General features: G+C 43.1%; 9 protein-coding genes across 21 annotated transcripts in view; 5 read left to right on the top strand and 4 right to left on the bottom strand.

Annotated features, from left to right (window-relative positions):
• The window catches only part of rbfox1 (RNA binding fox-1 homolog 1), a 402,884-nt gene extending 368,852 nt beyond the window's left edge, over positions 1-34,032 (top strand). For 5 of the 8 annotated variants that reach the window (XM_029123363.2, XM_029123366.2, XM_029123367.2 and 2 more), the window contains 6 exons: positions 1-47; positions 3,492-3,621; positions 5,353-5,392; positions 12,823-12,884; positions 26,092-26,167; positions 31,454-34,032. The exon at positions 1-47 is cut by the window's left edge and continues 7 nt beyond it. In XM_029123363.2, coding sequence (XP_028979196.1) covers positions 1-47; positions 3,492-3,621; positions 5,353-5,392; positions 12,823-12,884; positions 26,092-26,167; positions 31,454-31,576 — 478 coding nt within the window. In that variant the 3' untranslated portion in view covers positions 31,577-34,032. Of the gene's footprint in view, positions 48-3,491; positions 3,622-5,352; positions 5,393-12,822; positions 12,885-18,834; positions 18,888-26,091; positions 26,168-30,901; positions 31,280-31,453 lie in introns of all 8 variants that reach the window. The other 3 variants (XR_003782524.2, XR_003782525.2, XM_029123364.2) reach the window with 3 other exon arrangements.
• Positions 34,033-91,888: 57,856 nt separating this feature from the next.
• On the bottom strand, positions 91,889-142,384 carry LOC105013477 (transmembrane protein 114). The gene is made up of 4 exons (XM_010875026.5): positions 141,974-142,384; positions 137,924-138,001; positions 105,173-105,310; positions 91,889-96,492 (listed from the first exon to the last, which is right to left on the bottom strand). The coding sequence occupies exons 1-4, from the start codon at positions 142,152-142,154 to the stop codon at positions 96,260-96,262; spliced, it is 630 nt and encodes a 209-aa protein (XP_010873328.2). The 5' UTR covers positions 142,155-142,384; the 3' UTR covers positions 91,889-96,259.
• A 3,516-nt stretch (positions 142,385-145,900) lies between these two features.
• On the top strand, positions 145,901-152,840 carry LOC117595234 (multiple epidermal growth factor-like domains protein 10). Its single transcript, XM_034295161.1, has 2 exons — positions 145,901-145,978; positions 151,112-152,840. The coding sequence occupies exons 1-2, from the start codon at positions 145,901-145,903 to the stop codon at positions 152,762-152,764; spliced, it is 1,731 nt and encodes a 576-aa protein (XP_034151052.1). The 3' UTR covers positions 152,765-152,840.
• mettl22 (methyltransferase like 22) lies at positions 147,881-175,632 on the top strand. Of its 3 annotated transcripts, XR_002197475.2 has the most exons (13): positions 147,889-147,974; positions 152,853-152,991; positions 153,099-153,288; positions 156,801-156,925; positions 158,410-158,450; positions 165,847-165,991; positions 169,501-169,572; positions 170,052-170,105; positions 170,832-170,952; positions 170,995-171,099; positions 173,784-173,886; positions 174,378-174,546; positions 175,092-175,632. XR_002197475.2 is itself a non-coding variant. In XM_013136154.3 (12 exons), the coding sequence occupies exons 2-12, from the start codon at positions 152,886-152,888 to the stop codon at positions 175,122-175,124; spliced, it is 1,119 nt and encodes a 372-aa protein (XP_012991608.2). In that variant the 5' UTR covers positions 147,881-147,963; positions 152,853-152,885; the 3' UTR covers positions 175,125-175,632. The 3 variants fall into 3 exon arrangements, 2 of the variants coding, with proteins under 2 accessions (XP_012991608.2, XP_012991607.2); XM_013136154.3 differs by lacking the exon at positions 170,995-171,099 and having other exon boundaries at positions 147,881-147,963; positions 170,832-170,912; XM_013136153.3 differs by lacking the exon at positions 170,995-171,099 and having other exon boundaries at positions 170,832-170,912.
• A 7,486-nt stretch (positions 175,633-183,118) lies between these two features.
• On the top strand, positions 183,119-218,359 carry abat (4-aminobutyrate aminotransferase). 2 transcript variants are annotated; one of them, XM_034295205.1, is made up of 16 exons: positions 183,132-183,377; positions 199,973-200,088; positions 203,621-203,718; positions 204,524-204,553; positions 205,281-205,398; positions 208,740-208,789; positions 209,421-209,501; positions 209,890-209,982; positions 211,766-211,828; positions 211,943-212,006; positions 212,833-212,981; positions 213,116-213,253; positions 213,429-213,596; positions 213,713-213,859; positions 215,568-215,679; positions 216,691-218,359. In XM_034295205.1, the coding sequence occupies exons 2-16, from the start codon at positions 200,019-200,021 to the stop codon at positions 216,810-216,812; spliced, it is 1,503 nt and encodes a 500-aa protein (XP_034151096.1). In that variant the 5' UTR covers positions 183,132-183,377; positions 199,973-200,018; the 3' UTR covers positions 216,813-218,359. The 2 variants fall into 2 exon arrangements, with proteins under 2 accessions (XP_034151097.1, XP_034151096.1); XM_034295206.1 differs by lacking the exons at positions 215,568-215,679; positions 216,691-218,359 and adding an exon at positions 215,431-215,472 and having other exon boundaries at positions 183,119-183,377.
• A 5,927-nt stretch (positions 218,360-224,286) lies between these two features.
• Positions 224,287-242,552, bottom strand: carhsp1 (calcium regulated heat stable protein 1). Its single transcript, XM_010875025.4, has 4 exons — positions 242,343-242,552; positions 226,406-226,669; positions 225,878-226,000; positions 224,287-224,689 (listed from the first exon to the last, which is right to left on the bottom strand). Exons 2-4 carry the CDS (start codon positions 226,630-226,632, stop codon positions 224,524-224,526), a joined length of 516 nt encoding a protein of 171 aa, XP_010873327.1. The 5' UTR covers positions 226,633-226,669; positions 242,343-242,552; the 3' UTR covers positions 224,287-224,523.
• A 3,058-nt stretch (positions 242,553-245,610) lies between these two features.
• nat15 (N-acetyltransferase 15 (GCN5-related, putative)) lies at positions 245,611-257,381 on the bottom strand. 2 transcript variants are annotated; one of them, XM_029123089.2, is made up of 8 exons: positions 257,160-257,381; positions 255,643-255,925; positions 255,351-255,480; positions 251,401-251,497; positions 250,298-250,418; positions 250,088-250,201; positions 249,755-249,918; positions 245,611-249,131 (listed from the first exon to the last, which is right to left on the bottom strand). In XM_029123089.2, exons 2-7 carry the CDS (start codon positions 255,750-255,752, stop codon positions 249,762-249,764), a joined length of 729 nt encoding a protein of 242 aa, XP_028978922.1. In that variant the 5' UTR covers positions 255,753-255,925; positions 257,160-257,381; the 3' UTR covers positions 245,611-249,131; positions 249,755-249,761. The 2 variants fall into 2 exon arrangements, with proteins under 2 accessions (XP_028978922.1, XP_028978921.1); XM_029123088.2 differs by having other exon boundaries at positions 255,643-255,758.
• Positions 257,382-260,047: 2,666 nt separating this feature from the next.
• dnase1 (deoxyribonuclease I) lies at positions 260,048-273,036 on the top strand. 2 transcript variants are annotated; one of them, XM_020050547.3, is made up of 11 exons: positions 260,048-260,442; positions 260,677-260,720; positions 261,104-261,269; positions 264,056-264,197; positions 264,520-264,608; positions 264,781-264,867; positions 269,239-269,354; positions 269,448-269,560; positions 269,660-269,814; positions 270,792-270,885; positions 272,774-273,036. In XM_020050547.3, exons 4-11 carry the CDS (start codon positions 264,057-264,059, stop codon positions 272,837-272,839), a joined length of 861 nt encoding a protein of 286 aa, XP_019906106.2. In that variant the 5' UTR covers positions 260,048-260,442; positions 260,677-260,720; positions 261,104-261,269; position 264,056; the 3' UTR covers positions 272,840-273,036. The 2 variants fall into 2 exon arrangements, with proteins under 2 accessions (XP_019906106.2, XP_010873325.2); XM_010875023.4 differs by lacking the exon at positions 260,048-260,442 and having other exon boundaries at positions 260,666-260,720.
• Positions 273,037-273,426: 390 nt separating this feature from the next.
• On the bottom strand, positions 273,427-280,405 carry eci1 (enoyl-CoA delta isomerase 1). The gene is given in 7 exon segments (NM_001304177.1): positions 273,427-274,205; positions 274,836-275,014; positions 275,549-275,670; positions 275,892-276,038; positions 276,386-276,513; positions 279,863-279,988; positions 280,355-280,405. Coding segments are annotated over 7 exon segments (912 nt in total). The 5' UTR covers positions 280,398-280,405; the 3' UTR covers positions 273,427-274,038.
• Between the last annotated feature and the right edge of the window lie 7,953 nt (positions 280,406-288,358).

The raw sequence follows: 288,358 nt of genomic DNA, 5'->3' as shown, positions 1-288,358 counted from the left end.
GTTAAACCCAGTAGTTGGGACAGTCTACAGTCCAGACTTCTATGCAGGTAAGGGTACAAATAAGAGATGGACTGAGGACAGATGGACGGATGTTCATCACAGTACATTCCCAGAGTCTGAAAAGAGGGTAGAAAAGGAGAGAGGAGGGTAAAGAAGAAGAGAGGGAGGGTAAAGAAGGAGAGAGGAGGATAGAGAAGGAGAGAGGAGGATAGAGAAGGAGAGAGAGGAGGGTAGAGAAGGAGAAAGGGATGGTAAAGAAGGAGAGAGGAGGGTAGAGAAGGAGAGAGGAGGGTAGAGAAGGAGAGAGGGATGGTAAAGAAGGAGAGAGGAGGATAGAGAAGGAGAGGGGGGTAGAGAAGGAGAGAGAGGAGGGTAAAGAAGGAGAGGGGGGTGGTAGAGAAGGAGAGAGAGGGGGACAAAGAGAAGCAGAGGGAGGGAGGAAGGTAGAGAGATAGAAGAAAAACCTAATTGTCTTTTTCAAGGGCATCAAAAGGCTGAAATATATTTTGTAAATTCAAATCAATATTTTCAATTTCTCCAAACACTCATTTTCCTAATTCAGTGCACATTCTTTTAATTACAAGATGGCCCCATATTGATCTTCTTTCGTCTCACCATTCAAACCCCCCACCATTAGGGCCTTGCTGTGTGTGTGTGTGTGTGTGTGTGTGTGTGGGTGTGTGCATTCCTTCAATACTCTATGATTAATGAGGGTATCATGTATGGATAAATATATGTCTGGGAAATGCTTTTTTTAGGTGTTTAGTCTGGCCTGTCCTGTTATAGTCTGATGATTTGGTAGTTGGGCCTGACTTGTTATAGTCTGATGATTTGGTAGTTGGGCCTGACTTGTTGTGGTCTGATGGTTTGGTAGTTGGGCATGTCCTGTTATAGTCTGATGATTTGGTAGTTGGGCCTGACTTGTTGTGGTCTGATGGTTTGGTAGTTGGGCCTGTCCTGTTATAGTCTGGTGGTTTGGTAGTTGGGCCTGTCCTGTTATAGTCAGGTGAATTGGTAGTTGGGCCTGTCCTGTTATAGTCTGATGATTTGTTAGTTGGGCCTGTCCTGTTATAGTCTGGTGATTTGGTAGTTGGGCCTGACTTGTTGTGGTCTGATGGTTTGGTAGTTGGGCCTGTCCTGTTATAGTCTGGTGATTTGTTAGTTGGGCCTGTCCTGTTATAGTCTGATGATTTGGTAGTTGGGCCTGACTTGTTGTGGTCTGATGGTTTGGTAGTTGGGCCTGTCCTGTTATTGTCTGGTGATTTGGTAGTTGGGCCTGACTTGTTGTGGTCTGATGGTTTGGTAGTTGGGCCTGTCCTGTTATAGTCAGGTGAATTGGTAGTTGGGCCTGTCCTGTTATAGTTTGGTGATTTGGTAGTTGGGCCTGATTTATTGTGGTCTGGTGGTTTGGTAGTTGGGCCTGTCCTGTTATAGTCTGGTGATTTGTTAGTTGGGCCTGTCCTGTTATAGTCTGGTGATTTGGTAGTTGGGCCTGATTTATTGTGGTCTGGTGGTTTGGTAGTTGGGCCTGTCCTGTTATTGTCTGGTGGTTTGGTAGTTGGGCCTGTCCTGTTATAGTCTGGTAATTTGGAAGTTGGGCCTGATTTGTTGTGGTCTGGTGGTTTGTTAGTTGGGCCTGTCCTGTTATAGTCTGGTGATTTGGTAGTTGGGCCTGATTTATTGTGGTCTGGAGCTTTAGTAGTTGTGCCTGTCCTGTTATAGTCTGGTGGTTTGGTAGTTGGGCCTGTCCTGTTATAGTCTGGTTGTTTGGTAGTTGGGCCTGTCCTGTTATAGTCTGGTGGTTTGGTAGTTGGGCCTGTCCTGTTATAGTCTGGTGGTTTGGTAGTTGTGCCTGTCCTGTTATAGTCTGGTGGTTTGGTAGTTGGGCCTGTCCTGTTATAGTCTGGTGGTTTGGTAGTTGGGCCTGTCCTTTTATAGTCTGGTGGTTTGGTAGTTGGGCCTGTCCTTTTATAGTCTGGAGCTTTGGTAGTTGTGGAGGGTGGAGGGTCGGGGTGGAGGGTAGGGGTGGAGGGTAGGGGTGGAGGGTCGGGGTGGAGGGTCGGGGTGGAGGGTAGGGGTGGAGGGTAGGGGTGGAGGGTAGGGGTGGAGGGTAGGGGGTGGAGGGTGAGCCTGGAATGTAAGAAGGGTCTCTGAGACAACGGTCTCTGTTCAGGGACCCATCTTCAAGCCTGACTGATTGGATGGAGGTGATGCTTCTGAGAGAGATAACAGGGTTGATTACAAACAGCAGACTCTAGTGTTTACTGAGGACTTAATAAATATGAGGACATATTAGTCAGACCGTTAGTTAGACTAAGAGTAAATGTTATTTGACTATGAGGACATAATCAGATCAGTCAGTGTTGTTGTTTATGTTTATAAATTCATTACAAAATCATTGTGAAGATGTTTACCTGGTGAGTCTCCAGTCAGTTAACTTGATCTCTTTACGAAAGCTTGGTCGGTTGTGGAGCTATCACTGTGTAATCCTGTGAAATCACTGTGTAATCCTGTGAAATCACTGTGTAATCCTGTGAAATCACTGTGTAATCCTGTGAAATCACTGTGTAATCCTGTGAAATCACTGTGTAATCCTGTGAAATCACTGTGTAATCCTGTGAAATCACTGTGCATTACAAATGGACTACTCTGTAGTTATAGAACCCTATTCTCTAGACACTACACAGGGTCCTGCTATTGTGGAACCCTATTCTCTAGACACTACACAGGGTCCTGCTATTGTGGAACCCTATTCTCTAGACACTACACAGGGTCCTGCTATTGTGGAACCCTATTCTCTAGACACTACCCTGAGTCCTGGTATTGTGGAACCCTATTCTCTAGACACTACCCTGAGTCCTGGTATAGTGGAACCCTATTCTCTAGACACTACCCTGAGTCCTGGTATAGTGGAACCCTATTCTCTAGACACTACCCTGAGTTCTGGTATAGTGGAACCCTATTCTCTAGACACTACCATGAGTCCTGGTATAGTGGAACCCTATTCTCTAGACACTACCCTGAATCTTGTTATAGTGGAACCCTATTCCCTAGACACCCTATTCCCGTAGCAGTGGTTTCCACTGCTACGGTGGTGCAGTGGAAACCACAGAATGAGGTCAAGGGTGCTTTGACTCTGTTATAACTTTTAGATTATTGTAGTATTTCAGTAATTTAATTATTTCTAATTTCTCTTCTTGCTGTGATTTCTAAATGCATTTAGAGTTCAATGACTAGAATATTCCTAACTCTCCCCTCTCTCTCTCCCCTCTCTCTCCCTTCTCTCACTCTGCCCTCTCTCTCTCTCCCCTCTCTCTCCCCCTCTCTCACTCTCCCCTCTCTCTCTCTCTCCCCTCTCTCTCCCCCTCTCTCACTCTGCCCCTCTCTCTCTCCCCTCTTTCTCCTCCTCACTCACTCTGCCCCTCTCTCTCTCTCCATTTCTCTCTCACTGCTCACTCATCTCTTCACTCGCTCTCTCTCTGTCACTCAAGTACCGGGCTTTCCCTACCCAGCAGCCAGTGCGGCTGCGTTCAGAGGGGCCCATCTAAGAGGTCGGGGGCGAACGGTCTACAACACATTCAGAGCAGCTGCACCCCCACCCCACATCCCTGCATATGGAGGGTGAGTATCCCCCCTGTTCCCTCACTCGCCCTCTCCCGTTTCCTCACTCCCCCTTCCCTCTGTTCGCCCCCCCCCCTTCCTTCTGTCCCGTCTCTCCCCCTCTCCCATGTTCCCTCTCTCCCCATCTCCCTTCTGTTCCCTCTCTCCCCCCTCCTCTGTTCCCTCTCTCCCCCTCTCCCCTGTTTCCTCACTCCCCCTGTTCCCCCCTCTCTTGGAAGTGGAGTTTCCCCTTTAGACCCTGATTTCAGGTCAGTTTTGTGTTTTCTGGGTAAAGGGATATTGATCATGCTAATGCTAGCTGCCCCCATAGAGTTCCGATAACTGCACTCAACCTATCCCGGAATATAGAATAAATAACAGCACTCAACCTATCCCAGAATATAGAAGAAATAAGAGCACTCAACCTATCCCGGAATATAGAATAAATAACAGCACTCAACCTATCCCGGAATATAGAATAAATAACAGCACTCAACCTATCCCGGAATATAGAATAAATAACAGCACTCCACCTATCACAGAATATAGAAGAAATAACAGCACTCCACCTATCACAGAATATAGAAGAAATAACAGCACTCCACCTATCACAGAATATAGAAGAAATAACAGCACTCCACCTATCACAGAATATAGAAGAAATAACAGCACTCCACCTATCCCAGAATATAGAAGAAATAACAGCACTCAACCTATCCCAGAATATAGAATAAATAACAGCACTCAACCTATCCCAGAATATAGAAGAAATAAGAGCACTCAACCTATCCCAGAACATAGAAGAAATAACAGCACTCAACCTATCCCAGAATATAGAATAAATAACAGCACTCCACCTATCCCAGAATATAGAATAAATAACAGCACTCAACCTATCCCAGAATATAGAATAAATAACAGCACTCAACCTATCCCAGAATATAGAAGAAATAACAGCACTTAACCTATCCCAGAATATAGAAGAAATAACAGCACTCAACCTATCCCAGAATATAGAAGAAATAACAGCACTCAACCTATTCCAGATTATATAATAAATAACAGCACTCAACCTATCCTGACAGATAGAATAAATAACAGCACTCAACCTATCCTGGCAGATAAATAACAGTGCAACTGTATGAAGGAGTCAGAATTTTGTTTTTCCACGTTTCCATATTTTTGTTATTATCTTTATGAATGCAAGTGCCTAGCTCTTCATTCAGCAACTAAAACACATTACTAACAAGAGCACGTCCCATACCAAAACAAACGTGGAAGGCAGGAAGTAGTACGCCCTGCTAGAAGTTCTCATAGACATCTATGACATAGATAATAGTGCTGATGTGGAGATATGACAGATAATATTTCTATTAGCACATGACCAATTCTTTAATTGCTCTCATGACAGACCGCTCTTCAGTCATTCATTCACACACACACACACACACACACACACAGTCACACAGTACCAATAGGTAGAAGAATGCAGTAACAATAGTTCCACGGAGTCCTCATGAGGCAGATGCTTCTTCCCAAACTCCCTTTCCACTGCAGAGAGGAAATTACATTGAGGAAGGAGAACAGGGCTTGCAGAACACTTGGTGGGTGTTGATTGGACAAATGAAACCCTGTACGGAGAGATACAGCTGGTGGTTAGCTGCTGCTGCAGGTCAACAATCACTAATATGGATGTTTTTTGTTTGTTTTTGTTTGTTTGTACTTGTTTCTGTTTGTTTGCATCCTCTGTAGTGTTGTTTACCAGGATGGATTTTATGGTGCAGATATTTATGTAAGTATGAATATTATGATGTAAGTATGACTACTGTTGAATGATTGTTACAGGGCTTCACATGATGATGTAACAGGGCTTTGGTTGATAATGTAACAGAGCTTCATATGATGATGTAACAAGGCTTTGGTTGATAATGTAACAGGGCTTCATATGATGATTTAACAGGGCTTTGGTTGATAATGTAACAGGGCTTCATATGATGAAGTAACAAGGCTTTGGTTGATAATGTAACAGGGCTTCATATGATGAAGTAACAAGGCTTTGGTTGATAATGTAACAGGGCTTCATATGATGAAGTAACAAGGCTTTGGTTGATAATGTAACAGAGCTTCATATGATGAAGTAACAAGGCTTTGGTTGATAATGTAACAGAGCTTCATATGATGAAGTAACAAGGCTTTGGTTGATAATGTAACAGGGCTTCATATGATGAAGTAACAGGGCTTCAAGTGATGATGTAACTTGGTTACAGTTGGATAATGTAGGTTTCTGAATTATAATTAAACATTACATTACATTACATTACAGTCAGAATTAAAACCAACAGGAGGGTAGATCTCCAGGAACAGGGTTGTAGTTTAATTTCACTTTGAGGCTAACGGCAAACTCAGTTCACTTTGAGGCTGGGGGTGAACTCAGTTCACTTTGAGGCTGGGGGTGAACTCAGTTCACTTTGAGGCTGGGGGTGAACTCAGTTCACTTTGAGGCTGGGGGTGAACTCAGTTCACTTTGAGGCTGGGGGTGAACTCAGTTCACTTTGAGGCTGGGGGTGAACTCAGTTCACTTTGAGGCTCGTGGGGAACTGAGTTCACTCACACAAAGCTCATGAATGGAACAGAAAGTCTGCAACAGGATGCTTCTAAAGTAAATAATTTAGAGATTTATTAAAAAGCATGTGAAGTTGTCACCAGGTAATTACATTGTGCATACAACCAACCAATGCAAATGTTTTAATCACGTATTTCCTGAATGGTTTAGAGACTAACTCTGTCAACAGTTGCATGGTGTTTAAGTTACCTACAGCAATTTGTACCCCTCAACCTCCTCTTCTCTGCCCTACATCCATCCCTGCCCTTGGTTAGAACTTATTGAAAGCAAGGTTCAGGGGTCAAGGCCAGGGGTTAGGGTGAGGAGTAGCCGGGGATGTAGGAGAAGAGAAAAGGGAGAGAGGGAGTTGGGGGGTCATTTAGTCACCTCATCTGTAATTTAAATTGTTATTGACCAGATTTTAATACACCCCCACTATTATGTCAGCAAGACTGGTCAGATTACTGCTGGGACTGTTGAGAGTCACACACACACACACACACACACACAGAGTGAGAAGGAGAGAGAGCACATCAGCACAGAGATTGTCCCCAACAGAATACTGACCAGTTAGTATTAGAATGCAGCCCTGGTAGTGATGTCACTCCTAGTCAGCCTAAAGCAACTTGTTGGGCAGCTGTAGGGACATGACCTGGGCTGGGTCCACAGTGGCGTCCAGTTCCCTAGTTAGTGCACAGCTTACACCAGGGCCATATAGGAGTCCATGCAGACATGGTGGGCTTGATCTGAGTGAAGAGGTGACAGTAATAGTTGTATTTCTTAGTCCTGGTAGATCAAGAGTAGTGTTATATATTCCTTTGTCCTGGTAGATCAAGAATAGTGTTATATATTCCTTATTCTTGGTAGATCAGGAATAGTGTTATACTGCTCTGGAAAAAAATTAAAGACCACTGCAAAATTATCAGTTTCTCTGGTTTTACTATTCATTGGTATTTGTTTGAGTAAAATGAAAATGTTTGTTCTATTCTATATATTGCTGACAACATTACTCCCAAATTCCAAATAAAATGATTGTCATTTAGAGTATTTATTTGTAAAAAATATCAACTGGTCAAAATAATCCAAAAATATGCATTGTTTTCAGACCTCAAATAATGCAAAGAATACAAATTCATATTCATTTTTCAAAAACAAAATACTAATGTTTTTACTTAGGAAGAGTTTAGAAATCACTATTTGGTGGAATAACACAGATTTTTTATCACAGCTTTCATAGTTCTTGGCATGCTCTCCACCAGTCTGTCACATCGCTGTTGGGTGACTTTATGTCACTCCGAGCACCAAAATTGGAGCTTGGCTTTGTTTGATGGCTTGTGACCATCTCTCTTCCTCTTGATCAGATTCCAGAGGTTCTCAATGGGGTTCAGGTATGGAGATTGGGCTGGCCATGACAGGGTCCTCCATCCACACCTTGATTGACCTGGCGGTGTGGCATGGAGCTTTGTCCTGCTGGAAAAATCTATTCTCAGAGTTGGGGAACATTATCAGAGCAGAAAGAAGCAGGTGTTCTTCCAGGATAACCTTGTACTTGGATTGATTCATACATCCTTAACAAAGACAAATATGCCAGATTCAATTCTTGCTGAAGCATCCCCAGATCATCACTGATCCATCCACCAAATTTCACAGTGGGTGCGAGACACTGCGGCTTGTAGGCCTCTCCAGGTCTCCGTCTAACCATTAGACAACCAGGTGTTGGGCAAAGCTGAAAAGTTGACTTGTCAGAGAAGATGACTTTACTCCATTCCTCTACGGTCCAATCCTTATGGTATTTTGCAAACTTCAGCCTGGCTCTTCTTTGCTTCTCATTGATGAAAGGCTTTTTTCTAGCTTTGCACACCTTCAGCTCTGCCCCTAGGAACCTGTTTCGAACCGCCCTCGCCGTGCACTTCACCCCAGCTGCTGTTTGTAAACTTTTTTTAGGACACTTGATCCTACGGTTGTTGAGTGACATTCAAATGAGTTGACGTCATCTTGGTCAGCGGACAGTCGTTTTCGCCCTCTGCCAGTCTGTAACTATGTTTTCCCCAATGTCTGTTGCTTGACCTTGTTCTTATGAACCGCCAGAATTGACCCCTTCTTTCCCTCACTCAGAGCTTTTCTTTTCAACTCTTGTCATTCTGAATAGTAATTTGTTTATTCATATTCCCTTTGAGGTACTACTTGCACTGTTTTTGCCATCCAGCTGTTCCGATTGCAAAAGAATAGTGATGACCACAGCAGTGGTTTTTATACTTTTCAGGTAATCTGCTAATCATTACCTCATTAATTAAAATTAGGTGTTCCTGTGTTGGAATTTAACAGACATTGGAACTGAATGTAGAGATACTGACTTGTGGTCTCTTAATTTGTTCCAGAGCTGTATATTCCTTAGTGCTGTCACACTTTGAACAATGTACTGGTGGATTCAGAACATTGTGATATATTCCCTAGTACAGGTAGATTTAGAAGATTGTGATATACACTCACCTAAAGGATTATTAGGAACACCTGTTCAATTTATCATTAATGCAATTATCTAATCAACCAATCACATGGCAGTTGCTTCAATGCATTTAGGGGTGTGGTCCTGGTCAAGACAATCTCCTGAACTCCAAACTGAATGTCAGAATGGGAAAGAAAGGTGATTTAAGCAATTTTGAGCGTGGCATGGTCTGCTCAGTTACTGGGATTTTCACACACAACCATTTCTAGGGTTTACAAAGAATGGTGTGAAAAGGGAAAAACATCCAGTATGCGGCAGTCCTGTGGGCGAAAATGCCTTGTTAATGCTAGAGGTCAGAAGAGAATGGGCCGACTGATTCAAGCTGATAGAAGAACAAATTTGACTGAAATAACCACTCGTTACAACCGAGGTATGCAGCAAAGCATTTGTGAAGCCACAGCACGCACAACCTTGAGGCGGATGGGTTACAACAGCAGAAGACCCCACCGGGTACTACTCATCTCCACTACAAATAGGAAAAATAGGTTACAATTTGAACGAGCTCAACAAAATTGGACAGTTGAAGACTGGAAGAATGTTGCCTAGTCTGATGAGTCTGAATTTCTGTTGAGACATTCAGATGGTAGAGTCAGAATTTGGCATAAACAGAATGAGAGCATGGATCCATCATGCCTTGTTACCACTGTGCAGGCTGGTGGTGGTGGTGTAATGGTGTGGGGGATGTTTTCTTGGCACACTTTAGGCTCCTTAGTGCCAATTGGGCATCGTTTAAATACCACAGCCTACCTGAGCATTGTTTCTGACCATGTCCATCCCTTTATGACCACCAGGTACCCATCCTCTGATGGCTACTTCCAGCAGGATAATGCACCATGTCACAAAGCTCGAAACATTTCAAATTGGTTTCTTGAACATGACAATGAGTTCACTGTACTGAAATGGCCCCCACAGTCACCAGATCTCAACCCAATAGAGCATCTTTGGGATGTGGTGGAACGGGAGCTTCGTGCCCTGGATGTGCATCCCACAAATCTCCATCAACTGCAAGATGCTATCCTATCAATATGGGCCAACATTTCCAAAGAATGCTTTCAGCACCTTGTTGAATCAATGCCACGTAGAATTAAGACAGTTCTGAAGGCGAAAGGTGGTCAAACACAGTATTAGTATGGTGTTCCTAATAATCCTTTAGGTGAGTGTATTCCCTAGTACTGACGGATTCTGAATATTTTGAGGTATTCTAATGATCTAGCACACTCATGATAATGGATTATATTCTGTAGTCTGAAAAGTTGTATTATAATGTGATATACTATATAGCCTTGAGAGGAGGGGTAACATTTTAGGTTCTTCCCCTCTTCCAACTCCCTATATTCAGTCACAAGCACACAAGCTGGCAAGACCATGAAAATACTTCTGGAGAGCAACAGCGATTATGAAACACATGACACAACTCATGGCAAGGATGAACAGAACAGGGAGTCAAGACTCAAGTAGATAGAATCAAACACATAACACAACCCATAGCAAGGATGAACAGAACAGGGAGTCAAGACTCAAGTAGATAGAATCAAACACATGACACAACCCATGGCAAGGATGAACCGAACAGGGAGTCAAGACTCAAGTAGATAGAATCAAACACATAACACAACCCATGGCAAGGATGAACAGAACAGGGAGTCAGGCCTAAAGCAGATAAAATCCCTCCATCCATTCACCTCTCTTCCTAACCCTCACTTTCCATATATCCATCCATCTCTCTCTTCATACACCTCGGCCTCTCTCTGCCCTCGTTCTCCCTAATGAGTCAGTCCATATGATTGACAGAGACTCTGCTGGTGTGCATGTATTCGCTCCTGCCTGTTTTTAAGAGGGTAGATGGACCAACAGACAGATGTTTTGACGAAGCAGAACGGTGAGCGCTGCCTAACTCAGGAGATACAAGTTCATCTTCCTGTCATCTGTCTCCAACACCATCACAAATGGCGCCCTACGCACTTAGTGGGGCCCTCCTCTTGATCAGGGGCCGTTGGGACATAGGTTGTCATTTGGGACACCGCCCGAGTAGTTGTGCAGAGCATGACAGAGACAGTTACTGAGACCACTGCACAGCGCAACTGGTGTCATTCCATCTGTCATGTCCCTGAAGATGGACCGTCTTCCCTGTTGTCGGGAGAAACGGGAGCACATTCTAGGTTGATCAACCAACCACAGAGCCAAAGGTTGAGGAACTATGTTCAACCAAAAGTGTTATTAAACCCAGAGTAGCTGCTGCAAAGGCAAGAGCAAATAAACAACACTTATGAACAATTAAAGCGTAAACAACATGTTGCAGAATGTGCTGTAAAATGACACTACTTGAATTATCAAGTACCTTGTTTGGTAAATGTATTTCCAAGTCTGAATTACAATTGGGAAACTAAGAAATAATATTGTTGCCTGAGTTTATGACATTTCCCCTCTGATGTTTTACCATTTCGCCCAAAAGAGAACAACATACAATTTTTGTGATATAAAAATATCACAAATATGGCTAATAACTGATTTGACCATTGCCTATGTTAGCAAATATTAGCATCATTAGCAAATGGTTGTTTCGTCAGAATAAAGTTTAAAAAATCAATGCCAGTGGGATGGATTACTGAATATAGTTGAAGTGATTACGAGTTATTTTCCGCTTTGGTATAGTGGTATGCACCATTTCCATTTATGAATTTGGACGATGTAAATAAAGCTAATTACGGATTGGGACATTAATGGATTGTTTTAAACAATGACTCTATGGGCCCTCAGGACAATATGCAAATGTGATTTTTGGATGAACTATCCCTCTTGTGCAGTTGCACTATTCTTTCGACTTTAAAGCACATGAACGCCGTTTATTTTTCAGACACCATTACTTCTTCTTCTGCAATATTTCATGACTGACTTACATATAACAGTTTTTATTTATGAATGAAAAGTGATTTGTATGTAAGTACTCCAAATTGGCAGTTTTTATTTTAGTTTTCTCAAACAAGTCCAATGATTTGAAAGGTGTAGCTAAGGCAACGCTATATTTTACAGGAATTGTTCAGGATAACACTATATTTTACAGAAAGCATTATTCCATTGGACATAAAATATAATTCAGGGAACACTATTTTTTACAAAAAAATTTATTCAGGGAACACTTTATTCTACAGAGACAGAAACAGTACAATACAAGACTGTATTTATCATACATTTTTGAATGAGAGAACTGATATAGGACCAGGTCCTCACTGTCAATGTAATGTTATTAGTTGTGATTCAATGGGCAGAACAGGGAAGTGAGGTCTCACGGTTTACTGGGGACAGAATCAATCTGTCTGACGCGCCGTGTGCCTGGGTACTGGAACACGTTGGAACGTGCTGGAACATGCTGGAACGCGATGGAACGCAATGGAATGCGTGGTTCTGTTGGTGGTGTAGCTGGCTTTACTTTGTGGTTGGTTGAACACATAGTCCTGCTGTACTCAAAGACTGTTCGTTGCTGCATCATCGCACAGCAGCCTGCCGTCACATTTGCCCATGTCTGTCTGTGGGTGTGTGTTCCTATGGATGTGTGTGTGTGTGGGTGTTTTGTGTCGTGTGTGTATTGTGTGTGTGTGTGTGTGTGTGTGTGTGTGTGTGTGTTTGTGTGTCGTGTTCGCCTAATTGAACAGCTGATGGTGGCATTACATCAATCCAATCAGCGCTCCATTGTGGAGAATATCGGAATCTGTTTCAAGACAGTAATGGCAAATTAATCTTTGAAAACCAATATGACACTTTAATGAAAAATTGATCTACTTCCCTTTATTAGATACATGTTTTAAATCAATGTACTATTGATTGAGTGAAATAATTAATTAAGCACATAGAAATATTTATATTCCAATCATTTCATATTGAGTCATACATCTGCACTGTGTTATTCATCAACTTCTCTGTGATCACTCATTATGTGTGTGTGTGTGTGTGTGTGATTGAACAAGAGACAGATCACCAGTGTTACTAACACAAATGAATGAATGTTATTAACCATTGCTATTTATCTCTGTGGGTGTGTGTTTGTGCGTGTGTGTGTGTGTGTGTGTGTGTGTGTGTGTGCATGGGCGTGTGTGTGTGTGGGTGTGTGTGTTTCCAGGGTGGTTATGCTGCCTACAGATATGCTCAACCTGCTGCCACAGCTGCTGCCTACAGTGACAGGTAAGACAGGACTCCTCTCTTCTCTCTCCCATCTATCTAGGTAGGACAGGACTCCTCTCTTCTCTCTCCTCTATCTAGGTAGGACAGGACTCCTCTCTTCTCTCTCCTCTATCTAGGTAGGACAGGACTCCTCTCTTCTCTCTCCTCTATCTAGGTAGGACAGGACTCCTCTCTTCTCTCTCCTCTATCTAGGTAGGACAGGACTCCTCTCTTCTCTCTCCTCTATCTAGGTAGGACAGGACTCCTCTCTTCTCTCTCCTCTATCTAGGTAAGACAGGACTCCTCTCTTCTCTCTCCTCTATCTAGGGAGGACAGGACTCCTCTCTTCTCTCTCCCATCTATCTAGGTAGGACAGGACTCCTCTATTCTCCCCCCTCTTCAACACTATCTACCTGCTTCTTTCCCCAATCTTTTCTTTCCACTGTCTCTACCTTTTTATCTCTCTAACTCTCGCTCCCTCTCTTCATCTCTCTTCATCCCTCTTCATCTCTCTCCATGTCTCTATTTCCCTGCCTCTTTCACTCACATCTTTCTTTTCAGTTTTTAAATGAATTATGTATTTTCATCAACAAAGCACATGTAAAACATTTTAAAATTGATAAATAATGATAAAATAAGAAATAAGAAAAGGAAAAGTAGTAACAGTAGTAGTGGTGGTTCTACTGACTGTCCCTGGGGTTGGTGGGTCTACTCACTGTTTGTTTGTCCTACTGACTGTCCTTGGGGTTAGTGGGTCTACTCACTGTTTGTTTGTCCTACTGACTGTCCCTGCGATTGGTGGTTCTACTGACTGTCCCTGGGGTTGGTGGTTCTACTGACTGTCCCTGGGATTAGTGGGTCTACTCACTGTTTGGTTGTTCTACTGACTGTCCTTGGGGTTAGTGGGTCTACTCACTGTTTGTTTGTCCTACTGACTGTCCCTGCGATTGGTGGTTCTACTGACTGTCCCTGGGGTTGGTGGTTCTACTGACTGTCCCTGGGATTAGTGGGTCTGCTCATTGTTTGGTTGTTCTACTGACTGTCCCTGCGATTGGTGGTTCTACTGACTGTCCCTAGGGTTGGTGGTTCTACTGACTGTCCCTGGGGTTGGTGGTTCTACTGACTGTCCCTGGGGTTGGTGGTTCTACTGACTGTCCCTGGGATTAGTGGGTCTACTCACTGTTTGGTTGTTCTACTGACTGTCCCTGCGATTGGTTGTTCTACTGACTGTCTCTGCGATTGGTGGTTCTACTGACTGTCCCTGCGATTGGTGGTTCTACTGACTGTCTCTGCGATTGGTGGTTCTACTGACTATCCCTGTGATTGGTGGTTCTACTGACTGTCCCTGCGATTGGTGGTTCTACTGATTGTCCCTAAGGTTAGTGGGTATACTGACTGTTTTGTTGTTCTACTGACTGTCTGTGGGGTTGGTTGTCCTACTGACTGTCCCTGGGATTAATGGGTCTACTGACTGTTTGTTTGTCCTACTGACTCTCCCTGGGGTTGGTGGTTTTACTAACTGTCCCTGGGATTGGTGGTTCTACTGACTGTCCCTGGGGTTGGTTGTTCTACTGACTCTCCCTGGGGTTGGTGGTTTTACTAACTGTCCCTGGGATTGGTGGTTCTACTGACTGTCCCTGGGGTTGGTTGTTCTACTGACTGTCCCTGGGGTTGGTTGTTCTACTGATTGTCCTACTGATTGTCCCTGTGGTTGGTTGTTTTACTGATTGTCCCTGTGGTTGGTTGTTCTACTGACTGTTCCTGTGGTTGGTTGTTCTACTAACTGTTCCTGTGGTTGTGGCAAAAGCATTGGATCACTTCTCTGTATTACTTTCTAAGTTGTTGAATTTGTTTTTTCATTTTGGGGAGAGGTTCTCACAGGGTAGGTGTCTGTGTAGCTGTGTCTCTCCCTCTGTTTCCTCTCGCTCGTGGTCTCTCCCTCTTTCTCTCTCTGCTTCTCTTGCCCTCCCTTCCCTCTCCTTCTCTAGTTGATTACTGGGCGGTTGGAACCTCTACTAACTAATGGGAGCTAATTTTTCAACGTTCTGCAACAATGAAACATTTTGGAACGTTTGTTGATTTTAGTTGCGTTTGTTGGTGTTTGGTAGGTGTTGCCAGGGGCTTTAGTACAACACGTCTTCCAACCTTAAGTCCAGTCCACTGCAACCTACAGCTTCCAAAATGTCTGTGGTAGAAGGGTTTACTGGTCCGTTATTCATGGGTCTCTATAATTACTGGCAGAAATAGGAGGAAAATGCTCCATGGCTGTCAGCTTGAGACATGATGGCTCCCTCTGGAAACAACAGCTTTAGATGCAACCTGAAAAATATGGCTCATTTTGCTGAGCGAGGGAGAGTTACTTGTAGTATTGGTCAACTTCTGTTTATTGGTTGGATAGCCAAGTGTTCAGGAGTACTGGGGCCAGTCACCGAAAGGCTGCTGGTTCTAATCCCTGAGCCAGTGAGGTGAAAAACCCTGTGGTTTTGTCCCTGAGCAAGGTATTCAATACCAATCGCACCCAGGTCGTTGCTGTGAATAAGAATCTGTTCTTAGCCTTTTCACCTGGTGTGAGTTAACACCCCTAAACAGCAACACAACAACCCACAGAAATGTTGTCGCTAAATCATTATTTATAGTGGGGATTTTCTGTAGTGATTGTGATATTATAAACATTTTTTTAAAACAACTGTTAACTGGACTATTGCTCAGATAAAAAAAATAACTGGTTCTGATCACTCTTACCAAATCCACCACCAGCCCTGCCCTGTGTTTCTACTGTCAACCACTAGTATATCTGAACATGAAACAGTAGATCAGCTCACCATTTTATTGTAGCGCTGCGACATGTGCATTAACATGTAGAGATTTGGGTGGCAGTTTCAGATTTAAAAGGAATTGGTTTTGTTGGATTTACACGCATGTATTCACACACACAATCAATGAAACACACACCCCTATCTCTGTTAATGACAGAATTATTAATACCATGATGAATAATGTGTGTGAAATTAGTTAGCGCACAGTAATTTGGTTGTATAATTGCTGGTATATAATTCAGCTGAATAATTAAATGAAACTTGTATAAGTCTGACCTATTTGATTCATTATTCATTTCCTACACTGCAAGTTCACAGTTTTCCTCTGAGAATGTTTGAATGAACGATTTAGTGCACCATGAATTAAGCCTTGGGTTATTAAATGATAACGGATAATATTTATCTCTAAATCTTTCATGTATGTTTCCCATTCCAACAGCCACATTCAAAGAAGGCATGGACGTGCACAGTTACAAGGTTGCAGGAGTGTTATGTTATTTAAAGCACGTTTGGACATGTGGCTGGCATTCCCTGAACACTGATAACTATGATCAATTACTTTTCATCCTATCTGTGAAACATACAATTGCAATTTCTTCAGTGTTTCTATTACATTGAAGATGGTGCCTTCCGATGGCCACTGAGAGAAACGGAGAGGGACGGAGAGAGAGAGACCCAGAAGACAGTTCCCATGATGCCTTGTGTGGCTCCGTATTGCCCCCTCTAAGCCCTATGTGGTCAGGGAGTGTTTCAGACCAGGGGGTTTTCCTGTGGATTACCCTGTCCAGAGGGAATGGGGCTGGCCAAAAGAGCAAGACTCCTCTCTGGAATCTAAGATACCAGCCTGCGTGTTAAGTGTGTCTGTGTGTGTGTGTGTGTGTGTGTGTGTGTGTACAAGCATGTGTTCCGTTGCATTAGTGCATGTTTCCTCAGGCTGATAAGACAAGCTGTTGATTTGTTACGGTCAGCTACAACTCTGAACACAAGCCAGAAACACAATCCATTTGTCTACAACTCTAAAGACAATCCAGAAACACACTCAACATAGCTTCAAATTTAAACACAGACTAAAAACCCAGAGCTACAACTCTAAACACAGCACAGAAACACAGTTCATACAACTACAACACTAAACACAGTGCAGAAACACAGTCCACACAACAGCTACAGCACTACTCAATAGTTCAGGCAGTTACAATTCTAAACACAATTCAGAAACATAGTCCACACAGCTACAACTGTAAACACAGAGAGGGCAAACTGTAAACACAGCACAGAAACACAGTCCACACAGCTACAACTGTAAACACAGAGAGGGCAAACTGTAAACACAGCACAGAAACACAGTCCACACAGCTACAACTGTAAACACAGAGAGGGCAAACTGTAAACACAGCACAGAAACACAGTCCACACAGCTACAACTGTAAACACAGAGAGGGCAATGCAGGCCTCATCTCTGTGTATCTCAGATGACACCCTTTTCTCTGTATAGGGTTGTGCTGCTCTGGTTGAAGGCAGGGCTCTAGATAGTGAATATGGGGTAATTTGGGACGCATCCTTTGTTGTCTCTCCATCACTCTGAACGGAAGACATGAAGGTGAAATATTGATGAATATACTGTTGGATGCATTTATTTTCATCCATCTGGCACATTCATGGCAGTAAAATTGAGAGATGTGAAAGAGAGCGGACCAATAGAAAAAGCAAATACATAAGTAAACACGGTCACCCTCAGACACACTCATTCACTCGGTTTCCATCGATGACATGGTGATGATGCGCCATTTGAAGACTAATGTTGATTTGATCTTGGTAAATGTTGCTGTACATCAACAACCCTCTGGGCCGTGATGCTGCGTTTCTAATGTTATTCATCGTGGTCTTTTGATTAAACACCATGACATTTCAATCATTGAGCTGTTTTCATCTAGTAGGGCCACTTTCTCGCACGCATCTGTTTCTTCACCCTGGCTACAGAGATCTATTTTAGATATGGTTGTGCCTGTACTTTCCTGTCTGCTTTGTTTATGTAAAGTACATTTGAGTATGTTAGATCTACTGAAAATATTGTTTGATGCGATATGGCAGTGAACACTACAAAAAGCAGAAATAACAAATAAATGAAAAAATAATGTGTATATACATATATATTTCTGAGGTTGTGTTATTGTGTGGTACATTTGTCCTCACATTCCTGAGTCATTCTGGTGATCATGTGATATTTATTATGTTGTGTTGGAAAGCATGTTCTGAGTTTTAGGGTTGTAGTGTATGTTCTTCACTAGAGTGTGTTCTAAAGTGCGTTCTAGAGTGGATTCCAGGGTGGGTTAGAACGAGTCTAAGCCGGTTTACACACAGGCTGCTGCTTAACAAGTGTTATATAAATTCAAATGAGTATTTGTTATTTTATTTTGACTATAATTAATTAAACTACTGTCTCACTGCCAGCTGTTATTAAGAGGAGCAGCATAGGTCTTTAATGAGGGTGACGATCAGGCAGTCTGTTCATTAGCGTCTGTGTGTGTGTCTGTGTGTGTGTGTCTGTGTGTGTGTGTGTGTGTGTGGGTGTGTGTGTGTGTGTGTCTGTGTGTGTGTGCATGTGTGTCTGCTGTTGTCTTTATGCATTTATCAGTACACTTAATTATGCATTTAGCAATTCTTCCTTTCCTCATTTCCAGACCATAAAGTCACTGTTGTGCGTACAGCCTGATAGGGACGATGCATCTCTATAGTGGCGTAGTTGAACTGTTTAACAATGTAGTAGTGCAAACTGCCACAATATAGAAAACTCCTGAGTAGATGAAGGATACACCTCCATGTATTAATGGTATTTAGATTGTATTTTCTGGGGAGAACTGTTAGAGAATGAGAGAGCAAAAGCATAAATCGTCCGCTTTCTGCTTCATGGTAATGTGTTTTCATATTTATCATGCTGAAGATTCCCTCCTTTTTAAATAAAATGCAATTTTGTCAGTGCTAGATATCTGCCCCCGCTCTCCCTCTATCTCTCAACCCAACTCATCTCTCCCCCCCTGGGTCCCCCGTCCCTCCCATCTCCGCTCCCTCCTTTTCTCCTCTTCTCCTCTCCGTCCCCTCCCCAGATCTCTTCTCACACAGCCCAGTAGTATTGTGAATCTTATCTTCTCTTGCAGAAATCATTTGGTCCTCCTTGCAGCAGATGAAATGTCTTGTAACACCTCTTCAGGTAATCATGAAAACAGACAGATATAGAACGTAATACAACTCAGTACCAAATCACAACCACCCTCTCCTCTCTCTCTCTCTCTCTTTCTCTGTCTCTCTCTCTCTTCTCTCTGTCTCTTTCTCTCTCTCTATCTCTCTTCTCTCTGTCTCTCTCTCTCTTCTCTCTGTCTATCTCCCTCTCTCTCTCTCTAAACTCATGCTCTGACTCTTTCTTTCTCTCAAACACCCGACCTTCTCTCCCTCTTTCCCGTTCACTTGCTCTGATTCCTCCCTCATCTCTTTTCTCCCTTCCTCACCTCACCCTCTCCCTGTCTCACCTCACACTCTCCCTGTCTCACCTCACCCTCTCCCTGTCTTACCTCACCCTCTCCCTGTCTCACCTCACCCTCTCCCTGTCTCACCTCACCCTCACCCTCTCCCTGTCCTACCTCACCCTCTCCCTGTCTCACCTCACCCTCTCCCTGTCCTACCTCACACTCTCCCTGTCTCACCTCACACTCTCCCTGTCTCACCTCACCCTCTCCCTGTCCTACCTCACCCTCTCCCTGTCTCACCTCACCCTCTCCCTGTCCTACCTCACCCTCTCCCTGTCTCACCTCACACTCTCCCTGTCCTACCTCACCCTCTCCCTGTCTCACCTCACACTCTCCCTGTCTCACCTCACCCTCTCCCTGTCCTACCTCACCCTCTCCCTGTCCTACCTCACCCTCTCCCTGTCTCACCTCACACTCTCCCTGTCTCACCTCACCCTCTCCCTGTCTCACCTCACACTCTCCCTGTCTCAGCCTCTGGCCTCTCCTCTTGTCTCTTGTCCTCTTCACCAGCCTTCACCATGTTTCTGCTCACTTATTAAGCGTTAGAGTCTGTGTGTCCCAGCAGTCTTATCTCACCCTGGCCTATAAAACCAGCTTACACTCCTCCCCTTCCCTCTCGTTGCAGGCCCTTCTTAGAGCTGTCATAACCATGATTTAGTATGTCATTAGCAGTTATAACAACTGTTGTCGTGAATGACTGATGTCCAGGCTGTCTGTTAGGGACCAGCATTGATGATAAATTAACACTGGCTGTTACGAGTGTAGATTAACTAAAACTGGCTTTTTTTCTGTAGATTAACAAAAATTGGCTGTTATGATTGTAGGTGAAATAATGTTACAACTCTAGAAATATATGTCCAGTGTGTGTGTGTGTGTCTGTGTGTGTGTGTGTGTGTGTGCACTGTGTATGCGGGGGAGGGGTTTGTGTGTGCAATGTATATTGATTTTGATAATAATAATATGCAATATGTAATAATTATGCAGGGTGACATATTGAACATATAACCAGAGTGAGGCAGTATTTTCTTTTCTGTGTTTTTTTGTGAAATTCATATATACAGTTATGTTCATGGATTTGTGGTTTGACTAACATACACACACACACACACAGACCTACACAAACACACACAACACATACACATACAGTGCCTTTCAAATGGACCCCTGACCAATTATTTACTTTTAATGAATTTCAAATAGTACAATTACATTTTGTTTGGATTAATATTGTATTTTATAATAATGACACTCAAAAAAAATATCAGCAATTATAAGGTACCATTGCTTTTGTGTTGGGAAATATTTGCCAGAAAAACTTAAAACTGAAATATGTATAAGTATTCAACCGCCACAGTTTAATATATGGTAGAGCCACCTTTCACTGTAACAACACTTTTAAGTATTTTGTGTTGAGTTTGTAGCACCTTTACACAGCGTCTGAAGGATTTTGGCCCATTCTTCTGGGCAGATCTGCTTCAGGTTGATTGGATGAAGCTTGTGGGAAACATTTTCAACATTGCTTTCGCCTTGTTCATCATTATCCTTCTTGAAAGGTGACTCTCCCCTCAAGTTTGTTTTAAGAAAAGATGAAGCCAAAGCAAAGGCTGCAAGAGAACCAGCTTTGGTCCTTCGATTCTAACAAGATTCTCAATTCGTACTCCTGGGAAGCAGCCCCACCGCATGATGCTGCCAGCACCATACTTCTCTGTAGAGATGGTGTATATTCTGACAATGGCAGTGTTACGGTTGTATCCAATGGTAGCCAGACATGCACATATCCATTATTTGAATTTTGGCAGTACAAAACGTTTCTTGGTCTCATGTGATCACAAGACCTTTTCCCATCTCAGCTGGGTCACTCTAAATGCTTCCAGATGGTACTTTTTGAATAACAACTTTTTTCTTGCCACCCTCCAATGTGGACCACTTTTATGCATAGCTCTTAATGTGATTGATTGCTCCAAAATTACTCCACTTTCAGCCACCAAACTCTGTTTCTCCTTCAAAGTGATTGTTGTGCTCCTTGTGGCTTCAAGTCTCATTCCTGTTTGAGCGCTGTGTTTTGAGGGACAGCCTTGCCCTGGCAATGCCTGGGTGTTGTTATTCACTTTACACTTTCTGATTATTAATCCAACTGTACTCACTGAGAGACCAGGCACTTGGATATTATATTGTACCCTTTTCCTCTATGAATTTCTTTAGAATGCTCTTTGGACTCAGTTTTACAGCCTGACCAATAATCCTTTGGCAGTTGGGTTTTAATCCAGAAAATATGACAACAACTTTAATGGTTCCCAGGTGGAGGCCATTAGCGAGGTAATAGTGTCCACATTCAGGCATTTTCATCCATCTGTGTAAACTGGGAGCTTCCACAGCATAGATGTTGAATACTTGTTCAAGTCATTTCATTTAACTACCAATTATTCCCAACATGAAAACAAAGCCACCTTACAATAATTGATTTTTGAGTTTCAATGTTTTAAAATGTACTATCTCATAGAATAATATGTTACTGTACCATTGGTAGTTAAATAATATTAGAGAATGTATGTAAGTAGGTTTCGTAACTTGACGTCTGTACAAGAAGGCGAGTCCTTAGAGCAGTGGTAGGCCTGGGAACCAAAACAGTTGTGGAGAGATTGTATTGGACGAAGGCAACTCCCTGTTTCATTAAACAGAACAAAATGGTGGAGACCTACCCAGAATTTGTCCAGTTGAATCTGAGTTATGAAGGGTTTGATTGAATGTTTTGCAAATATAATTTTTGGGGGCTTTTTATTTGTACCTGTTATCAAATTGCATTCACCTGCTGTGTTACATGGCTAAATTATTTGTGAAGAAGCCTTATTACAACGTCTGTTTCAACATGGGCTCCGATATTCAGGCCATCTCCATGCAGATGTTTTTATTCAACCTTTACTTTAGCAGGGTCATGCAGATGAGCCCTGCATCAACACATTATTAAACAACGAGAAGTATTGGGAAGCACCCCCCCAAGTTAATCAACATATTGTAGCGTCTAGCAGGGCAGTGTCGCGAACCCGCGATCCTCGGCTCCCCAAGGGGGGCACACTACCCACTGATCCAAATAAGGAAATCCCATTTGGAGGGGCGAGTAGCGGCCCTACCAAGGTCGCTACAATATTAATAGTAAACGGTCTCATTCCTCCTGATGACCTGGTTGGAGTCATGAGGATGGATCAGTCCATTTAAAGGGTTAAAATGAAGGATCAGCTCATTTAAAGGGTTAAAAGACAGATCAGTCAATGACTTTGAAAGCTCCAACCCTTTGACTACATTGAAATGGCTGATGGAATCAGTGTCACTACTGGAATCTTCCAGTTTACTAAGCTTCTTTATTGAATCTGTTCTTGTTGCAGAGAAGAGGATAACCAAACAGAAGTTTAAGACTGTGTAGAGTTATGCAGGACAGTGTAGGGTTATGTAGGGCAGTGTCGGGCAGTGTCGGGCTGTGTAAAGTTATGTAGGACAGTGTAGAGTTATGTAGGGCAGTGTCGGGCTGTGTAGAGTTATGTAGGACAGTGTAGGGTTATGTAGGGCAGTGTCGGGCTGTGTAGAGTTATGTAGGACAGTGTAGGGTTATGTAGGGCAGTGTCGGGCTGTGTAGAGTTATGTAGGACAGTGTAGGGTTATGTAGGGCAGTGTCGGGCTGTGTAGAGTTATATAGGACAGTGTAGGGTTATGTAGGGCAGTGTCGGGCTGTGTAGAGTTATGTAGGACAGTGTAGGGTTATGTAGGGCAGTGTCGGGCTGTGTAGAGTTATGTAGGACAGTGTGTGGTCATGTAGGGCAGTATACAGTGGGGAGAACAAAAATTTGATACTCTGCTGATTTTGCAGGTTTTCCTACTTACAAAGCATGTAGAAGTCTGTAATTTTTTTCGTAGGTACACTTCAACTGTGATAAACAGAATCTAAAACAAATTGTATGATTTTTAGATAATGAATTTGCATTTCATTGCATGACATATGTATTTGATCACCTACCAACCAGTAAGAATTCCGTCTCTCACAGACCTGTTAGTTTTTCTTTAAGAAGCCCTCCTGTTCTCCACTCATTACCTGTATTAACTGCACCTGTTTGAACTCGTTACCTGTATAAAAGACACCTGTCCACACACTCAATCAAACAGACTGCAACCTCTCCACAATGGCCAAGACCAGAGAGCTGTGTAAGGACATCAGGGTTAAAATTGTAGACCTGCACAAGGCTGGAATAGGCTACAGGACAATAGGCAACCAGCTTGGAGAGAAGGCAATAACTGTTGGTGCAATTATTAGAAAATTTAAGAAGTTCAAGATGACGGTCAATCTCCCTCGGTCTGGGGCTCCATGCAAGATCTCACCTCGTGGGGCATCAATGATCATGAGGAAGGTGAGAGATCAGCCCAGAACTACACGGCAGGACCTGGTCAATGAACTGAAGAGAGCTGGGACCACAGTCTCAAAGAAAACCATTAGTAACACATTATGCCGTCATGGATTAAAATCATGCAGCGCACGCAAGGTCCCACTGCTCAAGCCAGCTCATGTCCAGGCCCGTCTGCTCAAGCCAATGACCATCTGGATGATCCAGAGGATGAATGGGAGAAGGTCATGTGGTGTGATGAGACAAAAATAGAGCTTTTTGGTCTAAACTCCACTCGCAATGTGTTTGAAGGAAGAAGAAAGTTGAGTACAACCCCAAGAACACCATCCCAACCGTGAAGCATGGAGGTGGAAACATCATTCTTTGGGGATGCTTTTCTGCAAAGGGAACAGGATGACTGCACCGTATTGAGGGGAGGATGGATGGAGCCATTTATCGGGAGATCTTGGCCAACAACCTCCTTCCCTCAGTAAGAGCATTGAAGATGGGTCGTGGCTGGGTCTTCCAGCATGACAACAACCCGAAACACACAGCCAGGGCAACTAAGGAGTGGCTCTGTAAGAAGCATCTCAAGGTTCTGGAGTAGCCTAGCCAGTCTCTGGACCTGAACCCAATAGAAAATCTTTGGAGGGAGCTGAAAGTCCATATTGCCCAGCGACAGCCCTGAAACCTGAAGGATCTGGAGAAGGTCTGTATGGAGGAGTGGGCCAAAATCCTTGCTGCAGTGTGTGCAAACCTGGTCAAAAACTACAGGAAACGTATGATCTCTGTAATTGCAAACAATGGTCTCTGTACCAAATATTAAGTTCTGCTTTTCTGATGTATCAAATACTTAGGTCATGCAATAAAATGCTAATTATTTACTTAAAATCATACAATGTGATTTTCTCGATTTTTGTTTTAGATTCCATCTCTCACAGTTGAAGAGTACCTATGATAAAAATGACAGACTTGTACATGCTTTGTAAGTGGGAAAACCTGCAAAACCAGCAGTGTATCAAATACTTGTTCTCCCCAATGTATGTTTATGTAGGACAGTTTAGGGTTATGGAGGGCAGAATAGAGTGATGTAGAACAGCTTGGGGTTATGTTGGGCAGCGTAGGTTTATGTAGGCCTGTGCTGTGTAGATTTATGTTGGTCAGTGCACGGTTATGTAGGACAGTGGATGGTTATGTAGGACAAAATAGTTATGAAGGACAGTATAGAGTTATGTATGACAGTGTAGGGTTATATAGGACAGTGTAGAGTTATTTTGGACAGCATTGGGTTATGTACTGTAGGATCACGTAAGGTTATGTAGGGGAATGTATGTTTATGAAGGGCTGTGTAGGGTTATGCAGGACAGCGTAGGGTTAAGAAGGGCTGTGTAGAGCTATGTAGGACAGTATAGGGTTATGTAGGACTGTAGGGTTATGTAGGGCTGTGTTGACTAATGTTGGGCTGTACAGAGTTATATAGGACTGCCTGGGGTTAGGTAGGGTTGTACAGGGTAATGTAGGGTAGCATAGCATTTTGTAGGGTTGCATAAGGTTATGTAGGGTTGTTTAGGACTGTGCTGAGAGCTTTTCTATAGACTGCTGGTGGTTCAGCTTAGAGAGAGAATGACAATGTCCTAAACTAATGGGGATTAACACGCACAGACGCATGTGCTTGTACACACACGCTCAAAAATAAAACATGCAAACACACACACACGCACACAAATAAAACGTGCAAACACACATCCAAACACACACACGCCCGATGTCCAAAACTAATGGGGATTAACTGAACGTAATCACACAGCGATTGGTATGCAAATCAACTAATTTATATTCGCAAAACAGGCTGCTTATTGGCTGTTATCAACATGGCCAGGCCATTGATTGGCTGTTATCAACATGCGGGAGCAGTCAGGCTCAGAGAGGAAGATTAGAACCTCGCTAACGCCACTGCTCACTGTCTGCCCCTCGGAACTCTGGGATATTAAATATTTTCTTCTGGTTTTGTCGTCATACTCTTTCTTTCTTAGGTTTTCACTCTCCCATGCCATGACTGTCCTTCATTATTTCCCTTCAGCTCTGTCACACACTGTCCTTCCTATTCACTCCATTCTTTTCCCTTTTCTATTTATCTGTCTGTTGCTCTATTTTGTAAAAAGAAAAACTTCTGCTCAATACAAATTATATCTAAAGCCAATGTTATTCTGCTTTTTGGTTATGAAAGGACTGAGATTATTGGAAATGGTTGGACATGTGTGATTGCTTGGGACTGTTTAATAAAGTTACATGTAAAGATTTGTTCTCTGTTAAAATGATCATTGTGTTTGCTGGTCAAGAACTCTTAGTTCAAACAATATTTGCAGTTAATAAAACAGTTAATAACTCCTGCAAAAAGCAAAGAATTATGCTCATATTGTAACATGGTAAATTTAAATATTGACTGTGTGTGTATGTGTGTGTGTTTGTGAAGGAGGTTGCGTTCAAGGATACTGATGTTCTTTGTTCTCCTGTGTTTCCATAGTTACGGAAGAGTATACGCTGCGGACCCCTACAACCACACACTTGGTCCAGCTGCCACATACAGCGTTGGTGCCATGGTGAGACCACACATCCTTCATGATCACCTAATAGTATCTTCCATCACCCTGCAACTCCCTCTATGTCACCCCATATCATCATCTATCACCCTCTGTCACCCTGTAACTCCCTCTATATAACCATCTATCACCCCATATTACCCTCTGTCACCCTGTAACTCCCTCTATATAACCATCTATCACCCCATATCACCCCATAACTCCCTCCATATCACCCTCTGCCACCCTGTAACTCCCTCTGTATCACCTTTTATCACCCCATAACTCCCTCCATATCACCCTCTGCAAACCTGTAACTCCCTCTGTATCACCTTTTATCACCCCATATCACCCCATAACTCCCTCCATATCACCCTCTGCCACCCTGTAACTCCCTCTGTATCACATTTTATCACCCCATATCACCCCATAACTCCCTCCATATCACCCTCTGCAACCCGGTAACTCCCTCTGTATCACCTTTTATCACCCCATATCACCCCATAACTCCCTCCATATCACCCTCTGCCACCCTGTAACTCCCATTATATCACCCTTGAATTCCTTCTGTATCACTCCGTACCTCCCTTTATATCCCTCTGTATCACTCCGTACCTCCCTTTATATCCCTCTGTATCACTCCGTACCACCCTTTATATCCCTCTGTATCACTCCGTACCTCCCTTTATATCCCTCTGTATCACTCCGTACCTCCCTTTATATCCCTCTGTATCACTCCGTACCTCCCTTTATATCCCTCTGTATCACTCCGTACCACCCTTTATATCCCTCTGTATCACTCCGTACCTCCCTTTATATCCCTCTGTATCACTCCGTACCTCCCTTTATAACCCTCTGTATCACTCCGTACCTCCCTTTATATCCCTCTGTATCAGAGTGATTTTGTTACTGATCACGATGGGGTGTGATATATGGCCAATATACCACTGCTCAGAGCTGTTCTTAGGTGTGACGCATTGTGGATTGCCTGGACACAGCACTTAACCGTGGTATATAGGCAATATATCACAAACCCACAAGATGTCTAATAGTTAAAATAAACTGGTTAACAAAGCAATTCCAACAGTAAACATTTATTTGATGTTAAACCTGTGGTATAAGGTCCCAAATACTATGGCAATCAACCAATCAGAATTCAAGATTCAAAGAACGTTGTCTAAATCAATATACATTGTCTATAAAAGTGTGTAATACAATGTATAATCATGTATAACAAATATTGTATAATAGTTATGTAAAGCCATTTTTCTGAGTAGTAAGTTTTCATTTGTAAAAAATTTGAAATGTGTTAAATATACATGTACGCCGATCAGCCATAACATTATGACCACCTGCCTAATATTATGTAGGTCCCCCTTTTGCCGCCAAAACAGCCCTGACCCGTCGAGGCATGGACTCCACAAGACCTCTGAAGGTGTACTGTGGTATCTGGTACCAAGAAGTTGGCAGCAGATCCTTTAAGTCCTGTATGTTGTGAGGTGGGGCCTCCATGGATTGGATTAATTTGTCCAGCACATCCCACAGATGCTTGATTGGATTGAGATCTGGGGAATTTGGAGGCCAAGTCAGCTCCTTGAACTCAGTGTTGTGTTCCTCAAATCATTCCTGAAACGTTTTTGATTTGTGGCAGGGCACATTATCCTGCTGAAAGAGGCCAATGCCATCAGGGAATACTGTTGCCATTAAAGGGTGCAAATGGTCTGCAACAATGCTTAGGTAGGTGGTACGTGTCACAGTAACATCCACATGGATGGCAGGACCCAAGGTTTCCCAGCAGACCAGGCCACCTTCTTCCAATGCTCCGTGGTCCAGTTCTGATGCTCACGTGTCCATTGTAGGTGCTTTTGGCAGTGGACAGGGGTCAGCATGGGCACCCTGACTGGTCTGCAGCTACGCAGCCCTATACACAACAAACTGCAATGCACTGTGTGTTCTGGCACCTTTCTATCAGTACCAGCATTCACTTTTTCAGCAATCTGAGCTATATTAGCTCGTCTGTTGGATCAGACCACAGAGGCCAGCCTTCGCTCCCCACATGCATCATTGAGCCTTGGCCCCCCAAGACCCTGTCGCTGGTTTACCGCTTTTCCTTCCTTGGACCACTTTTGATAGGTACTGACCACTGCAGACCAGGAACACCCCACAAGGGCTGCATTTTTGGAGATGCTCTGACCCAGTCATCCAGCCGACATAATTTGGCTCTTGTCAAAGTCGCTCAGATCAGTGTTATTCACTTCACCTGTCAGTGGTCATAATGTTATGGCTGATGGGTGTATCAGTGTTATTCACTTCACCTGTCAGTGGTCATAATGTTATGGCTGATTGGTGTATCAGTGTTATTCACTTCACCTGTCAGTGGTCATAATGTTATGGCTGATGGGTGTATCAGTGTTATTCACTTCACCTGTCAGTGGTCATAATGTTATGGCTGATTGGTGTATCAGTGTTATTCACTTCACCTGTCAGTGGTCATAATGTTATGGCTGATGGGTGTATCAGTGTTATTCACTTCACCTGTCAGTGGTCATAATGTTATGGCTGATGGGTGTATCATTGTTATTCACTTCACCTGTCAGTGGTCATAATGTTATGGCTGATTGGTGTATCAGTGTTATTCACTTCACCTGTCAGTGGTCATAATGTTATGGCTGATGGGTGTATCAGTGTTATTCACTTCACCTGTCAGTGGTCATAATGTTATGGCTGATTGGTGTATCAGTGTTATTCACTTCACCTGTCAGTGGTCATAATGTTATGGCTGATGGGTGTATCAGTGTTATTCACTTCACCTGTCAGTGGTCATAATGTTATGGCTGATGGGTGTATCAGTGTTATTCACTTCACCTGTCAGTGGTCATAATGTTATGGCTGATGGGTGTATCAGTGTTATTCACTTCACCTGTCAGTGGTCATAATGTTATGGCTGATGGGTGTATCATTGTTATTCACTTCACCTGTCAGTGGTCATAATGTTATGGCTGATGGGTGTATCATTGTTATTCACTTCACCTGTCAGTGGTCATAATGTTATGGCTGATCGGTGTATATTTTTACAAATGAACACTTACTATCCAAATAATACCCGTTAGTTCAAATTTCAGGTTGCTTAAGACACAGACCTATATATAAACATGTCCTGTATGGTCCTGGTGTGTTTTGGTCTCTCTCACTCCTCTGTATCTACATGGCATTACTCTGGTGTGTTTTGGTCTCTCTCCTCTGTATCTGCATGGCATTACTCTGGTGCGTTTTGGTCTCACTCCTCTGTATCTGCATGTCATTACTCTGGTGTGTTTTGGTCTCTCTCACTCCTCTGTATCTGCATGTCATTACTCTGGTGTGTGTTGGTCTCTCTCCTCTGTATCTGAATGGCATTACTCTGGTGTGTTTTGGTCTCTCTCCTCTGTATCTGCATGTCATTACTCTGGTGTGTTTTGGTCTCTCTCACTCCTCTGTATCTGCATGTCATTGCTCTGGTGTGTTTTGGTCTCTCTCACTCCTTTGTATCTGCATGTCATTGCTCTGGTGTGTTTTGGTCTCTCTCACTCCTCTGTATCTGCATGTCATTGCTCTGGTGTGTTTTGGTCTCTCTCACTCCTCTGTATCTGCATGTCATTGCTCTGGTGTGTTTTGGTGTCCATCCATCTCTCACTTCTCTGTTCCATCAATTCTCTCTTCCTCTTTTACTCTGCACCTCTATCATCCCTCCCTTTCCCCACCATCCATACCTCAATACCTCCCTCTATTCCTAAATGTTTCACTCTGCCCCTCCATTTCCCTGTATTTCTCTCTCCTTTATACTTCCCTCTATCCATACTTCTCTCTCTCCCTCCCTCCATACCTCCCACCTTCCTCTCTGCATGGTCTTTTCTCAGCTGACATTCCCTCACTTAAATGTAATTTAATATGTCTCCAGTGCTACCGGCAGCCCTGCAGTCCCATTAATCCGCTGTTTTACCTCTGATAGCTGTGTTAGCGCTGTTAGCTCTGTTAGCTGTGTTAGCTGTGTTAGCTCTGTTAGCTGTGTTAGCTCTGTTAGCTGTGTTAGCGCTGTTAGCTGTGTTAGCTCTGTTAGCTGTGTTAGCGCTGTTAGCTGTGTTAGCTCTGTTAGCTGTGTTAGCTCTGTTAGCTGTGTTAGCGCTGTTAGCTGTGTTAGCCTGATTAATGTTTTTGTTAGCTAGCAAACGTGTGCATGTTACTTATTATATATTTCTCATTTGGCGGAAAGCACCTCAACCACCCGGCTCAATGCAGAGCAACCAGTAATGGAATAATTAGTAATTCAGATTATTAAATCCTTTACATAAGTGGTGTGTCAGCCTCTGGGGGAAGGACAGGAGGGAGGAAAGGAGGAAAGGACTGCAGGTATGCTAGGACAGACAAACAGGCAGACAGGCAGACAGACAAACAGACAGACAGGCAGGCAGACAGACAGGCAGACAGAGCGATAAACAGACAGACAGACACAGACAGACAGGCAGACATACAGACAGGCAGATAGACAGGCAGACAGACAGACAGGCAAACAGACAGAGAGATATGCAGACAGACACAGGCAGGCAGACATATGCAGACAGACAGGCAGACACAAGCAGACAAACATATGCAGACAGACAGATCCCCTTCCTGCATTGTAAGGCCTCCATACTTACAAAGCTGTGAGAAAATAGCATTTTTGTTGTTGTTGTTTTTATGATTTCTCCATGTATTTACAATTTCTTTCACTGTAAGTAGCCCCTGGAATGAAGGCATGAGGGCCTGGAATGACGTTCTGGAATGAAGGCATGGCATGTGGGCCTGGAATGACGGTCTGGAATGAAGGCATGACATGAGGGCCTGGAATGACAGTCTGGAATGACGGCATGGAATGACGTTCTGGAATGACGGCATGGAATGACGATTTGGAAAGACAGTCAGGAATGGTAGTCTGGAATGACGGCATGGCATGACAGTCTGGCATGACGATCTGGAATGACAGTTTGGAATGACGGTCTGGAATGACGGTCTGGAATGACGGTCTGGAATGACTGCAATGCATGATGTGTGTTGCTCTACAGGCTGCATGGGGGGCCCAGGTCATCCACATTGCAGTCACCTATTGGTAGCTGAATGGTAAACAGATGAATGGAACAGGAGTGTGCAGTGAGGTGTGGTGTGTTGTAGAATGGTTGTGGTGCTCCGAATGTTTTCATGGGATCCTAACTATAAATGTTTCTCATGGACCGTAGCCATACTGTGTACTGGTCTAGAGGAACATTACTAAACTTTGTGTTGTGTGTGTTTCAGAATGCATTTGCCCCACTGGCTGATGCCAAGACAAGGAGCCACGCAGATGATGTGGGGCTGGTGCTTTCCTCCCTGCAGGCTAGCATATACAGAGGAGGGTACAGCCGCTTCGCTCCGTACTGACTTCCTGCACCCACCTACCCACAACCCGGCAACAACCAATCCACAACCTTCCTGACAGGGAACACAAAGAACCAACCAACCAGTGTGTGTGTTTGTGAAAAAGAGTGTGAGAGAGAGAGAGAGAGAGGAGAGAGTGAGAGAAATAAACTTCTTCCGAGGCCTGGGTATTGCAATACATGCAGCTGTGCATCATTTTAGCATCTCCTCAGAAAGCGGGCGGGAAACAAAACAAACAATAACGGATATTTTCCATCTTATACCTCAGATATTTTGTGCTGTGTATTTTGATATTGTGGGTTTTTAATTTCTAAAGTTTAAACAATAGATTGTCTCGGCTGTAGAGGTTTCCATGGTGATAGAGATATAGAAGCTGCTAGATTTAAAATGTAACAATATAAAACGATTTATTTGAATTGTTAGGGCTTGTATAAAGACAAACTGATCCTGATTCATCATAGAAGTAGATGTGTGAATTGTAGATAGTTGGCATCCAGGCCACTAGTGTTTTCATTAGATCACTACGATTGGATCGTACGTCACTCCAAGCCAAAGGTCAAAGTTGAAGATGTTCTCTGGGTGTTCTATCCATGTACAAACACGTTTTACAAAGAGGACCTCAAAGAGTTATTTGTAGAGGACGAAATGGCCCCTATTCCCTTTATGGTCAGGGCCTATGGGGACCCAGATAGGGTTCTCTGTGGAAGAGTAGTGAACTATTTAGGGGATAAGTTGCCATAGGCGACGGCGCCATTCTCCATGGTTACTGTTGAAGCCACCATCTAGCTGTAGTCCAACCCTCCATTCATAAAAAATTCAAGTGATATTATTAATACAGATGTTGTTTTTATATGACTTCCGGTAGATCGATTGATATAATTGATTACTTTTATATTATGGGGGAGATAAAAGCAGAACATTTATGCAGTGTCAGAACACACTGTCTCTATTTTTTGTTCTTTCTGTTGTTTAATCTTTTCAAAAACAATAGGACTGATTATTTGGACCTGATGAAAGTTGGGTAAAAAAATGAAGATAATAATCTACCAACTGTGTATTTATTAACACATTCGAGCTGTGCAGTGAAGATGTTCTCTTATACAAAACACACAACTGTATAATGTTTTACTGTAGATTTAGACTAGCAGACCAACTCTTAAAGAACGCATTTTCATTTTCTAGTATGACATCAAAATCTTCATACTTACCAAGTAATGCAATCATAATGTATATATTATCACAGTATTTTTGTCAACTGTACTATTTTGCACACACACACACACACACACACACAACCTGCCAGTTTCTCATCCCTACTACTTGGCTTGTAAAACACATAATCAGTGCTTGTATGTTGTATGCCCTTCTGGTACTTTTGAGTTAGATTGATTTGTCTTAGATTCTGTTTTGATAGCATTTTCTTTTAGTGAACCTGTGTAATGTTATTTTCTGGAACTCAGCCTTCACACATTGACACACAGTACTGCTTGATCATTGAGAAATGACAATTATATGACTTGTGAAAAAGACGATCTATATGTAAATATGAAGATTATGCTGTTGTTGATTAAAGTGCTCCAGAGGTGAGCAGAGAGGGAGAGAGGAGACCCCCATCAATATATACCCCTATAACTCACCTCAAATGGGGAGGAAGGAGACCCCTATCTCACCTCAAGCAGCTCTTTCCTCCCCTCTTTCCTTACATCCCCCCCCCCTCTTTCTTCTTTCCTCTTCCTTCACTCCGTTTACAGAGGAACTTGATAAGAGGCTGTGTAACATATCTTAGCACCTCTACCATGTGGGCTTGAGACCATGTTCTGCAGGTAGTGGGGTTACATTACCATCCTGTAGGTTGTGGGGTTTATTCCCTTTACTATAGGTTGTGGGATTGGGTTCCCATCCTGAAGATTGTGGGGTTAATATATTGTCCTATTGGTTAAGTCCCTTTCTTGCAAGTTTTGCGGTTAATTCCCCATCCTGCAGGTTGTGGGCTTAAGTTCTCGTATTGCAGTTTGAAGGGTTACGTCCCCTTCCTGCATGTTGTGGGGTTAATTAATATTCCTATAGGTTGTGAGGATAAGTCCCCTTCTTGCTGGTTTTGGGAATAAGTTCCCATTCCTATAAGTTGCAAAGTTAAGGCCCATTTCCCGTAGGCTGTAGGGATAAGTCCCCTTCCTGCAGGTTATGGACTTAAGTTCCATTCCTGCAGGTTGTGGGGTTAAGTCCCCATCTCTATGTGTGCGCTGTCTGTGCTGAGCCATTAGTTGGCACAGCAACACGTATCCAGGCGAGGGCGTTGTGTGACTCTGTAACTACCCTCTACAGTCTCTGCTTCCACAGGTTGTGTGATCAAATCCCCCCTCCCTTGTTGATAAGATCCCCCGTCCCGTCATTGTATGTGCATGCATTATGACTCCTCCGCCTAACAATAACCATGAATAAAGTTTCTCAAGATAAGCCGGCCTTTGATGTCTTTCTCTGTCCTTCAATTCTTAGTTCTCCTGCAGTCCTTAATTCCTGTTTGGCCGTAGTATTTCCTGGTCTGATCAAACTGACTGGAATAACTCGCTTTAACCAATCGAATTATGACCGTAAGTAGACACAGAAGTAATACTGGGGATTAAAGGGGAATAACAACGAATATCTAAATTTTTTCAATGTACATAAAATACTTTAAATACTAGTTACACTGTCTCTCTGTGTAGGCATTTCTCTCACTCAGGGAGAGCAGGGTGTATGTAGTAACAGCTTTAGAGTTTTATTATACTCTCCCTCAATGAATGTGATTTTATAGAACTTCCTGATATCACACTTATCTTTAAGAAAAACGAATGTTCAGTCACAGAGAAAACACAAAATTGGTGAAATCTATGGGGTACATATGATATGAATTTATGAAAAATGTCAGTCGCAGGTACTGAAGTTTAACTTTTCTAACATCTCCAAAGTTGTGTTGTGACGTGTGAAGTAAGATAGCTCGACACTGTTCTCCCTGAGTGAGGGCATAGAGAAAAGCAATTTATGAACTTAGACAAATCTTAGATATTGGTTGTTTTTTCTCACAAATGTCCATTTAAGACCAGAGTTTTTTCAGATGTACATTCATTTAAATCCTGCATATTTCAGGTTAGGTAATCAAATTCATGCAATTTTGCAGAAATGTTTAAACATAAGCTTGGATTGAAAACTATTTGACAGGCTGATTTGTCCCATAATTTGATTGAAAACATCCACACCAAATTTGAAAATGGAAACTATCAAATTTCTTGATTTATTTGGTTAATGCCACTATTTTCTATGTCACACCACTGAATACTAGGTTGACAAATTCACACTGAATGTATAAGGCAGGTATTCAGAGAAAGGTACCACATAAACCCAGCCAGGTATATTAGGGTGCCAGTTGAAATATGGATGTCAGGTCTGGTTTCTAATTGAAGAAAGAAAGGAATTACTCTCCTATTCCCCAATTTGATTAGTGTAATGAGAAAAGCGTCGCCAGAGGTTAGGGAGAACGATAAGCAATATAAATGTTTAAATGTGATGGAGTCACATTCACTGAGGTAATTACTGCTACCAAGGTAACCAGTGATCAATAATTCACTGATTCCAGGTCACTTGTCACACTCCCGTCATTTTGAATTGGTTATTAATTCTGTTATTCAAGCCGTTTCAGCTCTCATTCTTCAGCCAGGCCTTCCATTCTGGAGGAGACGAATGGTGGGACAGGGCATGACACTGGGAGAGGGAGAGATGGAGACAGGGATGGATGGAGACAGGGCAGAACACTGGGAGAGGGATGGATGGAGACAGGAATGGATGGAGACAGGGCATGACACTGGGAGAGGGATGGATGGAGACAGGAATGGATGGAGACAGGGCATGACACTGGGAGAGGGATGGATGGAGACAGGAATGGATGGAGACAGGGATGGATGGAGACAGGGATTGATGGAGACAGGGCATGACACTGGGAGAGGGATGGGTGGAGACAGGGATGGGTGGAGACAGGAAGGGATGGAGACAGGGATGGGTGGAGACAGGGATGGATGGAGACAGGGCATGACACTGGGAGAGGGAAAGATGGAGACAGACTTCGGCATGTGCTTCACTCAATCCGACTTTCCCTCTTCTTGGACACACACACCCTCCAGGTGCAGGAAGCCTGTCAGTAATGTTTTCAGCCATATCCATTTTCTGCTTAATTCGAATCACCCAATAAGACTACAATGATTAACAAGCCAACGACAGGTATGTGTGTGTCAATCCATCTTTTAATCCTGATTCCCCAATCACAAGTTATTCACTAATTGTTGGTATTCCACTCCTGAAGTGATTTTGAGACCAGTGTTCATTTTTTTAAACACTTAAAAAAGCATTTGTAGCATTGGGTCGGACAGTTTTTTGATGATTTCAGGTGGGGAGGGCGGTTTTGGAGAACTGGTGGGGATAATTGCTAGACCAGTCATTTTCCATTTCTCAAGTTAAATGGATGAGAACATGGAGGGACTGTGAGCTTACAAAGGAAAGCTCATGCAAGAGAGAGAAGCCCCTTAATGACCAAGACCTGAGCTGTGTATGTTAACATATATCCATCATCTAAAGCACTGGAGAAGATGAGACCAGCAGTTTTACCTGGTGGATCTATCTACCTGGTGGATCTATCTGCCTGGTGGATCTATCTGCCTGGTGGATCTATCTGCCTGGTGGATCTATCTACCTGGTGGATCTGTCTGGGAGTAGTTCATCAAAATACACTGCTCAAAAAAATTAAGGGAACATTTATATATATTGAAAATCAATTGTGTAGTTGGGTTGAGAACAAAAATACGTAAAAAAAGGTCAATGGAAACCAAAATCACCAGCTGATTGACGGCTGGATTCAAACAACAAGTCAGAGTTAACAATTGAAATCACAGGCTGTTCCAATTTCATCACAGCAACTCATAATGTGACTCAGTAGTGTATGGCCCCCACGTGCCTGTATGCACTCTTGACAACATCTGGGAATGCTCCAGATGAGACACCGGATGGTGTCCTGGGGGATCTCCTCCCAGACCTGGTTCAGGGCATCAGTGAGCTCCTGGACAGTCTGTGGTGGCACTTGGCGGCATTGGATGTACCGATACATAACGTCCCAGTGGTTCTCCATTGGATTCAGGTCTGGGGAACATGAGGGCCAGTCAATGCTGTGAGCACAGGTCCCACTAGAGGATGTCAGGCCCTCATGCCACCTTCATGGAGTTTGTTTCTACAGTTTGGTCAGAAACATGCACACAAGTAACCTGCTGGAGTTCATTTTGTAGAGCTCTGGCAGTGCTCTTTCTGTTCCCCCTAGTACAAAGGACCAAATACCGGTCCTGCTGCTGGGTTGATGCCCTTCTACGGCCCTGTCCAGCTCTCCTTGTGTAATGGCCCATCTCCTGGTATCTCCTCCATGCTCTTGAGACTGTACTGGGAGACACAGCAAACCTTGCGACGACATGTATGATTGTGCCATCCTGGAAGAGCTGGACTACCTGTGCAACCTGAATGGGCCGCAGGTACCGCCTCATGCTACCAGTAGTGACAAGGACATTAGAAAAAAAACAGCAAAGAGTCAGTCAGAAAGAATAAGGAGAAAGCAACTGTCTGTGGCCACCACCTGCAAAATCATTCCTTTTTTGGGGTTGTATTGCTGTTGCTTCTCTAGTGCACCTGTTGTCACTTTCATTTGCACCAAAACAGGTGACTTTGATTCAAAATTGCTTATGCTTCTTAACTGGACAGATTGATATCCCAGAAGTTTAATTGATTTTGTGTTATAAAGTGATGATTTTGTTCCCTTAATATTTTAGAGCAGTGAATAAGGTACATGGACGTCCACTCACGGGTTCCTATCATAAAAGGAGTCCCTATTTAATTACAACAAATGTGTCTGTAATTAAATAGGGACAGTGATCAGGAACACATGTGAAGACAATAACAACAAACAGGTGTCTGTAATTAAATAGGGACAGTGATCAGGAACACAGGTGAGGACAATAACAACAAACAGGTGTCTGTAATTAAATAGGGACAGTGATGAGGAACACAGGTGAAGACAATAACAACAAACAGGTGTCTGTAATGAAATAGGGACAGTGATCAGGAACACATGTGAAGACAATAACAACAAACAGGTGTCTGGTATTAAATAGGGACAGTGATCAGGAACACAGGTGAGAACAATAACAACAAACTTGTCTGTAATTAAATAGGGACAGTGATCAGGAACACAGGTGAGGACAATAACAACAAACAAGTGTCTGTAATTAAAGAGGGACAGTGATCAGGAACACAGGTGAGGACAATAACAACAAACAGGTGTCTGTAATTAAATAGGGACAGTGATCAGGAACACATGTGAAGACAATAACAACAAACTTGTCTGTAATTAAATAGGGACAGTGATCAGGAACACAGGTGAGGACAATAACAACAAACAGGTGTCTGTAATTAAATAAGGACATTGATCAGGAACACAGGTGAGGACAATAACAACAAACATTGGTCTGTAATTAAATAGGGACAGTGATCAGGAACACAGGTGAGGACAATAACAACAAACGTGTCTGTAATTAAATAGGGACAGTGATCAGGAACACAGGTGAGGACAATAACAACAAACAGGTGTCTGTAATTAAATAAGGACAGTGATCAGGAACACAGGTGAGGACAATAACAACAAACAAGTGTCTGTAATTAAAGAGGGACAGTGATCAGGAACACAGGTGAGGACAATAACAACAAACAGGTGTCTGTAATTAAATAGGGACAGTGATCAGGAACACAGGTGAGGACAATAACAACAAACAGGTGTCTGTAATTAAATAGGGACAGTGATCAGGAACACAGGTGAGGACAATAACAACAAACGTGTCTGTAATTAAATAGGGACAGTGATCAGGAACACAGGTGAGGACAATAACAACCAACAAGTGTCTGTAATTACATAGGGACAGTGTTCAGGAACACAGGTGAGTACAATAACAACAAACAGGTGTCTGTAATTAAATAAGGACATTGATCAGGAACACAGGTGAGGACAATAACAACAAACATGTCTGTAATTAAATAGGGACAGTGATCAGGAACACAGGTGAGGACAATAACAACAAACATGTCTGTAATTAAATAGGGACAGTGATCAGGAACACAGGTGAGGACAATAACAACAAACGTGTCTGTAATTAAAGAGGGACAGTGATCAGGAACACAGGTGAGGACAATAACAACCAACAAGTGTCTGTAATTACATAGGGACAGTGTTCAGGAACACAGGTGAGGACAATAACAACAAACTTGTCTGTAATTAAATAGGGACAGTGATCAGGAACACAGGTGAGGACAATAACAACAAACGTGTCTGTAATTAAATAGGGACAGTGATCAGGAACACAGGTGAGGACAATAATAACAAACACGTGTCTGTAATTAAATAGGGACAGTGATCAGGAACACAGGTGAGAACAATAACAACAAACAGGTGTCTGGTATTAAATAGGGACAGTGATCAGGAACACAGGTGAGGACAATAACAACAAACGTGTCTGTAATTAAATAGGGACAGTGATCAGGAACACAGGTGAGGACAATAACAACAAACAGGTGTCTGTAATTAAATAGGGACAGTGATCAGGAACACAGGTGAGGACAATAATAACAAACACGTGTCTGTAATTAAATAGGGACAGTGATCAGGAACACAGGTGAGGACAATAACAACAAACGTGTCTGTAATTAAATAGGGACAGTGATCAGGAACACAGGTGAGGACAATAACAACCAACAAGTGTCTGTAATTACATAGGGACAGTGTTCAGGAACACAGGTGAGTACAATAACAACAAACAGGTGTCTGTAATTAAATAAGGACATTGATCAGGAACACAGGTGAGGACAATAACAACAAACATGTCTGTAATTAAATAGGGACAGTGATCAGGAACACAGGTGAGGACAATAACAACAAACATGTCTGTAATTAAATAGGGACAGTGATCAGGAACACAGGTGAGGACAATAACAACAAACGTGTCTGTAATTAAAGAGGGACAGTGATCAGGAACACAGGTGAGGACAATAACAACCAACAAGTGTCTGTAATTACATAGGGACAGTGTTCAGGAACACAGGTGAGGACAATAACAACAAACTTGTCTGTAATTAAATAGGGACAGTGATCAGGAACACAGGTGAGGACAATAACAACAAACGTGTCTGTAATTAAATAGGGACAGTGATCAGGAACACAGGTGAGTACAATAACAACAAACAGGTGTCTGTAATTAAATAAGGACATTGATCAGGAACACAGGTGAGGACAATAACAACAAACATGTCTGTAATTAAATAGGGACAGTGATCAGGAACACAGGTGAGGACAATAACAACAAACATGTCTGTAATTAAATAGGGACAGTGATCAGGAACACAGGTGAGGACAATAACAACAAACATGTCTGTAATTAAATAGGGACAGTGATCAGGAACACAGGTGAGGACAATAACAACAAACGTGTCTGTAATTAAATAGGGACAGTGATCAGGAACACAGGTGAGGACAATAATAACAAACACGTGTCTGTAATTAAATAGGGACAGTGATCAGGAACACAGGTGAGGACAATAACAACAAACAGGTGTCTGGTATTAAATAGGGACAGTGATCAGGAACACAGGTGAGGACAATAACAACAAACGTGTCTGTAATTAAATAGGGACAGTGATCAGGAACACAGGTGAGGACAATAACAACAAACAGGTGTCTGTAATTAAATAAGGACAGTGATCAGGAACACAGGTGAGGACAATAACAACAAACGTGTCTGTAATTAAATAGGGACAGTGATCAGGAACACAGGTGAGAACAATAACAACAAACAGGTGTCTGTAATTAAATAGGGACAGTGATCAGGAACACAGGTGAGAACAATAACAAATAAGTGTCTGTAATTACCAAGAAGATTCAAAGCTGGTAGAGGCATAACCAAGAAGACCCAAAGCTGTGATCACTGCTAAGGCAGTTTTACAAAATCCCATCTGAAGTGTCTGAATATAAGTGAGATATTTCAGTATTTTATTAAATATATAAATAAATTGGCCAACATCTCTAAAAACATTGTATTTTGCCTTATCATTATTACTGTTGTGTAGATTAATGGCAACAAATGTGGTTATTTCTGATACAGTCCAGAGTTTAGTTCATACAAAACAACAGATTGTTACACCTTTTTTGGTCAGGAAGTGGAGCTAGCAACTTTTCAGTTATTTTTCATCTTTAAACAGGGTTATATATTTATTATAAAAAGGTGTTTTTATCAGGGCTGCTGACTGATCTACCAGGGCTACTGACCAATCTACCAAGGCTACTGACAGGTTTAATACTAGGGCTAATGACAGGTCTACCAGGGCTACTGACCGGTCTACCTGGGCTACTGACAGGTTTAATACTAGGGCTAATGACAGGTCTACCAGGGCTACTGACCGGTCTACCCGGGCTACTGACAGGTTTAAAACTAGAGCTAATGACAGGTCTACCAGGGCTACTGACCGGTCTACCTGGGCTACTGACAGGTTTAATACTAGGGCTACTCACCGATCTACCAGGGCGACTGCCAAGTTTAATACTAGGGCAAGTGACAAGTCTACCAGGGCTACTGACCGATCTACCCGGGCTACTGACAAGTTTAATACTAGGGCAAGTGACAGGTCTACCAGGGTTACTGACCAATCTACCCGGGCTAACGACAGGTCTACCAGGGTTACTGACCAATCTACCCGGGCTAATGACAGGTCTACCAGGGTTACTGACCAATCTACCCGGGCTAATGACAGGTCTACCAGGGCTACTGACCGATCTACCAGGGCGACTGCCAAGTTTAATACTAGGGCAAGTGACAAGTCTACCAGGGCTACTGACCGATCTACCCGGGCTACTGACAGGTCTACCAGGGTTACTGACCAATCTACCCGGGCTAATGACAGGTCTACTAGGGCTACTGACCGATCTACCAAGTTGAAAGGGTTACAATATTAGCTATGGCATATAGGTAAGTGAAAAAGGGCACATAATTTACCACCAACTGACTTAGAAAGTATCTAGCTGGTCAACATGTCCAGATATCTTATGTTAATGATACACATCTCAAAAACAGGCCAAGCTCACAATGTAGAAAAGAAATCTGACAGTTACAGTCCAATATCTAATGAAATGGTGGCCAGTGTTGAGGGATTGAGGTGTGTTTCGCAGAGTAATGCAGCCCTAATGGAATGTTGTCACATTATGTTATCGACAGGCCCGGGGCCTGGACTAAGTAACTCAGGGGGTGTTAAAAAGAGAGAGGGGGCTAATCTGTTTGGCTATTTTACAATAGGGTTTTTCAAACTAGGGGGGCAGAAAATACAACCTCAGGGGGCTAAGCCCCCTCTTGCCCCCTCGTGGCTCGGGGTATGGTTTTCGACCACAATCTATATGGGCCACCACAGTCTCTATACGGATAACCCAAACCCAAACAGGGCTTAGGGTCAAATTATACTGCATGAACATGAAGGAACAGAGACACTGAGGTATCTGAAACCGCCTGATAGAAAGCACATAATTGTAACCCTAAATGCAAAAGATTTTGCTGTTGTGTTCCTTATTCAGTCATACTGGATGTAATGTATCCTTCCAACCACTAGGTGGTGATAGAGAATTAGAAATGGTACCTGGCTGCATGTTGTAATGGTGTCAACTACATCAGAGCTTAGAACTAGGTATACAAACTGTACAGAACTACATGTCCTCAGAGAGTTTCTTCTGAGTACTATAAAGATGAATCAATTATACATTTAGCATTTAAAACGTGGAGAACATGAAAGGGTCAGAAGGCCTTCTGAAGGCATGGTACATTCCTAAGGTCTTGAAACAGCTGGATGGGGCGGGAGTGTCAATTCTGTTCCTTTTGTGCCCTGCAGTGTTACAGCCATTAGAGCAGGAGAGACTCCAGGACATGTCATTGTATCCAAGCTCCTAGTCAATATTAAGTCCTGCTGATTTAACTGCCGCTCATAGAATAGTGCCTCACCTGCTCCATTCTATGTCCCAGAGTCCCATTTGACGCCTTGTACATTGCACCCGTTGATGCTGTGCGTGGTCAGGGTGGGGCTGCCCCTAACTTCTGCAACCCTGTTTACAGAAAAGTTGGGACGCTGCGTAAAATATTAAGTAAAACAGAATGCAATGATGTGCAAATCATTTATCCCTATATTTAATTGAAAATAGTAAAACGACAACATATGGTATGTTGAAACTGAGATGTTTTATTGCTTTTGGAATAATACAAGCCTGTTTTTAATTTGATGCCAGCAAAACATTTTTTAAACGTTGGGACAGGGTCATGTTTACCACTGTGTTGCGTCACCTCTTCTTTTAACAACACTCTGTAGTTGTTTGGGAAGATCACTGCCATTATTTCCGCATGTCCGAATATTATTGCCATCCCATATTAGTTTTTGCAATATTACATTGAGAAACGTTATTCTGACATTGTTGCACTGTTGACTGCCTGCACAGTCTTCCACAGAGTGGGGAACCCTCCCCATCCTCACTTCTGACAGACCCATCCTCTCTGGAATGATCTTTAAATACCCAATCATGTTTCTGACCTGTTGCCAATTCATTATATTACAGTAGTTGTGAGGTTCCACCAGGTTTAGTTTTTAGCATTATAAACCTTTTCCAGTCTTTTGTTGACTCTGTCCCAACCCTAACCCTAAACGTGTTGCTGGCATCAAATTCAAAGTGGACATATGTTTTTCAAGAAACAATAAAATGTCTCAGTTTCAACATTTGATATGTTGTCTTTGTACTATTTTCTAGTGAATATAGGGTTTAAATGATTTGCTGAAAATCTTTGATTCTGGTCTCTCCTGGTTGTGTCTGGCATATAGAAGAAGGTGTATGTTTTTAATTAGAAAGGAAAAGTACAAATCTGTTTTCACATAAAAAAGACACAATTTCACCAAAATAACTCACAATACCATTTGAGTTATATCAATCAATCAACGATTGCACCCAGACTTGTCCTAAGATGTCTGCAGAACATTCACTCTATGCTCTTTGTATCACAAAAGATGTATTTTTCTCTCATTTGCTGATTATGAAATCTCAGAAACGTTCAGTAACATCATGAAAATGCAGAAAAGAATACAACCGCAGTGTTTACATTGAATATACATTAATTAAAAAAATGTAGTAACTTGTATTTCTCTGTTAATATGAAAGAATGTTGTGGAAATTTCTCTAACCAATGTATTCTCACTGATTAAAGGACTGAGAGCCCCTTTTTGAAATTAGAAAAGGAATGTGGGGGATCTGGTATTTGCCTAGGGGGCATCTATTGTCTGTCCAGATGCTGTAAGAACTCTTAGAATTGAAGAAGTTACCTATGGGGGGAAGGAGAGCTTGTCCTTTGTGTGAAGCTTAGGTAGTAACATAACAAAGGGAATGTGTTTTATTGACACAGGACAGCATCTGACTACACCCCTTTTCACTGTAATAAATACGGATTGTGCATGTATGGAGTCAAAGACTCCTCGGACGATTATGTTGGTAAGCGTTTGATGCGTCTCTCTTATTTGCAAATAATAATAAAATGGTTAACTTGTGCTTAGAGAATTTCGTCTATGTACTTCCTTATTTAAGAGTGTCGATCGATAGAATTACCATCACAAAGAATCATAACTTTAAAACTTTATTATGAAAGAATCATAACTTTAAAACTTTAATATGAAAGAATCATAACTTTAAAACTTTATTATGAAAGAATCATAACTTCAAAAGGCTTATGTCATGATGAAGGGCAGACTGGACCCGAGGCGCAGAGCTGTGGTGGGAAGTCTTTCCTTTTATTATTTCTCATCTCAAACAAAAACAACACTGTGAACACAATATAAATGACCAAAAGGGCAATTTACAGTTGTGCTCAAAAGTTTGCATACCTTTGGAGAGAATTGTTAATATATGTTTCATTTGTAAACAAAACATGCGTGAGCAGGCAAAACATGTTTTTTATTTCTTATGGGATTCACATTCAACTGTAGATCATAAATCATAAAACAAAACATGGCAACAAAAGATACAAATTATCTGACCCCTGTTCAAAAGTCTGCATGCCCTTAGTTTTTAATACTATGTATTGACCCCTTTCGCATCAATGACAGCATGCAGTCTCTTGTAATAGTTGTCTGTGAATTCTGAATTATTGCAGGTGGTATCAGTAGCTGCCCATTCATCTTGGCAAAATGCCTCCAGGTCATGCAAAGTCTTTGGTGGTCTTTCATTAACCGCACGTTTGTCTCCCCAGAGTGGCTCGATGATATTAAGGTCAGGAGACTGTGATGGCCACTCCAGATCCTTCAGCTTTTTCTGCTGTAACCACTGGAGGGCCAACTTGGCCTTGTGCTTAGGGTCATTGTCGTGCTGGAAAGTCCAAGAGCGTCCCATGCGCAGCTTTCATGCAGAACAATGCAAATTGTCTGCTAGTATTTTCTAATAACATGCTGCATTCATCTTGCCATCAATTGTCAACTTTAGAGCTCACACACACTCAAAACATCAGTGATCTACCACCATGCTTCACAGTGGGGATTGTATTCTGTTCACTATAGGTCTTGTTGACCCCTCTCCATACACAGTGCTTATGGTTGTGACCATAAAGTTCTATTTTGGTCTTGTCACTCCAAATTACAGTGTGCCAGAAGCTGTGAGGCGTGTCAAGGTGTTGTCTGGCATATTGTAATCAGGGTTTTTTGTGGCATTGTCGCAGTAAAGGCTTCTTTCTGGCAACTCAATAATGCAGCTCATTGTTGTTTAAGTATCGTCGTATTGTGCTCCTTGAACATGTCAAAATGTTAGGAAAGGAGGAGTGGCTGCCATATTCAAAGATACACTTGGTGTTTTTATTTCCTTTGAATACCTCTGTTTTACATTCAAGGGTACCCCCAAAATTAAGTTTTTAACCATTTAGACCTTCACAAATAGAAATTCTGCACATTTTATTGATGGGTTTGCTGAACTACTCTGTGTTATATCAGTTGATATCAGTTGACTTGTTTATTATTACAGGGGATTTTAACATCCACATAGATAATAGTACAGACAATAATGCCAAATAACTGTTTGCACTATTTGACACTTTTGATCTCACTCAACATGTGAAAGACTGTACACACATTAAAGGCCACATTCTGGTTATCTCTAAAGGTCTGGATATTTCTTCTATCATGGTTAAAGACTTGGCCCTGTCTGATCATTTCTGTGTCTTTTTTTAATCACTTATCACCCCAAATGTTCCTGTAAACTCTGTTTCTGTTAAGTAAGAATATAAACTGAGCAGAGCTCTTAGATCCATGAACTCAGGTCAGCTAGTAGAGCCCAGAGTCCAAACTTAACATGGAGACACTGCGTTTAGCAGTTATGCTGTACAAAACTGGAATAAACTACCAGAAGATCTTAGACGTGCCCCAAACATATACATTTTTAAATCCAGGTTAAAAGCTTCTCTTTTCATGCACCTACAACTGAGCACTTAAACTTAACCACACTGTTTATCCTTACAGCTTTTATAGCTTCCTGTGTTTTTATCTCGTTTTATTCTATTTCTATTTTCTTATTCTATGTTTTATTATTATGATATTGTTTTGATGTTTTCATTAGTCTTTTTTTTATACGCTGTTGTATTTTTATATTTTTTCTGTTTGTTTATAAAGCACATTGAATTGCATGGATTTTGCTTTATAAATAAAATTGCCTGCTTGCTTGTGTGATCTGTGTGTTCTTGGTTTGTCATATCTTTGTTTGGTCTTTCTTGTTCTTGTTCTCGTTTCAGTTAATCAGTTTATTCCTTTCGCTTGTGTTTAGCCCCCACCTGTTTCTGTTCTACTTGTTATTCTGTGTATTTAGTTCAGCCATTTTCTCCCAGTCCTGGTCGGTCATTGTGTTATTCCGGTCTACTTGTTATGCTTTGTAGTGCACGGCACTCAGGTTTTGTTTTCATTAAAATCTCCTTAAACCCTGCGTTTGCCTCCGTCTCCATGGATCATGACAGCTTGCTTGAAACAACCACACCGTCTTTTTCCAGAGTAGCCTGTATTTCTCCTGAGGTTACCTGTGGGGTTTTCTTTGTATCCCAAACAATTCTTCTGGCAGTTTTGGCTGAAATCTTTCTTGGTCTACCTGACCTTGGCTTGGTATCAAGAGATCCCCAAATGTTCCACTAATTAATAAGTGATTGAACCGTCCTGACTGGCATTTGGATAGCAAGGCTTTGGATATCTTTTTATATCCTTCCATCTTTATAAAGTTCCATTACCTTGTTACGCAGGTCTTTTGACAGTTCTTTTCAGTATTTAGCCTGCTCAGTGCATCTACGTGAGAGCTAACAAATTCATTGACTATTTATACACAGTCAATTACAATTTAAAAAGCCACAGGTGTGGGAAATTCACCTTTAATAACCATTTTAACCTGTGTGTGTCACATTGTGTGTCTGTAACAAGGCCAAACATTCAAGGGTATGTAAACTTTTGATCAGGGCCATTTGGGGGATTTCTGTTATAATAATGATTTAAAAAGGAGAAAAATAAGTATGTGATAATAAATGGCTTCATATGATCACTATCCTTAAATAAAAGACAGTTTTTTTGCATGATCAGTCATGTTTTCAAAATCAATGCCTACATTTCAAAATTTCCGCCAGGGTATGTGAACTCATGAGCACAACTGTATATAGTGTCCCTTTAAGAGGCAACGGCGAGGCAGCTGCCTCTAAATGGGGACAATCAAATGTGGAGAACAGAGATGCCTAGAGGCACCTCTGTGGTCAGGTCCTGACTGTGGCCCCCAGGCGCATAGAAATGCCTAGAGAAATGTTTTAATTTGAATTTTAAACTATAGGTGAGGATGAAAATATTTTAACAAATATTCCCTTTCACCTGTATACATTGTAACGGCGATCTGAGCCATTTCTCGTTCTTCGCCATTTCCACAAGGGTGTAGCACATAGGACTTGACGCGTGAATCCATAATTTGTTCTTGTATACTTTACTTTTCGTTGAAAGATTATAGAGAACTCAAACATACACTCGCAAAAACAAAACAAAAAGATGATATACTTATTCACGTTCCAATAACATGAATTCTAAACTTTCACAGTCAAAAGACTGTCTAGCACCAACCCTTTCATTATCCTTCTTCTTCTTCCAAAAAGTACACACACGTAGCACGTAAACTAGTCCAATCTCGCGATAACATGCAAATAACACAAAATATGCATTTATCCAAAAAAAACAATCACTCTTAATAAAAGGAAAACTATTATACAATTATTAATGTAGTTATGGCTCCAACATAAATATTACTGGTTGAATCATGAGGTGTTCAAGATACATTACAGTAAATATAACTGGTTGAATCATGATGTATTCAATATACATTACGGTAAATATTACTGGTTGAATCATGATGTGTTCAATATACATTACGGTAAATATAACTGGTTGAATCATGATGTGTTCAATATATATTACGGTAACTATAACTGGGAAACTCATGATATGTTCAATATACATTACAGTAAATATTACGGTAAATTATACGGTAAATATAACCGGTTGAATCATGATGTGTTCAATATTCATTACGGTAAATATAACTGGTTGAATCATGATGTGTTCAATATACATTACGGTAAATATTATGGTAAATTATACGGTAAATATAACCGGTTGAATCATGATGTGTTCAATATACATTGCGGTAAATATAACTGGTTAAATCATGATGTGTTCAATATACATTACGGTAAATATTACTGGTTGAATCATGAGGTGTTCAAGATACATTACAGTAAATATAACTGGTTGAATCATGATGTGTTCAATATACATTACGGTAAATATTAATGGTTAAATCATGATGTGTTCAATATACATTACGGTAAATATAACTGGGAAAATCATGATGTGTTCAATATATATTACGGTAACTATAACTGGGAAACTCATGATATGTTCAATATACATTACAGTAAATATTATGGTAAATTATACGGTAAATATAACCGGTTGAATCATGATGTGTTCAATATTCATTACGGTAAATATAACTGGTTGAATCATGATGTGTTCAATAGACATTACGGTAAATATTACGGTAAATTATACGGTAAATATAACCGGTTGAATCATGATGTGTTCAATATACATTGCGGTAAATATAACTGGTTAAATCATGATGTATTCAATATACATTACGGTAAATATTACTGGTTGAATCATGAGGTGTTCAAGATACATTACAGTAAATATAACTGGTTGAATCATGATGTGTTCAATATACATTACGGTAAATATTAATGGTTAAATCATGATGTGTTCAATATACATTACGGTAAATGTTACTGTTTGAATCATGAGGTGTTCAATATACATTACGGTAAATATTACTGGTTAAATCATGATATGTTCAATATACATTACAAAACCTGGAGAGTTTATCACTGAGAGACAAACAGGTGAAAGGGAATGGAGAGTTTTGCAGAGAGACATACAGGTGAAAGGAAATGGAGAGTTTTGCAGAGAGACATACAGGTGAAAGGGAATTGGCCAATTCCTCATAATATCTGTAAGAATATGAGTATTACTTATAATACCTGACATCCATAATATAAAGTATGGTAAATATAACTGGTGTAAGAACGGGATGTATTCTTAGTTGATACACAGAGGGACCAGGAATGTTAGTTCAGTAAGTATGCAGAATATAACCGCCACTTTCTGGGGGCTTGGCATTCCATGTTTTGGTCTACCTATATCTACTCCTCCGTTTCCACGGAGACAGACAAGGTGCTAGACAATGATCGAGAGACATTGCTTTATAACACCAGCAACCCCAAGGTCAGCTGTTAGATGGTGAGAATCAGTTAGCAGAGAGACACTAACACTGGCAAGAGCTGTGATTATAACATTTGGAGACATGTACTATGACTGCTGAATAAACATCGAAGAAGCATCTAACCCTGATTCATTCTTTCACCTTTGCAAATGTACATGAACAACTATTCGTCCAACAGATATAAGTAGATCTAACACTGGTAAAATCATGATGTTTTCAATATACATTATGGTAAATATTATGGTAAACATTACGGTAATTATAACTTGTTGAATCATAATGTGTTCAATATACATTACGGTAAATATTATGGTAAACATTACGGTGAATATAAGTTGTTGAATCATGATCTCTCATCTTCATCCGCTTATCCGTATCGGGTCGCGGGGGCAGCAGCTCCAACAGGGGACCCCAAACTTCCCTTTCCCGAGCCACATTTGCCAGCTCTGACTGGGGGATCCTGAGGCGTTCCCAGGCCAGTGTCAAAATATAATCTCTCCGCCTACCCCGAGGTCTCCTCCCAGCTGGACATGCCTGGAACACCTCCCTAGGGAGACGTCCTGGGGGCACCCTCACGCGTTTATTATAAATCCAAACAAACTAGAAAAAAGGGAAAACAAAAACACGCAAAGACCAAGGGGTCTACGAGGTTAGCTGGAGTGCAGGCCTCGGCGAGGGCAGCGGCGTTCTAGGCAGTCGGCTCAGTCTGCTTCACTCTCTGGAACATGGAGAACAAAACCACAGTCAGCATTTCCAGACTCTCCTTGACATACCTGTCTGAGAATTTCTTTTTTCCTTCCCCCTGAAGAGCCCTGATGGACTCCAGGTGTGGCTTGCCAGGGCTCTTTGTTTGGGCTGCAGCCCCACTGTTCTCCTCTGATGTGCCCTAAGGGCCCGGTGGCATGACGCTGAAGCTCCACGCCACACTGGTTAAATCATGATGCGTTCAATATACTGTGGCAGATTACAAGGAGAGGTGAGGGGAGTGGTGATTGAAGGAAGGTATCTTGCGGCTCGTTGGCTCCACCCCCGAGCCTTATATGGACTTCCTCTTCTGACACAGACAGGCTGGGATCAATTGGGTAATTAGGTATTGGAGGGTAAAAGGGAAGCAGCTGGTTTTAGGGGGAGAGAGTGAATAGAAGAAGGTGGGACAGTGTGAAGAGAGGAGTGACGAGAAAATATAGAACTGTGTGACTACTTGGTGTGACCTGGACTGGCTGACTAACCCCCTGTGTACCGAACTGATTTGGATGAGGACCGGTTGGCGGATTACCTGTGGACTCCCCGTGGATAGAAGGCGATGAGAATGGAGTGTGGACCGTGAAGCAGTGGACGGTGAAGTAGCGACAAAATCCCCTCCTATGCTGTGAATTGTGCTTAATAAACCTTCCAACTGTGTACAACTGTACTCCTGGTGCCGGCTTGTGTTATTGTGCTGGTGACGTGGAAGCCCACACCCCCGGGCTTGCCACATATGGTGGAGGATGCGGGCAACAGCCGACTAGCCTCCACACTTAACCGAGCCATAGAGTATAATGGAAGCCCTGGTAAAACAGTTGGTGGAGTCCAACCTAGCACAGCAGGCCATGCATCGAGAGTTGGTGGAGGAACAGCGTCAACAGACTGCTCTTCTGCGGGCTGAACTGAGCCAGCTGACAGCCGCCCAGACCGGAGTGGCTGCCGGCCCAGCTGTCTCACATCCCAAACCGAGTCTGTTCATAGTGAAGTTGACTGAACAGGATGATATTGAGGCTTACCTCCACGCCTTTGAGAGGACAGCAGCTAGGGAGGAATGGCCCCATGAGCAATGGGCCAGCCTGCTTGCCCCGTTCCTGTCAGGCTCTGCACAGAGGACCTATCAGGACCTGACTGCTGACCAGGCGACAAATTACGAGGTGCTGAAGAAAGAAATCCTGCGACGATACGGATTTAATCTGATTAGCAGGGCACAAAGATTCCACGATTGGACATATGATGCCACAGCACCCCCTCGGACGCAAATGCATGATCTGATCAGACTGGCCAAGAGCTGGCTGACGGCCGAACCACTGACCCTCAACCCCATTGAGAAAGTGGTCATAGATAAATTCCTACGTGCTCTGCCGTATGAGGCTAAAAAGTTAGCAAGCCAAGCTAACCCTCAGAGCGCAGATCAGTTAGTGGAGCTAGTGGAAGGACAGCAGGTAGCTTTGGAGGTTCTGCGCAGTGGACAAACACGGAAAACCGAACCCTCCCCTCGTCAGAAGGAGAGGAAACAGACCGAGGATCGTGCCGGTAGTCCTGCTAACGAGAGGGGAACACCCACAGCCAGCTCCCAGAGACGACGACCGTTTCTGAATCCGGACAGCAGGAAATGTTTTGAGTGTGGCGAGCCAGGACACATCGCCTGGTACTGTCCAAGCCGCGATGTCCCGATGCCTACGGCCTCGGCAAGTGAGGCGGCTGGAGGACGTCCCTGCAACTTGTTGATGACATGCTGGACGGCGGAGGGTGGCCCTTCCCCTATCACCCCGGTAAGAGCCAATGGAAAGGACACCACTGCGCTTTTGGACTCAGGAAGTATGGCGACCCTGACCAGGCCTGAATTCGCCCAGTCCTCACCCCTGACCGGCACGGTGCCCATCACGTGCATACATGGTGAGACTAAAACCTACCCTACCGCACTTCTCCACCTACAGACCACAAAGGGGCAGTATACGGGACCAGTGGGAGTCATCCCGAATCTACCTGTGCCGGTCCTCATCGGGAGGGATTGCCCTATGTTCCGCCGATTATGGGCCAGTATGTCTGGGAAGGTAGAAAAACGAGGAAACCAGGAGAGAAGTCGGAAGGCTGGGACAGGCTCCGGGGAGGCGAAGGCCCGGATGTGTGGGTTCCAGGAAGTAGACCCCCAGGTGTCAACAGGACCACCCTCGGAGGGTGAAGTAGATGAAGCAAGTCAGGAGGAAGCGGAGGCGGGTCTGAACGACATGTTTCCGATGGACCAGGAGGTGGCACCAGAGCCCGCCGCTCAAGCGGGCCGGTTTGGTACGGCCCAACTGGAGGACCCCAACCTGGCCCATGCACTCCAGCAGGTTACTGTGGTGGACGGAAAACCCATGGAGGGGGTAAGTCGTATCACTTATCCCCACTTCTCGATAAAGAACAAAATGTTGTATCAAGTGGTGAAGAAGAACGATGAATGTGTGGAGTTGTTATTGGTGCCCCGTCCCTTTGTACAACATGTCTTGCAGTTGGCACACTCCCACCTCCTTGGGGCGCATCTAGGGGTAGAGAAGACCCTAGACCGGATCCAAAGCCGATTCCACTGGCCGGGGGTGAAGAGAGCAGTAGAGGAGTACTGCCGCAGTTGCCCAGAGTGTCAACTGGTGGCCCCAAAGCCACACTTTCGCAGTCCCTTGGTTCCCCTACCTATCATCTCAGTCCCTTTCAGCAGGATTGCCATGGACTTAGTGGGACCCTTACCCAAGAGCAACCGAGGACACCAATATATCCTGGTGGTTCTGGATTATGCCACCAGGTACCCGGAGGCCATTCCACTGCGCACCATGGCTACCAAGGGAATTGCACGTGAGTTGGTCATGCTGTTCTCCCGAGTGGGTATCCCTGAGGAAATATTAACAGACCAGGGAACCCCATTCATGTCCAGGATTATGAAGGATCTATGCAACCTAATGAAGATAACCCAGTTGCGTACCTCAGTGTATCACCCACAGACAGACGGTTTGGTGGAGAGGTTCAATAGAACGCTGAAGCAGATGCTTAAAAAGGTAATGGAGGCGGACGGAAGGAATTGGGACCAGTTACTACCGTACCTGATGTTTTCGATTCGGGAAGTGCCCCAAGCTTCCACAGGGTTCTCTCCCTTTGAACTCCTGTACGGGAGACGACCCAGAGGACTACTGGACGTGGCGAAAGAGGCTTGGGAACAGCAACCATCGCCCCATCGAACCATGGTGGAACATGTGGAAGACATGAGAGGCCGTATGGCAACCCTGTGGCCCTTGGTACGGGAACATATGCGGGAAGCCCAGGAGGCCCAATCCCGGGTGTACAACAGAGGAGCAAAACCAAGAGACTTTCAGCCAGGAGATAAAGTATTGGTGTTGGTCCCCACCTCGGAATGTAAGTTTTTGGCTAGATGGAACGGACCGTATGAAGTGCTTGAAAAGATGGGTGATGTTAATTATAAGGTCAGACAGCCGGGACGTAGACATTCGACCAAGATATACCATGTGAATTTAATGAAGAAATGGAATGCACGTGATGTACTCTATTCTTTTGCCCCAAAGAAGGCTACAACTGAGACCCAGCCAGCAGCGGTACCTATGGGAGATCAGCTGAGCCCAGCACAGAGGCAAGAGCTAATGGAGTTGGTCGACCGGAGCCGGGATGTGTTCTCCAGTGAACCAGGACACACTGATCTGGTAGAACACAACATAATCACCGAACCCGGGAGAAAGGTAAAGTTGAGACCCTACCGCATACCGGAAGCAAGAAGAGAGGCTGTCCGGACCGAAGTGAAAACGATGTTGGAAGGGGATATCATCGAAGCGTCAAACAGCGAGTGGTGTAGCCCCATAGTGTTGGTCCCGAAACCAGACGGCACGACTCGCTTCTGTAATGACTTTAGAAAGGTTAATGAAATCTCCAAATTTGACGCCTACCCCATGCCCCGAATTGATGAACTAATTGAGAGGCTAGGGACTGCCCGTTTTATCAGCACGCTTGACCTCACGAAAGGCTATTGGCAGGTGCCTTTGGCTCTCGAAGCGAGGGAGAAAACGGCGTTTGCCACCCCTGATGGCCTCTTCCAGTACAAGAAACTGCCCTTTGGGTTACATGGGGCACCAGCTACCTTCCAGAGATTGATGGACAGAGTTCTCCGTCCCCATCAGGAGTATGCGGCGGCTTACCTCGACGATATCGTCATCCACGGAAGCAAGTGGGAGACCCATCTGCACCAAGTGAGCTTGGTTCTACAGGCCCTAAGGGAGGCCGGCCTTACAGCTAACCCCACGAAATGTCGACTCGGTCTGCAAGAGGCTGAGTACCTCGGTTACACGATTGGGAGGGGATGTGTCAAACCCCAGGTGAAGAAAGTGGAGGCGATTCGGAACTGGCCCCGCCCCCTTACGAAGAAGCAGGTACGCACGTTTGTGGGTTTGACCAGCTACTATCGCAGATTCATTCCCCACTTTGCTTCTCTAGCCGGCCCCCTAACAGATCTGACCAGGAGCTGCCGGCCCAACCCATTGGTGTGGACAGAGGGGACGGAGAAAGCATTTCAGGATCTAAAGGCAGCGCTGTGTTCTGGACCCGTACTGGCGACTCCAGACTTCTCCAAACCACTGGTGGTACAGACCGATGCATCTGAAACCGGGGTCGGTGCTGTCCTATCACAGCAGCAAGAAGGTGAGGAACACCCAATCTTGTACATCAGCCGGAAACTGTTGCCACGGGAACAAAGATATTCCACGGTGGAGAAAGAATGCCTTGCAATCAAATGGGCCCTGGAGAAGCTTCGATATTACCTGCTGGGACGGCACTTCACCCTCGTAACAGACCATGCGCCACTTGTTTGGATGTCAAGGAATAAGGACAGCAACGCTCGGGTTACTCGCTGGTTCCTGTCTTTACAGCCCTTTGCTTTCTCTGTCATCCACAGGTCCGGGGCAGCCCATGGCAATGCCGATGCCCTGTCCAGGCGGGATGCTCTAGGGAGCTGGACCGCGCCTCCCTCTGGGTCGGAGCTGAGGGGGGAGGTGTGTGGCAGATTACAAGGAGAGGTGAGGGGAGTGGTGATTGAAGGAAGGTATCTTGCGGCTCGTTGGCTCCACCCCCGAGCCTTATATGGACTTCCTCTTCTGACACAGACAGGCTGGGATCAATTGGGTAATTAGGTATTGGAGGGTAAAAGGGAAGCAGCTGGTTTTAGGGGGAGAGAGTGAATAGAAGAAGGTGGGACAGTGTGAAGAGAGGAGTGACGAGAAAATATAGAACTGTGTGACTACTTGGTGTGACCTGGACTGGCTGACTAACCCCCTGTGTACCGAACTGATTTGGATGAGGACCGGTTGGCGGATTACCTGTGGACTCCCTGTGGATAGAAGGCGATGAGAATGGAGTGTGGACCGTGAAGCAGTGGACGGTGAAGTAGCGACAAAATCCCCTCCTATGCTGTGAATTGTGCTTAATAAACCTTCCAACTGTGTACAACTGTACTCCTGGTGCCGGCTTGTGTTATTGTGCTGGTGACGTGGAAGCCCACACCCCCGGGCTTGCCACAATACGTTACTGTAAATATAGTTTCCCATACCCTGTTTTTTTTGCTGGCAGACATTTCATAAAGATGTATGCCACCTCCTGAAGAAGCAGCCTTGTACTCCTGGTTGAACATTAATTAAACTTAAAACAGAAGAGAGAATGAGTTGCAGTCTATTTCTTTCCTAGTGTTGTGTAGCCCATGGATATTATATACCTTTATTTAAATATACAGTGGGGAGAACAAGTATTTGATACACTGCCGATTTTGCAGGTTTTCCTACTCACAAAGCATGTAGAGGTCTGTCATTTTTATCATAGGTACACTTCAACTGTGAGAGACGGAATCTAAAACAAAAATCCAGAAAACCACATTGTATGATTTTTAAATAATTAATTTGCATTTTATTGCATGACATAAGTATTTGATCATCTACCAACCGGTAAGAATTTCGGCTGTTAGTTTTTCTTTAAGAAGCCCTCCTGTTCTCAATCAAACAGACTCCAACCTCTCCACAATGGCCAAGACCAGAGAGCTGTGTAAGGACATCAGGGATAAAATTGTAGACCTGCACAAGGCAGGAATGGGCTACAGGACAATAGGCAAGCAGCTTGGTAAGAATGCAACAACTGTTGGCGCAATTATTAGAAAATGGAAGAAGTTCAAGATGACGGTAAATCTCCCTCGGTCTGGGGCTCCATGCAAGATCTCACCTCGTGGGGCATCAATGATCATGAGGAAGGTGAGGGATCAGCCCAGAACTACACGGCAGGACCTGGTCAATGACCTGAAGAGAGCTGGGACCACAGTCTCAAAGAAAACCATTAGTAACACACTACGCCGTCATGGATTAAAATCCTGCAGCGTACGCAAGGTCCCCCTGCTCAAGCCAGCACATGTCCAGGCCCGTCTGAAGTTTGCCAATGACCATCTGGATGATCCAGAGGATGAATGGGAGACGGTCATGTGGTCTGATGAGACAAAAACAGAGCTTTTTGGTCTTAACTCCACTTGCCGTGTTTGGAGGAAGAAGAAGGATGAGTACAACCCCAAGAACACCATCCCAACCGTGAAGCATGGAGGTGGAAACATCATTCTTTGGGGATGCTTTTCTGTAAAGGGGACAGGATGACTGCACCATATTGAGGGGAGGATGGATGTGGCCATGTATCGCGAGATCTTGGCCAACAACCTCCTTCCCTCAGTAAGAGCATTGAAGATGGGTCGTGGCTGGGTCTTCCAGCATGACAACGAGCCGAAACACACAGCCAGGGCAACTAAGGAGTGGCTCCGTAAGAAGCATCTCAAGGTCCTGGAGTGGCCTAGCCAGTCTACAGACCTGAACCCAATAGAAAATCTTTCTGTACGAAATATTAGTTTCTGCTTTTCTGATGTATCAAATACTTGTCATGTAATAAAATGCAAATTAATTACTTAAAAATCATACAATGTGATTTTCTGGATTTTTGTTTTAGACTTCTACATGCTTTGTAAGTAGGAAAACCTGCCAAAAAAAAAAACCTTGGCAGTGTATCAAATACTTGTTCTCCCCAATGTACCTTTATTTAAACAGACAGGCTGTGAGGAACATGTAGACCATGGATACTATATACCTTTATTTAAACAGACAGGCTGTGAGGAACATGTTTCAGCTGACTGAGTTGTGATTGGTTGGAGCTCAGCACTATTATTTTTTGCACAGTTGTTCTTTTGATTTGACATTTTCTCAGCCTACAGCAAAGACAGAAATAACATTATGTTACACAACCACAAAAATATAATTTAACAATAACGGGTAGCCAAGCCCAGAATTATCCACCTCAGTGTATCCTGTTTCTAGTGTATATACTCCAGTCTAATCAACTGAAATATCCCACAAACATAAGTACTCATACACTTTATTTAATACTTTGTTGAAATGCCTTTGGCAGCAACCATATATGTGATTCTTATAGGAAAGGAGTAATAAAAATGTGAACTAACACTACTACTGTGTTACATGTCTGCAGTTTCCCCCAGAACATATCAGAACATTATGGCACGTTGGAGTTTCACTAATCCAGCATTACTTGAGAGGCAGATCTGCCCTGAAGGCAGAAGTGTGTGTAACTGGTTGACATGATGTTTGAAAAATAAATCCAACATGATAAACAGAAGGAGCTGTGATCACATACTTCCTGGATGACTAGCTTTGTGGCCTGATGGACAGACGCTTTGAAGGAAACCGGGTTGGTTTCTGTATTTCCCTTCCCACCCCCTCAGGTTCCCTTGGTTTTTCAAGTGTCATTCAAATGATAATATATTCCAGTTAAGTGTTGAATAAGTTATGACATGGACTTATAATGTGTGCCATTATGTAGGAGGAAAGAGTTGTAATAAAGTGTTACAAATGTGTTTTCATCAAGTTCTCTAGGAATGTCAATACAATTTGAGGGAATGTTATTTTCCTGGCTTTAACATATGGCATTCAAGTACATATTTTCATTACTGCTTCAAATCAAGAAATCTATAGTTGTATCGACATTTCTAGACCACCTGATGAAAACACACTGTACAGTGTATAACACTGTATTACACATTTGTTTCCAAACAAAAGTCACATTACAAGTCCATCTCAAGAGCTATCCAACATCTAAATGGAATATATTCGAATTTGAATAGCACATCTTCCAAAGAACTAACAGGTCTGATAGCTGGTTAGCCCTGCTCGTTAACACCTGGTCTGATAGCTGGTTAGCCCTGCTCGTTAACACCTGGTCTGATAGCTGGTTAGCCCTGCTCGTTAACACCTGGTCTGATAGCTGGTTAGCCCTGCTCGTTAACACCTGGTCTGATAGCTGGTTAGCCCTGCTCGTTAACACCTGGTCTGATAGCTGGTTAGCCCTGCTCGTTAACACCTGGTCTGATAGCTGGTTAGAAGAGATATGGACTTAAATCTCATGACTTGAGTGTGATTTGAATCACATACTTTGTGACTTGACTTGGTAAAGAGAGAAACCACTTGCAACCTGACATGGACTTGATGCCTATGAGTTGTGACAACTTGAACTTGAGCTGTATGCCTCGAGAGACTAGTTTAGATTTCCCCGGCGCTTTACTTTCATCCTCTCTCATGTCTGTCTGCTCACGATACCCGACGCACAAAGACCTAGGGTTCAATGTCCTCAACTCGTATCCATTGAGTGAGGGTTATAGTGCCAAATTGAGCTCAAACGTAATAAACGAAAAATTTAACTGAAATATTTTTTTAAACAATATGAAAGCAGATTAACAAAAATATTTAATCGAATTGAAAAACTGAATTAAATCATGTGAAAAAAATAGATTCAAACGTGGTAAAAGTTTACGCTTAACTCATAAAAATGGATTTTCGCGTCAGATCCAAAAAAATGTTAGTTCAAACACGTTCTTTCACGTTCGCTTCTTCTTACGATTACAATTTATACCAACCTTCGTTCAAGTCGTCTTTTCACAAACGTTTTGAGCCTCTATTGGCGTGGAGGCGGGGCTTTATCTGGGCATTGAATTCTCGCACCCAATTAGCCATGAATCACATCTTTATACGGTGAAAATCATAGCCTTTCCATGCACTGCTTTCCCAATGCAATCTGTGGAGAGAATTTACATTTTAAGCGTGTACATTAAAACAGAATAATAAACTGTTATTCCAAGGATGCATCAACGTCACTGTTGCCATGGTCACAGAGATACTGATGAAAGTTCAACGTGTTCTTGTGACTGAAGATAGTCAGTAAAAAAAGAAACAATTTGCCCTAAACCATAGGGGCTTGTAAACATTACAGCCAAAAAAGAATCCAGTAAATGAGTTAAGTATAAACTTTTACCGCATTTGATTTGTTTTGTTTTTCTGCCACACTAATAACGGATTTTTTTTTAACATTATGAACAACTGCATAGCACATCCCATCACTGGTACCCAGCTCCCAGCCGTCATAGACCTCCAGTGGAAGCGGTGTCTGCACAGGGCGTGCAGCATCATCAGAGACCCTTCACATCCAGGCCTCACACTTTTTGCCGTCCTTCCATCAGGCAGGTGGTACAGGTCTCTTCATTCTCGCACCAGCAGGCTCGGGAACAGTTTCTTTCCATCTACTGTAACCCTGCTGAACTCTGGGACCTTGTTGCACTACTTCCTTTGTACTTCTGGACTCTGACACTACCTTGCAAAGTTTGATAATGGTAGTTTTGAGTTGATACTTGATTCTCTCCACAGATTGCAGTTCATGGAAAAGCTAATATAGATAATTCAAAGACAGATAAAGCCTCGCCTCCATGCCAATAGAAGCTCAAAACGTGGTTTTCAGTACGAGTCCAACGAAGGTGGGAAGAAATTGTAATCGCAAAAATCAAACGTGAAAAAAACGTGTTTGAACTAAAAAATTTTAAGATCGGTGGCAAGAATCCTTGTAATGAGTTAAGCATACACGTTTACCACGCTTCCTTGTTAAATAGTGTAGTTGCTAGAAGCGCAGATTACCCCCCAGAGATCACGCGTTTGAGCCTCATCACAGTCTAATTAAATTATTCATTAGGATTTGTTCGAAATTGATGAAAACTTGGCTGGCTACCACCTTGAGTAACTACGTTATAGTAAGCCTAAAATAAAACTGTTTAGGGTTATTGGGACGTATATTTCAGGCGCATTTTCGAAGTACGCATCCGTGCATGCTTTTTGGTTCAGTATAGACAAACTCAGTAGCTATGTTATATTAAGCCTAAAAGAAAACTGTTTACCGTTATATTGCAACTATTTCTTGTTGATTTTGGGGTGATAGCATATAGGCTAGATCACATTAATCCATTGGGCAGTAAAATAGCAGGGGTTTCTACTATTCTCTCGTCTTTTCACTTCTCGTCTTTTCACTATCGTGAACTATATTGGTCGTTGTATCACGAATGCAAGAAAAACGAACAGTGTGCCATGAAATGAAAAAGCTTTGCCATTGTAAAGTTTATCTTCAGTCTTGCTAGCAATTGCTCAATTCTTATGACTATTCTTATCAGTAATTTATTAGATACTACACTAGTTTTGCTTTTCTCAATGTCACTCAAACTAGGACTAGCGTTGAGCTGTCAACATTACGTCATCAATTTGGACGTGATTGAGACCTAGCATTCAGGCATCTGGATGGGTTCTGAAAATAGGTACATCCTCTCCATCATATAACACAACTTTTCTTAACCAGTGACCAGTGACTGAAAATATTTTTGAGACTTGTGACTTGACTCAATCTGAGCAGTGGAACTTGGGACTTTCACGAGACTCTCTCATACTTGGGACTTGACTCGTGACTTGCAACAATGTGAGTTGGTCCCATGTCTGCTGGCCAGCCCTGCTGATTAGCACCTGGTCTTAGCTGGTTAGCCCTACTGGTTAACACCTGGTCTGATAGCTCGTTAGTCCTGCTGGTTAACTCTGGACCAGCCAGCTATCAGATCAAGTTTCAAGGTTGTCAGTCCTTGTGGTCAGTCTACAGGAAACACAGCCGCTGAACCTTTTAATACATGTACATATCTATCTCAGACTACCTAGTTACTTTACCTTCTGACACATGTACATATCTACATTAGAATACCTAGTCACTTTACCTTCTGACACATGTACATATCTACATTAGAATACCTAGTCACTTTACCTTCTGACACATGTACATATCTACCGTAAAACTTCAAATAATAGCCCGGGCGTTTATTTTGTTACACCGGGCGTTTAAAAGAGACAGGCGGCTATAAGAGACCGGTTTTTAATTTATTGTTGTTGATGTTCATTTAGTGTACCGTAATCATATCCACAGAATATAGGCTGATACACAAAACATGACAGAAGAAGTTTACCACATTATATTATATTTTATTTATAATTTGAATGTGTTTAACAAATCATTTAAAGTAAGAAATGTCTTAGATTATTGGCAGCATAAAAAAAAAGAAACGATGTGCCAGCAATGGGCAGAACGATTTAAATTACTGCTAAACGAAAGTGTTTAATAAATCCTTTAATTTAAGAAATGTCTTAGATTATTGGCAGCATAAAAAAAGAAACGATGTGCCAGCAATGGGCAGAACAATATAAATTACCGCTAAAATCCATCGTACCGGTATATGAACTTGTTGCCCAAAACACATCAACAAGAAAGAACGAATTCTACACTGTAAAACAACTGCAATCATGTGATAGAAAAATATTTTATTCATCACTTTCATCATCCCCGCGATCCTCAATGACAAGTTCATTGGCAAATTCCTCCTCCACGTCGCTCTCCACTTCTCCCTCTCCAGCCTCCGTTAACTCTGCAGTTGTGCGTCTTCTGACTGAAAAGTCATTGCGCTTCAGGAATTTGTCCAGCCAGCCAGCGCTCGCAGTAAATCTATCCTCATCCCTGCCGTCACTCACTGTTGCATACACTTCTTTTGCCTTGGCCCTGATCATTTTACGTGAGACTCTGAGATGCTTTGCCCGCATGCTGTGGATCCACTCACACACGCTCACCTCCAGCTCTTCACTGACCTTCTTCCTCCCTCCACCTCGCAGTCTGGCCCTTTTGTTATCTTCCTCGGACAGACGTTGCAGTTCTGCTTTAAGTTTACGCCATTCTCGCACTCTCTTAAGATCAATCGAGAAATGTCTTGCCGCTGCTTCTCCCGAATTTTGTTCGGCAAATTTGACAACTGTCAGCTTAAACGTCAAATCATCCTTTTTTTTTTGGTCTCCATGGTGGTATTGAGAGAATTACGGTAAGAAAAACTGAAGACTAAAAGAAAGTTTGTTAACCTGTTTGTTATGTTGCCATAGTGATGAGTCGTTTCTGAACGGTCGCGTCTGTCACGTGAAATCAAATCAAAACATAGAATAAACGATCTGACGGGTTTAAAAAAATCAAATACAACGAAAAACAAACAAACAAACAAAAAAACAGGCGTCTATTTGAGACCGGCGTTTATTTTCCCAAATCTGTCGTTACACCGGGCGTTTAAAAGAGACAGGCGGCTATTTGGGACTCGGCTATTATTTGAAGTTTTACGGTACATTAGAATACCTAGTTACTTTACCTTCTGACACATGTACATATCTACATTAGAATACCTAGTCACTTTACCTTCTACCACATGTACATATCTACATTAGAATACCTAGTCACTTTACCTTCTGACACATGTACATATCTACCTCAGACTACCTAGTTACTTTACCTTTTAATACATGTACATATCTACATTAGAATACCTAGTCACTTTACCTTCTGACACATGTACATATCTACATTAGAATACCTAGTCACTTTACCTTCTGACACATGTACATATCTACCTCAGACTACCTAGTTACTTTACCTTTTAATACATGTACATATCTACATTAGAATACCTAGTCACTTTACCTTCTGACACATGTACATATCTACATTAGAATACCTAGTCACTTTACCTTCTGACACATGTACATATCTACATTAGAATACCTAGTCACTTTACCTTCTGACACATGTACATATCTACATTAGAATACCTAGTCACTTTACCTTCTACCACTTGTAGAAGGTAGAGTTTATTGTCTAAATGTCTTATTTATTTAATTAGTTCTTGATTGATTGAAAGGACTGCAAAACGTGTTTACATTAAAATTCAGAAACCATTTGACACCGCCCGACTACATAGCTAATCAGGAGCCGTCCCTACTACACAGACAATCAGGAGCCAACCTTACTACACAGCCAATCAGGAGCTGCTCGTACTACAGAAGCCAATCAGGAGCAACCACCACAGTGTTGGTAGGGGTAATCAATAACTGATTATTATTATATCTTAATGTACTATTATCTATTTTTTATGTATTTTTAACCAGTTGTATTTGGTGCTTGTGATGAATACAGTTTGATTTGAACTGCATCAATTCTGAACCAGTTGCAGGATTTCTGTCACCAGCCCCAAATATAGCTATTTTTTTAAGTCTGTTTGGTGTTGCTAGGTTACATCAGATGAATGGGCAAGTCCCAAGGTCTAGATGATTCTCCCTCCAGCATACAGCTGGTTCAGTGCAGCCCTCTCCAACTCATCAACCAGCCAAATCTTCAGTAGAGGGAACATCATCAGGCGGTCAAAAGGTTTAAAGTGTTACATGTGGCAGTGATCTGAGGGAACTCTTGAGACTACAAGTGCTCCCTCTCCACAGGAACACAAGTGCTCTTTTACAGAACTCATATTTTTACAGACACATTCTATTTCAATTGAAATTGTATTTCCGAAACAAGAAATCCCCAACCAAAAATGTGGGTTCTGTACACATTATGGTATTGCTTTAGGGAATCTTCAAATGTTACTGTTCCGCTGTTACAAGTAGTGGAGGTTTTAATTACTTTTTGAAGGCAATGTATGCAGTATATACCTCACAGCCTCTTATGGCATGCAATAAGCCAATGGTGAATCAGATACTGCCAAGGCATCTTAGATTAGATTCAACATTATTGTCATTGAACAGTACAAGTACATTATAATGAAATTGAAGGAGTAGGGTGGCATGTGCAACTGAAATGCAGTGATAACAGCAATGAGGTTCCCGAGGTAAACGTGTGTATGTGACAGTTAAAAATGCGAGTGCAGTGGCACTTCTAAATGTGCTGTGAGGGGAAGTTTAAGGTGCAGGTCGGCATGTGCAAATGAAATACAGGAATAACTCCAATGACACGTACCTGTAGACAACTGAAACTGAAAATCTTGGCCGACCTGTAAGACAGTGACAGAGTCCTGCAGTACAAAGGGTGGGTGTGGTTAGTGATGGAAAGTCACAAGAGTTCAGCAGGGTTACAGCAGATGGAAAGAAACCCTTCTCTTAGACACTCCCTTCTCTTAGACACTCCCTTCTCTTAGACACTCCCTTCTCATTGACACTCCCTTCTCTTAGACACTCCCTTCTCTTAGACACTCCCTTCTCATTGACACTCCCTTCTCTTAGACACTCCCTTCTCTTAGACACGCCCTTTTCATTTTCATGTACTATAAGCAACAAGGACAGTGTGAAATGTTGCATGACGGAAATGGGAAATAGATATTTAAACTGTTCTGGGACTGAGAAAATTGTTAGTGTTAATAATTATAAGCTTTGTTTATAATCCATTGAAATTATTTAAGTCATCAGATAACATTCTACTGAAATTTGTCATTTCTGGGCTTCCATAGTTCCCAGTTCTCCCTGGTACGACATGTTTCCCCGTGGCATTATGGGGTACTGTGTGTAGATTGGTGGCCCAAAAATATTATTACTCAATTATAAATGATGTTACACAACAAAGTGTAGAGAAGGTTAAGGGGTCTGAATTCTTCCGATGGCACTTTATATACAGTGGGGAGAACAAGTGTTTGATACACTGCCGATTTAGCAGGTTTTTCCTCTTACAAAGCATGTAGAAGTAATTTTTATCATAGGTACTCTTCAGCTGTGAGTGACAGAATCTAAAACATAAATCCAGAAAATCACATTGTATGATTTTTAAGTAAATAATTAGCATTTTATTGCATGACATAAGTATTTGATATATCAGAAAAGCAGAACTTAATATTTAGTACAGAAACCTTTGTTTGCAATTACAGAGATCATACGTTTCCTGTAGTACTTGACCAGGTTTGCACACACTGCAGCAGGGATTTTGGCCCACTCCTCCATACAGACCTTCTCCAGATCCTTCAGGTTTCGGGGCTGTTGCTGGACAATACAGACTTTCAGCTCCCTCCAAAGATTTTTTATTGGGTTCAGGTCTGGAGACTGGCTAGGCCACTCCAGGACCTTGAGATGCTTCTTACGGAGCCACTCCTTAGTTGCCCTGGTTGTGTGTTTCGGCTCGTTGTCATGCTGGAAGACCCAGCCACGACCCATCTTCAATGCTCTTACTGAGGGAAGGAGGTTGTTGGCCAAGATCTCGCGATACATGGCCCCATCCATCCTCCCCTCAATACGGTGCAGTCGTCCTGTTCCCTTTGCAGAAAAGCATCCCCAAAGAATTATGTTTGGTTGGGATAGTGTTCTTGGGGTTGTACTCATCCTTCTTCTTCCTCCAAACACGGCGAGTAGAGTTTAGACCAAAAAGCTCTATTTTTTTCTCATCAGACCACATGAACTTCTCCCATTCCTCCTCGCGATCATCCAGATGGTCATTGGCAAACTTCAGACAGGCCTGGACATGCGCTGGCTTGAGCAGGGGGACCTTGCGTGTGCTGCAGGAGTTTGATCCATGACAGCGTAGTGTGTTACTAATGGTTTTCTTTTAAAATGTGGTCCCAGCTCTCTTCAGGTCACTGACCAGGTCCTGTCATGCAGTTCTGGGCTGATCCCTCACCTTCCTCATGATCATTGATGCCCCACGAGGTGAGATCTTGCATGGAGCCCCAGACCAAGGGAGATTGACCGTCATCTTGAACTTCTTCCATTTTCTAATAATTGCGCCAACAGTTGTTGCCTTCTCACCAAGTTGCTTGCCTATTGTCCTGTAGCCCATCCCAGCCTTGTGCAGGTCTACAATTTTATCCCTGATGTCCTTACACAGCTCTCTGGTCTTGGCCATTGTGGAGAGGTTGGAGTCTGTTTGTTTGAGTTTGTGGACAGATGTCTTTTATACAGGTAACAAGTTCAAACAGGTGCAGTTAATACAGGTAATGAGTGGAGAACAGGAGGGCTTCTTAAAGAAAAACGAACAGGTCTGTGAGAGCCGGAATACTTACTGGTTGGTAGGTGATCAAATACTTATGTCATGCAATAAAATGCAAATGAATTACTTAAAAATCATATCATTTTGTTTTAGATTCCGTCTCTCACAGTTGAAGTGTACCTATGATAAAATTTACAGACCACTACATGCTTTGTAAGTAGGAAAACCTGCAAAATCAGCAGTGTTTCAAATACTTGTTCTCCCCACTGTATGATACATTTTAAAAAGTGTGCTGAAATGAAATAACAAGCAACAGATTTCAAACTGTATTTCATTATTTTACTCTAAATTGTACCCAGTGTTTACTGAATAAAATGTACTCAAAGTTTACTCCTTAAAAAAGTTACTTCACGTTTAAAATAAAATATGAGGAGGGTTATGTCTTTGGCCATGAAGGTGTGCAAGATATCATGAAATCAGCAGATTAGCTAAGTGTTAAGTGTTTAAACCATTGTCAAAAAACTCTCTCTGCTATCACAACAACAACACCAAAACAAAATGACCCTGGGAAGAGTGGTTGGTGAAGAGCCTTCATTTGAAACTCATCAGAAATGCATGATGAGGACTGAAATCAGCTGCTAGTGGAGTGCATCCCTTAAACATTAAGGGATGTAAGAATTTTGCTGTAAATTACTAGAAGGGCAGAAAGTAAATTTTGAAGACTACAAAAAGCATCTGATCACAGATACCTTGGTCAAAGGCTGTGGAACAAGACAATAACTGAGGCATTTCTAATTTTCTCCATTTTGTCTTTATTTTCTACATTAAAAGCAAGTTTAAAAAAAGCATTTTTTAAAGAAATTGGCAATTATTCAAGACAATTGCAGGGGTGTGTGTATATTTGGCCGCAACATTATCAAGAGCCGTAGAAACATTGTGGATTCTATTTCTAAATATGGAACTGCCAGGTAGGTTCAGTGTGATGTAATTGGCCGCCTGCTGTGTGGTTGGGCTTCGACAGCCAGCTAGAATGTTCTACAGAGGACTGCACTCTTCAGGTGGTAATAATGGCCCTTATATCTCCACAGGAGAACACAACTAGCTAGCACACTGTGTGATACCTTCTAGGCTCTCTGGAAAGTGACTGTGGAACTGTGTGTTGCAAGTGGTTTTCAGTGGTAGTTCAATGTATTTTCATCCAAATTCTTGACTGAAAGTCATGGATTTCCTGTTGAATTTCTAAAAGTCTTTCACAGTGATAATGACCAAGCTCCTGCTGACTATCCGACTTCACATGGCGGCTGTGGAGGAGGAGGATGCAGCTTTTCCACTTGAGCAATGACCACAACTAGTAGAAACTTGTTGTTTTAAGATGCGCTTTTGCAGTTTAGGGAATTGTAGTTCATCAAGGATGAATGACCGCCAGGGATTATCTCACGAAAGGAACGACAAATGTATCCCAGCGCTGGCAACGCAAGGCTTGAGATACCGAGGGGGTAGATTCCCCCTGGAGGCTGCTTGTCATTTTTTGCCATCAGGGGAATAACCTCTGTGTAAATTGTAACAATCTGCTGCTGTATTAATATATTTATTTTTTAAATATATTTAACTTGTTTTGTGCTATCTGTGATCGTTTTGTCTGGTTTATGTTATTTCTTAATCATTGTATCTACTGATTTTTCTGTACTTTTTAATAATTGAACCTAAACTGTTTATGTAAACATGTACACGCAGGGCCCAGCTGTAAAAGAGACCGTGGTCTCAGTCTCTGTTCTTAGTTGAAGTAAAAGTTTAATAATAATGCCCCCAAAATAATTTCTGGTGATTAAATGTTGTGAAACTTCGATCATTCCAAAATTACTGCATATATATTATGGACATTTTCTGCCCTTTATATTCTGACCGTAAATGCAAACATACTAAAATCAATCTTGCTTGGAGTTGGACCATTACTGTCAGTTAACTAATGCTAGCAAGTCCACTAACTACTCTGTTGAACCCCAAGGAAAACTCTTCTCTTGGTCTTTGAAGGCCAATTAACTTGGTCTGTGATTGTGAAGATTGCATCTGAGCCAATTTAGCTTTTGTGAAGTTTGGTGTGTAGAGAAGTGTTTTACATGACATCCTGAGGTAGATTTTGCCAAAAGTAGCCTGTTTGCACTGTCAAAATCAAAGAGAAGTTGATACATTATTTCACGTTTTTATTTTGTTTAATTTTTATTAATTGTACCATGCTCACAGACATGTTTTTGCAATTTACATTATGTATTTGTGTACGTTTTTAATTGCAAAGTAAAAACCTCAGGATTTGATAGAAACTGGCCATGGGAGGGAAAAGAGAGAAGAGCAATGACCACAACTTCAAATAGTGTGGCAACTAATAACGTCATTATATAAAGACTAATAACGTCATTATATAAAGACTAATAACTTCACTATATAAAGACTAATAACTTTACTATATGAAGACTAATAACTTCACTATATAGAGACTAATAACTTCACTATATAGAGATCAATTAACTAAACTAACTAAATAACTTCACTATATAGAGACTAATAACTTAAGCAAATGAGGTGTTGAAAAAGAATAATAGTTAAACCAAGACATGGCAATTTCCTGTCTGAACTGAATTTCTTTCTCAGATAGCAAAATGTTGACCTTTTTGTTGTATAACTCTGGTTTGAATTTCAGAATATCATTTGGATGTTACAACTCAACAGTAATTGTTGCAATTTATCAACAATCCACTTCCTTCATTAAAGGGGATGTAAATGCAATGTAATTTACTACTTTGACCTATTTTTGAAATCACTTCCAAAGACATGTAAAGGGACACCTTCAAATACATGTTTTGTTTCTTTAGTTTTGAAGTTATTCTCATGTCTGAGCCTATCACAGCTAAAGGGACACCTCCAAATACATGTTTTGTTTCTTTAGTTTTGAAGTTATTCTCATGTCTGAGCCTATCACAGCTAAAGGGACACCTCCAAATACATGTTTTGTTTCTTTAGTTTTGAATTTCTCATGTCTGAGCCTATCACAGCTAAAGGGATACCTTCAAATACATGTTTTGTTTCTTTAGTTTTGAATTTCTCATGTCTGAGCCTATCACAGCTAAAGGGACACCTTCAAAGACTGGACTAACCAACAATACGGATCCTCATTCATGTGAACAAGGAGATTATCTCTTTCTTCTATCGCTATTTTCTTTCTTTCTCTCCATCTCTTTCTCTTCATCTCTCTTTCTGTCGTTTTGGTAATTCAGCGCTCACTGTTACAAAAGCAAATTACATTCATAAAACTAAAGTTGATCAACAAAAGCATGTCTGTCATAGCAAGAGCATTCATATCTGTAACATTAAAAGAGTAAATGTAGTTGAGTGGCCCGTTGGTTTACAGTATACTGCAGGTTTGACTTCTGGTTGGATCTGGTTATATCTATGCTGCCCAGTTTAAAGCTTAAAAAAAAGTGTCTGAAAAATATGCATTTCCAACATCCTGGATTTGAATCAAAATATATTTTGAGGTCTGTAAAAGATGTCTTGAAGATATCCAAAAGTGTACTTTCTGTCAATACAAACAAGCTTATCAATAAAAAGCCTTATGCCGAGCCAAGGGAATTTGTGTCTTTAGATTTGCTGCAAAAACATCATAAATGTATTTGTTCTTTTATCTTTATCAATGAATATTTCATAACAGGGCTTCTCTGCTCTAAATCTTTTGTGACGAGACCTTTTCATTACCAGGTGAGAGGAAGGTGTGTGGAGGGAGACTATATTTTTACTCTACCCTTAATTTACCAGGCAAGTCAATTAAGAACAAATTCTTTTTCAAAATGATGACCTGGCAAAAGGCCAACAAGGCCTCTAATGGGGAATGGGTTAAAGAGACCAGTAACACAGCCAGAACATGCATGGCAACAGTACTAACAAAGAGATATTCAACAGAGCAGACCACTAAACTACCAAAGACCAACATAACCAAGCAGACCACTAAACTACCAAAGACAAACGTAACCAAGCAGACCACTAAACTACCAAAGACCAACATAACCAAGCAGACCACTAAACTACCAAAGACAAACGTAACCAAGCAGACCACTAAACTACCAAAGACAAACGTAACCAAGCAGACCACTAAACTACCAAAGACCAACATAACCAAGCAGACCACTAAACTACCAAAGAACAACATAACCAAGCAGACCACTAAACTACCTAAGACCAACGTAACCAAGCAGTCCACTAAAATACCAAAGAACAACGTAACCAAACAGACCACTAACCTACCAAAGACCAAAATAACAAATTTGACCCAGCGATTACAGTTAGGGGGCTCAGTTTGATCAGTCAATCTTGAGGGCTTTTTTGCAGCGCTGAGCAGGATGCAGGCTTCAAGGTGATATGGGTGAATCTCATCATGTGTATCAAAAGTTCTTGGTTTTCAGAAAATGTCTAAAGTGTCTACAAAAGCTATCTCCATGGATTTGTAGTAGCCTGAAGCCATATATGGTCATCTAGGAGGCTGATGAAACATTCAATGCTGTGACCCATGGAAGCCAGAGGACCAGAAATAACACATTGTTTCTTTGACGCTAGTAGTGAATCAATCCTTTTCAATGGAACTTAATACCTTTTGATCCCACCTGAACGACGATAGGATCAATATTTGTGTTTGCGCAGGATGTTTGGAAGGTGCCCAGTGATATCCTTTACACAAGCCCCAGTATTACAGGATGTTTGGGAGGAGCGCAGTGATATCCTTTACACAAGCCCCAGTATTACAGGGTGTTTGGGAGGAGCACAGTGAGATCCTTTACCCAAGCCTCAGTATTACAGGATGTTTGGGGGGAGCGCAGTGATATCCATTACACAAGCCCCAGTATTACAGGGTGTTTGGGAGGAGCGCAGTCATAATGGAAGTGTAACTTTTTTTTTACCAAACCACAAACGTACATGATTGGAATTTGCTAAATGTCATTGGAACTCAGACTGAAATCAGGTTCTATGGTCTGATGCGACTGAAATTTAGCTTTTTGGCAATAAACACCACAGGTTGGCAAGAAAGGAACTTAATACTGTTCAAACGCTGTTCAACATGTTCGTGTGTCAGTGATGTTGTGGGGCTGTTATCCGCTCCTGTCCGCTTCTAGAGAGGCAACATTTCCCAGCAAGATAACAATCCAAAAATTACCTCAAAATCTACAAGAAAATGGCTAATTGACCATAGAATCAAGATTTTGAATCCAAAAGCGAGTACCAAGGACTGAAGGATCTGAACATGTTCTGTATGGTGTAATGGACTCATATCCCTTACCATGTGTTCTTCCACCTCTTCAAACCTTATAGGACATCAATACTACTATAATGAGCCATTGCCTATGAGCGGTTTTCTTTTACCAACTGTCAGTCTGTCAGTTTTACTGTTGTTTGAAGAGTCTGCCTGGATAAGTGAAGCTTGGATATGTAAGGTACATGATTAGAGCATTTCTGAACAAGACACTACAATGTTGAAATTCCAAAATATATGGGGTCAAATATTTTTATGCAGCAAGACTGAATGTGAATGTTTGACGTTGCAACTGTAGTAGAGTAGAGATCTCTGTTGAGCAACAAAGAACATTAGTATTGCATGCTGGGTATTGAACTTCTGTCTAGAGGGATCTACAGTGGATATAAAAGGTCTACACACCCCTGTTAAAATCCAAGGTTCTTGTGATGTAAAAGAATGAGACAAAGATAAATCATATTAGAGCTTTTTCCACCTGTAATGTGACCTATAACATCAACAATTCAATTGAAAAACAAACTGAAATCTTTGAGGGGGAAAAATAAAGAATAAAAAATTCACAATAACCTGGTTGCATAAGTGTGCAAACCCTTAAACTAATACTTGAAGTTGAAGCACCTTTTGATTTTATTACAACACTCAGTCTTTTTGGGTAGGAGCCTATTAGAATGGCACATTTTTCAAAAGCTCTCCAAATCTGTCAAATTGTGAGGACATCTCCTGTGCACAGCCCTCTTCAGATCACCCCACAGATGTTCAATTGGATTCAGGTCTGGGCTCTGGCTGAGCCATTCCAAAACGTTAATCTTCTTCTGGTGAAGCCATGCTTTTGTGGATTTGGATATGTGCTTTGGGTTGTTTTTCTGAAAGGTGAACTTGCTCTTCATCTTCAGCTTTCTATCGGAAGCCTAAAGGTTTTGTGCCAAAATTACCTGGTATTTGGAACTGTTCATAATTCCCTCCACCGTGACTAAGGCCCCAGTTCCAGCTGAAGAAAACAGCACTAAGCATGATGCGACCACCACCATGCTTCACTGTGTGTATGGTGTTCTTTTGGTGATGTGCAGTGTTGTTTTTGCGCCAAACATACCTTTTGAATTATGGCCAGAAAGTTCAACATTGGTTTCATCAGACCATAACACATTTTCCCATGTGCTTTTGGGAGACATAATATTTGTTTTTGCAAACTTCAGCCGGGCTTGGATGTTTTTCTTTGTAAGAAAAGGCTTCCGTCTTGCCACCCTACCCCATAACCAATTCATATGAAGAATACGGGAGATTGTTGTCACATGTAGCACACAGCAAGTACTTGACAGAAATTCCTGCAGTTCCTTTAATGTTGCTGTAGGCCTCTTGGAAGCCTTCCTGACCAGTTTTCTTCTCGTCTTTTCATCAATTTCAGAGGGACGTCCAGTTCTTGGTAATGTCTCTGTTGTGCCATATTTTCTATACTTGATGATGACTGTCTTCACTGTGTTCCATAGTATATCTAATGCTTTGGAAATTATTTTGTAACCTTCTCCAGACTGATATCTTTCAACAATGTGATCCCTCTGATGCTTTGGAAGCTCTCTGCGGACCATAGGTTTTGCTCTGAGATGCAACTAAGAAAATGTCAGGAAAATCCTACTAGAACAGCTGAACTTTATTTGTGGTTAATCAGAGTCACTTTAAATGATGACAGGTGTGTAATGACTTCTATTTAACATGAGATAAATAGAACACAGCCACATCCCCAGTTATTAGAGGGTGTGCACACTTATGCAACCATATTGTAAGAAGATTTCAGTTTGTTTTTCAATTTATTTGTTCGCATTATAGGTCACATTAAAAGTGGAAAAAGTTCTGACATGATTTATCTTTGTCTCATTCTTTTACATCACAAAAACCTGGCATTTTAACAGGCGTGTGTTGACTTTTTATATCCACTGGATGCACTCGTTGTGATCGGTACCATGTGGACATTCTCTGTCAGTTAATTGATTCAGTCATACAGTCAGAACCATGTGGACATTCTCTGTCACTGAAAGGATTCAGTCATACAGTCAGAACCATGTGGACATTCTCTGTCAGTGAATTGATTCAGTCATACAGTCAGAACCATGTGGACATTCTCTGTCAGTGAATTGATTCAGTCATACAGTCAGAACCATGTGGACATTCTCTGTCAGTGAATTGATTCAGTCATACAGTCAGAACCATGTGGACATTCTCTGTCAGTGAAAGGATTCAGTCATACAGTCAGAACCATGTGGACATTCTCTGTCAGTGAATTGATTCAGTCATACAGTCAGAACCATGTGGACATTCTCTGTCAGTGAATTGATTCAGTCATACAGTCAGAACCATGTGGACATTCTCTGTCAGTGAATTGATTCAGTCATACAGTCAGAACCATGTGGACATTCTCTGTCAGTGAATTGATTCAGTCATACAGTCAGAACCATGTGGACATTCTCTGTCAGTGAAAGGATTCAGTCATACAGTCAGAATCATGTGGACGTTCTCTGTCAGTGAATTGATTCAGTCATACAGTCAGATGATATTTAAACACTCTGAAGCCAAATCATATTACTTCTTGACTGTTTTCCCCTGATTCCACAGCTTCTTGTTGCTGACCTGCTGTCTTAACATGTTTGTGTGCCTCAGACAACAACTGTAAATGCACAGGAATAAACTGTGCTAGCTGTAATTTGGAAGTAAACGCAGAGCTTGGGCTTGTCATTCCTAAGCAGACAGATTAAAAGGATGCTATTAAAATAGCGACCTCTCAGCTGCCTTTAAACACTCCTCCACCAGGTAGCTACAGTGTATTCATGGTATTCAGTATCTGTCAAAACAGCTTGGTCATGATGAATACGGAATATTTTCACATGAAATGTCTGACTTGGAACTGGATTTTGTCTTTCTGATCATTTATATTTGTCAGACGTGGGATATCTTAGTACTGAATATCGGTACCAAATATGGAAGAAGAGGAGGAGGAAACTGATCTACATGACAGGGCCAGCTGTAAGGAATATGCAGTCAATCAAGCAGATGTATTTTATAAAGCCTTTTTATATCAGCAGTTGTCACAAAGTGCTTATAAAGATGTCCAGTCTGAAACCCCAAAGAGCATGCAACAACAGGAAGCGTGCCAAACGAATATGTTGGGCTGCACTTAGCATGCTACACTATTGCACCTTTTTCACCGTCAATTTTCAAAAATTGACTTTTGCTCCTGGCAAGTGCTTTATAAAGATGTCAAGTCTGAAACCCCAAAGAGCATGCAAAAACAGGAAGCGTGCCAAATAAATAATGTTGGCCTGCACTTAGCATGCTACACTATGGCACCTTTACCAACATCAATTTTCAAAAGTGTACTTTTGCTCCTGGCAAGTGCTCAGAAAACTGGCTAAAAACATAGTTATCTCTGGCCCAATCACATTTCCTTGCAGCTGTGGAACGGAGAGTTGTAGTGGTCTGTTGTCTCTTTTCCTCAGGTTATTGTGTCTACAGTATCTAAGGACATGGGCTTGTCATTCATGGACAGTTTTGATTGTTAATACTTAGAAATGTTTTTAATAATCCTGATTGGAAGATCCACATGATCCACATCTAAATATACAAAGTATTTTGCCCAAGTTGGATTTCAGTACGATCTTAATATCACAGTCAAACTGGACATCTTCATGCTTTCAGAAACCTGGTAACCTGGAAAGATAAATGGTGCCGATATTGAGCTAAGTGATTACAATGTATTCAGGTCAGATAGGAGGGGAATAGGGGCCGGGAGGTCATTTATACCTAACACTTCCTTGAAACAGCGTGTCCTTCCTTCTGTAGTCAATATGAGCTGATAGTCCTTAGTCTGACATTAAGTACAAACTGTAAGATTCCAAGGGTGGGTGTTTATTGCACAGCTTCTGCTAAAAACAGTCTGCTTGGGTGGAATTCTTAGCCTCTTTTAGTTAAATGGAGGTCATTACCCTTAGGGATTTTTACTTGGGTTGGGAAGCACAGGACTCATAATTAACCTGGGTTGGGAAGCACAGGACTCATAATTAACCTGGGTTGGGAAGCACAGGACTCATAATTAACCTGGGTTGGGAAGAACGGGACTCACATATGTGTTGGGAAGAACGGGACTCATAATTAACCTGTGTTGGGAAGCACAGGACTCATAATTAACTTGGGTTGGGAAGCACAGGACTCACATAATTAACCTGGGTTGGGAAGCACAGGACTCACATAATTAACCTGTGTTGGGAAGCACAGGACTCATAATTAACTTGGGTTGGGAAGCACAGGACTCACAATTAACCTGGGTTGGGAAGCACAGGACTCACAATTAACCTGTGTTGGGAAGCACAGGACTCATAATTAACCTGGGTTGGGAAGCACAGGACTCACAATTAACCTGGGTTGGGAAGCACAGGACTCATAATTAACCTGTGTTGGGAAGAACGGGACTCATAATTAACCTGTGTTGGGAAGCACAGGACTCATAATTAACTTGGGTTGGGAAGCACAGGACTCACATAATTAACCTGGGTTGGGAAGCACAGGACTCATAATTAACCTGGGTTGGGAAGCACAGGACTCACATAATTAACCTGGGTTGGGAAGCACAGGACTCACATAATTAACCTGGGTTGGGAAGCACAGGACTCACATAATTAACCTGGGTTGGGAAGCACAGGACTCACATAATTAACCTGGGTTGGGAAGCACAGGACTCACATAATTAACCTGGGTTGGGAAGCACAGGACTCACATAATTAACCTGTGTTGGGAAGCACAGGACTCACAATTAACCTGGGTTGGGAAGCACAGGACTCACAATTAACCTGGGTTGGGAAGCACAGGACTCATAATTAACCTGTGTTGGGAAGAACGGGACTCATAATTAACCTGTGTTGGGAAGCACAGGACTCATAATTAACTTGGGTTGGGAAGCACAGGACTCACATAATTAACCTGGGTTGGGAAGCACAGGACTCATAATGAACCTGGGTTGGGAAGCACAGGACTCACATAATTAACCTGGGTTGGGAAGCACAGGACTCACATAATTAACCTGGGTTGGGAAGCACAGGACTCACATAATTAACCTGTGTTGGGAAGCACAGGACTCATAATTAACTTGGGTTGGGAAGCACAGGACTCACAATTAACCTGGGTTGGGAAGCACAGGACTCACAATTAACCTGGGTTGGGAAGCACAGGACTCATAATTAACTTGGGTTGGGAAGCACAGGACTCACAATTAACCTGGGTTGGGAAGCACAGGACTCATAATTAACCTGGGTTGGGAAGCACAGGACTCATAATTAACCTGTGTTGGGAAGAACGGGACTCACAAATGTGTTGGGAAGCACAGGACTCATAATTAACCTGGGTTGGGAAGCACAGGACTCATAATTAACTTGGGTTGGGAAGCACAGGACTCACAATTAACCTGGGTTGGGAAGCACAGGACTCATAATTAACCTGGGTTGGGAAGCACAGGACTCATAATTAACCTGTGTTGGGAAGAACGGGACTCACAAATGTGTTGGGAAGCACAGGACTCATAATTAACCTGGGTTGGGAAGCACAGGACTCATAATTAATCTGTGTTGGGAAGCACAGGACTCACAATTAACCTGGGTTGGGAAGCACGGGACTCACATATGTGTTGAGAAGCTAAATCACACATAAATAATCATTAAGCCAACAAGGCCTTATCTCAAGCTCCCTGTTAATTTTACATTAATTGACTATATTCTAACAAATGCACCTGTGAATACAATTTTGAGTACTCTCATTAGGCATCAGTGATAACTGTCCAATTGCATATGTCAAACCTCACATTCTAAAGAAAAAAAATTACAGAAACTTTCAAAAAAAAAAAACTTTATAATGTGAGGTTTGACATATGCAATTGGACAGTTATCGCTGATGCCTAATGAGAGTACTCCAAATTGTATTCACAGGTGCATTTGTTAGAATATAGTCAATTAATGTAAATATAGTCAATTAATGAAAATGTTCACCCAGCACAGCCGGAAGATTGATTGTCTCTGTTAACTGTAAACACATTTGATTGATTGTCTCTGTTAACTTGTATTGCCCATGGTATCCATAAAGAACGCTGAGATAAATGGTACAGCCCTCTCCAGCAGCCTGGGTAAATTTTTTCAGCCTTTTATGCTCATTTATAATCTGGACTGTGTATAAACCCCACCATTAATTTAATAGCTGTGTGTGTAAACAAACCTGAGTATTAACCACACCCATATATAAACCACATGCTCAGAGAATTATGACTAATTCATATAAAACATCTGTCATAGGGCGCTTCCAAAATTAATTTGTTGAAGAATCAAAGATGTTTTTGAAAACCCTGTAATGCCAATTTTTATGATATTTGCTAGATGAGTTTCTGAGTCCTCTACATCCTCAAAGCAGTCACCTTTGAAAAGGGTTGCCGGGGGAAACGGGATGTATAAATGGGAAATTACGGTATAAGACATGGACGTTATTTCAGGAAGATTGCCTGCTCTAATATGTTCTAGCATGTGCTGACACCTCCCCCCTCCCCCATTTTGACCCTGTCCTTGTCCATCTGGTCATGCTTCTGACCTGGTCTAAATTTAAATAGACTCTGGATTTAGCCCACATGCATTTATTAATTATTCCAAATGGATTCTTAATATTTCACTCGGCACAGCCAGAAGAGGACTGGTCACCCCTCTGAGCCTCGGTCCTCTCTAGGTTTCTTCCTAAATTTCGGCCTTCTTAGGGAGTTTTTCCTAGCCACTGAAATTCAACACTACTATTGTTTGCTCCTTGGGGTTTAAGGCCGGGTGTCTCTGTAAATGCAGCTGCTGTTGTAAAAAGGGCTTTATAAAGAAAATGTGGTTGATCGATTGATTGATACAGTGTGTGACATCAACATCCATCTGGCATTTGAGACACCTAACAAGTTAATTATAGTCAGGATAGAAAAGGCCATCAGGAACGTCTCAGAGGGATCAACCCAGAATCTAGGAAATCACCTGGATACCAAGCTAGAATGACTCATTGATGCCAAATGTTGTCTGGAAGGGTTGATATAGCTTGTTTTAACTACAGTGTGTAGATCAACTTCATTACGATATATAGACAGTGACCAATAATGTAGCCTACTGATTGAACTGAGACTTCAGGCTCCCCGGCCGCAGATCTAATATTGTTCTGTAAATGAGAGAAAGGCCGAAAGAGGTACCCAGAGGGAGAGAGAGACAGAATGAGAGGAAAAGGCAGGCCGTGAAAATAGAGAGGCTGAGGTTGTATCAGAGAGAAAGGAAGAGAGAGAACAGATGAAGGGATGAAGACAGATGAGGCAAAATTACCTTTTCATCCTGGCCCATACCTTGGTTTCTGTCAGGATTTTTAAGGCAAGGGCGATTATCATGAGAGTCCTTGGGGATATTCGGTTGGTCTTTCTACCGCATGTTATGCTTGGTAAAAAAAAAATCCTAACCCCCACCATAAGCAGGAGGCATAGTAACCAGCTCAACAAAAACACCAACATTTTCTACAGAGTTACCTTTATTTTTGCAGTAATTTGTATGTACACTACCATTCAAATATTTGGTGTCACTTAGAAATTTGCTTGTTTTCAAAAGAAAAAAAACCCCCCCCAGCCACTTCCCTCCCCCACCCGGGACAGTCTGATCACCTTTCAGTCTTCCTACTCCCCAAGTATTTACCCCGTCAGCTCAGTCTGACTGATCAGTCTTACCAGTTTTATTGTCAATACTGTGACCTTTTGCCTGGAATGCTACATGCTATAGCTACAGGCCGTAGCACTAAAATGTTTAGATGATAGTTCAACAGTCCATCAGTCAAACGACGCATTTGAATCATACCGGCTTTGCATAATTTCATATGAATCAGGAGCCATCTATACATTGTACGCATGTCAAGCCAATCCTGTCGTAGATTATGCTACCATCTGTCATCCACCATGGGCCTCCTCACACGAGCCCCCCACCACACCGCGGCCCCCCACCACACCGCGGCCCCCCATCCACCATGGGCCTCCTCACACGGGCCCCCCACCACACCGCAGCCCCCCCATCCACCACGGGCCTCCTCACACGGGCCCCCCACCACACTGCGGCCCCCCATCCACCACGGGCCCCTCACCCACTGCAGGCTAATTGCTAGGTGAAATAGTTTTCCCGGGCAGAAACCATTGCATGCATTTTGGAAGATGAGACACAATGGCAGGTAGCAAGCGAGGGCTTTGTTAACTTAATAAGCCTACGTTTCTTGTTCAAATGCAGAAAATAAGGTAGAATATTAGCCAGGTGCCAAATGATCACATCCTGTGTTGCCAATCCAGATCTAAATGTCAGCAGTAATGTCTTGAATAACAAAGGGGTTTTAATGCCAGAGAACATGACTTGTTAGACATGAAAGGTAGTGTTCAGACCTGGGGATTTATGGACATCCTGTATTGGATGGCTCCTCTGGAAACCCACTGACATCTTTTTAATCAATATTACCATGTCAATCCTTTCCATATTTTCATATTTTAAACTTATTTTACACACAGATGTCTTGATCAGTATATTTTAGTGATGAATTAGCCAATGCTTCATATCAAGTCATTAATCTATTCATCTGGATCAGAATATCTGCTAAATGACTAAAATATCAGTGATATCAGAGGACATGGACAGGCGGTCTGTGGAGCACTGGGATACAGGTGGTCTGTGGAGCACTGGGATACAGGTGGTCTGGGGAGCACTGGGATACAGGCGGTCTGTGGAGCACTGGGATACAGGCGGTCTGTGGAGCACTGGGATACAGGCGGTCTGTGGAGCACTGGGATACAGGTGGTCTGTGGAGCACTGGGATACAGGCGGTCTGGGGAGCACTGGGATACAGGCGGTCTGGGGAGCACTGGGATACAGGCGGTCTGGGGAGCACTGGGATACAGGCGGTCTGGGGAGCACTGGGATACAGGCGGTCTGTGGAGCACTGGGATACAGGCGGTCTGGGGAGCACTGGGATACAGGTGGTCTGGGGAGCACTGGGATACAGGCGGTCTGGGGAGCACTGGGATACAGGCGGTCTGTGGAGCACTGGGATACAGGCGGTCTGGGGAGCACTGGGATACAGGCGGTCTGGGGAGCACTGGGATACAGGCGGTCTGGGGAGCACTGGGATACAGGTGGTCTGTGGAGCACTGGGATACAGGCGGTCCACCTCCCCACACCTGCCTCTCTTGAGGGACGATTCAGGTGACAATATAAAGGGGTTGTCCGTGAGAGAGAAAAGGAGGGGTGATACATATTGGCAGTAGGCAGTTTTTCATTTTTCTTTCTCTCATAGACTGGTGAGGATCTTTTCAATTATCTTAGAATAAGCTGCATTTTCTCAGTTTCTGTTGTTCTTTGAAAATATTTAATTTTGTTTTTACATTTTGGGTGTTTGTCCCTTTTGTCAAATTCTTGTTTTGTAAGCGGGCCCCACACTTCACTGCCATATAGTGCAATTGGTTCAATTATATATTTGAATATTTTGAGCCAGATCCTAATTGGCATGTATAATTCTTTTAATGGCATAAAAACCTCTCCTTACTTTATCTCTAAGTTCATTCACAGCCATGTTGGAATTCCCTGGCAAGCTAATTTTCTGTCCGAAATATGTGTAAGTGTGTGAGTGTTCTATGTGAGTGGAGCCTAATAAGAATGTATATCTGTTTTCTTAAATCTGGATTTGGATCATAATATTTGTCTTTTTTAGGTTGACTGTCAGTGCCCAGGTCTGACAGAACTGATGTAGTGTATCTAAATGATGCTGTCGGCCCTCTTTTGTTGTTGACAGTAGAACCAGATCATCTGCATACAGGAGGCATTTTATTTCTGTGTTGTTTAGAGTGAGTCCTGGGGCTGTTGATTATTCAAGCATTTCAGTCAATTCATTAATATAGATGTTAAATAGGCTTGAGCTTAAATTGTTTCCTTGTTTTACTTCATGTCTTTGAGAAAATAATTCTGTGTGATATCTCCAATTTTGATATCTCAAATGTTTTATCAAATCAATGTACACAAATAACACATTTGTTATTTGTGTACATTGATTTGATAATATCATATGTTTTTACCCCACTTTAAATTTGTTTTAGTAAAATTCCTTCATGCCAAATTGAGTCAAATGCTTTTTCAAAATCAATGAAGCAGGAGATAATCAATGTTTTGTTTTGATTTACGTGTTTATCGATGAGGGTGTGAAGGGTAGAAATATGGTCTGATGTTCAGTGACTTGGTAGGAATCCTATCTGACTTCAGCTCAGGACATTGTGTTCACGAAAATAATGCATTAATCTGCTGTTTATGACGGCACAGAATAGTTTGTCCAGGTTGCTGTTGACACAAATTCCTCGGTAGTTGCTGGAATCAAATTTGTCTCCGTTCTTAAAAATGGGTGTTATTAGTCCAAATGCCTGGGAAATAGCCTACACTCAGGACTTTATTAAAACGTTTGAGTATGATTATTTTTCAATCTGTGTCTCTCATAAACAGGTGAGGATGTCTGGGCCAGCGCTGCCTCACCGCCTGCCAAGCCCATTGGTTAACAGAGAGACATCCCTGCCAAGCCCATTGGTTAACAGAGAGACATCCCTGCCAAGCCCATTGGTTAACAGAGAGACATCCCTGCCAAGCCCATTGGTTAACAGAGAGACATCGCTGCCAAGCCCATTGGTTAACAGAGAGACATCCCTGCCAAGCCCATTGGTTAACAGAGAGACATCCCTGCCAAGCCCATTGGTTAACAGAGAGACATCCCTGCCACTCTTCGGTTGATCATTTCAGTTTGACTACTGCTTAGTTTGGGGTTTGGTTCCATTGTAAAATAAATGCGGCTAAGGCCTGAAACTTCAAAGTCTTAAAGACCACATGCACTGACCATCATATAGCTAGCTAGCTACAGCAGCTAGACACTGTCTAACACTACTAGCTACTAACTTGCTGCAAGTACTCAATGGCAACTCATGTGTTGGAACCTCACTGGGCTTCAGGACACCCCATTTGTTTTTGCATCATGTTGTGAAATCACTTGTCTGCAAAAAGTGTTCCTACAAACGGTAGACCGGATGGTCACGACGGTCATGGTACACGGTTAGTCTACCTATCAGGGGCCGTATTCACAAAACATTTAATCTTACCACTAGGAGGATTCCTAAACAGCACTAAAAGCTCCTAGCTAAGAGTTTCCTCTTAACACTTATTCACAAAGCTGCTGAGACCCTCTTTTACTAAGGAAAGGGGAGAAGTCTTAAGCTAAGAGAAATTATTAACAACATGTAAACCAGGGGCCGTATTCAACATGTAAACCAGGGGCCGTATTCAACATGTAAACCAGGGGCCGTATTCAACATGTAAACCAGGGGCCGTATTCAACATGTAAACCAGGGGCCGTATTCAACATGTAAACCAGGGGCCGTATTCAACATGTAAACCAGGGGCCGTATTCAACATGTAAACCAGGGGCCGTATTCAACATGTAAACCAGGGGCCGTATTCAACATGTAGTCCAGGGGCCGTATTCAACATGTAAACCAGGGGCCGTATTCAACATGTAAACCAGGGGCCGTATTCAACATGTAGTCCAGGGGCCGTATTCAACATGTAGTCCAGGGGCCGTATTCAACATGTAAACCAGGGGCCGTATTCAACATGTAGTCCAGGGGCCGTATTCAACATGTAAACCAGGGGCCGTATTCAACATGTAAACCAGGGGCCGTATTCAACATGTAGTCCAGGGGCCGTATTGAAGAAATGGGGAGAAGTCTTAAGCTAAGAGAAAGCGCGGGGTTGACCCTGTTACTATGGATGATGTCGTGTTCCATGAACAAGCCTACTTAATATGCCCACAGTGATTGGCTGATAGGGGACGGGTCTCTGTCAGTCAATTCATCATAGCAACACTGTAGAAGGATGTGTCATGTTGCACATTAAAATAAATATATTAAAATAAAAATCTAGGCCAAGTGTCACAGATTAAACATGAAACCAAGAATGATATACTGACTAGTCAAGATATGTTCAGGTAATTGTCAGTCTCTTACATGTCTGGCAGCTCGTAAACAAATGTGCATTCATCTTTTGATGGTGCAATAATCCAGATATGGCCATGAGGTCATCTTTGTTTCTTTGTAGTTGGCGAATTAGGAAACCGAATAATTTTTCGGATGATATGGGATCTGGGGAGGCCATTTATTGTTTGATGTAATATTCTACTGACAGATGACTGAGATGTACGTATTTCTTCGGCGCTGAATTGCTCTGCATTTTCCTGTGGTTAAGTAACATAGAGTTGCCAGAACCTTGATCTCTGGTGTTATTGGGTTGTTTCTGTTTGTTGGTGAAGTGACGGCATCCCTGACTAGATCACTTTGATCATAAGACCGTCACGATTAAGGCCATACCCTTTTAAAACCCATACCCTTTTAAAACCCATACCCTTTTAAAACCCTAACCCTTTTAAAACCCATACCCTTTTAAAACCCATACCCTTTTAAAACCCATACCCTTTTAAAACCCATACCCTTTTAAAACCCTAACCCTTTTAAAACCCTAACCCTTTTAAAACCCTAACCCTTTTAAAACCCATACCCTTTTAAAACCCATACCCTTTTAAAACCCTAACCCTTTTAAAACCCATACCCTTTTAAAACCCATACCCTTTTAAAACCCATACCCTTTTAAAAGCTCAGCATCATTAAATGTTTCTAAAACGTCGACCTGATAATGAGGCGCATTGCTGGCGGGGTTGTTTGTGACCTGGTCTTGGTGACTTAGGAGTCCTCTTCACTACTCCTAACTTTTCACAGATTTAGGAGCTGGTTTTAGCGCTAAAACGCTTTGTGAAATATCTCAGGCCAAAAAAGTTCTAAAGTTAGGAGTGACGGGCCCATTCTTTTTCAAGAGTTACTCCTAAATCAGCAAATTAGGAGCTACTTTTGGCCTTAAGATGTTTTGTGAATATGGCCCCAGATTAGTTGCATACTGGATCTGGGAATGACAGGTAGTCTGTACACATTTACATTAGAAGCATATCATTGGATATATTATAATGACATGACAACATGACATCAGGTCTTCCAAGCAAAATCTAAATCGAGGGATTCAGACTCAAGGCATGTGATTGGATGGTTATATGAGGATCTACAGACACAGACACCAACGATGTTTCATACTTTGGTGATACTTCGCATGCAGCAGAATGGCAGATTGCTGTACAGTATATGTCCTTTAAAGGTTATCAAAAAAGGGAGTGGCCTCTAAATTCTGAAATTCTGTGGGTATAAACTCTGGGAGTGAAGCTGGTTTCACATGTGTGGTGTTGGAGTAGCTCAAAGTGGAACACAGAACGGTAGTCTTAGATGAAATGTGTGCTGTAATTATTGACCATGACGTCAGTCCGGCTCTTTCCGTGGGAGAGGCAGTGCAGCTCTCAGTCTCAGTGGATTAACTGAGGCATCAACAGGGAAAATCAGAATGACAGTAGTCAAGTTACAATGCCATACCACACTGGATACACTACCATATCTGTACACATTTCTAGGGAGAAATTGTTTTGTTTTTGATTTGGTATCTTGATGTATTTTATTTTTTATTCTCTGCACATACAGTATTTGTAAAGGACAAAATGGAAAATACTGTGATGTCTTTTGTTGTATTTAATGTTAAACCGTTTTTGTTTCATTCAGCTGTATTTACTCAGTGCAACTTATAACATCCAAGTGAAAGATATAACACCAACATGTCAGAAAAAAATACAAAATTAAAAAACATAATCACTGAGTTGGAAAAAGGATCACCCCCTTTGTGTCAGTATTTTGTTGAACCACCTTTTGCTTTAATTACAGCCTTTAGTCTGTTGGGATATGTCTCTACTAACTTTGCACATCTAGACGTTGCAATATTCTCCACTCTTCTTTGCAGAACTGCTCAAGTTCAGTTAAATTTGATGGTGACCGTTTGTGGACTGCTGTCTTCAAGTAATTCCACAGATTTCCAATGGGGTTTAAGTCCAGGCTCTGACTAGGCCATGCAAGGACATTCACCTTTTTCTCCTTCAACCACTGTGTGGTCAGTTTTGCTGTGTGCTTTGGGTCATTGTCATGTTGGAAGGTAAATCTTCTTCCAATTGACAACTTTCTGGCAGAGAACAGCAGACTTTCCTCAAGAATTTGACAGTGTTTTACCCCATCCATTTTTCCTTCTATCCTGACAAGTGCTCCAGTCCCTGCTGCAGAGAAACAACCCCATAACATGATATTACCACCTCCATGCTTTACTGTAGGAATGGTGTTATTTAGATGGTGAGCTGTATTGGATTTTTGCCAGACATCGCTTGGCGTTGAGGCCAAATAATTCAATTTTAGCCTCATCTGACCATAACACCTTTTTCCACATGGCCTTAGAATCTTCAAGGTGCCTTTTGGCAAAGCTCAGTCGTGACTGCACGTGGCCTTTCTTGAGGAGTGGCTTTTTTCTTGCAACCCTCCCATACAAGCCACATTTGTGAAGAATTTGTGATATTGTTGTCACATGCACACAATGACCACTCTTTGTCATGAATACCTACAATTGCTTCATAGTTGCTGTAGTCTTCTTGGTAGCCTCTCTGACCAGTTTCCTCCTGGCTCTTTCATCCAGTTTGGAGCAACGTCCTGACCCAGGGAGGGTCTGTGTTGTACCAAATACCTTGCACATCTTAATAATAGACTTCAATGTGCTTCTAGGCACTGATAAAGCCTTTGAATCTTTTTTGTATCCATCTCGTGATTTGTGCCTGTCCACAAATTTATCCCGGAGATCTTTTGACAATGCCTTGCCACCCATAGTTGATTGTTTTCTTCAGTTGCACTACCAAGGACTGAAATGACCACAGCTGATTACAGTTGAAAATCAATTGGCTTTGTGTGCTATTGAGAAGGTGATTAATAACTACACCTGGTTGGGTTTACAAGTCATTTTTAGGAGGGGGGTGATTCTTTTTCCAACTCAGTGATTCTGTTTTTTAATTTGTCAAAAAATAATTCTGTGAGTACACGCCCTCCTAATGTATAGATGTGTCAGCTATAGATGAAAGTACACGCCCTCCTAATGTATAGATGTGTCAGCTATAGATGAAAGTACACGCCCTCCTAATGTATAGATGTGTCAGCTATAGATGAAAGTACACGCCCTCCAAATGTTTGGATCAAGCGTGCCGCACAAGCCCTGAAAAGTGAAGCCAAAACGTCTCGATCGCCCCCTGGTGAGTGGTCCTAGTATAGGTCATAAACCCCGCCTCCCCATGTTATTCAATGGGACGCGAGACCAAATAAACAATTAAATTACCCTTCAAATATCTTTTTTCCGAAGCTGGTTTCTGTCATTTACTGTAGGTTGTATCACGCCAATGTAAATTCAAGAGTTTGTTTTTAAAATAAGTTGGTTTTTAGTTTAGTTTAGTTATTTAATGCTCTAAAAACGGTGGTGTGACGTCGTGATTGACAGCTAATCTGAGCCGAGGAGCCACTGAAGCGCCAACAGGCTTTTTTCGAGATCTTTGGAGGACTAAGGAGATTAAATTTAAAGCTCCAATCTCTAAATTTCTATAATTGATATAATTTCACACGGACATAATGGGTTGTTCTGCAGTAGATTGTGCTAACCCATCTGGCATTTCCAATCGATCTTTGAATTTTTTTCTGTAAGTTAAAGCTATTTAATTAGTAAATAAATGCAATGGGCTAGCTAACGTTAGCTAAAAGACAACAAGCCTCGTTAATAGCCATGTTAATAGCTAGCAGGTGATCGTTAGCTAGAAGTTACCAAAACATTTTTTATTAGGCCTATTCTAAATTAAGGTTAAACATGATGTAAGTTAGGCTATAACATATTGTCTAGGTTTAACAAGCAAAGGTTGTACTGTACTTGGACTTGATTGAACTCTGTTTAAATGTGTGGTTAGTAGGCTACTTGTATTTACCTTATTTTAATGAGGTTGGAGTGGAACGGAGCAGACAGAGTTCACAGGAGCAGGACTCCACTTCCAAAACAGTGCAGCATGTGCTTGTGATTGATTACGGTATCCGCATTCTGCGAGGGAGAGTGAGGGCGGGGCACAGGGGTGGGGCCGTTGATTTCGTGGCTTTACGGCTTTACTTCCTGCTCGCTACTGCGCATAACTACTGCGCAGAACTGGTCCCAAGATCGCTATCTGCGCAGACGCAAGTCCAAGATGTCAGCGCCGTATCGGGACACTGGCGGCTTCAGTTTTCACCAATGGAAAAGAGCGAAGGGGCGTCGTCCATTTTTTTTACAGTCTATGGTTTAGATGTGTCAGCTATAGATGAAAATACACGCCCTCCTAATGTATAGATGTGTCAGCTATAGATGAAAATACACGCCCTCCTAATGTATAGATGTGTCAGCTATAGATGAAAATACATGCCCTCCTAATGTATAGATGTGTCAGTTATAGATGAAAGTACACGCCCTCCTAATGTATAGATGTGTCAGCTACAGATGAAAGTACACGCCCCTCCAAATGTTTCCATGTGTCAGCTATAGATGAAAATACTCGCCCTCCTAATTTTTAGATGTGTCAGCTATAGATGAAAATACACGCCCTCCTAATGTTTAGATGTGTCAGCTATAGATGAAAGTAATCGCCCTCCTAATGTTTAGATGTGTCAGCTATAGATGAAAATACACGCCCTCCTAATGTATAGATGTGTCAGCTATAGATGAAAGTAAACACCCTCCTAATGTATAGATGTGTCAGCTATAGATGAAATTACACACCCTCCTAATGTTTAGATGTGTCAGCTATAGATGAAAATACATGCCCTCCTAATGTTTAGATGTGTCAGCTATAGATGAAAGTACACGCCCTACTAATGTATAGATGTGTCAGCTATAGATAAAAATACACGCCCTACTAATGTATAGATGTGTCAGCTATAGATAAAAATACACGCCCTCCTAATGTTTAGATGTGTCAGCCATAGATGAAATTACACGCCCTCCAAATGTATAGATGTGTCAGCTATAGATGAAAATACACGCCCTCCTAATGTATAGATGTGTCAGCTATAGATGAAAATACACGCCCTCCAAATGTTTAGATGTGTCAGCTATAGATGAAAGTAAACGCCCTCCAAATGTTTAGATGTGTCAGCTATAGATGAAAGTACACGGCATCCTAATGTATAGATGTGTCAGCTATAGATGAAAGTACACGCCCTCCTAATGTATAGATGTGTCAGCTATAGATGAAAATACACGCCCTCCAAATGTTTAGATGTGTCAGCTATAGATGAAAGTAAACGCCCTCCAAATGTTTAGATGTGTCAGCTATAGATGAAAGTACACGCCCTCCTAATGTATAGATGTGTCAGCTATAGATGAAAGTACACGCCCTCCTAATGTATAGATGTGTCAGCTATAGATGAAAGTACACGCCCTCCTAATGTATAGATGTGTCAGCTATAGATGAAAATACACGCCCTCCAAATGTTTAGATGTGTCAGCTATAGATAAAAATACACACCCTCCTAATGTTTAGATGTGTCAGCTATAGATGAAAATACACGCCCTCCTAATGTTTAGATGTGTCAGCTATAGATGAAAGTACACGCCCTCCTAATGTATAGATGTGTCAGCTATAGATGAAAATACACGCCCTCCTAATGTTTAGATGTGTCAGCTATAGATGAAAATACACGCCCTCCTAATGTTTAGATGTGTCAGCCATAGATGAAAGTAAACGCCCTCCAAATGTTTGAGGCAAAGAATGTAGTCATTGTTTGTTTTGTTATTTTTTTCCATCCACTTCTGCTCAATTTCATGTAATTATTTACTTTATCATAACCTCTATGTTTCATCCGTTTCACTAATGAGTTGGTTATGTTTGCTATGATTGTTTCAAAACAGAAAAGGAGAAAGCCAAAGGGATTTTTATTTTGTGTTGACAATGAGCAGACACAAGCATGTGTCAGCTATAGATGAAAATACACGCCCTCCTAATGTATAGATGTGTCAGCTATAGATGAAAATACACGCCCTCCTAATGTATAGATGTGTCAGTTATAGATGAAAGTACACGCCCTCCTAATGTATAGATGTGTCAGCTATAGATGAAAGTACACGCCCCTCCAAATGTTTCGATGTGTCAGCTATAGATGAAAATACACGCCCTCCTAATTTTTAGATGTGTCAGCTATAGATGAAAATACACGCCCTCCTAATTTTTAGATGTGTCAGCTATAGATGAAAATACACGTTTGCTATGATTGTTTCAAAACAGAAAAGGAGAAAGCCAAAGGGATTTTTATTTTGTGTTGACAATGAGCAGACACAAGCAGATAATGTCTGAACTGGGACATGAGCTCATCTATCTGTTAGGTTTGACTCATCAGGACTTTGCCTCACACAACATTTCAAAACATGAATCACACTTTGGAACCATCATCCCTCAGATATCCTCCTATTCTGCATCCAAGGCTGACAGGTCTGGATTAAAACATTTCTCAAGGACAAAAACATTTTTAGATAATACCCACGTCTCTTTAGGACTGATAACATTGCAGATCAAATGTGTCTTGGTGACAGCTTGTCCTTGAAGCCTACATTTATGGTATTGGTTGACTTAGTGGAGAGGACAGAATTGTATCAGAATTAAACAAAAATGTATAATTTCAGAGTTAGAATGTAAGGTCCACACTCTACGCTCAAAAAACATGTTTGAGCAAGTGAACTTCACAACTCAATTCCAAATGAAACCCTAGACTCAACACCATACAAACTTGCAGATATCTGTAAGGTTTTATCCTATAATCAATATGGTGTGACCTATTAGTTCTAGTTATATACAAATTTGGCCCTGTGGCTAGAGAAAGTTTCACTATATACCTGATAAGAGAAGCAGAATAAAAGGTCTAAAGTTGAGAACCACTGCTGTAGGGCACAGGGTCTAGTGTTCCCTTTACATCACTTAGAAAACCTGTTGGGGGAGTTTGTCAAACATAAACATATAGATGACCTGTTTTTGCATGTTGTAAATGAGGTGGATTGGGGGCTCTGGTGGAAGGGGGCAAAGGTGCTGAGCCATGGTACCAACAGTAGTGCAGGGGGGCTGAGCCATGGTACCAACAATAGTGCAGGGGTGTCAGTATTTTTCTCCCTTGGTCTGGGCGTCAATATTAAGTTGTCAAAGGAAGTGTGTGGCGGCAGGTTGTTGGTTGTAAAGGCAGAGATTGAGAATGTGCTGTTTGTTTTTAATAAATGTGTATGCACCTAGTACAGGGCGGGAGTGGGGAGTGTTTTTTGGGTGCTAACGCAAAGAGCTGGCACTGATAGAACAGGCTGAGGTGCTGGTTTTAGGGGGGGGTTGGAACTGCATGATTGATTTTACCAGGGACCGGAATGGTGAGGAGCCACATCCAGTCTCTGCAGGGGTGCTGAATTATGTATTGATTCAGTATGACTTGGTGGATGTTTGGGCAACTCTGCATCCAACCACCAGACAGTATACCTGGGTGAAGGTAGTCGGGGGGAGGGTTTGTATATACCTGGGTGAAGGTAGTCGGGGGAGGGTTAGTATATACCTGGGTGAAGGTAGTCGGGGGGAGGGTTTGTATATACCTGGGTGAAGGTAGTCGGGGGGAGGGTTAGTATATACCTGGGTGAAGGTAGTCGGGGGGGAGGGTTTGTATATACCTGGGTGAAGGTAGTCGGGGGGGAGGGTTAGTATATACCTGGGTGAAGGTAGTCGGGGGGAGGGTTAGTATATACCTGGGTGAAGGTAGTCGGTGGGAGGGTTAGTATATACCTGGGTGAAGGTAGTCGGGGGGAGGGTTAGTATATACCTGGGTGAAGGTAGTTGGGGGGAGGGTTTGTATATACCTGGGTGAAGGTAGTCGGGGGGGAGGGTTAGTATATACCTGGGTGAAGGTAGTCGGGGGAGGGTTAGTATATACCTGGGTGAAGGTAGTCGGGGGGAGGGTTAGTATATACCTGGGTGAAGGTAGTCGGGGGGAGGGTTAGTATATACCTGGGTGAAGGTAGTTGGGGGGAGGGTTTGTATATACCTGGGTGAAGGTAGTCGGTGGGAGGGTTAGTATATACCTGGGTGAAGGTAGTTGGGGGGAGGGTTTGTATATACCTGGGTGAAGGTAGTTGGGGGGAGGGTTAGTGCCTCTTGCCTGGATCGTGTTTATATGTTCAGGCACCAGAACAATAGGCTGGTGTCGGCCTCCATACTCCCAGTTAGGTTTATCATATTACCAGGTCTCAGCTCTCTGTTACACCGGGGCTCCGGCATGCGTCCTACTGGAAATGTAATGTAAAGCCCTTACTAGATGCTGCTTTTTGCTCTTGTTTTATTAAATTTTGGGGGTGTTGGGTGCAGCGGAAGGATGATTATGAGTCTCTTAGTCTGTGGTGGGATGTTGGGAGGACACAGATTTGGCTTTTTTGTCAACAATTTACGTCTTTTTCCTCAGCTGAATCTAGGAGAGTGTTGGGGAAACTTGAACAGAACTTAAGTGAGACGGAGGCTGAGTTGCTCGGGCAAAACGGGGGGGGCTGGTTTCGAACCTGCCTGAATTGCGTAGGGATCTGGGTGCATTTCTTGAGTTGAAAGCAAAGGGGGCACTTGTAAGAGCTAGGTTTTCTATTTTGAATGAGATGGATGCTCCCAGCTCCTCCTTTTTTGGCTTGGAAACACAGAGTGGAGAAAGGAAGCGTATGCACTGTTTACGTATGGCTGATGGTCGGGTTTCTTCTGTTGTGGGGGAGATGGGCGAGGTCTTCTGTTGTGGGGGAGATGGGCGAGGTCTTCTGTTGTGGGGGAGATGGGCGAGGTCTTCTGTTGTGGGAGAGATGGGCGAGGTCTTCTGTTGTGGGGGAGATGGGCGAGGTCTTCTGTTGTGGGGGAGATGGGCGAGGTCTTCTGTTGTGGGAGAGATGGGCGAGGTCTTCTGTTGTGGGGGAGATGCAGGAGCGAGCTGTGGAGTTCTATTCTGATTTATATAGGGCTGAAAAGGTCACACTATCACAGACAATCTGTTTTTGATCAGGGATATGTTGGATTTGTCAGGGTCTTCGAAGACTGGTTTCTTTGGACCAGGAAAAGGCGTTTGACAGGGTGGATCATATATATTTGTTTAGGGGGTTGTCTGCTTTTGGGAGTGGGGAGCGGTTTTTGTCCTGGGTTAAAATGTTGTATGCTGGGGCTTCTTGTCTGGTGAAGGTGGGAGGGGGGCTCAGTAGGCCTGTCCGGTGGGGAGGGGCATACGTCAGGGTTGTCCTCTATCTGGGCAGTTCTACACCCTTGCTATTGAGCCCTTTTTGGGTCTGTTATGCAGGAAACTGTCTCAGTCCTGTTGAAGGACCAGGATGTCCTGGCGTTGGAGTCGTGTTTAAGGGTGTATGAGGGGGAATCATCTGCCAGGTTGAACTGGGGTAAGAGTGGAGCATTGCTGTGTGGGGCATGGGGGGACAGGGTACCTCCTGGGCTTCCTGGGGGGTTGAACTGGGGTAAGAGTGGGGCATTGCTGTGTGGGGCATGGGGGGACAGGGTACCTCCTGGGCTTCCTGGGGGGTTGAACTGGGGTAAGAGTGGGGCATTGCTGTGTGGGGCATGGGGGGACAGGGTACCTCCTGGGCTTGCTGGGGGGTTGGAATGGGGTAAGAGTGGGGCATTGCTGTGTGCATGGGGGGACAGGGTACCTCCTGGGCTTGCTGGGGGGTTGGAATGGGGTAAGAGTGGGGCATTGCTGTGTGCATGGGGGGACAGGGTACCTCCTGGGCTTGCTGGGGGGTTGGAATGGGGTAAGAGTGGGGCATTGCTGTGTGGCATGGGAGGACAGGGTACCTCCTGGGCTTGCTGGGGGGTTGAAAGGAGATAAGGAGGGGCTTAAGATTTTAGGGGTGTGTCTGGGAGGGGGTGAGTTTAGGAGTGTTGGGTCACAAAGAACTGGCAGGGGGTGGCTCAGGCAGTAGTGTCTAGGCTGACGAGGTGGAGGTGGCTCCTCTCCCAGGTGTCATACCGAGGACGGGTGCTGATCATTAACAACTGGGTGGCGTCCTCCCTGTGGCATCGACTTGCTGTTCTTAACCCCCCGGCCGGGCTGCTGGCGGACTTACAGCGTCGCTGGTGGACTTCTTCTGGTCTGGACATCATTGGCTGAGGGCGGCTGTTTTGTTTTTACCGGTCCGGGAGGGCGGTCAGGGCCTGGTGGACCTGGAGAGCAGGGTGGCAGCCTTTCGTCTTAAAGCAGCACAGAGACTGTTGGATCAACCAGGTGTCAGTTAGAGGGGACCAGCTTGTGCTCTGCTGAGGAGGGCCGGTGGTCTGGGGCTGGATCAGCTCTTCCTCACGAGACTGCAGGGGCTGAAGCTGTCCGGGGTCTCAGACTTCTATTGTGCAGTTCTGAAGGCCTGGGGATTGCTGACGTTCGTGCGTGAGGACGGAGTGACACCTGGACCTTGGGTGTGGAAGGAACCCATTTTTCATAACACACTGATCCCTTTGGGTTCTGTCCATTCTGCGACCCTGCTTGGACTGTTGATGGCAGCAGGTATCAGGACACTGGCGGATTAACGGTGGCCCGGGGGTGGAGGCTGGAAGACCCCGCAAGAGCTGGCAGTCTGGGATTACGTCACACCGGGTGCTGGAGAGGTTCATGGGTGAGGTACAGGATGCGCTGCCGGAACCGGTGAGGGGAGTCTTCGAGGTGGCACTGGGGGAGGGGCCACAACCATTTCCACCACTACAGGTGACGGCAGAGACGGGGGACTGGCAGGGGGGTCGGGGGGACATATTGTCTTTTAGTTCTCCTGAACTGGGTGATTTTGCAGAGGTGGGGAGCAAGGGTTTGTACTCCCTCTGTGTGAAGGTCAGGGATATTAGGGAGTTGGAAGGTGTTAGGGGCCCCCAATGGCAGGGGGTTCTGGGCTCTGATGGCCTGGCTGGGTATAGGTGGAGGGTGCTCTATAAACTCCCAGCTCCCAAACGGTCTGGTGACCTCCAGTGGAGGGTTTTACATGGGGCCCTGGCCACCAATAGCTGGTTGACTCGAGTTGACCCTGGGATTGGGGAAGGCTGTCCTTTTTCTATGATGGCTGAGACTGTCCAACATGTATTCTCTGTATGTGCTAGGTATTTTTAGTTTGCCCAATCTAAGTTGGTCATGGGGTCAGGGGGTCAGGGGTTACGGACCCGGTGTTGTTATTTAGGGGGATGGTCCCTGCACGCCTTAGGGTCGAGTTAGACTTTTAAAAACTTATTGACAGTGTTGAACTTTTTGAGGAGGTTTGGTGACTTGCGGGGGCTGTCTGTGTGGTTGGACAAGGGGGCTTTGAGGTCCAGTTGTGATTGGGGTTTGAGGTATGTATCTGTGTGCGGTGTAAGATGTTTGTGGAGGTGTAGCAGCACACCATGTGTTTTTATGGGGGTTGGGTTGTGTGTGTGCTGGGGGTGGGTGGGGATTTCTTAATGTAATATAGTCTTATTAAAGAAGGATAAAAAAAAAATCCTCTTCTAATCTTTGTTTTTTCTCCTTGTCTGTCCCTCTAAGTGATACCCCGGGAGGTATAATGGCTTGGGCTCTAAATGACAATAATCAGAGTCATTTCATTCAGAATTAGAATCAATTTCCATGCATTTAGTGTGCCTGTTGCAGAGTAGACAGGAATTACTTGAAACCTCTTCCATTTTCTTTCTCTTTCGCCTACTCGTCTTCGGCTTCTCTCTCTCTCTCTCTTTCCCTCTCTCACTCTCACTGTCTTTCTTGTGTCCTTCTCGTGTCTTTTAAATCATATGTCATTATAGTATTTGTCAGTTATTTTAATGGCCCTGTCCTTTTCTCAGAAGCTTACAACAACAGCATCATCATCACCATTTTCAAATGATAGAGGGATTGAATAGCATGTTACAACTCTCAGGTAATTAGCATCTTCATGCCACCAATAATTTCAGTCTACACACGCTTCATGTCTTCATAGGGAGAAACATGATATTTCTGTCTCAGATCAGTGAACAGAAACAGGGCAGATGGAGATAAAGGGTGAGAGCTACAGTGCAATGAACATCAATATCCAACGTTAGCAGAGACTGAAAGGCATACAGATTAATGGAGGGCAACATTTGTAAGTTGCTCCCCGCTGAGACGGTTAGCATTGTCGTGTTGGCTGGCTGCAGGGAATTTCCAGAAAATCCATTCTGTACAGAAATTGTGATTTTAACAACGAAACAAGTATATTTTCTTTAATGATGTTCCTCTGTCAATCAATAATCGCTTAATATGGTCCTCACATTGATTTGCTCTTCAGTTGATATAACTTTGTTGGAATGTGAAAACTTAGGCAGTATGATTTATTGAGGAACAGCCACAACTGCTCTCCATTTAAGGACAGCTCTTTCTCTCTATTCTTTTTCATTTTAATCCGATCTCTTTGTCTCTTCTTGGATCCCTCACTCACAGTTCCAGCTCCTCTCTCTGTTTTGTGGTGATCCTACAGGCCAGCAGGAAGCCAGCAGAGGTGAGGAGTTGTGTTGCACCAGAGAGCCAGGCCAGGACCAGGGACCAGCCGAACACAGTGCTGACCACGTCCAAGTTAACCCCTCTCTGCTCAGCCAGACACAACGCCTCCTGGAAGACTGCAGCAGAGTAGGCCATGTACACACTGACCCCTGTTAGAGTAGACAGGGCTGGAGGGTGGGAGGGATCGAAAACCAGGAGACAGAGGTTGGAAAGAAGGAAAGTTGTGTCAGAGAGACAAGGCATTAGATACTGTATTCTCCCACTAGAGAGACAAGGTTTTAGATACTGTATTCTCCCACTAGAGAGACAAGGCTTTAGATACTGTATTCTCCCACTAGAGAGACAAGGCTTTAGATACTGTATTCTCCCACTAGAGAGACAAGGCTTTAGATACTGTATTCTCCAATTAGAGAGACAAGGCTTTAGATACTGTATTCTCCCACTAGAGAGACAAGGCTTTAGATACTGTATTCTCCCACTAGAGAGACAAGGCTTTAGATACTGTATTCTCCCACTAGAGAGACAAGGCTTTAGATACTGTATTCTCCCACTAGAGAGACAAGGCATTAGATACTGTATTCTCCCACTAGAGAGACAAGGCTTTAGATACTGTATTCTCCCACTAGAGAGACAAGACTTTAGATACTGTATTCTCCCACTAGAGAGACAAGGCTTTAGATACTGTATTCTCCCACTAGAGAGACAAGGCTTTAGATACTGTATTCTCCCACTAGAGAGACAAGGCTTAAGATAATATATTCTCCCACTAGAAGGACAAGGCTTTAGATACTGTATTCTCCCACTAGAAGGACAAGGCTTTAGATAATATATTCTCCCACTAGAAAGACAAGGCATTCATACTGTATTCTCCCACCAGAGAGACAAGATATTTTGATATATAAGATATATTTTTCTGATACTACTTATGCCATAATGAAAAGTGTCAGTGAGTTCAGTCCGTTACTAGAGTCACCAGCTACATAGCATGATGTGTGTCAAGATCCCTCAAATGGTACCCTATACCCTTATACCCTAGACATATCCCTGTAAAGCACTTTGTACAACTGCTGTTGTAAAAAGGGCTTTATAAATACATTTGATTGATTGATTGACATATGGAGGTAGTGTACTATATTGGTAATACAAACCTGTTTCCAACAAAGTTGGAAAGCTGTATAAAATGTAAATTAAAAACAGAATGCAATGATGTGCAAATTAATTAAACTCTGTATTCAATAGAAAATACACGGAAAAAAATTATAAACGGAACACTTGTTTTTTCCCCCATTTATCATGAGCTGAACTCAAAGATATAAGACTTTCTCTATGTACACAAAAGGCCTATTTCTCTCAAAGATTGTTAATCCTGGTGGCGTCCCCGGGCGTGTGCTCAGAGCATGTGAGGTCTTTACAGACACTGGCCCAGGCGGTTGTCCCCACGTGCTTCAAGACCACAACCATATTTCCAGTGACGAAGCAGTCGACCGGGTCTAGCCTGAATGACTTCCGACTTGTCACACTCACCCCCATGATCATGAAGTGCTTCAAAAGAATAGTTCTGGCCCACCTCAAGTACTGCCTCCCCCTAAACTAGTTCCCTACCAGTTAGCCTACCAGTCGAACAGGTCTACAGACAACGCCATCTCCACAGGTTTACACTCTGCCCTGACAAACCTGGACAAAACCAACACCTATGTGAGAATGATATTCATAGACTTTAACCAACAGATTTCCAGTCTGTCAGGTTAGACAACCTCACCTCCTCCACCATGATCCTCAACACTGCTGTTCCACAAGGCTGTGTGTTGAGCCCCCTCCAGTACTCCCTCTTCACCCACGACTGCGTTCCTGTACACAGTTCCAACACCATCGTCGAGTTCACAGACGACACCACGATGGTAGACCTGATCAGTGACAATGACAAGTCAGCCTACAGGGAAGAGGTCAAGTGCCTGGCGGCAACCTGGCCCTCAATGTAAAGAAAAGCAAGAAGCTCATAGTGCATTACAGGAAATCTAAAGGCTGCAGTCACGCCCGAGTCCTCATTAATGGTATTGAGGTGGAGCGTGTTTCCTGCTTCAAATTCCTGGGTGTCCACATCTCCGAGGACCCCTCCTGGCCCCTCAACATATCAGCCCTGGTCAAAAAGGCACAGCAGCGCCAGTACATTTTGAGGAGCCTGAAGAAGGCCGGTCTGTCTTCCAATATTCTTGTGAACTTCTGTCGCTGCACAATCGAGAGCATTCTGACTAACTGCGCCACAGTGGGATTTTGGTGCTGGCACTGCTTCCAGGTCAGTGTTTGGGCCAAAGCGTTGCCCTGTGTTTCGCCTTACGGCACAATCCAAAACTACGGTGCTACGGTGAATCCAAAAGTGTTCACATTTTATGTTAATGTTATTTAAATTGATCAACTGTTTGTGACAGTTGATCTTTTCTAAATAGGCTCTTAGACCCACAAAAGGTTTGCCTACGGAGACAGAAAAAGACCAAAGAAAGGACATAAGTGAAGCCACTGGAGCGACTATAAGTGTTATTCACTCATGCTCAAATACTCTGTTATATCGCTTGGCTGGCTCCATTCTCTGCATGCATGCTATTCATTTCAAACATTCTGATTCTGTAATAGGACACAAATCAGGTAGTGAAGTGATACAAAACACCATGTAGATGACATTTCGGATTGATCTGAGAAATGGAGCAAACCTATGAATTCACTCGCAATGACACCACAGTGGCATCGGCTTGAATTTCAGCCTACATAAACTGTCCACCCACATTGCATTGTCTATACTGTCTTTAAGAACACATTTACAGTGTGCTACACAGTTGTGGCCAAAAACATTGGCACCATTTTTATTAAAATTAATGAGGATTCTTGAACTTGAAACTCTTTCTTCGATTTGCAGCTGAACTTTACCAAATAGTCTGAACAATTTACAAAATATTACCTCATTCCACAAAGAAATCCTAAAAGGGTCCAGACAATATTATTGGCAGTTTCTAGAAGTAGTTAGAATTACATTTCAAGCAGTTGATACTCGTTTACTTTGGAATAAGACTCCTGTGGTAAGTTGCAGATACCTGCAATATGACAATCACTCATTCAACCAGTTAGATAAAATGACTAATTCTCCTGTTTTGTGTCACTGTGTACACCTCAGTGACCTCAGTGACACAGCTTGAAGAAATGAAAACCAGAGAAGTGTCTGAGGAGGTCAGACACAAGATTGAAGCCAGGCCTGGACAATTACAAGGCTGCATGTTTATTTCCAGAGTACCCGGTTGTCCCTGTTTCCTCTGTACGTAATGTTCTCTAGAACCTTAAGGCCCAGGTCACTCTACACGACCTCGCTGGATGAAGCCGCAAGAGAATGTAATAGAAGATCGCCATGAAGGATTGATTGAATGATGGAGAAAGCTCCTTGATCAACTGCAACACAGATATAAGCTGACCTTCAGAAACAAGGGAATACAGCTTCAACATAAACCATCCGTCACCAACTCGGTGAAAGATGGGGTTGGATGAGTCCCACTGCTAAGACAAAAGAAAGCCTGACTAATTTGTCAAACCACAGGAACATCCTACAATCTGTGTTGGATTATTGGAGTCAGCTAAGAAGAGCGAATGTCTCTTAGTGAGTGAGTCAGTAACCAACCCTGGTTAAATAGTGTAGTGGTTAAAGAAGCGGACTTGTGAACTATAGGTACTGAGTTCGTATCTCCTCACAGGCAATGCTTAGTACGCATTATGAATTACAGGTGCTGGTCATATAATTAGAATATCATCAAAAGGTTGATTTGTTTCAGTAATTTCATTAAAAAAGTGAAACTTGTATATCATATTCATTCATTACACACAGACTGATATATTTCAAATGTTTATTTCTTTTAATTGTGATGATTATAACTAACAACTAATGAAAATCCCAAATTCAGTATCTCAGAAAATTAGAATATTACTTAAGACCAATAAAAAATATATATTTTTAGAAATGTTGGCCAACTGAAAAGTATGAACATGAAAAGTATGAGCATGTACAGCACTCAATACTTAGTTGGGGCTCCTTTTGCCTGAATTACTGCAGCAATGCGGTGTGGCATGGAGTCGATCAGTCTGTGGCACTGCATTGTTGGGTCTGGCGTATCGCATCTTCCTCTTCACAATACCCCATAGATCTTCTATAGTATATATTATAGCAAGTTTGCTGGCCTATTAAGAACAGCGATACCATGGTCCTTAAACCAGATACTGGTAGCTTTGGCACTGTGTGCAGGTGCCAAGTCCTGTAGGAAAATGAAATCTGCATCTCCATAAAGTTGGTCAGCAGCAGGAAGCATGAAGTGCTCAAAAACTTCCAGGTAGACGGCTGCGTTGACCATGGACCTCAGAAAACACAGTGGACAAACACCAGCAGATGACATGGCACCCCAAACTATCACTGACTGTGAAAACTTTACACTGGACTTTAAGCAATGTGGATTCTGTGCCTCTCCTCTCTTCCTCCAGACTCTAGGACCTTGATTTCCAAAGGAAATGCAAAATGTACTTTCATCAGAGAACATCACTTTGGACCACTCAGCAGCAGTCCAGTCCTTTTTGTCTTTAGCCCAGTCGAGACACTTCTGACGCTGTGTCTTGTTCAGGAGTAGCTTGACACAAGGAATGCGACAGCTGAAACCCATGTCTTCCATACGTCTGTGCGTGGTGGTTCTTGAAGCACTGACTCCAGCTGCAGTCCACTCTTTGTGAATCTCCCCCACATTTTTGAATGGGTTTTGTTTCACAATACTCTCCAGGGTGCGTTTATCCCTATTGCTGGTCCACTTTTCCTTCCCTTTGTCTCTCTTTTAATGTGCTTGGACACAGAGCTCTGTGAACAGCCAGCCTCTTTAGCAATTACCTTTTGTGTCTTGCCCTCCTTGTGCAAGGTGTCGATGGTCGTCTTTTAGACAGCTGTCAAGTCAGCAATCTTCCCCATGATTGTGTAGTCTGCAGAACTAGACTGAGAGACCATTTAAAGGCCTTTGCAATTAGCTGATTAGAGTGTGGCACCAGGTGTCTTCAATATTGAACCTTTTCACAATATTCACATTTTCTGAGATACTGAATTTGGGGTTTTCATTAGTTGTCAGTTATAATCATCAAAATTAAAAGAAATAAACACTTGAAATATATCAGTCTGTGTGTAATGAATGTATACATTATACAAATTCCACTTTTTGAATGGAATTACTGAAATAAATAAACTTTTTGATGATATTCTAATAATATGACCAGGACCTGTATTCCGTATGGATGAAAACTTGGCTGGCTAAAACCGTTAGTATCTACATTATGGTTAGCCTGAAATAAAACAGTTTACAGTTATATTGCTACTGTTTCTGGTGGATTTTCAAAGAATGCATCTGTGCATGTGTTTTGGGTCAGAACAGACAAACACATTTGCTGGTTTAACAACGTAGTTATGATATTTTAAGCCTTAACTGAAACTGTATACGGTTAAATTGTGACTGTTTCTGGCTTGGAATAGTTCATCTTCAGTCTTGCTACCAATTGCTCAGTTCTTATGATTATTCCTAGGAAGTTAGTAGATACTATTAAGCATATTTAACACAATCCTCAATGGAGTCTATCGACTGCTGAAACTTGTAATCCCGTGGCGTAGTGGGCAACGACAATGTCTCTCTTATGGAAGACCTACGTTCTAATCTATTGGGAGCAACGACATGTATTCATTATTTCTGGTAGATTCCACGATTCTCTCGTCTTTTCACTTCATGAAAAAGTTAGTTATCGTTGCCTTTATTGATAGTTATTGTATACATGTCATTCACGAATGAAAGAAAAAAGTATGTTTTTTGGCCATGAAAGAAAAAATTACGTTCCTATGCCATGAAATGAAATAGCTTTGGCAGACTCGCTTGCAATTCTCCAATTCTTATGACTATTCCAGTAAGTTAGTAGAAACCAGTAAAGCTTATTACTGGCTAATACGCTGTTAAAACGGCCAGTTGCAAACGCAATACATAGACGCTATTTGTGGTTGAGGTAAACTTAGTAAGAAACGTTAGTCAGTTTAACTATCAATTTCATTCACGTATCAGTTTCATTCACAAATGGCCAATTCAATATTAAAAAGGCCAGTGGTAAAAGAGGATTTGTTCAGGATAGAGACAAGAGGCAATACTGACACCAAGCAAAAGTACAGCTCTGTGGTGTAGTGGTTCACGACATAGCCTTTCACATGGGCGACCCGGGTTTGAATCTTGAGATGGGCTTGCCTGGTTTCTTGTTTGTTAAAGCACACAATCTCTGTTTACAGAACATAAAATGAAGCCCTCATAGAAAAGAAACCCCACCCCACAGTCAAACAGGGAGGAGGTTGTCATTTGACACTGGAGGCCTTGAATGTGTGCCTGGTATCATGAAATCAGAAGAATTCCTTTTGGATCTCAATGTCGAACCAGGTTTGAGAAATCTGTTTGTTGGTCATCATGGGTTTCCAGCAGGATGATGACTCCATGCGCTTTAAAACATACCCAAGAATTGGTCAAGACACTAATCATTGCCAGCAATGAGTCCAGATCAAAATTGCATTAAAAACCAGAGAGATCTGAAAACAGCAGTTGGGAGAAGGCCTTCAATTCTAAGATTACTGTAGTAGTTTTCACCAGAAAAGTGGGGCAAACTCCCAGTACAGAGGTACAGGGATCTCCTTGATGCCAATAGGAAGCACTTGATTGCACAAATCTTGTCCAAAGGCTGTGAAACCAAATATTGAGTCTGAAGTGTAAATAAATCTTTAATTTTATTTTTCTGATTTATTTGAATATTTTAGGCCATGACTGTAGGTGCTGTGAAAGGCTTGACAGCTTGATGTGAGTAGCCCTGAGATTAGCCCCTTAAACTGTCCAGGGCTTGTGGCTGTTTACGTCCCTGCCAACTGCTACTGTTTCCCTTTCCATGTGCCCTGGGCCCTTCCCTGTCTGCTCCCAGGGTTTGCCTTCTTTGCTACCATGCCAAACCAGCCCAAGCAGAGTGAGGGAGGGAAGAATATCACAAGTGAAGAATCTTTAGAATTTCACCAAAATAATTGTAAAGGTTTTATCAACAACAGGAAAGTTGATTCAAGTGCAGAGTACTGCCGAACAGACCTATTCGAGCTACTTGATGGATGGTGAATTTAAAAAAATAACACAAATAAATTATGCAAGAAGTTTGAGTGTATGAGTGTAGTAATTAGGATGTAGTGTGTATGGTGTTGGTTGTATGAGTGTAGTAATTAGGGTGTAGTGTGTATGGTGTTGGTTGTATGAGTGTAGTAATTAGGGTGTAGTGTGTATGGTGTTGGTTGTATGAGTGTAGTAATTAGGATGTAGTGTGTATGGTGTTGGTTGTATGAGTGTAGTAATTAGGGTGTAGTGTGTATGGTGTTGGTTGTATGAGTGTAGTAATTAGGGTGTAGTGTGTATGGTGTTGGTTGTATGAGTGTAGTAATTAGGGTGTAGTGTGTATGGTGTATGGTGTTGGTTGTATGAGTGTAGTAATTAGGGTGTAGTGTGTATGGTGTATGGTGTTGGTTGTATGAGTGTCGTGATAAGGGTGTACTGTGTATGGTGTATGGTTGTATGAGTGTCATGATAAGGGTGTAGTGTGTATGGTGTATGGTTGTATGAGTGTCGTGATAAGGGTGTAGTGTGTATGGGGTTGGTTGTATGAGTGTTGTGATAAGGGTGTAGTGTGTATGGTGTAGGTTGTATGAGTGTCATGATAAGGGTGTAGTGTGTATGGTGTTGGTTGTATGAGTGTAGTAATTAGGGTGTAGTGTGTATGGTGTATGGTTGTATGAGTGTCATGATAAGGGTGTAGTGTGTATGGTGTTGGTTGTATGAGTGTTGTGATAAGGGTGTAGTGTGTATGGTGTATGGTTGTATGAGTGTCATGATAAGGGTGTAGTGTGTATGGTGTTGGTTGTATGAGTGTTGTGATAAGGGTGTAGTGTGTATGGTGTAGGTTGTATGAGTGTCATGATAAGGGTGTAGTGTGTATGGTGTTGGTTGTATGAGTGTCATGATAAGGGTGTAGTGTGTATGGTGTTGGTTATATGAGTGTCGTAATTAGGGTGTAGTGTGTATGGTGTTGGTTGTACGCAGCACTGATAAAATAAGTGCAAGAACTAACAATTCGCACAATAGTCTATGTCCATGAAAATGTATATGTTAATAAGGCTTGCCTAAAAAAATAAACGGAACACTACTTGCTTGAAATTAGAAGGCCATTCTGGCCAAAGTCAAGCACTAGTTGTATGGTACTGTTTTTAAGTATGTAGGCTGTAATGTGTAGATTGCCTTGTGTGGTATTTAGGGTGTTGGTTGTATGAAGTGTTTAGGGTGTACGTTGTATGGTGTAGTATTTAGGATGTTGGTTGTATGGTGTAGTGTTCAGGATGTAGGTTATATGGTGTAGTATTTAAGGGGGCGTATGTATGGTGTAGTCTTTAGGGTGTAGATTATATGAATGTAGGTTGTATGGTGTAGTATTTAGGGTGTTGTATGTTGTAATATTTAAGGTGTAGGTTATATGGTGTAGTATTTAGAGGGTTGCATGGTGTAGTATTTAGGTTGTTGTATGGTGTAGTCTTTAGGGTGTTGTTTGCATGGTGTAGTATTTAGGGTGTTGTATGTATGCTGTAGTCTTTAGGGTGTTGTATTTAGGGTGTTGTATGGTGTTGTATTTAGGGTGTTGTATGGTGTTGTCTTTAGGGTGTTGGTTTTATGGTGTAGTATTTAGGGTGTTGTATGGTGTATTACTTAGGGTGTAGTATGTATGGTGTAAGGTGCTTACTTCCTAGTAGTAGCAGTACTCCAGCCATCAGCAGTAGGAGGTAAGCTCTGGCCAGCAGGCCGATGAACCCCATCATTCCCCCGACAACCATAATAATCATACTGAGGGGAAGTAACACGATGAATGTCCCGTGCATTTCTGAGAGGAAAAGGGGAGATGGAGGGATATTGTTATTTACAAGCAGACAGTTTCAATCACATAAAATGAGCTTCCAAGACAGAGACATTATTCCTTCTTTGAAGTAATTATCTTTCTGCAAAATTGTCCAAGATAATGAACTGGTTTGAAATTATTCTCTACCCAGACTTAATGTCCGCTCTCTGACAATAGCTAAAGTGAAACTTTACAGATGTTTTACTAGTGTTTCGATATTTACTAGATACAGGCGTTTTAAATTATATTCCAGGCTGTTACATTTTATTAAATAATTAATGCTTTCTTTCTATCAATTTAAAATAGAAATATGTCATGTTTAATTGGAAATAATCATAGGCCAATTTGTAAATCATTCTGAAGCACATCACTTAATCAGATCAACATCAAAAAGTAAATTGTGTTACTAAAAAATAGTACCGTTTGTGCCATTTCAAATTGTAAAAGTAAATTAAGATATAAAACAACACAGTTTTTACTCAAATCAGTATATTAAATACTGATTCAAATCAAACCTGTTTTGCTATATAACGCTCCGGAAAAAATTAAGAGACCACTGCACATTTTTCTTCCCTTTCCAAAAAAGTTGGAAAGGAAAGTTTTGAGTGAGGAACAGAAGCGTTCAATTTGCAGTGGTCTCTTAATTTTAACCCTTCTGTTCCTCATTCAAAACCTTTTCAACTTTTTTGGAAAGGAAAGAAAAAGGTGCAGTTGTCTCTGAATCTTTTCCGGAGCTGTATGTTGAACACTTTGTCCATTGTTTGTAGGGATTTAAAAATAATATGAATCAATCAAATGTATTGATAAAGCCTGTTTTACATCAGCAGTTCACAAAGTGAAAACTGTGAAAAAGTATAAGATTAAATTCATAGTGAAAAAGTATAAGATTAAATTCTCCCTTCAGATTCACCTGTCAACTGCTAAATCTAACCCACTGTATTTGGTGGTGAATAGGATTTTAATTTTGTGTTAGGTTCCCTCAGTACTGTTGTAATGTGTTGAAATATACTGTGCTCTACTGTACTCTTAAATTTTTAACAGTAAAAATAGCTACAAATTCATGCTTTCTCAACTATCCACTAATTATGTCTGTGAAGGATGCTAACATTTGTTGTACTTAATGTTCTGACATTAGCTCAAGAAAAAGCAAAGAAACTGCATATGTGTTTGTTTCTATATTATACAGAAATGCTGGCCATGTATCTCTGTAGTTTATTCTACAGGCATTCAATAAGCACGGCTCAAATAATTAGCAGATTTTAAGATAGAGGCTAGTTATCCATATAGAAAATGTTGCTTTATATTTTATAGTAGAATGCCAGTCACAGATCTCATTAGTTAGCTTCCTAATCTAGCCAAACCTTTTTCACGGTTTGTTTAGTAAGAAGCAAGGCATCAGTAAATAGAAGTAATTTATTTGCTGCTGTGGTCCAAATGTGATTAGAAAATACATTCTTCGGTCCATATTTTTAAGTTTGTTTTCCTAGACAAGAAAATCCCAATATATCCAGCTTTGTCCATTGTGCAGTAGATTACAGTGCAGTAGATTACAGTGCAGTAGATTACTCCGCTATAAATATTGATTGATATATGTATAAATCAATATCACCGATGGCTCTATACATCACTGACAACCACGACAACGTATCAAACTGACTTGTAGAGTGATTGGTATAACATGTCTTAGAGAAATTTAACAAAACATCATTGTGTGTATTTTTCAGGTATCGCGTTTCAGTCCATACTGTGATGTAATATTGTGTTTTTAGTTTTTGGTACACAAAGAAAAAATCGGTGACCCAAATCTCACTAGAAATCTCTCCTACATGATAAGTACAACATAAGGTCCTCCCAGGGTGAAGTGCTACTTTAATGGTTTCAAAACATGTTTGTTTGTAGATCATAGATACTCAATTTCTTGGTTAGAGTGGGTCACAAAGATTGATTTAACTGAATAGAGGGCCATGCATTTTCATTTCAGAGACATCCAACTTTCTCCAGGTATCGCTAACTATAAATAGCCCCTAACCCTTACAGTATATAATCAACTTCCTCCAGTTATTACTAGTCATGAATAATGTACTCCCTATAATCTTTCCCCAATACCGTTTAGTAGATAAATATAATTTTTCTGCTTTTGTTTGGTGGAAATCCTACAAATGGCACTAATTATTAAAGATAAACCCCCACATGCAAACAATATAAGAATCCCCCTCCCACCTGTTCTGCCACTCTGTCTCCAGGGTTCCATTCAAAACCACATCTACTTTGTTTGATCAGATCTGAGAATGTGAAAACTCTTTCCTGCACATACCACGGAGCCACGGAGATACAGCAGGGTCTCTACAAAGGTTTCCAGATGAGACGTGCAGGGTTCATGATAAAGGAACTGATCAGGAAGCATGCTATCAGTGTTCATGTTGGTTCTAGATTTGATTCAAAATTATTTGTCAGGATCTTCGTGTGATACACTACCTGAGGTCTGATAGGGAGAAACAATTACCGGTCAAGTTAATGAAAAATCTTGCTTCTTTTTACAGATGTCCTTCATACTGCAATACCACTTGGTGCTTTCTGCAAACAGCACTAGAGTTTGAACAGTAATTTCTAATAAGAACAGACCTCTGCAAAACCAAGGCTGGATTTATGCTTAGAACAGTGTTGAAATTTAAATTTCAAAAGTTTTTATATTGAGCACATGTACAAATAACAGACACAATGTGATACAGAAATCAGGTGTACAAATAGTGAGAAATATATCGATGTAACCTCAATCCCCAGGTGGACTTCTCCAAAGGTCATTTTCCATTGAGGCAATGTTGGCAGTGTTTACTCTGTACGCAATCTCCACAAACACACTGTTTACTCTGTACGCAATCTCCACAAACACACTGTTTACTCTGAACGCAATCTCTACAAACACACTGTTTACTCTGTACGCAATCTCCACAAACACACTGTTTACTCTGTACGCAATCTCCACAAACACGTTGTTTACTCTGTACGCAATCTCCACAAACACACTGTTTACTCTGAACGCAATCTCTACAAACACACTGTTTACTCTGTACGCAATCTCCACAAACACACTGTTTACTCTGTACGCAATCTCCACAAGCACACTGTTTACTCTGTACGCAATCTCCACAAACACACTGTTTACTCTGTACGCAATCTCCACAAACACACTGTTTACTCTGTACGCAATCTCCACAAACACACTGTTTACTCTGAACGCAATCTCCACAAACACTTCGAACATTGACCAAAGCATAACATCCACAGCAAAAACTGGATACACCCTGCTGTACAATTACATTTCAGAAAGGTAGCAGGAAGTGTTGTACCCAGTTACAAAAGAAACGTATAATGAAAGAGAATTAATGTTTCATATTTGGGCAAATTAGTGTAGGAAGTGTTAGAAAGGAATGGCTGTCCTTCAGTGCTGATAAGACAACCTGTAGACAAGCATAAAGGATTATACTGACTACAAATCATGTTGGGGTGAAATCCACCTAACCTGCTGTTGTGTCTGAATGCAAAAGCTGCAGCAGCTAAATAGAAAAACGCTTCAAACTAAGACTGGTGACATGTATTACATTTTTCAATATAATTCTTATTAAAGATTACATTTAATATATTATTAATAAAGATCAAATAAAGATATTATTATTATCAATTTCTGACTTTAAGGGAGATCTGCCCCCCGAACATTGTTGTCCAAGAAAAATGTAAGATACAAGGTTTTGATTACGATTTAAAAAGGAGCCAAACAACTATGTGATAATAAACTGATTCATATGATCATTATCCTTAAATAAAAATGTTTTGCATAATCAGTCATATTTTCAAAATCAATGCCAAAATGTCACAATTTCTGCCAGGGTATGTGAACTTCTGAGCACAACTTTTGAGCACAACAGCACAACTGTAACTCCTGCTTATTTTCAACTGTGCTGATACCTCTTAACAACTCAGTTGTTGCTTGCTCTTTTGGGTTTCAGGCTGTGTAGCTGTAAAAACACTGTGACAACTGCTTGATAAAACCAATTTGATTGATTTATTCCTGGGTTTATTGATCAGTTTTATTAGCAAATGGTATCCATCCACATTCATTTTCTGCCCTGAGGGAAATGTAGCGGTTCATTTCTTGTATTCTAAAATTGATAATTTAATAACTTTCAGCAATTCCAAAATAGAAAAAGGCATCATGTTACCCACAAATTCCAGTTGGCTAGCTAGTTAGAGGTTAAATATATTTAAGCAATAAAAGGCATCATATTAGACACAAATTGTATTTGTGTGTAATAATATATTTCTTTCTATATCACTTTTCTAGTACAATTACACAAAGTGCTCTACACACAATATAAATAGAAATACTTAAAAATATATAATATATATAAAAATATAATATTAAAAAAATTAAAAATAATAAGCAGAATATAATATCACAATGATAAAATATTAGTGAAAGCCCTCTTATAAAAAATTTGTTTCAGGTAAGATTTAACAGAATGCACTGACATAGCATCTCATTCTGTGGTAGTCTGTTCCAGAGTGTAGGGGCCCATATAGCAAAGGCCCGGTTCCCTTTAGTTTTCAGTCTAGACTCCAGAACAGCCAAAAGTCCTTTTACAGCTGATCTGAGAGGCCTAACAGTGCAGTATGGGTTGAGCGACTCTAATGTAATCAGGTGCCAGACCATGTAGGGCCTTAAACGTGGTTAGAAGAATGTATGTGATTGGTTGACTCATTATAAAGGTAGGAGCTTACATTCCAACTCTGAAATCCCTCAAGTTAAGTTTCATTCCAAAATGTTTAGTGACAGGGTTAATTACGTTTGAGGTGAGGGTGTTAGGTTTAGGGTTTATGGTTTAGGATAGAGACAAGCACCTTGATCAAAGGTCAGCTTCAAAGGTCAACTTAGAGCATTCAGCCATTTGAAATGCAAGTTCCTTCCTCACTCAGTCAACAAATAACATGAATTTCTGCCTTCAGGGCAGATCTGCGTCCGAGTCATGTTTAAGTAAAACAATTTCGTATGTTAGCTTAATAGATAAAAGGAAAAATACTCTTGAGGTTTACTAACCAAATGTCTCAAAAATAATGTGTCCACAGACATGGAAGGCTTAAGGAAATCCACTACCTACATGTAAAATCACCCTTTTCTTGTTTTAAAATGAGCCATTTCTCCATTTATTTCCTGCTGTTAATTAACGGATGTTTTTAACTAAATGAAAGGCTTTTATTCAGAGAACAGGTCGGTTGCTCACTGTCAGCATACATCAAGAGAAGTGCATTCAAACTGTATTGCACTGGAGGTGGTGCAGCCATTGAGCAAGTTGAGGAGGATAACCTCCTGGTGTTTACAGTGGAGCAGTTACCATGGTCACTTCAGGTCTGTTACATACTGTTTTATATGTATAGACACAAGACTTTCTAATGGAAAGTCACAGTCTCCGAGTAGAGAACAGAAACCAGATAATGAACAGGGCTTTGGAGTGTCATGACATCACAAAATCCTCTTCCTACTCATAAAAACTAACAGATGAAACATGCCTTATGGGTAAAGTGGTGAGTGTGAAGACACACATGAATACATAATTTTTCCTTAGATGTGTTGTTGTCGGTAATTGCCTTTATTTCTATTGCTTTTGTGTTTTTTATTTTTACGTTTATGTTATCTGTCGAGTATTGTTTTCCTGTAGTGCATTTCTTGCGGGTCAGACCCCAAGAGGAGTAGCAGTCGCCATGGCATCAGCTAATGGGTATCCAAATAAACATGTAAACAAACCCATACACAAACACACAAACCCACACAAACACACACAACCCCCCCCACACACACACGAACACACACACACACACACACACACACACATTGTGTCTCCCCCTAGGCAGGTTATAAGGTTTCAAACAGAGCGACAGACAGTGTGTGCCTGCATCTTCCTGTGTGGGCGTTTGATGTGTTTAATGCCCTCTCTCAGCCAGGTCCAACCCCTCTCTGGATATCATAAGAACAATAACAATATAGGATTAACCGGACCCAACCAACCCCATCTGTTACCTAATGTGAGTGTATTAATGCTCTAAAAGAGACATTACGTTTTAATGGGCTGACTCATTTGTCATTGCTGTTGAACTGGCTACAGTACGAGTGGTTGGGGTCTTCTCTCTAGCTCTTTCTCCCTCAATTGGTCTCTCACTCCCTCGCTCTCTCCCTCTATTGCTCTCTTTCTCTTGCTTTTGGTCTCTACTTTTCTCCCTCTGTCTTTACCTTTCTCCCTCTGTCTCTACTTTTCTCCCTCTGTCTCTATTTTTCTCCCTCTGTCTCTACCTTTCTCCCTCTGTCTCTACTTTTCTCCCTCTGTCTCTACCTTTCTCCCTCTGTCTCTACCTTTCTCCCTCTGTCTCTACCTTTCTCCCTCTGTCTCTACTTTACTCCCTCTGTCTCTACTTTTCTCCCTCTGTCTCTACTTTTCTCCCTCTGTCTCTACCTTTCTCCCTCTGTCTCTACCTTTCTCCCACTGTCTCTACTTTTCTCCCTCTGTCTCTACTTTTCTCCCTCTGTCTCTACTTTTCTCCCTCTGTCTCTACTTTTCTCCCTCTGTCTCTACCTTTCTTCTTCTGTCCGCCCCTAAGTGTATGATGTTATTTATATTTCATTTAACATCAAACAGCAGCTCTTTCTTTCTCTGTCTCTATTTCTCTTAGCCACAACACCATTTTTTATTTGACAATAAATGGGATTTGAATTAAATGGAATTGAGGGAAAAGGGAAAAGGATGAAAACAGAGTCAAGTATGTATTTTGTTAAACTGCCAGTCTGTAGTTGTTTGAATTCAGCACCTGCATCTCTTCGGCTGTTTAAGATTTATTGTTTCATTCAATTCATTTTTGTTTATAGTAGTAGATCTACTGATATACTTGCTGTCTTCTTAAGGTGTGGTGCTTGTTAGTATAATAATACCCAGCATGCTTTGCAGGCATTTGTTTTTACATACATTTCAGATGTCAGTGGATTTGGGCATGGTTAAAAGGGATCTTATACTCACACTCTGGACTCTTCAAGACTCTAGTTAGCTGACCACTGTGGTAGCAAGTTATCCTGTCTGACTTGTAACACCAGCCAGGAGCTAGTTAACCTGTGCAAAAAAGGTTGTGTTTATTAAAATGGGGGTGTGATATGCAACATGACATGCTAATTGGCTAATGTTAATGCCTGTGAGATTCAAATAGGCCCTCATTCATGAAACCTCAGAAAATATCTCAGAATCAAGCCTGAGGAGCAACGTACTCTCATCTCCAATTCTGTTTAGAAAACTGTCGCACCTCTTCGAAAAGAGCGTAGATGTCATCGCGGAGTGATAAATCAGATTAAGCTGTAAACGAGAAAAGGTGCTGCACCTGTCCTCATTTACATATGACACACCCGTAATGTATGTGGGTGTGGCCATCGTCAACCTATAATTTGACAGCTTTCAGCATAAATTATAGCCTGAAGCCGTAAATTAACCATTCGTCATTCTCCGTGATAAAAGAGCAGAGGTCCTTAGATGATCAATAGGGTACCGCTTGACCCAGAACCACTCTGACATCATTAGGGTACCACTCAACCCAGAACCACTCTGACATCATTAGGGTACCGCTCGACCCAGAACCACTCTGACATCATTAGGGTACCGCTCGACCCATAACCACTCTGATATCATTAGGGTACCACTCGACCCAGAACCACTCTGACATCATTAGGGTACCACTCGACCCAGAACCACTCTGACATCATTAGGGTACCGCTCGACCCAGAACCACTCTGACATCATTAGGGTACCACTCGACCCAGAACCACTCTGACATCATTAGGGTACCGCTTGACCTAGAACCACTGGTTTATTTATACTCTCGTTAGCCAATTTAAGACCTGTTTGCTAATCAAGATGCCAGCAACAGAAATTATAATAACATTAATGAACTCCAAGAATGTCGATATTACTGGCATGAGTCACTTAGTATAATCAGGGCAAAGCCAGTTTGTCTACTGCATTACATACACAAAGGCAGTTTAAAACTATAAAATGCATGAACAACAGAAGTGAGATATAAAAAATGCAGCATAGTGAAAGGAACAAATTATAGATTCATGAATTAGTGATTCATTACATGTATCACTACATGTGAGGGGTTATAGATTTGTCCAGTTGAGGGTTGTGTGTGTATGTGGGGAGGGGTTATAGATTTGTCCAGTTGAGGGTTGTGTGTGTATGTGGGGAGGGGTTATAGATTTGTCCAGTTGAGGTGTGTATGTGGGGAGGGGTTATAGATTTGTCCAGTTGTGGGTTGTGGGTTGTGTGTGTATGTGGGGAGGGGTTATAGATTTGTCCAGTTGTGGGTTGTGTGTGTATATGGGGAGGGGTTATAGATTTGTCTAGTTGTGGGTTGTGTGTGTATATGAGGAGGAGTTATAGATTTGTCCAGTTGAGGTATGTGGGGAGGAGTTATAGATTTGTCCAGTTGTGGGTTGTGTGTGTATATGGGGAGGGGTTATAGATTTGTCCAGTTGTGGGTTGTGTGTGTATATGGGGAGGGGTTATAGATTTGTCCAGTTGTGGGTTGTGTGTGTATATGAGGAGGAGTTATAGATTTGTCCAGTTGAGGTATGTGGGGAGGAGTTATAGATTTGTCCAGTTGAGGTATGTGGGGAGGGGTTATAGATTTGTCCAGTTGTGGGTTGTGTGTGTATATGGGGAGGGGTTATAGATTTGTCCAGTTGTGGGTTGTGTGTGTATATGGGGAGGGGTTATAGATTTGTCCAGTTGTGGGTTGTGTGTGTATATGGGGAGGGGTTATAGATTTGTCCAGTTGTGGGTTGTGTGTGTATATGAGGAGGAGTTATAGATTTGTCCAGTTGAGGTATGTGGGGAGGAGTTATAGATTTGTCCAGTTGAGGTATGTGGGGAGGGGTTATAGATTTGTCCAGTTGTGGGTTGTGCGTATATGGGGAGGGGTTATAGATTTGTCCAGTTGAGGATTGTGTGTGTATGTGGGGAGGGGTTATAGATTTGTCCAGTTGAGGGTTGTGTGTGTATGTGGGGAGGGGTTATAGATTTGTCCAGTTGAGGATTGTGTGTGTATGTGGGGAGGGGTTATAGATTTGTCCAGTTGAGGGTTGTGTGTGTATGTGGGGAGGGGTAATAGATTTGGCCCTGATCAAAAGTTTACATACCCTTGAATGTTTGGCCTTATTACAGACACACAAGGTGACACACACAGGTGAAAATGGCAATTAAAGGTGAATTTCCCACACCTGTGGCTTTTTAAATTGCAATTAGTGTCTGTGTATAAATAGTCAGTTGTTCAATCACTTATTAAGAAGTGGAAAATTCGGGGACCTCTTAAAATCAAGCCAAGGTCAGGTAGAAAGATTTCAGCAAAAACTGCCAGAAGAATTGTTCGGGATAGCCCCACTTGTGGAGTGGTTTTTGAAGAAAAAGTGGCTAACGGTTAGCATACAAAATAATGCACTCTTCTGTTTTCTTGTCTGCTATTTGGTGGAGACGGTACTTGGTCGAGGACGGGTTACAAAGATTTGAAACATCTTTCTGAGAGGATTGCAAAACATGAGAGCAGTGGGAGTCATCTGGACAGTCAAATTGGACTAACTTGGAAGGGTAAATGTCCCAGCCCAAGTTGACAGTGCATACAGGCGCTCCATTGAGCAGCATAACAAACAGGTGGAGGAAAACAGGTACGTTCTCAGTCGGATCATAACATGTATTAAACTGTGTGGAAAATGTTAAACCGTACTGCAGGGGCACGAGGAGTCGGTGGACTCCCTGAATCCTGGAATATTCAGATGCATTTTTGAGACTATGTGTGAGGGCGATTCGAGACTTCAGAGGCGCTATGACGCTCAGCCCATCTTCAAAGGGACATCTAGCACTACAAAATGTAAAAACTGTTAGACTGTATGTATGAAGTATACAGGGAGGAGATGGCCAAGCAAGAGGACAAAACATAATTTGTTGCCATAGAGGCAGATGAGACAACTGATGTCTCCTGTAAATCACAAATGGTGGTTGTGTTGTGAAACATGTTGCCTGACAATACAGTGACAGAGAGGTTTTTGGAGTTTGTGGAAGTCAAAGATTAAACTGGACTCTGCCTCTTTAATAGCATCAAGGGTGTGCTGGGGGAGAAAAGCTGATCGCTCAGACTTATGATGTTGCGGCTGTAATAAGTGGAAACGTCGGAGGGGTACAGACGCTAATGAAAGAGACATGCCCACATGCCCAGTTTGGTCACTGCTATGCTCACCAGCTGAACCTGACCTTCAGCAACTTTGTTTAGCAAGGATGAGCATCCTGAAGGTGTTTTTTGCAGATTTAACTGCTTTTTCTCTGGTGCTCCAAAACGTGTTGCAGCACTTGCTAAGGCAACACAGAGACGCATTCCAAGGCCACTTGCTGTACGATGGAACTGTAAAAGTAGAACTGACAATGCAGTTGGGGAAAACCGTGCTGTGCTGCTCCTGTGTATGGAGGACATACGCACACAACCAGGATGGGATGAGGCCACCATAAGTGAGGCATACAGCCTGTCAAAAAAAGAAGAAACCTAGAGAGGACCCAGGCTCAGAGGGGTGACCAGTCCTCTTCTGGCTGTGCCAGGTGAGATATTAAGAGTCCAATTGGAATAATAAATACATTTCTCCGGGCTAAATCCAGAGTCTATTTGATTTTAGACTAGGTCAGAAATATGACCAGGTGGACAAGTACAGGGACAGCAACGGGCCCCCCAAACCAGGTAATCCGCAGGTGTATATCTTAGTACTGTATACTTGTGTTTTCAGTACTTTTGTGTACAATACTAGTTTATATAGTAGGTGTATGTATTATCTGGGCTATTAAATTAGTTACTGGGAGAAATACTGTCTGTCATCTACAAGGACGAGTGGCTGAATAATTATTGAGTGAAGACCAAGAGGAGACAGACATAGAGAGGAGAAGAACACAGAGAGGAGAATTATGAAAACACAATTTTGGAATTATGGCCAAAAGTTCAACCCTGGTTTCATCAGACCATAACACATTTTCCCATGTGCTTTTGGGGGACTTGATGTTTGTTTTTACAAACTAAAGCCGGCTTGGATGTTTTCCTTTGTAAGAAAAGGTTTCCGTCTTGCCACCCTACCCCATAGCCCATTCATATGAAGAATACGGGAGATTGTTGTCACATGTAGCACACAGCCAGTACTTGCCAGAAATTCCTGAAGTTCCTTTAAGTTCTTGGTAATGTCTCTGTCGTGCAATTTTTTCTCCACTTGATGATGACTGTCTTCACTGTGTTCCATGGTATATCTAATGCTTTGGAAATTATTTTGTACCCTTCTCCTGACTGATATCTTTCAACAATGAGATCCCTCTGATGCTTTGGAAGCTCTCTGCAGACCATGGCTTTTGCTCTGAGATGCAACTAAGAAAGTGTCAGGAAAATCCTACAAGAAGAGCTGAACTTTTTGTGATTAATCAGAGTCACTTTAAATGATGGCAGATGTGTAATGACTTATATTTAACATGAGATTGAATGTGATTGGTTATTTCTGAACACAGCCACAATTCAAGTTATAAGAGGGTGTGCACTCTTATGCAACCAGGTTATTGTAAAGTTTTTATTTAAAATTTTCCCCCCTCAAAGATTTCAGTTTGTTTTTCAATTGAATTATTCACATTATAGGTCACATTAAAAGTGGAAAAGGTTCTGACATGATTTATCTTTGTCTCGTTCTTTTACATCACAAAAACCTGGCATTTTAACAGGGGTGTGTAGACTTTTTATACCCACTGTACCTTGTGCTTTTCGTTCTGGCTCAGAGGAAAGCCCACGCAGAGAGACTCAAATCAACATTGTTGAAAATACATTCAACAGATGGGATCAGCAGGACACAGGAGACAGATTCCAATCTCTGACTCATTTACAACACAAGAATAGCATCTCTTCTTTCTACCATTTCTATCTCCTTCCTGATAGATTCTTTCTATCTTAATTTCTATATTTCTTTATATCTGTTCCTTCTCTCTGTGTAGTAATAAAGTCTCCATGAGCCGTGTGAGTGTGTGTGTGTGTGTATTGTGTGCTGTGTAGGTAAAACACGATCTCTGAATCATGATGCTGATGTTTTTAAGTGGGTCTGGGTGAAGACATTTTGCCTGACCTTTGACAACCCTTCTGGGAATGGTGTGATGCATGTGCACCCGGCTGCTGTGTGCTAAGTTGAGTCAGAAAAGAAAATATGTTAACAAAGCAATAACCTGTAAAATAATGAGTACACTATCCACAACACTGCAATAACCTAGTCGGAAACAAGATGATCACCATCCACAACACAGAAAGCAGGCGATAAGAGTAGAAGTAGAGAAGTAGTGAGGAGAGAGGGGGGAGAGAAGAGAAAGAAGTGGAAGAGGAGCGTAAACAAATTTGTGTCAGTGCTGAGAGTCTTATAGTGTCACTCCGTGGGTGTCAGCATCTGACCAACCAGTCTTACAGCGTCACTCCGTGGGTGTGAGCATCTGACGATCAGTCTTACAGCGTCACTCCGTGGGTGTGAGCATCTGACCGACCAGTCTTACAGCGTCACTCCGTGGGTGTCAGCATCTGACCGACCAGTCTTACAGCGTCACTCCGTGGGTGTCAGCATCTGTCTTACAGCGTCACTCCGTGGGTGTCAGCATCTGACGACCAGTCTTACAGCGTCACTCCGTGGGTGTCAGCATCTGACCGACCAGTCTTACAGCGTCACTCCGTGGGTGTCAGCATCTGTCTTACAGCGTCACTCCGTGGGTGTCAGCATCAGTCTTACAGCGTCACTCCGTGGGTGTCAGAATCTGACCGACCAGTCTTACAGCGTCACTCCGTGGGTGTCAGCATCTGTCTTACAGCGTCAATCCGTGGGTGTCAGCATCTGACGATCAGTCTTACAGCGTCACTCCGTGGGTGTCAGAATCTGACCGACCAGTCTTACAGCGTCACTCCGTGGGTGTCAGCATCAGTCTTACAGCGTCACTCCGTGGGTGTCAGCATCTGACCGACCAGTCTTACAGCGTCACTCCGTGGGTGTCAGCATCTGACCGACCAGTCTTACAGCGTCATTCCGTGGGTGTCAGCATCTGTCTTACAGCGTCACTCCGTGGGTGTCAGCATCTGTCTTACAACGTCACTCCGTGGGTGTCAGCATCTGTCTTACAACGTCACTCCGTGGGTGTCAGCATCTGTCTTACAGCGTCACTCCGTGGGTGTCAGCATCTGTCTTACAGCGTCACTCCGTGGGTATCAGCATCTGTCTTACAGCGTCACTCCGTGGGTGTCAGCATCTGACGACCAGTCTTACAGCGTCACTCCGTGGGTGTCAGCATCTGTCTTACAGCGTCACTCCGTGGGTGTCAGCATCTGTCTTACAACGTCACTCCGTGGGTGTCAGCATCTGACTTACAACGTCACTCCGTGGGTGTCAGCATCTGTCTTACAGCGTCACTCCGTGGGTGTCAGCATCTGACCGACCAGTCTTACAAACATATAGAAAAGAACGGGCCATTCTTTCAGAAATGCCTAGGCATTTTTTCTGGTCCCAGCCTGCCCCTGTTTGACAGAGTTGATCAACAATCACCTCACATCACATGAAGACACATTTAAATGAGGTTCTTATGGGTGTCATTAACTTCATGATTAATCTCTTATCGTCATTTACCATTCGTGTTTCCGGCATCCCGCTGCAGAATACACAGAGCAGCTTCTGTTGTTTATCTGTTGTGGACTGAATCTCAGTCACGTAGCATGCTACAGCAGAATGCTACATAGGAACGTTGGGAGTATGTATTCATTAATTTGAAATTGGGAAAACTAATCAGTAATTTTATAATTGAAAAGTTACTGACAATGATAAAATGCTCCTTCATTCTCCTCTGAGATGTTTAGGGAGCTTAAGTAGGAGAAAGCCCATTCTTTCATAAAAATTGCCACTGACTGCATCTGTCACTTTAATGTAGTCAACTAGATGGGACATAATTTCCTTTCTGATTAACCTGTCACATGGACATGAAGGGTCAGACAACTGAAGTCTACACCTCTGCTTCTTCTTCCTGTACATTTTATGCTTCCTCATATTCTCCCTGAAAGGTTTTTTCTTGCTTCTGATGAAGCCTCAGGTGGATAAACGTCCTTGACAGGAGTGTTGTGTCTCGGAGAGCTTTTCATCCATAAATCAATACTTAAAGATGATTAGAAAACACGTTTTCTTATTTTTTTGACGGAATGTCATCAAGGGTTCAGTCAGAACTAAAAGCGTCCTTGTGTATGAGATCTGTGCCTGGAGTGGCACCCTGTGTACCATAGGGCCTGGTTAACAGACACCAGGGTGTTAGAAAGGATACAGGGGACTGTTGCGCCTCGCCTGTAGATATCAAGGATGAGATCTCCCTGAGGTAAAAACGATGCCGCGGCAGAGCCTCTATTAATGTTTGCGTCTTCTCATCTCCTTCAGCAGACGTGACCACATCCTCTCCTTGAAACGACAGGCGGACATTTTCAGTGTATCCATACCGTCTGCTTATGTGGAGTGTGTTAATTAGAGCCCTCTCTGGAGACATCTTAGCAGTTTGGGAGGGGATATTTATGGTTGATTGGTTTGTTTGGATCCTCATTCACTGATGCCAACACGACAGCTAGTCTTCCTGTGGTCCTACGCTCTACAATGAAGACAGATCAAATGAAACATTACAATTTATATGCAGCCAGTTATGGTGGAGGGGTTCTGGTGGTTCAGGTGGAGGGGCATTGGTGGTTCAGGTGGAGTGGCTCTGGTGGAGGGACTCTGGTGGAGGGGCTCTGGTGGTTCTGGTGGAGTGGCTCTGGTGGAGGGGCTCTGGTGGTTCTGGTGGTTCAGATGGAGGGGCTCTGGTGGTTCTGGTGGAGGGGCTCTGGTGGAGGGGCTCTGGTGGAGGGGCTCTGGTAGTTCAGGTGGAGGGGCTCTGGTGGTTCTGGTGGAGTGGCTCTGGTGGAGGGGCTCTGGTGGTTCTGGTGATTCAGGTGGAGGGGCTCTGGTGTTTCTGGTCAAGGGGCTCTGGGGGTTCAGGTGGAGGGTCTCTGGTGGAGGGGCTCTGGTGGATCTGGTGGTTCAGGTGGAGGGTTCTGGTGGTTCAGGTGGAGGGGCTCTGGTGGTTCTCGTCAAAGGGCTCAGGTGGAGGGGCTCTGGTGGTTCTGGTGGAGGGGATCTGGTGGAGGGGCTCTGGTGGCTCTGGTGGAGGGGCTCTGGTGTTTCTTGTCAAGGGGCTCTGGTGGTTTAGGTGGAGGGGCTCTGGTGGAGGGGCTCTGGTGGTTTAGGTGGTTCAGGTGGCAGGGCTCTGGTGGTTCAGGTGGAGGGCTCTGGTGGTTCTGGTGGAGGGGCTCTGGTGGTTCAGGTGGAGGGCTCTGGTGGTTCTGGTGGAGGGGCTCTGGTGGTTCATGTGGAGGGGCTCTGGAGGTTCAGATGGAGAGGTTCTGGTGGTTCTGGTGGAGGAGGCTCTGGAGGTTCTGATGGAGAGGTTCTGGTGGTACTGATGGAGAGTTCTGGTGGAGGGTTTCTGGTGGTTCTGGTGGAGGGGTTCTGGTGGAGGGACTCTGGTGGTTCTGATGGATGGGTTCTGGTGGAGGGGCTCTGGTGGTTCTGATGGAAGGGTTCGGGCTCTGGTGGCTCTGGTGGTTCTGATGGAAGGGTTCGGGTGGAGTGGCTCTGGTGGTTCTGATGCAGGGGTTCTGGTGGAGGGGCTCTGGTGGTTCTGATGGAAGGGTTCGGGTGGAGGGTTTCTGGTGGTTGTGGTGGAGGGGTTCTGGTGGAGGGACTCTGGTGGTTCTGATGGATGGGTTCTGGTGGAGGGGCTCTGGTGGTTCTGATGGAAGGGTTCGGGCTCTGGTGGCTCTGGTGGTTCTGATGGAAGGGTTCGGGTGGAGTGGCTCTGGTGGTTCTGATGCAGGGGTTCTGGTGGAGGGACTCTGGTGGTTCTGATGGATGGGTTCTGGTGGAGGGGCTCTGGTGGTTCTGATGGAAGGGTTCAGGTGGAGGGGCTCTGGTGGTTCTGATAGAAGGGTTCAGGTGGAGGGGCTCTGGTGGTTCTGATGGAAGGGTTCTGGTGGAGGGGCTCTGGTGATTCTGATGGAAGGGTTCAGGTGGAGGGGTTCTGGTGGTTCTGATGGAAGGGTTTAGGTGGAGGGGTTCTGGTGGTTCTGATGGAAGGGTTCAGGTGGAGAGGTTCTGGTTGAACCACTGATGTACAACACATTTGTCACTGTGGTTATGATAAAAATATATTTTAGTTCAACTTTGTATCCACAAACTTCTTCCATTATACACTTACTACACAGCGGTTCTGTAATCCTCTCTGTGTGGATTGCCAATGACATATCATTACATATCTCTACGTATCACATCACTACATATCACTACATATCACATCACTACATATCACATCACTACATTTCACTACATATCACTACATATCTCTACGTATCACATCACTACATATCACTACATATCATATCATTACATATCACTACATATCACATCACTACATTTCACTACATATCACATCACTACATTTCACTACATAACACTACATATCTCTACGTATCACATCACTACATATCACTACATATCATATCACTACATATCACATCACTACATTTCACTACATATCACATCACTACATTTCACTACATATCACATCACTACATATCACTACATATCACATCACTACATTTCACTACATATCACTACATATCACTAACTACCACACTGTCCAACCAAAGAAAAATAAATGAGAACTGAAGAACTGAGTGTCAGTCAATGAAAGGACTTCTTTAATGTTTAAAGTAAAACCATTTTTCTTTTCAACTCGACAATAAAGACCATTATTGCCACTGTCCTGTCCTTCATGTGTTCGCTGTGGAAACGGACCCTTCTCTCCACTTCAGCTCACCCTTAAAGTAGGTTAACCGGTATGGGCTTTAGCTAGAGTGAGGGAGAGATAAAGGAGGAGAGAAAAGGCCAGACAGAGAGAGAGAAAGAGAACAAGAGAGAAAGTGATAGAAAGATGAAGAAATAATGAGTGAAAGAGAACGAGAAAAAGATGGACAGAGTCAGAGAGGAAGACGGGGGAAAGAACGAGAATTGGCAGAATAGGCAAGATCCACTAAATATGAAAACGCTAAAGAAACTGCAACTACGCTTTTGGAAACAATAAAAATACAGTGACCCCCATCTCACCAAGACCAACAATACCAAGAGTAAAGGCAAGGATAGTAGTCCATTCTTCCAGTTTGTTCCTGGTCCAGAGTTCACTCACCAGTTCTACGTGCTAACATAGGTTTCAGAACCAGAACAAACCCAATCAATCAGAATGAACCCAATTACAACCCAGTCATAACAATTCAACATGACTTTCAGGGAAACGCAACATTTACTGGTCCCACATTAATGGCACAACACGGCAAAACTATTTACCCACAATCCCAATCACCCTACCAATCAAATCCTTAGAAACACCAGGATAAAACAGAAGTTTGCGTGGTCACAACAAGCCCAAAGACAGGAGGGCAGCTGCGCCAGGCTGCAGACCGGAATGTTTTGGTGGAGGGCATGGAGGGTGAAGAGAAAGCTGTTGTTGCTGGGAAAATTGAGAACATTGATGTTGGTGTTGCTATGGTATGGATGTTCCAGCAGTGGGCGTTGCTATGGTATGGATGTTCCATCAGTGGGCGTTGCTATGGACTGGATGTTCTGGCTGTGGGTGTTGCTATGGTATGGATGTTCTGGCAGTGGACGTTGGTATGGTATGGATGTTCCGGCAGTGGGCATTGGTATGGTATGGATGTTCTGGCAGTGGGCATTGGTATGGAATGGATGTTCTGGCTGTGGGCGTTGCTATGGTATGGATGTTCTGGCAGTGGGTGTTGGTATGGAATGGATGTTCTGGCAGTGGGCATTGGTATGGTATGGATGTTCCATCAGTGGGCATTGCTATGGAATGGATGTTCTGGCTGTGGGCGTTGCTATGGTATGGATGTTCTGGCAGTAGGCGATTGGAGTACGCAGGGAATCGATAGTGTTCCGCTGGCACAGAGGAGTGGGTCACACAGAGGGGAAAAAAAGAGTCTGGAACAAAGGGGCAGTTGGGATTACAATGAAAAAGCTGGTATCCAAGGGTGTTTGGTATTCAGGGGTGTTTGGTATCCAGGGGTGTTTGGTATCCCTGGGTGTTTGGTATCCAGGGGTGTTTGGTATCCAAGTGCACATACAGAAGTTAACCTAGGCAAGACAGCACCTTGGGATACACATCACGGTCAGAGGATTCAGCTCTACTTAACAGACCACAGCACCACTGCACTGCATCCTTCCACTCTGCACCACGCCACGCTTGGTCTCCAGTGGCTGATGCATTAGGTCACTGGAGCGTTCAGGGAAGGACAGGCTCTCCATTCGCACTCTGTTCAGCGCACAGTGCTCTGTAAGTACTGGCAGTGGGCCAGATCCAAAAGCCTGACATGTGCCCACACCATTAGGTTATCAGTCCAACCTCAGATGATCGATGTGCATCAGGGCTGTCATAAAGTCAGATAGCTTTGGGCATTATTTATCATCCATCCCAGAGACTACGTGACTAGGTCTCTCAGACTGCCCACTCTCTGGAGTCTGGTAACAGGAGCCCGTCCTCACGCATTCATGCTTAGTCTGTTTTATCATTAGATGAGTTGTGATGTTGTGTTTTATGACATGATTAGCCTGCTGTATATCATAACTAGCCACGTTGTGTTCCTTCATTCGATTAGCCAGTAACACTTTCCGATAAGGGTATGTGAACTATCATTAATGAATACAGTAGTTAAACATGCGAACAAACAAACCAATAATGATAACCCTTACTTTATTAATGTTTTACAAATGCATTACCTAACAGTATGTACTTTTAATTTGTTCATGTTGGCTGAGTAATGTAATCCGATTCATAAGATAATCCAATTTGGTAATATGATTACAGTGGGGCAACCATTATTAAAACAGGCTGGATAATTATAGTTTACCATCATTCATTTATATTAAGTGATGTGGGGTTTAGCAGCGGATACTTGCATGATCAAATACGTGTGACACAAAATATATGGTTGCATTTGTGGTAATGTCTTGTTTCTTTGTAATGGGGAAGAATGTCTTTTGTTGAAAATGTCACTTCTCATTAGGATACACTTACTAGTGTTGGCCAGTAGTGGGCAGAGAGACGCGGTCGCATATCTTCGGGACTGTATTCGATCCGACACCTGCGTGTTCACATAATCGTGAGAACGCTTGAAGGAAGTCACGTTTTATGTCTCATTATTTATCATATTTTTCAGGTCAGTAAAGTACTAGAGTACACTACAACGTGCCTGTAAGCTTGTATGTAGATGGTTGGAATTGCATAGTAATTGTATAACTTTGAATTAGACAGCAAACAAATTTTTAATGCAATTGTGGTGGCGCATTAGAAAAAAACTACTTTGTTAATCTTTACTATTACTCCTGAAACGATACTGCTGACAATATCCCAAGGTATATAATTGGATTTTTGCTATTGTTTTGTTTAGGAATTTTGCAATTGTTGCACTGTAAGAGTTAGTGTTTAGCTGGCTCCAGTAGCTGCTAGTTCGCTTCCATTATCCGCTAGCTGGCTTCGGTTGGTTTTTAGCTGTCTCCTAACCGAGTGTTTCGGTTATCACAACGGTATCTTGCTCAGCCATTTTCTGCTCAAGTTAGGGAGAGACAGGGAGGGAAATCGGGGAGGATCATGCTTTTTAAATTTCAGACTTGGGGAGGGTTTCATTTTTTTTTTTATTATGTCCAAGGGAGGGTCATTTCATTTTATAATCGATTACATTTAAGTATGTCAGACTTTTGGAATGTCATTCAATTCAAAGGGTTTATTTGTCATTTGCAATAACAAGAATGGAAAGGAAATGCTTGATTTTCCTACTCCGGACTGTGCAGATAAAATTAAAAAGTAACAGTAGTCATAATTTAAAAATAAAGGTGAAACACAGTCAGTCAGTCAGTATACAAAATACAAATCAATAATAATAACTATACAACTGTAATGCAATGTAAAAGTGACAGGTGTGCATGATATGATTGGCAGATGAGCATGATATAAAGTGACAGGTGTGCATGGGACTATGGATGGATGGAAGGGAGGAGGGGTTCCTGAATTGAGCAGCCTTACGGCCTGAGGAAAGAAACTGTCCCGTAGCCTGTTAGTTTTGGACTGAATACTCCTGTACCTTCTTCCTGACGGCAACTTGGTAAACAGTCCGTGGCATGGGTGGCTGGGATCTGTAATGATCCGTTTGCTCCACATCCTACACCTCTCTATGTAGAGATCCTGTAAGGATGGCAGGTCAGACCTAGTGATGAGCTCTGCTGTTTTAAACCCCTTTACGGTCGAGGGCAGTGCAGCTGCCATACCAGGCGGGGACACAGCCGGACAGGATACTCTCGATAGTGCATCTGTAGAAGTTGGTGAGTATCCTGAAATCCATGCCAAATCTCCTTAATCGGCGTAGGAAGAAGAGCCGTTTCCAGGCCTCCTTCACCACGACATTAGAGTGATGAGACCAGGTCAAGTCATCGCTGATGTGAACCCAGTCTGTGAACTCTCTCTACTGCTGACCCATTGATGTGCATGGGGGCGTGGTCTCCCTGTCACTGCATCCTGTGATCCACAATCATCTCCTTCGTTTTGCTGATATTGAGCTGGAAGATGTTTTCCTGACACCATGAAGTCTGTGATCTTACCTCATCTCTATAGGCTGACTCTTCATTATCAGAGATCAGGCCTATGATGGTGGTGTCGTCAGCAAACTTAACGATAGTGTTGGAGACGTGGGTTGCCAGGCAGTCGTGGGTGAAGAGAGAGTACAGGAGCGGGCTCAGCACACAGCCCTGGGGGGAACCAGTACTGAGAGTCAGTGAGGAGGAGGTGGCGTTGTCCATCTGCACCACCTGGGGTCTGCCCGTCAGGAAGTTTAGGATCTATCTGCACATAGTGGGGTCGAGACCCAGATCCCTGAGCTTCACCACCAGCTTGTGGGGCACAATGGTGTTGAAGGCTGAGCTGTAGTCAATGAACAGAATTCTCACGTGTTCCTTTTGTCCAGATGAGTGGAGGGTCAGAGCGATGGCGTCCTCTGTGGATCTGTTTGGTATGTTGGCAAACTGCAGCGTGTCAAGTGTTGCAGATGTGAATTTTAACTAGCCGCTCATACAGCGCGGTAGTCATTCATGCAGAGGACTTTAAGCTTTTTTGGCACAGGAACAATTATGGTCTTTTTGAAGCAGGTGGGGATGACTGACTGACGTAGCGATAAGTTGAAGATATCAGTAAAGACATCAGCCAGTTGGTCTGCACAGACCTTGAGAACACGGCCTGAGATGTTGTCTGGTCCAGGAGCCTTGCAGCTGTTTATCCTTTTTAGGGCTTTACAAACGTCTGACCTGGTCATTTGGAAAGGGCAGCCGTCCTGGTCCATTTGAGTATCCATGCCAGGGATGATGTTCTCAAAGCAAGCATAGAAAGAGTTCAGTTCCTCTGGGAGAGAAGCCGACACTTCCCCCACACTACCTCATCATCATCATAATTTTCTTCCGCTTTTCCGGGGCCGGGTCGCGGGGGCAGCAGTCTAAGTAGAGATGCCCAGACTTCCCTCTCCCTAGACACTTCCTCCAGCTCTTCCGGGGGGACACCGAGGCGTTCCCAGGCCAGCCGGGAGACATAGTCCCTCCAGCGTGTCCTAGATCTTCCCCGGGGTCTCCTCCCGGTGGGACGGGACCGGAAGGTGTTCCGGAGACATCCGAAACAGATGCCCAAGCCACCTCAGCTGACCCCTCTCGATGTGGAGGAGCAGCAGCTCTACTCGGAGCTCCTCCCGGGTGACCGAGCTTCTCACCCTATCACTAAGGGATCGCCCAGCCACCCTGCGGAGAAAGCTCATTTCGGCCACCTGTATCCGGGATCTTGTCCTTTTGGTCATGACCCAAAGCTCATGATCATAGGTGAGAGTAGGAACGTAGATTGACCGGTAAATCGAGAGCTTCGCCTTGCGGCTCAGCTCTTTCTTCACCACGACACATCGAACGATACATCGACCGCATTACTGCAGAAGCTGCACCGATCCGTCTGTCAATCTCCTGTTCCATCCTTCCCTCACTCGTGAACAAGACCCCTAGATACTTAAACTCCTCCACTTGAGGCAGGCACTCTCCACCAACCTGAAGTGGGCAAGGCAACTTTTTCCGACTGAGGACCATGGCCTCGGATTTGGAGGTACTGGTTCTCATCCCCACCGCTTCACACTCGGCTGCAAACCGTCCCAGTGCATGCTGAAGTTCCTGGTTTGAAGGGGCCAACACGACAACATCATCCGCAAAGAACACGACAACATCATCTGCAAAGAGCAGACCTGTATACACTACCTGCATTGCCTTTCTAGTCAGTGATGGTTCTCAGACCACTACACATGTTCCTGGTATTGGAGCCCTGGTAGAGACATTCTACAGCTCCGATGAAGAGACCACTGCCAGAGTCCTGCAAGGTCCATTTCTGGAGACCCGCCCCCGCCCGTACCCGCAAAGTTCAGCAGCAGATCCGACCCGTCACCCGTGATAATATCAAAATGAAATCCCACCCGCCCAGACCCGTTAATATTTGGCCCGTTACCCGACCCGTGCCCGCGATAAATCACACACACACCTCTCAACATCGCAACAGCTTAATGAAATAGGCTTAACTAAAGTGTGCCTTGTATTGCGACATTTAAGTAAACAATCGGCACCTAAATTATAAATAGACTATGGAACCTGATAACAGCCTATAGCCTACGCAAAGACCTATTAATGAAACAAAAAAAGAACAAGAAAAAATACAACCTGCTGAGCCTGTCGCTCACAAACAATATAGGCATGCATTTACTTTCTCTTAAGGTTACTGTGCAGGAAAAGGTTATCGTCCACAGTCCCAGGTTTAAGTTGCGTTCTCTGTTCTTGGATTACAAATCCAGCTGTGGAAAAGTCTCTCTCTCTCACTCGCAGCGCTCGATGCTGGGATGGAGAGAACATTCCGCACAATCATTGCCAGGTTTGGAAATTTTTTCCACCACAACAAAACATCGAAAGGATCCCCCTTGGGTGGCTTGAACTCGATGTACGCAGAGACCTCATCCTCGGGCGGCACAGTGTCATCGCTGGAGTCCTCTACGTCTGACAAACAATCAACTGTTGAAACCAAACCAACTCTCTTAGTAGCTGGGGTCGACATGCTCAAGTTCTATTTAAAATAAATAGACACATGGGATGTAATTATTTAAACAAAAGTAAAATAATTGTAAATTATTAAAGACAAGCAATGGTGGAAGTGGAAGTACTGAATCTCAGTAGGCTACTTAAGTAAAAAGTACCTGGTTTTAAAATGTACTTTAACTATTTGCTTTACAATGTATTCTCTTAATGTCTATTTTCTAATAATTAGGGCTGTAAAACCAAAATCGCGACACACCCCTATTTGAAGTTAACATTAGCCTAAATAGAAATAAAATTCACAAAGCCTTTCTTTAAAGTTAATTTTGTTTTGTAATAAATTGTATCTTAATTTTAATCAATATTTCATCAACCAATTGCCTGTATTTTATAAATAAGAAGTAAAAGTAGCAGACAATTAGATGATCACGACACGGATGCGAGCGTGAACTGGAGCTCGTATATCATAAATGAACATTGAGATTTTTTTTTTATTCCTGTTTAGGCAGGTGGGAAAACTGATCATAAAATGGTTTTATTTTTTTTAAATAAGTATTTGTACTTTGTTACATTCCACCACTGAAGACAAGCATAATAGCATAGTTTGTTATTGAATAGCTTACCTTTCACAAGACGCCGTGCTTCGCTATGAACTATAATAATTTCACCATGGTCTGCCAGCAGCTTTAGGCTTTTCAACTTTGGATGCAAGAACATTGCCAGCTTGTGCAAGAGATGCAGCTAAAATTTCTCATTTAAAATCTTGAGGCATTTTTCTTTAAGCAATGACAATGTCAGACTGTTGGTAGAAGACGGCTGAAGGTGACGTTTGAGGCGCTCCAACCACACAGCTGTGAAGTGAATGGTCAGAGTTTTGGATGCTTCCAGGGCTTTGGTGGCTTCTTTGAATCGTGCCAAAAAATTGACAATGTCATGCATAGTCTCCTTGCTTATGCAGTTTAAACGGTGTTCTTCGTCACGTTCCTCCAGAAGAGCACGAATGGCCTCGTACTGGCTGCTAATGGAGTCCAGCATCGTGTGAAGCGAGTTCCATCGCATCTCCACGGATGCTTTCAGCGTTTTTTGCAGACGATTCTGGAGATGTGACTGCTTAAAATAAGTCTCAAGCGACTTAGCGGACTCAATTTGACCAGATACCTCTTTGCCAAACACATCATCCTCAGCAGGTTTCCCAAGTGTGGTATGGAATACTGTGTTCAAGATATGTGCTGCGCAACTCAATCTCGTGGCTGTGCGGAGGGCCGCAACAATGTTTGCACCTCTGTCAGTTACGTACACTAGTTTCGGAAAGAACTGATTCAGTCCAAATTTGCGGAGTGCTTGGACGATGGCTGGCCTGAGGTTGTCAGCTGTTTTACGTTAATTGCTGTCCCATTCAGCTGTGCAGAGCACTCGCTCCTGCAGTTCCCAATTGCTTTTAATGTAATGTATTGTCACACAGAGAGATCAAATTTTTCGGGAATCATCCGTCCACAAATCCAGCGTCACAGCCCCGTTGCTCTCGGTCAATTGTTCCCTCAGCTCCGGAATTGTCTTGTCTTTTATCCCCAGCATATTTAGTGGTCCTACGGGAGACAGTAGTTGGATCGGGCAGAAGCTGACGTGCATCCACAAAGCCAACTCGTGCCCCAGTGTCAATTAAGCCCTGTGCCAGTTCCAAAAATCCTTCGCCACACACATTCTCAAATGATCTAATGTCTCGGCACACAAATTGCACCGCCAATTGTGTTATCGCCTCCTTGTCTTCCCCTCTTGGAGGTTTGTAGCCTTTGGCAAAGTACCTGTCAATTGTCGCACTGGCAACCCCTGGGCCTGCTGTGCTCTTGCAAGTCTCGACGTGCTTCCTAAGAGAAGACGTGCCCAGCTTTCGGCTATCAAACGGCAAAACTTTATGGCATGTTTTGCAAGCCGCAAAGCCGCTTATGTTATTTTCCTGATCTCGTATTACACCACACTTTCTCCAGACATCCGATTTCGCCTTTAAAGACTTGTTGTCAACAATTTTATATACTCCACTCGCCAACTTTACTTTTACTTCATCCATCCTGCAACGCTCGCTTTCAACTACGCTACGATAAACATTCCCTCTAAAAAAAGGCGCGCTGTCGCAGTGGTGCTGACGTGATGGGTCAAATGTCATATCGTTGTTTTGTATGTGTGATTGTGTAATGGTAATTTAGACATACAAATATTGCAATTTTTTTCATTCACGCTACTACCCGCCCGCAAAGAGTTAATTATCCGCCCGCATCCCCGCCCGGGAATTTTAGGAATGTCACAATCCACCCGTTTTGACCACTTTTATGCGGGTACCCATGGGTACCCGACCCGTTGCAGGACTCTGACCACTGCATCTTTTTCTTTCTTTTTCAAAAAAATTGAAAAGGAAGGTTTTGAGTGAGGAACAGAAGCGTTCAATTTGCAGTGGTCTCTTAATTTTAACCCTTCTGTTCCTCACTCAAAACCTTCCTTTTCAACTTTTTTGGAAAAGAAAAAGCTGCAGTGGTCTCTTAATTTTCTCCAGAGCTGTATTTTGTCTCTATTGACTTTTTGCTGTTTTTATTGCCTTCCTGAGATCATACCGGGATTTCTTATGAATGTCCATGCTGCTGTAAGTGAATGATGCAGTCTGCAGCATTGACTGAGGGAACATACTTCATTTCAATATCACCTTTCTATTGGCTATTTGATCAATCCTGTATTCTGCTTGCCGTATCCAGGTTGTCGATATAACGCAATATAAATACATAGTGGAATAAAGGATTGAAAAAGCAGAAAACAACAACCTGCTTGGCATCACAGAATTACAGAAGGAATGCAATTGTTAACTAAGCTCTCTTCTCACGATTTTAAAAGTTTCTTTGCCGACTCGGTTCGCTATAGATTGTCTTGAAATCAACAGAATTTGGTATGAATACACTACTTGCTTGTGGAATGGTCTGCAGACCAAACTTAAACTTGGGACTCTTGGCTCCCTTGCCCATTTTCAACATTTATTGGAGGATTTTTGTTTCTGTGTTGCTTGTAACTGCTTTGGGTAATGAAACTTGTGTTATCAGGTGTCAGGGAAATTTTCTTACACTGATGTGTTCTTACTGATTAAAGGACTGAGTCCCCATGTTTGGATAAGTAAAGGAATGTAGGTAAAGTGGGGTCTGGTGTTTGACTCAGGGAGACATCCTTGAACATCATCCTTGACTGGCACTAGTGGATTAGTTACTCGTAAATTAGTTAATCTGTATAACACTTTTAGGGTCTATCCTTGGGTGTCCAGACATTGTGACTCCTAAAAGGTTGAAAAGGTTTACCATGTGAATGTGTTTCATTGTTACACATATTACCACACCCCTTTTTACTCTCCTTTAAATGATGATGCTTGTCCTGTTTTACTTTAGAGATTATTCATTGTTACTTTGTAACCTGTGTATTCTCTCCTTGCAAGAATAAACTGATTATTGTGCAAATTGAGTTTTCCTCTGTCTTACCTACCATTTTCGTAAATAGTTTGGACTTTAGAAATTGCCATCACAATTTGGGGGCTCGTCCGGGATCCTAATCCTGCTCGGTTTGAGTCCTTTTTCCAAACAGGTTAACCGTGCACGGCCAGAGAGAGATTTTCTGGAAATTCCATTATCCCCCTAAAAAGGCTATCCTTTGTGGGGTTGAGAAGGAGTGCCTGGCTGGAGCTGAGACTCGTGCATGATCAGTACAGGTTGCCCGTGGAAATTGAATTTGGAGGTAAGAGCACAATACAGTCGGGAAAAGGCCATTGGATATGTGTTAGGGCACATTTTAAATCTGCAGTTATATTATCTAACTTACGGGCCGACGGGTCTATTAACAGGTGTTAGGAACACGTTAATTGAGATAAGAGTGTTAGGGCACTTCAGCGTTAGGGCGCGAGTATACTAAGAGTTAGGACTCCCTTTTTGCGTTAGGACGCAAGTATATGTGTTAGAGCACACTATTTAGACTAAAATAGATCTTGCATTTCGCCACGTTAATTTGCCAGGTTTTCTGAACATAGGTAATGGTCCAGCAGCATGTAAATGAGGATTCTGATGTTTCAGAGATGTTCCAGTTCCCAAATTACTGGGATGATGATATCATAAAAGATCATGTTGTTCAGGAGCATTGTTTGTAGTAGTCTGTAGCTTAATGAATAGATGTAAATGGTCTGATTGGTTAAACGTTGCATGTTTGTATTACATGACATTTTATGATATAGGGCGGATTGTCAGGGAAATTTTCTTACACTGATGTGTTCTTACTGATTAAAGGACTGAGTCCCCATGTTTGGATAAGTAAAGGAATGTAGGTAGAGTGGGGTCTGGTGTTTGACTCAGGGAGACATCCTTGAACATCATCCTTGACTGGCACTAGTGGATTAGTTACTTGTAAATTAGTTAATATGTATAACACTTTTAGGGTCTATCCTTGGGTGTCCAGACATTGTGACTCCTAAAAGGTTGAAAAGGTTTACCATGTGAATGTGTTTTATTGACACACATATTACCACACCCCTTTTTACTCTCCTTTAAATGATGATGCTTGTCCTGTTTTACTTTAGAGATTATTCATTGTTACTTTGTAACCTGTGTATTCTCTCCTTGCAAGAATAAACTGATTATTGTGCAAATTGAGTTTTCCTCTCAATCTCCCGTTCCTTCCTTCCCTCACTCGTGAACAGGACCCCTAGATACTTAAACTCCTCCACTTGAGGCAGGCACTCTCCACCAACCTGAAGTGGGCAAGCCACCCTTTTCCGACTGAGGACCATGGCCTCGGATTTGGAGGTACTGATTTTCATCCCCACCGCTTCACACTCGGCTGCAAACCGTCCAAGTGCATGCTGAAGGTCCTGGCTTGTAGGGGCCAACACGACAACATCATCCGCAAAGAGCAGAGACAAAATCGTGTGGTCCCCAAACCTGACACCCTCCGGCCCCTGGCTGCGCCTAGAAATTCTGTCCATAAAAATTACGAACAGAACCGGTGACAAAGGGCAGCCCTGCCGGAGTACAACATGCACAGGGAACAAGTCTGACTTACTGCCGGCAATGCGGACCAAGCTCCTGCTTCGGTCGTACAGGGACCTGACAGCCCTTAGCAAGGGACCCAGGACCCCATATTCCCGAAGCACCCTCCACAGGATGCCGCGAGGGACACAGTCGAATGCCTTCTCCAAATCCACAAAACACATGTGGAGGAGTTTAAGTATCTAGGGGTCCTGTTCACGAGTGAGGGAAGGAAGGAACGGGAGATTGACAGACGGATCAGTGCAGCTTCTGCAGTAATGCGGTTGATGTTTCGGTCTGTCGTGGTGAAGAAAGAGCTGAGCCGCAAGGCGAAGCTCTCGATTTACCGGTCAATCTACGTTCCTACTCTCACCTATGGTCATGAGCTTTGGGTCATGACCGAAAGGACAAGATCCCGGATACAGGCGGCCGAAATGAGCTTTCTCCGCAGGGTGGCTGGGCGATCCCTTAGAGATAGGGTGAGAAGCTCGGTCACCCGGGAGGAGCTCAGAGTAGAGCCGCTGCTCCTCCACATCGAGAGGGGTCAGCTGAGGTGGCTTGGGCATCTGTTTCGGATGCCTCCGGAACGCCTTCCTGGGAAGGTGTTCCGGTCCCGTCCCACCGGGAGGAGACCCCGGGGAAGACCTTGGACACGCTGGAGGGACTATGTCTCCCGGCTGGCCTGGGAATGCCTCTGTGTCCCCCCGGAAGAGCTGGAGGAAGTGTCTGGGGAGAGGGAAGTCTGGGCATCCCTGCTTAGACTGCTGCCCCCGCGACCCGGCCCCGGATAAGCGGAAGAAGATGGTATGGTATGGTATGGAGTTTTCCTCTGTCTTACCTACCATTTTCGTAAATAGGACTTTAGAAATTGCCATCACACAGGAGAAATAGCATCTGTGTAAATGAAACAATCTCCTGCTATCTCTGTGTTAACTGTGATCATTTTACCCTAATAGATTTTTATTTCTGTGTTGCCTGTAACTATTTTTGATTCAGTGCACTGACAAAAGTAAAAAGCTTAAAAGAAGCTACTTGTATTGATGTATACAGGTCCCTGGGTTTGGGTATCTGATGTGTTGAAGGGCCTTGTGTATGGTGTGTAGGTCCCTGGGTTTGGGTATCTGATGTGTTGAAGGGCCTTGTGTATGGTCTGTAGGTCCCTGGGTTTGGGTATCTGATGTGTTGAAGGGCCTTGTGCATGGTCTGTAGGTCCCTGGGTTTGGGTATCTGATGTGTTGAAGGGCCTTGTGTATGGTCTGTAGGTCCCTGGGTTTGGGTATATGATGTGTTGAAGGGCCTTGTGTATGGTCTGTAGGTCCCTGGGTTTGGGTATCTGATGTGTTGAAGGGCCAATGTCATCAGCAGCCAATGATAATCAATGATAAGACTTTTCTGCAAGCAGAATGACATGGCCTACATGTATGGAGTTGAGGTGGCTGCAACAAATGCAAATCATCATCCTTTGGCAGAGCTTCCCGAGACACCTTTTCTCCTCAAATATCGTGATCAATTCCATATAGCCTAATGTTTTATCTTGAATGCAGCGCCATGTTACCGCTATCTGAAAAATATTTGTCAAATCTTCTAGTCCTGTCTGAAAAAGTTAAAACACCAGGTATTGCTTGTCATTGTTTTGAGAAAGATGCGTCAATATTAGATTAACCTACTAAATCACATTCTTTATGGGTCAGCTAATATTATCTTATGCATGCTGTTTTAACCAACCAAAACCCGAGAAGATTAAACTAGCAATTCCTCGCTCACTAATCTGGTTATGCACGCCCACCTTTACGCCCGTGATGATTAGGGACACAACTGAGGCACGCTTAATAACTGATAGCGCACTATTGGGTCATTATTTTGTGTCCCCTTCAGGGATTAATTATCCTAAATTAACAATGACTAACTAATGACCCATGGTACAGTAGCTATAAACCATGAATAACTGATACTTCGCCATTAGGTAGTTATTTTTGTGTCCACCTCTCTCTAGTGATTTATTTATTCTACCTTTACAAAGACTACAATGAGCAATTGGTTAGAAACCATGTATAGCTGAATATCTTGCCCACTGTAATCATATTAACACATTATATTATCTTATGAATAGTTTATATCACTTAGCCCATTGTTCATGCAATCAACTAGATACATGAATTCATGTCCTGTGTCCACACATTGTATCACATACGCATTTGTATCTTTTGTAAATCATTAAAAAAATCTAATCTGGATCCAGATATTAAACTATTATAGGCCAATATCAAACCTGCCGTTCCTCTCAAAAATCTAAGAAAAATGTGTTTCCCAACAACTGAATGCCTTTCTGAAGACAAATAACATTTATGAAATGCTCCAGTCCGGTTTCAGACCCCATCACAGTACTGAGACTGCACTCGTGAAGGTAACAAATGACCTTGGTGTTACCCTTGACCCTGACCTTGTTAATTTCATTGTTCATCTTTCATTCATGTTAACTGTATTTGTAAATGGTATTTCCTGTACTAAAGGTAACAGCTTGACGTCATGTTTCATTATTAGCAGGGCCGCGTTATGGACCAGGCAGATGGGGCCCGGGCCCAGGTGCTTCTGACCATTAGGGGCCTCTGGCTCCACCTAGCTTTTTCTCGTGGCGCGTTAGCAAGGCACAAACTGTGATTAGTTGGATGGTCTCGCACCTCCCAATGTTTGTCATTGGTCCATTGGAAGGGAGACGAGAGCTTCTTTCTATCAGATTTTTTAGTGTTTTGGAAACGTTTCATGTCCACATTGCTGAAGTAGTGTGGCGTTACTCTCTAGAGCTCGTTGTTCACGCTGATCATCTGCCTTCATCTGTCATTAAGTTTGATACGTTTAATAACACCAGGCCAAAAGGGAACCGTTCAACACTGTTGTTAACGTGCTGAAGTTTCCTTTGAACGCCGTCTTGCCAGTCACAGTTCTTTCTGACAATCGCGCCACCCTGTTAGCTCATGCATCCTTCTTCTTTACGTCACTCACCACTTAAGCCGGAGATTCGGGGGATTCATGACAGATACCCAGCCCCCCTCCCCACTGTTTTTTGTTGAAGCCAAAGATTAAAAGAATGTGAGCACAGCATGTGAGAAATGGGCCAGACAATCAATAAATACTTGAAGCTTAAGGCTTGATGGGCTGCAGAGTGCCTGGACATAGCGTTTAGCCGTGGTATATTGGCAATATATCACAAACCCTGAGATGCCTTAATGCTCTTATAAACCAGACCACAGCCATGGTATATTGGCAATATATCACAAACCCTGAGATGCCTTAATGCTCTTATAAACCAGACCACAGCCATGGTATATTGGCAAAATATCACAAACCCTGAGATGACTTATTGCTGTTATAAACCAGACCTCAGCCATGGTATATTGGCAAAATATCACAAACCCTGAGATGACTTATTGCTGTTATAAACCAGACTACAGCCATGGTATACGGTCTCACGTAACACAGCTATCAGCATTCAGTATTGAAACACCTTTTATAAGAGACTTTATATTGCCTTAAATACTATAGTGTTTTACTCTAATTGCTTTGGCAACTGGTTTATAATCACACTAAAGGCACCTTGGTCCCACACAGGGCTGTCTCTCCAGCCACTCCGTAAGAACAGCCCTTAGATATGCTAGACTGGCCACACCCACTAAGGGCTGTCTCTCCAGCCACTCCGTAAGAACACCCCTTAGATATGCTAGACTGGCCACACCCACTAAGGGCTGTCTCTCCAGCCACTCCATAAGAACAGCCCTTAGATATGCTAGACTGGCCACACCCACTAAGGGCTGTCTCTCCAGCCACTCCGTAGATATGCTAGACTGGCCGCACCCACTAAGGGCTGTCTCTCTAGCCACTCCGTAAGAACAGCCCTTAGATATGCTAGACTGGCCACACCCACTAAGGGCTGTCTCTCCAGCCACTCCGTAAGAACAGCCCTTAGATATGCTAGACTGGCCACTCCCACTAAAGGCTGTCTCTCCATCCACTCCGTAAGAACAGCCCTTAGATATGCTAGACTCGCCACACCCACTAAGGGCTGTCTCTCCAGCCACTCCGTAGATATGCTAGGCTGGCCACACCCACTAAGGGCTGATAATGTCACTGTAAACACTTGATTAGTGTAAGTATTTATTAGTGTGTTTTACTAGTGTAAATATATTAGTAGTGTTATGTTGGTGTAAGTGTTCTTACTTAATAGTTGCCTGTAAGTATCTGTGATGTTTTTTCCGCCTTCAAACGGATTGACGAATGGCTGACACTGTTTCTGGGCTGGGGAGTATACAGAACAGAACACAGAGATCAACTACATTCAATCCTCATGAGGTATTAATGTCTCCAATCACTTACACCCCCCTAATTACCACCCAGCCCATTAACGAGAACCCTGTTTCCAAAAGAGTTGGGACGCTGTGTAAAATGTAAATAAAAACAGAATGCAATGCATATCAAATGCTGATTGTTTTTGTTTTTGGAAAAATACATACCCATTTTGAATTGGATGCCAGCAACACGTTTCAAAGCTGGGAGGTGTTGCATCACCTCTTCTTTTAACAATAATCTGAAAACGTTTGGGAGGAGACCAATTGCTGTACTTTTGAAAGTGAAATGTTTTCCTATTCTTGCTTGATATAGGATTGCAGCTGCTTAACGGTTCGGGTTCTCCTTTGTCATATTTTTCATTTCACAATGTGCCAAAGGTTTTTAATGGGTGACAGGTCTGGACTGCAGGCAGGCCAGTTTAGCACCGGACTCTTTTGCTATGGAGCCATGCTGTTGTAATATGTGCAGAATGTGGTTTGGCATTGTCTTGGTGAAATAAGCAAGGCCTTCCCTGACAGAGATGTTGTCTTGATTACTTGATGTGTTGCTTCAAAACCTGTAAAAGCCAGAATTCGTGATGGTATGGGGCTGCATTAGTGCACATGGCATGGTTGTCTTGCACATCTATGAAGGCACCATTAATGCTACACAATATACAGGTGCTGGTCATAAAATGTGTTGATTTATTTCAGTAATTCTATTCAAAAAGTGAAACTTGTATATTATATTCATTCATTACACACAGACTGATATATTTCAAATTTTTATTTCTTTTAATTGTGATTATTATAACTGACAACTAATGGAAATCCCAAATTCAGTATCTCTGAAAATTTGAATATTACTTAAGACCAATACAAAAAAAAGATTATTAGAAATGTTGGCCAACTGAAAAGTATGAACTTGAAAAGTATGAGCATGTACAGCACTCAATACTTAGTTGGGGCTCCTTTTGCCTGAATTACTGCAGCAATGCGGCGTGGCATGGAGTCGATCAGTCTGTGGCACTGCTCAGGTGTTGTGAGAGCCCAGGTTGCTCTGATAGTGGCCTTCAGCTCTTCTGCATTGTTGGGTCTGGCGTATCGCATCTTCCTCTTCACAATACCCCATAGATTTTCTATAGGGTTAAGGTCAGGCGAGTTTGCTGGCCAATTAAGAACAGGGATACCATGGTCCTTAAACCAGGTACTGGTAGCTTTGGCATTGTGTGCAGGTGCCAAGTCCTGTTGGAAAATGAAATCTGCATCTCCATAAAGTTGGTCAGCAGCAGGAAGCATGAAGTGCTCTAAAACTTCCAGGTAGACGGCTGCGTTGACCTTGGACCTCAGAAAACACAGTGGACCAACACCAGCAGATGACATGGCACCCCAAACCATCACTGACTGTGGAAACTTTACACTGGACTTCAAACAATGTGGATTCTGTGCCTCTCCTCTCTTCCTCCAGACACTGGGACCTTGATTTCCAAAGAAATGCAAAATTTACTTTCATCGGAGAACATAACTCAGCAGCAGTCCAGTCCTTTATGTCTTTAGCCCGGACGAGACGCTTCTGACGCTGTGTCTTGTTCTAGAGTGGCTTGACACAAGGAATGCGACAGCTGAAACCCATGTCCTGCATACGTCTGTGCGTGGTGGTTCTTGAAGCATTGACTCCAGCTGCAGGCCACTCTTTGTGAATCTCCCCCACATTTTTGAATGGGTTTTGTTTCACAATCCTTTCCAGGGTGCGGTTATTCCTATTGCTTGTACACTTTTTTCTACCACATCTTTTACTTCCCTTCGCCTCTCTATTAATGTGCTTGGACACAGAGCTCTGTGAACAGCCAGCCTCTTTAGCAATTACCTTTTGTGTCTTGCCCTCCTTGTGCAAGGTGTCAATGGTCGTCTTTTGGACAGCTGTCAAGTCAGCAATCTTCCCCATGATTGTGTAGTCTGCAGAACTAGACTGAGAGACCATTTAAAGGCCTTTGCAAATGTTTTGAGTTAATTAGCTGATTAGAGTGTGGCACCAGGTGTCTTCAATATTGAACCTTTTCACAATATTCAAATTTTCTGAGATACTGAATTTGGGGTTTTCATTAGTTGTCAGTTATAATCATCAAAATTAAAAGAAATAAACATTTGAAATATATCAGTTTGTGTGGAATGAATGTATACATTATACAAGTTTCACTTTTTGAATGGAATTACTGAAATAAATCAACTTTTTGATGATATTCTAATTATATGACCAGCACCTGTATATTGTGTAGCATTAATGGTGCCTTCATAGATGTGCAAGTCACCCATGCCATGTGCACTAATGCAGCCCCAAACCATCACGAATGCTGGCTTTTGAACTGTGTGCTGATATGAAGTCGGATGGTCCAATTCCTTTTTAGCCCGGAGGACGTGGCGTCCATTATTCCCAAAAATAACTTGAAATTTTGATTTGTCAGTTTTCCACTTCGCCTCAGACCATCTCAAATGAACTCAGGCCCAGAGAATACAGCAGTGTTTCTGGATGTTATTGATATTTTTTCTCCTTTGCATATTAGAGTTTTAACTTGCATTTGTGGGTTCAGTGATGTACTGTGTTCACGGACAGTGGTTTTCTGAAGTGTTCCTGTGCCCATGCAGTGATGTCCACTACAGAATCATGTCTGTTTTTAATGCAGTGATGTCCACTACAGAATCATGTCTGTTTTTAATGCAGTGATGTCCACTACAGAATCATGTCTGTTTTTAATGCAGTGCCGCCTGATGGCCCAAAGATCACGGCCATCAGATATTTGTTTTCGGCCTTGTCCCTTTTAATGATATTATGTACCGTAGATTATGAGGTTCCCAAACTCTTTTAAATTTTACTTTGAGAAACGTTATTCTTAAATTGTTGCACTATTTGCCCGTGCAGTCTGTCACAGAGTGGTGAACCCCTCCCCATCCTCACTTCTGACAGACCCATCCTCTCTGGAATGATTAATACCCAATCACGTTACTGACCTGTTGCCAATTAACCTAATTAGTTGTGTGATATTCCACCAGGTTTTGTTTTAGCATTACACAAATCCAGTCCCTTGTTGCCCCTGTCCCAGCCTTTTTGAAACGTGTTGCTCACACCAAATTCAAAGTGGGCATATGTTTTTCTAGAAAAAATTAAATATTTTAGTTTCAACATTTCATATGCTGTCTTTGTACTATTTTCAATTGAATATAGGGTTTAAATTATTTGCACATCATTGCATTCTGTTTTTATTTACATTTTACGCAGCATCACAACTTTTTGGGAAACTGATTTGTATATCTGATTTGTATATCCTCATATCAATTCTAGCCTGGTTGTTTGACTCAATATAAACAACAAAGCAGTTCTAGACTGGTTGTCAGTCTTATTCTAAACAACACAACAGTTCTAGCCTGGTTGTCTGACTCGTTATGAACAACATAGCAGTTCTAGCTTGGTTGTTTTTCTCATTCAAAATAAGACAGCAGTTATATTCCCGGGTGTCAGTCTAACTCTAAACAACACAACAGTTTTAGCCTGGTTGTCAGTCTCATTATAAACAACACAGCAATTCTAGCCTGGTTGTCAGTGTCATAAACAGCACAGCTATTCTAGCCAGGGTTTCCACAGTAGAGTTCTTCTGCTTCAGCCAACAGCTGTCAGGTTTGTTTTGACAAGGTTCTGACAAACTGGTTGGCTACAGTAGAGAGACATCACATTGTCACCCAGTCTGGCTCCTCAACCACATAACAGCCAGTGAGCTTCTTCAGCCCTGCACTCTGAGTCTGCCTTCCCTGATTTGGTCTCAACTCACAATTCGTCTGACCCCCCGCCGAAAACATGCACACGGCTAGCATGGAAGCACTAAAGAGCAAACTAAAAATGGGGCTCAGATAATGCTGAAATAAATCAATGAACATTACATGAGGGACTCACAGTTGCAGGTTCTCCACAGTCCCGAGGTCGAGCTGAGGGAGATATTGGAGCTGCCATCCCTCTGAGAGACATCTATGATGTACCAGTAGTCCGTCCCAATAGCCACCCCCAGCAACACAAAGCTGGACACTCCACACACAGCCAGAAACACTGCCAGAATCCCCAGCGTCAGTCTCACCATTCTGGACAGCAGGAGATGAGAGAGGGGACAGAATGAGGAGAGGAGAGTACAGAGAGAAAGGGGACAGAATGAGGAGAGGAGAGAGGGAGACTCTGTGAGGAAGAGGGGGTGGGGAGCATAAGAGACTGAAAGGATGAAAACACACAGAGGGAGAGAGAAGAGGATGACAAAAAGACTGAGGTGAGTAAGAGCGGAGGGAAAGGAGAGAGGTGGAAAGTCAAGAGAGGATTTGGAGAGAGAGAAGAGGTGGGAGACAGGGGAGGAGAGAGAGAGGAAAAGATAGAGGGGAGAGCAGGGTTGAAAGAGAGGTGGAGACTTGAAATATGTGTTGAATAGAGAGGACCAGAGAAAAGAAAGGAAGAAGTGAGTGAACAGAAAGGAGGGAGGGAGAGCAGAGAGGCCAACACATTTAAAAAAAGATTTAGAAAAAGATCATTCCACTTTTTTTGGAGCCTCAAAATTACCATCTGTAGATTACGCTATAGATATTCATACTATTATCAAAGTATCAAAAACAAACTAAATAGTTATTAAAGTTAAGATTAGTGTTAGTTTTAGATTATGTGTTAATATAAGGCTTAGGGATAGGATGAGGTTCATGGTTAGGGTTAGAACTAGCAGATAGTTAAAACAAATGATGATAGTCTGTAGATAGTCTGTGGATAGTCTGTAGATAGTCTGTGGATAGTTGGTGGATAGTCTGTAGATAGTCTGTGGATAGTTGGTGGATAGTCTGTAGATAGTCTGTGGATAGTTGGTGGATAGTCTGTAGATAGTCTGTGGATAGTTGGTGGATAGTCTGTAGATAGTTGGTGGATAGTCTGTAGATAGTCTGTGGATAGTTGGTGGATAGTCTGTAGATAGTCTGTGGATAGTTGGTGGATAGTCTGTAGATAGTCTGTGGATAGTTGGTGGATAGTCTGTGGATAGTTGGTGGATAGTCTGTAGATAGTCTGTGGATAGTTGGTGGATAGTCTGTAGATAGTCTGTTGATAGTCGGTGGATAGTCTGTAGATAGTCTGTGGATAGTTGGTGGATAGTCTGTAGATAGTCGGTGGATAGTCTGTAGATAGTCTGTAGATAGTCGGTGGATAGTCTGTAGACAGTCTGTAGATAGTCAGTGGATAGTTGGTGGATAGTGTGTAGATAGTCTGTAGATAGTCGGTGGATAGTCTGTAGATAGTCTGTAGATAGTCTGTTGATAGTCGGTGGATAGTCTGTAGATAGTCTGTAGATCATTGACAGATTGATTATCCAAAAAAAGTGTTATCAAAAAGATGAACTGCATGTTCTCTTTGTGCCTTTCATCCTAGTTTGGACAGCATTTCACACCCTCGTTCTACCATCAATCCACAGGATGCAGTACTGTGCTACGCCAAAAGAGGGCAATGTTGGGACACCAATAAAATATACATTGAAGACAGTTATGATTCTCAGGACCAGTCCTACCTGTCAGTGTATGTATGCTGGTCACATATCCTGTTTAAAGATCTACTTCTGACTTTTCAACACCATCAACAAAACACTAAATGATTGAGCCTGTGGTGGAAGAATGGTGTGAAATCATCCCTCCAATAGAGTTGTATCAAGGCATGGTACAGTTGTTTGTTCTGCTACCTCATGGTGAACCCTGCGTTTTTAAGAGACTTCAGGATGTTTTTCTTTGTATGTGTGCTCTTCAGTGCTGTTAAGAGCTCCCAACATTGTTTACGTGCCACCCACATTACCTACTTTCCAAGTGGAAAACAATATGTATAAATATATATATATATATTCTTTTTAATGTACTTCACATCACCTTATTAGCATGCATTATTAGCATTTTATTCAAACTTGCAATCCTTTGAACACAATGACAATTTTCACAGAGGAAGACATCGCTCCACAAAAGCAGCGATTCTGGCTGAGCAAGGGGAACGACTGCTTCCTGTCTCGTAGTTGTTCTAACTGGAACTCTGTCAGCATTGGCTGCTATCAGACGTTACCGCGGGTAAACTGTTGTATAACGTATTTCAATTTCTAAATGCTGATAAAACACTAATAATGTTGAAATTAAATACAGTAAATGTATTCAAAATTGTTCCGACATTTATAATTCATATTGTTTTTGTGCATCAGACTAATTTTCTATAATTTTTTATAAATTTTTTATTACAGGATGATGTGCCTGCCAAAAGTTCATAAAACATTTATCATTCAATACTGAAGAGGCTCAGAAGCTGCTTTTTCTCTGGGACATGTAAATGTAAAGTCTTTATTGGCACAGGCCAAAACAGCTGAGAAAATATACAATAAATAACAAATAAAACCAAAGTATATAAACATTATATCTTATGAAGTTGTAAGTAAAACATTACACACAATAATATTACAATATAAGTTATGTACATTGTGAAAAAGGAGAATATATTCAGATTAATATTGGTTATGTGTACAGTGTTGTTGCTGCTCCTTTGGTTGTTCTTTTCTCACAAATCTTGCCATTGTGATTGCACATTGCAGTCTTTCTCCTAACAGAATCAGGAATCTCCTAACCTACAGGACAGGACTGGGCATCTAAATAACCTACAGGAAGGGACTGGGCTTCTAAATAACCTACAGGAGAAGACTGGGCCTCTGAATAACATACAGGAAGGGACTGGGCTTCTAAATAACCTACAGGAGAAGACTGGGCCTCTGAATAACATACAGGAAGGGACTGGGCTTCTAAATAACCTACAGGAGAAGACTGGGCCTCTGAATAACATACAGGAAGGGACTGGGCTTCTAAATAACCTACAGGAGAAGACTGGGCCTCTGAATAACATACAGGAAGGGACTGGGCTTCTAAATAACCTACAGGAGAAGACTGGGCCTCTGAATAACATACAGGAAGGGACTGGGCTTCTAAATAACCTACAGGAGAAGACTGGGCCTCTGAATAACATACAGGAAGGGACTGGGCTTCTAAATAACCTACAGGAGAAGACTGGGCCTCTGAATAACATACAGGAAGGGACTGGGCTTCTAAATAACCTACAGGAGAAGACTGGGCCTCTGAATAACATACAGGAAGGGACTGGGATTCTAAATAACCTACAGGAGAAGACTGGGCCTCTGAATAACATACAGGAAGGGACTGGGCTTCTAAATAACCTACAGGAGAAGACTGGGCCTCTGAATAACATACAGGAAGGGACTGGGCTTCTAAATAACCTACAGGAGAAGACTGGGCCTCTGAATAACATACAGGAAGGGACTAGGCTTCTAAATAACCTACAGGAGAAGACTGGGCCTCTGAATAACATACAGGAAGGGACTGGGCTTCTAAATAACCAACAGGAGAAGACTGGGCCTCTGAATAACATACAGGAAGGGACTGGGCTTCTAAATACCCAACAGGAGGGGACTGGGCCTCTGTGGGTGTCTATGGGTGACACACAGTTACTGAGGAAACATCTGACAGGTCTAAAGCAGGGCTTCCATTAAAAGAAAAAGTGATTTGCTGCCAGCTGGAAGAAGGGTGAACTTCCAAACAGTTTGCAAAGCCCTCATATTAGACTTCAGTGAGGTGTACTCTAACTGAGCAAAACTGTCAAAGATTTTGTTAATTTTCCGGATTGGGATTCTCTCCAAAACCTAATAAAGACACAGAATAAAGACGGCCTCAAGATATTAACCAGGCTACCGCACATCACATGAGTTGGGCAGCTTTGAATTCCCAACAGCAGTAGTTCACTCAGAGCAGATGCATACCGTCCGCTGATATGCCAAACAAGTCTGAAAACGAAGTACTCATCGTCTTCTGTTGCGTTTTGACTGCTTTGGTGTTCAACAAGCCAAAGGTCAGTTGTACCCTACGTTAAAAGATGTCTGCTAGTGTTAGGCTGCTCCAAGTAAAGTCTCTTTAATTTGGGTTATAACAATATAATAGTAGTTGGTCACAGATGGATGAACAGGCTGTGAATTTTGGCTATTGTCCATGGTGATGTCCTTGCTGGCAAATGGTCCCTTGGACAGGAGCAGAAGTACCAAAGGGAAAATCTAGAAAACAGCAGTTAGGAAAAGGCAGGCCCAGGTCAGGACACAAAGAAGGATTTTCACAATCTATATGACAAGACAAAAACTGGGCTTAGTATAGTTGCGCTTAAAACAAACAATACCTCACAACCACAGTGAGACACAGCCCTGAACTAAATGGGGAACACAGAACAAATACAGGTGGTTAAAATCTGGTGATTGCAACCTGAGAGGAGAGTTGTGTTCAGGGACCTCATGGTATTGTCTCAGGTCACAACTGGGGATCAACCTCACAATGGCATTGAGATGAAAATAGAAAAATACAATAAAAAAATACAAACAAAAACCATGAAAATAAAATACATTTCCTTGAAATTTTTATTAAAATAAATAATTTTATGTATTTTCAGTTAAATTAATTTGTATTTATTTACATTCGTTACAAAATAATATTTCACCCCTTACCACCCATTCTCCTATTGAATGACCTAAGCTGGAAGGTTACCCTTTAAATAACTGTTCTCACTGTTTAAACTGAATATGTATATGAGCTTCATAGGACTAATATAACCCCAATCACTTCAGTTATTAGTATAATTAAATCCAAGTGCTACTTATGAGTATCATTTTCAAGTTTTAAGTGTTGCACACATTGTGTTAATGTAATCAGTTAGACATTTTTATTAGATTATGATTTGTTTCAAAAATGATTTAGTCACTTTATAATGTTTTTTCAGGATAGGCTTGTGTCTCATCACCTCAAGCAATCAATCAATCAAATGTATTTTATAAAGCCCATTTACATCAGCAGTTGTTGCAAAGTGCTTTTACAAAACACCCAGCCTGAACCCCCAAAGAGGAAGTAACTTGTAGTTGGGTCTGGCTCAATGCTGTGTCAGTGATTAGGAACAGTGTAGTTGGGTCTGGCTCAATGCTGTGTCAGTGATTAGGAACAGTGTAGTTGGGTCTGGCTAAATGCTGTGTCAGTGATTAGGAACAGTGTAGTTGGGTCTGGCTAAATGCTGTGTCAGTGATTAGGAACAGTGTAGTTGGGTCTGGCTCAATGCTCTGTCAGTGATTAGGAACAGTGTAGTTGGGTCTGGCTCAATGCTCTGTCAGTGATTAGGAACAGTGTAGTTGGGTCTGGCTCAATGCTCTGTCAGTGGTTAGCAACAGTGTAGTTCCTAATCACGATGTTATACAGAAAACTGCAACAAAAATAATTTGTTCTTAACTGAGAGCTTGTCCATGATTTGTCATAGGAACGATATGATGGCTGAGAATATTGTTCAGATAAATGATTGATTGTGTAGAAAAACGATAATGCTCAAACAGATAATCATTAGGGAATGATAAAACATCCAAGTGGGGTCTGATCACTCTCTCCCAACTGAGATTTCTGTGGAGTATTTGTGCTTCAATATGTGACCAACTACTATTATATTGTTATAACCCAAATTAAAGAGACTTTACTTGCAGCCTAACGCTAGCAGACATATTTTAACATAGGGTATAGGTGGCATTATCAATCACATTTCATAATAATCTGCCAGTTAAAATAATGTATGTATTTAACTAATTATAGGTTTATTTATTTCGTTTTGACTCCTTTGGTCCTTCATAGAAAATGAGATGCTGCCCTCAATTCAATTTACATAACTGGTTTAAAAACGATTAAATAAATCCATATTAAAAGCGGAACGTTTTGTGTGTATTTTGTTTCCTGTGTTGGTAGGTGTAATAATAATGCGGCACGTGTAGGTTCAATGGTGTTTGGAAGGCGACATTTGGGACCAGCAGCGAATCTGCTGTGCGTTGTTTGTAAGCTTAGATTTCAGTTCGTGTTTTACACATTTTGTTGTTAGATTATGTCATTTAATTTATGTACATCATTTTAATTACCCCATTAGCTTGTTAGTTAACGTTAGCTTGTAAGCATCGTGGTTAAATTGAGCTAGTCTCTTGACCTTGTCATTCCGTTTGAAAGTTACTTTAGCTACAGTAGCTAACTACACAATACGCAATCTGTTATGTTCAGTGTGTTTCTTTCACCCCTTCTAACCCTAACCCTTCGTTTACATTTGTCAGAAGTGCCTACCATAGCTATGGCCTAGCTAGCTAACTAGTTATTTGCTAGTTTGTTTGGTTATCAAATGAAGACGTACTTGACATGGATTTTTTGAACATTGTCGTTGATACATTATGGATTGTTAGATAGCAAGTTACACCACGACTGTAGTGGACGAGTGAGTGATGGACAAGCTGTTGCGTATACTGTTTTACCTAGTGTTTAAATAGTATCTTCATTACCTATATAATAACGGAAAGGAGAGTGACAGCATGCAAAGACTGATGCTGTATCGAATAAATCCACTTGTCGGATCTTGTCAAGAACTGTATACTAAATTACAGTACTCATCAATTTAGAGATTTTTGTTCCCCTTTATTAAATGTTGTTCTTATAATGAATACCGATCATTTTCAATCTCTCCTTATTTGGTAGCCATGGTTACATCAAATGTAGTTTTTATTGCCCTGACTGTTCACTTTGTCTTTGTCTAAGGGCCTGATAATATATTTAGCTGTTGGCTCATCTGTCTATGGTTTCTGTCTGCTTTTGGCAAAGGTCCAGATTGTCTTTTACAAAAAGAATTTGACCAGTGAAAGTAGGAGTAGCTATAGTTGTAGAGGTTGCTGTAGTGGCAGCGCCAGGGCACAAAATTAACTTTTTGGCTTACCAGCCAAAGCAGCTGTTAGATAAAATAATGTACGACAGAAAGATTTTTTACCAGCCAAAAAAATACCTTGCTTTTTACTATTGCAATTTCCTGTTAGTAGTATTTAGCATGTCATCTTGGTCTTGTATGCGAGTCTCAATCAGCCCTATAGTAGAGAGCAGTGATAATGGTAGTAACATTAACTGTATGCAGAAATATTTGTTCAACTGTTTCAACACAAAATTGTAACACATTCAGGGGTATTCGCTGTTAAGTGCAAGAATTATAATTTATTGAGGACTTAATATATAAAATAATATTAAGTTAAAAGCCTGGAGGCGCAGAGACTGTACTCTGGTGACTGACGTGCAATCATGGTGACATTGTGAGCTTTTGTGAATTTATATACACTCACCTAAAGGATTATTAGGAACACCATACTAATACTGTGTTTGACCCCCTTTCACCTTCAGAACTGCCTTAATTCTACGTTGCATTGATTCTGAAAGCATTCTTTGGAAATGTTGGCCCATATTGATAGGATAGCATCTTGCAGTTGATGGAGATTTGTGGGATGCACATCCAGGGCACGAAGCTCCCGTTCCACCACATCCCAAAGATGCTCTATTGGGTTGAGATCTGGTGACTGTGGGGGCCATTTCAGTACAGTGAACTCATTGTCATGTTCAAGAAACCAATTTGAAATTATTTGAGCTTTGTGACATGGTGCATTATCCTGCTGGAAGCAGCCATCAGAGGATGGGTACATGGTGGTCATAAAGGGATGGACATGGTCAGAAACAATGCTCAGGTAGGCCGTGGCATTTAAACAATGCCCAATTGGCACTAAGGGGCCTAAAGTGTGCCAAGAAAACATCCCCCACACCATTACACCACCACAACCAGCCTGCACAGTGGTAACAAGGCATGATGGATCCATGTTCTTATTCAACAGAAATCGAGACTCATCAGACCAGGCAACATTCTTTCAGTTTTCAACTGTCCAATTTTGGTGAGCTTGTGCAAATTGTAGCCTCTTTTTCCTATTTGTAGTGGAGATGAGTGGTACCCGGTGGGGTCTTCTGTTGTAGCCCATCCGCCTCAAGGTTGTGCATGTTGTGGCTTCACAAATGCTTTGCTGCATACCTCGGTTGTAACAAGTGGTTATTTCAGTCAAAGTTGCACTCAGCTTGAATCAGTCGGCCCATTCTCTTCTGACCTCTAGCATCAACGAGGCATTTTCTCCCACAGGACTGCCGCATACTGGATGTTTTTCCCTTTTCACACCATTCTTTGTAAACCCTAGAAATGATTGTGCGTGAAAATCCCAGTAACTGAGCAGATTGTGAAATACTCAGACCGGCCCGCCTGGCACCAACAACCATGCCACGCACAAAATTGCTTAAATCACCTTTCTTTCCCATTCTGACATTTATATTGGAGTCCAGGAGATTGTCTTGACCAGGACCACACCCCTAAATGCATTGAAGCAACTGCCATGTGATTGGTTGATTAGATAATTGCATTAATGAGAAATTGAACAGGTGTTCCTAATAATCCTTTAGGTGAGTGTATTCTCCAGTTTCAAGGTTGTTGTGCCAACACTGAAGGAATTTCCTCTGCACTTTTCCTTTGCGTTGACACGACACACTGCAAATATAACCCTCTCCGTAAACTCCAGCCATGTTCTTGGAACACCTTCATTGTATCGCCATCTTTCAGAAGGTCCTCATTATTTTCTGTGGATGAGATTGTTTGTTTTTCTTTGTTGGGGATCCACTCCCGTATTAAACCTGCAGGTGATGGCTGGGTTAGCTTAAACTGCCAACAAGTAGGCCTACTTCAGGTTTTAGCTATACTGTATCACAAAAAAATGCTGTTTGACGCACGAGCACGACACATGCAGCCCGACCGATCCAGCAGATTGAAGGGACAGCAAACCAGCTGCTTTCAACTAGTGCGTGTAGTCTGTAGTACTACCTGGGTAGAGAGCTACTGTAGTGGTATATTTTGTAGTAGTAGTAATAGTGGTGGATGTTGTTATTCCACAGTAATAGTAGATGTAGTAGTAGTGTTGTAGTAATGGTGGATGTTGTTGTAGTAGTGTTAGTGGTTGATGTAGTAGTAGTGGTGGATGTTGTTGTAATAGTGTTAGTGGTAGATGTTGATGTAGTAGTAGTGTTGTAGCAATGGTGGATGTTGTTGTAATAGTGTTAGTGGTAGATGTTGATGTAGTAGTAGTGTTGTAGTAGTGGTGGCCGTTGTTGTAGTACTGTTAGTGGTAGAAGTAGTATTAGTGGGCCTTGTAGTATTGTTAGTGGTAGATGTAGTAGTGGTGGATGTTGTAGTAGTGTTAGTGGTAGTTGTTGTAGTTGTGGTAGATATAGTTGTGTTAGTGGTACATATTGTATTACTGGTGGATGTTGTTGTGTTAGTGGTAGATGTTGTTGTAGTAGCGGTGGATGTTGTAGTTGTGTTAGTGGTGGATGTAGTTGTGTTAGTGGTAGATGTAGTATTAGTGGGCCTTGTAGTATTGTTAGTGGTAGATGTAGTAGTGGTGGATGTTGTAGTACTGTTATTGGTAGATGTTGTAGTAGTGTTAGTGGTAGTTGTTGTAGTTGTGGTAGATATAGTTGTGTTAGTGGTACATATTGTATTACTGGTGGATGTTGTTGTGTTAGTGGTAGATGTTGTTGTAGTAGCGGTGGATGTTGTAGTTGTGTTAGTGGTGGATGTAGTTGTGTTAGTGGTAGATGTTGTTGTAGTGGTGGACATTGTAGTTGTGTTAGTGGTAGATGTTGTTGTAGTAGCGGTGGACATTGTAGTTGTGTTAGTGGTAGATGTTTTAGTAGTGGTGGATGTTGTAGTAGCGGTGAACGTAGTAGTTGTGTTAGTGGTAGATGTTGTAGTAGCGGTGGACGTTGTAGTTGTGTTAGTGGTGGATGTTGTGTTAGTGGTAGATGTAGTTGTTTTAGTGGTAGATGTAGTTGTTTTAGTGGTAGATGGAGTTGTTTTAGTGGTAGATGTTGTTGTAGTAGTGGTGGATGTTGTAGTTGTGGTAGATGTTGTAGTAGTGGTGGATATTGTAGTTGTGTTAGTGGTAGATGTTTTAGTAGTGGTAGATGTTGTAGTTGTGTTGGTGGTAGATGTTGTTGTTGTAGTAGCGGTGGACGTTGTAGATGTGTTGGTGGTAGATGTTGTGGTAGCGGTGGACGTTGTAGTTGTGTTAGTGGTAGATGTTGTAGTAGTGGTGGATGTTGTTGTGTTAGTGGTAGATGTTGTAGTAGCGGTGGACGTTGTAGTTGTGTTAGTAGTGGATGGTCTAATAGTGGTAGATGTTGTAGTAGTGGTGGATGTTGTAGTTGTGTTAGTAGTGGATGTTCTAATAGTGGTAGATGTTGTAGTAGCGGTGGACGTTGTAGTTGTGTTAGTGGTAGATGTTGTAGTAGTGGTGGATGTGGTTGTGTTGGTGGTAGATGTAGTAGTGGTGGATGTTGTAGTTGTGTTAGTGGTAGATGTTGTAGTAGCGGTAGACGTTGTATTTGTGTTAGTGGTAGTTGTTGTAGTAGCGGTGGATGTTGTATTTGTGTTAGTGGTAGATGTTGTAGTAGTGGTGGATGTGGTTGTGTTGGTGGTAGATGTTGTAGTAGTGGTGGATGTTGTAGTTGTGTTAGTGGTAGATGTTGTAGTAGCGGTAGACGTTGTATTTGTGTTAGTGGTAGTTGTTGTAGTAGCGGTGGATGTTGTATTTGTGTTAGTGGTAGTTGTTGTAGTAGCGGTGGATGTTGTAGTTGTGTTAGTCGTAGTTGTTGTAGTAGCGGTGGACGTTGTAGTTGTGTTAGTGGTAGATGTTCTAATAGTGGTGGATGTTGTAGTTGTGTTAGTAGTGGATGATGTTGTTTTAGTATTAGTCAAAGGCATGCCCTGGTAGAATGTGTGATCTTGGCGTTTAGTATCTGAGGTTGTGAATCTGTCTCCCCAGGTGTCAGCAGGTAGACGACATGCAGGGAGAATCATGGACCAGATCACTTTCCACCACAACACTGTGCTGTCTGACGTTCACCTGCTGTTGCCAAACTCCAGCCACATGATGACACGACTCAACGGCGTAGGACAGCCAGGTACCAGAGGGGGGTGTGTGTGTGTTCTTGCAACGTGGGTGTATTCGTGCACACCCAGTTGATCTATGTGTGTGTGTGTGTTTACTGATCTGACCTTGTGTGTCCAGTGTTCATCTCCCGGTTCAAAATCCTGTGGAGCAGAGAGGAAAGCTGTGACCTTGGATCCCCAAACAGAGGGGAAGGGTTAGACTGTGACACCCAGGAGGAGAGCAGAAGCAGAGATGAGACGAGGAGTGGGACTGATGGAGGGGTAGAACCACCTCTGGATGAAGACGGAGACCTTGAGGTCACACGGAGGTCAGTTGTTACAATAGGAATCCCAAAGCTCAAAAGCCTTCACTGAACTACACTCAAAGACTACAACTCCCACCATACTGGACAACTTGCCTGTCTCCAAAATAACTTGTCTTGTTTTTGTGTTTTTTATGGTAACATATAGTAAGGAAGCTGACGTTTCAAAAACACATCAAACTGTGAATCTTCCGCAGACATGTTCGAGCAAACTATACTAATATACAAAGAGAGATTTTACAAAAAACAGCACTGTGTACTTCATTAGTCCACTTGTTATACATTCTCTAAATACACTATTCTAAAACATTAAATGAACACTCAAATCACACATCAGGTCTCTATGAACAAAATATATTGAATATCAAAATCTTTACTGTATATTGTGGAATTAGTTGAGAACAAAATGACATAACAGTCAATGGAAACCAAAAGCAACCAATTGAGGGCTGGATTCAAGCTCACATTGAAAATTAAAATAAATGATTCCAACTTGCGTGAATTTCATCATGGCAACTCATAATGTGACTCAGTAGGTTGTATGGCCCCCACATGCCTGTATGCACTCCTGACAATGTCTGGGCATGTTCCTGATGAGACGATGGATGGTGTCCTGGGGGATCTCCTCCTAGACCTGGATCAGGGCATCAGTGAGCTCCTGGACAGTCTGTGGTGCTACTTGGTGGTGTCAGATGCACCGATACATAACGTCCCAGAGGTTCACAATTGGATTCTGGTCTGGGGAACGTGAGGGCCAGTCAATGGCATCAATGCCTTCATCATCCAGGAACTGCCTACACACTCTGGCTACATGAGGCCGGGCATTGTCCTGCACCAGGAGGAACCCAGGGCCCACTGCACCAACGTAAGGTCTGACGATGGGTCTGAGGATTTCATCCCGGTACCTAACAGCAGTCAGGGTACCGTTGGCTAGCATGTGGAGGTCTGTGTGACTCTCCAAGGTAGTGCCTCCCCAGACCATCACTGACCCACCCATGCTGGATGATGTTGCATGCAGCATAGTGAATGGTTCTGGTGGTGCTCCTCCTGTTCCTCCTCACACAAAGGAGCAGATATTGATAAATTAACTTTCGACAGTAACAGTCCTGCTTCTGGGTTGATGCCCTTCTACGGCCCTGTCCAGCTCTCCTTGTGTAACGGCCCGTCTCCTGGTATCTCCTCTATGCTCTTGAAACTGTACTGGGAGAGACAGCAAACCTTCTTACAACAGCACATGGATGTGCCATCCTGGAGGAGCTGGACTACCTGTGCAACCTGAATGGGCTGCAGGTTCCGCCTCATGTTACCAGCAGTGACTAGGACACCAGCAAAATGCATAACTACAGAAGAATCCGTAAGGAAGGATAAGGAGAGAGTAACAGTCTGTGGCACCACCTGCAAAACCATTCCCTTTTTGGGGGTTGTCTTGCTGTTGCCTCTCCAGTGCCCCTGTTGTCACTTTCATTTGTACAAATACAGGTAACATTGATTCTAAATCACTTATGCTTCCTTACTGGACAGATTGACATCCCTAACCTTTAATTGACTTGGTGTTATACTGTGATTGTGTATTCTCCTTAATGTTTTTGAGCAGTGTAGTTGGATGTGTGACTGTAATGAATGGGGAAAGGGAGAGGGAGAGAGGCTGGTTCCAATCGCGGAGCAGGCGGTTTATAAGGGAGATGAACTCCAAGTAGGGCAAGGCGAAGGACGGTCGTACAGGCTAGGGTCAGAATCACGAGATACGAAACAATACAAAATCACAGGGCTAGAGACGAAGTCGAGGAGCAGATCAGGCTATGGTCAAAACACCAGAATCGATATCAGAATAACACTAGGCGACGGCGAAAACAGAAGGCTCAGTAATGAATGACGGAGTGACAAACAATACCTCACAAAGGGCAGGGAGAACTGAACCGAATTAAACAGGGGCATAAACCAGACACAGGTGGGGACACAGGTGCCCAGAATGAGGGTGATTGGGACCTGATGACTGGGGTGCGTTCCTGAGTGGTGGAGCGAGGGGTGCGTTCATGAGTGGTGGAGCGAGGGGTGCGTTCCTGAGTGGTGGAGCGAGGGGTGCGTTCATGAATGGTGGAGCGAGGGGTGCGTTCCTGAGTGGTGGAGCGAGGGGTGCGTTCCTGAGTGGTGGAGCGAGGGGTGCGTTCCTGAGTGGTGGAGCGAGGGGTGCGTTCCTGAGTGGTGGAGCGAGGGGTGCGTTCCTGAGTGGTGGAGCGAGGGGTGCGTTCCTGAGTGGTGGAGCGAGGGGTGCGTTCCTGAGTGGTGGAGCGAGGGGTGCGTTCATGAGTGGTGGAGCGAGGGGTGCGTTCATGAAAGGTGGAGTTAGGGGTGCGTTCATGAGTGGTGGAGTTAGGGGTGCGTTCATGAGCGGTGGAGTTAGGGGTGCGTTCATGAGCGGTGGAGTTAGGGGTGCGTTCATGAGCGGTGGAGTTAGGGGTGCGTTCATGAGCGGTGGAGTTAGGGGTGCGTTCATGAGCGGTGGAGTTAGGGGTGCGTTCATGAGCGGTGGAGTTAGGGGTGCGTTCATGAGCGGTGGAGTTAGGGGTGCGTTCATGAGAGGTGGAGTTAGGGGTGCGTTCATGAGAGGTGGAGTTAGGGGTGCGTTCATGAGAGGTGGAGTTAGGGGCGCGTTCATGAGTGGTGGAGCGCGGAAGCGGGTCTACACCGGCGGAGGACGTCACAGTGACATTAACTGCCCTGGGTTCACTGAGAGTTGGAGTGAGGAAGCGGGGCCGCAATTACAAATGAGATATTATGAAATTTGGGGGGAAAAGCTATAATGATCATGCCTAGAGTAAATTATGGAAGTGTATCCACTCAGTACTGTAATTATCATACATAGTGTAAAGAATGGATGTGTATCCACTCACTGCTGTAATTATCATACCTAGTGTTAAGAATGGATGTGTATCCACTCACTACTGTAATTATCGCACCTATTGTAAAGAATGGATGTGTATCCACTCACTACTGTAATTATCACACCTATTGTAAAGAATGGATGTGTATCCACTCACTACTGTAATTATCTCACTACTGTAATTATCACACCTAGAGTAAAGAATGGGAGTTTATCCACACATTGCTGTAATTATCACACCTAGTGTAAAGAATGGATGTGTATCCACTCATTGCTGTAATTATCACACCTAGTGTAAAGAATGGATGTGTATCCACTCATTGCTGTAATTCTCACACCTAGTGTAAAGAATGGATGTGTATCCACTCATTGCTGTAATTCTCACACCTAGTGTAAAGAATGGGTGTGTATCCACTCACAACTGTAAGTCAGTCTGGATATAAGTGGCTTTTAAATGTCTCAAATAGAAAAATGCACAGAGGTATGTTTTTATAGTGATACATTTGGAGGACAGGCTGTAAAATGAGGTGGAAAGGCTTTCATTTGCACATTTTAATGCACTTAATGTTTATTTTGGTGCAGTCTGGACGGCCAGTTCCATAACTGAAGGGTTTATATCTATAAAATGGTCCTGCAGGCACAACCTCCCAGAAAGGTGCACTGACCGGGACATGGTCCACCCGGTTATCCTCAGCCAGGCAGGAGAAGTGGAGGAGGAGGAGGAGGAGGAGGTGGAGGAATCTAGAGACCTCATCAAGATTGGTAAGAAAATCATTCTGATTGCTGCTGTTTATGCCTGCTCTGTAAATCCATTTGTTCTTCTGAGCTCTGTTTTTTTTACTGCCCAGTGTTTGTGAAATGATGCATGGAAGGACTGACTGAAAGTCCACAGAGGAGACAAGGCAGACATCTGTTTCCCATTAAAGCCGTCCATCCTGCTAGGAACCTGAAGACTGTATGTGTGTGTGTGACTGTCATAGGTCTCATGAATAGACCCATGGACACTACAGAACATACATGGGTTGAAAATAGAATAAACATTTCTGATTGGAGGATGTATAGGCTGTTTAGGGGTTGGCTATATGATCATTGATCGCCTCCTCTGGCATAAAAGACTGTGTTAAACTTTTATTATTGGAGAACATAACGAAGATCTAACAAAGATCAATATCTTGGACTCAAGATGTCGTCCCATGATGTTTCCAGTTTCATGATTTTGTTTGAAGATCAAAATTGGACATAATCTAACAGGATGGGGTCCTTAAATTTTAGCTTTGGGCACAAACACTATATGTGAAGTCAGCCACATTATTTTAGTATGAACACACTTTAGAATTTAAAAGATTTGCATTTTCTATCCAAGAGACAAGTTTGTCCTGAGATCTCAGTGCAGTAGACTGTGTTAACATGGGAATATAAATTAGGTTGAAGCTGGTTGGCTGTGGTAATTGACGCAGTATACCCAGGGAATGTCTAAAATAAATACCTTTAAATAGCATATAGTCAGACGCTGTTTCACTGGCCACGTATAGTCAGACGCTGTTTCACTGGCCACGTATAGTCAGACGCTGTTTCACTGGCCACGTATAGTCAGACGCTGTTTCACTGGCCACGTATAGTCAGACGCTGTTTCACTGGCCACGTAGAGTCAGACGCTGTTTCACTGGCCACGTAGAGTCAGACGCTGTTTCACTGGCCACGTATAGTCAGACGCTGTTTCACTGGCCACGTATAGTTAAATTGGGGCAGACTGAAACATCTTTTCAAAAAAGTAGAAAAGGAAAATTTTGAGTGAGGAACAGAAGGGTTACAATTTGCAGTGGTCTCTTAACCTTAATTTTCTTTTCCCACTGTTTCACTGCCTAAATATATTTACATGCTGTGTCTCTGGCTTGGTTGCTTTCTGTTGTGCAGTTGTTTCAGTTGCTAGCAAATTGAAGGACATTTGGTGCATAGTATTTTGTTCAGACAGGACTGGAGGTGTTAATGCCAAATTAAATGGTTATATATTTTACAGTTGATTCATCCCTTGTCTTTACTAACACCCATTAACTATGTATGATGCCACATGGTAAAATAACTTTCTCCTCAATGGAAATCTAATGCCCATCCAACTGATTTGTTCTGGGACCTGGTAACATTTGAACAGCCCTCTCAGCCTTGATGTGTTGGCTGCATACCACATCCCTTCTGTGTTATTACTACAATATACTGTCTATTTACAGGGTATTTCAATTTCTCTACAGAACACACCATGGCCACACCTTTAGAAGATGTTGGTAAACAGGTGAGTCATATTTTACTTCCCCTTCGTTTACAGTCTCTAGCTTTGTCTCTGGCTCAATCTTTCCTCTCTCATGCTCTCTCTTCATCCAGAAGACCATTAGATCATTAAACTTTCGCTATTGTCCGAAAGTTTAATGATATACACTGCACATCTGTGAGCTGTTATTTTCTGTCTGAGCTCAATAAATAAATGATAGAAAATACTAATGTCATGTATTTTGCTAGAATATTATCCTTGGGTCCTATTCTGGAACGTACGCTCGATGCGTATTCTCTAAGCAGCAGCCTAAGCAAACATCTAACCAAAAGTTGTCCGACCACAGCCCTCAATATAAAGTTTTGACATGTTTAATATTCCATATCAAACAATTGTTTTTAACTTGGTCACACTCTCCTTTCTTGGAAATATATTGCAGTAAATGCATCTTTAGAATTGAGTAAAGTCGTCAGCTTTTAGCTGGAACCATATAATGGGTTAAATTGGAAATTTGGAAAGTGAGGGAACTCTTGCCCCTAAACGGGTGTGGAGGGTCGGCAGCTTACCGTAAATATATCACCGTCCATATTGCCTGAAGAATCACCGGTTTAATAAACAACTAACGGATACGGTAGGTTAACACTAAGTACTGTAATCCTTTTCACTTCAGCACCGGGGACAGTGCCAGAACATCATACCTATACCCATTATATTATGTTGAGCATTTGTTTAATCTAAAAGCAAATGCAAGGTTTATATTAGATATTAAACAGAACTACAGGCCTTTACTTTACATTTAATACATCTCTAGACATATTTGTGTTGTTTCTTTTCATTCATTCATTTAATTGGCTTACACTCTTATTGTGTAGTAACTAATAATACAAATTCACAACGAAATACCCTTGAGAATAATCAGTCCTGTTGTCTCTCTGTCAGATACAATAAGTTGGTGTGATCAGTTACAATGGATAAAAAGTCTACACACCCCTGTTACACACCCCAGGTTCTGGTGATGTAAAAGAATGAGACAAAGATAAATAATGTCAGAACTTGTTCCACCTGTAATGTGAGCTATAATGTGAACAATTCAATTGAAAAACAAACTGAAATCTTTGAGGGGGGAAAATAAAAAACATTGATTTATCTTTGTCTCATTCTTTTGCATCACAAAAACCTGGCATTTTAACAGGGTTGTGTAGATTTTTTTATAGCCACTGTAGTTGGCCTGAATGAGCTAGTGTAGTATTACACTGCAAGTAAAAGACAGTATTATCATATTTATTAGTAAATGTTCTGTTCAGCTTTAATAATTAAATTAATTAGCTGACATAGGCTACTGTAAGGGACTTAATCACTAAGCCACCAGCTAATGTTACGCCAGGCGAACCAAGTTAGCAAGCTCCATTTCAACATAATGTGATAAACAAACTTGGACGTTATGATGGGTAAATTGTACCTAAGATTATCGCTTTTGTTATAACGTTTTGTTAAGCGGACAGTAAACGTACCTCCCGAGCACGGTTCAAAAGTAGATTTTAGATTTTACAGAAGTCTGCATGCTGTGCCTCTCTTCATAGGCGCCCGCATTTCCCACTGCGCTTTCTGTACTACGGCGATGACCGGGACGCCGTCTAACAACGCTGAAACATGATTGGCTCTTGACAGCAAATACGGCTGCAAGTAAAACTAAGCAAATGATGGGCAGTCAAATAATGTTCTGTTTTGTATTATATGGGTTGTTCCTCCCCCCTGTTCTAGTCTGCCCCAATTTAACCCCTGTATATAAAGCATAGATTGGACGTAAACGTCAAGCCACTTCACACCCGCTTAACACTAGTCATGTTCTATCATCTATGGCTGGAACTATGGTGTTAGCTCTAGATTGACGTCACCAAGGGCAAAACGTTGAGTGAAGATGGGAAGTCATAAGTGAACATGTTAGTGAAATGTGCGTGGGATGGTATTCAGTTTGTGAATAAAAATAACACTAGAACCGCCATGCCTTTCAGAGTCCCAGTATCCGCCAGAGCCAAACGCCATTTGTCGTCATTAGCATACGAATCAGCCCTATTAGCATATGAATCGGCCCTATTAGCATATACCAGGCGTATTCAAATCTGGCCTTCGAAGCCCGTTCCACACATTTTTTCAATGCAACCCTCTAATCAGGGACTTATTCAGACTTAAGACACCAGGTGTGTCCAAGTAATGATGATGTAGCTCAGAAAACCTGCATACACAATCTCCACAGCATCCCCATCCAGCCAGAGCATCAGTTCACCTACCGGGTCATCATATTATATAGAATAGCCTTAAATATTATAAATTACACAATTTGTTTAAAATGGGTAATGAATTTGAAGAATACAATAACATTCTTGTATTGAATGACAGATCATACCAAAAAAATACATTAAAAAAAAAATAATAATAAAATTATTAAGAAAACAATACAAAGAACGATTATTTCCAAGAACGCAGGCCATAGTATTTTCATTTGTTTATTAGGCCCTGCAAATGTACAAAATCCAAATTACGCAGCCAATTTATAGGTGACATGAGTTATCGAACTGAGAGGAGTCCATATCTCCAAATGAATAGGCTATGCAAATGGGGCGTCTTTGCCGGTCTCTCTGGGGTTCTACTGGGGCTATCGACTTGATAACACCAATGCAAAGCCCTAGTCTCCTAGTTTACTGCCATGTGACAGAATTCAGGAACAGGTTCCTATCGCAAAATTTGAGTTTGGCTTTTTATTGCATTTTATAAAGGTCCAGATTCAGAGCTTTGTAATGGTATATAATACCGTTTGATAAAGTTATGGAAAATATATATTGCTTTTAAAAGTTAATCTGCTTTACCTAGTTCTGAGAAAAAATACTTAAATGATTGTCACACTTGCCAGAGAGCTGGTCTTTGTTTACACCCATTCAGCATAAAGCATAGTTCACATCCTCTTAGGTCTTAACCCCACCCATCTCTTTAAGTATTCAGCTGGGGACACTGATCTTGTACTAAACTGGTCTGGTTGGTCTCTAATGAACACACTATATCAAAGCAAATAAATGAACAAATAAAACCACCATACATGAAATATATTATGTTACAGGATTACTAATTTAACCATATTAGTAATGTATACTGTAACAGTATTTCAGTATTATTAACTTTATAGCTAATCATCAGGTAAAGCTAGCAACCTAACGATCAAGCTAGAAACTAGGAAATGTTAGCTAGTTAGTTTATGTTACCTGACAAGCTAACGTTAACAGTATTGGCAGTAGCTATAGTTTGCTAACTAGCAATGCAAACAACATTCTGACTTTTTAAAAAGGGACATAAGAATGATCTGTATCTGGCTAGCAAAAAATATATTATATGCTATGATTACATACAAAATCCTTTGTTGTTTGAGTTGAGTCTGTTCAATACTCCAAGAATTTGTGCATCTTTCATTGTCTCTATCATAGATGCCATGGTTGTCCTTTACCTTTAAATGTAATCCATGGACAGCTGTTTTATACAAGACAAACCAGCGTTTATTTTTCGACCACTGGCATTGCAATGAAAGGCCTCAATTTTGCCTGAACGTTTTGAACAGTATTCAAGTCTGGGATTTCCTCAAAGTTGTCCAATTCCTCTTCGGAGTCACGGCATTATTGTCCTCCAGAAAGTAGTATCTCACAACTTGCGCCCACTGAGATTTGGTGATAACATCAGCTAAATTCAGGGCTGTAATTTGGTACAAAGCTGTAGCAACACAATAGCTTTTGAAAAACCCATGGTTACAATTCTACTGAACAAGTATGGGTGTTATGACAGAAACCAATGATTTGGCCAACTAATCAGAACTCTGTATGTCAGCATATCCAGCCCCCTCATTATCTCAGCCAGTCATGTCTAGCAGGAAATGTACTGTATTTTCTGCTGGTTAAACAAGGGTTTGAGTTTTATATTTTATTCATATTTACACTTCGCATACTAGTTTATGAAATCACATTCAAGTTCACATCTTCAAGAAGGCATTTATGAAAAAAAGATCCAACACATCCCAGAGATGCTTGATTGGATTGAGATCTGGGGAATTTGGAGGCCAAGTCAACACCTTGAAATTTTTCCTCAAACCATTCCTGAACCATTTTTGCTCTGTGGCAGGGTGCATTATCCTGCTGAAAGAGGCCAATGCCATCAGGGGATACCGTTGCCATGACAAAGGGGTACATGGACTGCAACAATACTTAGGTAGGTGGTACATGTCAAAGTAACATCCAGATGAATGGCAGGACCCAAGGTTTCCCAGCAGAACATTGCCTAAATCATCACACTGCCTCCGCCGGCTTGCCTTCTTCCCATAGTGCATCCTGGTGCCGTGTGTTCTCCAGGTAAGTAACGCACACGCACCTAGCCATCCATGTGATGTAAAAGGAAACGGGATTCATCAGACCAGACCACCTTCTTCCATTGGTCCGTGGTCCAGTTCTGATACTCCCGTGCCCATTGTAGGTGCTTTCGGCAGTGGACGGGGGTCAGCATGGGCACCCTGACTGGTCTGTGGCTACACAGCCCTATACACAACAAACTGTGATGCACTGTGTGTTCCGACACCTTTCTATCAGTACCAGCATTCACTTTTTCAGCAATTTGAGATGATAGTAACTCGTCTGTTGGATCGGGCAACACGAGCCAGCTATCCCTCCCCACGTGCATCACCACTTTTCTCCTTGGACAACTTTTGGACAACTTTTGATAGGTACTGTCCACTGCAGACCGGGAACACCCCACAAGGGCTGCAGTTTTGGAGATGCTCTGACCCAGTCGTCTAGCCATCACAATTTGACCCTTGTCAAAGTCGCTCAGATCCTTACGCTTGCCCATTTTTCTTGCTTCTAACACATCAACTTTGAGGACAGAATGTTCACTTGCTGCCTAATCTATCCCACACACTGAGAGGTGCCATGATAACGATATTATTAGTTATTATTCAGTTCCAAGGTGTTACGCTGCTATATTATTGTGCTGGGGGATATGAGGGATGTACTACTAACTTTTCTCAGTTTCCTCCAGTTTTACATTTTAGAAGGAGATGAGGTCCTGGTCCACACCTGCGGATTACCTGGTTTGGGGGGCCCGTTGCTGTCCCTGTCCTTGTCCCACCTGGTCATACTTCTGACCTAGTCTAAAATCAAATAGCCCAGAGAAATGTATTTATTTTTCCAATTGGACTCTTAATATCTCACCCGGCACAGCCAGAAGAGGACTGGTCACCCCTCTGAGCTTGGGTCATCTCTAGGTTTCTTCCTAAAATTCGACCTTAGGGAGTTTTTCCTAGCCACTGAAATTCAACACTACTGTTGTTTGCTCCTTGGGGTTTAAGGCCGGGTGTCTCTGTAAAGCACTTTGTGACAACTGCTGTTGTAAAAAGGGCTTTATAAATAAATTTGATTGATTGGTTTGATTCACTTCACCTGTCAGTGGTCATAATGATATGGCTGATGGGTGTATCAGTGTTATTCACTTCACCTGTCAGTGGTCATAATGTTATGGCTGATGGGTGTATCAGTGTTATTCACTCCACCTGTCAGTGGTCATAATGTTATGGCTGATGGGTGTATCAGTGTTATTCACTTCACCTGTCAGTGGTCATAATGTTATGGATGATGGGTGTATCAGTGTTATTCACTTCACCTGTCAGTGGTCATAATGTTATGGCTGATGGGTGTATCAGTGTTATTCACTTCACCTGTCAGTGGTCATAATGTTATGGCTGATGGGTGTATCAGTGTTATTCACTTCACCTGTCACTGGTCATAATGTTATGGCTGATGGGTGTATCAGTGTTATTCACTTCACCTGTCAGTGGTCATAATGTTATGGGTGATGGGTGTATCAGTGTTATTCACTTCACCTGTCAGTGGTCATAATGTTATGGCTGATGGGTGTATCAGTGTTATTCACTTCACCTGTCAGTGGTCATAATGTTATGGCTGATGGGTGTATCAGTGTTATTCACTTCACCTGTCAGTGGTAATAATGTTATGGCTGATGGGTGTATCAGTGTTATTCACTTCACCTGTCAGTGGTCATAATGTTATGGCTGATTGGTGTATCAGTGTTATTCACTTCACCTGTCAGTGGTAATAATGTTATGGCTGATGGGTGTATCAGTGTTATTCACTTCACCTGTCAGTGGTCATAATGTTATGGCTGATGGGTGTATCAGTGTTATTCACTTCACCTGTCAGTGGTAATAATGTTATGGCTGATGGGTGTATAAGGTTTTTCTGTAGGTGACATGAATAAGTTATCATAAAACCGAGAGTAGTTATTGGTAAAAGACGAGATCCATTTCTCCAAATGAATAGGTATCAAAAACAGGGCATCTTTGCAGATCTCTCTCAGGGGTTGTAGTGGGGCTATCCAGTTGATGTCGAATTGTCAAGTAGCCTGTATCGTTTGTATTATGTTTAAATAATATCCTAATTAAATTGTTGAATGGTCACGCTAAGTGGCGCGTGCTTTTGACGGATTAGGTCGGAAAATGGGGTAAAAAAACAAGTAAATAGTTTAGTTTAGAGTTCAGAATTCTGACAATGGAATGAGGTGATGTACATATTTAGGAGGTCATGGAAGGAGGAGGGCGTAGCTTTCAAAATGGCAGTTTATTTTTAAACGGCAATTGGCGTAGGTATTTGGCTGTTTTAACAAAGCATTAGAAGTAGACAGTTTTCAATTAAATAAAGCACATAATAGAACAACCCAGCATGGCACCTGAGATTGGGTGCTGTTTTTTCTACAGTAATGATGAATTTTGTCGGTCTTACTCGCGCTGTTGAATAACATCAGTCATGTGAGTGCGGAGACGCACCAAACCGCAACCGTGTTCATCCGTAGTCGTAGATACTGTGTGAGATGGCTGTAAGTGAGCCACTTCGAACATAAGTTGCCCGGCAACCAAAAACATCTGTAAAGTGAATTCCAACAAAGCAGTTGAGCACGGTCGACACGCTCACAGTTCAGCCAAATGTAAGTCTGTTTTGCCAAGGCGCTGTACATTTAGGGTACTGTCGCTCGAGTGTAGCGAATTAGGGAACACTCCAGTATATACTGCAAAATCAACAACACTTTGTGTCACTCACTGTCACTCTCCATTTGGCCGGCAGTTATATAATGTGCTGCTGGCTTACAGCCCTCTTTGTTCTCTCCTCTTAGCTAGTCATTATCTGAGTGGTTGTTGAAACTTTTAATTATAGGTTCACATTTTGGGAAGTAGTGTTCTCTAATAGTTTTGTATTTAGTGAGGAAGTGGCGCTCTGTCTCTGGTCCTTGTGAAGTGGTCACACAGCCCCCTCCCCCCCCCCCCCCCCCCCCCCCCCCCCCTCTCTTTTCTTTGTACTGTATATCTCTCCCTGTCCTGTAGGTCTGGCGTGGTGCATTCTTATTGGCTGATTTAATCTTGTCTCAACCAAACACGTTCAAGGGAGCCACCGTCTTGGAGTTGGGGGCAGGGACTGGACTGACCAGCGTCGTCATGGCAATGGTGGCCAAAATGGTTTACTGCACAGGTGAGTTGTTGCAGCAGCCAGTGTTTATCTCCCCAGGTTGTCTCAGCTGGGCTCTGTCCCAGTCAATTCACATGGAATAGTCATGTGGAGAAAATCCATTGTCAAGTTCAGCAGACATGGATAATGTCACTGGATCTCACTGTCTGATTTCTTGGTTTAGAAATTACTCTTTTTTTTTTCTTTTTTTAAGAACTGTACTTGGGTCTCTCCACTTTGCCATTTGATGCATGGCTGTGTTTTCCAGGTCTTTTACCTTTCTTTTAATTAGCCTGTCCAAGTTCTGTCACTCTCAGTCAAACTCTCAGTCATACTTTTAGTAGTAATGGTTCTTACTCACACACGCATTCTCACTCTCTCTAATTTTTTTAATATGATTTACAAACTCACAGTGACATGCTCACCATGTTGGTATGACTGCCAGATTCAACCGGGCTTCATTGGCCTGGGGAACTGTGATTTGACCTTCAGACCAACACCACTTCCATCATCTGGTCTCCCATCCAGGAAATAGTGATAACCAACTGTTTATCTAAAAATGCCAGCCCAGTTCTAGAACAGCATTCTTTGGACAGATGAAACTAAGATCAACCTCTACCAGAATGATGGGAAGAAAAAACTATGGAGAAGGCTTGGAAAGGCTCATGATCCAAAGCATACCACATCATCTGTAAAACATGGTGGAGGCAGTGTGATGGCATGGGCATGCATGGCTTCCAATGGCTCTGGGTCACTTGTGTTTATTGATTATGTGACAGAAGACAGAAGCAGCTGGATGAATTCTGAAGTGTATAGGGATATATTGTCTGCTCAGATTCAGACAAATTCAGAAAAGTTGATTGAACCTCGCTTCACTTTACAGAGGGACAATGACCCAAAACATATTGTGAAAGCAGCCCAGGAATTTTTTAAGGCAAAGAAGTGGAATAATCTGCAAAGGCCAAGTCAATCACCTGATATCAACCCGATCGAGCATGCATTTCCCTTGCTGAAGACAAAAATTAAGGCAGAAAGACCCACGAACAAACAACAACTGAAGACAGATGCAGTAAAGGCCTGGCAAAGCATCACAAAGGAGGAAACCCAGCGTTTGGTGCGTTCCAGACTTAAAGCCGTCATTGCCTGCAAAGGATTCTTGACAAAGTATTAAAAAGGAAAATTTTATTTATGATTGTGTTAATTTGTCCAATTACATTTGAGCCCCTGAAATAAGGGGACTGTGTATGCTGAAAGTCTGCACTTCAAGTGCATCTCGGTTGTTTCATTTCAAATCCATTGTGGTGGTGTACAGAGCAAATTATGAATATTGTGTCAGTGTCCAAATGTTTCTGGACCTAACTATTTATTCTTTCTCACATTGAAGGCTATTGTTTGTTTTATGCCAATGAATTCAACTTTTCCCTTAGAGAAATGATCTGCCTATTTAATGAAAGCCTTGCTGTTAATAAACCAGAGCAATATTCTGCCTAATTAGGAAACAGTCATCTCACTTTGTTTTTCTGAGCCCTAAAGACGCACCTCAGGTGTGTTGTTAAGGTCACATTAGCAAGCAGGGGCATTTAGGACTGCTAGTGTTGATTGCTAAAATAAAGATTGTTAAGACTTCCTTTTCTTTGGCGATTATGCTTGCAGACACTAAGGGAGGCTTGTTAATGCCTGGTTTAAATAAATTCACAGCAGGAATAAAAATCCACCAGTGTTCCGTCGTAACGGAACGTAAACAGACCTAATTTACTCCACCTTGTGGAAGTCATCGGAACTACAGAGACTCCAGTTCACATTCAAACCAAATCTCGCTTTATAACGCCACTTACAACCGATTAAAAAACTATGGGTTTGTTAACATTATGCTACATTTCCCCGAGTCATATCAAAGGAGAATGCAGATTCTGGACTGTTTAGTTGTGTAAACTGGCAGGTATCGATAGCTTGAGACCCCAACTTCCAAGGTAGCGTCTGACACTTTTTTGATAGTGTCCCCCAAGAGTTTTGCAAAAGTGAAGACAATCGTATCAGAGCTGTAAAAAACGTATTTAGATGGCCCAATGATTCCCTGCTCTATTCAGTGCTAGTTTTCTTGCATCAATCAGGAAATTACTGAGGGATTTTGCTCACCCTTGTCTGCTATTGTTTGAGTTAAAATGATTGCATGTCTTGGTAACATCAGTGAAAGATGAGTGTGCAATTTTTCCATTTGACCAATAGACATTTGCCATTCTGCAATGTACTATTACTGCAGCTGTATCACATTGTTTTTCTGCCAAAACAACTGAACATTATTGTCAGTAAACTGGTGCTAGCAAGCCTGCTAATTAGGATGCTGTATTTCACCGGTGCTAGCAAGCCAACAGGGGTTAGCTTGATGTAGTTCTCTGGTCAACACAGTGGTGTATCTTAGAGAATGGATGTGAGGAGGGTTTGTAACTCAGTAGGTGTTGTTTGCTGAAAGTGAAGAGATTTATAGAAATCTGGAGCTTCACGGTGAGCAGGGATACCTGGTTAAAGTCTGTGTAATAAGACATGCCGGGCTACAGCCCCCTCTAGCTGATGATCCTGGTATTACAGAAAGCCTGGCCCTTCATACAAACTGAACTTGTATCTGAATGTCTTGTTATTCCTCAGTAATATTTACATCTAACACAGTTAAGGACAGTAGACTTTTTTTCACATGTGTATGTAAACGGTTATTAGAGAGAATCACTCAAAGTTGGAATAAATGTGTCTCTGCTGTCTCACAGACGTGTGTGTGTGTGTGTGTGTGTGTGTGTGTGTGTGTGTGTGTGTGTGTGTGTGTGTGTGTGTGTGTGTGTGTGTGTGTGTGTGTGTGTGTGTGTGTGTGTGTGTGTGTGTGTGTGTGTGTGTGTGTGTGTGTGTGTGTGTGTGTGTGTGTGTGTGTGTGTGTTACTCATTCACATTGGTCCTGTGAAAAGGTGCTGCTCAGCTTGGACATTTGGTTTCATATTCATTGCTAAACATTTGGTCTCATATTCATGGCTAAACATTTGGTTTCATATTCATTGCTAAACATTTGCTCTCATATTCATTGCTAAACATTTAGTGTCATATTCATGGCTAAACTTTTGGTCTCATATTCATTGCTAAACATTTGGTCTCATTCATGACTAAATATTTAGTATCATATTCATGGCTAAACATTTAGTCTCACATTCATGGCTAAACATTTGGTCTCATCCATGGTCTTGTTTGAGAACGAGGAAACTGGTAGAATCTATACCAAGGCACATTGAGCCTGTTCTGGTGGCTCAACTTAATGAGATACTATATGTTGATTTGTTCTGTAATTTGTCCCCCATTTGTTCGCTGACAACAACCTCTCATGTTAATATCCTCTTACAGGTCGGTTCCCAGGCCCAACTAAACATTTTCAAACCATGAATAGCATGTCTGTGTTTTTACCAGTTATGCCAGAATCTTAACTAGACCAGAAAGCTTTATAAATTGGGCTGTAGTAATTGGTTATGGTCATTAGGGTTTCCGTCGTTGTGTTGCAGATGTTGGAGAGGACCTGCTTAGCATGTGCCAGAAGAACGTGATGTTAAACAAACACTTCCTGGAGCCCACAGGTGGGTGAACGTTTAGTGGACGGAACAACGTGCTGTTATACCGGCCTCGTTTGTACAGAGTTGTTCTTGGGTTGGATAATAGGTGGATGGTGAGAAGGTTCAGCTTTTGTGTTTGTTCGACAACGTATAGCCAACTTGAAAGTGTAGCTAATAACTAGACAAGGTTTTGCCATTGTTAGGGTTTTGTTAGTCAAGGTTTAGCTAACATTTGACACAAGTAGGCTGTGCTATTTAGACAGGTTTTACCAATTCTAGTAAGACAAGGTCTGTGTTTTAATGTTGTTGCATGGTGTTCTTTTTTTTTATTGTTCACTTTTGCCATTTGTTTTAGTTTTTTGTTGTTGTGTTGCTCTGTGTTGTTGCATTTTTGTGTTTTGTTGTGATTGTATTGTTGTGTTTTTCTATTGTGTTGTTGTGATGTTCTGGGTTGTATTGTTGTTGTGATGTTCTGGGTTGTATTGTTGTTGTTTCTGTACCAGGTGGAGAGGTGAAGGTACGTCAGCTGGACTGGCTGAAACATGACTTCTGCATAAGTGAGCACCCCCCCACACACACACACAAACACTACACACACACCCCCCCACACACACACACACCACACCCCCCACACACTCACACTACACCTCCCCACACACACACACTACATGCGCACACACACACCCCCCCACCACACACACACTACACACTCACAATCACCCCAGTCACCACCCCAATCACTCCCACCATACACAAAAACACACACACAGAAACACATGGACATAACCACACACGCAAATGAACACACAGAAACACACACACACACACACACAAATAGACACAGAAACACACACACACACACACAAATAGACACAGAAACACACACACACAAATAGACACAGAAACACACACACACAAATAGACACAGAAACACACACACACACACACACAAATAGGCAAAGAAACACACACACACAAATAGACACAGAAACAAATGTACAGGAAACATGCACCTTATTAAACTGATTAAGTTGATCGCTGTCTTTCTTTTTTCTGCTCCATCCCTCATTTCACCATCCATCACGAAACTCTCCATCATTAAGTTTTTCCATTATCCCAAATTTCACCATTATCCATTCTCTGTTTGTTTTCTCCGTAATCCCTTATCCTCCCCACCATCACTAATCTCTTCATAATCTCCACTAATGTCTTTACATCATCCCATGTCTTTACATCATCCCATGTCTCCATCATGTCCGTCTCATCCATTCCTTGTTTCTCAGATGCTGATGAAGAGTTTGGATGGACAGAGGATGAGGTAGCAGATCTCTATGACAACACTGCATTTATCATTGCAGCTGATGGTAAGGCAGATGTCTCCAGGTGGGCTCGGGGTGTGACCAGGTGGGCTCGGGTTGTGACCAGGTGGGCTCGGGTTGTGACCAGGTGGGCTCGGGTTGTGACCAGGTGGGCTCGGGTTGTGACCAGGTGGGTTCGGGTTGTGACCAGGTGGGCTCGGGTTGTGACCAGGTGGGCTCGGGTTGTGACCAGGTGGGTTCGGGTTGTGACCAGGTGGGTTCGGGTTGTGACCAGGTGGGCTCGGGCTTTGAACAGATCTGACCAAGTTTCTCTCAGAGGTTTTCAATATAATACCAATGTATTTATTTTAAGCTGGATTTTGTGTGCATTCTTATTTCTTAATACATGTTTTACTGGGTATCAGATGTTTATCGTTGCCAACTGATGCCATTAATTCCATTGCGGCTGTCATTTTAAATGTAATTACAGCAGCAGCTCACTTTAGCGTTGAATCTAGGATCTCTAGGAGTGTATTCAAAATATCTTCTGAAAGTTCCCATTTCATGGGAAATGATTGTATGAAAATGTTTTACCATTTCTGAAAAGCTTTCTGTTTTGGAGGGATTTTGTTGCGGTGGCAACATTCAGATAAACAGCATGGTTTTGCTAAATAGATTCATAATAACATATCACTGGCACACAGATCTGGTGTCAATAGTAGTCATTGCCATCCCTGCTTTTATGTATTATCTAATACGCTGTTTCCAAAAAGTTTTGATGCTGCAAAAGAATTGGCAAATAAAAACAGAATGCAATGATGTGCAAATCGTTAATCCCTGTATTTAATTGAAACTAGTGCAAAGACAACATATCAATGTTGAAACTGAGACATGTTATTGTTTTGGGAATAATACAAGCCCGTTTTGAATTTGATGCCAGCAACACGTTTCAAAAACGTTGGGACAGGGGCTTGTTTACCACTGTGTTGCGTCACCTCTTCTTTTAACAATAATCTGGATGTGTTTGGGAACTGAAGAGACCAATTGCTGTAGTGAAATGTTGTCCCATTCATCTTGATATATGAATGCAGCTGCTCAACAGTTGAGGGTCTCCTTTGTTGTATTTTTTATTTCATAAAGCGCCAAATGTTGTCAATGGGTGACAGGTCTGGACTGCAGGCAGGCCATTTTAGCACACCCAGACTCTTTTACTCCAGAGCCATGCAGAATGTAATACATGCAGAATGTGGTTTGGCATTGTCTTATTGGAATAAGCAAGGCCTTCCCTGACAAAGACGTCTCGATGGCAGGATGGTCTCTCCTCTTTAGTCCAGAGGACACGACGTCCATGATTCCCAGAAATCATTTAACATTTTGTTTAGTCCGACCACAGGACAGTTTTCCACTTTGCCTCAGACCATTTGAAATGAGCTTGGTCCCAGAGAAGGCGGCGGTGGTGTTTCTGGATGTTGTTTATTTCTGGTTTCTTCTTTGCATGGTAGAGTTTTAACTTGCATTAGTGGATGCAGTGACAAACTGTGTTCACAGACACTGGTTTTCAGAAGTGTTCCTGAGCCCATGCAGTAATGTCCACTACAGAATCATTTCTGTTATTAATGCAGTGATTTTCACTACAGGATCATGTCTGTTATTAATGCAGGTATTTCCACTACAGGATCATGTCTGTTATTAATGCAGTGCCGTCTGAGGGCCCGAAGATCACAGCCATCCAATATTGGTTTTAGGCCTTGTCCCTTGTGTTCATAGATTTCTTCAGATTCTCTGAATCTTTTAATGATGATGAGATCCCGAAACAATTTCACATTGCGAGATATTATTCTTGAATTGAACCCATGCCAGCCAATAAGAGAGAGTCTCTTATGTTTGAAAAAAATTATATCAAGCAGAATAAACATATGATTCATTTGTGACATACTATTCAGTTGATATTGAAGTGATAAACAATTTAAAAAATTATGAATCCATAATGCATTTGTATGATCGACTAATTTGTGACTGTGGGAGTGTAGCCAGTGTTGCCAGATTGTATAATTTCCCGAAATTGTGCTATTTATAATGACAGTGTGGATTTTATATGGAGTCCTGTATTTATTGGGCCTATATTGTCAGTGAATCTGGCAACCCTGTGTGTAACGTCAGATTTTGTCGGGTCTTTGCTATAAGGATCTGAACAGTGGATAATTAAGGAACAAAACATAAAAATGAAACGTAGATGTGTCTGCCACTCAGGGGAAAGAAAAGCAATACATTATAAAAATGTTATATAATGACATGTGCCCTTGAGAATCTTTAGTTAAGTTGTTGAGCAGCAGAAGCAAGAAAACATTTATTGATCTGGCGTTACAATGACAGGAGCAGCATCGCAGTTTATAGCGAAAGAGGATTCCAGTTATGATCCAGGTCCAAAGGCAGCTAGCAACGAGGCTTTGTAAATGCAGGTTTGTTTTAGCCTAATAACCATCTTCCATTGTTCATCATGGGACGTAAAACATATGTACATTTTTTGGTAGAATAGTATTAATATTTATATTTGCAATCTGGAATGATCTTTTAATACACAGTAATGTAACTGACCTCTGTTGCCAGTTGATCAAATGTACTCGTATGATATTCCACCAGGTTTAGTTTTTTAGTGAGACACAACTTTTCCAGTCTTTTGGTGCCCCCCCCCCCCCCCATCCCAGCTTTTTTGTAACGTGTTGCTGGCATCAAAGCAATCATATATTTTCCAAGAAACTAAATATCTTCAGTTTCAACTTTCAATATGTTGTCTCGGTATTATTTTCTACTGCATACAGGGTTTACATGATTTGCACATCATTGCACTCTGCTTTTATTTGCAGGGTTGTACTGTTACAATGTTAGAATGAGCCTATAAATGAAAGTTGTCATTTGTTCATCCCTGATTTATTCCAGTGTGCTACGATGATGATTTGACAGATGCACTGTTCCGAACTCTGTACAGAATCTGCAACCAGCTCCATCACCCCTGTACTGCATATCTGTCCATAGAGAAGAGGTCAGCACCTACTGTCCACTTTATTAGCTACACCTGTTTTCCGTCAGGTTGGTCATTCTGTCATCTCAACCAAGGCTCGCCTAACAAGGTGTTTTCCCTGTAGTACTGCAGTTCACTGGACCTTTTGGTTTCTCACTGCATTCTCTGTAAACAAGAGACTGTAGGGTGTGAAACTCCCAGGAGGTCAGCTGTTTATGAGATGCTGGGTCCAGCATGTCTGTTATCAACAATCACACCACAGTCATAGTTGCTTAGGTCACCCGTTTTAACAACAACTACGCCTTTTCACCATGTCTGCATGCTCTGTTTATCGACTAGCAGCCTCATTATTCACTGTTTGGCTATTTGAGTTAAGGAGCAGGTGTAGCTAATGAAGCGGCCAGTAAGTATATTCTCTACACCAATGCAAACTGTTTTATTCTATATTTACTATATTTATGTCAAATGTTTTACCCTAGAGTGGAATTGCAATGTTTGTGTGTGTTCCTCAGGCTGAACTTCACGGTGAGACAGATGGATGTGTCATGTGAAGCCTACGACCATTTCCGCCACTGTCTGTCTGAGCTGGAGGAGATGAAGGATGGCCGGACAAGCTTCACAGTAGAGCAGGTCTCCCCCAACTTCCCTCAGTGTCTGCAGTACGAACGTGTGGAGCTGCTGGTGAGGGACAAACACATATACGCACACAGGGCTGGGCCGTGGACCGGGCTAACTGTCTATACATTACTGTCTATACATTTCCACTGGGGATAACTGTCTATACATTTCCACTGGGGATAACTGTCTATACATTTCCACTGGGGATAACTGTCTATACATTTCCACTGGGGATAACTGTCTATACATTTCCACTGGGGATAACTGTCTATACATTTCCACTGGGGATAACTGTCTATACTTTTCCACTGGGGATAACTGTCTATACTTTTCCACTGGGGATAACTGTCTATACATTTCCACTGGGGATAACGGTCTATACTTTTCCACTGGGGATAACTGTCTATACTTTTCCACTGGGGATAACTGTCTATACTTTCCCACTGGGGATAACTGTCTATACATTTCCACTGGGGATAACGGTCTATACTTTTCCACTGGGGATAACTGTCTATACATTTCCACTGGGGATAACGGTCTATACTTTTCCACTGGGGATAACTGTCTATACTTTTCCACTGGGGATAACGGTCTATACTTTTTTTCAGGAGTTGTGGAAAGTGACAGCTGCGCCCATCTGAGCACTCTGAATGGGCCTACTCTGCTTCCAGTTGTGCGTTGATCCAAGACCTGTTCTAGGATCTGGTTCTGTACAGGTCTCGTTCATTCTGACCCCAAGCATCTGCATTCCTCCACCTCCAGGTTTTTCCTTCAATGTCTCACCTGTCAACAGGTCCACGGGTCAGACAAGTCTGTTGGACAGACCTCTTTGTTTCCTTGAGACACAAATGCAAATTGCTATAGTAAATGTCTCTCAAAAGCTGTGGGCTAAATTACATAGATGTAGATATAAGCTCAGCCATGTGTTTATAAACAGAGTTATAGATTCATACTTACCAGCTGTCAGATTGATGTGTACATTTGAAATGATTTCAATGTTTTAAACATCACTAAATGTTCACTAAACGGTATGAATCCAGCAGTTTGTTTATATATTTATTTGTTATATGGGCTTAATATGAATACGTTGTTTATCACAAGACCTGTAAGTTGTTTGCTTGATAGGAGTGATTAAAACTACTGAAGTTATTGTTTCAACTGTCATTTTATTCTTGTAATTCAATGAGAACATGTTAATTTTCCTTCTGTATGATGTAGATGGGTCTTCCATCCATTCTATAGGGGCCATCGGCTAAAAAGGGAAGTTGGTGTAGTTAAAATAGCCTGGGGTTCAACACACGACCAGGGAAGTTGGTGTAGTTAAAATAGCCTGGGGTTCAACACACGACCAGGGAAGTTGGTGTAGTGAAAATAGCCTGGAGTTCAACACACAACCAGGGAAGTTGGTGTAGTTAAAATAGCCTGGGGTTCAACACAACACCAGGGAAGTTGGTGTAGTTAAAATAGCCTGGAGTTCAACACACGACCAGGGAAGTTGGTGTAGTTAAAATAGCCTGGGGTTCAACACAACACCAGGGAAGTTGGTGTAGTTAAAATAGCCTGGGGTTCAACACACGACCAGGGAAGTTGGTGTAGTTAAAATAGCCTGGGGTTCAACACAACACCAGGGAAGTTGGTGTAGTTAAAATAGCCTGGGGTTCAAAACACGACCAGGGAAGTTGGTGTAGTTAAAACAGCCTGGGGTTCAACACAACACCAGGGAAGTTGGTGTAGTTAAAATAGCCTGGGGTTCAAAACACGACCAGGGAAGTTGGTGTAGTTAAAATAGCCTGGGGTTCAACACAACACCAGGGAAGTTGGTGTAGTTAAAATAGCCTGGGGTTCAACACAACACCAGGGAAGTTGGTGTAGTTAAAATAGCCTGGAGTTCAACACACGACCAGGGAAGTTGGTGTAGTTAAAATAGCCTGGGGTTCAACACAACACCAGGGAAGTTGGTGTAGTTAAAATAGCCTGGGGTTAAACACAATACCAGGGAAGTTGGTGTAGTTAAAATAGCCTGGGGTTCAAAACACGACCAGGGAAGTTGGTGTAGTTAAAATAGCCTGGGGTTAAACACAATACCAGGGAAGTTGGTGTAGTTAAAATAGCCTGGGGTTCAACACAACACCAGGGAAGTTGGTGTAGTTAAAATAGCCTGGGGTTAAACACAATACCAGGGAAGTAAGTTGGTGTAGTTAAAATAGCCTGGGGTTCAACACAGGGCTCAGCTGTTCAGCTGTTCTGCTGAATCAACTTGTAGGCTATGATCTCCCACAGTCTCAGGTGGTGAGGTGTTGCCCTGTACATTTGAAACCGGGATTCATCTGTGAAGAGCTCACTTCTTAACCATGCCTTTGGCCATCGAATGTGTGCGTTTTCCCACAAGACATTTACAACACCAAATCATTTACGCAAACCCACAGTTCCATCATCTGTCCGGATGACTGTTCTCTGTTCTGTGTGTATGAAACATGCTGGCTTCTATAACCATACCCTGTGATAACCAGCAGAGGGAGCTGTGTGCACTACAATTCAGCATGGAAAACTGCTATTCTATGGAGCCAAATTGAGCTCAAATGTATTGACAGTAAGAAAAGAAAAACGTTACTGAAATATTTAATTATATGAAAAAACTCAATTCAATCGTATGAAAATTTTTTATTCAAATGTGGTAGAAGTGTATGCTAAAATCATTAAATGGATTTTCGCGTCCTATCTTACCTTTCCACGCACTGCTTTCCCAATGCAACCTGTGGATAGACGTTTAAGAATTGTGTAAGCTAGGCTAAATGTGTACATTTAAACAGAATAATAAACTGTTATTCCCAGGTTGCATCAACGTCACTGTTGCCATGGTCACAGACACAGATACTGATGAAAGTTCAACGTGTTCTGGTGGCGGAAGATAGACGGGCTAATTACCATTTGTGCTAAGCATAATGCTTTGGAAACATCACAGCAAAAAAAATCCAGTTAATGAGTTAATAAAAAACATTTACCTCATGTGAATTAAAAAAATTATAATTGCCACCCCAATAACGGCACATTTTTTATTAAATGAGCATCGATAGTCATTGGTCAAATAACCCATAGCACACACCCTGTGCTCCGATAGGCCTGACGAGCCGTACGTTTGCCGTGTTTGATCTAATGTCACCCGTCACTCTTACCCTGGGTGGAGATTATGTTGGGGTACTTAGTGCCGCATAGCAGAACACAAACTTTAAAGAAATTCTAGTTAAATAGAAAACTCGATTGAGCTTTTTTTTTTAAGTCCTAGACTAGGCTTGATCTGTGTCTGCGAAACCGGACCTAGTTGTCTATTTTAGTGAAAGCCTCTCTTGGCATCTCTTGGTTCTGCTCTGGTGTTTCTTTGACTCCTGCTAATGAAGAGTTTTTGTGGTACAGAACTACAAATAAAATGTAGGTATTTTGAGGTGTGTGTTTGTATTTGGGAAGAGGTATAACAGGTTGGTGGCGTTTTTATATGTAAAAAATTTGTGGGGCACAAACCATTTCAAAATATAGGATACATACTACTAAAGCTACAAAACTCTTGCTACTGATGTGTTTATTTAAGACATCAACAAACAGCGTGGCTCCACAAAACACTTTTAAGACAGACACCTGCTTCTACCAGGTGTTGTTGTAGACATACTGGAGAGAGAGAGAGACCTTCTTGTGTAATTGCTCTCCTTCTCTCTCACACACATGTAAAATTACCACTGTCACATTTACAAACCTAAATTAGGAATGCAACCAAGCTCATAACCAATGTGCCTACAGGGCCATACGCGAACAGCAATGAGCTCAACACCACTGAAGGCCACAACGAAGCAGAAAGACAACGTTTTAGGGATACAGATCCATTCTATGACAACAACCTTAATAGATAAGCATGGACACACTGACACTCATCACCATCTATATCAATCCAGCGCAAAAATATGACCAATGCACGGACCAGCACCACAAAGGCAGGATGATAAAATATGCTTTCACTCACCAAGGCTGAGGGCTCCCTTGAAGAGAAAGGTGGCATGGCGGTTCTTCCTCTGGGCAAACTTTGCGATGACTTTGGGAATTAAGTCATGTAGCTGCTGAATCAGCTGGCTTTCGATGGACAACATGGCCAATGCGTTGAGTCGCGGCTGTCCAATGGTATTACCCTTCCAAGTAATCCCAATTTCACAGCATTGTCCAGATGACTCCCGCTGCTCTCACATTTTGCAATCCTCTCAGAAAGATGTTTTAAATCTTTGTAACCCGTCCTCGACCAAGTACCATCTCCACCAAATATCAGACATTCTTGCTGACTAATGTTGGCACCAGACAGACAGCCAATCAGGTCTGAAATACGAAATGATGCTGTAGTGGGGCTACCGGCTGTCAGCCCCACTTGGCATCTAATTCATGTGATCTACATTGATCACACTAACATTCTGAGCATGCGTATTAATATTATCACACATACAATGTACATTGCATTGTGAGAGAGGGGCTAGCCCCACATTCACAATTAGCCTATGGCCTACTACTGTGAACTCAAATCGGCAGAACGCAGTCGGAAGCAGCAAGGCAGGGACCAATGAACATGAAATAAAATCCTAACACAAATGATATGCAATTTAGGAAGACGCTTTATTCATAGATAATACATTGTAGGAAGCAATCTTCGAGAAATTAAAATAACATGTTTGTTGCAGTTCTTTCTGTTAACAACAGGTGGGGCTGTGCCCCACCCGCCCTTAATGACCAGTCGTCCCCCGGTTGGTGGACACTAAAATCACTGCAATGTAACACAACATAGACTCTCCAGGGTTCTGGAGAGGAGAATACGGCCGATAGTAGAACCTCGGATTCAGGAGGAACAGTGTGGTTTTCATCCAGGCCGTGGAACACTGGACCAGCTCTATACCCTCTACAGGGTGATGGAGGGTTCATGGGAGTTTGCCCAACCAATCCACATGTGTTTTGTGGATTTGGAGAAGGCATTCGACTGTGTCCCTCGCGGCATCCTGTGGAGAGGATTATGGGGTCCTGGGTCCTTTGCTAAGGGCTGTCAGGTCCCTGTACGACCGAAGCAGGAGCTTGGTCCGCATTGCCGGCAGTAAGTCAGACTTGTTCCCTGTGCATGTTGGACTCCGGCAGGGCTGCCCTTTGTCACCGGTTCTGTTCGTAATTTTTATGGACAGAATTTCTAGGCGCAGCCAGGGGCCGGAGGGTGTCAGGTTTGGGGACCACACGATTTCGTCTCTGCTCTTTGCGGATGATGTTGTCGTGTTGGCCCCTTCAAGCCAGGACCTTCAGCATGCACTTGGACGGTTTGCAGCCGAGTGTGAAGCGGTGGGGATGAGAATCAGTGCCTCCAAATCCGAGGCCATGGTCCTCAGTCGGAAAAGGGTGGCTTGCCCACTTCAGGTTGGTGGAGAGTGCCTGCCTCCAGTGGAGGAGTTTAAGTATCTAGGGGTCTTGTTCACGAGTGAGGGAAGGATGGAACGGGAGATTGACAGACAGATCGGTGCAGCTTCTGCAGTAATGCGGTCGATGTATCGGTCTGTCGTGGTGAAGAAAGAGCTGAGCCGCAAGGCGAAGCTCTCGATTTACCAGTCAATCAAGATCCCGGATACAGGCGCCTGAAATTAGCTTTCTCCGCAGGGTGGCTAGGCGATCCCTTGGAGATAGGGTGAGTAGCTCGGTCACCCGGGAGGAGCTCAGAGTAGAGCCGCTGCTCCTCCACATCGAGAGGGGTCAGCTGAGGTGGCTTGGGCATCTGTTTCGGATGCCTCCGGAACGCCTTCCTGGGAAGGAGTTCCGGTCCCGTCCCACCGGGAGGAGACCCAGGGGAAGACCTAGCAAATTGGGTTATTTTAGATTTAGGAATTTTGGGCTTAGCAAAACAAATAAGTTTAAAATTAGGGTTAGGTTTATAGTTAAGGACATAGTAAAAAAAAATATATATTGGTTGACAAAGATTGAACTGAAGACAAATCCCTGTGTGAGATAGATCTCCACCATCTTTGCATAACTATGAACTATCAAGGCATGGACTCCACTAGAACTCTGAAGGTGTGCTGTGGTATCTGGCACCAAGACGTTAGCAGCAGATCCTTCAAGTCCTGCAAATTGCAAGGTTGGGCTTCCATTGATGAGACTTGGGTTGGTGGTACGGGTCAAAGTAACATCCACATGAATGGCAGGACCCAAGGTTTCCCAGCAGAACATTGCCCAAAGCATCACACTGCCTCCGCCGGCTTGCCTCCTTCCCATAGTGCATCCTGGTGCCATGTGTTCTCCAGGTAAGCGACACACACGCACCCAGCCATCCACGTGATGTAAAATAAAAACGTGGTTCATCAGGCCTACTATCTTCCATTGGTCCGTGGTCCAGTTCTGATGTTCACGTGCCCATTGTAGGTGCTTTCAGCAGTGGACAGGAGTCAGCATGGGCAACCTGACTGGTCTGTGGCTACGTAGCCCCATACACAACAAACTGCGATACACTGTGTGTTCTGACACCTTTCTATCAGTACCAGCATTAACTTTTTCAGCAATTTGGATTACAGTTGCTTGTTTGTTGGATCGGACCACACGGGCCAGCCTTCCCTCCCCACATGTATCAATGAGCCTTGGCCGCCCATGACCCTGTCGCCGGTTTACCGCTTTTCCTTTCTTGGACCACTTTTGATAGGTACTGACCACTGCAGACCGGGAACACCCTACAAGGGCTGCAGTTTTGCAGATGCTCTGACCCAGTCGTCTAGCCATCACAGTGTGGCCCTTGTCAAATCCCTCAGATCCTTAAGCTTGCCCATTTTTCCTGTTTCTAACACATCAGTGTTATTCACTTCTCCTGTCAGTGGTCATAATGTTATGGCTGATGGGTGTATCAGTGTTATTCACTTCACCTGTCAGTGGTCATAATGTTATGGCTGATGGGTGTATCAGTGTTATTCACTTCACCTGTCAGTGGTCATAATGTTATGGCTGATGGGTGTATCAGTGTTATTCACTTCACCTGTCAGTGGTCATAATGTTATGGCTGATGGGTGTATCAGTGTTATTCACTTCACCTGTCAGTGGTCATAATGTTATGGCTGATGGGTGTATCAGTGTTATTCACTTCACCTGTCAGTGGTCATCATGTTATGGCTGATCGGTGTATGTAGCCCCCTCTTTTTATTTCTTTTTTATTAAGCAGGTAAATGTTCTGGAGTTGATTCCAGGTGTGGTATTTGCATTTGGAAGCTATTGCAGTCAACCCACAACATGCGGTCAAAGGAGCCCATAATGCAAAGTTGATTGGACGGCGCTTCACCTTACTGATGGACAATGACCCAAAACATAGTGCAAAAGCCACCCACAAGTTTTTAAGGTGAAGTAGTGGGATATTCTGTTAGAAGCAAATCAACTGATCTCAACCCGACTCAGCATGCATTTCACTTGAGACCAAACTTATGGCAGAAAGACATTTCAACTAAATGATTCTAAACACTCCCAATACATACACATAGCGAGTCCCAGTACATAGCTAGCTAGGTCCAGAGCTAGAGGCCTCAAAATTATTAAATATACTCTACCATTGAAAAGTTTGTGGTCACTTAGAAATGGCCTAGTTTTCCGTGAAAACATACATGAAATTAGTTTGAATAGGAAATATAGCAAAATTAATAGGAAATATACACTCACCTAAAGGATTATTAGGAACACCTGTTTGATTTCTCATTAATGCAATTATCTAATCAACCAATCACATGGCAGTTGCTTCAATGCATTTAGGGGTGTGGTCCTGAACTCCAAACTGAATGTCAGAATGGGAAAGAAAGGTGATTTAAGCAATTTTAAGTGTGGCATGGTTGTTGGTGCCAGACGGGCCGGTCTGAGTATTTCACAATCTGCTCAGTTACTGGGATTTTCACGCACAACCATTTCTAGGGTTTACAAAGAATGGTGTGAAAAGGGAAAAACATCCAGTATGCGGCAGTCCTGTGGGCAAAAATGCCTTGTTGATGCTAGAGGTCAGAGGAGAATGGGCCGACTGATTCAAGCTGATAGAAGAGCGACTTTGACTGAAATAACCATTTGTGAAGCCACAACACGCACAACCTTGAGGCAGATGGGCTACAACAGCAGAAGACCCCACCGGGTACCACTCATCTCCACTACAAATAGGAAAAAGAGGCACCATGTCCAGTTAAGATATTTCTGTTTTATATTATAATTACTTTAAAATACTTTTCACAATGATAATAAAGGACAATAGTAAGAGTATGTTGATTAAATTAGTGGAAATAAATTCTAAATTTCAATTAATGTAACTGTTGAAGTGCTGACAAGACGAAATGCTGAAAAAAACTTCAAGGGTTTCTACGGTCAATGTGCTGTTTTATAGACGTGACGCCCTGCGTCAATGATTGACTAAAGGGTCAAAGATCATTTTGTTCAGTCACATGCATCCTATATGATTTACAAAGTGCCAATAAACTGCTCTCTGACATATTTGAAGTAGATTGCGTTAATCAACCCAATATAACATCATGGTTTCCTATTTCTTGTTTTAACCACCCCAGTCGGCTACGTTGTTGTTCTCCCATTTGATACGGACGTCCCGTGAATCCGCTATGTGAAAATGTGCTTCTATGAATTGTTCTTCTGAACTATTCATTTGGCTTATCCTATTGGCTGAGCAAGAGTCGGCGCGCCCGTGGACCCGCCTCCTCACAGGAAAAAGGCTAGATTCAGATCGATGATTTAAAAGGCAGTTGGTCCGTCCACACATCTAGTACGCAACTCTACTGATTTTACATCAAGCTTTTCAGCCAGCCAGCCAGTCAGTCAGACGGTACAACCCGAGCGGATAGTAGCTCCCAGCGGTACCGGGTGAAGCCTCGGTGAGTTCCGCTATGCGCTGCGCTATCTCTCTCCTGCCTACCTCGCTCTATTTCACACACACACACACACACACACACACACATACATACATACACACACACACACACACACACACTCTGTTATATTCTGCATGAAAACATGTTTCGGATGCAACGACACGTGTGACAGTGCTTTTATGACACCGACCGACATTTGTCTTAAAATTTTTCCGCAAAATAAATATGCAATTTTAAGCGATGACCCTGGACAGATGCCTTTTACGTGAGCATTTGTTGGCTTAAAAACCTAATAGCTAGTTCCCGATACATTTCCGTAAACACGATGATGTGACGGCTGCTAGCTATACAGCACTGCAGCGTTGCGCTCGATGTAGATTATTTTGCATTAGACTCGTTTTTCATTTCTTAACCCAGTACTCTGCAGCAGAGAGACATACACTTCTTCCCTCATCATCTCTGCGGAATGGATCTAGACTGATCCAGTCGGAACCGGTTCATCAGGCCCCTGTGTTGGAGACAGTTATTGTGCAACGAGACAGCGCATCGCTGTAGTCCCCCTGTGCCAGGCGGTTTTTTCTGGTTCCCACGCCGGCTGTGTTTGATTTACAGAATGCTAGCCAACAGTGCTTAAAATGATACAGTACATAGGTGTATATGGCGTTATTCCACAGCAGCTGTTACTAAAGGATGCAGTGTATAGGGCTACATGTAAATGACCTCATTTCAGGAAAGCTGGTATGCAATATAATGACTGGAAGTGCTTATGCAATATGTATCAAACAACAAAAACAACTTGGAATGGTTCTAATTAAAGCACAGACACTTTTGAGTGTGCTGTCATGTTGACGGTTAGAGGCTTCATAAGGTTTTATCATGAGACATTATAAAGACTCATACATGCTTATAACATGGTAGCCTTCAGTATCTTCCCAGACAGTTCTTTCATACCTGTGAACGCAGGTGGAAAAGATGGTGGAACAGGCTGCATGCATCCTAAATGGGCCCCTATTCCCTGTAGTTCACTAGTGCCACTCTAGACGAATATACAGAGTCTATATAGGGTGTCCTTTGGGACAAACACTTTGTTTTGCTAGTTGTCATGTTCTGTTAAAGCCAAGCAGCTGTTCCCTGTTGGTTATCCTTCCTGAAGTCTGAGGATGTCACACAGATTGGTTATCCTTCCTGAAGTCTGAGGATGTCACACAGATTGGTTATCCTTCCTGAAGTCTGAGGATGTCACACAGATTGGTTATCCTTCCTGAAGTCTGAGGATGTCACACAGATTGGTTATCCTTCCTGAAGTCTGAGGATGTCACACAGATTGGTTATCCTTCCTGAAGTCTGAGGATGTCACACAGATTGGTTATCCTTCCTGAAGTCTGAGGATGTCACACAGATTGGTTATCCTTCCTGAAGTCTGAGGATGTCACACAGATTGGTTGTGATTCCTGGCATCTGATGATGTTGTCAGGGAAATTTCTTACACTGATTTTTTCTTACTGATTAAAGGACTGAGTTCCCATGGTTAGATAAGTAAAGGAATGTAGGTAGAGTGGGGTCTGGTGTTTGTCTGGGGAGGCATCCTTGACCAGCATCCTTGAACGGCACCAGTGGATTAGTTACTCGTAAATTAGTAAATCTGTATAACCCTTTTAGGGTCTATCCTTCGGTGTCCAGACGATGATGTCACAGATTGGTTGTGATTCCTGGTGTCTGATGATGTCACACAGATGGGTTATCATTCCTGACGTCTGATGATGTCACACAGTTTGCACACGTGTGGAGCTCCAGGGTCTGTGGAGGGTGGAGTTGCTTCAGCCCAGAACATGGGACAGGAATGTTGTTATTGCAGCACACTGGCTGTATGAAACACTTGAACTTGCTCTCGTCCTGAGACGGAAAGCAGGGACTCGTGCCAGTTGGCAGCTTGCCGATTTCTAGTGTAGTGCACTATTATCTCAGGGGTCAGGTCAAAAGACCAAAGAAGTGCACTATTACCTCAGGGGTCAGGTCAAAAGAAGTGCACTATTACCTCAGGGGTCTGGTCAAAAGAAGTGCACTATTACCTCAGCGTTCTTGTCAAAAACAGTGCACTCCAGGGAATAGGCAGTGCAGTTTAGAACACCTGGGTCATATCCCCGACCAATAGAACAACATGTTCCTAAAGAGCAGAGGCCAGAGATAAGGCTTTCTAAATATGGGCGGGTTGAACTATATGAGCCCGCGCTGCTTCTGTACAGTGAGTGAAACTGTACAGACTCTCATGTTCCTGTTGCACAATGATTGATCTCAGGACAGTGAACTTTGGTGAACTCTTTGAGCTCAGACATTTTCTCACCACTTTTAAGTCACCTATTCCTGTTCTAGGGATCAGAGGCATGGTTCACCGTTGCTCTGTTCATTTATGAAGCCGATAAACATGCATGGCTTATGAAAACACTTGTCTGTCCTATCTCTCCATATTTTGCTCTCTCTCTCTCTTTCCCTCTCTCATCAAACCTCTCTATAGTGCTGTTGCCCAGTTCTTTTAGTTCCTGTGTTAAATAACAGGATTACAGGGCTCCAGTGATCCTATAGCTGCAGTGTTAAATGACAGCAGTATTACAGACTTTATGCTCAGATCACTATTGTTATTTGTTTTTATTTATTTTGTACAAAATTGCTGCACAACCGCACCAGTTTGTTGTGAAACTTACTTGGCACTAAAACTCTTTTAGATTTCGTGTTGACTTACTCTGCCTCTGTTTAACTGTGAGAATAACTGCTTAACTCTATGACAAGGTGACCGTCATCAGTATCTGGGGATCAGTTAGTGTCATTCTGTGTGTTGAGTTAGTCAGCCCAGCAGTGGATCAGTTGGAGTGTCATTCTGTGTGTTGAGTTAGTCAGCCCAGCAGTGGATCAGTTGGAGTGTCATTCTGTGTGTTGAGTTAGTCAGCCCAGCAGTGGATCAGTTGGAGTGTCATTCTATGTGTTGAGTTAGTCAGCCCAGCAGTGGATCAGTTGGAGTGTCATTCTGTGTGTTGAGTTAGTCAGCCCAGCAGTGGATCAGTTGGAGTGTCATTCTATGTGTTGAGTTAGTCAGCCCAGCAGTGGATCAGTTGGAGTGTCATTCTGTGTGTTGAGTTAGTCAGCCCAGCAGTGGATCAGTTGGAGTGTCATTCTATGTGTTGAGTTAGTCAGCCCAGCAGTGGATCAGTTGGAGTGTCATTCTGTGTGTTGAGTTAGTCAGCCCAGCAGTGGATCAGTTAGTGTCATTCTGCGTGTTGAGTTAGTCAGCCCAGCAGTGGATCAGTTAGTGTCATTCTGTGTGTTGTGGTGTAGCTGATTGGCCAGTATAGATCTTTCCTTAAAGACAAATTTGTTTGTCACGGCTGGTGTTTTGCAAGGCAAAGCATCGATCCAGAAACTTGTTTTGATTGGTTGTGTGGGTCTGGATGTCTGACCTAATTTTCATCTTGCTGTGTTCCAATTGCACAAGCTCAGTTCCCCTCTGCCTGAAGAGAAGGATTAGAGACTCTGGATCAGCACTGAGACAGACATACTGATCATACAGAGGACAGAGACTCTGGATCAGCACTGAGACTGACATACTGATCATACCGAGGACAGAGACTCTAGATCAACACTGAGACAGACATACTGATCATACTGAGGACAGACTCTGGATCAGCACTGAGACAGACATACTGATCATCAGCACTGAGACAGACATACTGATCATCAGCACTGAGACAGACATACTGATCATCAGCACTGAGACAGACATACTGATCATTAGCACTGAGACAGACATACTGATCATACCGAGGACAAAGACTCTGGATCAGCACTGAGACAGACATACTGATCATCAGCACTGAGACAGACATACTGATCATCAGCACTGAGACAGACATACTGATCATCAGCACTGAGACAGACATACTGATCATCAGCACTGAGACAGACATACTGATCATTAGCACTGAGACAGACATACTGATCATACCGAGGACAAAGACTCTGGATCAGCACTGAGACAGACATACTGATCATTAGCACTGAGACAGACATACTGATCATTAGCACTGAGACAGACATACTGATCATTAGCACTGAGACAGACATACTGATCATTAGCACTGAGACAGACATACTGATCATCAGCACTGAGACAGACATACTGATCATCAGCACTGAGACAGACATACTGATCATCAGCACTGAGACAGACATACTGATCATCAGCATTGAGACCGACATACTGATCATAATGAGGACAGAGATCAATACCCATCATCACCCATCAACAACGTCTCTTTCACATCTCCCGTAGATTCAAACTCTCAGTAAAAGTCTTTGTAAAACAATGAGAGATGTAAGGAGAATGAAGAAATGGAATAGAGCAAGGTAGATTTGACCAACGTTGATGAACACAGTGTTCATTGTGGAGCCATTCTAGCACCATGTAATGGAGACCAGGTTCATTCATCTGTCCTGCTCCAGGGCTCTTCATGTCTGCTGTCAGACATCCTGTCAGGAATCAATACCTCTACTGTCAATAGGCTGAGGGGAAACCTGAACGTCAGTAAGTCTCCATCTCATTGGACTACTGAGGGGCATGTTGGCGTGCACTACACACACACACACACACACACACACTCTTAAATATCTGAGAGTTCTAGTGACTATAGACAGAAGTTAATCGTTGTATAATTCCTATAATTCATTCTGAAGAGTCGGTAGAATGAAACAGGTTTGATTCACGTTTTACAGATCCTTTCTCTTGCTTGTATTTCGGATGGGCCCCTGTGTTTGGACACGGAGGGCATTGTGTGAACAGTCTGAACCAGGCCGGTGATGACAAGACGAATGTTGTTCCTGGAATTGGGAAGAAGCCCAGCGGTTCCAGTGTGTTGAGAAAGAGACAGCTGTTTGATTCCCCAGACTGGTCACCTTGACAACACCAGGTTGATATTGTAGTCTGTTTGATTCCCCAGACTGGTCACCTTGACAGCACCAGGTTGGTATTGTAGTCTGTTTGATTCCCCAGACTGGTCACCTTGACAACACCAGGTTGATATTGTAGTCTGTTTGATTCCCCAGACTGGTCACCTTGACAACACCAGGTTGGTATTGTAGTCTGTTTGATTCCCCAGACTGGTCACCTTGACAGCACCAGGTTGGTATTGTAGTCTGTTTGATTCCCCAGACTGGTCACCTTGACAACACCAGGTTGGTATTGTAGTCTGTTTGATTCCCCAGACTGGTCACCTTGACAGCACCAGGTTGGTATTGTAGTCTGTTTGATTCCCCAGACTGGTCACCTTGACAACACCAGGTTGGTATTGTAGTCTGTTTGATTCCCCAGACTGGTCACCTTGACAACACCAGGTTGATATTGTAGTCTGTTTGCAGTGGCCTTACCATTAAGCCCCTCCTCTCTCTCTCTCCTGTCGTTATTGCCAAAGAGTATTTTGGAGATTGTATTAATGCAAAGTATTACTTTGTATATACAAAATATTTCTTTCTATCTCAATTCATAGGGGCTTTATTACCACGGGAAACATTTCTTTAAATTTCCAAAGAAGTGTAATTAACATCTTAACGTTTCACACAAATGTTTCAGAAGTATGAAGGCCCCTCAGATGTTATTTTTGTGGTTGTCCTCTTCTTTTGGCAACAGGCTGGTTCAGCACTGCAAAAGCTCTTGTCTCTGTTTCTCCTGCTGTAACTATCTAATAAAGTGTGTAATACCTGAAAAAAGAGTTTATCAATCAGTCAATCGCTTGATTTGTTTTCCATTTCTTTGTGTGTCTGTATGATCTGGGGGATATGTGTTTCTAGTGTCTCTGGTGTGGACACACACTTGACAGGTCAGGAAGTGCAGCTCCGTTTTCATTTTCTGCATAGCTGATCCGCTTCCCAGTTGTCTTCCTCTCTCTCACCCTTTTTTCTACCCTCCAGTCTTATTCCCCCCCATCTCACTCCCACCTCTGGTTGCCAGGGTGACCGACATTAGACCATATGTTCTGTGAGGAGGTTGTTTCAACATGATCACAGGCTGACTGTGACTAACCAAAACATGGCTCCTTTTTGGACGGCAGCCCCAGAGAGTATGTAGATCCTCCACAACATAACACGATTTAACCGGAGCGGGTTTGTGCCGGGTCAGCGTGGCTCCAGACACATTTAGCTGTAACCTCAGATGAGCTGAAGGTGATCTCCTCAGAGGCTTGAACACTGTGTCAGTTATCAGCATCGTTTGTAACCCCCCCCACCTCACAACCCAAACCACCCAGAACCGCTCAACCTTGTCACATCCCATTTTGTGGTAAAGCTTCATGTTTCATTTGATTTTGTTTAATCTGTGTTCCTATGATTCCAGTAGTCGACTCACGACTCGTTTCTAATATAGTTAAAAACACGCGGTCCATATTGACCCTACTCTGATTCCGCTTCCAGCCTGCTAGTTTAGTTCACAGGGTTTATAATGCCTTCTCTGAGATATATTATCTAGATCAGTCCTTTCATATGCCCTGACCTCTTCCACCTCAGTGGATCTGAATGCACATCTGCTTGTATACGTCTATAGACCTACACAGTTGTACAGCTAGGAATATGAGTAATGTAGATGTGTGTTTAAACAGGTTTTACTCTAGATGGATTCTGGTTTACAGGGTAGCAGAGAGTCCGCAATGTTTGTTTTTAGTAGAACCTGTAGCCTCGCCGTAACAGTAACATGAGAAACATAATGTAAATGCAGTGTAAACGTAACTTAAATGCAATGTAAACGTAATGTAAATGCAATGTAAACGTAATGATAATGTAATGTAGATCAGACAGGCTGCCTCACTGTTTGGTTTGGCCACTGCCCTGCCTTCGGTTGCAAGGCACTTCAGAGGGTGGTGCCAATACAGCCACCACATGACATTTGGTATAACGTCTGTATTCAACAGTTCCCTGCTCTGCTTCAACCCCCCCCGCACTGTATCCCAGTTAAACCAGACTGACAAATTATTTAATAGCCTCCAACGTTCAGCCTTTTGCACTTTCCCCTGTGTGTGTGTGTGTGTGTGTGTATGCTGTCTGTTTGTCATTGCTGTTTGTAGTGAGTAAATCATTGTATCTCCAGGGTGGTTGATGAATTCTACCCCCGATGTCTTGGCAGTCGTCCCTGAAAATGTCAGAAGTCTGCTGAGAATGTCAACACTCTCACGCTCACCCGAAAACACACGCTCACCCGAAAACACACTCTCACGCTCACCCGAAAACACACGCTCACCCGAAAACACACTCTCACGCTCACCCGAAAACACACTCTCACCCGAAAACACACTCTCACCCTCACCCGAAAACACACTCTCACCCGAAAACACACTCTCACGCTCACCCGAAAACACACTCAGGGCTCAGCCAAAAACACACTCAACCAAAAATAAATATAGCTGTACATATGATAAAATAAATACATATTTAATAAAAATTTACTTAATAAAAACAAGTCCCCTTCCAAACATTGCTGCTTATTGTCAAAACGCAGAATGTTGATTTTCTTAATCTGACTTGGACTCTTACTCACATCAACTGACCCTCTGCTCTGTCAGATCAATCACATCCACTGACCCTCAGCTCTGTCAGATCAATCACATCCACTGACCCTCAACTTTGTCAGATCAATCACATCCACTGACCCTCTGCTCTGTCAGATCAATCACATCCACTGACCCTCAGCTCTGTCAGAATCAAGAATGACCAAAAACTCTTTAATGTGGTGACTGGAAAACTCTACCATACACACCATTCAGGAATGTTGTGGGTGAAACTAAGTGTAGTGGTTGATAAAATAATCAGGATTGTTGTTGGTGAAACTAAGTGTAGTGGTTGATAAAATCGTCAGGAATGTGTTTTAATTCCAGACTGCAGCAAGGAGTAGTCATTGAACAACAGCCTAGAATGAGTTTCTGCAGCCTTTGTAGAGAATCACCTAACACACACAAACATTCAGACAACCATGCAGACAATGGACACGGCAGTGTAGCGTATCTCCAGAGTATCTGTGGCCCAGAAAACACATGGCACTGTTTTCGGACTGTTACACCTTGGATTGGTTATTAGTTTGATTCTTGATTTGTATGGCCTTTTTTGGTATTTAACAAATGCTTTAGTGCTTCGTTAAGAAACAACACTGTAAACTGATAAATTAGAAATTTTTACAGCAGCTGTCATTATCTTTAGATGGGTACCAAGCTTGTGTACATCTTAGAGCAATATCAAACCCATTCATGTGTTCCAGAGATTACCGAGTCAAACCGAGGAAATGAACTCATAAAGCACCATAAACCACTGTCTGGCCAATTTCTCCATTTCTAACAGCATTGTAAACATTTTAGAGTTGTAGTATCTGTTTTTTGTTCTGTGGATTCTCTGAGCCTGGGGGGGCGTTTACAAGGTAATTAGCATTTTAATAGGTTTTCTGTTCAGTTTTGACATAACTGTAATGGTAGTAAGGGTTGGGTGGGTGGGTGTGGGTGGGTGGGTGGGTGGTGTGTTCAGTGACAGAATGGAGTGTAGATTCCTGATGAATAATGTTTTATTAGAAAAACCTGGAGAGAGCTTCTCCATCAGGATAAAGTGAAGTGAAAAACATACAACCTGGAGAGAGCTTCTCCGTCAGGATCAGGCAGAATGAGAGCTTGACTTTGATGGACTGATAGTTATTTGGAGTCTCAGAACCGTCTCTGCTTTACAGCACCTCTCCTAGTTTGACCCAGTTTCTGTCCATCCTTTTGTCATTCTCTCTCTCTCCCTCTCTCTCTTTCTCCATCTCTTCCCGGAGGCGTATGGATTTCTGGGGTTGTATAACTCGGTCTCAGAACCAGTTCTATCCAGTCAGAGAGGATCTGGGGAGAGGAGGGGTATGTGTGTGTGGTATGGAGAGAGAGGGGGAGGAGAGAGAAACAGAGAGGGGGGGAGGAGAGAGGGGGAGGAGAGAGAAACAGAGAGAGGGGGAGGAGAGAGGGAGAGGAGAGAGGGGGAGGAGTTGTGGTAGAGTTAGGGTCTCTCTTTTATCTGGGAAGATGGTAGCTTATAAAACATCAGAGAAAGAGGTGTGTGTGTGTGTGTGTGTGTGTGTGTGTGTGTGTGTGTGTGAAGATGGTTATGATGCAAGCTGAAGGTTTTTCGGACATCCTCAGATGGCAAACGAACAGGAAATCCCAGAAAACAGCTTGATGATGATTTGAATCAGCTGTGTTGTTTAGAACAAAAACAAAATCTGCACCCCTTAAGCAAGCATGTTTATTTATGTTGCGCAATTCAATGTGCTTTACAAAGAAAAAGAGAAAAAATATAAAAATACTCAAATTAAAACATTAAAACCACATAATAAAACATAAATTAAAAACCGGATAAAAACATAGGACGCTATAAAAGCTGTAAGGCTAAACAGTGTGGTTAAGTTTAAGTGCTCAGTCATGGGTGTGTGAAAAGTGTTTTTACCCTGGATTAAAAAATTTATACTTTAGGGGCATGTCTAAGATCTTCTGGTAGTTCATTCCAGTTGTGTACAGTAGTAAGTGCTTAATGCAGCTTGGCCATGTTCAGTTTGGACTCCAGGACTACTGTTTGGACTATAAACTGACCTGTGTTCATGGATCTATTTTTCAAACATATCAGAAATGTATTTGGGTCCTAAACCATTCAGAGATTTATAAACTAAAAGCACCACTTTGAAATCTATTCTGTAACTGACTGGAAGCCAATGCAAAGATTTAAGAACCGGAGTGGTGTGCTCTGTTCTCTTGGTCCTGGTTAACATTCTAGCAGCAGCATTCTGAATGAGCTGCATCTGTTCTACAGTCTTTTTGGGGAGTCCAGTTAAGAGACTTTTAAATGTGAGGTCTGAGTCTATCAGAACACCAAGATTACGCACTTTATCCCTGGATTTAAGGGCCAGAGAATCCAGCTCTTTACTAATATTAGTTATTTTATTTTTGTTGCCAAACACAATAATCTCTGTTTTATCTTGGTTTAAATTGTAGACAATTTTGGTTCATCCAGGTATTTATGTGCTCTATACAGTGACACAGAGTCTATTGAGCTGTTGTCATATGGTTCGAGAGCCATATATATTTGAGTATCATCGGCATAGCTGTGGTAGTTAATGTTGTTGTTCTGTAGAATTTGGCCCAGAGGTAGCATATAGAGATTGAACAGAAGCGGTCTGAGAACTGATCCCTGTGGAACTCCACATGTCATAGCCACCCTATCAGATTCATGATTGCCAATGGTGACAAAGTAACTCCGGCCATCATGAACGTTTGCAATCGTGAACACGATTGGCATTGTGGGATTGTTTGAGTTTGCGGATTGCTGAAGTGCTGTACGCTGCCTGCTGTTACCTACCTGGCTACCTGCCAAACTTTTTTCGAATTTACTCTATATAAACTAATTGGTCAACATTCTATTTTAAGAGTTTTACCAACGCAATATTTTTATCTGTTGACCTCTTACCCAACTTTACTACATCGGGACTCTTTTTGGACATAATTAACAGAACTACTCACCCCTGAACACCCGAGGCTAAGTATTATTACAATGCCTTATCACTGTAATTGTTGTAGCAACAACACGGAGGAGAACGTTCTTCTTCAGTAAAAGATAGCAGAGTTGGAGGCTCGGCTTCTGACGCAAATGTCAGGCAATGATTATGCTAGTGTGGAAATAGAAAAAACTGCGTCAGTGCGACCAGGAAGAAACAATAGTTTTGTTAGCCCCCCGGCAAAGCTCCTACAGCCGGGCAATAACTTTCTCTTGGTCACTGGGAAGAAATGCCGTCGACCAGTTAAACCTGAATCGTTGCTAAATCCAACTGAGACTTTGAACAGGTTTTCCCCACTGGAGTCGGAGTCAAGGCCCGAGCAGTCTTTGGAGGGGAATGATCGGCAGGCATTTTTTACCGGTGGCCTTGAAAAACTGAAAATTTTAGTCATCAGCGATTCCATTACCCGCAGTATTAGACTAAAGAATCAGCCGGCGATCGTACACTGTTTACCGGGGGGCAGAGCCACTGACGTAGCCGCAAATCTGGGGTTGGTGCTAGCGAAGTCTAAAACTGGCAAGTATAGAGAGTACAGAGATATTATTATTCACGTTGGCACCAACGATGTTAGGATGAAACAGTCAGAGGTTACGAAGCAGAACATAGCATCAGCGTGTAAATTAGCTAGAAAGATGTGTCGGCATCGAGTAATTGTCTCTGGCCCCCTCCCAGCTAGGGGCAGTGACGAGCTCTACAGCAGACTTGCGCCACTCAATCGCTGGCTGAAAACGGAGTTCTGCCCGTCGCAGGAGGTAGAGTTTGTAGATAACTGGCTTTCTTTTTGGGACTCTCCCTGAAATAGTGCCAGGCCTGATCTGCTGAGGAGCGACGGACTCCATCCTAGCTGGAGTGGTGCTCTTCTTTTATCTAGGAACATTGACAGGAGTCTCACTCCTATAGCTTAAACATGAGATAGGGTGCAGGTCAGGCTGCAGGCTGTTATCCAGCCTGCTAGCATAGTGGAGTCAGTCGATAGCATAGCCAGAGTAGTTAGTACAGCTTTATCTATTGCCACTGTGACTCGTTCCAGGCTGAGAAAAGTTAAACAAGGTAGTGCTAACAAAAACAACCTTATTAAGATAAAGCCTTCCTCCACCTCGGTCAAAAATAAAAATTATTGTATCACTTTGCATCTCAAAATGGGACTCCTAAATATTAGATCTCTTGCTCCAAAGGCAGTTGCAGTAAATTAATTAATCTCTGATCATAAACTAGATGCTATTGGTTTATGTGAAACGTGGCTAAAGCCTAATGAATTCACTGCCTTAAATGAGGCCTCTCCTCCTGGTTATACTAGTGATCATATCCCTTGTGCGTCCCGAAAAGTTTCATTCTTTCGAAGTTTTACTCATGAAAGTTAACCAGGCCGATAAATCATTTTACATAGCTACTATTTATAGGCCCCCCGGGCCATACACATTGTTCCTCAATGAGTTTCCAGAATTCTTGTCTAACCTTGTAGTCATGGCAGATAGTATTCTAATTTTTGGCGATTTCAATATTCATATGGAAAACTCCAATGATCCTCTTCAAAAAGCCTTTGAAGCCATAATTGACTCAATGGGTTTTATCCAACATGTCTCAGGTCCAATGCACTGCCATAATCATACCTTAGATTTAGTCCTGTCATGAGAAATAGATATCGTAGCTCTAATAATTTCCCCCCAGAATCCTGGATTATCGGATCACTGTCTTATTACATTTACCGTTAAAACAAGAAATCCACTTGCTCCACAAACAATGAGTTTCAAAAGCCGTACTATAAATTCTCGGACTACAAATAAATTGACTTGATATTCTTACAAGTTTGCTCATTAACGACAGAGTAAATAAATCTGTAAACGATCAAATCGAGGATCTAAACTCAACACTGCGAAATACATTAGACACAGTTGCACCACTAAAAACTAAAGAAATACATAACAAGAAACTTGCTCCCTGGTACACAGACAATACTAGAGCACTTAAGCAAGCCTCCAGAAAATTGGAGTGAAAGTGGCGCTCCACCAAGTTGGAAGTATTCAGACTAGCCTGGATAGACAGCACACTACAATACCGAAAATCACTCACGTCTGCTCGATCAGCTTATTTCTCCAACCTGATTGAAGTGAACAAAAACAATCCAAAATTTCTCTTTGATACAGTTGCAAAGTTAACAAAAAAGCAAAGCTCAGCAAGTGAAGTGGATCTTCACTTTAGTTGTAATGAATACATGAACTACTTTGATGAAAAGATCATCACCATTAGAAAACAAATAACTGACTCCTCCTTAAATTGTTATGGTCCTCAAAATCTCAGTTGTCCTAAAAATGTCCTGAACCTCCCTAACCAGGTGTCAATGGGGACACTTGAATGTTTTGATACCGTATCGCTTGACACATTTACTAAATTTGTAATGAGTTCTAAACCCTTAACATTTATGAAATACTCCAGTCCGGTTTCAGATCCCATCATAGTACTGAGACTGCACTCGTGAAGGTAACAAATGACCTTCTAATGGCCTCAGACAAAGGTTCCACATCTGTCCTGTTGCTTCTTGATCTTAGTGCTGCTTTTGACACTATTGATCACTCCCTTCTCTTAGAGATACTGGAAACCCATATTGGGCTACATGGACATGTTCTAGCCTGGTTTAAATCTTATTTATCTGAAAGATATCAGTTTGTTAGTGTGGATGGCATATCCTCTGACAAGTCAAAGGAATGCTTTGGTGTTCCTCAAGGCTCGGTTCTGGGCCCATTATTGTTCTCACTATATATGCTCCCTCTGGGCGATGTAATCCGAAATAACAATGTAAACTTTCACTGTTACGCAGATGAAACACAGTTATATATTTCAATGAAGCATGGAGAAGCCCCTAAATTAGCTCCTTTGGAAGCATGCGTTTCAGATATTAGGAAGTGGATGACAGAGAATTTCTTGCTCGTTTTAGGACCCAAGAAACAAAGAGCGTTGTTAGCAGATCTCACTGTGAACCTCGACGACTGCATGGTCATATCCCAAAAAACTGTAAAAACCTTGGCGTTACCTTTGACCCTGACCTCTCCTTTGAAGAACATATAAAATATGCCTCAAGAGTTGCTTATTTTCATCTTCGAAACAATGCAAAAATGTGAAACTTTCTATCAAAAACTGATGCAGAAAAATTAATCCATGTTTTCGTTACTTCTAGACTAGATTACTGCAATGCTCTTCTCTCTGGTTATCCAGACAAACTAATAAATGAACTTCAATTAGTGCCGCACGCGGCTGCTAGAATCTAGAAACTAGAAAACATTTTTTTGAACACATTACTCCTGTCCTAGCATCCTTACACTGGCTGCCTGTTAGGGTTAGGGCTGATTTTAAGATTTTACTCTTAACCTATAAATCAATACATGGACTTACCCCTACTTACCTTGCTGAAATGATCCAGCCATACATACCTACACGTAACCTATGATCGCAAGATGTAGGCCTTTTAATTGTACCTAGAGCTCCACTACTGTGGAATGATCTGCCAATTAAGGTTAGAAATGCAAACTCAGTGCAAACTTTCAAGTGTCTACTAAAACTCATCTCTACAGCACGGTTTATAATTAGGTGTAGCCTGGCCCGGGGGCGTGAAGGTGACCAGTAGGCTTGATACTGTCCACCCTTGCTGTCTTGCCAGGTGGGCTCTCGTCGCCACTGGGATGCCCTCCCTCCAATGCCTTTCGGGGGAAGAGTCACTGGCTTGTTGTTGTCTCTCTGTTGCACACTTGTGCAATTGGGCTGTACGCTGCTGGCCATACTCGGCCCTCTTTCAGGGGGGTTGCGGTTGGTGGGTGTCGCTTTGGTTGATGCCTGGCAATGTGGGTGGATTGATTTCCTGCCTGTTGGGCCCTGTCCAGGGGCTTCACCGGGTAGGGCCACAGTGTCGCCGGACCCCCCCATCTCAGTTCCAAAGTGTTACGCTGCTATATTATGGTGCTGGGGGATATGAGGAATGCACTTTCTAACTTTTCTCAGCCTCCTGCAGTTTTAAATTTTAGGAGGACATGAGGTCCTGGTTCACACCTGCGGATTACCTGGTTTGGGGGGCCCGTTGCTGTCCCTGTCCTTGTCCACCTGGTCATACTTCTGACCTAGTCTAAAATCAAATAGACTCTGGATTTAGCCCAGAGAAATGTATTTATTATTATCTTAATATCTCACCCGGCACAGCCAGAAGAGGACTGGTCACCCCTCTGAGCCTGGGTCCTCTCTAGGTTTCTTCCTAGAATTCAGCCTTATTAGGGAGTTTTTCTCCTCCTTGGGGTTTAAGGCCGGGTGTCTTTGTAAAGCACAACTGCTGTTGTAAAAATGGCTTTATAAATACATTTGATTGATTGATAGATAAGATCTGAACCAATCAAGGACTGTCCCGGAGAGTCCTACCCAATTTTCTACCCAACTTAACCACAATCTTTAGCCTTATAGCTTCCTATATTTTTATCCCATTTTTAATCATTATATGTTTTCTTATTGTATTTAAAAGAATATTATTATTATGTTTTCATTTGAGTATTTGTTTTTATGTTATTGTACTGTCATATATTTGATGTATGAATTGTGCTATATAAATACCCTTGCAATGATCTACAGTGTCAAATGCTGCACTGAGATGAATAGAACCAGAACTGTTATTTTATCAGAATCAGTATTCAGCCGTATATCATTTAAAACCTTTATCAGGGTTTTAAATGATTGTCGGAGGGGAGGGGGGGGGGTGGTGTTGCCGGAGGGGGGGTGGTGGTGTTGCCGGAGGGTGGTGGTGGTGGTGGTGTTGCCGGAGGGGGGGTGGTGGTGTTGCCGGAGGGGGGGTGGTGGTGTTGCCGGAGGGGGGGTGGTGGTGTTGCCGGAGGATGGTGGTGGTGGTGTTGCCGGAGGGGGGGTGGTGGTGTTGCCGGAGGGTGGTGGTGGTGGTGGTGGTGGTGTTGCCGCCGGAGGGGGGTGGTGTTGTTGCCGGAGGGGGGTGGTGTTGTTGCCGGATGGTGGTGGTGGTATTGTCGGAGGGGAGGGGGGTGGTGTTGTTGCCGGAGGGGGGTGGTGTTGTTGCCGGATGGTGGTGGTGGTATTGTCGGAGGGGAGGGGGGGGTGGTGTTGCCGGAGGGGGGTGGTGGTGTTGTCGGAGGGGAGGGGGGGTGGTGTTGCCGGAGGGGGGGGGGGGTGTTGCCGGAGGGAGTGGGGGTGGTGTTGCCGGAGGGGAGGAGGGGGGGGGGGTATTGCCGGAGGGAGTGGGGGTGGTGTTGTTGCCGGATGGTGGTGGTGGTGGTGGTGTTGTCAGAGGGGGGGGGGGGTGGTGTTGCCGGAGGGGAGGAGCTTAGTGGTTAGAGAAGCTGACTTGTAAACTATAGGTCCCAAGTTCGTATCTCCTCACAGGCGAAGCGAAGTACGCATTATGTATTGTTCCATATAGACGGAAACTTTGCTGGCTAAAACCTCCCGTGACTACATTATAGTAAGCCTGTAATAAAACACCCGGGAAATATGCATCTATGTGGTGTTTATACTTCTCAGTCTTTCTCTCCCTGTCTCCTTTTTGATTATACATGACAGTCTTTCTCTCCCTGTCTCCTTTTTGATTTTACCTGAGTATTTCTCTCCTTGTCTCCTTTTTTGATTATACCTGACAGTCTTTCTCTCCCTGTCTCCTTTTTGATTTTACCTGAGTATTTCTCTCCTTGTCTCCTTTTTTGATTATACCTGACAGTCTTTCTCTCCCTGTCTCCTTTTTGATTTTACCTGAGTATTTCTCTCCTTGTCTCCTTTTTTGATTTTACCTGACAGTCTTTCTCTCCCTGCCTCCTTTTTGATTTTACCTGAGTATTTCTCTCCCTGTCTCCTTTTTTGATTTTGCCTGACAGTCTTTCTCTCCCTGTCTCCTTTTTGATTTTACCTGACAGTCTTTCTCTCCCTGTCTCCTTTTCTGATTTTACCTGACAGTCTTTCTCTCCCTGTCTCCTTTTCTGATTTTGCCTGACAGTCTTTCTCTCCCTGTCTCTGTCAGGTGACGTGAAGGTGGGTGTTGAAGACTCTCCATCCCTTTGTGAGTCATGGCGTCCTCCCTGCTCAGTCGACAGCTGGCCCTTTCCCTACAGTACAACCTCCGACTCAGTGCACCAGGTACCACGCACACGCACGCACGCACACAAACACGCACGCACGCACACAGACAGACACACACCCAGCAGATCTGTCCCAGTGTAAACACACTGGGACAGATGAATAAGAGGACAGCTATTTTACTTAAGCTTCCTTAATCTTGATGAACCTGCTGAACACATCTTTCCTAAATATAAATCTGTGCGACTGTCTTTGCTCTGATCCCACAGTCAGAACATCACGAGACACGGTTATACAGAAGACCAGACAAAACAATCTCAGGACAACAGCTTAACTAGAACAATACCTGAGTCAGAGACACCATTGGACAGTAGCAAGTATTCTACATAATAGCTTGCAATTAAATGACATGGTTGGGAGTCAGTTGGTGTTATATGTAAATATTATAGGTATGTCGATGATCTGTTCCCATATATCTTGAGGTTTATGTAACCGCCAAAGCTTTTCATTTGTGATGAAACGTACTACTTTTCTTTTCAATTGATGGCAACCTCCCTTAATAAATCCTTTATTTCTGATTCACTTTTGGTCTTAGTATTACCACAGGGCTGCAGTTACTTGATTATACTTTTGCACAGTACGTGTACATACTGTCCATACACACCTGTTAGCTGTCTGTGTCTAATGACAGTGTGTACATACAACTCCATACATGTGTATGTAAACACATATACGACTGCATAATTACATATAAACAAGTAAAAAAAGCCACAAGATCACATTACAATACAAAGGTGCTATAATGCCAGTCTAATGTCAAAAGGTTATGCAAGATTACATATTTTATGGCCGACAAAAAGCAAGACAATTAACATTTCTCATTGGGACCTGTTGGGGCTAGAGTGGTCCAGTCATCCAATATGTCTCTCTTTGGAGAAGTAGTCTCCATATTTCTGCCACTATATGGGACATCCATCAATTCAAGAAAAATGACAAGGGCACATAAGACAATATAAAACATATCTGGAGTTACAGGTTGTTCTACCTCAAATGTTTTTTCTCTCGTCTGAATGGGGATGGATGAAAATGTTCCCTTTGATCATTGCATAGCACAACTTTCACTTTCAGCGCTCTGATTTGTAACATAGTATAAGACTATTGACTATTGACTATTGGGGACAAACGAAAACCTGAGTCATCATCTTACGTTGAGACATTTATTTCAAAAGCCTTAATCTTTAGCTCCTCAGTGTTATCATCAACTATTATTTTCATTGCTAGCAATTCAAATGCTATAATAAGTAAGTATGGTGATAAAGGACGAACTTGTCTTACACCTCTTGATAGTTCAAAGGGTTCAGTAAAGTAACCATTGTTGATTATTTTAGATAAAACGTTGTACGGTCATTTTATTCACCTTATGAGAGATTCATCAATCAAGGTATTTCTCCAAAACCGTATCAAAGGATTTCAAATCTGAACCGTTTTAAGGGACTTTTCCAAATAAGGGCCATATCAAAGGACTTCTCCAATCAGTTTTTCCTACCATTTATCCTACAACACCTGTACCAACTTCTGCAATTTTATCTTTTTTTCCATGGTTTCCATTTTCCCTCCGTGCCAGAAGGTGTCTCACCCTACATGATCTTGTTGATTTTAATCCAACCTGACACCAAGCAGACCCTGTTTACTAAAGGATGTTCAGGACACCACAGCACTGTGTTTCTAGCGGTGGACAATCAAACTGGGGTCATCAGGAGTCTGAGTGGACATTTTGATGTAGTCCGCTAGTTAGTCTTTGACATTGCAAATCAATCACCCAGCAGTTGGTAGGCCTGCTTGAACATTGCAGCCTCTCTAGTTTTAGCACATTCATGTTTGTCCACTGTGGAACAATGGAACATTCTGGAACCAGCTAGTTTAACCTGGTCACGTCTTGTGGTCTGTAATGAACTGTGCTGAGCTTCAGGGTCACTAGTTTGTTAATTATCTACTACTCATATCCAGTTCCATCCAGTTTGGCTCTTTATGAGTGCTCTTTAGAGTTTTCTGTGCAAAAAAAAAAAGACTGACAGACACATACACACATACACACATACACACATACACGTACACACACACACACACACACACACACACACACAGATAGAAATATTGACCCAGCTCTCTTAGGGTGTCTTAGGATGGTATATCAGATCCTACATGTCACTTGTACTGTGAAGTTAAAATGAACACATGCCACACCCCCTAGCACACGCCACACCCCCTAGCACACGCCACACCCCCTAGCACACGCCACACCCCCTAGCACACGCCACACCCCCTAGCACACACCACACCCCCTAGCACACGCCACCCACCACATGGCACCTAGCACACACCACACACCACCTAGCACATGGCACCTAGCACACAGCACCTAGCACACACCACCTAGCACATGGCACCTAGCACACACCATCTAGCACTCGCCACACACCACCCACCACACACCACCCACCACACGTCACCCATTGCACGTCACTCAACACACGTCACCCTTCATAAAATATTATAAAGTCACGTATGGTTATGTGCAGCTCAGTCATGACCACCAAAGTGCTAAGGGACAAAGCTTGAAGACACAGATCAAGGGTTGGGTACAAACACATTTCAAAATCCTTTAATATCTCTTGCAACACGGTCAAGTCGATTACTAAAATGTATGGCACCACCACAGCCTTCCCTAGACCAAGACGTCCTGCCAAACTAGATGACTGAGCAAGTAGGACACTGATCAGAAAGGCTATCAAGAGGCCAATGGAAACTTTGATCATTCATGGATATAAAAGCCTGTAACTGTGTCAAAGTCTGCATGTGACAACAATATCCCAACTCCACAAATGTGGCCTGCAAGGTAAAATGGCAGCAAAGGAAGTCTTACTCATGAAAGGTCATCTTGAATGTTAACTAAACTCACTGGAGATTTTGAAGTCATGTGGCAACAAGTCTGGTGGTTATTATTTGGTCTAGAGACAAATTCAAAATTAAATAAGCAGCCTCCCTGCTGTTAAGCATTGGGGTGGGAGCATCATGTTATGGGAATGCTTCTCACCATCAGAGACTGGGGCACTGGTCAGGTTGAATGAATGGAGCAAGAGAAGTCCTGTAGCTCACACAACCAACTTTTTTTTGGGAGGGGTAAACATTTTATAGGAACTTAATTAGCACCACTTGCATACATTTATTCCTTTGCAGTATGACAAGGCTTTATGACATATCCTTATAACAAGGCTTTATGACATAGCTTTGTAACATAGCCTTATACCAAGGCTATCTGACATACCCTAATGACATAGCTTTGTGACAGAGCCTTATAACAAGGCTATCTGACATACCCTAATGACATAGCTTTGTGACAGAGCCTTATAACAAGGCTATCTGACATACCCTAATGACATAGCTATGTGACATAGCCTTATAACAAGGCTTTATGACATAGCCTTGTAACAGGCTTATCACAGTCATGTTTGTGGTTCAGCCTGACGTGTGGGTCTATGTTTGACCTGGTCAGCATTGTGTCATTGTCTGAACCCTGTCAATTAATCGCCAGGCTGCAGGTTTGCGAGTAAAGCAGCTCCTAAGACTCAGGTGGAGTTTGAATACGATGGGCCCTCCATGAAGACAGAGGTCCCCGGACCCCGCTCCAAGGTACTAAACACACTCCACACACAACCCACACAACCATGCCACACACACAGTTTTCCCGGTGCTGGCTCGGCTTTCCCTCGTGTCAGTAATGGCTTAATGAATGGGCAGCACAGTTGTCATCTGTTAAAATGTGTTATTGTGACCTAGCAAAGGGAACACAGTGGACTAAACCCACACCCTCAGACACATGGGAACACAGTGGACTAAACCCACACCCTCAGACACGTGGGAACACAGTGGACTAAACCCACACCCTCAGACACGTGGGAACACAGTGGACTAAACCCACACCCTCAGACACGTGGGAACACAGTGGACTAAACCCACACCCTCAGACACGTGGGAACACAGTGGACTAAACCCACACCCTCAGACACGTGGGAACACAGTGGACTAAACCCACACCCTCAGACACGTGGGAACACAGTGGACTAAACCCACACCCTCAGACACGTGGGAACACAGTGGACTAAACCCACACCCTCAGACACGTGGGAACACAGTGGACTAAACCCACACCCTCAGACACGTGGGAACACAGTGGACTAAACCCACACCCTCAGACACATGGGAACACAGTGGACTAAACCCACACCCTCAGACACGTGGGAACACAGTGGACTAAACCCACACCCTCAGACACGTGGGAACACAGTGGACTAAACCCACACTCTCAGACACATGGGAACACAGTGGACTAAACCCACACCCTCAGACACGTGGGAACACAGTGGACTAAACCCACACCCTCAGACACATGATGTCCAGAAACCACCCTGAGATAACTCTGTGTCTCCCTCCTCAGGAGCTGGCCAAACAGTTGGGAGAAATGCAGGTACGTTGTGATCGTGTGTGTGCGTGCGTGCGTGCGTGCGTGCGTGCGTGCGTGCACAAGTAGATTATTTGATGATGGGGGAAAAATGTACAAGCTTGCATGAGTACTTGCACACCACAGACATATATATATATATATATACACTATATACACACAAACAGAACACGAACACACACACACAAACAAACAGAACACACACACACACAAACAGAACACACACAGCCTGTTTTCATCAGTGAATGACATGATGATTACATTAGCCTTTCTCTGACTGAGATAACAGGAAGTAATTATGTTACAATGATAACTCCTCCTCTGTCCTTGTCTCTCACCTACCTAACATTCTGGTTTCTGATCCTTCTCTCTCACCCTACTAGTTTTCTTTCTGTCTCTTTGTCTCTGTCTTTGCATTTCTCCCTCCACCTTCAGTAAGGTTGGAAAAAACAGAATCCTCTGGTTATCTGAGGTAAAGCCATTTGCCCCTCTAAAGCCAGATAAACGGATGCTTCTGGTTCCTCCATCTTTCTAGTCCGCCTGCTGTGTCTGAGTCTGTCTTTACGGGGGAGGTTTTTGTGTGTGTGTGTTTGTGTGTGTGTCACTTCATTTTACTGACTGAGACACTTCCTTTGTTGTTACATAAGAACTTCCTTTGAAAAGAAATGGTGCTTAGAGAAATCTCATATTCCAGACACAGACACACACAAACTTACCCTGTCTCCCTCTACAGAACGTGGGAGCAATCAATTTTTTCTGTAACTATGAGGAGAGCAGAGGGAACTACCTGGTCGATGTGGACGGAAACCGCATGTTGGACGTGTACACACAAATCTCCTCTATCCCTATTGGTTAGTACACAGATCTCCTCTATCCTTATTGGTTAGTACACAGATCTCCTCTATCCTTATTGGTTTGTACACAGAACTCCTCTATCCCTATTGGTTAGTACACAGATCTCCTCCATCCTTATTGGTTAGTACACAGATATCCTCCATCCCTATTGGTTAGTACACAGATCTCCTCCATCCTTATTGGTTAGTACACAGATATCCTCCATCCCTATTGGTTAGTACACAGATCTCCTCCATCCCTATTGGTTAGTACACAGATCTCCTCTAATACGGTTGAGTTAATGATTACATTGTTGGCAGGTGTCTGAGGTCAGGTGGAGTGTTTATTAGTTAACTATGAAGCGGCTTGGTGCAGATAAATTGCTCTTTTCTGAATTATTTCCGTAGTATCAGATTGGCACTGCCCTCTGTCCTTCAGCTCAAGTCCTAAGAAACGAGTGTCCTGGCTAAATGTGGTCAGATCCCAGTCATCATAAGAGTAGGGTTGTTAACCCCAGTGTCCTGGCTTAATGTGGTCAGATCCCAGTCATCATAAGAGTAGGGTTGTAAACCCCAGTGTCCTGGTTAAATGTGGTCAGATCCCAGTCATCATAAGAGTAGGGTTGTTAACCCCAGTGTCCTGGTTAAATGTGGTCAGATCCCAGTCATCATAAGAGTAGGGTTGTAAACCCCAGTGTCCTGGTTAAATGTGGTCAGATCCCAGTCATCATAAGAGTAGGGTTGTAAACCCCAGTGTCCTGGTTAAATGTGGTCAGATCCCAGTCATCATAAGAGTAGGGTTGTAAACCCCAGTGTCCTGGTTAAATGTGGTCAGATCCCAGTCATCATAAGAGTAGGGTTGTAAACCCCAGTGTCCTGGTTAAATGTGGTCAGATCCCAGTCATCATAAGAGTAGGGTTGTAAACCCCAGTGTCCTGGTTAAATGTGGTCAGATCCCAGTCATCATAAGAGTAGGGTTGTTAACCCCAGTGTCCTGGTTAAATGTGGTCAGATCCCAGTCATCATAAGAGTAGGGTTGTAAACCCCAGTGTCCTGGTTAAATGTGGTCAGATCCCAGTCATCATAAGAGTAGGGTTGTTAACCCCAGTGTCCTGGTTAAATGTGGTCAGATCCCAGTCATCATAAGAGTAGGGTTGTTAACCCCAGTGTCCTGGTTAAATGTGGTCAGATCCCAGTCATCATAAGAGTAGGGTTGTAAACCCCAGTGTCCTGGTTAAATGTGGTCAGATCCCAGTCATCATAAGAGTAGGGTTGTTAACCCCAGTGTCCTGGTTAAATGTGGTCAGATCCCAGTCATCATAAGAGTAGGGTTGTAAACCCCAGTGTCCTGGTTAAATGTGGTCAGATCCCAGTCATCATAAGAGTAGGGTTGTAAACCCCAGTGTCCTGGTTAAATGTGGTCAGATCCCAGTCAACATAAGAGTAGGGTTGTAAACCCCAGTGTCCTGGTTAAATGTGGTCAGATCCCAGTCATCATAAGAGTAGGGTTGTAAACCCCAGTGTCCTGGTTAAATGTGGTCAGATCCCAGTCATCATAAGAGTAGGGTTGTTAACCCCAGTGTCCTGGTTAAATGTGGTCAGATCCCAGTCATCATAAGAGTAGGGTTGTTAACCCCAGTGTCCTGGTTAAATGTGGTCAGATCCCAGTCATCATAAGAGTAGGGTTGTTAACCCCAGTGTCCTGGTTAAATGTGGTCAGATCCCAGTCATCATAAACAAATAAAAAGGGGCATATTAACATACTTATTGTGTTATAACATGAAATCATATTGGATTTAATAGTGAGTTTATGCCACTGATCAACTAAACATATCAAAGTGAAAGAAACATTACTCTCTACAGATGAGGTTGGGGTACTGAGAAACATTACCCTCTACAGATGAGGTTGGGGGTAGTGAGAAACATTACCCACTACAGTTGAGGTTAGGGGTAGTGAGAAACAATACCCTCTACAGTTGAGGTTAGGGGTAGTGAGAAACATTACCCTCTACAGATGAGGTTGGGGTACTGAGAAACATTACCCTCTACAGTTGAGGTTGGGGTACTGAGAAACATTACCCTCTACAGATGAGGTTAGGGGTAGTGAGAAACATTACCCTCTACAGATGAGGTTGGGGTACTGAGAAACATTACCCTCTACAGATGAGGTTGGGGTACTGAGAAACATTACCCTCTACAGATGAGGTTAGGGGAAGTGAGGATATCAGTAGGACAGTTATCTATTCTCTCCAGTGCTGCCATGGTAACACGAAGCCCTTGTTGCTAGGGTTGCCAGAAGCATTTTACGATGTAAAGTGACTGTGACAACTTGTCGACACCTCACTAAGAGGTTTCATACAAACACACACACACACAACTATACACACACAGGCACAAATACACACACAAAGGCACAAATACACACACACACACACACACAACTATACACACACAGGCACAAATACACACACACACAGAGGCCAGATGCCAGTGAAGAGGTTGTGGTGTGTCAGAATTTATTATGAATGTCATCCAATTACCTTCCTCTAACAGACTGCATGGAGACAGCTCAATGATTCATCAAGTTATTAGCCACTCTCACAACCCCCCCCCCCCCCCCCCACAGACGCACAGATACATGTATACACACAGATATGCACAAATACATACACACGCACGCACAAATACACACACACACAGACTGGGAAGCAATGACACATATATACACACACAGACACACACACACATGCACAGATACACATACACACAGACTGGGAAGCAATGACACATATATACACACACAGACTGAAAGACCGACAGACAGAAAGACACAGACACACTGACAGAGACACACACACAGACAGACAGCTGAACTGAGGTCAAATACTTCTTCAAATTATTTCAAATAAAATGTTCTGTGCTTCGATGAGCTTTCCTGGCTAACACTACAGTTCCATCTGGCTCTCTTGGCAGACGTAAGCAGATGCTTAATATACTGGAAAGTATTTGAACCCGGGCCTGCTGGGAAATAGGACATTAGGATAATGTGACTGACTGAACTGTCTATTAGGGTCCCACGCTGCTCCCTAGTGGAGGAAAGCGGAACTGCTCTACAGATCTTCATGTGAGGCTGATAAAAGTCAATATTTATGTATTGACAGATCTTTATAAAGCTGTACACAATAACATGAAAACACATTCTGTCTTTAGTAGTTCTAGATTCAGTTTGACTTGTAGATGTGTCTAATGTCTCCTGGGTCGCTGATCGCTCCACATGTATTCTGCTCAGTGGGTTGAAGTGGTTATAATGAGGTGATAACAGCTGCATGTGGTGATCTGTGTCTCTTTTTCCCTCCCAGGATATAGCCATCCCTCGCTCATGAAAGTGCTTTCCAACCCTAACAATATGGTAGGTAAATTCCACCTTGCATTCAAAACAATGAGCTTGTTTGTCTGCGTTTGTCCATTTGTTTGTTTCCTGTGTAGTGCACTGGACGATGCTGTCTTGAGTTTTGATTTGTGAAAGTCGTGAACGTTTTTTTTCTTTGTGTATTAGGTTGTCTGACTGTATTACACATTTCAGCTGTTTTATTATTTCTATTACATTTTATTGTAGATTTACTTTGGACAGGCGTACCAGTTTCTGCGAGGCATAACGTACTTGCGGCATCACCCCGCAGCCTCTTGTTTCTGCTGTTTGAAAGTGCTTCAGCAGTGAAGAAACTAATCAGCAGTGATTTATGTTGACAATCAGTTTTCTGTTTATTTGGCAGTTTTACTTGTTCACCATGATTCTCATGGCAAAGTCTTTCAGATTCAACTTCATTAGCATGAATAACAAAGACCCGGATGTGAAAGCAAAGTCTCCCTTTCTTTTTCTCAGTTAAATTAATCCAGTGCTTTATTGGCTTGGATGGTTTCCACTGATGCCAAAGCAAACATGTTTAGGCAACTATTGTGAGACCGTAACATTACATACATTTCACTCAGAAGTGGTTGGATTTAGCTGATTCTCCTGTCTGCCGTCTCTTCTCTCTCAGAGTGCATTTGTTAACAGACCAGCTCTTGGGATCCTGCCACCAGAGAACTTCCCAGAGAAGCTGGCAGAAAGCCTCCTCTCTGTGAGTGCCCCACACACAACCGCACTTTGCATACGCTTTGAAAAGCTTTTGAAAAAGTGAATAAAATGCTGAAGGTGTTTTCATGTTACACCTGTAAGTTAACCCACCTCCTCCTCCTCCTGCTCTCCACATTCCCATCCCTCTTCTCATCCTATTTCCCCTTTTCCTCCTCCTCTTCCCACTCCTCCTAATTTTTCCCCTTCTTTACCCCCTCCTACTCCACTTTCTCCATTTCCCTCTTCTCCTCCTCCTATCCCACTTTTCTCCTCCTCTTCTCCCCCTCTTCTCCTCCTACTCTCCCCCTCTTCTCCTACTCTCCCCCTCTTCTTCTCCTCCTCTCCACCTCTTCTCCCTCTCTTATACCTCCTTCTCTCCCTGCTCTTTCCAGGTATCTCCTTCGGGAATGAGTCGTGCTCAGACTATGGCATGTGGATCCTGTTCAAATGAGAATGCATTTAAATCCATGTTCATCTGGTATAGAGTGAGTATTAAACATTCATATATACAGTAATGATAGTGAATAACACCGATACACCCATCAGCCATAACATTATGACCACTGACAGGTGAAGTGAATAACACTGATAATCTCGTTATCATGGTAGGATATACTAGGCAGCAAGTGAACATTCTGTCCTCAAAGTTGAAACAGGAAAAATGGGCAAGCGTAAGGATCTGAGAGACTTTGACCAAATTGTGACGGCTAGACGACTGGGTCAGAGCATCTCCAAAACTGCAGCCCTTGTGGGGTGTTCCCGGTCTGCAGGGGTCAGTACCTATCAAAAGTGGTCCAAGGAAGGAAAAGAGGTGAACGGTGAACCGGAAACAGGACAAATTGCTGAAAAAGTTAATACTGGTACTGATAGGTGTCAGAACACCTGTGTAGCCGCAGACCAGTCAGGGTGCCCATGCTGACCCCTGTCCACTGCCGAAAGCACCTACAATGGGCACGTGAGCATCAGAACTGGACTATGGACCAATGGAAGAAGGTGGCCTGGTCTGATGAATCACGTTTTCTGTTACATCACGTGGATGGCTGGGTGCGTGTGTGTGGCTTACCTGGAGAACACATGGCACCAGGATGCACTATGGGAAGGAGGCAAGCCGGCGGAGGCATTGTGATGGTTTAGGCAATGTTCTGCTGGGAAACTTTGGATCCTGCCATTCATGTGGATGTTACTTTGACACGTACCACCTACCTAAGCATTGTTAATGTCCATGTACACCCTTTCATGGCAACGGTATTCCTTGATGGCATTGGTCTCTTTAAGCGCCCTGCCACAAAGCAAAAATGGTTCCGGAATGGTTTGAGGAACACATCAACAAGTTCTAGGTGTTGACTTGGCTTCCACATTCCCCATATTTCAATCCAATCGAGCATCTGTGGGATGTTCTGGACAAACAAGTCCGATCCATGGAGGCCCCACCTCACAACTTACAGGAACTAAAGGATCTACTGCCAACATCTTGGTACCAGATATCACAGCACACCTTCAGAGGTCTAGGGTAGTCCATGCCTCGACAGGTCAGGGCTGTTTTGGCGGCAAAAGGGGGACCTATATAATAATAGGCAGGTGGTCATAATGTTATGGCTGATTGGTGTATATAATAGGCAGGTGGTCATAATGTTATGGCTGATTGGTGTATATAATAGGCAGGTGGTCATAATGTTATGGCTGATTGATGTATATAATAGGCAGGTGGTCATAATGTTATGGCTGATTGGTGTATATAATAGGCAGGTGGTGATAATGTTATGGCTGATTGATGTATATAATAGGCAGGTGGTCATAATGTTATGGCTGATTGGTGTATATAATAGGCAGGTGGTCATAATGTTATGGCTGATTGATGTATATAATAGGCAGGTGGTCATAATGTTATGGCTGATTGATGTATATAATAGGCAGGTGGTCATAATGTTATGGCTGATTGGTGTATATAATAGGCAGGTGGTCATAATGTTATGGCTGATTGATGTATATAATAGGCAGGTGGTCATAATGTTATGGCTGATTGGTGTATATAATAGGCAGGTGGTCAATGTTATGGCTGATTGGTGTATATAATAGGCAGGTGGTCATAATGTTATGGCTGATTGGTGTATATAATAGGCAGGTGGTCATAATGTTATGGCTGATTGATGTATATAATAGGCAGGTGGTCATAATGTTATGGCTGATTGGTGTATATAATAGGCAGGTGGTCATAATGTTATGGCTGATTGGTGTATATTTACATAATATATAAACTGTCTGTCTCAGAATAAGGAGAGGGGCCATAACAACCCTTCTGAAGAGGACATCAGATCATGTATGATCAACCAGGTGGGTCAAATTGCTTTTATCAACAACAACAAAAATAAACATTATTGTTATGCCAAATATATATATATAAATATATATATCATGTTTTTTTATTATTGTTTTAAACTCTCTCAGAGCCCTGGCTGTCCAAACCTCAGCATCCTGTCATTCATGGGTGGATTTCACGGGCGGACTATGGGTCAGTCAGGATTTAGAATGTTCCAGAAAAGTTGGAGTTTACAAAAGCACAGGCTACAATGGAGACATCAATAGAAACACATGAGAATTAAAAAGGAGTGGTCTATCCTGTGACACCATTATCACACTGATACAGAGATGTGATGTTTATCTACCGTGACACCATTATCACACTGATACAGAGATGTGATGTCTATCTACCGTGACACCATTATCACACTGATACAGAGATGTGATGTCTATCTACCGTGACACCATTATCACACTGATACAGAGATGTGATGTCTATCTACCGTGACACCATTATCACACTGATACAGAGATGTGATGTCTATCTACCGTGACACCATTATCACACTGATACAGAGATGTGATGTTTATCTACCGTGACACCATTATCACACTGATACAGAGATGTGATGTTTATCTACCGTGACACCGTTATCACACTGATACAGAGATGTGATGTCTATCTACCGTGACACCATTATCACACTGATACAGAGATGTGATGTTTATCTACCGTGACACCATTATCACACTGATACAGAGATGTGATGTTTATCTACCGTGACACCATTATCACACTGATACAGAGATGTGATGTCTATCTACCGTGACACCATTATCACACTGATACAGAGATGTGATGTTTATCTACCGTGACACCATTATCACACTGATACAGAGATGTGATGTTTATCTACCGTGACACCATTATCACACTGATGTAGAGGACATTTCTATCTAGATTAGGATAATGGAAAGGCCTTTTCCTGACCCACTAAGAACAACGTAACGATTTATGATGTCTTATCGGTTTTCAGGTTGCCTAGCAACAACGCACTCCAAAGCCATCCACAAGCTGGACGTGCCATCATTTGATTGGCCGATCGCCCCTTTCCCTAAACTGAAGTATCCTCTAGAAGAGTTCACCAGGGAGAATGCACAAGAAGAGGCTCGCTGCCTAGAGGAGGTGTGTGTTTCGGGAAGGGTGTGTTTGTGTCGGGAAGGAGGTGTGTGTAGTGGAGGGAGGAGGTGTGTGTGTGTGTGTGTGTGTGTGTGTAGGGGAGGGAGGAGGTGTGGATGTTAACCCTCTGTATGTCCTAGGTGGAGGACCTGATAGTACAGTGGCGTCAGAAGGGCCGGCCGGTGGCTGGGATCATCATTGAACCCATCCAGGCTGAAGGTGGAGACAATCACGCCTCACCAGACTTCTTCAGGAAACTACGGAACATCGCACACAAGGTGGAGGGGGGGGGGTACAAAAGGCAGGCTAGAGCCGGAATATATTAACTAGGGTGAGATAGGATCAACGCTAGAAGACAACTGGTGTATGACTCTCAAATCAGTTTGACAATAATTTAACAGTAATCAATAAATCAAAGAGACAAACCAATATTGCCCCCCCCCCCCCCCCCAGCATGGCTGTGCCTTCCATGTGGATGAGGTCCAAACGGGTTGTGGCGCCACAGGGAAGTTCTGGGCTCATGAGCACTGGGGGATGGAGGACCCTGCTGACATCGTCTCCTTCAGCAAGAAGATGCTCACTGGAGGGTTCTACCATAAAGACGAGTTCCAGGCAGACAAGGTACGCAGAACCCTCTGCACACACACTGAGACACACGCAACGCACACACATTGTGTACACGCCATTTATTATGTATATATACCATTAACAGAGCGTATAATGTGTGTTCCTCTCAGCCCTACCGTATCTTCAACACATGGATGGGTGACCCGTCGAAGAACCTGTTACTTGCAGAGGTTCTGAACGTGATTCGCAGAGAGAACCTTCTAGAGGAGGTGTCACGATCTGGGAAGGCTCTGCTGCAGGGACTCTACCAACTACAGGTATTTAGACAGGGACTCTACCAACTACAGGTATTTAGACAGGGACTCTACCAACTACAGGTATTTAGACAGGGACTCTACCAACTACATGTATTTAGACAGGGACTCTACCAACTACAGGTATTTAGACAGGGACTCTACCAACTACAGGTATTTAGACAAGGACTCTACCAACTACAGGTATTTAGACAGGGACTCTAATAACTACAGGTATTTAGACAGGGACTCTACCAACTACATGTATTTAGACAGGGACTCTACCAACTACAGGTATTTAGACAGGGACTCTACCAACTACAGGTATTTAGACAGGGACTCTAATAACTACAGGTATTTAGACAGGGACTCTACCAACTACAGGTATTTAGACAGGGACTCTACCAACTACATGTATTTAGACAGGGACTCTACCAACTACAGGTATTTAGACAGGGACTCTACCAACTACATGTATTTAGACAAGGACTCTACCAACTACATGTATTTAGACAGGGACTCTACCAACTACAGGTATTTAGACAGGGACTCTACCAACTACAGGTATTTAGACAGGGACTCTACCAACTACAGGTATTTAGACAGGGACTCTAATAACTACAGGTATTTAGACAGGGACTCTACCAACTACATGTATTTAGACAGGGACTCTACCAACTACATGTATTTAGAAAGGGACTCTACCAACTACAGGTATTTAGACAGGGACTCTACCAACTACAGGTATTTAGACAGGGACTCTAATAACTACAGGTATTTAGACAGGGACTCTACCAACTACATGTATTTAGACAGGGACTCTACCAACTACAGGTATTTAGACAGGGACTCTACCAACTACAGGTATTTAGACAGGGACTCTAATAACTACAGGTATTTAGACAGGGACTCTAATAACTACAGGTATTTAGACAGGGACTCTACCAACTACAGGTATTTAGACAGGGACTCTACCAACTACATGTATTTAGACAGGGACTCTACCAACTACAGGTATTTAGACAGGGACTCTACCAACTACATGTATTTAGACAAGGACTCTACCAACTACAGGTATTTAGACAGGGACTCTAATAACTACAAGTATTTAGACAGGGACTCTACCAACTACATGTATTTAGACAGGGACTCTACCAACTACAGGTATTTAGACAGGGACTCTACCAACTACAGGTATTTAGACAGGGACTCTACCAACTACAGGTATTTAGACAGGGACTCTAATAACTACAGGTATTTAGACAGGGACTCTACCAACTACATGTATTTAGACAGGGACTCTACCAACTACATGTATTTAGAAAGGGACTCTACCAACTACAGGTATTTAGACAGGGACTCTACCAACTACAGGTATTTAGACAGGGACTCTAATAACTACATGTATTTAGACAGGGACTCTACCAACTACATGTATTTAGACAGGGACTCTAATAACTACATGTATTTAGACAGGGACTCTAATAACTACATGTATTTAGACAGGGACTCTAACAGCCACAGTTGTGTGTGTTCTAACACCTGCCCCCCCATGCCCAGTACCCTAACCTGTTGTTCTAACATCCGACCCCTAGGCCCAGTACCCTAACCTGTTGTTCTAACATCTGACCCCTAGGCCCAGTACCCTAACCTGTTGTTCTAACATCTGACCCCTGACCCCTAGGCCCAGTACCCTAACCTGTTGTTCTAACATCTGACCCCTGACCCTTAGGCCCAGTACCCTAACCTGTTGAGCAGTGCGAGGGGAGTGGGGACATTCTGTGCCGTAGACATCCGTGATGAAGCCACACGCAACAGCATCCTCATCAAAGCCCGGGACAAGGGTGAGAGACAGACACACACACAGACACACTGACTGACACACACAATGAGTGACACACACAATGAGTGACACACGCAATGACTGACACACACACTGACTGGCAAACACAGACAATGACTGACAGACACAATGAGTGACACACACAGATAATGACTGACACACACAATGAGTAACACACACAGATAATGACTGACACAGACAATTACTGACACACAGAGATAATGACTGACACACACAGATAATGACTGACACAGACAATGAGTAACACACACAATGAGTGACACACACAGATAATGACTGACACAGACAATTACTGACACACACAGATAATGACACACACAGATAATGACTGACACACACACAGATAATGACTGACACAGACAATTACTGACACACACATAATGACTGACACACACAGATAATGACTGACACAGACAATGAGTAATACACACAGAGTGACACACACACATAATGACTGACACAGACAATTACTGACACACAGATAATGACTGACACACACAGATAATGACTGACACACACAGATAATGACTGACACAGACAATGAGTAACTGTTGGGTTCAGTTCACCAAACTTCTATATAGTCTAATTTGTCTAATGAGAAAGAACTACACCAAGAGTCAGAAAGACGTTTTAGAAGACACTTCTGCAGAAGGGAGAGAGCCATTGATCTCAACTGAGCCAGGAACGAGCCTGCCAGTAGGATTCAACTCAGCCACTCACACTTCTCCATGGGTGGACTCGTTTTTATTTAGAAGCACAGCGTTCAGTAGTCATAACACACATGTCCTTTTCCTCTTGGTTATCTCTAGTTGTTATTGCATACTGGAACAACTTGTTATTGCTCAAAGGTTGTACTGTCTCTGAGCGTTATAGGTAGGAAGCATGTTGTTTCATCTCTGACAGTAATGAAAACCACATAACTGTTTCAATTGGAACATGTTATTCTAGGCTTATACTGAACGTAACACTAACCATCTCCTCTCTGCACCAGGTGTTCTGTTGGGAGGATGCGGAGATAGGTCCATCCGTTTCCGTCCTGCTCTGGTGTTCAAGGAATACCACGTCCACATCTTCCTCAACGTGTTCAACGACGTCCTGGCAGAGTACAACTAGAACACAACAGGAACCCTCTCTAGAACCCCTCCCTGGCCCGTCCTCCTGGTACCCCGCCAGCCGACAGGGTTCCGACCAGCTGAGGGAGGAAGCACAACAGCTGTCATCTATAGCAGGGCTTTACTTTAACACATTCAAGTTGACAGTTATCTTCAGAGGAAATCCCTGAAAAACACACAAGCACAAAACTATGCCAAAACAGACACACACCCTTCAACAACGCCAAAACACACACACTTGTTACAACTACCCCCAAATACACAGACCCTTTAATTACACTAAAGCCCACACACACCCAACCACTCCAAAATACACACAGTACACCAAAACATGAAGGCACAATAATGTACCTGATTTATCCACTTGAGCAGCTGATAAGCCTAAAAAAGGTTCTGTTCATTCAAAATGGCCGCTGCATGCAAGCCTTTAACCCTTGAACCTTGACCTTACAGTACATCTCATTGTATTCTCTGGGGATTCTCTTCTATCTGTATCACTGAGGCGTTAAAGAAATGTAATGATCGTTCCCATTTGAGCTGGCGTTAAATCACGCTGTATCTGGGAAATGATGTGATATGGGTAAAAGAGAGCATTTAATGTCCCAGGCAACCCTAAATATTCAGATTTTATGAAGGAGAAAGGTGAAGGATATGTAGACCACTGTGTCTTTTTATAATACATAAAGGCTTTTTGGGTTAAAGGAACTGAGACTTGGGTTTCGGAGTCGTACATCTGGGCAGTAAGACGTCCCCTTCTCAGCACATCCATAAGACACAGATATAAATATGTACAAACTATATTGACCTTTGGACATTGGTGGTAAAAGCAGACCAGGAGAAAATATCATTGTTGTTTGAACCCAAAGTCATAGTAGAGTGTTTGGCATCTTGCTATTTTCATGTAGTTTCCTTGTGAAACAAAACATTTCTGATACATTCTGAAATTAAGTTGAGAGCTGTTCTTAAAATCCGATTACATTCTTGAACTTAATTGAAAATGCTGACACCCCTCAAGAAGCAACATTTTAACAGAATTTGAAATGAAAGGAAGTAACATTTTATTTGAAAGTGCTTAAATTTAATTCAAAGGCCTCATTCTTCACAGGAGTGACTAATATTTATTTTGACATAGCGTATATGGGTGCCTAAGGCATGTAATATAAGGTGGAAACATTTCAATTTTAAATGGTAACTGGATTAAACGATGTAGCAGGGGTCTACACTGTCCTGGATGAGCCCTCAGATGTTCCTGGCAGGCCAATATGTCTGTCAGCAGTAGCCAGATATTCTGTGATAGGACCGTAGAGGCTTTAAGACGTGACCATAATGAAGATTACAGTGATGATTGTGTCTGTCAAATCTGTTGTGTCATTGACCTGTTAACAATTAACACTATGAGAAGTATTGAGGTGTTTACAATGTTGTGAGTTTAATTCATTAAAGATTATCTCAGATTATCCTGTCATTATTACAGATGGCTCTAATTATTGTTGCCTATGAATCATCCTCTCCATGCTATGTAACCTCAAATAAACAGTGATCACATTTCTTGTGTGTGTGTGTGTGTGTGTGTACACCATTTTAGATTTCTGTTATTCTTCAAGGGGATCACCAGTCCCATGGTTCTGCCCCCTTCTCTCCTAAAATCTAAAATTACCCACCTTGACATTAAAAGGTCTCTTGTGAAAATAAAAAGTTAGCCAACAAGTGAACAAAAGAGACCTGAACCTCATTGTGATTGACAGGTGTAAGGTGGCTACATACTGATATTTAAACATTGTTTGTTGACAATCCAGAAAAAAAACAGAACCAAAACTGTTCATTTCCCATAAAGACATAAAGATCCTCCAGTCTTCAATGAGGATCCTTCAGTCCAGCAGAAAGCAGGTCCGCTTCAGAATCTGCTGGGGTATTGGAGGGGTAGGCTTCAGAATCTGCTGGGATATTGGAGGGGTAGGTTTCAGAGCCTGCTGGGATATTGGAGGGGTAGGTTTCAGAGCCTGCTGGGATATTGGAGGGGTAGGTTTCAGAGCCTGCTGGGATATTGGAGGGGTAGGTTTCAGAGCCTGCTGGGATATTGGAGGGGTAGGTTTCAGAGCCTGCTGGGATATTGGAGGGGTAGGTTTCAGAGCCTGCTGGTAAATTGGAGGGGTAGGTTTCAGAGTCTGCTGGGATATTGGAGGGGTAGGTTTCAGAGCCTGCTGGGATATTGGAGGGGTAGGTTTCAGAGCCTGCTGGGATATTGGAGGGGTAGGTTTCAGAGCCTGCTGGGATATTGGAGGGGTAGGTTTCAGAGCCTGCTGGTAAATTGGAGGGGTAGGTTTCAGAGTCTGCTGGGATATTGGAGGGGTAGGTTTCAGAGCCTGCTGGGATATTGGAGGGGTAGGTTTCAGAGCTTTGGCCACAGAAGCTCTGCCCTCCTCTGTGACCTGACAACACAGTTACACCCTCTGGTGGTGAAAAGGGGAATGACAGTTGTGTACATTTGATCCCAAGTGCAAGTTTATTTGTCAAATGCACCAAACACAGCGTCATCCTGCACAATCAAATTCTTGTGACATGGCACCCAGCATGTACATAGTAAACATTAAGAAAAATATATAAAGCAAGATATATAGCAGAACAATGTATCGATAATATACAGCAGCTATTTAAAGAGAGTACTGTAAACTAGCAGGCGATGGGTAGTGGCATTGAATACAGGTGCTGGTCATATAATTAGAATATCATCAAAAAGTTTATTTATTTCAGTAATTCCATTCAAAAAGTGAAACTTGTGTATTATATTCATTCATTACACACAGACTAGTATATTTCAAATGTTTATTTATTTTAATTGTGACGATTATAACTGACAACTAATGAAAATCCTAAATTCAGTATCTCCGAAAATTAGAATATAACTTAAGACCAATACAAAAAAAATATTTTTAGAAATGTTGGCCAACAGAAAAGTATGAAAATGAAAAGTATGAGCATGTACAGCACTCAATACTTAGTTGGGGCACCTTTTGCCTGAATTACTGCAGCAATGCGGCGTGGCATGGAGTCTGTGGCACTGCTCAGGTGTTATGAGAGCCCAGGTTGCTCTGAAAGTGGCCTTCAGCTCTTCTGCATTGTTGGGTCTGCATCTTCCTCTTCACAATACCCCATAGACTTTCCATAGGGTAAAGGTCAGGCGAGTTTGCTGGCCAATTAAGAACAGGGATACCATGGTCCTTAAACCAGGTACTGGTAGCTTTGGCACTGTGTGCAGGTGCCAAGTCTTGTTGGAAAATGAAATCTGCATTTCCATAAAGTAGGTCAGCAGCAGGAAGCATGTTCTGTAAAACTTCCTGGTAGATGGCTGTGTTGACCTTGGACCTCAGTGGACCAACACCAGCAGATGACATGGCACCCCAAACCATCACTGACTGTGGAAACTTTACACTGGACTTCAAGCAATGTGGATTCTGTGCCTCTCCTCTCTTTCTCCAGACTCTGGGACCTTGATTTCCAAAGGAAATGCAAAATGTACTTTCATCAGAGAACATAACTCAGCAGCAGTCCAGTCCTTTTTGTTTTTAGCCCAGGCGAGACGCTTCTGACGCTGTGTCTAGTTCAAGAGTGGCTTGACACAAGGAATGCGACAGCTGAAACCCATGTCTTGCATACGTCTGTGCGTGGTGGTTCTTGAAGCACTGACTCCAGCTGCAGTCCACTCTTTGTGAATCTCCCCCACATTTTTGAATGGGTTTTGTTTCACAATCCTCTCCAGGGTGCGGTTATCCCTAGTGCTTGTACACCTAATTCTACCACATAATTTCCTTCCCTTCGCCTCTCTATTAATGTGCTTGGACACAGAGCTCTGTGAACAGCCAGCCTCTTTAGCTATGACCTTTTGTGTCTTGCCCTCCTTGTGCAAGGTGTCAATGGTCATCTTTTGGACAGCTGTCAAGTCAGCCATCTTCCCCATGATTGTGTAGCCTACAGAACTAGACTGAGAGACCATTTAAAGGCCTTTGCAGATGTTTTGGTTAATTAGCTGATTAGTGTGTGGCACCAGGTGTCTTCAATATTGAACCTTTTCACAATATTCAAATTTTCTGAGATACTGAATTTGGGGTTTTCATTAGTTGTCAGTTATAATCATCAAAATTAAAAGAAATAAATACTTGAAATATATCAGTCTGTGTGGAATGAATGTATACATTATACAAGCTTCACTTTTTGAATGGAATTTCTGAAATAATATTCTAATGATATGACCAGCACCTGTATAATAGGTATGGCAATAATATACATAAAGTAAACTAGGAGTAAACGTAGGAGTAGGATTGAGAAAATGCACAATATGGGTATTGATTATTATAGATACATGAGTGTATGCTTATGAATGGCACATGAGAGGGAATATTCTAGTGCACATTGTACCTGAAAAGAAAGTTTTTGTGTGATCAGTATGATCATGGATCAGTGTTGTTGGTTGATGAGCCTTGTGGACTGAGGGAAAAAACTGTTTGTGAGTCTGGAAGTGTGTGTCCTGATGCTCTGGTTGCATCTACCACACGGCAGCAGTGTGAACTGACCATAACCTGGGTGGCTGTGATCTTTGATGATGTTCCGTGGTTTCCCCTAGCATCGTATATGGCAGTGGTTCCCAACTACGGTCCTCAAGTACCCCTCACAGTACATAGTCTTATTGTAGCCCCAGCCAAGCACAGCTGATTCAACTTGTCAACTAATTATCAGGCTCTCATTGAGTTGAATTAGGTGTGCTTGTCCAGGGCTACAACAGAATTGTGTGCTGTTGCTGGTTGGGATTGTGTGCTGTTGGGAACCACTGGTATTTGGTAGATGCCTTGCACGGAGGGAAAATGGCAGCCAATGGTGCACTCCGCAGACTTCACTACCCTCTGGAGGGACTTGTGTTCTGCAGTGGAGCAGCTGCCGTACCAGGCAGAAATGCAGCCTGAGAAGATGCTCCTGTAGATGTTGGTGAGTTTTTACAGACATGTCAAACTTCTTGAGTCTCCTCAGGAAGTATAGTCATTGTTGGGCAGATTTTACCTCCTCTCTGTAATCCATCTTATCGTTGTTGGAGATGAAACCCAGGATGGTGGTGTCATCCATGAATTTCAGGATGGTGTTGGAGCTGTGTGTGGCCACGCAGTCGTGCATGAACAGGAAGTACAGGAGGGGACTGAGTACACAGCCCTGGGGGGCTCCAGTGCTCAGGGTCAGTACAGAGGAGGTGAGGTTGCCTGTTCTCACCACCTGGAGTCCAGGATCCAGTTGCAGAGGGAGGTGTTGAGTCCCAGGGTCCGGAGCTTAGGAACAAGCTTGGTGGGCACAATAATATTGAATGCTGAGTTGTAGTCCAGGAACAGGATCCTCACGTATGTGTTTTTTTTCAGGTGGGAGAGGGCGCTGTGTTGTCAGGGCGATGGCATCGTCCGTAGATCTATTGGGGCGGTATGCAAATTGAAAAGGGTCCAAGGTGTCAGGAAGTGTGGAGCAGATGTGGGTTCAGACCAGCCGCTCTTTATAATGGTGGAGGTCAGTGCTACAGGATGGTAGTCATTCAGGCAGGTGATGGAAGGTTTCTTCGGTACAGGGACAATGGTGGTCTGTTTGAAGCAGGAGGGGACTACAGACAGAGACAGGGAGAGGTTGAATATGGAGGTGAAAACCTCGGCTAGCTGGTCGGCGCTCCCTCTGAGGTCACGGCCTGGAATCTGGCCCTGGTGACTTCTGACGGTTCACTTCTTTAAAACTCTCCTCGTCAGCCGCGGTCAGGCAAAGTCTAGTCGTCCTGGTCCTCAACAAGCCTTCTAGAAGCAATTGTTTTGGTCGCCTCAAACCGTACATAGGTGTTGAGCTCATTAGGGAGCGAGGTGGCGGGTCCAGCATCACGGCTATACCTCTCTTTATAGTCTATGATGTGTTGAAGCCCTCCCCACATGCGTCTGGGGTCAGATCTGTGCTAGTTAGACTCTTATCCCTGTAGTCTCTTTTGGCATCACTGCTGGCCTTCTGTCGGTCATATCTGGATCTCCTCAAAGCCTCCAGGTCCCCAGAATTATAGGCAGAGGACCGTGCTCTGAGTTTAGCACGGACATTACCATTAACCTAGGGCTTTTGGTTGGGGAAAGTCCTGACACTGACCCCCAGGATGACATCATCAATGCACTTCATTAAGGATTTATTACTGAAAATATGCTGTAATAACTGCAAATAATTTGAATAATTTAGTAACTGTTCTAACAACTTAGGAATTGTGTCAGAATGGGATTCAGAAAATGGTTACATGAAAAATCCAGAAATAGGGTAAAAGCCACATGGAATCAAATATTTTAAGACAAATTTCAATTTTCAAATCAGACCTTGGATCGCATTATAAACGGGTTTGCACCATGGGATTGTAAGAAATCTGCTGTTTCGTATAGTGGTTGTAATAATTATCGCATACCAGTTTGTCAAGGGAGAGAGAAATGATGTTATTTATTGCAGCGTTAGAAAGTCTTGTTGATGAGGTTACGGACCTGGTCTTCCTTACACAACCTCAATCTCATCTCAGTCAATCTCATCTCACTCAATCTCTTCTCACTTTATTGTTGGTTACAAGCTGACACATACATTGAAGGCTGTGTCTACCTAGCAAAGATCAGGTTTCCAAGACAGTAACCCCCATGTCAAATGGTCAGTAACCCCCATGCCAAATGTTCAGTAACCCCCATGTCAAATGGTCAGTAACCCCCATGCCAAATGTTCAGTAACCCCCATGTCAAATGGTCAGTAACCCCCATGTCAAATGGTCAGTAACCCCCATTCCAAATGGTCAGTAACCCCCATGTCAAATGGTCAGTAACCCCCATGTCAAATGGTCAGTAACCCCCATGTCAAATGGTCAGTAACCCCCATGTCAAATGGTCAGTAACCCCCATTCCAAATGGTCAATGTAACCATTCCTGCGTGTATCAGAGCACAACCTACAGAGAGATAAACAGATGTTTCTGTTGTTCTCATTATCTAGGCACATTCACCTACAATGAAACGTACATTCACATTGTAATTGTTAATGCTCAGATTCCACAGGATTAAAATAATATTTTAGTATTTTATGCTGTATACACAGCATACGTTTAAATAATATATTCAGGTTTATACTCTGAAAGCTGACTTCTTAAAGATAAATCACCATTCACTGCCAACATAACCTAGCTGTAATGTCTCTCACCCGAATTCTGACTCGGTTGTAACATTTGCAATAAACATAACACTTTAGGTAAAGAACGAGAACAGGAAAATAGTTCCCAATTGCCTAATGATTCAGATTCAACCATAGTTTAGATAATTAACTTCCCAGATAAAGTTAGGTTAGAAACAAAGACAATTCCTGGGCAGCGATGGTCCCGCTGTTTATGCAATAACGGGCCTTGTACCTGCATAAGAGTCTACTGAAAGACTACCATTTAAAAATAAAGGAGAACCACTGATTGTCGAATACAACTTTATTTGATAAACATTCCTTGATAAACATTCCTGTCAAATGATGTCTTCCCACTCAAATAACAACCCTTCCAATCCCACATCAAGCACTAATCAAACCCACATCGAGCACTAATCAAACCCACATCGAGCACTAATCAAACCCACAGAGCACTAGTCAAACCCACAAAATAAAAAATAAAGGTATTCTCTTTAACATTTCCTCCAGGAACCTCCATGACTCAGGAGGAGCTAAGCAGAGCCCCACCCCAGGTCTCATGCTTCGATCCTGGCTTGAGGTGGGTGATCGTAACATCTACTGCCTGGACCTTCTGGTACTTCGGAGGGATGGAACACACTTTGTAGCTGACCTCGTCCCCCTCCATGGGCACATATTCTCCCTCAATACTGCAGAGAGGAACAGACCAAACAGAAGACTCACAACACATTCTCAATGATATGTGCACATCCTTACTGCGTTGGAGGTTAAAACAATCCTGACAAATTCATACAGCCGTGACCACAAAACTAACAGTAACGAACCAGCCAGGGATTTAGGTGACTTCAAACAGGTGTTCAATATTATCAATAACATATAGTGGAAAAAAAGAGCACCCAGTGGAATCAGGGGAGAGATAAATTCAGTTATTTATTGGAATTACAGTGTAGTTGTCAACAAGAATGTTCCATGCCATCATTAGATGGTTGTTAGAGTACATTGTGCCTAACGAGAACAACCCATTTTACCACGTTCTACCCCTAAGCCAAATGGTCAATGTAAACAACACATCCCTGAGGTAGAGAATATAAAAACAGATGGCCTACATAATATCAAAATTGAGCTTAACTGTAACAAAAGATACATTCCCACAGTCACAATACAATCAGAACACCCCTTGGGGACTAAGGAACCATTTTCTGAAGCCACCACACACAACCTCTGTTACCCAGCAACGATGTCCTTGGCAGACAGTGAATGCTGGGTGGTTGTTTACAAAGTTACCTTGAGACATTGATAGCATTTGTGAAAAAAAACATTTGATAAACAGGTAGTATGAGGTTCGTTCATTTATACAGATAAAATGAACATTGCCAGTGTTTTAGAGTAGGTTTTCCGCTTGCAATTCAGCTTTTGTAATTCGGGACGCATCGTTTCAATTAATTAATTTGGATGATGCTAAAAATGCTAATTACATCTCCTATGGTCCGTCAGTCTGCCTGCATCTCTCTGTCCCTCTACCTGTCCAAGTCTCTGTCCCTCTACCTGTCCAAGTCTCTGTCCCTCTACCTGTCCAAGTCTCTGTCCCTCTACCTGTCCAAGTCTCTGTCCTGTCCTGTCCTGTCCTGTCCGTTTGCGTGTCTGTGAGCACGTCTGCGTGTGTGTTTACCAGTTGACAACTGTTGCGAGGAACCCTTTTGACGGTAATCTCTGTACTCCTACACACCTTGAGTGTCCTCAGTCCCTCTGTATTATTCCACTCTACTCCCACAGGGTCCTTTGAAGGTTTGCTGACGTGTGTTAGGGCCAAGGCTCTAGTGAGAGAGAGTGTGTGTGTGTGTGTGTGTGTGTGTGTGTGTGTGTGTGTGGGCTCTTACTCAGAGATGTGGACGAAGATGTCGCTGCCTCCGTCAGATGGTGTGATGAAGCCGTGTCCTTTAGAGCGAGAGAAACACTTACACACACCTTTAAATGACGGGCCCTCAGCTGCTCGCGCAGTACTACAGCAGACCGACCGACCGACAGAGACAGAGAGACAGAGAGAGGTCAACCGACAGAGACCAACCAAAAGAGACAGAGAGAGAAACCGACAGAGAGAGAGACATAAAGAGGCATCTTGTTAATAAAACTTATAATAATTAGATTTTCTCAATTGAACCTTCATGAGGGTATCACAGTTATTGAGCTCATATTTCACACACATTTGTCATCCAGTGCTAAAACAGTCTCTGATGGACAGTTAAGCCTCTAGTTTAGAGTAAATCATTGACTACACAACCTATTTTCTGCAAGGTGGTCGAGAAACATTTCTGATCACGAAGTGGGGTCACCTTCTCAGAGAAAACGGCAATCCATTTAAAATCCTCTCTTTACTGTAGTGCAGTAAAACCTGCGGTCAGACTCACGCTGAGCTGGTTCTGGTTCGCCGGGTGGGCAGGGGGCTGGGGATGAGGTAGCCCCTCATGGGGGAGGGAGACCGGTCCCGGTGACGGCAGCCTGGCAGACGCAAGGACCCCGGGGACACGGGGGAGGTCGGGGAGGAGGGAGAGACAGGGGGCGACCCCGAGACCAAGGGAGGAGTCGTGGAGCACAGGGGTGGAGATCCCTGGATAGGCGTGGCTTCAGACGACATCGATGAGACAGAGAGGATTGGTCGTTCTCACAACCACCTAGAACAGACAGACACAGGATGAGTGATGCACAGACTGTCATGCTTTCCCATCTGATGACACCAACATTGCACATCAAAACAACCCTTCACACTAAAAGAGGAACGTCCCCCGACTACGGCCCCAACAAGGGAGGGGCGTCCCCCCCGACTACGGCCCCAACAAGGGAGGGGCGTCCCCCCGACTACGGCCCCAACAAGGGAGGGGCGTCCCCCCCGACTACGGCCCCAACAAGGGAGGGGCGTCCCCCCGACTACGGCCCCAACAAGGGAGGGGCGTCCCCCCCGACTACGGCCCCAACAAGGGAGGGGCGTCCCCCCGACTACGGCCCCAACAAGGGAGGGGGCGTCCCCCCCGACTACGGCCCCAACAAGGGAGGGGCGTCCCCCCCGACTACGGCCCCAACAAGGGAGGGGCGTCCCCCCCGACTACGGCCCCAACAAGGGAGGGGCGTCCCCCCCGACTACGGCCCCAACAAGGGAGGGGCGTCCCCCCCGACTACGGCCCCAACAAGGGAGGGGCGTCCCCCCCGACTACGGCCCCAACAAGGGAGGGGCGTCCCCCCCGACTACGGCCCCAACAAGGGAGGGGCGTCCCCCCCGACTACGGCCCCCCCCAGGGAGGGGCGTCCCCCCCCGACTACGGCCCCAACAAGGGAGGGGCGTCCCCCCCGACTACGGCCCCAACAAGGGAGGGGCGTCCCCCCCGACTACGGCCCCAACAAGGGAGGGGCGTCCCCCCCGACTACGGCCCCAACAAGGGAGGGGCGTCCCCCCCCGACTACGGCCCCAACAAGGGAGGGGCGTCCCCCCCGACTACGGCCCCAATAAGGGAGGGACGTGTCCCGACTACGGCCCCAACAAGGGACGGACGTCCCAACTATGGGCCGATTACAGCCTACAGCTCCAACTGTTCTTGTGGCGAGAGGTTCTGGTCCTGACAGACCTCAACATTCAGCCAGAGGGGAGAGTTCTGAACAGTCAATTTCCAGGGTGAAAGGAGCTGTGGTAGTTAGACTCCACCTTATTCCTTTATGTCCCAACTACAGCTCCCATTACATGTGGATATCCTGACTACAGTGCCAAGTCCAATAATGTTCTGTTACGGCAGAACCAAAAACAGAGCCATTTACACACAGAGGCTTTGCCTAAACCTAATAATCAGATGCCTTTAATCTAATAACATTCCTGTGATAAATAAAAAAAAAAAGACAGACTAATAAAACAGGCAAGACAAATGGACAGAAACAGACCTCAGATGACTGGCCTTCAAAAGTAAACTGAGAATATGTTTCTATCTATTATTGTAAAAAAGAGGAACAAGTCACATTTGCAACTGATTTACCTGGTTTAAAAAAAAATTACACAAATTGCCACAGCTAAGGAATACCATTTGACCAATATACCACAGCTAAGGAATACCGTATGACCAATATACCACAGCTAAGGAATACCATTTGACCAATATACCACAGCTAAGGAATACCGTATGACCAACATACCACAGCTAAGGAATACCGTATGACCAACATACCACAGCTAAGGAATACCGTTTGACCAACATACCACAGCTAAGGAATACTGTTTGACCAACATACCACAGCTAAGGAATACCGTTTGACCAATATACCACAGCTAAGGAATACCGTTTGACCAATATACTACAGCTACGGTATACCGTTTGACCAATATACCACAGCTAAGGAATACCGTTTGACCAATATACTACAGCTAAGGTATACCGTTTGACCAATATACTACAGCTAAGGTATACCGTTTGACCAATATACTACAGCTAAGGTATACAGTTGTGCTCAAAAGTTTGCATAGCATTGCAGAGTTGGTAATGTTTTCTTTAACCATTTGTAAAGAAAACATGAGAGCAGGCAAAACATGTCTTATTTCTTATGGCATTCACATTCAACTGTAGGTCAAAACAGAATGGCACAATCATAAAAGAAATAATGGCAACAAAGAAAAAAAATGACCTGACCCCCTGATAGGAAATGGGCATGAGAAACTTAACACAACACAGATGTGCTGACTAACTCTGAACAAAGGACCATAGATAAGACGTGTTGCCTGTTACTGATGGGCCCCACACATCCTGTCCATACATCCTGTTAGGAGTTGCCCATGTGACTGACATAGGCTATATGGATAGGTTGCATTTATTTTGTTCATGGATCAGACTTGGACAGAATCTAACACCCCTGTTCAAAACTCTGCATACTTTTAGTTCTTAATACTGTGTATTGCCCCCTTTAGCATCAATGACAGCATGCAGTCTTTTGTAATAATTGTCCATGAAGCCCCGAATTCTTGAAGGTTGTATAGCTGCCCATTTGTCTTGGCAAAATGCCTCCAGGTCATGCAAAGTCTTTGGTCGTCTTGCATGAACCACACGTTGGAGATCTACCCAGAGTGGCTCGACTATATTAAGGTCAGGAGACATTCTGTTAACTACAGGCCTTGTTGACACCTCTCCAAACACAGCACTGATGGTTGTGACCATGAAGCTCTATTTTGGTCTCATCACTCCAAATTACAGTGTACCAGAAGTTGTGAGGCGTGTCAAGGTGTTGTTGGGCATATTGTAATCAGGCTTTTTTGTATGGATAAAGTACAGCTGTTATGGTCCACTATGATAACAGAACAATTGGGGTAAGGTGGTCTAAACAGGTAGACAGCCCAGGTTGGGGGTTCACTTCCACACATATGGAATTAACCAGTTTAAGGAACTAACCAGTAAAACCATCTAAGTTAGGAGGTCCTGTGTCACTCCAATGGAAGGTGATGGTATTTGGGTTTGAATTCCACAGGGAACCATTAAAATTCTAAAAATGCTTCCAGACTACTGCTAAGTTAGTTGAATGTCATCAGGGCAGGGGTGACCTTCCTTATGAAGTCTCACCCAGTGAATATGATTAAATGACTGGAAACTCTGAATGATAAGACTGATACAACTGGTTCTATTGGTCCATACACAACCTCTCCTACATCAATGGAAAAGCCAATAAAACACAGGAAAATCTCTGTTACCTGGATACTGTCACCAAGGACACAACCTTAGCAACAGTAGCTAATGGGTGTCATTTTGGGTCTATCCTTCTCTTCATCTTAGTCACTAGTTCCCTTGACCTTTCTTCATTTTCAGTCACTCTTTTTGCCAGAAGCATGCCACTTCTACACATTTTCTAATAGAATGTCTATTTCATGAGTCTTAAAACATTTTTACAAATAAAATCACAAACAATTGCGACAACAAACTTTTTTTTTCAAACAGGGAAGCCCCTTCCCACAATGCCTGAAGCAAGATGAATATCAAACAATTATGAGTTATACTAGCATATATAGTGTGCGAAAAGATGAGTATCCCTAACTACAGTACGCAGAAAATAGCATTCCAAAAGTTCCTGGATGGTCTACTGCTTCTCGTGGATTTGACTTTTCCTCACATGAAAAGACGAGAGAATCATAGAAACCCCTCCTCTTTTACTGCACAAGGGGTTGTGGTCTATATTACCCTAAAAAAAAAAAAAAAAAAAAAACCACGCATGGATGGGTACTTCGAAAATTCACCAGAAATAGCAGATCATCCGGGAACTTTTAGCATACTATTTCAATTGTACTATGGCTTGGGACGTAATAATCTGGCATACTATATAGCATGCAATTTGAGACTGAGCATCTGTGTGCCCACCGCTTTTTATCTATGCTAATAAAGAACAACTGGCACGTACTTTCAATTTAGGAGGACATGGCATTTATCATTATAAGGAATATAGGTGTGAACAATTCTGCGGTTTAGGAAACATCATGAATCTGATGTCGATTTTTCTTAGGATCTTTGTCAAGAACAAATTTGACAAAACACGTAGAAAGATATTGGTGAATGAGTCCAGAAAGTTAGGATAGTTTTCGTGTTTACCTATGCAGGAACAAACTTATCTAGATGTGCATCCTCTCTGTAATACGGGTTTACTCCTGTGAGCGCCGTCCTTAAAGATCTCAAAGTCAAAACACGTACAGCTCAGTTGTTGAAAATACTGCCTCAGCATTGCGGTTCGCGTTATACTAAGCTGGAGGCAGAACCTTACAGAAATCATGACTAAGTTGGTTTGCCAAAAACATGGATCGCTTTTGTTGCTGACATGCTTGCCTTTTAGAAAGAGAAGTCGGCAAATGATTAATAGCATGGTGAAACTGCATGATTTTCAGCCTCTCAACCTCCCTCTCGCTGCTTCGCAACATTACAATTTAAAGGGCTTTATTTGCATGGGAAACATTTGGTTACATTACGAAAACAAGCGATAAACGACTGAAGGTGTAAGTGACAAGGAGAAAAATACATATTATGTGACCAATGTTGTTTGTGCTCCACTGGTTGCCATTTTCTTCTGGCAACAGGTCACAAATCGTGCAAATTGTATTTCACCAAGCATACATGAGAATATTTTCATGTTTGATTTGTTTTCAAATTCTTGGTGGGTCCGTGTGATCTGAAGGAAGTCTCTCTCTAATGTGGCCATATATTTGGCATGAGGTAAGGAAGTTCAGTTCTATTTACTACCCTAGCTCCGTATCCGTCTGAATTTCAACCTCCCACCCACCTGGGTGTACTGGAGCAGACACAAACAGGAAAAGAGTTGAGAGCACTTCCTTTATGGACCAGGTGTGTCACTGCTGAGAATGGCATCTCTCCAATCCCCTACCAGCAGTGGGGTTTTTATATGTAGAAAATTTGTGGGGCACAAACCATTTCAAAATATAGGATACATACCAGTACCAAATACTTGGTACTGAGGTGTTTATTTAAACACATCAACAGTGTCTCCACAAAACACTTATCGACAGAGCAGCTTGCTTCCACCAGGTGTTGGAGTGAGTGAGAAACACGTTCTGGAGCACCAGAGAAAAAGGTGGCAAAAGCAGTTAAATCTGCAAAAAAACACCTTCAGGATGCTCATCCTTGCTGAACAAAGTTGCTGAAGGTCAGGTTCAGCTGGTGAGCATAGCAGTGACCAAACTGGGCATGTGGGTGTGTCTCTTTCATTAGCATCGAGTAAGGATTTGCAAATAGAGACACATCAAATGCTTACAAACGTAATCATCCGAGGAGTCTAACTTAATACATGAACAGTCATCAGTACTTACAGTGGAAAAAGTACTGATGCTGCCCATCTGTCTTAGGTCAATAAAACACATTCCCCTTGTTCCATCACATATCCTGGAATTCACACAAGGGACAGGCTTGTCCTCCCCCACATGGGTAACCTTCTCAACTCTTGAGGAGGACTCACAGGGTCTGGACAAACAGATAGACACTGATGGGTTATACAGATTTACAAGTAACACTATAATCTGCTGATTCCAGTCAATGATGCACCCTAGGCAAATACCAGATCCCCCTATCCTACATTCCTTTTCTCATCCAAACATGGGAACTCAGTACCTTTAACTAGTAACCCATTTATACACTCACCTAAAGGATTATTAGGAACACCTGTTAAATTTCACATTAATGCAATTATCTAATCAACCAATCACATGGCAGTTGCTTCAATGCATTTAGGGGTGTGGTCCTGGTCAAGACAATCTCCTGGACTCCAAACTGAATGTCAGAATGGGAAAGAAAGGTGATTTAAGCAATTTTGAGCGTGGCATGGTTGTTGGTGCCAGACGGGCCGGTCTGAGTATTTCACAATCTGCTCAGTTACTGGGATTTTCACACACAACCATTTCTAGGGTTTACAAAGAATGGTGTGAAAAGGGAAAAACATCCAGTATGCGGCAGTCCTGTGGGCGAAAATGCCTTGTTGATGCTAGAGGTCAGAGGAGAATGGACCGACTGATTCAAGCTGATAGAAGAGCAACTTTGACTGAAATAACCACTTGTTACAACCGAGGTATGCAGCAAAACATTTGTGAAGCCACAACATGCACAACCTTGAGGCGGATGGGCTACAACAGCAGAAGACCCCACCGGGCTACAATTTGCATGAGCTCACCAAAATTGGACAGTTGAAGACTGGAAGAATGTTGCCTGGTCTGATGAGTCTCGATTTCTGTTGAGACATTCAGATGGTAGAGTCAGAATTTGGCGTAAACAGAATGAGAGCATGGATCCATCATGCCTTGTTACCACTGTGCAGGCTGCTCAGTGGTGGTGTAATGGTGTGGGGGATGTTTTTTTGGCACACTTTGGGCCCCTTAGTGCCAATTGGGCATCGTTTAAATGCCACGGCCTACCTGAGCATTGTTTCTGACCATGTCCATCCCTTTATGACCACCATGTACCCATCCTCTGATGGCTACTTCCAGCAGGATAATGCACCATGTCACAAAGCTTGAATCATTTCATATTGGTTTCTTGAACATGACAATGAGTTCACTGTACTGAAATGGCCCCCACAGTCACCAGATCTCAACCCAATAGAGCATCTTTGGGATGTGGTGGAACGGGAGCTTCGTGCCCTGGATGTGCATCCCACAAATCTCCATCAACTGCAAGATGCTATCCTATCAATATGGGCCAACATTTCTAAAGAATGCTTTCAGCACCTTGTTGAATCAATGCCACGTAGAATTAAGGCAGTTCTGAAGGCGAAAGGGGGTCAAACACAGTATTAGTATGGTGTTCCTAATAATCCTTTAGGTGAGTGTACATGTATAGGACCAAGTATACATCAGTTCAAGAATTTCCACAGCACGTTTCCACTCATTACAGCCGCACCATCATAAGTCTGAGCGATCAGCTTTTCTCCCAGCTTCAGTGGTTCCAGAACACCCTTGATGCTATCAGAGAGGCTGAGTCCAGTTTTATCTTTGACTTCCACAAACTCCAAAAACCTCTCTGTCACTGTATTGTCAAGCAACATGTATCGCAACACAACCACCATTTGTGATTTACAGGAGACATCAGTTCTCATCTGCCTGTATGGCAACAAATGTCTCGTCCACTTGCTTGGCTATCTCCTCCCTGTATACTTCATACATACAGTCTAACAGTTTGTTTTGTACAGTGCTAGATGTCCCTTTGAAGATGGGCTGAGCGTCATAGCGCCTCTGAATTCTCTAATCGCCCTCAGACATAGTCTCAAACATGCATCTGAATATTCCAGGATTCAGGGAGTCCACCGACTCGTCGTGCCCCCGCAGTGCGGTTTCACATGTTCCACACAGTTTAATACATGTTATGATCCGACTGAGAACGTACCTGTTTTCCTCCACCTGTTTGTTATGCTGCTCAATGGAGCGCCTGTATGGAGAGTCAACTTGGGCTGAGACATTTACCCTTCCAAGTTAGTCCAATTTGACTGTCCAGATGACTCCCGCTGCTCTCATGTTTTGCAATCCTCCCACTCCACGTTAAACCCGCGGTTACTTTTACCAGCAGTTTGAGTGATGACAATATCCCATGGCTGATGGGCACCAAGTCGCTTTACTTCAAGTTTCTCCTCCAAATTAGGGGTTTCAAACAGGTGCTTGAGTATAAAATCCACTTCATTAATTTTCTCAAGTAATCTGGCGTGTTTGAAGCTAACAAGCTAGCTAAGACAATCTACCCTCCTTGCTCTTCTTGCCGACTAATGTTGGCACCAGACAGACAGACAGCCAATCAGGTCTGAAATATGAAATGACGCTGTAGTGGGGCTACCAGCTATCAGCCCCACCTGGCATCAAATTCATGTGATCTACATTGATCACACAAACATTCTGAGCATGCGTATTCATATTTTCACACGTAAAATGTACATTGCATTGTGAGAGAGGGGCTAGCCCCACATTCACGCTTAGCCTATGGCCTACCACTGCGAACTCGATTCGGCAGAACGCAGTCTGAAGCAGCAAGGCAGGGACCAATGAACATGAAATAAAATCCTAACACAAATGATTGCAATGATGCAATTTAGGAAGATGCGATATTCATCCATAATAAATTATAGGAAGTAATCTTCAAGAAATAAAAATTATTTTGTTGCAGTTCTTTCTGTTGACAACAGCTGTGTCCTACCTGCCCCTAATGACCAGTCGCCCCTGCCTACCAGGCATCCCGAACCCCCTTTATGGTGTTCGTCTGGTTGTCATTTCTCACACACACACACACACACGCACGCACACTTTTAGTAGTGATCTGTGCCATGGAAAATTCCACAACAGCCCAATGCTGAGGTGTTTTAACAAAGGTCTCCCATACAGGCACTGTTGGCCTCATTGTGTTAACAGCTCATATTCAGCAGGACTAGGTGTTACATCCAACAGGCAGAGTAATTCTAAATGATACCGCTACAATTACATGATTACTCCTCTCTATACAGAAATAAATACAATCATTAGGAATAGGTACTGTAGAAACATTAGGAAAAAGGATTGTTTGAAATCATGAAGGCCAACATCCTTCCAGAACATTCAGGGCTCAGCTCTGATTACAAGAGGCCAATGCGGTAAAACAAACAGCTGTTTTATAGCCAACCACATAAATGACAAAAGCCGGACACTCTGATGCTGGCATACTGTGATCAATAAAACAAATATCCTGCATAGGCCAATAAGAAGTTGATGCATTTTCTTCACAATAGACAATTAGTTTTGGCACTGACTCAAACAGATTATTTTCCAGACTCTCTTGTTTATATTTTACACACTGCCATTGCGATAAAACCCCCAGCACAACAATACAAATAAATTATATAAATTCTCAAACCCCACTGAAGAAGCTCAGGGGGGCGTACCGCTCGGTTTCTCACCTCAACAGGTATTAAAATTGAGAAAAGGCCATTGTGTCTGTTTTTTTACCCATAATAAATGTTTGCATGCCACATTAAATATATATTAATCAGTAAATTAGGCTACCATTAATTACTACAGCTTCCCCATAATGCATTGCTTGGTTACAGTACTTTCTGTTGGTTAGCTTCAGTGAATGAAATACATTAGCAGCCCACATTTATAAAATTAACTGTTTCTCAGAGCTAAAACTGCAACACATGAGATAGAGAAGGTTTGATTTGTTTCATTCTACACACACCAGTTTCATGTCAATTTCTAAATAGTTTTTCGTTTGGAGCGGATTGCCTGTGGGCGAGAATGTGGCATGCTGTACGGTATGTGCAGATGCCTGTTTGGGAAGGTTGTCGTTGGTTTCATTTTCTGTTTGATGTTGGTAGCCAAAGGGGGAAGATTGCATCTGAATCTGCTACACCCCACAAGTGCCTGGTGTTATAAAGAACCAGACAGGCCTGATCAGAGTCAAATTCTTTGGAAGGCAATATTCAGAATCAAAAGGCAGTCTGAAGACAACAAACCTTGGTAAATAGTGTTCACAATTATCACTTTGATATTTTAATTTTCAAAGCAACAAAAGGCAACTAGAGGCCAAATAGTTCCAAAGAGGCCAAATAGACAGTGCCTCCGCAGTCACTAGATCTGAAAATAAAAGGAAGAAAATCTAAATCTTTCTGGGTAGTTCTGGAGCCAGAGTGCAATGTTAACTTCCAGTTCCTTCATCCCTCAAAGAACTGGAGGCTTTTCTTGAAGAATGGTGCAACATCCCACTACACACAGTTCAGGACTGAACATGTATGACAAGAGGGATTGGAGCGGTTCTGAAAGCAAGGAGGCCTACTCCTTATCCAGTCCAAGATAATATATTGTTTGGTGTTTTTGTTCTTTTGTTTATCAGTGTAGAAAAACTATGCAGGAAATGAAAATTTTTGTGTTTTACAATCCAAATAACCACAAAACAGGGATTCACATAAAGGCCAATGGAATGTCCATTCATATTCTCTAGCCATGCAGAACTAACAAACCCACTCACAAAGTGTCAACCAGCACATCTGTAGCAAATGCCATGGATGGTCTATAAAATTAGGCCTTTATTGCGAAATAGCCTATTGGTCTATATAGACCACAGGCTCTATTGGTCTATATAGACCATATATTTAATTGTGGTTAAATCAGAATGTTTCACTACAATTCAGTTTATTGTTGGTCATTACTTGCTAGGTTTAGGGTTAGGCATTAGGGTTACGTTAAATATACAAGGGTTGAGGTTAGGGCTTGGTTAGGAGTTAGGATTTGTTGTTTTTAAAAGCAATCAACTTCAGGCGTCCCCATTTAGATAACTATGTGAATGCGCGTGACTGAGTGTGTGTTTGAGTGCATACGCTCATGCCACACAAAGCAATAACAAAGGCTTACGTAACTGAGGCTGTCGATGGGGGAGCTCTGCTAACACAATAGGGAAATAAAGATCTCTACCTGAACCTCACCAGTTAGTACAGGGGCAAAATACCTGACCAGTGTCTGACCTCCAAGAAAATCCTTAGCTAGGCCTTAACTATGTACAGACTCCGTGATCGTGGTCTTGACTCTAATCAGGTGGGAATTTCTAAATAGGGAAGTGGCTAGTTGGTGGGCACTGCAATGGGAAAACACCCCACAGGGACAAAACACATTTGAGACAGCTAATAAACTGCACTGAAAACCACACATGGCTCAGATTGCTCAATCCAATGTGCTCTTTAATTGTGATGGTAACACGTCCGCAGCCCTAGACTAGATCAGAGTGCCTCCATCCTCTGGCTTTTCTCAGGCTGTTTCAGCATTTGTTTGGTTGACTGTACTATAACTATTATATAGACTATATTATAATCTAGTTTTAACTTATTTCAACAGATATATATATATAAGAATATTAATAATTTATTGAACTGACATTACAATTATCAATAAGTTATTTAGACCATATTTGGTTTGCTAGCTGGCAGACATTCAACATTTACCAACAGGAGAAAATATCGGTGGATTTTAAAACATCATGACGAACACCACTAAAATGAATGGGAAACTAGCGAGTTAATGGGAAACTAGCGAGTTAATGGGAAACTAGCGAGTTAATGGGAAACTAGCGAGTTAATGGGAAACTCGTTTTCCCGCCACTGTCGTATGACGACTCAACTTCGGTATGAGAGGAAAACCACCTTCGGGCGGAGTCTGCCTGTGTGACGGAGAAGCACTGTTCTTAACATCTCCGTTATGGAGCTGTGCTTGGCAGCATCTGCTTCAAGAGACCGTTGTCGTTTTTCTCTCTGTTCCTCTACATTTCAACAAAAAACGTTAAGAAAAGTAGCAAAAAAATGTATTACATTTTTTTTTTACAAATTCAATTATGCAGGGGTCACTCCTCCTCCCCATCAATATTGAAATATTGGGTCAGTCCATGCGAGTTGCCATTGTGTATACCCTTGTGTGCCAGAGAGCGAAACAGGGAGAGAGCATGGAAAGTCGGAGGCCCACAAAATTCCGATCATCCTTGGAAAAGCTGCACATAATAAGCGGCTGCTGGGCGGCCCACCTAAATTGTGCCGCCCAGCCCACAGGGAAAAGTCCCCAACCTCCCGATGGCCAGTCCGCCCCTGCTACTGGCCTATTATATCGGGAGGGTACAACTGGCCCCTTATACATGGGGAGGGGGGACCATGCAATGACCATGTTTCATTTGAAAAATGGCAGGAAATCCCATCAAATAAAACTGACAGTGTGAACTTTAACCACACAGTATAGTACTGTTTATTGTACAATAATAGTATTGTTTTTTACAAATCCGAAGTGCTGGAACAAAAAGGCAAAACATTTCACTGTCCCGATACTTTTAAAGTTTACTGTACGAGGGGCATATAAAAGAGCCCACCAGTCACATGACCATCCATCTACAGGACGCCAGTCACATGACCATCCATCTACAGGACGCCAGTCACATGACCATCCATCTACAGAGGACGCCAGTTTATAATGCATTTTTATAATGTCAGGATATAAGAAGTTTAAAGAAAGGTTAACAGCTAAATCTAACACCGTGGCGGCCAACAAAGCCAGGGAAGCTTGTTGGCAGCACATGGCCAATAAAGACGTAAGAGCAGGGCTCTTGTCATATGTTCTCTTTTGTCTTACAGACTCTTAGCATATTTTCAGTATGATTGAGATGTAAGGACAAGTAAAATGGTGTATCCAAATGTGAAAACAATTAATATAATATAAAATGTTATAGCCTACACATGGGCTACATCTCTGAAACTGACCCACTTGCTCATTGTTAATGATTTAAGATCGACTACATAAAGCACCTAGGTTGAAGGTCTCCCTGTATGAATTGAATGATCAAATATCTGAACATGAATGCTGAGAAATGACTTCCTATTCACATAACCCCCCTCATGTCCTCCCAGAGGGGCTCTAATGGGGATGTGAGTACAGTCAATCACATCAATCACCCTCGGGATTCCTGTGGAAAAAATGTGTTCTGTATACAGCCTAGGCCCAGCCTATGCACATTAAAAATAGAATATTATTTGTGAATTACTTGCGATCTAATAAAAATGGCCAGGGAACACACAAAATGCAACAAGCAGTTCAGTGAGAGCTACCACCTGGTGCACGGCACGGCATGCAGTATTCTAGCTCAACGTCACCAATATAATAGATGAAATGTCTGCTGGCTAAATATTGCAAAGCAAGGCACACTGTCTGTTCAACAGTGAGGGTATTACTCTGACGTCTGGCCCCAGAAGCAGGCAAAGATACAGATGAGAGTGAATCTTTATTAGAAAACATAATCGGGGGATACAGAACCTTCAACCCTTCAGAGCAGGGCTCTCATAACCCGGGCAACAGGGCTGATTGGGTCTCCCAAATGAGCCAGCCTTTTTGTGGGAGGAAGGGCTGTGCTTATGTTGGGTAACATCGAGTTCACCATGACGATAAGCTGCTCGTAGCAGTTTAGAGACGCAGTGTAAGTTTCCATGACAGCATACCCGTATTCACCTTTCGTAGTACGGGTTAATCAGTAAGTTAAACCCGACTTCACTAAGTTACTCCTGAAGTTACCTCGATAAGCCAGTTACCTCGCTTCGCAGTATACCCCTCTACTCTCCAAACTACCTGCTGAGACCAGTAGTAGTAAGAACATCTGAAGACATCTAGGTGGAACAACCACCCAGACCAGTAGTAGTAAGAACATCTGAAGACATCTGGTTGGAACAACCACTCAGACCAGTAGTAGGAAGAACATCTGAAGACATCTAGGTGGAACAACCACTCAGACCAGTAGTAGTAAGAACATCTGAAGACATCTAGGTGGAACAACCACTCAGACCAGTAGTAGTAAGAAAATTTTTAAGTGTTAGGTTTAGGCATAAATGTTAGGTTTTTGAGTAAAACAATAAATTGATGTTAACTTCTAGGGTTAGGTCTAGGGTGAGGTTTAGGGTTAGGTTTAATAAAAGTAGGATTTGGTCAATCAACTTGTATCCCTATTTACATATATAATTGTGTGTGTCCAGAACATCCCTGCCTGGAATGTATCAGGTCAGGTCAGCAGTAACCCAGTCATATTTTTGTATTGATACTGAAAAAAAACATCTGTCTAAACCAGGATCTCTCTCTGGGTTGTGGTAAGGACCAGTAAAGCATGGTATTTTTGACAAATGATGTTAACCAATTACAAATCTACAGGATTTATACCTGATGCTTGTAATCACTGAAATCCATCCAAATTGGTATTTGGACCTTCGTGCCGATATCAGACAGGATCAAAGGAAATAAGTGACTGTGGAAAAGACGTGTTGCTTTCCACTAAGATGTCATCGCAGTCCCTTTCATTCAGTCTAAATCAGCTTGTAAACATCGTAAAGGGAGTCAGAAGGCCCATAGATGTTCATGTGATGCCTGCCATTAATTCAAGGGGCCATTAAAGCTAATAGCAGACATTTGGCAGGAAGACCAGATAGACAGACAGACAGATATACAGCTCTGGAAAAGGGTTGCCATGAAAGGGTGCACATGGTCTGCAACAATGCTTAGGTAGGTGGTACGTGTCACAGAAACATCCACATGAATGACAAGACCCAAGGTTTCCCAGCAGAACATTGCCCAAAGTGTCTCACTGTCTCTGCCGGCTTGCCTTCTTCCCATGGTGCATCCTGGTGCCATGTGTTCTCCAGGTAAGTGATGCACCCAGCCATCCACGTGATGTAAAAGGAAACCTGATTCATCAGACCAGGCCACCTTCTTCCATTGTTCCGTGGTCCAGTTCTGATACTCACGTGCCCATTGAAGGCGCTTTTGGCAGTGGACAGGGGTCAGCATGGGTACCCTGACAGGTCTGCGGCTACGCAGCCCCATACACAACAAACTGTGATGCACTGTGTTTCTATCAGTACCAGCATTAACCTTTTCAGCAATTTGAGCTACAGTAGCTTGTCTGTTGGATCGGACCACACAGGCCAGCCTTCCCTCCGCACGTGCATCAACGAGCCATGGCTGCACATGACCCTGTCGCCAAATTTACACTGTTATACAAGCTGTACACTCACTCACTTTTGTATGCTTTGTATATTTGTATAGGTTTCTTTCCAACACTGACTTTAACGATAACTAATTCACAGAGTAGTATCCACTTACTGCTAAACTGGGTGGTTGTTTCACCTGGCTCTTCAAATGCATGCACTTACTGGAAGTCGCTCTGGATAAACTTGTCTGCAAAATGACTAAAATGTAAATGTATTCATGTAGTCATTCATTTACCTAATGAATTTCAAAGGTCCAGAACCTTATCTAGTCAACAGTCAAACAACGTCACTTTTGGCACAAGATGTTAAGAAAACCAACAATACCCCAAATGGCACACAGTCGGTCATGGAGACTTTCAGGGTTACTGAGGCGATGTGTTCCTGAATTTCAGGGCATTGAGTCAGGGCCGGCCCTAGGCATAAGCAACATATGCGGTTGCTAAGGGTCCCTAACTTCTAGAGGGCCCCAGTCTGCTAGTGAGCACCGGACCAATAGGGAAGAGGGGGACCCCAAATCAAATTTTGCTTAGAGCCCCCAAAAACGTAGGGCCGACCCTGCTTTAAGTAAAACGAGAGGAGGGGCCAGACCTTGTAAAGTTAAAGTCAATCGATTGCTATAGCTTAATTCTCTCCAATTATGAAACAATGTGAATGATGAATCACAACACCAAGACCCATTCTTGCAGGTCCGGTCATGAATCCGGCCAGTGGTGTCAGGAGTATGAAGGAGATCCAGGGGATCTCAACATCCAGGGGATCAGTATGGAACAATATGCTTTGGTTTAAATGGCTCAGGATTACAGTGTGAGGCTAAACGAGTCAAATGTAAATCATACTTCAGTACACTTCCACACGTACACTGAAACTGGTCCTGGATGTTGATAATGAGCAATAACATACCCTTGATTGATTCGTTGAAAAAAGTATTTCAAAACCCAGCTCTGACTATGGGGCTCGGCTACTTGTGTGCCCGTCTTTCTGTCGACCTGTCTCCCTTCTTCCTGTCTCCGTCTTTCCGGACTGTCGCCAAAAACTGCCTCATTTAACATATTTTCCACCTACACTCTCCTGCCCCAGCCTCAACTCCCTTATGAAAACTAGCATTATTTACATTTGCAATTTAAAATAAACAAATAAACAACCATCAAACTACGTACTTAACTGTATAATTTGATAGCTGTCTGCATTGTGGACACAGTGGAATTCAAACAAGTGCAGCAGACTTTAAACATTGCATTCTGGCTAATATGAATGGTTTGTCTGTATGAATCTGAATCAATCATGTTTGCGGAAGCTACTGAGTAAAGAGTATCCCCCACTCACCTTTTCCGAACTTTCCTGGAAGAGGAAAAAAAAAAACTTTTCCTTAGGAGGTCGAGCAACAGGCTAATTACACAATTAACTCCCAACAGTGGGAGGACGGAACCACATGAAATCCTGGCAGTCTTTTCACAGTTAACGCCGTGCTGGAAGTACACCACAGCGGACAAAGTACACGTTCGTCTTTCCAGTGCGGAGCGCGAGTCCCGGTGGGCGTGATCCACTGGTTTTTATTTAAAGATGACGTCACAACTCATTACCGTAACAACCACAAGAAAACGCACGCAACACGGAGAGCACAGATTCCGTATGATTCTGAGCTGTCGCCATTAACTCGGTGTTTTTCGGCATTGAGAGTGAGAATAGTCGAATACATCCTGTTGCATTATCAGTCTGGGGTGGTACAGCGTCGAAAGTTTTTATATCTCAGGTTAGACACACTATAAGAAGATAATTAGCCATTTAAAAGGCTTTGCCCCACTTTTCTTAATTTTAAGTGAAGTACTTTTTTGCCGGATATTACATTTTCTTTATTAAATAAAACAACGAATAACATGCCATGAAGACTGCCATGAGCAGACCATGTTGTTTCATCTCCACCAACGTAATAATAAGTACGTAAGATAAATAAATATAGTGCTGGGGTGGGGAAGCTCTTCTGATAATATAGTTTAAATTGGGAGTAGCTGGCTACACAAAAGCTACCCTTAAAATATATATAGTTCACTTAACTAAAGCTACTTTGAAAAAGTAGTTCACTAAATCAAAGCTACTTGGGGGAAATTTATCATAAATTATACAACATAATGCCATGGAGCAATGATGTTAACATAATGTGTTCTTTTATTAAACACAGTTTAAAATGGCAAATTTGCCAGGTTATTCTTTCAAAACACATCTAAGCTTTTCTTAATTTAGATTTTACTGAATATATCATGAGCAAAATAAACTAATTCTTAAACTGCCTTGGTCTATTCCACTTTTTAAAGAAAATTAGACAGGTCTGATGAAAAGGAAATTGATTCACCAAGGCTTTTCTGTCTGGTCTATTCCAACATATTGGGTGGATGAGAAGACGGTAGGATGTCCCAACCCCCATTTCCATTACATAGAACTTTTCAAATGAAATTCTGCTTTTTGTTTGTTAACTACTTTAGTATAGTTATTTTACAATATTACTATAGTTCAACTTCCACCAAGCTCTTGCAAATTCTGGTTGAATTGCTAGTTGAACTTCATGTAGTTCACTACTCTTAACACTGTAAATACACAATCACTATTTAAGAGACAACTCCTTAGTTGTGAACAAAGCTATATTCAGGTTGCTTGGCAGTTACTTGAGTAGGTGGAGTTACTTCCTGCCTGGTTGATCTTCAGACAGGGTGAGAAAGTCTCCAGACTCCCATTTCCCCGCTCTCAGTCTCTAGATTTTTGCTGCTATAGTATTGTGCCTGGGGATTCGGGTCAGTCTGTCCTGTCTTAGTCCCAGCTGTATACGTTGCATTAGTTTATGTGACTGGGGACAAAGGTCAGTCTGAAAAGTATGCTCAGCTATCCTTTTGAATCCAAGGGCTGCTCTCTCTAATTCTTCCGGTGTTGAACCTCAGGAGCAGATGAGGTCTTGGACCGGGTTTCAGGACTACCCAGCCTGACGACTCGTAGCTGCTCCTGCCCCAAGTTCTCCTGGCTGTGATGCTGATAGTCACTGCCCTAACCCCACCTGGTTGTCCGTGCCCTTCTCCACCTGGTCATCCCAGTCCACCTGATTGTACATCTGATCTGGATGTTCACTTACGACTCTGGACACAGCCCACCAGCATTAATAACAATAGGCCTAATCTATGGACGTTTACTTTCCTTCATAGTTTGTTACCCATAAGCTCAGCCATCACAACATGCACAATGTTTTCCAAAGCTTTATTGTGTCAGCAGTTAGACTCTGATAGGCCCATCTTCGTCCTCCCTGCTAATAGTTGAACCATTACCGTAAATAGGGAATTTAGTCACATGCTTTTCAGTTTTTACCGCCGGATACTAGATTTCATGGGCATCCACCCAATCAGCAAATATGGTGACTGAAGTGACCCTTCTCCCACTCTTCACACGGTCGTTGTCTCACTGGAAGTGACCCTTCTCCCACTCTTCACACGGTCGTTGTCTCACTGGAAGTGACCCTTCTCCCACTCTTCACACGGGTGGTTTTCTCACTGGAAGTGACCCTTCTTCCACTCTTCACACGGGTGGTTTTCTCACTGGAAGTGACCCTTCTCCCACTCTTCACACGGTCGTTGTCTCACTGGAAGTGACCCTTCTCCCACTCTTCACACGGGTGGTTTTCTCACTGGAAGTGACCCTTCTCCCACTCTTCACACGGTCGTTGTCTCACTGGAAGTGACCCTTCTCCCACCCTTCACACGGGTGGTTTTCTCACTGGAAGTGACCCTTCTCCCAACCTTCACACGGGTGGTTTTCTCACTGGAAGTGACCCTTCTCCCACTCTTCACACGGGTGGTTTTCTCACTGGAAGTGACCCTTCTCCCACTCTTCACACGGTCGTTTGTCTCACTGGAAGTGACCCTTCTCCCACTCTTCACACGGTCGTTGTCTCACTGGAAGTGACCCTTCTCCCACTCTTCACACGGGTGGTTTTCTCACTGGAAGTGACCCTTCTCCCACTCTTCACACGGGTGGTTTTCTCACTGGAAGTGACCCTTCTCCCACTCTTCACACGGGTCGGTTGTCTCACTGGAAGTGACCCTTCTCCCACTCTTCACACGGGTGGTTTTCTCACTGGAAGTGACCCTTCTCCCACTCTTCAAACGGGTGGTTTTCTCACTGGAAGTGACCCTTCTCCCACTCTTCACACGGGTGGTTTTCTCACTGGAAGTGACCCTTCTCCCACTCTTCACACGGGTGGTTTTCTCACTGGAAGTGACCCTTCTCCCACTCTTCACACGGTCGTTGTCTCACTGGAAGTGACCCTTCTCCCACTCTTCACACGGTCGTTGTCTCACTGGAAGTGACCCTTCTCCCACTCTTCACACGGGTGGTATTCTCACTGGAAGTGACCCTTCTCCCACTGGAGAAAGGGAAGGTGGCTTTTGGGACAACATTAGGGCATTAGGGCACCCACAACACAGTCTTTAACCCTGCCAGCCCCAACCGGCCTCCACAGACCACTCCAGTGTCATCAGTTCAGACAACACACTGGCACATTCCAGGCGGCAGTACACCAAATGTGAATCAGGACAAATGTAAGCCACCCCAATTCAACAGTCACATTATAGAAAAGTTATTTATTTCTGTAACAACAAAAAAACATTTGAAAATGAATGGACGCACTGTGTCATTAGTTGTAATCTAGCTGCAAAAGATCAAAGGCTTTTTTTGAATAGGAGTTCACATAAGACCTGTAGTTATTTAGATGTCAAGAGGACTGTATGTTGAGGCCAGTGTTGTCCTGGAAACCACCAACTGTTCTATATATTGTAACTGTTTTAGAGCACATCTGATTAATCAACCAGTCATAAAGCCAAACTGACAAGGTACATCAAATATGGCAGAGAAAATATTCTGCAATTGAATATTGGAGAATTAACAAATCTCATGAAAATTGAAATATAGTTATTTGAAGTTATGGCAAAATACATTTTTTAAATAACAATTGTTCCTTATTGAAAAAACAAAAACAAAGACACTAGTGTGGTGAAAGGGCTCCATCAAAAAGCCAAATAAAGATGTACATTGTTCTGTGTTGTCGATATAAAATACAAGAAAAGGCATACAAAAAAGATCCACAGGAAATTCTAACAAGAACACCAGCTCCAGTTGCAACCACAAACACCGGGTTAAAAACCCTCCCTTCGGCCACTGGAGGACATTATATAACTTGTATTTACCAACAGCCACATGCACAGTGCCTCAAATGGCTCCCTCTTCTCAGTGCAGTGCACATGTTGAACCACAGCCACTTAGTCCAAGCTAGTGCACTAAACAGGGAATAGAGTTCAGTTTGGGATTTCCCTGCAGTCTCTTACGACACAAAACGGACCTTTGTTCATATCAGTGCTTTGGATGAAGCACAATTAAAAACACCTTGATTAAATTATATTCTATGTGAGAGTCCTTGTTCAACATCACAAGACCCAGTTGAACCACAGCATGTGCCTCTAACGTGTTAACCCAGTCCCGATTTAGGACACCAAACTCCACCAGAGCCCCCCGCTGGTCCCTGGGCAAAACTCCACCAGAGCCCCCCAGACCACACTAGTCCCTGGGCAAAACTCCACCAGAGCCCCCCAGACCACGCTGGTCCCTGGGCAAAACTCCACCAGAGCCCCCCAGACCCCGCTGGTCCCTGGGCAAAACTCCACCAGAGCCCCCCAGACCACGCTGGTCCCTGGGCAAAACTCCACCAGAGCCCCCCAGACCCCGCTGGTCCCTGGACAAAATCCCACCAGAGCCCCCCAGATGCCGCTGGTCCCTGGGCAAAACTCCTCCAGAGCCCCCCGCTGGTCCCTGGGCAAAACTCCACCAGAGCCCCCCAGACCACGCGGGTCCCTGGGCAAAACCCCACCAGAGCTCCCCAGATGCCGCTGGTCCCTGGGCAAAACTCCACCAGAGCCCCCTGCTGGTCCCTGGGCAAAACTCCACCAGAGCCCCCCGCTGGTCCCTTGGCAAAAGTGCACTAAATAGGGAAAAGGGTGACATTTGTAGAAGCCAGAAGACATTCCTGCATCCTGCTTCATCAACATCTGGGCTAGGGCCCCCATATAATGATCCAGGGTCCCCATATAATGATCTAGGGTCCCCATTTGTGTAATACTAAGGCATTGTGCAAAGTGGACACAATGTTGTTAATCTAATTAAAAAGTATTGTGTGGAGATTTCATTTGAAACATTTCTTCAACTATTGGCTTTATGAGGCAACTAGTTCAGTAAGCTAACAGTGTATTAATAGGCCCTGCTTTACTAAGCACTTTGTTAAAGAAACATCTTAATGTTTTCGCACTGACAGATGATGAATAATTTTAATGCACACTTCTTTACATTGCACATTGCTTTTTCACTACTAAAATGTCCTTCTAATTCCACTACTGATGGACAAATAATCTCAATTCAGGCTGGTCAGTCGATTTACTGGTGTCATTGACACTATGTTCAGTGTTACCATTGTGGTCCCATTGTTTTAAAAAAAACTAATTTACACAAAATGTTTTTAAAATCCCAACCACCCAGAATTCTGGGATTCCCTCATACTTCCAAGAATCTCTTTACCAGGTTTTTTTATTTTTATTTGGGAAAGACCATGTTATATAGAAAGACCACATGTTTACAGCACTGGTTTGGACCAGGGATGACACCCTATTCCCTATATAATACACTACTGTTGATCGGCTTGTGGTGAAAAGCAAAAACAGACTAAGATCAGTCTTTCAGGGAAAACCTTCAGTCACAAGCATTCACAGAACACAAATGATACATGACACACTCAGGGCATCTACCATAGAATCCCGTCAGATCTTTTTACAAACAGGCTGACATAAAAATCTAATCTTAGCTATGTTAAAAATCTGGGTTAAAACCCAAGACAGTCTGGAGGTCTACACGAGCAGCAGAATTACAGACAGGCATGAAGGAAACAGGCAGCCAGAAAGGTATCAGGTCAAATTCCATTTCAGATCAAATGAAGTCATGAACGGCCCAAACAATAGAAAAACCACAATTAGAAAAAGAAAAAGTCCATATTATGTTGAAAAATCCCAAAAGTGCACTGAAACATAATCTAGTAGAAATCCTAATGTTATCGTCCTTTATACTCCAGCATGCTTTAACTTGAACTGTGGAGATTTTGTATAATTTCAGCTAGTTTTGCATTACGTCATCCAGTTTCTACATAATATGATTTGCAACATCATATATAATTAAATACAATGATTTGCAAATAGTATTTTATCAAAATTAAACTATGTTACAATGTTGTGCTTAAAATCATGGACTGAATCTTTAAGACAGACTTCCTGGTAAATCATGCATTGATGTCACTGAAAACATTTATGTGCACGATCACGGGATTTGTCTTTAGTGATTGTATTAAAATAAAAATCAATCATTCTACACGGACTAGATTCACCTGAATGGTGGTAGTTGAAACAGAGTTGACCCAAACCCGACTGAATCTGAAAACATTCCAGACCAGAAGTAGTGGCGAAGAACAGATGAATAATAGATGAATAAATTCTGACCACTGTTCTGGGCGAATAAAGGAACAAAATAAAAAAGGTGTTTGAACGGTTTTCACCGTCCACTTCCTTACTGGTTTTGACTGCAGGGTGGAGAGAAAACCAACTCCTCACAGGATCGATCTATATATCTAAAATATGTGTGTATTAATTAATATATTAATTAGAGTATATGCAATGTACAGATATAATACATAGTCTGGGTGAGAGCTGGAGGACAGAGGGGGAAAAAGAGGGTGGAGCAGGGTTTATTGGTGAGCTGGGTGGATACGAGGGCGGGGTGGATACGAGGGCGGGGTGGATACGAGGGCGGGGTGGATACGAGGGCGGGGTGGATACGAGGGCGGGTGGCCTTGATTGGTAACAAGTCGGTGGTGGGTTGGAATCTGGGGAGGGTGGGTGTTTCTGGGGAGGGTGGGTGTTTCTGGGGGTGTTTCTGGGGGTCTCAGTCTGTCCAGGGCTCAGAGTGTTGGTGACGGGTTCAGGAGGGGTCAGAGGGTCCTGGTGATCCCAGGGGAAGACTCCAGAGAGGAAATACTATACAGCCACCCTGGAAACGGCAAAAAGAGAGAGTTTAATGAAGGTTAAATCAACAACCGATCGGCCAAACACACACACACACACCCCAGACCACCAACACACACCCCAGACCACGAACACACACACACACCCCAGACCACGAACACACACACACACACCAGACCACCAACACACACACCAGACCACCAACACACACACACACACACCAGACCACCAACACACACACCAGACCACCACCAACACACACACCAGACCACCACCAACACACACACCAGACCACCACCAACACACACACCAGACCACCACCAACACACACACCAGACCACCACCAACACACACACCAGACCACCACCAACACACACACCAGACCACCACCAACACACACACCAGACCACCACCAACACACACACCAGACCACCACCAACACACACACCAGACCTCCAAAAACACACACACCAGACCTCCAAAAACACACACACCAGACCTCCAAAAACACACACACCAGATCTCCAAAAACACACACACCAGACCTCCAAAAACACACACACCAGACCTCCAAAAACACACACACACACACACACACACCAGACCTCCAACACACACACACACACACCAGACCTCCAACACACTCACCTGCAGGTCACATGGTCCTGCTGTACTGTATTCCGGACTTGGACGTGATGCCAGACCAGGGAAGGAGGCCTCGGAGCAGGGACTGGGCCTGGCGGTACAGCCTCTGGGGCAGGGAGCATGGACTCAGACTGGCCAGGGCTGAACCAATGTGCTGAATGTAGTCAGTACAGCAGAAGAGTTAAGGACCATACCATGACCAAGAAACAACAGGGGACATCGACGAGAAGGAGAAAAGAAAAAAGAGAGAGGACACAAAGGCTGAGAAGAAAGCAAAGAAAGAACAAACAAACAAACAAAGTCCCTGTCCTCCCCACAACTGTGCCGGCAGGATATAGGAGTGTCCAGGGCGGATGCCCCCCGTTGATGTAGAGGACGTAGGTGAATCCATCCTTCAGCACCCCTCGTATGGAGTAGTAGTATGGCAGGTAGTGGTGCTGTCTGAAGTCCCTGTAGAGATCCGCCCATCTGTTAACCCACCAACCGGGTGACAGAAACACACAGACAAACAGCCAGAGGTCCCTGATCTCCAGCTGGCCCCCCTACCTGTTGTGGTAGAAGTGTATAGCTGTTGTGTTGGTGGTGAGGACGTGGAGGTAGATGGCCTTGCAGTGATCCTGGGCCGTGGTGGAGATGTGTTCCTTCAGACTGTCCAGCAGCAAGGAGCCTGGGAGGGAAGGAGAAAGAAAAAACCTGTGTGTCTGTGAGTCCAAATGAGTGTGTATCTGTGTAGTGTCAGTGTGTCTTTGCAAATGTTTTTGTGTAGTGTCTGTATGTGTGTGTGTGTGTGAGAGTCTGTGTGTTGTGGGTGTGTGGGTGCGTGAGTCTGTGTTGTGGGTGTGTGTGTGTGAGAGTCTGTGAGTTGTGGGTGTGTGTGTGTGTGTGTGTGTGTGTGTGTGTGTGTGTGTGTGTGTGAGAGTCTGTGAGTTGTGGGTGTGTGTGTGAGAGTCTGTGTTGTGGGTGTGGGTGCGTGAGTCTGTGAGTTGTGGGTGTGTGTGTGTGAGAGTCTGTGAGTTGTGGGTGTGTGTGTGTGTGTGTGTGTGTGTGTGTGAGAGTCTGTGAGTTGTGGGTGTGTGTGTGAGAGTCTGTGTGTTGTGGGTGTGTGTGTGTGTGTGTGTGTGTGTGAGAGTCTGTGAGTTGTGGGTGAGTGTGTGAGAGTCTGTGTGTTGTGGGTGTGTGTGTTTGTGTGTGTGAGAGTCTGTGAGTTGTGGGTGTGTGTGTGAGAGTCTGTGAGTTGTGGGTGTGTGTGTGAGAGTCTGTGAGTTGTGGGTGTGTGTGTGTGAGTCTGTGTGTTGTGGGTGTGTGTGTGTGTGTGTGTGTGTGTGTGTGTGTGAGTCTGTGAGTTGTGGGTGTGTGTGTGAGAGTCTGTGAGTTGTGGATGTGTGTGTGTGAGAGTCTGTGAGTTGTGGATGTGTGTGTGTGAGAGTCTGTGAGTTGTGGATGTGTGTGTGTGAGAGTCTGTGAGTTGTGGATGTGTGTGTGTGAGAGTCTGTGTGTGTGTGTGTGTGTGAGAGTCTGTGAGTTGTGGGTGAGTCGGTGTGTTGTGGGTGTGTGTGAGTCTGTGTGGCCATACAGGTGTGTGAGTCTGTGTGTGTGTGAGTGTGTGTGTGTGAGTCTGTGTGTCCATACAGGTGTGTGTGTGTGTGTACCTATTCCATGTTTCCTGAACTCCTTGACGACCCCCAGGCTGAGGATGTAAGCCACCTGAGTGTCCACAGGAAAACTAGAGGCCAGGATGTCTCCATCCTGGTCAGAACGGGGAAGCAGTTATTAAAGGGGATGTTCACCCACTTAAAATCTGGCTTTTCACCATTTCTGTGCTTTTAGGGGATCCCGATTCATGTTACAGACAAAACTGCTTGTCATCTTGTTGTATAATAGAAAAAAACCTAAAAAGACATTGTATATTTCATTATTCTGTATTTCCCTGAACAGTTTTGACTCACATTGACATGGTGTTGTAGAAAATGTAATTATTATTATATCCTTATTTATTCATTACTCTGTGAGAAGGCCTCTGTACTCTGTAAGCTTGAAACAACTTGTCTCTCCCCATCAGCAACTCATGATGTCTCTGTCTGTGTTCAGAGGCAGTAATGAAGGGAATATCGGCTGAGTCATGATCCTAGTCTCCATCTATGTGTGGAAAACCACTAGAAGAAGTCTCCCTTTACTATCCATAATCAATACAGAAATCGGTGTTTACATGACACGGTTTATAACAACAACTAAAACATGCAAATATGGATTTACGGGACAATTAAATAAAATGTAAATAAAAATGAACAATAGTGGATAACAAATAAATATGTGTCCACCTTAGACATGTTGTAAACTTCTATTAAACTTTATATGTTTAACGGTTTTAAACGGTTTTTAACCATGTTAACATTTACAATAAGTTGTCAAAAACATGCCATATTCTTCTCCCCCTTCTCTCCTTGTCCTACTCCTCCTTGTCCTCCTCCTTACAGACAGAGGTGTTAAATAAGTCAAGGACGCCTGGCTACGGCACGATCTCTATGAACACAACCTCTATGAACACAACCTCTATGAACACAACCTCTATGAACACAACCTCTATGAACACAACCTCTATGAACACAACCTCTATGAACACAACCTCTATGAACACAACCTCTATGAACACAACCTCTATGAACACAACCTCTATGAACACAACCTCTATGAACACAACCTCTATGAACACAACCTCTATGAACACAACCTCTATGAACACAACCTCTATGAACACAACCTCTATGAACACAACCCGGGGGTTCCAGTTAAGTGTGTTCTAAAGGTCATCAGGGTGAGGCTGACAGGGTTGACAGGTCTTATGCATGCCGGTACCCTGTGTGTGTGTGTGTGTGTGTGTGTGTGTGTGTGTGCGCGTTTGTCCCCTCCTGCCCGTTCCCCCAAGTGTCCCTTATGATCCTGTGGTGTTTCCCACCTGGCAGTCATGAGTGGACCAATCAGTGGAAACCCCTCTTAATTGCACCACTTGTTCCTTTTTTCATTACCCAATCACATCACACATCCCTGGTTTAAAAACCCAGTCAGTTGGTTCTCCCAGAGACTCTATTGCTTTACCCCACATGGACACTGTTGAGATACACACCCTTTTGATAGACAGCTACTCATTCATACATCTCACTTTGTCCTGTTTCATGTGAGTATTGCTGGGGTGTTTTGTTTGGTGTTGTCTAGTCAATTGTTTGCTGTTTAGTCCCGGTTTAACCTGTATGCTTTTTTTAGCAAGTCACCCTTGGGCATACACAACCCATAGGAAAACTGTCTAAAAACACTAGTTAGAACTGAGTGGACCACCCACTGTAATTTTGTATTGGTTAGTAGTCAGCTAAGCGGTTCTTGAGGCAGGTAAGTTCAGCTAAGGGGTGTTTGGACTATATTATTTCATTCCTTGGATCCAGCTCAGCCCCTTTTCCCTACCCCCTTTACCGTGTGTTTATGATTAATGTTTTATGTTTGACTGTAGCTTTGGTTGTCTGTGTCGTTTGTTCCCACTGTCCATGTACACACCACCACTTTGCATGAGTTTTATGTTACGGGTCTCTGTACCATCCACCCTAGACTGCGAGAGCCACAGGGTTCGTAACCGCAGGGATGACGAGAATGACTGGGTTGAGGGCGGGGATGACTGGGTTGAGAGGGATGACTGGGTTGAGGGCGGGGATGACTGGGTTGAGGGCGGGGATGACTGGGTTGAGGGCGGGGATGACTGGGTTGAGGGCGGGGATGACTGGGTTGAGGGCGGGGATGACTGGGTTGAGAGGGATGACTGGGTTGAGGGCGGGGATGACTGGGTTGAGAGGGATGACTGGGTTGAGGGCGGGGATGACTGGGTGGATGGGGATGACTGGGTTGAGGGCGGGGATGACTGGGTTGAGAGGGATGACTGGGTTGAGGGCGGGGATGACTGGGTTGAGAGGGATGACTGGGTTGAGGGCGGGGATGACTGGGTTGAGAGGGATGACTGGGTTGAGGGCGGGGATGACTGGGTTGAGAGGGATGACTGGGTTGAGAGGGATGACTGGGTTGAGGGCGGGGATGACTGGGTTGAGGGCGGGGATGACTGGGTTGAGGGCGGGGATGACTGGGTTGAGGGCGGGGATGACTGGGTTGAGGGCGGGGATGACTGGGTTGAGAGGGATGACTGGGTTGAGAGGGATGACTGGGTTGACGGTCCCGGTGGGGATGACTGGGTTGATGGGGTTAACGGGGATGACTGGGTTGAGAGGGATGACTGGGTTGAGGGGGATGACTGAGTTGAGGGGGATGACTGAGTTGAGGGGGATGACTGGGTTGAGGGGGATGACTGAGTTGAGGGGGATGACTGGGTTGAGGGGGATGACTGGGTTGAGGGGGATGACTGGGTTGAGGGGGATGACTGGGTTGAGGGGGATGACTGGGTTGAGGGGCCCGGTGGGGATGACTGGGTTGAGGGGGATGACTGGGTTGAGGGGGATGACTGGGTTGAGGGGGATGACTGGGTTGAGGGGCCCGGTGGGGGTGACTGGGTTGAGGGGGATGACTGGGTTGAGGGGCCCGGTGGGGATGACTGGGTTGAGGGGGATGACTGGGTTGAGGGGGATGACTGGGTTGAGAGGGATGACTGGGTTGAGGGGCCCGGTGGGGATGACTGGGTTGAGGGGGATGACTGGGTTGAGAGGGATGACAGGGTTGAGGGGCCCGGTGGGGATGACTGGGTTGAGGGGGATGACTGGGTTGAGGGGCCCGGTGGGGATGACTGGGTTGAGGGGGATGACTGGGTTGAGGGGGATGACTGGGTTGAGAGGGATGACTGGGTTGAGGGGCCCGGTGGGGATGACAGGGTTGAGGGGCCCGGTGGGGATGACTGGGTTGAGGGGCCCGGTGGGGATGACTGGGTTGAGGGGCCCGGTGGGGATGACAGGGTTGAGGGGCCCGGTGGGGATGACTGGGTTGAGGGGGATGACAGGGTTGAGGGGCCCGGTGGGGATGACAGGGTTGAGGGGGATGACTGGGTTGAGGGGGATGACAGGGTTGAGGGGCCCGGTGGGGATGACAGGGTTGAGGGGCCCGGTGGGGATGACTGGGTTGAGGGGGATGACAGGGTTGAGGGGCCCGGTGGGGATGACAGGGTTGAGGGGCCCGGTGGGGATGACAGGGTTGAGGGGCCCGGTGGGGATGACAGGGTTGACGGTCTAATATGGCAAGTTTTTTTCCCCAGGAAAGTGTCATTTTCTCAATTTCTGATGTTCATTCTAATCTTTCATTTTTGTTATAAAATTCAGGGGAAAATATTTCCCGTACATCTGCTACAGTCTGAACATAGTGTTTTTTGAAGTTTTCTATCAGTCCAAGTGGTCAGCAAGTTTTCTAATGTGTCTGTCTGTTTAGGGCCAAATCACATTGCAGTTTGTTTAGATATTATGTGACCTTCCCATGGGTAACAATTTACTCACTGTCTCTCTCTGTCTGTTTTTGTCTGTGTCTCTCTGTCATTCTGTCTTTCTGTTTCTTTCTCTGCCTGTCAGTTGCTCTGTCTTTCTATCAAGTGTGAGTGTCAGTAAACAAAAAACTATGACGTTAGTACCTCTTTGTGTACTTTTGTCCTCCCCTTGATTTCGGCGACAATCATTCCCACAATGCCTCCTTTGAAGGTGGCGGCCAGGGAGAAGAACTTCTTGTTGGACGTGATGTCATCGTACCATGAGTCTGGGTACCTGCAAAGACCAGGTGAGAAATAGATTAAGTACCACAGCCTGGGCTACAGTGCAAACTGTACAGCTGGCTAACATGTTGCTAGGAGCTCCATGGGCCCCAGTTTAGTATCACTAAACACTGAGCAATCCTGCAATCCTATTGGTCCATGGCTGAGTACTCACTCAATTGGGAACCAGTCACCACAGAGCACCTTGACGCTGTCTATGTCATCGTGGCAGAGCAGGCGGAGATGGACGTCGCTGAGCGCAGTGGGGGGGACCACGTCGGTCATTCACGCCTAGTGCCCACGGGGGAGAGATGCAGTCATTCACTACTGTAGCTACACCGTCACAGCGGCCATGGAAATGTGTCTTCTGGACTCTATTCAGCCGTTATGTTATCCAAGACACTGAACAAGTCTGTGTCCAGTTGCAGGTGGTGCAATTTCTTTTTGTAGAAAAATATCTGAAATGTTTAAATTGGGTCATTATACAGTAAAATGTTTAAATAGAAGTATTATCATATGTAGAATTTCCCAGCATGTTAACAGGAACTACATGTCACTGTGTAAAAGCCCTAAACAATGGCACCAAAACATAGATCTTTATCCATGCAAGGCATTTCTCACTCTGCTCAAAACACGGACATAGATGTGTGATTTCTTTTTTGCACCAGCTGCAACAAGACACAGACAAATTAGCAGAAACTTGATTCTACAAATCATCACTGAAGACTGTATTGCCAACAACAGATATTAGTGGAAGAATCTGTCAGACATACATACACTCAGCTGGATGGAAGCAGCAACTTAGCAAAACTTTACCAGGCTTATTTATATAATTTAAAACAAGTTGGCTTGTTTATGAACTGCCAGCTGAACTGTCCTTGGTCCTGAAATTTAGAGCTGGTCAGCACTGTGTCCCAAATGGTACCAGACTTGTATCTTACTGTAGGGCTCTGCCCTGGAAGGGAGTAGTCCAACTAGCTCAGAACGTTTCTGTGGCTTTGGACAAAATTGTCTCCACGTTATGGCTTATAGAATACCAAACGAAAAGGTATCTTTCACCAACGTTGGAATTACATTTCAGTATAACGTCCCTCACAAAACGTTTTCAAATTAGACATTTTGAACGCAGTCAAAGAAAGGATAAAAAGGCATAAAGCGTCTGTAGCAACTGTATTTTATGTATCCGTCTTGCTGTATTAAAAGAACAACAATCAGTTTGCTAGCCAAGTCCTCCGCCCAAAATAATGACAAATAAGGTCTTAAGGTCCCAGGAAAACAAACTGACATGTTTGTTGTCTGGTTGACATAGTTACAGTTGTAAATTAATCTAAACAAGTACTATACGAGCAAATTCCTTCCCCCATTTAGATACCTTGCAGCTACTACACCTGTAATAAAACATCATAGTTCGCTTCTTGCTTCAAGTTTGGTTGTATCTAAACAAGAAAGCTAGCAACTCAGCTTGCATTATAGAAACCATTTCTAGAGAAGTTAGCTGACGTAACTAGCCAGTACCGACCTACTTAGCTAGGATTCAAGGCAAAATAACTGACCGACACACGGCTCTGTTTGCTAAAAAAAAGTTATTAGCCACAAAGGGCTACAATTACAAGCTAGCAAAGGTCTCTTACAAGCCAACCGACAAGCTAACCGTGCTAACTTTCTAGCTAGCGCGACTATTTTGTAACCTACCTTGTTTGTGCGCTCGAGCAAGAGGAACGGGCAAGGATAAACTCCCTGGGTTTAGTTTGGAGTGTTTTCTACAGTGGAAACACCATGATGACACACAAAATTGCTCTCTAATCAGGAAACCACTGACACGAGTCTCCCACCAATACATTAGCTGGCTAGCTTTGCTAATTTGACAACTAACCTAGTCTGCTTCTTCCTGTATGTCATTCTGACTCGGTCTGAGAGCCTTGTGCGGAAATGTAGTTCTCTCGATATGTTTTTGTAGTTTCTTTTCCACCAAGCAAAAATACAAGATTTTTAATGTCGTATGCTTCATTTCCGTGTTTCCAATTTGGTCTGTGTCTTAATCATTAAGTGGATCTTATACATGGATTATAAAAAGTGTAAAAGTGTATCATGAAACTGTCTGAATGGACCAGTTTAGCTAGTGTCTTTGACTATGTGGCAGTCCTGGGTTTAGCCTAAAATAACATTGGACTTCAGACTAGTGATGTGCAGTTCGCGAACGATTAGTTTGTTTTGAATAAATCTTTTTAGTGACTCCGGGCTCACGAGTACTTTTTCTAATGACTCGTTCAATTGTATCGTCCATTCGAACGTTTGACAAGGGATTTTTAACAACAAGATCACTTGCTTCTTACCCGGTCCTCCAGCTCAGTTCTCCGGTCAACTTCTATGTGCATTCGCAGAGAAAAGATCAAGGCGCGAACATCATAAAGACATGTTTATAACTGATAATTTAATGCAGAATATAACAATTTATACAGTTCATTGATTAGGGGAGACCAGGGACAAGTGTAACATGGGACGGAATTGTAATACCTTCAATTCCTACAATCAGAAACAAGCTAGAATGATTACACCCACTCTGAAAATGTTCAGTTAGATTGTATTCTTGCTTACAAAAAAGTGACACTGTCCTGAGATCAAATATCCAGGAATCCGAACAAATATTACTAGAATCACTGTATTGTAAGCTAAAAAAAGAGATGACTAACATGTGTCAAGCTAGCAGAACGTCTTGTACGCATGAGGTGAAACATGGCTGGTGATACTGGTATGTTTATCACCAGCCATGTAACGCCTTGTTACAACTGTCCCTGAACTTTCATTTATATTTTAAAATCCCAAAGGGCTACATAAACTAGATCAAATGCTAAGTCAGTGATAATCAGTTACATGCTAATAATCACTGGAAACCCACATTTGCTTACAGCATGCTAAATAAACTAAATCACATATCAGGTCTCGATTAACTAAATATATTAAAGATCTAAATCTTTACAGTACATTGTATAATTGGTTGAGAACCAAAATTATGTAACAACGGTCAATGGAAACCAAAATCACCAACCGACTGAGGGCTGGATTCAAACTCAATGAAAATCGAAGTAAACAATTGAAATTCCAGGCTGTTCCAACCCAGTGTGAATTTCATCACAGCAACTCATAATGTGACTCAGTAGTGTGTGGCCCCACGTGCCTGTATGCACTCCTGACAACTGGGCATGCTCCTGATGAGATGGCGGATGGTGTCCTGGGGCATCTCCTCCCAGACCTGGATCAGGGCATCAGTGAGCTCCTGGACAGTCTGTGGTGCTACTTGGCGGCGTCAGATGCACTGATACATAATGTCCCAGAGGTTCTGAATTGGAGGGCCAGTCAATGGCATTAATGCCTTTGTCTTCCAGGAACTGCCTACACACTCTGGCCACATGAGGCCGGGCATTGTCCTGCACCAGGAGGAACCCAGGGCCCACTGCACCAGCATAAGGTCTGATGATGGGTCTGAGGATTTCATCCCAGTACCTAACAGCAGTCAGGGTACCGTTGGCTAGCACATGGAGGTCTGTGCGACCCTCCAAGGATATGCCTCCCCAGACCATCACTGGATGACATTTATGACATTCACCACAGCATCTCCACTCTTTCAAATCTGTCACATGTTCTCAGTGTGAACCTGCTCTCATCTAAGAGGCTGTGTCTTCAACCACTACGCCACACATCTATCAAGAGTTATCATTTCAACACTAGATCATTTTGTCACGTTATTAACATCACACTTAGTTTGAATATGTCACTAGACACCATTAGGCATTGTGCTAAACTGAGTAACATTTCATATTAAGTTTACCTCCACCATAAATAGCATCTATGAACTGTATGGCTTTTGCCACTGGCTGTTTTAACAGCTTATTAGCCATTCGTGAATGACATTGATACAATAACTATCAATAAAGGTGACTATAACTGACTTTTTTGTCAAGGAAAAGATGAGAGAATTGTGTAGCCAGCAAAGTTTTTGTCTATCCTGAACAAATCCCAGTACATAATTCAAAAATCCACCAGAAATAGTCGCAATATAACAGTAAACCATTTTATTTTAGGTTTCCTATAACATAGTTACTGAAGGTTGTAGTCAGCGAAGGTTTTGTCTGTCCTGAACAAATCTTTTGACATCTTAACTGCTAATTAGCTGTTTGTGAATGACATTGATGTCAATATAGGTGCCAATAACTAACGAGAGAACTTTTGTATTTTAGGCTTCCTATAACGTAGCTACTGAAGTTTGAAGCCAGCAAAGTTTTTGTCTATCCTGAACAAATACTCGGGTATAATGGGTTTTGACTGTGCTGGGAGTTGAATGTGGGAGCTGTTGTTCTGCAGTATCTCTAACCATGACGCTATTTACCAAGGGGCAGTCAGTAAGTCAATAAGAGACATTCGCTCTTCTAGGCCGGCTCCGCTTACGCTGTCCGGCAAAAAAGACTTGTGAACGACTCAAGCTCTCGGTTAGTTTTATCGTTCAACTGAACGGTTGTTTCGTTAATTTGAACGTCTGCCAGCAGAGTACTTCCCCGACCACTGGCTTCCAGCTGAGTAGCCTACTCTCCGTCTGTTAGTTTGACATTCTCAAAGAAAAGTTTACATAGAAAGTAGCATTGTAAATACATGGCTTACAGTAATTAATGTCGTATTTTATTTTTTTATTGTAATGAGAAACATAGTTGTAATCATATGGTAAAACAAGCATTTGCTTAAGTAGAAAAGACACGAAAATGATTGGAAAGATTCAAACTTTTTACTGAACAACTCACATGTATTGATGATAGCAGATCGCAGCGTCATGGAAAGTTACCTCAGATGAATAAAGTTACATAAGGTCTGTTTTAACCTTGTCTTATCACCTCCCTGAAGGCACCAGGTCCATTCTCAGACCCGATTCAAGCAACAACTTAACAGGACCTGGTCCATTCTCAGACCTGGTTCCAAGTACAACACTGTAAGACCATGGGCTGGGCTCACAGTTACCTACCTTATCTTCACCTGAAAACCCTGAACTAAACTTGGCCTATTATACACCCCAATAATCCCTTTCTCACTGGACAAACATTTCGTTTTTGTAGTTACAAAAAGTGATTTCAAACAGATTTTTTTGCTGGACACATTCAGGTACATTTTAACATTTTGTTCAGTTTGATAAAACATTTGAGTGTTTTCTGTGCAAACACCCTAGGTAACAGGATCCACTCTGAATGATTTACCCACGCTGATACTGAGGTTTGTTTGTATTGGTTCTATTTTTGATTCTCTTTCATCACTCACACCTGCCCGCTTCTTCCTCCCCCTTTCTCTACCTCCCTCCATCCCTCAGTTTTTTCACTCTCCCTCCAGTCTCACCTCTATCACAGTGCATCACTGGTATTCAAACATTTTCAGCGGGACCCAACCTATCTTACCAGACCCCGAAACCCAGTTTTCATTGGAGCTGAAGTTTTTAATTTCTGCACACCTGGTGTTTTATAACTTTCAGTTTGACAAATGTGCAACTGATTTATCCAAAACAAACTCTGTTTGATGAAACACTTGTTTCCTTTTCCCTCCCTCCCTCCCCTCCCTCCCTCCCTCCCTCTGCCTGGTTCAACATGATGCTTTCCCACAAGCCAAGCCCACGTGAATATATCCCAGGTAGGGCATATATTTAGCTCTTCAAAGTCCTAGATGCTGTTACTCTGGACACACAGAGGGAGCCCTGTTCTCTACAACAGCAGGCCTTCTCTGCTTTCACTGAGGGAGGCCATCCTCACCAACCAGACACCACACAAACAGGTAATTCTTCCTCAGCTTGTTTTGTTTATATTTTCTTGAATCCCAAATGGCATCCTAATCCCTTTTTAGGGGACATCTTTGGACTAGTGCCCTATATAAGCAGGTTGTAGTGATGTGTCTGGATATATTCGGACTGTTTAGGGGACATCTTTGGACTAGTGCCCTACATAAACAGGTTGTAGTGATGTGTCTGGATATATTCGGACTGTTTAGGGGACATCTTTGGACTAGTGCCCTACATAAACAGGTTGTAGTGATGTGTCTGGATATATTCTGACTATTCTCATCAACATTATAAGAAACACTTTTTTTAACCAGTTGCTTAATCTGTGGCTAATCTAGACTGTGAGTTGGGTAGAATTTAAAGGACAATAGAGTAGGCTCACAGTGAGTAAAATGCATAAATGGTAAGCACCCTGAAAAGAGAATGTAGGAAAGCGGAACATAAGTGGAGGAAAACTAAACTTCAAATTCACTATGAAATTATAAACAAAGCCTTGGTAGCTTCAACAATGAGTTACACAGGGCCAGACAGCAACATTTATCGGGAATGATCAACAAAAATATCAACAATACCCACACTCTATTTGTCATGGTCAACAAGCTTACAAACCCAATAAAGCAGATAGCATCAGAACTCATGTCCACTGTGAAATGTGATGAATTTGCGTGTTTCTTTAGTGAATAAATTATAGGTATTAGACGGACCCTCAGAACTACAGTCTAACAAGGACTCTGTACCATCACCACGACCACCAAGACATAACTTGGTTATTATGTTGCAATTTAATACAATTTATCAAAAATCCTTAGAAGAAACAGTTCGACATCTTAAAGCTTCCACATGTTGTCTGGACACACTGCAATCAGACTTTTAAAAAATAAAAATAACTCTATAACAATGGACCTACAGCAAATAGTTCATAGCTCTCTGCAATCAGGCATTTTCCCAACGTCTCTAAAAACAGCTGCCATTAAGCCCCTATTTAAAAAAAGAACACTAGATGCTTCTATAATGAACAACTATAGACCTCTATCAAATCTCCCTTTTATAGCCAAGATCATTGAGAAGGTTGTCTTCAATTAACTCAGCAATTTTATGAACTCAAGCGGTCTCTTAGACAAATTACAGTCAGACTTCCGACCTCACCACAGTACTGAAACGGCCCTGATAAGTTTTAAATGATATATGGCTGAATACTGATTCAAATAAAATAACAGTTCTGGTTCTATTAGATCTCAGTGCAGCATTTGACACTGTAGATCATAGAACACTTATAGATAGGCTGGAAAATTGGGTAGGACTCTCTGGGACAGTCTTTGATTGGTTCAGATCTTATCTAAATGGCTGGAGTTACTTTGTCACCATTGGTCATCATGAATCTGATAGGGTGGCTATGACATGTGGAGTTCCACAGGGACCAGTACTCGGACCGCTTCTGTTCAATCTCTATATGCTACCTCTGTTTGAGGTATATATGGCTCTCAAACTGTATGACAACAGTTCAATAGACTCACTGTCTGTGTCGGTAAAGCATCTAATTTTAGATAATTTTGTCACACATAAACATCACGCCAGGTTTTATTATTTCATTAGACACCATGAGGTAATGTGTTAAATGTTTCTTATGAAGTCTACCTCCACCACAAATAGCATCTATGAACTGTATGGCTTTTGCCACAGGCTGTTTTAGCAGCTTGTTAGCCAGTAACGGTCTTAAAAGTATCTAACTTACTACTAAGCACAGCCAAAGCTATTTCATGGCGCAAACATTTTTATTTTTATTTCATTCATGAATGTCATTGGTACAATAACTATCAATATAGGTGACGATAACTGACTTTTTTGTGAAAAGACAAGAGAATTGTAGAAAAACATACTCTTTTACTGCCCAATGATTTCTTTCTAGCCTATATTACCCCAAAAACCATGCACGGATGCGTACTTCAAAAATCCACCAGAAATAGTCGCAATATGAACAGTTTTATTTTAGTCTTACTATAATTACCCTAGGTACTAGGTTGTAGCCAGCAAAGTTTTTGTCTATCCTGACCCAAAAAGCATGCACGGAATGCATACTTCAAATCCACCAGAAATAGTTGCAGCATGACCGTGAACAGTTTTCTTTTAGGCTTACTATAATGTAGCTACTAAAGGTTGTAGCCAGTGAAGTTTTCATCAATCCAAAACAAATCCTAATGCATTTGCTTTGACGAGATAAAAAACGCAGGACCTATTGGTTGCAGGTCCGCGTCTCTAACCACTGCGCCAGTCAGTCAGTAAGGGGCAGTCAGTCAGTAAGATCAGTCAGTAAAGTAAGTAAGTGACAAAAATACAAATTTATATTTGTTTAAAACCATGTCTGTCATTTTCCAGTGTGCTTTAATGCAATTACATTTTTTGTTCATTAATTGCTTGTCTCATAACTATGTTTTTTGCATTGGTTATTTAATACAATAGTAAACAAATATAAATATATTTTTCGAAAAATGAAATCTGGTAGTATTAAAACATTTTGCATCTCTTACTGAGGTGGCTGTTCAAATTATTTAGATAGTATCCATCTCCTTACCCTGGGAATCATTCTACAATAGGCATTTGATCTTGGCAGTCATTCTGCCTTGGCAGTTTTTCGTAGTGTTGGTGAATAACATTTCCAGAACCCACATAGTACTGTTACCAGTTAAATGTCTTCATTAGTTTGCTAATCAAAATGTCACAAAGACAGTGGTCTAAATGGTACACGTTAAACTCTAACCTTTAAAGCCTGACCTCTGACCTCCAGGATGTGTGGGGCATATGTGTTAGGGCTGTTCTCATTGGCTCTGGTGCAGATGGGCAACTGTTTGCTGCTGGGAGCCTTCAACATAAAGACATTTGGAGACAAGAAGTCATCAAACACCACCCTCATGGACATCATCACCCAGGTTAGGAAACACTGAATAACAAGCCTACCATCAGAAAAATTCATTCAAACAGCTCTCAAACTCATAATTCGGACTGGGAAAGTATTTTTCCATGTGCTTCATTCGACTTGTTCCACATGCTGAACTCTGACCTCCGTAAACACTGTGGTAGACAACCCTGTACCCAGATAAAACCTAGCCCTGGACATAAATCTATGTTTACCAAAGACTAGCATTAATCTCTGTCCAGTAAACCAACCAATAATATCCTAACACCTGATCATTTTATTAATAGGAATCAAACCTGCTTCATTAATGTAGAATTATATTTTGTATTCATTAGATAGTGCACCGCTATGACATCGTGTTGATCCAGGAAGTGAGAGACACTGACCTATCAGCAACCAGCAAACTGATGCAGCACGTAAACAAGTACGACCAATCACAGCATAGAAACAATGTGGCCATTACGTCCTTCATTAACTAATCACAGCCCTCCCTAACCTCAAGGCTAACTACATCCCCTGAAATAATGACAGTGTCATGGTGTTGTCTAATGATATGACATCATAATGTGTGTTTGATTATACGTTTTGCCTTCCAGAGGCTCCTCCCCTTATAGGTACCGTCACATCGTCAGTGAGGAACTGGGCCGTAGCTCCTACACAGAGAGATATCTCTACCTGTACAGGTAATGTACAACCCTGGTTACCAAAAAAGTTGGGACACTGCGTAAAAAGTAATTTAAAACAGAATGCATCGCATCATCTTCCGCTTATCCGGGGCCGGGTCGCGGGGGCAGCAGTCTAAGCAGGGATGCCCAGACTTCCCTTTCCCCAGACACTTCCTCCAGCTCTTCCGGGGGGACACCGAGGCGTTCCCAGGCCAGCCGGGAGACATAGTCCCTCCAGCGTGTCCTAGGTCTTCCCCGGGGTCTCCTCCCGGTGGGACGGGACCGGAACACCTTCCCAGGAAGGCGTTCCGGAGGCATCCGAAACAGATGCCCAAGCCACCTCAGCTGACCCCTCTCGATGTGGAGGAGCAGCGGCTCTACTCTGAGCTCCTCCCGGGTGACCGAGCTTCTCACCCTATCTCTAAGGGATCGCCCAGCCACCCTGCGGAGAAAGCTCATTTCGGCCGCCTGTATCCGGGATCTTGTACTTTCGGTCATGACCCAAAGCTCATGACCATAGGTGAGAGTAGGAACGTAGATTGACCGGTAAATCGAGAGCTTCGCCTTGAGGCTCAGCTCTTTCTTCACCACGACAGACCGATACATCGACCACATTACTGCAGAAGCTGCACCGATCCGTCTGTCAATCTCCCGTTCCTTCCTTCCCTCACTCGTGAACAGGACCCCTAGATACTTAAACTCCTCCACTTGAGGCAGGCACTCTCCACCAACCTGAAGTGGGCAAGCCACCCTTTTCCGACTGAGGACCATGGCCTCGGATTTGGAGGTACTGATTTTCATCCCCACCGCTTCACACTCGGCTGCAAACCGTCCAAGTGCATGCTGAAGGTCCTGGCTTGAAGGGGCCAACACGACAACATCATCTGCAAAGAGCAGAGACGAAATCGTGTGGTCCCCAAACCTGACACCCTCCGGCCCCTGGCTGCGCCTAGAAATTCTGTCCATAAAAATTACGAACAGAACCGGTGACAAAGGGCAGCCCTGCCGGAGTCCAACATGCACAGGGAACAAGTCTGACTTACTGCCGGCAATGCGGACCAAGCTCCTGCTTCGGTCGTACAGGGACCTGACAGCCCTTAGCAAAGGACCCAGGACCCCATATTCCCGAAGCACTCTCCACAGGATGCCGCGAGGGACACAGTCGAATGCCTTCTCCAAATCCACAAAACACATGTGGACTGGTTGGGCAAACTCCCATGAACCCTCCATTACCCTGTAGAGGGTATAGAGCTGGTCCAGTGTTCCACGGCCTGGACGAAAACCACACTGTTCCTCCTGAATCCGAGGTTCTACTATCGGCCGTATTCTCCTCTCCAGAACTGTCGCCTAGGACCTGTTTGCCTTGGGAGACCCTACCAGGGGCATATAGCCCCAGACAACATAGCTCCTAGGGTCACTCGGGTACTCAAACCCCTCCACCACGTTAAGGTGGCAGTTCAAGGAGTGCAATGATGTGCAAATCATGTAAACCATTTATTCATTCAAAAATAGTACCAAGACAACATATTGAATGTTGAAACTGAGACATGTTATTGTTTCTTGAAATAAAACATGCCTGATTTGAATTTGATGCCAGCAACACGTTTCAAAAAAGTTGGGACAGAAGCAACAAATGACTGGAAAAGTTGTGTAATGAAAAAAAACTAAACCTGGTGGAATATTACACAACTAATTAGGTCAATTGGCAACAGGTCAGTAACATGATTGGGTATGAAAATATCTTTCCAGAGAGGATGGGACTGTCAGAAGTGAGGATGGGGAGGGGTTCACCTCTCTGTGAAAGACTGCACAGGCAAATTGTGCAACAATTTAAGAATAAAGTTTCTCAACGTAAAATTGCAGAGTTTGGGGATCTCATCATCTATGGTACATAATGTCATTAAAATATTCAGAGATACCATATTCCAGATCTCTGTATGCAAGGGACAAAATCGAAAACCAATATTGGATGGCTGTGATCTTCGGGCCCTCAGACAGCACTGCATTAAAAACAGACATGATTCTGTAGTGGACATCACTGCATTAAAAACAGACATGATTCTGTAGTGGACATCACTGCATGAAAAACATACATGATTCTGTAGTGGACATCACTGCATTAAAAACAGACATGATTCTGTAGTGGACATCACTGCATGGCCTCAGGAACTTGAAAACCACTGTCTGTGAACACAGTACATCACTGAATCCACAAATGCAAGTTTAAACTCTACCAGGCAAAGAAGAAACCAGAAATAAACAACATCCAGAAACACAACCGCCTTCTCTGGTCCCAAGCTCATTTTAGATGGACTGAGGTGAAGTGGAAAACTGTCCTGTGGTCTGAAGAATCAACATGTGAAAGTATCTTTGGGAATAATGGACGCCACGTCCTCCAGACTAAAGAGGAGAGAGACCATCCAGCTTGTTATCAGTGCACAGTTCGAAAGCCAGCATCTGTGATGGTATGGGGGTGCATTAGTGCACATGGTATGGGTGACTTACACATCTGTGAAGGCACCATTAATGCTGAACAATATATACAGGATTTGGAGCAACATACGCTGCCACCCAGACAACATATTTTTCAGGGATGGCCTTGCTTATTTCAGCAAGACAATGCCAAACCACATTCTACACATATCACAACAGCATGGCTCCGTAGTAAAAGAGTATGGGTGCTAAAGTGGTCATCCTGCCAATCTCCTCAGTTTCCAAACGCTAACAAAATATTTGGAAAAGAAGAGGTGATGCAACACAGTGGTAAACATGCCCCCGTCCCAAATTCTTTGAAACGTGTTGCTGGCATCAAATTCTAAATGGGCATGTACAGCTAAGTCCGAAAATATTTGGACACTGACACAATTTTCATAATTTGGGCTCTGTATGCCACCACAATGGATTTTAAATGAAACAACGGAGATGTAATTGTATAGTCTCAAAAGTGCAGACTTTCAGCTTTAATTCAAGTATGTATATTGTATGAAACATTTAGGAATTGCAACCATTTTTCATACCAAGTCCCCTTATTTTAGGGGCTCAAATGTAATTGGACAACTTAACACCATAAATGAAATGTTAATTTTTAATACTTTGTCGAGAATCCTTTGCAGGCAATGAATGCTTGAACTCTGGAATGCATGAACATCACCAAACGCTGGGTTTCCTCCTTTGTGATGCTTTGACAGGCCTTTACTGCAGCTGTCTTCAGTTGTTGTTTGTTCGTGGGTCTTTCTGCCTTAAGTTTTGTCTTCAGCAAGTGTAATGCACACTCGATCGGGTTGATATCAGGTGATTGAATACTCCACTTCTTTGCCTTAAAAAAACCCTGGGTTGCTTTCACAATATGTTTTGGGTCATTGTTCATCTGTAAAGTGAAGCACCGTCCAGTTAACTTTGCTAAATTTTGCTGAATCTGAGAAATATATCCTTATACACTTCAGAATTAATCTGGCTGCTTCTGTCTTCTGTCACATCATCAATAAACACAAGTGACCCAGTGCCATTGGAAGCCATGCATCCCCATGCCATCACACTGCCTCCACCGTGTTTTACAGATGATGTGATATGCTTCAGATAATGAGCCATTCCAAGCATTCTCCATACTTTTTTCTTCCCATTATTCTGGTACAGATTGATCTTAGTTTCATCTGTCTAAAGAATGTTGTTCCAGAACAGGGCTGTCTTTTTTGGCAGTCTAAACTGGCCTTTCTTTCCTTGAGGCTTATGAATGGTTTGCACCTTGTGGTGAACCGTCTGTATTTGCTCTCGTGAAGTGTTCTCTTTATGGTGAACTTGGATTATGATATGCCTACCTCCTGGAGAGTGTTCTTCACTTGGCTGGATATTGTGAAGGGTTTTTCTTTATCATGGAATGAATCCTACGATCATCCACCACTGTTGTCTTCCATGGAGGTCCCAGCCTTTTTGTGTTGCAGAGTTCACCAGTGCGTTCTTTTGTTTCTCAGAATGTACCAAACTGTTGATTTGGCCACTCCTTTGACCGCATGTTGTGGGTTCACAGCAACAGCTTCCAAACGCGACTGCCACACCTGGAATCAACTGCAGACCTTTTACCTACTTAATTGATGAAGAAATAACATAAGAATAGCCCACACCTGTCCATGAAACAGCTTTTGAGCTAATTGTTCAATTACTTTGTCCCTTGAAAAAGAGGGGGCTCCATATTAAAGAGCTGTAATTCCTAAACCATTCCTCCAATTTGGATGTGAACACTCTAAAGAACAAATTAAAGCCGAGAGATGGCTTTAATTTGTAATGTAATCATTATTTAACTGTAATGTAGTATACAACACCAATAGACCTTGGGCTAAAGTACTGTAGTACACCACACCAATGACTGCTGCTGTGTCTGTGCTGCCGTGACAGAGAGGAGATGGTGTCTGTGGTTCAGAACTACACGTATGATGACGGGTGTGAGACCTGTGGGACGGACCGCTTCAACCGAGAACCCTTCATCGTCATGTTCTCCTCCAACTACACAGGTAGAGGGTTGTGTAATAACAGAGGAGTAACAGAGAGAGCATGAGGTTCCTAGACCATAACTGCACCTTCTGCATCCCCATCCCCCTCCGCAGCGGTGAGGAACTTTGTCCTGATACCTCAACACACGTCTCCAGAATCTGCCGTGAAGGAGATTGATGCCCTCTACGATGTGGTCGCTGATGTCAGAGTTCGGTGGAACACCAATGTGACTATACCACAAGACCCCCCCCAAATACACACACACACACACACACACAATGGGACTTCCGCGGCTACTGACATGAAAGGTGTGATTGATTGACAGGACATGGTTCTGCTGGGGGACTTCAACGCTGGCTGTAGTTACGTCAGTGGATCCAAATGGCAGCAGATACGACTCTACACAGACAGACACTACCACTGGCTGATACCCCATACCGCGGACACCACTGTCACCAACACCAACTGCCCCTACGATAGGTCCGTCCTGACACAAACATACACACCGAGGGGCCGAGAAAACCACACACGGCTGCTACTGCTGGCTAATACTACATAATACTACCTATAACTGACATCACCACAGACCTTTAGACAGACCACCTCTAACTGACATCCCCACAGACCCTTAGACAGAACACCTATAACTGACATCACTACAGACCCTTAGACAGACCACCTCTAACTGACATCACCACAGACCACCTCTAACTGACATCACTACAGACCTTTAGACAGACCACCTCTAACTGACATCACCACAGACCCTTAGACAGACCACCTCTAACTGACATCACCACAGACCCTTAGACAGACCACCTCTAACTGACATCACCACAGACCCTTAGACAGACCACCTCTAACTGACATCACTACAGACCACCTCTAAATGACATCACCACAGACCCTTAGACAGACCACCTCTAACTGACATCAACACAGACCCTTAGACAGACCACCTCTAACTGACATCACTACAGACCCTTAGACAGACCACCTCTAACTGACATCAACACAGACCCTTAGACAGACCACCTCTAACTGACATCACCACAGACCCTTAGACAGACCACCTCTAACTGACATCACCACAGACCCTTAGACAGACCACCTCTAACTGACATCACCACAGACCCTTAGACAGACCACCTCTAACTGACATCACCACAGACCCTTAGACAGACCACCTCTAACTGATATCACCACAGACCCTTAGACAGACCACCTCTAACTGACATCACCACAGACCCTTAGACAGACCACCTCTAACTGACATCACTACAGACCCTTAGACAGACCACCTCTAACTGACATCACCACAGACCCTTAGACAGAACACCTATAACTGACATCACCACAGACCCTTAGACAGACCACCTATAACTGACATCACTACAGACCCTTAGACAGACCACCTATAACTGACACTACCTCTAACTCATGGTTTGCTTGTGAAGGATTGTGGTCTCCAATGACATGCTGAAAGGAATAGTCCCTGGATCAGCTGAGGTCTATAACTTCATGACACAACTGAACCTCAACCACAAGTTGGTAAGAACTTACACAGATGCCAGCTCTACTTGTAGACTTCCAGCCCTTTTGCCCTTAAACTAGTAAGCAATGGCTTATTGAACTGCATTTAACTAGTCTCAAACTGCACATAAGGGAACTATTTTATCCATTAGTTAATCTGAATGGTCAAGTAGAAACAAGAAACCAGGCAAGCCTAGTTCAGCTGGCCCACGATTAGAAGGAATGATTGTTGCCGCCCTGGCTGGATTTGATACAGACTGTCTTTAACCACTACACAATTGTCTTTAACCTGGGACAGACTGTCCTTAACCACTACACAATTGTCTTTAACCTGGGACAGACTGTCCTTAACCACTACACAATTTAAACAGTGGATGTAGAGATGTGGTGTCTGTTTACGTCCTGTATTATCAAAACCAATTAGTCAAAACTCCACAGTTCTCTAAAGTAGTTCCCTACATGACCTATTAACATCCAAACCAACAGGTATAATAGGATTGCAACACAATGACTCTGAAATGGTCCTTGTCGGCGCAGTCCGTCCATCCCAATATAACTAAAAAGTTTTACTTTAGGCTTACTATAATGTAGCCACTGAAGGTTGCAGCCAGCAAAGTTTTAGCCTATCCTGAAGAAATCCTAATGTAAGGTTACCAGACATGCTGGTTTGCCCGGGATTGTCCCGGTTTCTAGCTGGGTGTCCCAGGTCCCGACAAATATCTGTAAAACACTAAATTGTCCTGGTTTTTGACATTCACTACCAAATTGTCCAGGTTTTCACCAAAGTAAGAATACTGTAATATTTCCACATGTGAGTCGGAGCCAAACAAACAAAGCAACATAGCAAACATTTTAATTAAAGCTCAAGGAGCTGAAAAATCACATGACAGTGAAAACGGTAATAAACTGTGCCAGCTCCCCTGCTCCACCAACCACAAACACGCACGATGACCAACATGCGTGCATGAACGTGTGGTACACTAGGGTCCTGGTCTGGAGGTTTGAAAATGTGGTCACCCTAATATAATGCCTACTTTGTGCGGTCCATGAGAAGGATCAAACCCCGGTCAACTGCGTGGCGGTCCGCGTCTCAAACCAGTACGCTAGCTTGTAGCCAACATGGGTCTCAGAACTAGTTCCATACATTATCTATTACATCCAAACCAACAAAAGCAACACCACATTCAACGCGTTAAATAAGAAAGAAAGTTATATAACCGTAAAGCGTAAACAGTTTGTGCTCCAACAAGTATAGCAGGATTGCAACACTACATTCAACACGTTAAATTAGAAATAGATTACTGTAGATGGCTAGCTAATAACTATACAGTACTAATGATGAAAACAATGACTGCTAAAGTGTCCTTGTCGGTGCAGTTCGTCCATCTAAATATAACAGTAAAACAGTTTTACTTTAGGCTTACTATAATGTATCTACTGAAGCTTGTAGCCAGCGAAGTTTTAGTCTATCCTGAACAAATCCTAATGTCTATTTTGGTCGGTGGCGAAGACCGATCCTCAGTCAATACGTCCGCGACTGCAACCACTTCGCTATTTAACAATGGGTGCAGTCAGTAAGTCCGACAGGCACTCTGTAAGAGACACTCGCTTTTGGCCAGCTTCGCTTACGTGGTCCAGCTAAAGGCTTGCACTATGCTTTTAATCACGTTTCGGTTTAATTCCAAATATTTTGTTTATTCCTTAAATATGTTTTCTTTCATTTTAGATCTGTCTTTTTCATTTCAATTTCAAAGACAATTAAATGTCTTTCAATTCCAATGTTAGAATTGCAAAAATGCACTTCCCAGATCAAAAGACCCAACAATTCCAGTTCCCTTTCCTCGGGCTGTCACTTGTGCTGACAAATGTCCACCCTATTGGTTATCAGCAGTCTCCCCCGTTTCAGGCATTGGCTGTCAGCGACCACTTCCCTGTGGAGGTGAAGCTGATTGGCCCCGCCCCAGCTGCCTGAGCCCGCTTCCAGGAAGTGTTCAGACATTTCCAGTCTGTCGCAAACTGCACCATTCTTCCTCTAAAAGGACCAGGCCCCATTGGAACGAGGGTCCCATTTGTCTTCAATGACCCAGAGGCCTTCTGGATTCACATGAACGACTCATCTCAGTAACGTCATCAACATGACACGTTTCAATAAACATCTGAAAAAATGTCCTCCCGTGACCTCTTTCTGTGAAATATCCTCGCGTGACCTCTATTTCTGTGAAATGTCCTCCCGTGACCTCGATTTCTGTACAATGTAAGAGCTGTGGTTGCACAAGTCCCTAGTTAGCAGATTAGGAATTTACAGGATTTCAGGTTTAACAATGAATTTCCGGAAAGAAGAAGGGATGCAGGACTGAACATCTATTGTATCAAAATATACATACAGTTCATTAAGTTTTTGGACAATTGTTTGCAAACTGAGTTAAACAAACTTATTTAAAATTCTGATGCAGTGTGACAGATGAACGAAGCTCAAAAGACATTTGTGTTCCACTTTTCAAGGATCAATTCCAGTTACAGCCCTCAGACTGAGTGACATCATACAAGACCAAAATCACAGGTGTTGAAAACATGTTTACTGTCAAATCAACAAATAACAATAACACAGTATTTTGTTCCCAGACTAAGGCAAAGGCGAAGTATGAGCTCCGTACAGTCTTGTGGGTTTTAGTCAAAACAATCAGAGGTCGTTGCACGGCTTGATAAGGTCAATCAGGGTATTCACAACAAGCCCTGAGAAAAGGGACAGAAATCCAAAAACAGGAGGGACTACACTACAGTAAATAATTTCTCTGACCTTCTGAATGTTCCCGCCCACAAGATCCAGGCCAATTAAATTCCTCCAAGTTTAATGCTGAGGGGAGGGGCTCGCTATGGAGGATGACACCTTTGACCAGGATTCTGGTCTATAGCTGTGCACTACAGGGAACGTCACAGTTACTGGACAGGAGGAGAGGGAGCCTTTTCAGGCTACTGAGGACCCCCAACGTGTAAATTCACATGATGTTTGGTTAGGCATTGTATTTAAGGGTTGGCTGCATCCTAATAATGTCTCCGTAACTCCTCAAATGTGCCCTCATTCACTATTATCCAATATAGTTAGCTACTTTGGACCAGGATGTGAGTGTTCCAGGGCACTTTGAAGGGAATAGGCTGTGGTTTGAGCCCAGACTAGGCCTTTCTGCCCTTGAGCATCTCCAGGTACATGCGAAGTGACCTCTGGATGGACTCTTTAGTGATGAAGCTGACAAAGTTGGTGATGTCGGCTTCTCTGTTTGAGAGCAGCCTGTCAATGGTTTGTTTCCTCATCATGGACTTGGTGATCTGTCTGGCGGGGTCTGGAGGAGAGAGAAGGTATAGGTTATGGTGTCTTCATGGTCCTGAGGGAGCAAAATTTGATATCTACACCACCGTTCAAAAGTTTGGGGTCACTTTGAAATTTCCTTGATTTTGAAAGAAAATACATTACATTAAAATAACACCAAATTGATCAGAAATACAGTGTAGACAATGATAGTGTTGTTAATGACTATTGTAGCTTAAAATGGCAAATTTATAATTGAATATCTACATAGACATACAGAGACCCATCATCAGCAACCATCAGTCCTGTGTTCCAATGGCAGGTTGTGTTTGTTTATCCAAGTTTATCATTTTAAAAGGCTAATTGATCATTAGAAAACCTGTTTGCGATTATGTTAGCACAGCTGAAAACGTCTAAACGTCTGAAAACAAGGACATTTGTAAGTGACCCGAAACTTTTGAACAGTAGTGTACATTTCTCATTGTTTTCTACTTACTGATCTGTTATAGGCCAGGGCAATAATAAATAATTACACTAAAAACAAGCATGGGTTCAGCTAACGATTTCAGAACACGACTCTAGCAATGGAATAAAGTAGACTACCTACTATCTTCTTCAGCTTTATAGTAACGCTGCACAGAAGATGTGACAACATGGTTCAAACCTGGTATCGCCAGCCATTTGGCCATGTTCTCCTGAGCAGCTGTGAGGACCTGGTCTTGAGGGACCAGCTGGTCCACCAGGCCAATCTTCAGGGCGTCAGGAGCGCTGTAGAGCAGACCCAGCTGCAACGCAACTTCAGCTGTCCGGTTGCCAACCGTGTTTATCATCGTATCCTTGAACCTGCAATGTAAAACATCAACACGACGTGAAGGAAGACCTAACACTAACAAGAACACAACGCCAACGCGCCGACACAATGAGGACACAACTGACAACACAGAATCAACTGACCACACGGAGACAGCTGACCACACAGAGACAGCTGACCACACGGGGACAGCTGACCACACAGGGACAGCTGACCACACGGGGACAGCTGACCACACGGGGACAGCTGACCACACGGGGACAGCTGACCACACAGAGACAGCTGACCACACAGAGACCGCTGACCACACGGAGACAGCTGACCACACGGAGACCGCTGACCACACGGAGGCAGCTGACCACACGGAGGCAGCTGACCACACGGAGACAGCTGACCACACGGAGGCAGCTGACCACACAGAGACCGCTGACCACACGGAGACAGCTGACCACACGGAGACCGCTGACCACACGGAGGCAGCTGACCACACGGAGACAGCTGACCACACGGAGACAGCTGACCACACGGAGACAGCTGACCCGGCGCAGAGACAACACGCGTCTCACCAGAAGGGAGCCACGATGCCAAGCTGTGTCTCGTTGAGTCCGATGCTGTAGCGAGGGTTGTCAGCCATGATCCTGTAGTCGCAGGCCAACGCCATCAGACACCCCCCCGCTGGGCTGGAACCCTGTGGGGGAAGATGTCTGCAGTCAAAAGAGCTCTTCATGTCAGGACTTCTACAGCTTTCAGAAGACAGAGAAAAAAAGTGGTTCACTTTACATATGGTGCACCTAGTGGACTACTTGTGCTGAATAGGGTGCTGTTTGGAGGGGTTCCTAGTTGAAAAGAAAGGACCTACTTAGGGAACAAGGTGCCCCTTAGGGCAGTAACAGTGTTCTGCTGACTCACATTGATGGCTGCTATGGTAACCATGTCAGAGCCATAGACTTTGAGCCACATCTCCTGAACTGCCTTCCAGAACTCTCCACAGCGCTCCGGGCTCTTCCCATACATCTCCATGATGTCCAGCCCTGCTGAGAACACCTTGGGGAGGGTCTGGGAAAGACACACGGACACTTAGGGCCAGGAGAGTAGGTTATCGTCAGAGCAGATGGTCAGAGGGGCCATCACAGAATTAAAAAGAGATGTTACACTGAAAATGGACCACAACTAAGCCCAAAAAGAGATGAAAAAAGCATTTGAAAATAAATACAACATGATACCTTAACTACATTGACACAGGTTCACACAAAATCTCTTTTTACTCGTGGAACAGATTTCCAATTAAAAGGGAATAAATTGAATGCCCCTGTTGGAAATTAGCCAAATTCCAACAACTCTGTACCCAAAACAAAGGACAGCCTGAAAACAGCCAACGGTTGTGTGTGTGTGTGTGTGTTAACCGAGGTGATGATGACTCCTCTACAGCTCTTGTCCATCTCCAGTTTCTCCAGACTGATGCAGAACTCAGTGAGGAAGTCCAGACTGAGGCTGTTGACCGGGGAACTCTCCATCCCCAGGACGGCCACTCCTGGAGAACAGTCAGAGCTTCAGGAAAATGTGCGTGTGTGTATGTATATACACAGCTCAAAACATTAAGGGAACACAATCATCACAGTATAACCCCACATCAGTTAAACTTCAGGGATATCAATCTGTCCAGTTAGTGGCAATAAGTGATCAATGTCACCTGTTTTGGTGCAAATGAAAGTGTCAACAGGGTCACAGGAGAGGCAACAGCAAGACAACCCCCAAAAAAGGGAAAGGTTTTGCAGGTGGTGTCCAGAGACAATTGCGCTCTCCTTATCCTTCCTGACTGATTCTTCTCTAGTTTTGCTTTTTGCTAGTATCCTTGTCACTACTGGTAGCATGAAGCGGTACCTGCAGCCCATTCAGGTTGCACAGATAGTCCAGCTCCTCCAGGATGGCACATCCATATGTGCCGTCGCAAGAAGGTTTGTTGTGTCTCCCAGTACAGTCTCAAGAGCATGGAGGAGATACCAGGAGACGGGTCGTTATACAAGGAGAGTGGGACAGGGCCATAGAAGGGGATCAGCCCAGCAGCAGGACCGGTATTTGCTCCTTTGTGTGAGGAGGAACAGGAGGAGCACTGCCAGAGCCCTACAAAATGACCTACAGCGGGCAACTAGTGTGCCAAACTGTCAGAAACAGACTATGAGGGTGGCATGAGGGCCCAACTTCCTCTAGTGCTCACAGCGCAGCACTGTGCAGCTCGATTGGCATTTGCCAGAGAAGACCAGAATTGGCAGGTCTGCCATTGGTGCCCCATTCTCTTCACAGATGAAGCAGGTTTGCACTGAGTACATGTGACAGACGTGAGTCTGGAGACGCCGTTTTGAACGCTATGCTGCCTGCAACATCATCCAGCATGACTGGTTTGGTGGTGGGTCAGTGATGGTCTGGGGAGGCATGTCCTTGGAGGGGCACACAGACCTCCACGTGTTAGTCAACGGTACCCTGACTGCTGTTAGGTACCGGGATGAAATCCTCAGACCCATCGTCAGACCTTACGTTGGTGCAGTGGGCCCTGGGTTCCTCCTGGTGCAGGACAATGCCTGGCCTCATGTGGCCAGAGAGTGTAGGCAGTTCCTGGATGATGAAGGCATTGATGCCATTGACTGGCCTTCACGTTCCCCAGACCTGAATCCAACTGAGAACCTCTGGGACGTTATGTATCGATGCCGTCAAGTAGCGCCACAGACTGTCCAGGAGCTCTCTGATGTCCTGATCCAGGTCTGGGAGAAGATCCCCCAGGACCCCATCCGCCATCTCATCAGGAGCATGCCCAGATGCATACAGGCATGTGGGGCCATACACACTACGGAGTCACATTGGCCCTCATTTATCAAAAGTGCGTACACCAAATTTCCAGCGTACACCTGGCGTACACCCAAAACCACGGTGACTTTGAGATTTATCAGTATGGACGTTGGCGTACGGCACTCTCAAATCCTACGCCAGCTCAGGAGGTGGTGTACGCACGTTTTGAGTTAGTGCGGAAATGCGCATGTTGAGTTATATGTTCTCATCATTTATGTTATATTATGTTGTTTAATTATGACACTGACTGTTGTATACCCAAAATTGTGCAAGAGTTAATTGTGCGCATGTGTGAGACGGGACTTTTATTTTGACCTGTCTCAAGTAAAAAATGTGTAGCCGTATACTCAGCCCCTGCTGCAGTTCCCTCGTGCACTGATGTTATGCCAGTGCAGAGATGTAAACTGAAAATAAAACAGTATTAATAGTTATATTTGGAGTGATCTTTGGTGGATGGATGACAACAAAATATTGCACATGGACATGGCGGAGAGAAATGAAACCTTAACAGCGCAGAAAAGAAAATCCTAACGCACTGACAAACTAAAAGATGTGATATATTATGACCTACTGTAAAAAAAACAACAACATAATTACAAACTTCAGTGTTTATTTTTGTGCAACATGGACTTCAAGGTTTCATTTGTGTGACTTTACCAAAGCATTTGACTTATATGTATTCCTTCAGATGCGAGTCTGTACGCTTTACATGACGTTTCAGGGTTAGGCCCGGCAGTTGCGCATGGACTGGGTTCAGTAATAAAAGGCTTTGAATTACCAAAATATAATTCAGACTGACAAAATAATAAAAATGACCTTCTTCTTTTAAATAATAATAGAAATAATAATAATAACGACATTCTTCTTCTAAATAACAATAAACGTCATTAATAAATATCATGAAATAATAAGACGAATATTACAAATTGTCATGCAGTTATTAATGTGAATGAATGGTACTCCACATCACATCATCATCTTTTATTCCGCTTTTTAAACTGCCAAATGAAACAATTTTATTTCTTTCTACCTCCCTGGTGATCGTCTCAATCTCCACGTCAGAGAAGTTTCTCTTTTTTGCCGTCTTCCGTGTGTCCATGGCGTAAAATGAGGGCGTGGGGGAAGCGGAGACTTGAATATATAGGGGCGTGTTATTCTAATGACGATCGTTTTCATCCGCGGCATTTATCAAGGGAAGGTATTGCGTACACCTGGATTTTAAAGGTACGCACAGTTTCATAAATCAGGCGATGAGAGGAGTGTAAGCAAAATCTTACGCCAACATATACGCCCGTTTCTACGCAAGAATGATAAATGAGGGCCATTATGATTTGCTTTGATGAAATTCACCTAAGTTGGATCTCAAATAGATTTTTGGCGTGAATTTGAATCCAGCCCTCAATCGGTTGGTGATTTTGGTTTCCACTGACCATTGTTACTTCATTTTGTTCTCAATGAATTACACAATATACAGTCAAGATTTTGATCTTTAATATATTTCAATCATCGAGACCCAACGTGTGATTAAAGGGTTCCCTTCATTTTTTTTGAGCAGTGTGTATATGCACACATTCATTCAGTGTTGAACTTTGGCACTGCAATGTAAACAATATCCATTTCATAAAAACCCTCTTTTGTATTGCAATGCCATTGAAGTCAATATAAAAGAAATAAATATGGCTATGAAAGAAATACTGAAATGAGGCAATAAATATACAAATAAACATAAATATATGTACATTTGTCAATATATTAATAGTTTATTTTCAAAATGATGATATTCAAACGACTACTTTTATTTATTTCAGGGGACATTCATTTCATAATGCCACATTTATTATTTTCAAGGGATTTTTATTTCATACTGACATTTTCATCTGGTATATTCAAATTAATGGGGAGTGGCTATCTCACAGTTTCAGACAAAAATATAAATGTCTTGGTCTGATTCCTAAATGACAGTGTAGATGTGACAGTGGGGACTGTGTGAGAAATAACGTGTCTCTTGGGACAGGGATTGAACCTGTGCAGCGTCTTACCGGTGCTGCTGTCCAGATCCACCTTGACCTTCGCTTTAGTTGAGTTGTTCCTCTGTTGCAAAGAGAAGCAAGGCGAGACTGAGACCCTCCCATGTCCATTGTGAATGGACACCCGAGATAACACCCCTGAAAAGAGGTCGATACATATGGACACTGTTATTCTTAACTAGCCACCTTTCTCATTGCCTGTCTCTTCCTTAATAAACCAACTCTCTACACTAATCTCCGAAGCTACCTGACAGATACTTCACAACCAGGGGAAGCGGACATTATGTAAAATTAGCAGGACAGAGCGTTGTGTGACCTTTGCTCTAGTTTATAAAAGAAACATTGACCAAAGCAAAGGCTGGCTAGCTAGATACTATATATATGGGACGGTAGGCTAACGATATATTTGTGGGGTTTATCTGTTAAATAAACCTTGAAAACGCGTGCACATTATTACCCGCTGAAGTTTCCTAGTGTTTATCAATGCCATGTAAGTTCACATACCTGAGAAAGCGAACTTTGCAGACTTTCTCAACGTATTAGCCATCTTGCACCGTCAAGTTCTTCTTCGAGTGGTGTTGACGGAGGGCATCCGACTTCAAGTGCATACATCGCCCCCTACTGTGTTGGCGCGCCGTGCGGTTCACGACCTCCCTCATTGTCTAGATTGTACTAATACTGTATGTCTAAAACATTCAACCAAATCCCTACAGACGTTTGTTTTAGCACCGAAAAAACACACCCGATTGAAGTTGTCAACTAACTATTAAGCCCTCAATGAGTTTAACTGGGTATGTTAGTCCGGTATGTTGGAGGTACTGGACGACCGGAGTTGGGAACAGGTTTGGGAACACCTGGGCTAACTCACACAGAAATCGCTTTGAAATAAGATCCATTAGCGTAGGCTAGCACCCCTGTTCTCTGCTCAAGAACCTACCTCAAAATTATATTTGAATGGGTAAGGCTAAACTTCTCTCAGATTAATGCAGATACTTACCAATCTTTACTGACAGAATGGTTTATCGTATATATTTAGGGCAGCAGAATAACCTAGTGTTTATTTTACCGTTATTTAACCAGGTAAGCCGATTGAGAACCAATTCTCATTTAACGTTTACAGCAACAAAAATCATTAAAATATGCAATAGAGGAGTATGAATAACAAAACATGAGATGGTGCATTTTTACAGATGAATGTGAAAGGTGCATATTGAAACCATCAGGAGTGGTAAATAATAAAAAGTGAAAGAGAATTGAGCCAGCAAACAAAAGGTTGATCACTCAGTCAACAATAAAAGAAACACATTTGAAACAAATTTAAGTTGCTTTAGTAGATTTATATATTTTGTAGATATGGACTTAGGTACAGTAGTACAACATTTAAATACAAACAGTAAATACAGTACAATGCAATGAAGATAACATTTAATTTAGATTGCACATTATTGCCAAGAAGCTTTATAATAAAAAAAGAAAACTGGTAACAACAGAATGTTTCTATGAAATTGAGAAAATATGACAAAAAAAATAAGTACTTACATATAACAGTAAAAAAAGTAAATAACATTAAATAAAAGAAAGATCCTACTATGGTTGTAATTTTTTTTCCTAAAACTATATTCAAATTTGTCCATAAAAGCTAAATGTATTACAATAATTTGAATATTTCTAAATTATGAACAGAACCGGCGACAAAGGGCAGCCCTGCCGGAGTCCAACATGCACTGGGAACAAGTCTGACTTACTGCCGGCAATGCGGACCAAACTCCTGCTTCGGTCGTACAGGGACCTGACAGCCCTTAGCAAAGGACCCAGGACCCCATATTCCCGAAGCACTCTCCACAGGATGCTGCGAGGGACACAGGGTTTTTATGGACAGAATTTCTAGGCGCAGCCAGGGGCCGGAGGGTGTCAGGTTTGGGGACCACACGATTTCGTCTCTGCTCTTTGCGGATGATGTTGTCGTGTTGGCCCCTTCAAACCAGGACCTTCAGCATGCACTGGGACGGTTTGCAGCCGAGTGTGAAGCGGTGGGGATGTACCTCCAAATCCGAGGCCATGGTCCTCAGTCGGAAAAAGGGTGGCTTGCCCACTTCAGGTTGGTGGAGAGTGCCTGCCTCAAGTGGAGGAGTTTAAGTATCTAGGGGTCTTGTTCACGAGTGAGGGAAGGATGGAACAGGAGATTGACAGACGGATTGGTGCAGCTTCTGCAGTAATGCGGTCGATGTATCGGTCTCTCGTGGTGAAGAAAGAGCTGAGCCGCAAGGCGAAGCTCTCGATTTACCGGTCAATCTACGTTCCTACTCTCACCTATGGTCATGAGCTTTGGGTCATGACCAAAAGGACAAGATCCCGGATACAGGCGGCCGAAATGAGCTTTCTCCGCAGGGTGGCTGGGCGATCCCTTAGAGATAGGGTGAGAAGCTCGGTCACCCGGGAGGAACTCAGAGTAGAGCCGCTGCTCCTCCACATCAAGAGGGGTCAGCTGAGGTGGCTTGGGCATCTGTTTCAGATGCCTCCGGAACGCCTTCCTGGGAAGATGTTCCGGGCCCGTCCCACCGGGAGGAGACCCCGGGGAAGACCTAGGACACGCTGGAGGGACTATGTCTCCCGGCTGGCCTGGGAACGCCTCGGTGTCCCCCCGGAAGAGCTGGAGGAAGTGTCTGGGGAGAGGGAAGTCTGGGCATCCCTGCTTAGACTGCTGCCCCCGCGACCCGGCCCCGGATGAAGCGGAAGAAGATGTATGTATGATGTATGAATATTTCTATTAAAACAAAGTAATGTATTTATCTCCATTCAGTGTTGCACCAATTGTGTCCTGTAGAGGGCAATGTCATGCAAAACAAAAGAAAGGCTTGTCAATCTAAATCTGTGCACTCTATCTTCTGAAGGAGTTGCTATTCAAGGAGTCACTGTAACGGAGTTAAGAACGTACTATAAACTTGCTCCACAGCTAGCTGGAAATGTTTCCAATAGGTCTATACAATTGGTAACTTTGTACAGCTCAAAAGAATAGAAAGTTGTCTTGAGGCCAGTCACCACTGGTTTGACCACTGGTTTGATCCCTGTTTGGGACATGCATACATGCATACTGCCAGTGGGGGAACTAAACCATCAGCAGGAGCAGCAGGAGACTGGTGTGTACTGGTCCTACTGAAACACTCATTTGATTATAACAATATTCACTGTTCCCATTAGTTATACGGAAGAATTTACAGGAATGAAGTCATCTGTTACATAGATCAAATCTGTTACATAGATCAAATCTGTTACATAGATCAAATCTGTTACATAGATCAAATCTGTTACATAGATCAAATCGTACTCAGATCATCAGCAATACTGATTGCAGCCATCTAACCAGGTCTGACATTTGGAGGCAGGATCCAGCAGCTCCTTGATCTGCAAAACGGCACTGCAGAGAAAAAGACAGAGACGAGGGTAATATTAACTGACCAGTCATTCTCTAAACACTAGCTTGCTGCAGTCTGGTCAAGCCTCAACCCTCTCACCTCAGACCAGAGTCCAGGTCTCTGTTTGTGGGGATGAAAGTATACTTGTCATATCATATTTAGGCACTTCAGCAGGGCATTTTAGATTTTCAAATCTCTTTGAATGTGTGTACAGCTTTCCTTTCTACATCAACTGATATGAAACTTTGCTTTTAAACACATTGCCATTGGAAAGTATTGATTCCTGAAATCCCATGTAAATAAATATAGACCCTTTATTCAGTACTTTGTGGAAGTGACTTGGCAGCGATAACAGCTTTGAGTCTTGGCCATGACTATCAGCTTTCTATCCGCTTCGGGCAGTTCCTCCCATTCTTCTTTGTAGATCCTTCCAGGCCCTTTAACATCATACTGGGGAGCGTTGGTGAACTGCAGTCTTCAGGTCTCCCCACAGATGTTCAACTGGGTTTAAGTCCAGGCTTTGGATGGGTCACAAAAACATTCACAGTCTTGTTCTCAAGTCATTACAGCTGTGCCCTTCGCTGTGTGCTTTAGGTCATGGTTGTGCTGAAAAATGAATCTTCGGCCCAGTCTGAAGTCCTGTGCGCTCTGGATCAGGTTTTCTTGAAGGATCCCTCCATTTTGCCCCATTCATCCTTCCCTCAATCCTCTAACAGTCTCCCATTCTCTGCCACTGGGAAGCATCCATGTTGTCTCAGGGTTTTAGGTGGCACATTTGATGCCTGGAAAGCTGCTAGAATTTGACCAATAGTGGATTTTTATCTGATCGTATTATTATTTCTATGCACATTTTCTAACTCCAAACCACATAAACTTAAATGCTCACTGGAAAAAGTTCAAAAGGTTTATTTGTCATTTGCAATAACAAGTTACGCCAATAAATTGCTTGGTTTTCCTACTCCTGATAATAACTATACAACCGTAGTGCAATGTAAAAGTGACAGGTGTGCATGATATGATTGGCAGATGAGCATGATATAAAGTGACAGGTGTGCATGGGTCTATGGATGGAAGAGAGGAGGGGTTCCTGAATTGAGCAGCCTTACGGCCTGAGGAAAGAAACTGTCCCGTAGCCTGTTAGTTTTGGACTGAATACTCCTGTACCTTCTTCCTGACGACAGCTTGGTAAACAGTCCGTGGCATGGGTGGCTGGGATCTGTAATGATCCGTTTGCTCCACATCCTACACCTCTCTATGTAGAGATCCTGTAAGGATGGCAGGTCAGACCTAGTGATGAGCTGTTTTAAACCCCTTTACCCCAACTCTAGCGGTCTGCCCACAAGAGTTGGAGGGGTATTGGTCTGGCCACAAGAGTTGGACGGTATCGGTCTGGCCACAAGAGTTGGACGGGTGTCGGTCTGCCCACAAGAGTTGGAGGGGTGTCGGTCTGCCCACAAGAGTTGGAGGGGTATCGGTCTGCCCACAGGAGCTGAACGATCCACCGCTTCACCCGTCTCCTCCACTGTTTTTGCCATCCAGTGCAGCTTCTTCTTTGAGCCATTATTTTGCTTTCTCTACTGTCTCTGTTGAAGTGAAAGCCTTGGCCTTGTAACAGGGATCAAGGACATTTTCTAACACCAAACACTGTGTCCTCTGCCTTGGAGAATCGCCTTGTCAGGCTGTCAAGCATGGTCTTCCATAAGATATAAGATGATGTGTTTGTGCATATTCCCGAGGTAAGGAAGACCTTAAAGAGTGCGATTTCATTTCATGAATGTATAGTTACATGGCTGGATTATTTAGAAGAGAGACGAGAACGCCAAACAGGTAAGTAAAGTAAAAGTTGAATGGTTTCTTTTCCTCCCTGTCTGCCTGTCTTGTATCGTGAAACAAGGAGCTGATAGTGTTGTGTTATGTATGAGAGATAAACTTTGTGGGGAGAAATAAACTGAAAACCGATACTACTTGAATGACATATGTCAGCCTTGCTGAACAATCAGCTGATCCAATGTTAGCCCCGAGGCTGCATGGTTTAGCCCACATTTTCTAACCTCATCGCCAGAATAATGCATTCAAGGCTTTTTCATGGACTGGAGAATTGCTTTCTGAGAAAAATATATCTGATGTAGTGTTAGGTTCAGTTTATTTGCTGTTCTTTTGTTCTGATTGTTTTCACCTGTTGTTTAGTCCTCGTTAGCACCCCGTTTAATTTGCCCTATTCTGTTAGCCCTTTGAGTCATTGAGTCTTTTGTGTATGTACCTGCCACCCGTCTGGGGTTTTTGCCTGCCTGCCAGTTTCCTGTCGTTTTCTTTGCCTGCCTTAGTTTCTTCATTAAATCATTGTGTTGCTCTTCAAGTCCACGCTTGGTGTCCTGCTTTACCGGAAACATGACAAGTAGCCTACATTAAAAACGGTTTAAATTCTGCATTTATGGTGCCCTCTCCAACACTCGCATAAAATCAAGGAAGAAAGAGTTACATTCCATGGGGTCTTTAACAGTTATTTAGGTTATCAGGAGTTAATCACACACAGATATTTTCAGCAAAAGTGGCACTCAAATGATCAGACATGGCCGTTGGCCCATAGTTGTGCTAGGCTTGCACATACAGCTAGCCAAAATCTAACAACCACGCTTACTAACAAAACAGAGACAGCATGCTTTCGGGAGAGCAGAAGTTATCTTCAGTCTAATGCATTAATAATGTCATACTATAACCAACAACCTTATCATGCTCATAAAAACAGATAACGCTGTCTTAAAGTTAACTTTCATTTAAATATAAAATGATCACAGGTAGCATACACAGAGACACTACCTTGACTTCAGGTATGGAGCCTCTGGCTCATCGCAATCAATCAAATTTATTTATAAAGCCCTTTTTAAAACAGCAGCTGTCACAAAGTGCTTTACAGAGACACCCGGCCTTAAACCCCAAGGAGCAAACAACAGTAGTGTTGGATTTCAGTGGCTAGGAAAAACTCCCTAAGAAGGCCAAATTTTAGGAAGAAACCTAGAGAGGACCCATGCTCAGAGGGGTGACCAGTCCTCTTCTGGCTGTGCCGGGTGAGATATTAAGAGTCCAATTGGAATCATTTATAAATTTCTCTGGGCTAAATCCAGAGTCTATTTGATTTTAGACTAGGTCAAAAGTATGACCAGGTGGACAAGGACAGGGACAGCAACGGGCCCCCCAAACCAGGTACTCCGCAGGTGTGGACCAGGACTCATTACAAATTTAGTGAATGTGTCGAGCGATACGGTATCAAGAAATTTAAGTGTCCCCATTGACACCTGGTCAGGGAGGTTCAGGACATTCAGGTTCAGGGAGGTCTGAATACTTCCAACTTGGTGGAGCGCCACTTTCGCTCCAATTTCCTGGAGGCTTGCTTAAGTGCTCTAGTATTGTCTGTGAACCAGGGAGCAAGTTTCTTGTTGTGTATTTCTTTAGTTTTTAGTGGTGCAACTGTGTCTAATGTATTTCGCAGTGTTGAGTTTAGATCCTCGATTTGATCGTTTACAGATTAATTTACTCTGTCGTTAATGAGCGAATTTGTAAGAATATCAAGGAATTTATTTGTAGTCTGAGAATTTATAGTACGGCTTTTGAAACTCATTGTTTGCGGAGCAAGTGGATTTCTTGCTTTAACGGTAAATGTAATAAGACAGTGATCCGATAATCCAGGATTTGGGGGGAAATTATTAGATCTACAATATCTATTTCTCGTGACAGGACTAAATCTAAGGTGTGATTATGGCAGTGTGTTGGACCTGAGCCATGTTTGATAAAACCCATTGAGTCAATTAAGGCTTCTTGAAGAGGATCATTGGACTTTTCCATATGAATATTGAAATTGCCAAAAATTAGAATACTCTCTGCCATGACTACAAGGTTAGACAAGAATTCTGGAAACTCATTGAGGAACAATGTGTATGGCCCGGGGGGCCTATAAATAGCAGCTATGTAAAACGATTTATCGGCCTGGTTAACTTTCATTAGTAAAACTTCAAAAGAATGAAACTCAGTGATATGTTTGAGAGTAAATTTATATTTACTGTCATAAAAATTAGCGACACCCCCTCCTTTTCGGGATGCAGGAGGGATATGATCACTAGTATAACCAGGAGGAGAGGCCTCATTTAAGGCAGTGAATTCATTAGGCTTTGGCCACGTTTCACATAAACCAATAACATCTAGTTTATGATCAGAGATTCATTCATTTACGGCAACTGCCTTTGGAGAAAGATATCTAATATTTAGGAGTCCCATTTTGAGATGCAAGGTTGTTTTTGTTAGTACTACCTTGTTTAACTTTTCTCAGCCTGGAACGAGTCACAGTGGCAAAAGGTAAAGCTGTACTAACTACTCTGGCTATGCTATCGACTGACTCCACTATGCTAGCAGACTGGCTAACAGCCTGCGGCCTGACATGCATCCTATCCCATGTTAAGGCTATAGGAGTGAGACTCCTGTCAGTGTTCCTAGATAAAAGAAGAGCACCACTCCAGCTAGGATGGAGTCCGTCGCTCCTCAGCAGATCAGGCCTGGCCCTATTTCTGGGAGAGTCCCAAAAAGAAGGCCAGTTATCTACGAACTCTACCTCCTGCGACGGGCAGAACTCCGTTTTCAGCCAGCGATTGAGTTGCGCAAGTCTGCTGTAGAGCTCGTCACTGCCCCTAGCTGGGAGGGGGCCAGAGACAATTACTCGATGCCGACACATCTTTCTAGCTAATTTACACGCTGATGCTATGTTCTGCTTCGTAACCTCTGACGGTTTCATCCTAACGTCGTTGGTGCCAACGTGAATAACAATATCTCTGTACTCTCTATACTTGCCAGTTGTAGACTTCGCTAGCACCAACCCCAGATTTGCGGCTACGTCGGTGTGACCAGTAGAGGCTGCCAAGTTCTGCCGAGTTTGTAAAACGTCCTATTTGCGGCAATTAATCGGTCAAACAAATAATCGATCGTCCTCTAGAAGCAGCCCTGCCCTGTTCAGGAGCATTCAGAGCTCAACAAAGAACCTTTTGTTCATTTTTCTACAGTACTAATAACCATCAACATTTTGTGGATGAATTATCCTTAAGGGTTACCG

Source organism: Esox lucius, chromosome 11 (genome assembly GCF_011004845.1).
Source record: "Esox lucius isolate fEsoLuc1 chromosome 11, fEsoLuc1.pri, whole genome shotgun sequence".
NCBI classification, from domain to species: domain Eukaryota; kingdom Metazoa; phylum Chordata; class Actinopteri; order Esociformes; family Esocidae; genus Esox; species Esox lucius.
The sequence above is the reverse complement of the archived record's forward strand: the minus strand, read 5'-3'. Positions and strand labels throughout refer to the sequence as shown.

Coding starts and splice junctions, on each gene's coding strand:
- mettl22 (XM_013136154.3), top strand. CDS start 152,886: ATGGACCAGATCACTTTCCACCACAACACTGTGCTGTCTGACGTTCAC. Junction 169,573..170,051: donor ACACTTCCTGGAGCCCACAG/GTGGGTGAACGT, acceptor TTTCTGTACCAG/GTGGAGAGGTGAAGGTACGT. Junction 173,887..174,377: donor TATCTGTCCATAGAGAAGAG/GTCAGCACCTAC, acceptor TGTGTTCCTCAG/GCTGAACTTCACGGTGAGAC.
- carhsp1 (XM_010875025.4), bottom strand. CDS start 226,632: ATGTCGTCTGAAGCCACGCCTATCCAGGGATCTCCACCCCTGTGCTCC. Junction 226,001..226,405: donor CGAACCAGAACCAGCTCAGC/GTGAGTCTGACC, acceptor GGTCTGCTGTAG/TACTGCGCGAGCAGCTGAGG. Junction 224,690..225,877: donor ATCTTCGTCCACATCTCTGA/GTAAGAGCCCAC, acceptor TCCTCTCTGCAG/TATTGAGGGAGAATATGTGC.
- abat (XM_034295205.1), top strand. CDS start 200,019: ATGGCGTCCTCCCTGCTCAGTCGACAGCTGGCCCTTTCCCTACAGTAC. Junction 205,399..208,739: donor AATCTCCTCTATCCCTATTG/GTTAGTACACAG, acceptor TTTCCCTCCCAG/GATATAGCCATCCCTCGCTC. Junction 211,829..211,942: donor GATCATGTATGATCAACCAG/GTGGGTCAAATT, acceptor AAACTCTCTCAG/AGCCCTGGCTGTCCAAACCT.
- LOC105013477 (XM_010875026.5), bottom strand. CDS start 142,154: ATGGTGAGACTGACGCTGGGGATTCTGGCAGTGTTTCTGGCTGTGTGT. Junction 138,002..141,973: donor ACTGTGGAGAACCTGCAACT/GTGAGTCCCTCA, acceptor TATACTCCCCAG/CCCAGAAACAGTGTCAGCCA. Junction 96,493..105,172: donor AGTACTGCTACTACTAGGAA/GTAAGCACCTTA, acceptor CCCACCCTCCAG/CCCTGTCTACTCTAACAGGG.
- nat15 (XM_029123089.2), bottom strand. CDS start 255,752: ATGACCGACGTGGTCCCCCCCACTGCGCTCAGCGACGTCCATCTCCGC. Junction 255,481..255,642: donor GGTGACTGGTTCCCAATTGA/GTGAGTACTCAG, acceptor TGGTCTTTGCAG/GTACCCAGACTCATGGTACG. Junction 249,919..250,087: donor CATCCGCCCTGGACACTCCT/ATATCCTGCCGG, acceptor CTTCTGCTGTAC/TGACTACATTCAGCACATTG.
- LOC117595234 (XM_034295161.1), top strand. CDS start 145,901: ATGCCAAACAAGTCTGAAAACGAAGTACTCATCGTCTTCTGTTGCGTT. Junction 145,979..151,111: donor TGGTGTTCAACAAGCCAAAG/GTCAGTTGTACC, acceptor ATGTAGTAGTAG/TGTTGTAGTAGTGGTGGCCG.
- dnase1 (XM_020050547.3), top strand. CDS start 264,057: ATGTGTGGGGCATATGTGTTAGGGCTGTTCTCATTGGCTCTGGTGCAG. Junction 264,868..269,238: donor AGATATCTCTACCTGTACAG/GTAATGTACAAC, acceptor CTGCCGTGACAG/AGAGGAGATGGTGTCTGTGG. Junction 269,815..270,791: donor ACCAACTGCCCCTACGATAG/GTCCGTCCTGAC, acceptor TTGCTTGTGAAG/GATTGTGGTCTCCAATGACA.